The 288,358-nt window shown below is 49.1% G+C and overlaps 3 protein-coding genes and 4 non-coding genes across 17 annotated transcripts in view; all 7 read right to left on the bottom strand.

Moving 5' to 3' along the window:
• The window catches only part of efhd1 (EF-hand domain family, member D1), a 203,078-nt gene extending 178,831 nt beyond the window's left edge, over positions 1–24,247 (bottom strand). Inside the window, exon 1 of one of the 2 annotated variants that reach the window (XM_072474611.1) lies at positions 23,856–24,247. In XM_072474611.1, the coding sequence (XP_072330712.1) occupies positions 23,856–24,154 (299 nt within the window). In that variant the 5' untranslated portion in view covers positions 24,155–24,247. The remainder of the gene's footprint in view (positions 1–23,855) is intronic. The other variant, XM_072474610.1, reaches the window with a different exon arrangement.
• Positions 24,248–48,961: 24,714 nt separating this feature from the next.
• Positions 48,962–227,526, bottom strand: ngef (neuronal guanine nucleotide exchange factor). 7 transcript variants are annotated; one of them, XM_072474598.1, is made up of 16 exons: positions 227,380–227,526; positions 205,665–205,947; positions 136,362–136,518; positions 124,678–125,025; positions 122,326–122,420; positions 112,527–112,807; positions 107,207–107,367; positions 106,158–106,310; positions 101,544–101,673; positions 100,561–100,635; positions 94,345–94,434; positions 93,782–93,945; positions 91,577–91,735; positions 83,941–84,020; positions 76,703–76,807; positions 48,962–51,207 (listed from the first exon to the last, which is right to left on the bottom strand). In XM_072474598.1, the coding sequence occupies exons 2-16, from the start codon at positions 205,888–205,890 to the stop codon at positions 51,008–51,010; spliced, it is 2,424 nt and encodes an 807-aa protein (XP_072330699.1). In that variant the 5' UTR covers positions 205,891–205,947; positions 227,380–227,526; the 3' UTR covers positions 48,962–51,007. The 7 variants fall into 7 exon arrangements, with proteins under 7 accessions (XP_072330699.1, XP_072330701.1, XP_072330702.1 ...); XM_072474600.1 differs by having other exon boundaries at positions 106,206–106,310; XM_072474601.1 differs by having other exon boundaries at positions 122,392–122,420.
• Positions 227,527–241,404: 13,878 nt separating this feature from the next.
• Positions 241,405–251,920, bottom strand: LOC140389938 (uncharacterized). Of its 4 annotated transcripts, none has more exons than XM_072474605.1 (10): positions 251,799–251,920; positions 250,993–251,049; positions 250,430–250,454; positions 248,838–248,900; positions 248,539–248,632; positions 248,066–248,121; positions 247,762–247,803; positions 243,252–244,176; positions 242,836–242,995; positions 241,405–242,750 (listed from the first exon to the last, which is right to left on the bottom strand). In XM_072474605.1, the coding sequence occupies exons 8-10, from the start codon at positions 243,498–243,500 to the stop codon at positions 241,714–241,716; spliced, it is 1,446 nt and encodes a 481-aa protein (XP_072330706.1). In that variant the 5' UTR covers positions 243,501–244,176; positions 247,762–247,803; positions 248,066–248,121; positions 248,539–248,632; positions 248,838–248,900; positions 250,430–250,454; positions 250,993–251,049; positions 251,799–251,920; the 3' UTR covers positions 241,405–241,713. The 4 variants fall into 4 exon arrangements, with proteins under 4 accessions (XP_072330706.1, XP_072330707.1, XP_072330709.1 ...); XM_072474606.1 differs by having other exon boundaries at positions 248,539–248,629; XM_072474608.1 differs by lacking the exon at positions 250,430–250,454.
• On the bottom strand, positions 247,877–247,948 carry LOC140390942 (small nucleolar RNA SNORD49). Its single transcript, XR_011934970.1, has one exon. It is a non-coding gene; the product is annotated as a small nucleolar RNA SNORD49 (small nucleolar RNA).
• Positions 248,201–248,273, bottom strand: LOC140390949 (small nucleolar RNA SNORD65). Its single transcript, XR_011934976.1, has one exon. It is a non-coding gene; the product is annotated as a small nucleolar RNA SNORD65 (small nucleolar RNA).
• LOC140390948 (small nucleolar RNA SNORD65) lies at positions 248,707–248,780 on the bottom strand. Its single transcript, XR_011934975.1, has one exon. It is a non-coding gene; the product is annotated as a small nucleolar RNA SNORD65 (small nucleolar RNA).
• LOC140390943 (small nucleolar RNA SNORD49) lies at positions 250,526–250,594 on the bottom strand. Its single transcript, XR_011934971.1, has one exon. It is a non-coding gene; the product is annotated as a small nucleolar RNA SNORD49 (small nucleolar RNA).
• Positions 251,921–288,358: the final 36,438 nt, after the last annotated feature.

Below are 288,358 nucleotides of genomic sequence, written 5' to 3'. Positions count from 1 at the left end.
GATTCCATCAACTTAACCTGTGGCGGACTTCCGGTGACGGCAGGCAGGAGGCAGCCACGCGTTGGAGGGCTCCCGTTCGGGAATGGCATTGTCGGGGGTTAACGTCCGGTCCTAGGGCCAGCGAAGGCAGTAAAAGTCAGGAGACAGCACAGAGGAGGGGAATGTCGAAGACCAGCAAAAAAACTGCCATGAAAAAAGCTGAAAGTCCGTCGGGGAGTGGAAAGGTCACCGCGGGGTCAGTAAAGAAAATGGAGGCTGGAGCACCAGGGGAGGCCGCATTGCTTACGGCTGAAGAAATAACTACGGTGATGGCTGTGGAATTCGAAAGGCAGTTTGCAAAATGCATGGAGACGGTGAGGAAGGAGAAGAGGGAGGTTTTGAGTGCACTGGTGGAGGAGGCGATTTCCCCGGTGATGACGGCGGTGGCGAGCGCAGTGGCGGAGATGAGAGAGCAATGGGAGGCGCTGAAGGAAGTGGAGGAGACGTTATTGCAGCACGGTGATCAACTTGCCTCGATGGGGAAGGGGATGCGGAAGGTGATGGACATTAACAAGGATCTGCGAGGAAAAATGGAAGACCTGGAAAACAGATCCAGGCAACAGAATTTGAGGATTGTGGGGCTGCCCGAAGGAGTTGAAGGACCGAAGCTGACTGAGCATTTTGCCGCGATGCTGGCAATACTATTGGGGGGAGGGGAGGATCCCTCCCGATATGAACTGGATCGGGCTCATCGGTCATGGAGGACTGTACCAAAGGCGAGTGAGCCGCCAAGGGCAGTGACTCTGTGCTTCCGTAGGTACAGTGTGAAGGAGAAGGTCCTGAGCTGGGCCAAGCAGACGCGGGTGGTACAGTGGGCTGGAGCTGGTATACGTGTATACCAGGACTTTACGGTGGAGCTGGCGAGCTGCCTTCAACCGGGTGAAGAGGGCACTGTACATGAGCAAGGTGCAGTGCGGCATTGTATATCCAGCGAAGCGGAGGGTGATTTATACGTTAAGGGACTTTTATTTTGGAACGGCGGAAGCAGCGGAGGAGTTTGCAAAGGCAGAAGGACTGTGGCAGAACTGACAAATTGAGAAATGGCCATGTACCGATGTAACCTCATGACTGTATTTTCTACTTTGTTTCACTGCATGCAGGTGTAGGGGCTAAAGGAGCCAATGTTGTACATATTTGGACAAGGGAAGGGATGGGACTTTCACTCGAAACGAGGGCTCTTTGGGGTGTAGGTGGATATGCGGGGTGGGTGTGCTAAAAGATCTCTGGGCTTTCCTAGGGCCGGGCAAGGGGGAAAGGGACCCGGGCAGGGGCCTCCACGCTGACCGGTTTAAGCCGGCCAGTGAACGGGAGAGAGGTGGGGGGGGGGGGGAGAAGGGCTGCAACCATCAGAGCCTGGCAGAACAGGGTCAGAGTGGTCTAGCCGGGGTGGAAAGTTGGGGGGGGGGGGGGGGGGGGGGGGAAAGGAACCGAGGTTGGGAGGAGGAGTTTTACAAGAGGCAGTGGATGGGAGGAGCTGGAGACTTGGGTGGGGGGGTACAACTCTTGGGTATCATGTAGGGTACTCTTTCAGAGGCTGGATGGCGTTGTGTAGGGGGGGGGGGGGGGGGGAGGGGGGGAGGTGATGGACTCTATAGGTCAATGGTGACCATGGGGTGGTCCCAGACCCCTTTTTCTCCTTTGTTTTTTGTTTTCCACCGTGGGAGGGTTTGGTTTATTGGGTGCATATAATTGACAGGTGGGCCATTGTTTGGGGTGGTGGGAGGATGGGATCATTGTATTGTTAAGGGGATTGGTTTTGTATTTGTTACCATTTACTGTTTGTGGGTGGGGTGTAAATATTGAAGGAAAATGTGAAAATGGAGAATAAAATTTTTTAAAAATAACTTAACCTGTGGCATTGCAGTATTATGCAAGACATTTCATTCCAAGGGTCTGCAAACAGCATAAAGCATTGCAAGCCAAGAAAATATGAAAGTGCTGTTGAGTTCAATGAAAGCCCTTTTACGAGCTCAATAAACATGACTACTTCAAATAACAAAAGTTCTCTTATTAAAGACTGTATTTCATATGATATTTAGATCATCAACTAGAAGCTTAATTAAAATGTTGAATTACAGACATGGCCATGTGTGAATAAGATCAAGTCTTTCCCATATTACTTGACCTCTTCATCCAACTCAAAGATGCATTCCAATATCAGTCAGAAGTGACAGGACAATATTAAAATACTGGTATTTAATCTAACCTTTTTTCTGGGGAGAAAATGAATACAAGATAACAGACCCTCAGTTACATGTCAAGGACAGCTTGTTCTAGTTAGTGCTATATTATTACACAGCATTGGTTTTCAATCAGGTCACCTTATCTGAAATATTTTGACTGCAACACTTGAGTAATTCAGAAATCTAGGACACATCTCTATCCCTGCGAATAATTTATCAGATCAAAGTACCTGCTCGTGTTGTTATTTCAGAACCTCAGAAGAGGACTTGAATTGTGATGGCTATTGATAGCATGGAGTTAAAACCACCAATGTACCCTTCTCCTTCCCAAAGGAAGAATGACAATGTAGGGATTGTTTTCATAACTGAACTCAATCTGGTTCTGTCACATAGGGATTTGAGCACAGAAGACAATTAGCTGAACTTCCATGTTGTGGGCAGAGTTCAGGTTAGACGGAGATAATATTATGCTAACATGCAAGGAGCAATAGCTCATGGTAAAATGCACTATAGGAAACAACTCGCACATTAGTACACAATTAAAGTTGATCTAATGCAGGGGCAAGGCAAGGTTTAATAGCAGAAAATCCTCCGGCAATTCAGCTGGAGTTTTAATCAATGTTTTAATGGGTTAATCAAGAAGGGGGTCACTGTTTAAATTAAGGGGTCATAAGTGGCATTCAGCCCCTGGAGTCTGTCCTGTCGTGGCTGATCTGTGGCCTAACTCCATAAGCCTGCCTTTGGCACATGCCCCTGAACAAATCGCAAAACGATCTCAGATTTAAAGTTAGCAACTGATCTAGCTTTCACTGCTGTTTGTGGGAGAAAGTTCCTAACCTCTCCCATCCTATGAGTGAAGACGTTCTTCCGAATATCTCCTCAAATGGTCTAGCCCTACTTTGTAGACTGTTATCCACCCCCCCCCCCACCCCCCCCAAGTTTTAGAATCTCCAACCAGTGGAAAAAAGTTTATCTTTATCCACCCCATCTTTCCTGTTAATATAGTGAATACTTTGATCAGACCAACCCTTAACCTTCTAAATTCTAGTGAAAAACAGGTCTAATTTGAGGGAATCTCTCCTTGTAACTCAACCTCTGTAATCCACATATAATTTTTGTAAACAAACATTGCATTCCCTCCAAGGCCAAAATATCCTTCCAGGTGTGTGATGTGTTGGGTGCTCTGGATCCGTGGAACACATACAGGCCACCAACACTTAAAATAGTGCAACACTATTTTATTAGTTAGAAACTGTTGAACACACTTTCACTGTGGGTTTTATACGATGTTAGATTAAACTAAAGACCTATGCCTGTCCGAACCAGGCTATGCACTCAGCACATGGTGAGGACCTGGGCTGCAAGCTCTGTCCTTGTCGGAGGCTGCATCCCGAATGAGCGGGAACTCTGATGTCCCTGTCCTTTATAGTGAGAGTGTGCTCTAACTGGTGATTGGCTGCGGTGTTGTGTGTGTAGATTGGTCTTGCTGTGTGTCCATCAGTGTGTGTGTATCTGCACCATGATATACTGGTGTATATTATGACAGTGTGGTGTCTACAACTGCTCACAGTATTCCATGTAGGGTCGAATCAGGGTTTTGTATAGCTGCAGCATAACTGTGTTTTTATACTCCAATCCTCTAGATATACAGACTAGCATTCCATTAGCCTTTGATTATTTTTTGCACTTGTTCCTGGCATTTAAAGAACCCATGCACCCAAACTCCCAAATCTTTTATTTGGACATCCACTGTACCTAACCTCTTTCATTTAGAAGTACTCTGCTCTGTCCTTTTTTGATCCAAAATGGATAACTTCACACTTGCACTCATTTAAGATGTAGAATTTTTTCTTTGGAGGGAGTGTGCTTCTGGAACGCTACCTTGAAAAGGCAGCGGAAGCAAAATATTTGAATATTTTTAAGGCAGAGCTAGATAGATTCTGGATTCACAATGGGGATGGCGGGGGGGGGGGGGGGGGGGGGGCGGGCAGGAACATGGTGGTTAAGTCTACAACCAGATCAGGCATGAGCTACTTGAATGGCAGAACAGGCTTGAGGGGCCGAGTGGCCTACTCCTGCTTCCATTTCGTATGTACATATCTGATGTTCGTTCCCTCGCAAGAATGTCCAGTGGGTTACAATGCCTTAAAAAACACTTCTTGTAATTGATAAATATCTCATAAACCAAAGTACCAATATAATACTTTATCTATCGACTTGCATTTTTAAAAAAAACACATTCCTTTCCTGGTAAAGCATTAATCTGAAAACCATGCTTTGACAGCATAATGCCTACCCCAGTATCATTAATTTGATTCAGATATTTTCTTGCCCCAGAAAAGACAAAATCAGCCAGGAGAGTGATCAGCACCCTTTGGTGAAGGAGCTAGATTAACAGGACTTGGATTTTTTAAACAAAGGAGACTTCAGATCCGACTCATTATGAACTTTTAGATTTTGTGTATACGTATTTCTGTATGTCAGGACAGCATGGCGGCACAGTGGTTAGCACTTCTGCCTACGGCACTGAGCATCCAGGTTCAATCCCGGCCTTGGGTCACTGTGTGGAGTTTGCATATTTTCCCAGTGTCTGCATGGATTTCATTCCCACAACCCAAAGATGTGCAGTGTAGGTGGATTGGCCATACTAAATTGCCCCTTATTGGAAAAAAAATGAATTGGGTACTTTTTTTTTTAAGTGACTGCGCTTAACATCCAGCTGCATTTGGCTGAGTGTAACATCAATGAGCCCAAGCAAGTTGGATATTCTAAATTTTAAGAAATTATTTTTGTATGTAATATTTAATTATTTTCAGAGTACAAGAAAGAGATAGAGAATCGAGTGGCATGGTGCAATGACAACAATCTTTCCTTCAATGTCAGCAAATCGAAGGAGCTGGTCATCAACTTCAGGAAGCAAAGTGCATACGCACCCCCATCTGCATCAATAGTGCCGATGGTTGACTGCTTCAAATTCCTAGGCTTACAGATCACCACAGTCTGGCCTGGACCTCCACTATCCACCAAGCATGAACAACAGTGTCTATACTTCTTCAGAAAATTTGGCATGTCCACATTGATCTAACCTTTACAGATGCACCATTAGAAAAGAATCCTACCTGGCTGCATCACAGACTTGTGTATGGCAACTGCTCAGCCCAAGACAGAAGAAACTACAGAGAATCGTGAACACAGCCAAGTTCCTCACACGTACCCGCCACCCATCAGAGTCCGTCTACACTTCCTGCTGCCCTGGGAAAGCGGGCTGCATAATCAAATATCCCTCCCACCTGGTTTATTCTTTCTTCCATCGGACAGAAGATTAGAAAGTCTGCAGATTTTAAACAGCTTCTTCTCCATGGGTACCAGACTGAATCACCCACTTATGGACTGAACTGATCACTCTACCCATCTTCTCTACTGTTGTTAGCACTACACTCCATATGCTTCACACAATGTAAATACATAGACATACGGATTTATCAAATATCCTATTTTTTTCATGTATGGGACGATCTGCATGGACCTGTACGCAGAACAATACTTTTCACTGTACCTCGGTACACGTGACAAGAAGTCTAAATCTAAAAGTTAGTTACTTTAATCTTAAAAACCTGTCTGGATGCCACATCCACCATTCTGAAGATGGTAGTCATGTGGAATTCAATAAATATATTACAATTAGAAATACTTGCATAATTGACCTAAAGCAGGTTACCAACCAAAGTCATTTACCGATCTTAGGATTCACTTACAATGAGTTCTTTAAAAGCTGACAAAGTTATTCCATATAAATAGGAAAATGTCAAAAATAATTTTGCAGAAACACTGCAGTCAGCTAGTGGTGTGGAGGATAACATATTGGCATGGAGAGAGGATTGGTTAGCCAACAGGAAATATGAGACATAAATGGATTATTTTGTGGTTCGCAAATGCAAGGAGTGATGTGCCATTGGGGTCAGTGCTGGGGCCTCAACAGAGGCACCCGATGGGAACAAACGTACATGCTTCAGAAACCTCGCCATGGTGCCATTTAGCACTGCTCCATGCAACGTTCACCAGGCATACTAGCACCTGAATCAGAGAGAAGGAAAGTGGCTCATAATAGGCTTGCTAGCTTTATGCAAAGTTGGAGTCCCATCTTGTTCACTCCATGCCCAAATTCAGACTGGACACCTATAAACACTGAAAGAAATTATAAAGCCACAAAATTAAATAACTTCAATAGTAATGAAACAAATCAGTTTATGGGCGTTAACAGCAAAAAAATTATAATTTTACCCCCTTTCCAAAAAGGCATCATACTGTTGATTGTGAAGAGTAAAATAAGAGGAACTGCATATGCAATTTTAACTGAAGTAGTGCTTGAGTATAGAAATGAACTGGAAATACTGCCAAATAATTAAAACGAGGATGTACAGCTAGTCATGACCAGCACCCACCCAAAACGATGAAGTCATGCTGGGTGACTATGTGAAGAGTTCCATGCGGCCCATCTGATTCAGTTTTGCCTATATTCCATCCTGCCCAGAGGTGATTTTTGAAACAGGTCGGAGTTCAATTTGTGTATTCAGGATGAAACCCATGGCAGATCCCCAAGGCCGAACGACAAGCAAGGGACAAAAAAAAAAAAAAAAAGGTTCCAGCTCCATTAGTTCCACAACCAGTTAAAGCAGGAAACAAAAAGAGTTTGTGGGGAACAAAAAAAAGAGGCAAGTGTGATGACGAGATGCATTTCAACCAGAAGGAACAGAATAGACCTAAATTAAAGTCACTCGGCTCATTCCTTCAGAGGTTTTAAAAAGGAATCAGATGGCACACTGCCTTTCATACTTGAATGACCAGGTTTGCTGTGCATTTGTATCTTTAAAAATGTGTTCCATAAACCCAGAGTAGAGTGTGCTGGCACAGGAACAGAGCTGGGGGGGGGGGGGAAATATGCCAATTATTTGATTTGAAAGTCACTTAAAAATAGGAAACTTCTACCAAATGCTAGAAATTTACCTTAATATTAAATGACGTCCATTTACCGGAAATTCCTATCAATACCATTTTAAAATACAAGACAAACATGAATCACAAAAATGTTACATTTGCTAATTCCGACTTACAATTCAATTTGGTGAGTAAGCAGGAACTCAGTACAAGATGTCTTAACTATGCAACTATGCTCAGTGGGTGCGATGCAGGAAGGCAAAGAGTAGGTGGGCCAGGGAATGCCATTTATTCCAGACAGTATATAAACTGACAAGTAGATCAAAATTTCATGAATTGAGGCTACTTTAGCAAATTTCACAGTTAGTACATTTTCACTTTTGCTTTTAGGCTCAATGAAGGAGGGAGAAAAATAGTCAGTAGCTCAAGTTGCTGTAGGTTTTTCTGCCAGATTTATTTGGAAAACGGAGAGCAGGAATTTGCCTTTTGGGTCAGAACACCTGACATCAGGATCAAATGCGGGTCTCTGAACCCGTACCATTGGGGACAGTCACCAGACACCGATTTTGCCCATTAGTCGGAGGACATACTTGGCATCTCAGTTGAAGGGCCAATTGTAGTCCCATGGGCATGGAAGGACCTGTCGTGATTGCAGATAAGGACAGAGGGTGCTTCCATCTTAAGGTACTGCTGAAAGAAAAAATGACCCAGAAAGTTGGGCACCATTGTGGCGAGGAAACTGCTCAAAGGTAGGGTGGGCCCTCAGTAATCATGGAGCACTGCCTGTGCGCGCCTCCCCTCCCCACCCACCTAGAGGCTGCCATGCTCACGATGATATGGGGGGAACACTAGACTGCCTGGAAAATTCCAGTCAGCCTTCAAACCATGGTCTTAATTGGTCTTTTAATTACCTTTAACTAGCTACCTGCAAATTGTGGATCGGCAGCCATTCTGCCTAGGGCTTTGCCCAAAAATAGACAGCGGGATCCTCCACTTCGCCAGGAGTGCAACCCACACCCGCAGGTTTCCCGGTGGCACGGGGTGGCCAGAATGGAAAACTCCATTGGCCGGCTGCGGAAACGGGGAATCCCGCTGCTGGCAGGGGCTCACCGCTCCAGAAAACGGGACTGTTGGGACAGAGAATCTCGTCTAGGACCTGGCTTGCCCCAAAAATAGCTGAGCAGGTGGGATCTTATCAGGAAACTGTCACATCAGCTGCAGCGCAGAATTACTGGACCACGCACCTCCGTTCCATCCCCGCAGAGTAACATGGAGAAGGAGAAAGGTTTCACAAAAATGAAATAAATAGTTTGAAGAACCACGAATAAAATCAGGGGGAAAAAACAAAAAAAACAAAATGGGCAATTATGGGTGGGTTTCTCTGGCTCCAACGACAGTGCACCCATGCCTGCGGGTTTCCTAGTGGCGTAGGGTGGCTGCAATGGGAATTCCATTGACAAGCCACAATGTCAACAAACGGCATACAAAAACTCCCCATCCTTGCTAGCAGCAGTACACAAACACTAGAGCAGGGGATACATTGAAAAGGGTATTCAGGAGTGCAGGAAAATTACATTCCCTTAAAAAGGAAAGAACAAACTAAACACTAGTGAGATTCTATGGATGAATCAAAACAACCGAGGGTTAGAAAAGAAGCCTTTTAAGTACAGAATATGAGAGAAGTAAAAAGAAATTGAGGGCAAAAAGGAATTTATATATCAGAGGGACAGCAGGATAATATTACAGGTAAAGATGATGGAAATATTAAACAATTTTACTGGAGTAATTAGATAAGTGGATTTACAATGATAAAGAATGGAATACATTGAATAATTTAAACAAACTGAAGAGGATAAAGTCCTGGTTCAAATGGTTGCATCCATGTATTTAAAAAGAATCTAGGGAAGCAAGAGAAGAGGTATTGCCACTCACTTAATAATTCATTAGAAAAAAAAAGGTGCAGTGCCAGAGGGCTGGCAGATACCTATTGTAGTTCTTTTATTTAAGAGAGGGGATAGAACATGCCCAGGGAATTATAGATCAGCAAGCTTTACACAAGTAGTTGGCAAATAAAGGAGCAAATCAAAGTTTATCTAGAAATGAGAAATAAAATAATGAATAGTCAGCTTGGATTTCAAAACTTCTTTTTCTTTCGAAGTGGTACCACAAGAATAAAGTCGATGTCATTTATCTGGATGGCCAAAAGGCCTTTAATAAGATGTCAGTAGGTCCCCAGCCTCATAGATGTCAGCCTTCAGCCAATTGCATTCACTCCACGTTTTATCAAGAAACAACTGAAGGCACTGGACACTACAAAGGCTATGGGCCTAACAATATTCCGGCAATAGTACGGAAGGCTTGTGCTCCAGAATTTGCTGTGCTCCTAGCCAAGCTATGGCATCTATCCAGCAATGTGGAAAATTGCCCAGGTATATCCGGTACACCGGAAACAGGACAAATCCAACCCAGTCAATTACTGCTCCATCAGACAACCCGATCATCGGTAAACTGGTGGAAGGGGGTCATCAACCACACCGTCAAGCAGCACTTACTCAGCAACAATCTGCTTACAGATTCAGTTTGAGTTCCGCCAAGGTCACAGCTCCTGACCTCATCGCAGACTTGCTTCAAACATGAACAAAATATAAGAATGATACAAATGCCAAGGTGAGGAGAGTGACTGCCCTTGACATCAAGGCAGCATTTGATCGACTGTGGCATCACGAAGCACCAGCAAAGCTGGAGTCAATGGGAATCAGGGGGAAGACTTCTGCTCTTTGGAGTCATACCTGGCACAAAGGAAGATGGTTGTTGTCGTCAATCATCTCAGCTCTGTACATCAATGCAGGAATTCCTCAGGGTAGTGTCCTAGGCCCAACCACCTTCAGCTGCTTCAATTACCTTCCTTCCATCCCAAGGTCAGAAGTGGGGATGTTCGCAGATGATCACACAACATTCACAAACTGCTTCAGTATCGGAGGAGTCATGTCCATATTGCTGCAATACCTAGACAATATCCAGACTTGGGCTGACAATTAACATTCACGCCACTCAAGCACTGACAATGACCATCTCCAACAAGAGGATCTAACCATCTTCCCTTGACATTATCATCAATGAATCCCCCACTATCAACATCCTGGGGATTACCATTGGCCAGAAACTGAACTGGAATAGCCATATAAATACTGTGGCTACTGGCGCAGGTCAAAGTCTAAGGGTTGTATTCTCCAGTCCCCCAGCTACATATTTCTTGGCGACGCACTGTTCACTGGCTGCTTGACAATGGGAAACTTGCCGAGTAGGATGCACTGCCGGAAAAACAGGGAATCCCAACAGCCGGAGAATTCCAGCCCAGGAACCCTGTGGCAAGTAACTCACCTCGTGGATTCCCCCAAAGCCTGTCCACCATCTACAAGTCCACCACCTACAAGGCACAAGTCAGAAGTGCAATGGAGTACTCTCCACTTGTCCTGGATGAGTGCAGCTCCAACACTACTCAAGAAGCTTAAAAACCATCCAGGACAAAGCAGCCCGTTTGATTGCTCCCCCTTCCACAAGCATTCAATGCCACTTCCACTGACTATCAGTGTCAGCCATGTGCACTATCTACAAGGTGCAGTGATCACACCAAGGTTCCTTAGGCAGTACCTTGCAAAACTCATGACCACTACTACTTAGAACAAGAGCAGCATTACATGGAGGCTCCCCTCCAAGTCACTCACCTGTCTTGGAAATATTTGTTGTTCCTTCACTGTCACTGGGTAAAAATTCTGGGATTCCCTCCCTAACAGCAGTGGATGTACCTACATATCAGGGACTGCAGCAGTTCAAGGCAGCTCACCACTTTCTGAAGGGCAATAAAGGTTACACCCAATAAATTACTTTTTAGAAATTTAGGTCAGGGAATGTGGAGTCAGTGGCAGAAAGGTTTGCTAGCTGGCTTCGAGGCAGAAAGCAAAGAGAGTAGGAGTATAAGGAAGTTATTCAGAGTGGCAGAAGGGAAGTGGTATTCTATAAGGATCTGTGCTGAGACTACTGATTTTCACAATTTACATTTGGACTTTGGAATTAAACATAGGCCCAGATTGTCACCATGATGGAGAACCTCCCAGCCACTGCAAAAAAATGCATAACAGCCTGAAACATCAAGCAACTCTCCCGAGAACACAGCACTTCCCATTCCACCAATGTGTTTTGCGAAGACAGCTGGCTATTTAAATCACCAGTTGCCTCCACGGAAGTGGAATTTTGGTGGCTTGAGTGTGAAACCAAGTGTACAGATAAAACCTGGTAAAAACATGTCTGAACTCTGTGGATTTGTTTGAATAGTCGAGGTAACCCTTTGGATCTGGTCCTAGGATACCTTTGGTGGAGATTAAGGTGCACTATGGAATTGTAACACACTAATGTCAAGCTATTGGAACCAGACTTGTCAAAGGGGGGCGATTCTCCAGCTGTGTTGTGCCCAGTGCAAATCCTGCTATGTCTGGAGAATTCTGGGAAAGGCCCAAAACTGGATTTGTGCCAGGTGCCAAGTTACCGATGTTCCTGGACCGCTCCAGCTGACATGATGAGAGAGTTTAACCAGATTAATTCAACCAGGATATGTTTAAGCCAGATTCTCCCAGCTCCTGTAATTCTCCCACTTGCCAGTGCAACGTGAAACTGGCGCGAATCACTACTGGTCTCCACAAACAGAGGCCAGACGTGATGACCTTGCATGGGGGCACAGAGGCCAGGGTAGCTCCTCCATGGTCGGGGGCATGGCAAGGAAGTCACCCTGGCAGTGATAGGGGGCTGAGCATTTGGAGACCCACGGGGTGTCAGTCTCCTGGGGGAGGCCTGATACCGGTGATTGGAGGGTGGGGGTCCATGCTGGTGAGAAGGGGAAGGCTAGCGTGTTATTCCGAAATGGGGTGCCCTCAGTTGAGGACTCGCCCAGCAATGCAAAACATGCCCCCCTCCAAAATAATTTTTATGTTTGGGGGAGATTGCGATCTGGATTGTGCCAAACCCACCCAGCAGGAAACACACCAGGAGGAAGGTTTTTTGGAGAAATGCGCCCAAAGTTAAGAAGCCGTCAGAAATGTCAAGGAGGCATGTCAAAAAGTATTTAAATGTTCTGCCCTTTAATTTTTTTTTTTTTCCCCCCAATGTCTGGACTGAAATTGTTTATTATTTTCCTCTGTCTGTTAACAGAACATAGAGGGCTTCTATTACAGGATTAGTGCTGCATGATTGATTTCACAACCAAAGTGTTATCACAGTAGGATGTCCGCCATTTCACAGTTTGCTTGAAGTGGTTATAGACCCTTTGGTGTGGGACAGTGAAAGCTTGTTGTGACAAGGGATTGTGCAGTTCAATTAAGTGTTTACTAAAAGGCTTTAAATAGTTGAAGAAATGCAATTATAGGACCAGATTTCCATGACAGAGACCCTTTCCTTCATGGCAAAAATATCCAGAAAATCTAGGTCCCACTCCCGAAAGCGGCATTTCTTTTTTTGCAGGGGGCGCGGGATAGGATTCAGGCCAGGGTTCGCTGCATCCACTGAAGTGGGATTTTGGTAGGCAAAGAGTGTGAAACTGGAAGTGTGCACCAAGAGGTTTGAACAACCAGGGCACCCATTCAGAGTAGCAAGGTACCTTTGGATACAGTCCCACAACACCTTTGGGAAAGGGAAAGCACCATTTGGGATTGTTAAAAAAGTGAACACGTTTGTGCTCAAATGTACGTAAACTCATAGAAACTGTCAAAGCAGTCAAGGATCTGTCAAGGGATACGAGACGAGTTGGGAAGAAGGGACAAAGGTGGTGGGTTGGGGCGTGAGATGGTAAGGGCTGTTTTTCTTAAAGTGCCAGTGCATAGAGACATGCCTTCCACCCCCCCTCCCATATGCACACCCAGAGGGGCCTCACTTGTAATCCAGCCTGCCTTTACAATGAAGGTCTGATCTAAGAGTTGCCATCTTCAAAGGCTGGATTCAGAGGGCGAGGAATTCGCCCCTTTGTGCACAACCTGCGAGTGATGAGCTATGGCAAATGCGTTTTTAAACAAAGGAGCGTTCTCCCTCCCAAATACAAATTGACACTTGTGATCCAGTTCATCAACCACCCCCAAATAAAATCAGACTTCTGGGCAGGCATTTCTGAGCTGGGAATTCTCCTGTCTCATTGCACCTGACCTCACTGAAAACGTGGGTCACAGTTTCCAAATTTGCAGATCACATCAAATTGGAGGGACAGAAGGACCCATTGGGGAATTGTTACTGATATGCACTCTCGTTGGCGCAAGTCCAAAGCAATTAATTATCCCTCATTGCAAATTTATGCATGGCGATGAATACAAGGGAGTCCCGAAGAAATCCTGCTATCGGGCCACCGTTTTGAGTGGGCGGCCTGACAGGGATATCCCGTGGCCACGCCTCCCCTGCATTGCAAAGCAAACCCCCCCCCCACCACCAAGTACAGGGGTGTCACGACCCATCTCCCTAAATAGAGGGAGAAGCCCCCCACCAAATAGTGACCCACCTCCGCTAAATAGAGAGAAGCCCCCCAAATAGGAGACCCCCTCCTTCACTCTAAAGTGCTGTAACCACATTATTTGGAAATATCAACCACAAAGAGTCAAGTGCAGTCCAATCACACTTCACACTTTTTTCCCCGCCACTTTCTCGGGTTTGGAGCTCGGTGATCTGCTTTTGTGCTATCTCACTGGCTGAGGCACGATCAATTTGGCTGGAGATAAAGTTGAAATCAAACTGGGGCTTTATTAGTATCTGAAGTGTGGCCTCCTACAGCAGCTGACGAAATGGCTGCTAGCTGAAGGCCACGCATATTTATAACCCGGCTCCTGGGCGGAGCTAGCATGCAGGGGCCCAGGTGAACCTGTAGTGCAGATTCTACCGTACAACCCTTAATATAGGAACACAGTGGTTTACCACACTGGCCTTGCAGATTTTAGTGGCATCTGCTAATTTTAAATTGCTTGCTTAATTTATCACATTGTAAACCATATATGACTTGGCCTTTTATTAATGACTCCTGGAGATCTGCTTTTGAGATGAAGATCTGTGAAAAAACAGGCAAATGTTTTGCCTGATTTTTGCAGTCTCACCCTGAACATGTAGAGCGCTCAAATGTTTCATTTTTTTGAGGATAGCAATAGTTATCAAATTACTTTTCTTCCTCCGAAGCAAATTGAATGGTACTGTACAAATCAATTGCTTGGGGACCGAGTACTGTCATTAGGAACACTATTTTTCTCTCGTCTGAGGCTTCTTGGAGACCAAGAGCCTGCACGAAAAAATTAACTATTGTTTGAAAGCATGCCGGTTCGCTTCTACGTTAAGTCATGAGCAGTTGGTAGGGAGTCTTCAATGCTTCCATCTCGCATTGACAATCCAGTATTTTGTTTTACAGCCGATTTTCTCCGATTGTCCTCACGCCGAAATCGACTGGCCTGCCCCTGCAAAGACAAGTGCTTTTAAAGGTTGACTTACCTCCCAGCCTGTCAGTCGATTTCGGTGTGAGAACAGCTGGTGAGTCAGTTTCAGCGGGAGCATTGCGGAAGGAGGTTGCTGGGAGGCAAGTCAACCTTTAAAAGCACTTGTCTTTGCAGGGGCAGGCCAGTCGATTTCGGCGTGAGAACAGCTGGTGAGTCAGTTTCAGCGGGAGCATTGCGGAAGGAGGTTGCTGGGAGGTAAGTCAACCTTTAAAAGCACTTGTCTTTGCAGGGGCAGGCCAGTCGATTTCGGCGGGAGTGGAGCTGGCTGGTTAGTCAATTTCAGCAGGAGCTGAGAATTTTTCTTCTTTATTTTTTTAAATTAGTTTTTTAGGCGGGAACAGGAAGTCGACCCGCGGACGTCTGGGAAGACCCTCACCAATAAGTTCTGGTGGAGAGGAAACCCGAGACACTACACGTGTAGTGTCTCCCACCCGCCCTCCTCCTCTAACCTAATAATAAAACCCATTGGTCTGAGGTAAGTGCCATATTTTATTATATTATTATTATTTTTTATAAAAATTTAATTTAGTTGTTAGCCAGATCTTGGTAGAAAGTTAGAGGAATGGCAGGGAAGGGAGTGCAATGTTCCTCCTGCAGGATGTTTGAGGTGAGGGATACAGTTAGTGTCCCTGCTGATTTTACCTGCAGGAAGTGCTGCCATCTCCAGCTCCTCCAAGACCGAGTTAGGGAACTGGAGCTGGAGTTGGAAGAACTTCGGATCATTCGGGAGGCAGAGGGGGTCATAGATAGCAGCTTTAGGGAATTAGTTACACCAAAGATTTGAGATAGATGGGTAACTGTAAGAGGGACTGGGAAAAAGCAGTCAGTGCAGGGATCCCCTGCGGTCGTTCCCCTGAGAAACAAGTATACCGCTTTGGATACTTGTGGGGGGGGGGGGGGGGACTTACCAGGGGTAAGCCATGGGGTACGGGCCTCTGGCACGGAGTCTGTCCCTGTTGCTCAGAAGGGAAGGGGGGAGAGGAGCAGAGCATTAGTAATTGGGGACTCTATAGTCAGGGGCACAGATAGGAGATTTTGTGGGAGCGTGAGAGACTCGCGTTTGGTATGTTGCCTCCCAGGTGCAAGGGTACGTGATGTCTCGGATCGTGTTTTCCAGGTCCTTAGGGGGGAGGGGGAGCAGCCCCAAGTCGTGGTCCACATTGGCACTAACGACATAGGTAGGAAAGGGGACAAGGATGTCAGGCAGGCTTTCAGGGAGCTAGGATGGAAGCTCAGAACTAGAACAAACAGTTGTTATCTCTGGGTTGTTGCCCGTGCCACGTGATAGTGAGATGAGGAATAGGGAGAGAGAGCATTTAAACACGTGGCTACAGGGATGGTGCAGGCGGGAGGGATTCAGATTTTTGGATAACTGGGGCTCTTTCTGGGGAAGGTGGGACCTCTACAGACAGGATGGTCTACATCTGAACCTGAGGGGCACAAATATCCGGGGGGGGGGGGGGGGGGGGGGGGGGAGATTTGTTAGTGCTCTTTGGGGGGGTTTAAACTAATGCAGCAGGGGCATGGGAACCTGGATTGTAGTTTTAGGGTAAGGGAGAATGAGAGAATAGAGGTCAGGAGCTCAGATTTGACGTCGCAGGAGGGGGCCAGTGTTCAGGTAGGTGGTTTGAAGTGTGTCTACTTCAATGCCAGGAGTATACGAAATAAGGTAGGGGAACTGGCAGCATGGGTTGGTACCTGGGACTTCGATGTTGTGGCCATTTCAGAGACATGGATAGAGCAGGGACAGGAATGGATGTTGCAGGTTCCGGGGTTTAGGTGTTTTAGTAAGCTCAGAGAAGGAGGCAAAAGAGGGGGGAGGTGTGGCGCTGCTAGTCAAGAGCAGTATTACGGTGGCGGAGAGGATGCTAGATGGAGACTCTTCTTCAGAGGTAGTATGGGCTGAAGTTAGAAACAGGAAAGGAGAGGTCACCCTGTTGGGAGTTTTTTTATAGGCCTCCTAATAGTTCTAGGGATGTAGAGGAAAGGATGGCGAAGATGATTCTGGATATGAGTGAAAGTAACAGGGTAGTTATTATGGGAGACTTTAACTTTCCAAATATTGACTGGAAAAGATATAGTTTGAGTACAATAGATGGGTTGTTTTTTGTACAGTGTGTGCAGGAGGGTTTCCTGAAACAATATGTTGACAGGCCAACAAGAGGAGAGGCCACGTTGGATTTGGTTTTGGGTAATGAACCAGGCCATGTGTTGGATTTGGAGGTAGGAGAGCACTTTGGGGACAGTGACCACAATTCGGTGACGTTTACGTTAATGATGGAAAGGGATAAGTATACACCGCAGGGCAAGAGTTATAGCTGGGGGAAGGGCAATTATGATGCCATTAGACGTGACTTGGGGGGGATAAGGTGGAGAAGTAGGCTGCAAGTGTTGGGCACACTGGATAAGTGGGGCTTGTTCAAGGATCAGCTACTGCGTGTTCTTGATAAGTATGTACCGGTCAGACAGGGAGGAAGGCGTCGAGCAAGGGAACCGTGGTTTACCAAGGAAGTGGAATCTCTTGTTAAGAGGAAGAAGGAGGCCTATGTGAAGATGAAGTGTGAAGTTTTGGTTGGGGCGATGGATAGTTACAAGGTAGCAAGGTAGAGAGAGCTAAGACGAGCAAGGAGGGGACATGAGAAGTATTTGGCAGGAAGGATCAAGGAAAACCCAAAAGCTTTCTATAGGTATGTCAGGAATAAGCGAATGACTAGGGAAAGAGTAGGACCAGTCAAGGACAGGGATGGGAAATTGTGTGTGGAGTCTGAAGAGATAGGCGAGATACTAAATGAATATTTTTCGTCAGTATTCACTCAGGAAAAAGATAATGTTGTGGAGAATGCTGAGCCCCAGGCTAATAGAATAGATGGCATTGAGGTACGTAGGGAAGAGGTGTTGGCAATTCTGGACAGGCTGAAAATAGATAAGTCCCCGGGACCTGATGGGATTTATCCTAGGATTCTCTGGGAGGCCAGGGAAGAGATTGCTGGACCTTTGGCTTTGATTTTTATGTCATCATTGGCTACAGGAATAGTGCCAGAGGACTGGAGGACAGCAAATGTGGTCCCTTTGTTCAAAAAGGGGAGCAGAGACAACCCCGGCAACTATAGACCGGTGAGCCTCACGTCTGTAGTAGGTAAAGTCTTGGAGGGGATTATAAGAGACAAGATTTATAATCATCTAGATAGGAATAATATGATCAGGGATAGTCAGCATGGCTTTGTGAAGGGTAGGTCATGCCTCACAAACCTTATGGAGTTCTTTGAGAAGGTGACTGAACAGGTAGACGAGGGTAGAGCAGTTGATGTGGTGTATATGGATTTCAGCAAAGCGTTTGATAAGGTTCCCCAGGGTAGGCTATTGCAAAAAATACGGACGCTGGGGATTGAGGGTGATTTAGAGATGTGGATCAGAAATTGGCTAGCTGAAAGAAGACAGAGGGTGGTGGTTGATGGGATATGTTCAGAATGGAGTACAGTCACAAGTGGAGTACCACAAGGATCTGTTCTGGGGCCGTTGCTGTTTGTCATTTTTATCAATGACCTAGAGGAAGGCGCAGAAGGGTGGGTGAGTAAATTTGCAGACGATACTAAAGTCGGTGGTGTTGTCGATAGTGTGGAAGGATGTAGCAGGTTACAGAGGGATATAGATAAGCTGCAGAGCTGGGCTGAGAGGTGGCAAATGGAGTTTAATGTAGAGAAGTGTGAGGTGATTCACTTTGGAAGGAATAACAGGAATGCGGAATATTTGGCTAATGGTAAAGTTCTTGAAAGTGTGGATGAGCAGAGGGATCTAGGTGTTCATGTACATAGATCCCTGAAAGTTGCCACCCAGGTTGATAGGGTTGTGAAGAAGGCCTATGGAGTGTTGGCCTTTATTGGTAGAGGGATTGAGTTCCGGAGTCGGGAGGTCATGTTGCAGCTGTACAGAACTCTGGTACGGCCGCATTTGGAGTATTGCGTACAGTTCTGGTCACCGCATTATAGGAAGGACGTGGAGGCTTTGGAGCGGGTGCAGAGGAGATTTACCAGGATGTTGCCTGGTATGGAGGGAAAATCTTATGAGGAAAGGCTGATGGACTTGAGGTTGTTTTCGTTGGAGAGAAGAAGGTTAAGAGGAGACTTAATAGAGGCATACAAAATGATCAGGGGGTTGGATAGGGTGGACAGTGAGAGCCTTCTCCCGCGGATGGATATGGCTGGCACGAGGGGACATAACTTTAAACTGAGGGGTAATAGATATAGGACAGAGGTCAGAGGTAGGTTCTTTACGCAAAGAATAGTGAGGCCGTGGAATGCCCTACCTGCTACAGTAGTGAACTCGCCAACATTGAGGGCATTTAAAAGTTTATTGGATAAACATATGGATGATAATGGCATAGTGTAGGTTAGATGGCTTTTGTTTCGGTGCAACATCGTGGGCCGAAGGGCCTGTACTGCGCTGTATTGTTCTATGTCTATGTACCTAACTTTCCCCAACTGTTCTCTTTCGACATCCACTCCAGGTACCATGTAATGTTCTTTGATTGGGCTGATGTTGAATCTAGATATTGTAGTGTGGGCTGATGTTGAATCTTAATATTGTAGTGTGAACAAAGAACATGAGACTTTGTTTTATAAACAAAGTTATTTATTACTAACACTACACTAACGAATTACTAAAATGTCGAAGGTTAGTACAGTTAGAAATAATGGTTTAATACTAACTTACGTTCAGATATTAAAGAACTCTGCTAATATGCGACTGCCACAAACCTCTTAACAACACCTTCTCCTGGAACACATGGTGTCCAGATCACGTGTCTGCACACTCACCACCTGTTGGTCGGATGCTGGAACTACAATAGTTATACATATATTATTTACATACAGATGATCATATAGATGACAATCTACTCATCATCAAGTGGAACATAACCAGCATGGACTGGTCAGGCCAAATGACCCATTTTGTGCACATCTCCTTTGTAAATAGGGGGCAAATAATCCTGCCCAAAAGCTCAGGTTATTTTTATAGTGAGCTCAATTTTAGAATTATATTTTCATATGCCCAATAGTCGTTTACCAAAAACATCTCTAGAAATGTTACTTCAGGATCTTTATGTATTGGTGAATTTACTCATTAGATTTGATCAACATTGTTGTTCAGATACAGAAATCTATTTCAGGATATATTGGGCTGTGTTCCAGGTACTATTGATAAACTTGGAAATGAGAGCTAGAGCCTCCTTAGATTATAATCTTTCCCTGCAGTAAATTTGACTTTGACCTGGTTGAAATATTCTATGATCCCCAGATGCTCTGATAAAAGGGAAGGGAAATGGCCTTGGATTTTAAATGAACAATGCTAAACACCATTAAAACTTTTACATAAAGCAAGTTTGACTAATGAAATGAAGGATCTCAAGTTGCATTTTTTTTGCAAAATGTTTCCCTTTCTGCCCTCAAATTCCATACAGGGCAAGTTGCACCCTGCCACAAAAACCATTCTGAAGTCAACTATAATGGGGGAGCATAGGTTGGGTAACTCCAAAATATTGAGAAGCACATCCCCACTCATTGGTGTGACAGGGATCCAAAATTCCCCACTGAATGCACTTGGTATGTATTTGTATCCCACAGATTTTTAGATTAAGTCTGGGGAGCAAGGGTAAAAATTGAGGAAGAAAAAAAAGGAATGAACATATTGAACCGCTCACCTTAGATTCACAATTTTGGCAACTCTGATATAGACACTACCATCCTACAAGCCCGAAATATATTTTGAACTGCTTTTTTCCCATTCATTTCTGCAGACCTTGCTATACATTAGCTCTTTCCCCAGTGAATATGTACAACACCAGATTAATCAATGGGCTACCAATTTCAATATACAATCCTAACAGAAGTGATCAAGCATGCTGGGGGTGGGTTCAAAAGTTAGGCAGGCAGGAAAAGATTTGTTGAATCTCAAATTGGAAATTGCATTATAACCAATTTGGATACACCTTGTCGGTCTTCAATAAAGACAATTTAAAGCATAGTATAATTCCTTACTATTACTCATATGGCAACATGCCTTCAACTTCAATACACAAGGCCAGTACTTCTCAATTGAACAAATAAAATGTTTAGGTCAGTTCCAGAGAAATCTACCATATTCGAAGTGCTAAATGTATCTGATTAATACAGAACATTCCAGTCTTGGGTGCATTCAGCTTTCATGCAGTTTGCAAGTAACGATGTGAATTTGCTGTGGGCCAACATGGAACGGAATACTACATGCAGACAAAAATGGCATGGAACTTTGTACAACTCAATGTCAGCACATTACAATTCATTATGTCTTGATTAAGCCATTTTGGCATAGCACAAATAAAACAAAAGCAGGAGAGTAGTTTAAATAAAATGTTAATTTACAAATTATACATATCTTATTGACAATAAATTTGCTAATCTGGGGCCAAAATGCTCTGCTCTCACCAGCAGCACACCCCCACCCCACAAGTGGGTTTCACAGTGGCATGGGGTGGCTTCAATGGAATTCCCATTGACAAGCGGCAGAGAATCCTGCTGAGAAACACACTGCTAGGGAACTGGAGATCAGCAAAAGCCTGGTAAAATAAGCAAGATTGTGAAAATGTATTAATTGAAAGCAGGCTTTCAATTTTTTTCATAATATTGATTGTGAAATATTTGGTACAGCACATAATCTTTAATTATTAATTCACTTCATTTGCTCATCTACACAGTGAAGGTTTAAAATCTATAATTATTATCAGGAAGTGATCCTTGTCATTACATCCGTGGCCCAAAATTAAACACAGGCTGGGATTTTTGCAAGAGATCACAGAATGGAATGAATGCAAGAAAGTGAATGCAACTTGCTTCACAACGGAAGGGCTTTGTGCGATATTTATAGCTTACCCAATGCATTTCAAGCATAAGGACATTGTGATGCAGGGACAAAGGCTTCTTACACAAATAGAAACAATTCACCTTCAAACTGGGTTTTCTTGTGCAGAAGGAATGATTACAGAGGCTGTCGAGAACTAGATACAGGAGTGTGTTTCATCGTGTGCTAAATACAAGTTAAGAGCTGCGGTTTAAAATCTCAAGCAGCAAGTTATTCTCCCTCCAATAGGAAAGCGGTGAAAAAAATCTGAAGAATTTCAATTGCTTGAAAACAAATCCCTACTCGTTAGTGTTTGCAGCTTATGAGCCCATGCATACACATTGCTTCAGTAATAAGCAACATTAAATCATGTTACCAAAGTACGCATTTTCAATTCGCAATTACAATGTAGGTAACAAGCTTACAATTCAGCAGCTGTGACATGTTAAAGCCCAAAACAATAAGGTACATCGAGATAAGCCGCTGATTTCAACCTCAAACAGGCTCCGATAAGAAATTGTGATGCAAAAAGACACCTTGAACAGCAACCAAGTTACATAAAATAAATGTCACAACTGTCAATATTATGCTGTTGATGGATCAAGTAACAATAAAGCCACAGCAACTTTCAACATTGCAATCCTGTCAATGCTATTAATTTTACCAGTTCTTGAATGAAAAGAACTCTTAACTAAAGTAAATTGTGGTTTGTGCTCCTATTAGATATGCAGTCAGGGTAGTTAAGAGGTGGCAGAGGGGGACAGCCAAGTGTCATCAGCATTCACGTGGACGCCAACTCAATTTCAGCAGATGATGTTGTCAAGGGATAGCATGTAGACACTCTGGAAGAGCAATGTAGAAGAGAAACCATTGATGGAGATGCTCTGGATACAACTGAATTAGTAGAAGTGGGGAACCAAGCACCGCAGTTCCATGAGCTGGACAATGGAGGAAAGGTGTTGGTGGGGGGTGGCGCAGTTGACCATGTCAAAGAGGGTCAATGCAGAAACTCATTCATGCAAAATGTGAATTTGGCTAGGGCTGATCCTGATCAAGGAGATTAAAATAACAGTTGTAAAAATAAAAAAATAAAACTATGGATTTGAGAAGCTAAGACACATTTAAAAATAGAGGAAGAAAGGGTTGCAAATTACTACCGTACAGGATAGAAGCTGCACTTTTTTGATGATCACAGCTGTTTTGAAATAGAGAGAGGGAAAGAAAAAGGAACCAGTTACAATGGTCAGCAGCTCCACAAACAAGTAACAGTCAAGGGAGCAGAAAGATTCCAGTCAAAATGAGTGGCAGGAAGAAACAGAGTATAAGAATCTTAATTGTATCTCCCAGGGACGGGAGCACAGTGGTTAGCACAGTTGTTTCACAGCTCCAGGCGCGATTCCCAGCTTGGCACAATTCCCAGCTTGGGTCACTGTTTGTGCGGAGTCTGCACGTTCCCTCCGGTTTCCTCCCATAGCCCAAAGATGCGCAGGTTAGGTGGATTGGCCACACTAAATTGCCCCTTAGTGTCCAAAAGGGTTAGGTGGAGGTGTGGGTTTATTTCCGCTCCCCCCCCCCCCCCCAGGACCGGTACAGACTCGATGGGCCGAATGGCCTCCTTCTGCACTGTAAATGCTATGATCCCCTCCACATCTACCCTGTCAAGTCCCCCCAGGATTGTTCTTGAGAAATTCGGTGAACGCAGACTTTAATGATCTTGCCCTTTTATACTTGTCGCAAGTGCCTCGCTCAACCTCGAATTATGGTGTTGAGGCAAATTCGAAAGAACGCCCGGAAAAGCATCATTGTGAGCATCAGCACCGACACGATGTGCAATAGCAAACAGGAGGTCAGACGATGCTGATGTGTAAACTTCGATACATCATTACTAATTTGATCCATTTCACATTACCCACAGCAGATTAGAGAACGACAACCGTCCCATATTCCAGTCAGCACTTTCCCAGTTAGAAACATTTCCATGTCACACCATCTACAGCAGTTTGAACTCAGCGCTTCTGAAGGCATGCAGACTGGGGGCTGGATAGCCCAGTGCAGGCTCTCCAACTTTTACAGGCGGATCCTCAATATCCAGTTGGAGCTTCATTTAGCGGCGCTCTCATCACAGCAGCATTTTCGGAAACTGATTTTGCATTTAAACGGTGGGAATATTTCCGAGACTCAACACTAGGAATCTTGACTAATGGGGAAAAATTACCCAGGTATAACCCCCCCCCCCCCCGGGCCATATGACTAATACACGCGGAATCTTCAAGGACATGGAAGTTAAATGTAAATCCACAGGACCACCCATACTCACAGCTTGAACATCTTTTCCATGTCCTTGATCTGTTTCCTGGTGAACTCTTTAAACTCCGTGTAAGGGTTAAACACTTTCGCCTGCTTGGGCGCTGTGGTCCCATCATTGATACCCAGTCTCCTGGTGAGTTTGGCGGAGAGCTCGGTGTCTGCGTTACTTGTGGCTGGTTTCTCCTCTGGGTCTCCTGCACCCACCTCCAGATAGTTGTTATTTGCCGCTATTGGGTCGGCTGCATCCTCCGTCGACATCTCGAGCATCAGCCGGCGCTGCAGTTTCTTGGCCAGCTCCTCGGATGCCATGTCTCCACGTGAGAGTTTAAAAGGCGCCCCCTCGAAAAGTAACACAGCACCAAGCTGTGCAAACTTTAGTTGTTCAAAACTCCGAGCCACCCCCTCGGCTTTATAACTGCTGTGGGGTGGAGCCGATGTGACTGACAGCTCCCTAAACCAATGGAAAGGCTCCAGTGTGAAAACGCTGTCTGCCTCAGCAAACCCAATCAGCTCGACCTTGTTGGGCTAGGGACAGAAAATGTTAACTTGTGAGCTGGAGTTGGGATTGAAATACTTGCTGGTATCATTTCGATAACAGGGCACCGATGATTCCTTGAAAAGGCGCATGGGGCAGCATGGTGGCGCAGTGGTTAGCAATGCTCCCTCACAGCGCCGAGGACCCCAGGTTCGACCCCGGCCCCAGGTCAATGTGCGTATGGAGTTTGCACATTCTACCCGTGTCTACGTGGGTCTCACCCCCACAACCCAAAAGATGTGCAGGATAAGTGAATTGGTCATGCTAAATTGCTTCTTAATTGGGGGTAAAAAAATAATTGGGTACTCTAAATTTATTTTAAAACATTTTTTAAAAAAAATATATTTATTAAAGTTTTTTAACACAATTTTTCTCCCTTACAAACAATAACCCCCCCCCCCCCCGTAACAAAAAAAAACGTGAAATCGCGCAGAGCAAGATATATACATGGCAAAATGATATATTTACACTGGCCCTCACCCGTACGTGCCAGTTTCCCCAACCCTTCATGTTATCTCTTGCTCATCCACCCTCCCAGGCAGTCCCCCCTTTCCTCCCCCCCCATCCCAGGACGTCCCCTTCCCCCCCCCCCCCCCCTCAAGGTTGCTGCTGCTGCTGACCGACCTTCCTCTAACGCTCCGCGAGATAGTCTAGGAACGGTTGCCACCACCTGTAGAACCCCTGCGCAGACCCTCTCAAGGCGAACTTAATCCTCTCCAACTTTATGAACCCAGCCATATCATTTATCCAGGCCTCCAGGCTGAGGGACTTCGCCTCCTTCCACATTAGCAAGATCCTTCGCCGGGCTACTAGGGAGGCAAAGGCCAGAATGCCGGCCTCTTTCGCCTCCTGCCCTCCCGGTTCGTCCACTACTCCAAATATTGCTAGCCCCCAGCTTGGCTTGACCTGGACTGAGATATTGCTCCCGCCACTCCTCTCCAGAACCATCCAGTGCCGGGCATGACCAAAACATATGGACATGGTTCGCCGGGCTCCCTGAGCACCTTCCACATCTGTCCTCTACCCCAAAGAACCTACTCAACCTCGCCCCCGTCAAGTGCACTCTGTGGACCACCTTAAATTGTATCAGGCTGAGCCTGGCACACGAGGAGGAGGAATTAACCCTACCTAGGGCATCAGCCCACAGACCTTCCTCGATCTCCTCCCCCAGCTCCTCCTCCCATTTACCCTTCAACTCTTCTACCAGCGCTTCCCCCTCTTCTTTCAACTCCTGGTGTATTTCCGACACATTGCCCTCCCCGACCCATACACCCGAGATCACCCTATCTTGAACTTCTTGTGCCGGGAGCAACGGGAATTCCCTCACCTGTCGCCTCACAAAAGTCCTCACCTGCATATATCTAAAGGCATTTCCCGGGGGTTAAAACATTTTTTAAAAAGGTACAAGTAAGCATTGCACCTACATCATAAAACTCACTGAGGAACAGTTTATTGTTAATAGTTTATAAATTCCCAAACTAGAGGACAAAGTGTTTCTTTTATGACTTCTTGAATCTCGGACACATCCCTAAGAACTTGACATACTTTTCAAGTGTAATAATTGTTTCAATGTGTAGGCAAATACGCAATCAAAATGTTCACACGCCAAGATCCCAAGAACAACAATAACTAACTTGCATGTCTTAAATGCAACAGAATTGCCCACTTCATGGGAATGTTATCAAACAATACTTGACATCGAGCCAGTTGAAGAGATGATCAGAAGAGGTGACAAAAAAAACTTGGTCACAAAGAGCACCTTAAAGGAGAATAATAATAATAATCGTTATTATTGTCACAAGTAGGCTTACATTAACACTGAAATGAAGTTACTGTGAAAATCCCCTAGTTGCCACACTCTGGTACCTCCGGCACCTGTTCGGGTACACTGAGGGAGAATTCAGAATGTCCAAATTACCTAACAGCACATCTTTCTAGACTTGTGGGAGGAAACCAGAGCAGCCGGAGGAAACCCACGCAAACACGGGGAGAACGTGCAGAATCTGCACAGACAGTGACCCAAGCCAGGGATCGAACCTGGAATCCTGGCGCTGTGAAGCAACAGTGTTAACCACAGTGCTACCGTGCTGCCCTGACACTGAGAGGCGGAAATGAGACTGTTGTGTGTGCTCCTGCACAGGACAATCCAAACATGGACAACCGGGCAAGAGAGGCAGGCAGCCAGAGTGAACACTCCCAGAAACTACAACTAACATGGTAAAACTCTCCTTTATCAATATGTAAGTATTGCTAGAACCTTCCTTGGTGAAGAGTCATTCTGAATGATCACATTTTTGGGTAGATTCATCTATTGCTTAACTCCAAAGTTTCTGATTGCCCCACTGCAATCGACAAATTAAAAAACAATTAATTTAGAGTACCCAATTATTATTTTTTTAATTAAGGGGCAAGTTAGCGTGGCCAATTCACCTAACCTGCACATCTTTGGGTTGTGGGGGTGAAACCCATGCAGACACGGGGAGAATGTGCAAATTCCACACGGACGGTGACCAGGGCTGGGATTGAATCAGGGTCCTCAGCGCCGTAGGCAGCAGTACTAACCACTACACCACCATGCCACCCTTTCAATCAACAAATTAGGTACAATTTTAAATTTATATAGCATCTATCACCGCCGCAGCACACCCCAAAGCACTTTAGAGCCAATAGCGTCACTGTTGTAATGTTGGAAACACTGCAATCAATTTGGATACAGCAAATTCCCACAAACAGTAAAGAGACAATGGCCATATCATATGTATTTGTGATGTTGACAGAGGGATACATATTGGCCAAGACACCCGAGAGATGTCCCTGCTCTTTTAAATAATGTGAAGGAATCATTTATATCCATCTGACAGGGTAAACGGGGCCTCGTTTTAATGGCCCAATCTTTCAATATCCAGCAAAGTGCAGCCAGGACTTAAGTCAAATATGGGCAGCGGAACCCAACATAAGTCTTTGCACACATTCACATGCATTGGAATTACCTGTGAAGTTTAAAGTTCTAAATTGGATTTGATTGGTTTGAATTGATTTATTGTCACGTGTACCGAGGTACAGTGAGAAGTATTTTTCTGCGTGCAGCTCAAACAGATCATTTGGCACATGAAAAGAAAATACGTAATAGGGCAACACAAAGTACACAATGTAAATACAGAGACACCAGCATCAAGTGAAGCATACAGGAGTGCAATATTAATCAGATCAGTCTGTAAGAGAGCCGTTTAGGAGTCTGGTAACAGCGGGGAAGAAACTGTTTTTGAACCCTATCGAGGTCCACTCCCCTGCCCTATCCGTGCGACCTAACTTACCATCTTTGGACACTAAGGGCAATTTATCATGGCCAATCCACCTAACCTGCACATTTTTAGACTGTGGGAGGAAACCAGAGCACCCGTAGGAAATCACGCAGACATGGGGAGAATGTGCAAACTCCACACAATCACCCAAGATCGGATTCGAACCCAGGTCTATAGCACTGCGAGGTAGCAGTGCTAATCACTGTGTCGACTGGAACTCATAATGTTTTGGCTCAGCAGTGAAGATGCTGCTAACTGAATCTCAGCTAACATCAGCTGACTTGAACTCAGCAGATCATTTAAAAAAATTATCAAAGTTATTCAATTTTACCAAATATTATTTAAAAAATTAAACTTTTACAAATCCTCAAATACAAATATTTCAGGAAAAAATACTAAAAAGAATAAAACCCACATAACCCACACTCTCTCCCCGCCCCTTCCCAACCCCTCTCTCCCCCTAGCAACTGACTGATTAGTTATATAAAATAGGCGATGGAAGGCCGTCACCTGTAGTACAATCCCTTGACCGATCTCCTCATGGTGTATTTGACCATCTCCAGGTACAGAAACTCCATTAGGTCCCCTAACCATGCCGAGGTGCTGGGTGGGATTGGGGACCACACCATCAGAACTTGTCTCCGGGCGACCTACGAGGCGAAGGTAAGGCCAACCACCTCTATCCTTGTCTGCAGCCCCGGCGAGTCCAACGCCCCAAATATTGCAGCTAGAGGACAGAGCACCAAGTTAACATTCAGAATCGCCGATGTGGTGCTAAAGGAGAAGACACAAAGCTCACAAGTTTGGTACAGGATCACAACATATCCCCGTGGTTGGCCGGGCACCCGGAAAGCCACTCACACCAATCATCTACCTCCGGGGAAGGAAAACGCTCATCTTCGCCCTAGTCAGATGTGCTCGAAACACTACTTTGAGCTGGATCAATCCCAGCCCCGCACATGAGGGCATAGAGTTCACCCTGCGAAGGGCTTCACTCCGCACCTCATCATCTATTATGGGCCCCAGCTCCCCCTCCCACCTCGTTTTCACCCCACCCACTTCCTCTGACAGGATTCCCCCATAGATGCCAGATGTGCTACCCTCCTCCACCCCTGCCAGCAAAATTATCCTTTCCATAATAGATGATGGCAGCGGAATGTCAGGAAGGTCTTCAATACAAAATTCCGAACCTGGAGATATCTAAACGAATTCGACCCCTCGAGCCCGTATTTCAATTCAGTCAATTCCTCTGAGCTGGCAAATCACCCTCCAGAAACAAGTCCCCTAATCTCTCCAGTCCTGTCCTTTCCCCAAAAAGGTGACTATCCATGCTGGCTTGAACAGGTGGTTGGTACAAATAGAAACCAACTTTGACAGAGACCTGAGCTTAGAATGTTGCCTGAACTGTCCCATATCCTCAGTGTGGATACGATCACGAGAATCGTAGAATATCTTGTCAGCAAAAACGGGAGCAAATCTGTCACCAGTGCGCCCAACACAGACTCCTTACATGGTCCCGCCTCAACCTGCACCCAAGTGACCCCTGTGTCACGACACCAACCCAGCACCTTTTCCAAATTAGCTGCCCAACAATAAAAAAGCAAATTTGGCAATGATAGGCCCCCGTATGTCTGTCTCTCTGTAAAATTGTTCTACCAATTCTCGGAACCTTACCTGACCATATAAAGCTGCTGTCAACTTACTATCCCTCCCTAAAAAAGATTTAGGGAGGAAAACAGGAAGACATTGAAAAAGAAACAAAAACGTGGAAGAATATTTGTTTTGATAGACTGGACCCTGCCCGCTAAGGACAGGGGAAGGTTATCCCCTCTTTCCAGATCAGACTTGACCTTGCTCACCAGAGTAGCGTAGTTCAATTTATGGAGCTGGGCACAGATACCTGAAGCTTGATCTGGCAAGGCAAAAGGGAAGCACCGCCAGGTCGGCTCCCCTCCCATGGAGTCCATTGGAAAATACTCAATCTTTCTCAAATTCAACTTGGATCCCGAAAAAGAGCCTAAGCTCTTCAGTATCTCCATTATATCACCCATAGTGGAGACTGGGTCCGTTAGAGAAAGCAGCAAGTTGTCAGCATATATGGATACCTAATGCTCCAAGCCTCCTAACTATCCTCTTCCACTTTCTCAAAGCCCTCAAAGCCATTTAGCCAGAGACTTAATTGCCAATACAAATAGGAGGGGAGACATCGGACACCCCTGTCTCGTTTCCCTACCCAATTGAAAGTACCTTGAACTCAGTGTGTTGGTACACACTCTAGCCGAGCGGGACTTATACAGTAGATGTATCCATGAAACAAAACCTCTCAAAAACTGTAAACAGATACTTCCACTCCACCCTATCAAATGCCTTCTCGGAATCCAAAGACACAACCACGACTGGATCCAGACCCGCCGGTGGGGAGAGAACTACATTTAACAGTCGTAAAAGTGACAACTGTCGGCCCTTAACAAACCCTGTCTGATCTTCACCTATCACTCCAAGGAGACAAGGCTCTAACCTCATCACTAACACATTAGCCAATACCTTGGCGTCAACATTCAGCAACGAAATAAGATGGTACGACCCACATTCCACAGGGTCCTTATCTTCAGTAGGAGGGAAATTGATGCCTCCACTCATGTTGCCGGGAGGGAGCCCTGGATCATAGAGTCTTGAAACATGTAAACAAGCAACAGGACCAACTGACCGACGAACCTCTTCTAAAACCCCATGGGAAACCCATCTGGCCCCGAGGACATACCTGTTTGCATCCGCCCTATGGCTGCTAAGACTTCCCCAGGACCAAGCGGCGCCTCCAACACTTCACACTCTTCCTCCACCACCAGAAATTCCAGACCTTCTAAAAATGCCAACATATCTCACCAACCGTCCCCTGTGCCGGGTATGACCTATAAAGATTCTTATAAAAAGCCTCAAACACCCCGTTAACTTTATCCAGGGTGGGCGCCAGCTTGCCACTCGAGTCCCTGACTTGATCTCCCGGGAGTTTGCCTGCTGCCTCAACTGGTGAGCCAGGAGATGGCTGGCTTTCTCCGCATATTCATAAATAACTCTGCTCAAACGTCGCAGCTGGCACACCACCTTACCCCCAAATGAGTCTCCTGCAAAAGCACCACATCTTCCCTTAAATTCTTCAGGTGAGTGAACACTTTTGACCTCTTCACTGGACTCCCTAACCCCCGAACGTTCCACGTTGATCAACCTGATTAGGGGTCTCTCACCAACCCCTCAACCTGAAGTCAGCCATTTACACCATGAAGGATTGATTATCCTGCACCCACATCAAATACTAGGCCCAAGGTCCGTCCAAGATGGCAGCCAGCCTCACCAAAAGGTGAGACAAAGAAAAAACCTTCTTCACCATCAGAGAAATAATGTACCCCCATCTGCCTCCCCTCATCCACTCCTCTCCCCCCTTGAAACTGCTGATCAAGAGCTAGGCTCCATCCTCTCCAAACCCCCCCCCCCCCCCACCCCACCAAACAAACAAGCTAGGCTCATTGAACCATGTCTAAACAGGTCCAACAGGCCGCAGTCCCTCCCCCCACCACATTCCCATTCGTTAGTTACTACCTTGTTGCTAGCGAGGTAGCCCCCACTCAGGGTAAATATTGAGGAACAAAGAAAGAAACAGTCCTCTAGACTGTCCCTTGTTGCATATGTGAAAAAACCCTCGCAACGCTCCAATTCCCACCAGGGACCATGTATCACCATTACTATTAACTTAACCACTACCCCTTACCCACATTGTACCCCCATCCCCCCCACATAACGTATGCAAATCCGGAATAACAACAAATATATACAGTGTACGCAAAATCCCCAAAACAACCCATTCCAGTTTGTGGACGGGCCCGTTCGCGAGCCTGGGTGAACTGGAGAAGAAGTATGGGCTCCCCATGGGGAACACCTTCAGATATTTACAGATAAGGGCGTTTGCCAGGCGGCAAGTGGTGGAATTCCCGCGACTGCTGCCACGCACAGTACAGGACAGGGTGCTCTCGGGAGGGTGGGTCGGAGTGGGGAAGATCTTGGAAACTTACCAGGTGATGCAGGAGGAGGAGGAGGCCAAGGTGGTGGAGTTGAAAGGTAAGTGGGAGGAGGAGTTGGGAGGGGAGATCGAAGAGGGGACATGGGCAGATGCCCTAGGGAGGGTGAACTCTTCCTCTTCGTGCGCGAGGCTCAGCCTCATACAGTTTAAGGTGCTGCACAGGGCACACATGACCGGGACAAGGATGAGCCGGTTCTTTGGGGGTGAGGACAGGTGTGTTAGGTGCTCAGGGAGCCCAGCAAATCACGCCCACATGTTCTGGGCATGCCCAGCGCTGGAGGAATTTTGGAAGGGCGTAGCGAGGACGGTGTCGAGGGCGGTAGGATCCAGGGTCAAACCGGGCTGGGGGCTCGCAATATTTGGGGTTGCAGGGGAGCCGGGAGTGCAGGAGGCGAAAGAGGCTGGAATTCTGGCCTTTGCGTCCCTGGTAGCCCGGCGAAGGATTCTTCTTCAGTGGAGGGATGCGAGGCCCCCAAACGTGGAATCCTGGATCAACGATATGGCAGGGTTCATTAAATTGGAGAGGGTGAAATTCGCCTTAAGGGGATCGGTACAAGGGTTCTTCAGGTGGTGGCAGCCGTTCTTGGACTTCCTGGCAGAATGGTAGACAATGGTCAGCAGCAGCAGCAGCAACCCGGGGGGGCGGGGAGGGGGGGGGCGGGGGGGGTTCTATTTTATTTTTGTTTATTTACCCTGGGGGATCTGAGGGGGTGTATATATTTGCTATGTTTGCTTTGTGTTAACGCAGGGTGTTAATTTATTATTTATGTATAGGGGGGAGGGGGGCACGGGGGTTGTTTTACTTTGTTCTGTGTTTAATTCTATTGGGTTTCTTTTTCATTCTGTTGTTATTTTGTGAAAACCAATAAAAATTATTAAAAAAAAGAAAAACAACCCATTCCAGCAGCAACCACAACAGCCCCACAGAATCGCTTTAACTGAGTCCAAGATCATGTTCTTTAACAAAGGCTTCCACATCCTCCGCTGTATAGAAATAGTGGCCTTTGGGCCCAGAGGCAACCTGCAGCCTCGCTGGGTACACCACTCCCCACCTCACTCCACCCTGGTAAAATGCTGCCTTCACCTTATTGAAGGCCACCTGCCACATCGCCAGCTGCGCTTCGACGTCCTGATATATCCGGATAGCGCTCCATTCCCATCTCAAGTCTCCATTCTCTTTGGCCCACTTCAGGATCCTCTCCTTCTCTCGTAAGCTGTGGAATCTTATAACCACTGCCCGTGGTGGCTCATTCACCCATGGCTTCTGCCAGAGAGTTCGATGGGCCGTATACAAATCTGGAGGAGATATCTGTCCATCATCGCCTCTAACAAAGCGATTTGATCGCTGTGCCTCAACAAAGTTTCTTCCACTCGCTTCAACATCTCACCGTGCTCGTTCACAACCTCCTAGGTTTTCTCCACCTTCTCCTGAATCGGACCAAGGGCCTCCTCCTCAATCGACTTTTTGAGGGTTTCCATCACCACATACCCTTGTTTCTCGAAATGCTTCCCGAATGGCTTATCAAACTCTGAGGCCAGTACCCCCATCAGTATAACCACCCAAATAGGAGCTGCCACACCCGTTGAAGTTGTATCCATTCATCTTCCCCCCCCCCCCCGGTGAGCCACGCGGACTCCCCAAATTTCGTTGAAGGATTTCCACTTGCAACTTTCTTTCCACCAGCCTTTTTTGAGATTTCGACAATCTTTCCTCGATAGGCACACTAAACCATTAGATGGGCCGAATAAGATCACCAAAATTCCTCGGGATCCAGGCAAAGAGGACTGAAAAAAACAAGTACCCTGGCGAGAGCTGCCTAGTGTGCGACCTTCTCCTACAGACCGTCACCGAAACTCAACTCAGCTGATAAATGTTGGAAGGTATAACTTAAAATGAAGACAATTTGAAGAAGATAATTTCTGACACATTTAATTCTTGTTTCATGATCTTAGAAAAATGGCTTTCAGAATATTTATTGTCATTATGCATCAATCGACTTTTATCACAAGTCTTCATCATCCATTTCCTAGAAATTACATATAAGATAGGTACTATGTGTGCTCTTAATTTGATTGTCTATTTGGCTGCATTAATAGTACTCCTGCTCTTGCCTCTGAAATAGAAAATTCTGGGATTAAAATCCATTTAAGAACTTGAATACATAATGTAGACCATATTAAGGGAACACTGCATTGTCACAGGTATTGTGCTATAATTAAACATTAAACTGAGACTCACTTGCTGGATTCAGATGGACATGAAAAATTCTATGCCATTAGATAAGCAACATGTCTAAAGACAAGCACCAGTTTTAAAGACCAGCATTCTTTTCTGAACCTGTGCCATTAAAACAAATCTATTGGCCGTTTATCACCTCCCAGTGGCACATTTCTGTTTATAAAATGGCTGCCATGTTGATTACTGAACAACAGCTACTTTAAAAATGGTGTCTCAATCCCTCCCTACATTGAGGAATCCCGGCGAGTAGAGCTCCTCAGTGCAGGAAATGGCACTAAGTGTGGCCTCATCAGGGACTTCACTGCTGAGGCATCGAACCAAACCAGAGTCCCGGTAGATAGCGTGGTGTTTCTTGGCACGGTGAGCACCAGGAAACACGCGCCAAAACATGCCCGTCCAGGGCCTCTGTTCCGATTCAGTTGAATCACACCCTATGTCTACAATGCACAAACTCTGTAAGACTTTTCTTGTTCCCCAAACAACATGCAAATTGAATAACCAGATATAGTTGCCACACAGTGCAGGAATTATGCTCAAATCTGGGAACAGTCTTTTTCCTGATCCAAAGTGTTTCTGCACTGCCCGGGCTTCAAGACTTGGAAGCTTGTTTGCTGTAAACGTGGCCTTCAGACTTGGTGGCTGGAAACTGGCCTGTACACTTTCTGAGACTACTGGACGGTAACTGCCTCTCCTGACTTCTCAGGATCCGGGCAATTATACCTTTGTTGTTCTTTGATTATGCCTTCTGTGTATTCGGCTGTCTGCCCCGATCACCTTCCTGGACTATACATTAAAATATGTATATCTCAGGGACCTTCCTTAATGTCTATAATCTGTTTCTCCTCCATAAACCATATCACACTCGATTATTAGCTGCCGTTCTAAACCTGTCACCAGAAGACATGCATACTAATTGAAATCCTCTGAATACTGTCTGCTGCCGTCTCCAGGCGGTTTTCATGACACTGGTGAAGAGAAGCTTTCAAAGAAAATGACTAAAAATATATATATATTTTTAATGTCCCAATGATTTTTCAACATGGGTTGCACACAGTAGCGTTCCTGGAGATTGATGTTCAAATTCTCGAGACGCCAGGCCATTTCTGGAGGCTTGGCAACCCTACCCATGATCCCAGTGGAGACCAGAGGGTCCAGGTTGCATGGGCTGGGGTGATGGGTTAAAATACTCCAGTTCCAATTCTCCAATACATGCTGCCTCTGAGCACAATTCTCTGCTGGCAGGAATAGCCCTGCAATCTATTTCACGCATTCTTAGGCATGCGTGTGTCTGTACATTGAAAGCTTTGTGTTTAGCATTCCAGGAATTGGTAATCAGTCAGAATGGTCATAGTAAGAAACTTGTCCCAGTGTAACTGATAACAGGAAGAAAAATGTTAGAATGAATCTATTTTTCATTGAGCTTAATTGTGACACACTATTGTGTCCCAAATGTTTGACCCATAGATTATTTGATTTAGATCCTTTGGTTTTGACTTTAAACATAGGTCAGCGAGCATGGGAGTAATCAGCAGACAGAGCATAGCAAGAATTATGATATTTGCTGAGCTTTACGGAGTGTGGAAGAATGGAGACTGATTAGGAGTGCCTTAATCAAGCCCAGAGTTAACAAAGGCATGGATAGACAACATATTTAAATGGCTGTGGTCTTTTCAACACCAAAGGTAATTCTTTGAGCATTTAGTCCTTTTGACGTACTTAAATATTGCTTTCATTCCAAAGCTTAATAGTTGAAAGTTGGAACGGCCAAGAGATTTAGGTTGGAATTTCTAACACTTGAGGCCCAGGAGGGATTGTGAAGTAGAGGTGCTGGCGAACCAGGAATCAATATACGGACTAGGAGGGCAAGTGCAATAGGTTAACAGGAGTAGGGTAGGAAATGAGCAGCAGCATTTTGGAATGAAATGAAGGTTAGAGAAGGTGGACGATTGGAAATCAGCAGGGAGATCATTGGAATAATCGAATCTGGAGGTGGTGAAAGTCTGAATGAAGGTTTCAGATTAGGATGTCCTTTCTATGGAGGGAATAAATCTAAGGTTTACCAGACTAATTCCTGGGATAACGGGACTGATGTATGAGGAGAGATTGAGTCAGTTAGGATTGTATTTATTGGAGTTTAGAAGAGCAAGAGGGGCGGGGGGGGGAATCTCATAGAAACCTATCAAATTCTAACAGAACTAGACAGGGTACATAGGAACATAGGAATTAGGAGCAGAAGTAGGCAATTCAGCCCTTCGAGCCTGCTCCGTCATTCAATCAGGTCATGGCTGATCTCTTCCTAGTCTGAAATCCACCTCCCCACCTGTTCCCCGTATCCCTTTAACCAGTTTATTAAATCAGAAATATATCTATCTCCTTCTTGAAACCATTTAATGATTCAGACTCCACCCCACTCTGGGGCAGCGAGTTCCGCAAATTCACCACCCTCTGCGAGAAGTAGTTCCTCCTCATCTCAGTTTTGAATCTACTGCCTCTCAACCTATATCTGTGACCTCGTGTTCTAGATTACCACACAAGGGGGAACATTAGGTCTACATTTACCTTATCGATTCTTTTTATTATGTTATATACCTCGATCAGATCCCCTCTCATCCTTCTAAATTCCAGTGGGTATAAGCCCCAATCTCTCCTCATAGGTCAACCCTTTCATCCCCAAAATCAACCTGGTGAACCTCCCCTGAACTGCCTCCAATATCACCACTTCCTTCCTAATAAGGAAACCAAAACTGGACTCAATAATCCAGATGTGGGGTGCGATTTAACCCAAACGTTTCTAAGTGTGTTAGAGAGCAGAAGCTACCACGAGCTTCCCGAGGCTTGGCCCGACGAGGCCGTCACCGCTTTGAAACGTTAATTGGTCCATTCAGCGAGGCCCCATGGGCTTCACACTGCAAATGATGGTCCCGCCGGCTGATTCGCCGGGACCGCGCTTGCCAGCCCCCCGCTAACAAGGGAGAGCAGCGTTATAACCGCTCCCGCACAGCCACCCCACTCAGTTTGCAGCTGTGCCTCCGAGAAGACCAGCCACGATTCGGGGATGCCGACCTGGGCAGATTATTGGACATGGTCGAGGCCAGACGTAATGCCCTCTTCCCCCGAGTCACTCGGAGGGTAAGCCACAGGGCAGCCAGTGCCGCCTGGGATGAAGTGCAAGCAGCCGTCAGGTTGGGGAGTGTCACCAGGAGGACCGGTACCCAGTGCCATATGAAGATCAATGACCTTCAATGGGCCACATGGGTGGGTTGGCACAGGACCCTCGATACCCCCCCCCCCCCACGAGAATGTGCACCGCCCCTGCCCAGCACTGTTCCGTACGCCGGCACACCCATTTCCAGCAGTGCTGCACATGCTGCCACCTTCTCCCCATTACCCCACATAAGGCCCATCTCCCCAACCCCCCCGACACGCTTAAACCCTCCCGCCCCCAAAACCCCATGATAAACAAAGTGTGCGGCTAACGATGCCCCCTCTGTGGCCCGCAGGAGAAGTTGGCCCCCAAAAGATGGGAGAGGGCCCAGACGGGTGGCAGGTTGCTGGACATCCCTACGAGGAACGTGGCCTGGAGGTCGCAAGGGTGGTCGAGGACAGATCTGTCACCAATGTAGAAGTTGGCGTACGGCGCAGAGGTGAGGGTCCACCGGCCCCCACCCAAATGAACTGTCACACATGAGTTGTTAATGCCATACAGAATGACCCATCCCTCCCATTGACCACATGGGCAATGGTAGTGGACAAGCTTCTAGGGTACATTCTGGTGAGCACCACACAGTTTCTGATGCACATCAAATGGAGGCAGGAATGTCCAGATGAGACAGCAGTTGGTGATCTGCTGGATCCCAAGACTTGTGGGCTGTAGCTTGTGAGATGTGTAATAGTCCCTGCTCGAGCATTAAGTTCAGGGCTGCGGCGAGCTTGACGGCCACCGGGAGTGGATATGCTCCTCCTCCACGAGGTGCCAAGTCTACAAGGACATTGCACAGGTGCTGCGCTGTCCCCTAGTAGCGGAGTCTCCTGCGGCACACGCGGTCCATCATGTGTTCTAAAGACCAGCGACACCCTTCCGCCAGCTACACGTTTTTAAAAAGGTGTATTAATCGGCACCCATGTGACCACATGCTGGGGAGGCGCTTAGGGCGGGGGGGGGGCCTTACATAGCGCATCGCTCCAGTACATTTTTTGAAGAATGCGCTTAAGTGGTGATTATTGCTTCCTCGCCTCACTATGGCGGGATCCTGATTTCGCCAACGGGAGCGAGCCGGTTAGATCGCAAACAGATCGCTGCCCTGCGCAGTTAGCGATTTTGGCCTCTCCCGTGATTAACGGCCTTGTCGCGCTCTCGCTTAAGCACGACGTGGCCATTAAATGGCATCACTAGTCTCACCAATGCTCTATGCAATTGCAACAACACTTCTCTACTTTTATGCTCCAGTCATTTTGCAATAAACGCTAAAATTCCATTTGCCTATTTTATTAAATGCTGTAACTGCATACCAACTTTCTGCGATTCATGAGCACAGACACCCAGATTCCTCTACCCAGACACATTTTGAATCTGCCTTCCATTTAGATAATAATTTACCTTTCTATTTTTCAGCCAAAATGGATCATCTCACACTTATCCACATTAAACTCCATCTGCCAAATTTTGGCCCATTTTCCTAGCCCATCTAGATTTGTTTGTAAACTTTTTATCTTCTCTTCACTGCCTGCTTTCCCACCTATTTTAGTATCTTCAGCAAATTTTGCTATGTTACACTCTCTACCTGCTTGCAGATCATGTATATAGATTGCAAATAGTTCAGGTCTGAGGACTAACCCCGAGGGCACCCCACTACTTACAATTCGCTAGCCAGAGAAGGGCCCATTTATCCCGACCTCTGCTTTCTGCCAGTCAGCCAATGCTTAATCCAACCTAGTACTTTATCCCCAATCCATTGCGATCTCACCTTCTGGATCAGTCTTTTATGCGGCACCTTGCCAAACACCTTCTGGAAGTCCAGATATACCACATCCACAGGTTCCCCATTATCTACCTTGCTGGTTACATCTTCAAAGAACTCAAACAAGTTTGTCAAACATGAATTGCCCTTCATAAAACCATGCTGACATTACTGGATTGAGCTGTGTATTTTTAAATGTTCAGTCATCTTCTCCTTAATGATTGATTCCAGAAACATCCCCACCAGGGTAGTTGCAGGAAAGATGTCTGTGATGGCAGAGGAAATCCAGAAACAGGGTTCACAGTCTAAGGATGTGGGGTAAACCATTGAGGACTGAGATGAGGAGGGTAGCGGGAAGAGATTACGGAGTTGGATGATCAGCCAAGATCATAATGAATGGCGGAGCAGGCTCGATGAGCCGAATGACCTCCTCCTGTTCCTATTTTTTGTTTCTATGGAAAGGCTGAAGTAGGGATGGATGGAAGTGGAAAATTCTATGCAGGTCGAAGGTCTTTGCGCTAGAGAGGAGGAGGTATCTGAAACTCAGTTTGTGATTGAAACAGACATCAAGGTTTCTGCCAGTGTAGTTCAGCCTGAGACAGTGACCGGGATGGGATATTGAGTCAATCGCAAGGCTATAGATTTTGTGTTGCATCCAAAGATAATTGTTCTGGTCTTCCTCATATTTAGCTGGAGGAAGTAGCTGCCATTTGATACACAAATATTTGAAAACATGAACAATTTGGTGACACACGGGGATAAGTGGCACCTTGGTAGTGAGGCATTTTAGATCTTACGGGGAATATTAGTGTGGGGCCTAACTGCAGGTGATTATCCTCAAGAAGGGTAAGTTTTCTGTTACCTATGGCAAGCCAGCACTTGAGTGTGAATTATAAAGGGTTCAAAAGGCTGACTCCTGTAATATTGCTTTCTGCTGTCTATAATGTCTTCATTATAAGCTAAAAATAACAGTGGGACCAAATTATTATAAAATATCAGCCTTCTACACTCAGAAAATCCCTTTTAATTAACAGCTGCCTTTTAATGTTATATTCTGTTTATTTTTGCCTGCGAATATTATTATATTGGAAAATAGGAGTATTGGATTTTTATTTCAAGCTTAAACAAACAATAAATATTAGTTGAGGGGAAGGGTATAATCATGCAATGAAATTGAATGTCACTAAGCAGTCACACTGAGTAATCCATGGCAAATTAAATTTAAAGTATTTTTCTTATATATAATGAATGGTGCTGTGCACTTTCAAAAGAAAATATATGTATTTGAGTTATTACATTGAAAATACTATCACCTGGATTAGCTATTGCTGAAGTGTTCACAGTTCAATCTCTTTTGAATCCCTTGATAATATTACGTTCTTGAATCCACTCCCACAAATGCAATTTTTTCTCCGCTTTATATATTATCCATTTTTATCGGTGTTCATTTGTGGCAACCAGTTAATAAGCTTGCTGTGATCTCATCGCAATTTTAGTCCTTCAACGTGGATAGCATCACACATCAGCTTCACGGAATGTGCTCAGCAGGAGTCACGTTCATCATTCCTGACACTGTCAGGAAATAGAAGCAAAATTAAAACATCCACAAAATATTTCCTGGATAAAATAGAAGAGTGTTTTCAAGGCAGTGTCACTTCAGGGGTTAGATGACACTTTGAACTCAAAGGATTCTGAAACCCGAGAAATCTTGGCTGGGTTCTCCAATAATGGGGCTATGTCCCCATGCCTGCCAGAAAACGGGCGCGAATCACTCCGGGCTTTTTTTCTAAAAAGTCTGGAGTGATTCTCCATTTTTAAGGCGGCTTGCACTTCTGGCTGCGGTTCCACGCATGCGGCGCTGGCCACCTGTGGCGCCAGCTCCGCGAAATGTGGCAAAGTCACACAGCGGGACGGCGCGGAAGAAAGTAGGCCCCCCCCAGATGGCGCGCGCCCGCGGATCGGTGGCCCCCGATCGCGGTCCTGGCCGTCGTGGAGGCCTCCCCCCGTCTCCCACCAGGACGGCCACTGCAGCCGCAACGCCGAGCACCCGCTGGGTGGAACCATATGAGAACCACGCCAGCGGGAACTCGGCGGTCGACCGCGGAGAATCGCCGCGGGGGCCTCTTTCAACGGCCTCTGACCGGCGCCGTGTCGACCGCGCTCGCGCGGCTGCCAGCGATTCTCCGGTCGCCGGGGAATCGCGCAAAGGCATCGTGGATCCGACGCCTCATTCTCTGACTCCGCGCCTGGCGTGATTGTGGCGCGGGGACTCGGAGAATCCCGGCTCTTGAACCTGACACGGGCTGCATTCCCCGATTTTGAGGCTATGTCTGGAGCATGTGTCTAGTATTACGACCAAAAAAACGGCGCATCGATGCTCTGTCCGGTGGAGGCCTAGCAGCCGCGCCACGTAAAACCCCTGGCTTTCACTGCAGATATGGCTGGAGAATTGGCGGGTATGTGGCTGCGCATGCGCACGGCGGCGACCTGCACCGGTCGCGACGTACAACATTTCGCCGGCCGGGTGCGGTCCCGGCCTGCCAAATAGTGCCCCCCTGTAACCCTCCTCACCACCCCCAGACCACTCCCCCCACCCCCCACCAAAGCTGCCCTGGTCAGCGGAACGGCTCCGCACCCTGTGACAGCGCTGGACACAGTCCGCAGGTGCGGGACACAGTCCGCAGCCTCCACGCGAGGCTGACGAAACCTCAGGCCACAAGTGATCCATGCCTTCGGGAAGTCGGCCCATCTGGGGCAGAGCATGGGGAAGGGCCTTCAGGTGACGTCCTGAGGCCGCCCCAATGGCGTGTGGCGTACTCAATGATGATGCTGTTTTGGAGGGGGCGGAGCATCCAAAAACAGGCATCGCTCCTGATTTCGGCGTCGAAAGGAATTTTCCGCCCAAATGCCAATTGTGATTTCGGTGTCAGCAATCGGAAAATCCCACCCATCATATCCGTCAGCTATTGTACAGACGATGATTCTCTAAAGACATTGAGCACGTTATAATCTGGCTATACAGGATGCCAGTAGCTCGAGCACCCCCAAGATCTGCTCTTCACTGTGCAATATTAATGTGAAGCACTTGTAGGACCGCAGGATAAATCTGGATAATGGAAGCTGATTTCCCTTTGTTAATGCTCTGATGCAAGCTGCACGATACATTGAAGCCAGCTTGTATTCTAATTATGCATCTCCGAATTTCTCCATAACTTTTCCCCATGTCCTCCCGAAGACCTTGATTCCCTGCTGAGGCATTGTTCCATGGACAACCTCAACAGTAAGTGTTAGTGGATTAACACTGTCAGTGCCTTGGCTCAGTGGTGGCACTTGTGCATTAAAGTCTGGCGCTAATATGTTTAAAACTCAATCCAGAGATTTGAGCTCATAATCCAGGCTGCCTGTCTTTCAAATAAGTACATAAAAACTGATCTCCCATCTGCCCTCTCAGATAGATGTAAACAAAATCATGGCATTGATCAAAATAAAGCAGTGGACTCCTGGTGTTCTGGCTAATACTTATTCCTCAGTCAACTAATTAAAGTATTTAATTACAGTTTGCCGTGTGCTAGTTTCCTACCTCATCTCATACATTACAACAGTAATCCTGCTTCAAAAATACTCCATTGGCTGTGAAGCATTTGGGATATCCTGACATCACTAAAAGGCATAATATAAATGCAAGCTCTTTATCTCTTTACTGGAAGAACTGGGATACCTGGCCTGGTTGCATCCAATATTCACTGATTTGTCAACTAAGTTAGAGGGGAGCCTTCATTGATGTCCTCCTAATACTGAAGAGGAAAATATTCTGAAGACTTTGCTTTTTTTAATTTTGCTAAATTCAGTCTAGCAATGACCAGCTTCTGGAATTGGTGCTACCATTCCTTCACCAAACCTGACATGGGTGCTTCTTATTTGAGAGAAGGGTCTCTACCAAAAATTACTTTGTGATCTGGTAAATCTACTTTGAAGTTGTGCAAATTTAGTTGAATTAAGTTGTCACTGATCTATATTTGGCATGAAGAGTGATATATCCATTGTTTAAAAATGGAAGTTGTATAAAGGATTTACACCGTCCTGCAATCTGCACCGACAATACTTAGCCACATTTGTGACAATGTTCTGTTGCCCTCTAATGGTGGCTACAAGGATAGTTTCATTGTGATTTCCCATTAGGCAAGATGACTTTTAAAGCATTAGCTCAACTGTTTACTCTTTTGTGATCAATCCAAAGATGGAATGATTTTCTGGAAGGGCAAGATTCATCTAGTTTTTTACCCATCCCCTCACATCCAAATTATTTCCAAATTTCTCTACTTATTTCCCAAGGGCACCGATTCCGACTGGATCTAGTTCCACAAGCTGTTGCTCCCTGCAGTATTCCCTCCCCCCCCCTCATTTCCCCCACCTCCAATGGACCTTTCACAGGTGGGAGCTTAGACCTTTGAGCATGATAAGACTATCTGACAACAGAAGGAATCATAGCCAAGTGCAATGTCATAGGATGAAAGAGGCATGAACAGTTGAAGACTGGCACAGTAGTTAGCACTGCTGCCTCACAGTGCCAGGGAGCTGGGTTCAATTCTGGTCTCGGGTGACTGTGCGTAGTCTGCACGTTCTCCCTCTATCTGTGTGGGTTTCCTCCGGGCGCTCCTGGTTCCTCATACAAGTCACAAAAGACGTGCTTGTTAGGTGAATTGGACATTCTGAATTCTCCCTCCGTGTACCTGAACAGGTGCCGGAGTGTGGCATTGGGATTTTCACAGTAACTTCATTGCAGTGTTAATGTAAGTCTACTTGTGACAATAACGATTATAAAAAGACCCGACTCTGCTGAAATCAGCACAGCTTTTTCAATTGCTAAGCAAGTAATTATTGAACTTTCCAAAATAGACAATGCTCTTAATAGGTTAAAGTGGCATGTTTGTAATTACACAGTAATGATAAATGGTCAGCAGCATTTGGCTTCCCGTGAGATGCACGGACTGTGTAAATGGTGGGGACGGTATCGTCTTTACCTGGGGCGGGATTCTCCGACCCCCCGCCGGGTCGGAGAATCACCGGGGGCTGGCGTGAATCCCGCCCCCGCCGGTTGCCGAATTCTCCGGCATCGGATATTCGGCGGGGGTGGGAATCGCACCGCGCCGAATGGCGGGGCCCCCACCCCCAGACGATTCTCCGGCCCGCGATGGGCTGAAGTCCCGCTGCTGGAATGCCTGTCCCGCCGGCGAGAATCAAGCCACCTCTCTTACCGGTGGGACAAGGCGGCGCGGGCGGGCTCCGGGGTCCTGGGGGGGTTTGCGGGGCGATCTGGCCCCGGGGGGGTGCCCCCATGGTGGCCTGGCCCGCGATCGGGGCCCACCAATCCGCGGACGGGCCTGTGCCGTGGGGGCACTCTTTTCCTTCCGCCTTCGCCATGGTCTCCACTATTGCGGAGGCGGAAGAGACCCCCTCCACTGCGCATGCGCGGGAATGCCGTGAGCGGCCGCTGACGCTCCCGCGCATGCGCCGCATGGCAAAGTCAGTTTAGCGCCAGCTGGCGGGGCACCAATGGCCTTTCCCGTCAGCTGGCGAGGCGGAAATCAGTCCGGCACGGGCCTAGCCCCTCAAGGTTAGGGCTTGGCCCCTCAAGATGCAGGGGATTCCGCACCTTTGGGGCGACGCGATGCCGGACTGATTCGCACTGTTTTTGGCGCCGGTCGGCGGACATCGCGCCAATTGCGGAGAATCCCGCCCCAGATGTCTGCATGGGCGCTTAGGGTCCAGTTGTCGAGAGAACGCTGCATTTTCTATTCCCTGTCCCAGGGGTCCTGGGACCAACTGTAATTCTTCTTCTACCCAGTTGAACTCTCCCAACCCAGCACAGAATGAGAACTGGGTCAGCAACAACCTGCACTTACATAGCTTCTTTGACTTAGTAAAATGTCCCAAATCCATTCACAAGTGCAAAACCGGACGACATTTGGGTCACTGTTTAAAAATAATGGGTAACCTATTTAAGACAGAGATTATGAGAATTTATTTTTCTCTCTGAGGGTTGCGAGTCTTTGGAACTTTTCTTCAAAAGATGATGGAAGCAGAGTCTTTGAAAATTTGTAAGGCAGAGCTAGTGAGATTCTTGATAAGAAAGGGGTGAAAGGCTATCAGGGGAGTTGGGAATGTGGAGCTGAGGTTACAATCAGCTCTCAGATCTTATTCAATGGCAGAGGGAGCTCAAAGAGGCTAAGTAGCCTATTCTTCCTCCTAACACATATGTTTGTAAGTTTGCATATATTTGACAGTAAGCCACATAAAGAGATATTAGGAAGGTGACCAAAAGTTTGGACAAGGAGATAGAATTTCAGGAATGTCTCACGGGAGCAGAGAGGGGTGGAGAAACAGCGATGTTTTAGGGGGGGGGGGAGGGAGGGGGGGGAGGGAGGGGGAGTGGGGAGGAGGGGGAGGGGGAGGGGGAGGGCGGGGAGGAGGGGGAGGGCGGGGAGGAGGGGAGGGAGGGAGGGAGGTGGGAGGAGGGGGGAAGGGGGGAGGGGGGAAGGGGGATGGGGGAGGGAGGGAGGGGGGAGGGGGGAGGGGGGAGGGGGGGGGAGGGAGGGAGGGGGGAGGGGGAGGGGGGAGGGGAGGGGGAGGTGGGGGGAAGTGGGGGGAGGGGGAGGTGGGGGGAAGTGGGGGGAGGGGGAGGTGGGGGGGAGGGGGGAGGGGAGGAGAGGTGGGGGGAAGTGGGGGGAGGGGGGAGGGGAGGGGAGGGGGGGGGGAAGTGGGGGGAGGGGGAGGGGGGAGGGGGGGGAGGGGGAAGGGGGCGGGGGAGGGGGGGAACGGGGGAGGGGGAGGAAAAGGGGGAGGGGGGAGGAAAAGGGGGAGGGGGGAGGAAAAGGGGGAGGGGGAGGAAAAGGGGGAGGGGGGAGGAAAAGGGGGAGGGGGGAGGAAAAGGGGGAGGGGGGAGGAAAAGGGGGAGGGGGAGGAAAAGGGGGAGGGGGGAGGAAAAGGGGGAGGGGGGAGGAAAAGGGGGAGGGGGGAGGAAAAGGGGGAGGGGAGGAAAACCTGCCATCTGAAGAAAAGGGATTAGGGTCTCGGCACAATCACCAATGGTGGAGTGATGGATATTATACAAGTGGTCAGAATTACAGGAGCACAATGATCCCGGAGGATAGAAAGGCTGCAGGAGGTTACAGAGATCGCAAGGGCGAGACATGGAGCGAATTGAACACAAGGCTGAGAAATCTATATTCAAGGCATTAATGAACTGGGAGCTGATCTAGATCAGTGGCCACAGGGCGATGGGTGAATATTTAAGATACAGGGAGGTGAATATTGGATGAGCTGGAATTTATGATGTGTGGAAGTGGGAGGCCTGTCAGGAGAGCATTTGAATAGTCAAATTTGGATGTAACCAAAGTGAGGACGAAGGTTCCAGTGTCACATGGGTTGAGGGAGAGATGGAGATGGGTGATATGGAGGTGGCCTTTCTGATGGAGAGGATATATGCTGGAAGCTCAGCTCAGAGTTAAATAGGATAGTACGGCTGTGAACAGTCTGCTCCAGCCTCAGCCTATGGTCAGGGAGGGGAGGAAGCCAATGACTAGGGAGGAAGCAAATGGCTTTGGTCTAATATTAATTGGTGGAAATTTATCCGAGTCCACTGGATGTAAGGGAGGCAACCTTACAGTGGATTAGGATAAATCAATGGAGAGGTCAAGGGTTGTGGTGTTGAGGTTGAGCTGGATTTGATGGTGAGAATTTCAGAACTTTGTGTTCTGTATCTAGCAATTCATTACTAAGGGGGTTTTCAACTCTGCTATCAAGCAGTACAGCTGCTATTATAATACATTGCGGTGATTCACTAACGTGGCATGTCACCACACATCTCATATGTTTCCTTCTTCACATGGCTACAACATAAACCTTAAATCAAAATTAGTAAATACATAAAATTTAGGGAGGGAAAAAAATCACTCACCTATTATTGAAAGCTCACCTATTCAATTGAACAATGATTCAGATCCAAACAGCTGATTGATGTTCTCAGGTCTCAGTCTTACTTTACTCAACGTTCCAACACCTTGTATCCTTCAGCTGGGCCTTGGGTCCCAATGCCTGTTAGGCCTTGGTGAATGGTTGACCTCAATGCCCCTAGTCCAAGTACTCCTGCAGAGTTCAGGCCTCTGCAAATACACTCTACTTACATCTATGCAGGCTTTTCCTCCTCCCGGGATGGTCATGGCCACCGCCTGCTTCCAGCAGTTCAGTTCTGTTCTGCTCCTACCCCAGAGAGCCAGAAATTCCCATTTCTTCCTTAGCGTTTCCAAATCCCATGCTTACCTCCAGCTGAAATACTTAAATCCCTCCTCAGTCCTCTCCAGTATTCTCAGAATTCCTGATTACTCCCAGAACCCACCTCGCCAAAGGTGACAGATCACAGAGCTTTTGTTAGCCGGATAACAGCTCTACTGAGAAATCCCAAGTGTCAGCCACCTAAAGATCTTCCAGATCATGCAAATGCTCCAAAATCCCAGTTCCATTACTACCCCAAGCCCTTTAGATTCCTTGAGTGTCCCCCAATGGCAGTCTCACTGGAGTACTTCAAGCCCTGGCTTCCCCAAAACTCTGAGAGCCCAGACCCATAATCACGAATGCATCACAAGTGGTCACAAATCCCAGTGCTGACCCCCTTCCTAAATATTTCCACACCTCAGTCCCCTGCATATTCACAGATCCTGAAATTCCCCTCTTATCTTCCTGCAGTGTTCCAAAACCCAGGTCCATTTCAGGTGTTCAGAGTTACCCCTTCCAGTATGTGGCTCCAAGGCCTGTATTTTTCAGAAGGCAGGGTCTTGCTACTGACCTTCCAAAAGAGTTGGGGAGAACATATTCCCGCCATTTTCAAGTGCTCCATAACCCTTTCATGTTTGGACTGTGGGAGGAAACCGAAGTACCCAGAGGAAGCCCACGCAGACACAGAGAGAATGCGCAGACTCCACATAGACAGTCACCCAAGGCTGAAATTGAACCAGTGTCCTTGGCGGTGTGAGGCAGTAGTGCTAACCACTGTGCCACCATGCTGAACAGGAAATACGAGAGGCCAAGGCAAGTTCAAGTAATCCGAGGGCGAGGAACATAGGGAGGTCTGGGGCATGCGAAGGGGGTGATTGGAGTCTTGAGGGAGAGGCCGGGGTGCGGAGAGATGTCCATATGCCACCAGACCTTTGGGAGGTGCCCGGCCCCCTTCTATTGATTATCTGGCTTCTGGCTGGTGGGAAACGACCCTTCAGTGCTCAATAATTGGCCACTTATGGGTCTCAATTGGACCAAGGATGGGCTTCTCGCCCAAGGCTGTGCCTGCCCCGGCGTAAAATCACCGTGAGGCCGGGAACCCAAAGGGAATCCTCCTGTTCTTCAATTTCACCCTGCTTTCCGCCCTCCCATAAAAAAACTCCACCGGTGGGGAAGCATAAAATTCTGGCACAGGTTTCCCAATAATTTTAAGCAATTTATTAAGTTTTATATTGATGGGTTACTATACTATACGATGAGACTATAATGGCATTGTTCCAGATTCAAAATTAGAAGTGTACATTTTTACATAAAACTAGATTTGGGAAGCATACTCACTTTAGGCTGATGGAACGTCTCTCAGCCACTGAAGATGCTGAGATCCTGACAGCTTTCCAAATCTGTTTTAATTACCTCAAGCAATGATCGAAACAATACTTCTTAAATGAATCTCTAAGACAGGGGTGGTCTCTCTATAATATTCACACCCTCAAAATTCTCACACTCCACCCTAGCTTTCGAAAATTAATGAGATGGAGTAGAATGTGTTCTGGCCCAACTGTACTGAAAGATCCTGCCGACTGGCGGTGTGACTTCATTCAAATTAAGCTCATGATTCTGCACATCAGCGGCAGGTTACTGGTGAAGCATAATAAGGTCCCGCAGGAACCGTAGATCAAATAAACATCACATAATTGCTTATCTGATAGACATAAAACCACAAAAAAAACTATGCTGGATTCAATTATAATGTGATTTTAATTGTTCTCTTTATAAGATTACAGAAATTCCCCGTTGTGTAATATGAAGGAACACATGGTGGATGACACTCTTCACAAATTGCTGCAATTGTTTTACAATGCAAAACATTAACCTCTGTTCTTTTATTCAACATTCTTTGATATGCTACATGAATATTTAATAGCTGCTTGATGACTAACTCATAATCACAATATTTATATATGTAAATGTTTCTTAACTCAGAACCTCCCGGTCGGCTGCACATTTATACTCTCTCAAAGCTCAGCCAGCGATGGAACCACAAATAAAATCCACATTTGTAAGACATTTGAGCGTTGATGGGTGGATAATCCTGTATGTGCCAGGCCGTTATTAAAGCCCAGTGGAAAATCTTCCCTAAATATTTATAACACTACCATGCAGCTGATAACTTTGACACAATTAAGAGCTAAAGTACATCTCCAACCTAAGTTACTGTGAGTAAAATCCAGATGACACAGTTAATGCTGTGAAGATTTTAAATCCTGAATAAACGTTCAACTTACTGACACATTTTTCGAGCCATTCCTTTTCTTAATAGACTGTTCCACACTACCGTAGGTTAAATAAAACCAATGTTTGTCCTGCCAACCAGCTGGCACGAAGAGGAAAAGCAGACCACTGTCACCAAATTTGAGGACCAAATTCAGGAGTTGGCATTTCTCTACTAGAGGTAATGGGCAAGTGGGATTTGGAATGGGTTAAGAAAAGGCAACAGAATTTGGATGCAGATTGAAATTTCTCAAGATTTTTTGATTGGAATAGTTTGGAGATACAAGCATGGATGAGGGTTTCAACAACTGAAGGGTTGAGGCTGACTGAAGGCAAGGTATGTTTTGGAGGTGGAATTAGGCAGTCTTTGTGACAGAGCTTCCGTTTGGAAGGTTGTAAACGATCTGATTTAGGCTGGCACAGTTTTCAGGGAGGGGGAATGGAATCGGTGGTGAGGGGACAGAAATTGTAGTCTGTGGGCAGAAGATAATGCTTTTCCTCTTCCTCGAAGTGACCCATACAATAGTTTGATAGAAAAGTCCTGAAGCTCATCAACTGAGATAGGTCATTACTTCAAATTACAGGTTAATAAAGTAGATCGTTAATATCAGTTTCCTTCTTCGTTCATCTTGAAAAGCCTATTATCAAAGGTTTCTTATTAACTGGATTATTCTGAATCCAAATGAATAATCTTCATTATCTTCCGCCTACCTTCCTATATTTATTTTAGATATTTTTTCAGATTTCATTCTTTGCAGCAATTGGTATCTTTTCTGTTTTCTTGTAACCAAGAAATGGTACATTGGGCTCAGCAAAAAGTTTTTAGGAGATAACATACCAAATAGTAATCCTTGGTTTTAAAAGATTAGGAATTAAACTACACTGCTCGTTCAGTTCCATAGATTTAGATTTTTTTTTTTCTCATAAATTCCCTCGGGACCCAGTTACATGAGGCTGCGCATGCGGGCTTGTACAAAAAACCTGCAACACTGTTGCAGAAAAATTGCTCTGCATTTTCACAGGTAATCTATATCATTTATACGGAGACTTACAGCATTTAGCTCCAATATAGAGTGTAATTCTTCAGGGATTCTTCAAGGCAGAGATTCTATTTGTAGCTTTTTATGTTTTACAATTCATCCTCTGAACTCTTTCCATTCAAACATTAACCATGTGCAGCAGGATTTATACTGAATCAAGTATACCTTCCATGTCCATAGCTGCCAATATATTTCAGCTGGAATTAACTTTTGTTTAGTTAAAAAAAATTTGAATAATCTCCCTCCAATGTATTTAGCGACTGCATTCTGTTGATGGAAAACATTCACTTCAATCATGCTGTTACCGTACAGATGAAACAACTTTTTAAAAAACATAGCGTTCTGTGAATGAAATAAAAACTGTTGACAATCCCCAGTTTCCTGGTGAAATTTCACTGTTAACAATGCCATGCAGAATGATGAAAGTTTCGCAATCTATCAAAAGTATAAGCAGGACCAAATAATAAGATTCTATCACCGCTGATGGATCACATTTCTGTTGGTAAATTTTCTTCCTTCCTTGTTCTTACTTCCATGGCATTCCTCTGCCTTATAGATTCGGTAACATTCTCTTCTGTTCTGAGCTCGCGTCTGTGGATTTTTGATTTCCTCAACGATTAGGCAGGGAAACCAACCTTTCTCTCCATCGTGCAAGCGGTCTCCCAATATCCAGCCTGAAAGACAAACATCAAGTCACGCTCACTTACTAAACCCTACTCACCCAACTTATCAACTCCTAATATGTGACACACTTTTCAAAAAACATTTTTGGTTATTTTTTTAAAAGAAAGATATAGCTTTAATTTTACAAACATTTTGAAGTAAGCGATGTTACTCTTGGACAGTATGATCTTTTTCACCTCTGTTATCTGTTGGTCACCATCAATAACTTAGAGTCCATTTAAAACACTAGCAGATTAAAAACTAATCTCTTTATGTTGCACCATATTTGACCAAAATGTGGCCTGCTCCAAATCTAAAACAGAAGTAATCTGCTATTAAGATAGTGGAGCAAGGAATCTCAGACAAATGCATTTATTTACAGGCAGCCAACATCATGTGAATCATTGATCTATTATTCAGTCCCTCTAGTGTCCCGGTTGTTAATGATTTATTAATTGAGGTTAATTATAATACAGGAAAATATTTCAAATGTGAAAGATTTTGGGCATAACATATTGTGATATAGAAATGATTTCAACTTGGATTAGCACAGGGAAGATTTCCAATCCCCTCCATACTGATTGCACCATATCAACTGCTCATCCTCTCCTGGGGAAACGCACTTTTTTCCTAACCCAAATCTCTAGTTCATACAGGCATTCTTCTTCTTCCCCCTCCTCAGTTTCACTTGAAATTTATCTGTCTTTCCAAACAAATTCAACACTACACCCATTGCATCCCACATTTCAAACCAGCACCCATTCCTCCCTCACTTCAAACAACAATTCCTCTTCCCACCCTACCAGGTTTAACTGATATTCTTTGCCCCAAATTCATAGTGGTAGCCTTCCCCAACCCGCCCCCCATCGCACCCCCCACCCCTACCACCCCACCCCAAACCAGTTCACGCCAGCCTTTCCTTTGTGCTGTACCATACTCCCTGTCCTCCATCACAAAATGACACAGCCAACATCATTGATCTTCTCCCCAAGAATCACTCCAGCCCATTGATCTCTCCCCTTCATTGCTCAGTAGCTTCTCCACTGTGTTGATCTCTATTCCTCCCTTCATTGCCATCAATTCCTCCCTAACAGAGATTCCACACTATGGGGGGAATTTCAGCCCATGTTTGCAGTCAGAGAGAATGGTGACACAGGCAGAAAATCTGGAGAGAATCAGGAAACGCAAATGTCTCCAGAGATTGTGGGCTGAATTCTCCTCCGACGGGATGCTCCGTTTTGCCAGCAGCCCGGGGGTTTCCCGACGGCGTGGGGCTGCCCCACAATGGGAAACTCCATTGACCAGCTGGCGTAATGGAGCATCCTGCCGACCTGCTGAAACAAAAATGTGGCACGGCGGGGAGTAGAATCCAGCCCCGTGTTTTCCGATTTTCCACGGCCCTCGCTGGTAGTATTGCGAGGTTTACGCCCACGAAGGGCGAGAACCTCATTTTAATAGATTCAAATACACTTAAATATGATATCCCAGCCTAAGGCCATATGATCCTCCCTCACTGAATATGAGCCATCGGCAAGGTTTGCAAAAGCTTTTTAAAAATGAGCTTAATTCGAGGGATCCCTACAACATCGCAAGGTAAGTATATGTCCCTGGGGGGAAGAGACATGCCAAGCCAATGCCCTGGCACTATGTCCACACTGTCCCAGGTACAGGTTGGCATTGCCAAATTGGTAACCTGGCGGTGCCAACCTATGCCAAGGGCAATGCCAGGGCACATGGGAGAGTGGATAGGGAGGGGGAGAATGTCATATTTCCGCAGTGTGGGGGGGGGGGGGGGTGGAGTTGATGTCCAGTTCTGTCTGCGGCGCCCTTTAAAAATAGAACTCTGGGGCGGGATTCTCCGCAATCGGCGCGATGTCCGCCGACTGCCGCCAAAAACGGCGCGCCCCCGGCAATTCTCCGGTCCGCGATGGGCCAAAGTCCCGCCGCTGTCAACCCACGCCAGCCGGCGTGGATTGAACCACCTTTCGAATGGCGGGACAAGGCGGCGCGGGCGGGCTCCGGGGTCTTGGGGGGGGGGGCGCGGGGCGATCTGGCCCCGGGGGGTGCCCCCACGGTGGCCTGGCCCGCGATTCACTAGACTCTGGGGTGGTCCCGGCGGATTGGAAATTAGCAAACGTGACACCACGGTTTAAAAAAGGAGGTAGGCAGAAAGCGGGTAATTATAGGCCAGTGAGCTTAACTTCGGTAGTAGGGAAGATGCTGGAATCTATCATCAAGGAAGAAATAGCGAGGCATCTGGATGGAAATTGTCCCATTGGACAGACGCAGCATGGGTTCATAAAGGGCAGGTCGTGCCTAACTAATTTAGTGGAATTTTTTGAGGACATTAACAGTGCGGTAGATAACGGGGAGCCAATGGATGTGGTATATCTGGATTTCCAGAAAGCCTTTGACAAGGTGCCACACAAAAGGTTGTTGCATAAGATAAAGATGCATGGCATTAAGGGGAAAGTAGTAGCATGGATAGAGGATTGGTTAATTAATAGAAAGCAAAGAGTGAGGATTAATGGGTGTTTCTCTGGTTGGCAATCAGTAGCTAGTGGTGTCCCTCAGGGATCAGTGTTGGGCCCATAACTGTTCACAATTTACATAGATGATTTGGAGTTGGGGACCAAGGGCAATGTGTCCAAGTTTGCAGACGACACTAAGATAAGTGGTAAAGCAAAAAGTGCAGAGGATACTGGAAGTCTGCAGAGGGATTTGGATAGGCTAAGTGAATGGGCTAGGGTCTGGCAGATGGAATACAATGTTGACAAATGTGAGGTTATCCATTTTGGTAGGAATAACAGCAAAAGGGATTATTATTTAAATGATAAAATATTAAAACATGCTGCTGTGCAGAGAGACCTGGGTGTATTAGTGCATGAGTCGCAAAAAGTTGGTTTTCAGGTGCAACAGGTGATTAAGAAGGCAAATGGAATTTTGTCCTTCATTGCGAGAGGGATGGAGTTTAAGACTAGGGAGGTTCTGCTGCAATTGTATAAGGTGTTAGTGAGGCCACACCTGGAGCAGTGTGTTCAGTTTTGGTCTCCTTACTTGAGAAAGGACGTACTGGCACTGGAGGGTGTGCAGAGGAGATTCACTAGGTTAATCCCAGAGCTGAAGGGGTTGGATTACGAGGAGAGGTTGAGTAGACTGGGACTGTACTCGTTGGAATTTAGAAGGATGAGGGGGGATCTTATAGAAACATATAAGATTATGAAGGGAATAGATAGGATAGATGCGGGCAGGTTGTTTCCACTGGCGGGTGAAAGCAGAACTAGGGGGCATAGCCTCAAAATAAGGGGAAGTCGATTTAGGACTGAGTTTAGGAGGAACTTCTTCACCCAAAAGGTTGTGAATCTATGGAATTCCTTGCCCAGTGAAGCAGTAGAGGCTCATTCATTAAATGTTTTTAAGGTAAAGATAGATAGTTTTTTGAAGAATAAAGGGATTAAGGGTTATGGTGTTCGGGCCGGAAAGTGGAGCTGAGTCCACAAAAGATCAGCCATGATCTCATTGAATGGTGGAGCAGGATCGAGGGGCCAGATGGCCTACTCCTGCACTGTAAATTCTATGATTCTATGATTGGGGCCCACTGATCCGCGGGCGGGCCTGTGCCGTGGGGGCACTCTTTTCCTTCCGCCTTCGCCATGGTCTTCACTATGGCGGAGGCGGAAGAGACCCCCTCCACTGCGCATGCGCGGGGATGCCGTGAGCGGCCACTGACGCTCCCGTGCATGCGTCACACGGCAAAGGCCTTTCCCACCAGCCGGCGGGGCGGAAAACGCTCCGGCGCGGGCCTAGCCCCTCAAGGTGAGGGCTCGGCCCCCCACGATGTGGAGAATTCCGTACCTTTGGGGTGGCGCGATGCCGGACTGATTCGCGCCGTTTTTGGCACCGGTTGGCGGACATTGCGCCGATTGCGGAGAATCACGCCCCAGGTCTCTGTATCAGGCAGTGTGACTGAGTAAACCATTTTTTTCACTCAAAAAGGCTCAAGATCTGCAGAGAAAACCGATCTGTATAACAGCTGAGAGCTATGCACCGGTTTTCAGTTGTGTCTGATATATTGAAAAATATGGGTAATGCCATATTTTGTAACAATTCCCACTTTTATTATGCACCAGGATCACTTCAGTATCAGTAGAAGCAGCATTCAGCAAAGAGAAGGCTACTCTCCAATAATTTCCAGCAAACACGGCTAAACCTTCAAAATACTGATGGCGAATATGAAACAATTGATATGTATGGTTGTTTTTAACTGTCAAGATCTTGGGAGAAAAGGAAGATGTAAGATTAGTAAAATAAAGGTTAAAAATAAGATTTGAATAAAATAAAGAATGGGATTGATAAGAGTGCATCTGTTTGAAGGAAGTTTTGATGGTTGAATTAGCTTAAACGCAGGAAAACAAGTGTTTACCTCAGAGACTAGGGAGATGAACAATGGCCTATAGAAATAGGTGTTCAAACTGTAGAATAGGTGAGTTCAAAGTGGAGAGAGAAGAATACAATTTACACCTACATGCTAAAAGCTGGCTCAAGGGGTTATCTCGATAGGATACCATCAAAGGAGGAAAACAATATGTCCATAGCAGGGCAATTGGGTGCAGCAGGAGAGGAGGTGGAGAGGTACAGCTGGTAAGCAGCTGTGATCATAACCACGCCCAGCTGGAAAGGCAATTTTCTCCCGAAAAGAAGCTGGTGCCAAAAGTTGCTGTTTTAAAAATCTCAGCGAGTAGAAACGCTACGCCGGAAGTAAAGAAAGCTTATATCTAAGCTTGAAGATACCTTGTGGGTGGTAACTATTTGCTGGATTTAGCTCATAAGAGTTCTATAATATTGGATGTTGTTTGGAAAAGGGACATTTCTCAGAGTTCAAGAATGTAAATAGCTGGGTACGAGGGTTAACTTCATATGTTTCAATCTGTGTGTGTGTGTCTGTGCCGGTGTGCTTGTGTCTGTGTCTGTGCCTGTGTGTGTGCAGCTGTCAATTGTAGTTAAGTGTACCATTGGCTTGTATTGTCTTTTTGGTTGTGTGTTTCGTTTTAGTTAATAAACATTCTTTTAGGAGGAGTTCCGGGTGCGGCTATGCAGAGCTAGGTCGCATATTCGGCAGCTCCTGCTTGGAACGGACTTTTGGGCTCTTTTACAGGGCCCCCACGGCATTTGTTTGACATTTCCCGGTGTGGAAAGAAGGCTGCAATATTCCCCCGACAGTGTCCCCCAGGAAGGGTATGTCTCTTGGTTGCCAGACACACGCAGAAACAGTAAAAGATTTGGCTGCAACTGCAGGATAAACAGGGCCTCTTCCAGCATGCAGGCGGGGGAAGGGCAAGCTTAAAGCTGCAAGCTGACCTGAGGGCCTGTATCAAAAGTGAATTCTAGCAGCAGAGGGAACAACTGTGAAAAGACCTCATCAAGGCCACTGAAGGGACTTCCGGTTGCGGTGATGCCTAGCTAGCCGCACGCTTCGGCGGCTCCAGCTCCGACGGACCTTCGGGCTCTTTTAAGAGCCCCAATGGGGAATTTTTCGACGACGCAACCCGGTGTGGGGCGTGTGAGAAGGGAGTCCCCCCCAAACGAAGGAGGAAAAAACCGGCGGCGGCGGCTGCAGCGCGAGGAATCGTCGACCAAAGGGTCGGAAAGAGAGAAGTACAAGATGGCGGCGGAGAAAGCGCAGGCGACATGGGGGCCTGAGCATGAAATTGTGAGACGGTGCGTGGAGCTGCTGAAGAGGGAGGTGCTGACCCCGTTGCTACAGGCAATTGAGGGGCTCAAGGAGACATTAAAGACCCAGGAGACAGAGCTCCGCGTGGTGGAGCAGAAGGTGACAGATATTGAGGACGAGATCCTGGGCCTGGCGGTTAAGACACAGACGCACGAGGCACTTCATAAAAAGTGTACTGAAAGGATCGAAGCCCTAGAAAATGGAGCGCGAAGGAAGAACCTTCGGATACTGGGTCTCCCTGAGGGTGTGGAAGGAGTGGACTGTGGAGCGTACGCAATTACGATGCTGAGCTCACTGATGGGTGCTGAGGCCCCTACGGGCCCCTTGGAGGTGGAGTGGGCAAATCGGATTCCGGCGAGAAGACCAAAAGCGGGAGAACCACCCAGGGCGATAATCGTGCGATTTTACCGCCTTAAGGATAGAGAAGAGGTCCTGAGATGGGCTAAAAAGGTGCGGAGTAGCAGATGGGAGAATGCAGTGGTACGGGTATACCAGGATTGGAGTGCGGAGGTGGCGAGAAGGAGGGCGAGCTTCAACCGAGCCAAAGAGGTGTTGCATAAAAGGAAGGTGAAGTTCGGGATGCTGCAGCCGGCAAGACTATGGGTCACGTATCAGGAGAGACACCATTATTTCGAGACGGCGGAGGAAGCATGGACCTTCATCAAAGAAGAGAAATTGGATCGGAACTGAGGGACTGATGCTGCAGGAAATGTTATTGTTAATGTTACGGTGGAAGTTAATTGAGAAGTAAACAGGGAAGGGGGGAGACATTGGGGAAATGTGGGCGCCGGTGAGGGGGGAAAGACGGGACATAGTTGGAGAATGGGGAAGGGGAGGGGGAGGGGAAAGGGAGCTGCGCCATAAGAGGCGGGTCAGGTAAAGGGATGTTCCCGCACCAGAAAGAATAAGGCGGGAAGACAGGCGCAAGGCGGATGGGAGTTCCCCACATGGGGGGGGTCGAGGAGTGAGCAGGAGTAGCCGGGGTCAGTTGAAGTCAGCTGACTTACGGAAGTAATATGGGGGGAGCAATCATGCTAGAAAGAGATCTAGCGGGGAGGGGGGGGGAGGGAGGGGGGGGCGGGTGGGGGACAACTGGGTTGCTGCTGCGGAAATCCAAAAGGAAATGGCTAAAGAGTGGGTGGGCGGGGATGGTGTGCGACGCTGGGGGAGCGAGAGGGAGCGCGGAGGCAGGATATGGGACTGGCCTAGAGAAGGTAATGGCTAGTCGACACGGGAGGGGGGCAGGTAGCCCCCTAGTGAGGCTGATCACGTGGAACGTGAGAGGCCTGAACGGACCGATAAAAAGGGCCAGAGTGCTCGCGCATTTGAAAGGACTAAGGGCAGACGTGGTTATGCTCCAAGAGACGCACCTAAAGGTGGCGGACCAAGTTAGGCTAAGGAAAGGATGGGTGGGACAGGTGTTCCACTCAGGACTGGACGCAAAGAATAGAGGGGTGGCCATTTTGGTGGGGAAACAGGTCGCATTTGAAGCAAAGAACATCGTAGCAGATAGCGGAGGTAGATATGTAATGGTGAGTGGCAGGCTGGAGGGAATGGAGGTCGTGTTGGTTAACGTGTATGCCCCAAACTGGGACGATGCGGGATTTATGAGACGGATGCTGGGGCGTATACCGGACCTGGAGGTAGGAAACTTGATTTTAGGAGGGGACTTTAATACGGTGCTGGACCCGGGGCTAGATAGATCCAGCTCAAGGACCGGAAGAAGGCCGGCAGCGGCCAAGGTACTTAAGGGGTTTATGGACCAAATGGGGGGAGTGGATCCATGGCGATTTCTTAGACCTAGGGCTAGGGAGTTTTCCTTCTTCTCCCATGTCCATAAAGTGTACTCCCGGATAGATTTTTTTGTTTTGGGAAGGTCGTTGATCTCTAGGGTGGAAGAAGCTGAGTACTCAGCCATAGCGGTTTCGGATCATGCCCCACATTGGGTGGACCTGGAATTAGGAGAGGAAAGGGAGCAGAGAACACTCTGGCGATTAGATGTGGGACTGATGGCGGATGAGGGAGTGTGTGCAAGAGTGCAGGGGTGTATTGAGAGATATCTGGAGGTCAATGACGACGGCGAGGTCCCTGTGGGAGTGGTATGGGAAGCACTAAAAGCGGTGGTCAGAGGAGAGCTGATCTCCATTGGGGCCCACAAAAGGAAAACAGAGGCCAAGGAAAGGGAAAGATTACTGGGGGAGATTTTAAGGGTGGATAGGGAATTTGCAGAGACCCCGGAGGAGGAATTGTACAGGGAGAGGAGACGACTCCAGACGGAATTTGACCTTCTGACCACCAGAAAGGCGGAGGTACTGTGGAGGAAGGCACAGGGGAGGAGGTATGAATATGGGGAAAAGGCGAGTCGCCTGTTGGCTCATCAATTGCGAAAGAGGGCAGCAGCGAGGGAGATAGGAGGAATTAGAGACGAAAGGGGAGACACGGTGCGAAGGGCAGGAAAGATAAATGAGGTGTTCAAGACCTTCTATGAGGAACTGTATAGGTCTCAACCCCCAGAGGGAGAGGAGGGGATGCGGCAGTTCCTGGACCAATTGAGGTTCCCGAAAGTGGAGGAGCGGGGGGTGGTAGGCCTGGGGGCACCGATTGGGGTGGACGAGGTTATTAAGGGACTGGGAAGCATGCAAGCAGGGAAGGCCCCAGGACCAGACGGGTTCCCGGTGGAGTATTACAGAAAATATGTGGACTTGTTGGCCCCGTTGATGGTGAGGACGTTCAATGAGGCCAGGAAAGGGGGGACTCTACCCCCGACGATGTCGGAGGCGACGATATCGTTAATTTTGAAGAGGGATAAAGATCCGTTGCAGTGCGGGTCCTATAGACCCATTTCATTGTTGAACGTGGACGCCAAATTGTTGGCAAAGGTACTGGCATCGAGGATAGAGGACTGTGTCCCGGGGGTGGTGCACGAAGATCAGACAGGGTTCGTAAAAGGGAGACAACTGAATGTTAACGTGCGACGACTATTAGGGGTGATAATGATGCCCCCAGTGGAGGGGGAGGCAGAGATAGTGGCGGCAATGGACGCAGAGAAGGCATTTGATAGGGTGGAGTGGGAGTATTTATGGGAAGTGTTAAAGAGGTTTGGGTTTGGGAACGGGTTTATTAGCTGGGTTAGACTTCTTTATGGGGCTCCAACGGCAAGCGTAGTTACAGGTCGACATAGATCGGAGTATTTCCGACTATATAGGGGAACAAGACAGGGATGCCCGCTGTCTCCATTGTTGTTCGCGTTGGCAATTGAACCTCTGGCCATGGCGTTGAGAGACTCCAGGAAATGGAGAGGGGTGATTAGAGGGGGAGAAGAACACCGAGTCTCGTTATATGCGGATGACCTATTGTTATACGTGTCGGACCCAGCGGGGGGAATGATAGAGGTTATGCGAATTTTGAGGGGGTTCGGGGATTTCTCGGGGTATAGGCTAAACATGGGGAAGAGTGAATTATTTGTGATACATCCAGGGGACCAGAGTAGAGAGATAGAAGGCTTGCCTCTAAGGAAAGTGGAAAGAAACTTCCGATACCTGGGGATTCAGATCGCTAGGAGCTGGGGAACCTTGCACAGACTTAATCTGACACGGTTGGTAGAACAAATGGAGGAGGACTTCAAGAGGTGGGACATGCAGCCTCTATCGCTGGCGGGCAGGGTGCAAGCAATTAAGATGATGGTCCTCCCGAGGTTCTTATTTGTATTTCAATGTCTCCCTATACTAATCACTAAGACCTTTTTTAACAAAATAGACAGGAGCATCACGAGCTTCGTGTGGGCAGGGAAAGTTCCGAGAGTAAGGAGGGGGTTCCTTCAGCGTAGTAGGGACAGAGGAGGATTGGCACTACCGAACTTGGGCGATTACTATTGGGCCGCCAATGTGGCAATGATACGTAAATGGATGATGGAGGGTGAGGGAGCGGCGTGGGAAAGACTGGAGAGAAAGTCCTGTAAAGGGACGAGTTTAGAGGCGCTGGCGACGGCGCCGCTACCGATCTCACCTAAAAAGTTTACCACAAACCCGGTGGTGGCGGCAACATTGAATATCTGGGGACAGTGGAGGCGACAGAGAGGGGTGCGGGGAGCCCTGGTGGGGTCCCCAATCAGGAACAACCATAGGTTCGCCCCAGGAAGAATGGATGGAGGATTTCAGAGCTGGTTCCAGTTGGGAATTAGGAGGGTGGGAGATTTATTTATAGATGGGACTTTTGCGAGCTTGGGAGCATTGGAGGAAAAGTATAAGTTGCCCCGGGGAAATTTCTTGAGATATATGCAGGTGAGGGCATTTACTAGACAACAGGTGAGGGAATTTCCGTTGCTCCCGACACAGGGGATACAGGACAGGGTGCTTTCAGGGGTGTGGGTCGGAGAGGCAAGGTGTCAGAGATTTACCGAGAGATGAGGGAAGAGGGGGAGGAGTCGGTGGGCGAACTAAAAGGAAAGTGGGAAGAAGAACTAGGGGAGGAGATAGAGGAGGGTATGTGGGCTGATGCCCTAAGCAGGGTAAATTCCTCTTCCTCATGCGCCAGGCTTAGCCTGATTCAATTTAAGGTGCTACATAGAGCACACATAACGGGAGCAAGATTGAGCAGGTTCTTTGGAGTGGAGGACAAATGTGGGAGGTGTGGTGGGAGCCCGGCAAACCACGCACATATGTTTTGGGCATGCCCGGCACTGGAAGGGTATTGGAAGGGAGTGACGGGAGTGATTTCGCGGGTGGTGAAGGCCCGGGTCAAACCAGGCTGGGGGTTAGCTCTATTTGGAGTTGCGGAAGAGCCGGGAGTGCAGGAGGCGAAAGAGGCCGACGTTGTGGCCTTTGCGTCCCTAGCAGGATCCTACTCATGTGGAAGGAGGCGAAACCCCCCGGACTGGAGGCCTGGGTAAATGATATGGCGGGGTTCATTAAACTGGAGCAGATAAAGTTTGCCCTGAGGGGGTCGGCTCAAGGGTTCACCAGGCGGTGGCAGCCATTTCTCGACTACCTAGGGGAACGTTAGAGGGAAGACAGATGACCAGCAGCAGCAACCCAGGGGGGGGGGGGGGGGGGGAGGGGGGGGGGGGGTTAGTTTAGGTCAAAGATAAAGGGGTTTTGTTACTTGTGTATTGTTTAAAATTTCTGTATTGTTATTGTTGCGTTTGCTTTGTAAGAGGGGAAAAATTGTTGTTTGGGAAAAAAATTTCAATAAAACATTTATTAAAAAAAAAAAAACATTCTTTTAGGATTCAATACAACAAGACTGGACTGTTCCTCACTCATTTTCATATCTTTCCTCACATTATACCAAATTGAAAATATACACCACTCAGAACCAGTGTTCCAAGTTATCCTTCTTGGTTTTGAGATATCCTCGCAATTAACATCGGCGAGGTTCTTTACATAACTTTTCTTTTACGAAATGGGGAAGACATTGGGCGAGATTCTCCGACCACCCGCCAGGTCGGAGAATCGCCGGGGGCTGGCGTGAATCCCGCCGCCGCTGGTTGCCAAATTCTCCACCACCAGATATTCGGCGGGGGCGGGAATCGCGGCGCGCTGGTTGGCGGGCCACCCCCCGCGATTCTCCGGCCCGGATGGGCCAAAGTCCCGCCGCTAAAATGCCTGTTCCCGGCGTAGATTAAACCACTTACCTTACCGGCGGGACAAGGCGGCGCGGGCGGGCTCCGGGGTCCTGGGGGGGGCGCGGGGTGATCTGGCCCCGGGGGGTGCCCCCACAGTGGCCTGGCCCGCGATCGGGGCCCACCGATCCGCGGGCGGGCCAGTGCCATGGGGGCACTCTTTCCCTTCCGCCATGGCAGAGGCAGAAGAGACTCCCTCCACTGCACATGCACGGGAATGCCGTCAGCGGCCGCTGACGCTCCCGCGCATGCGCCGCCCGGGGATGTCATTTCCGCGCCAGCTGGCGGGGCAACAAATGCCGTTTCCGCCAGCTGGCGGGGCGGAAATCCCTCCGGCGCCGGCCTAGCCCCTCAATGTTGGGGCTCGGCCCCCCAAGATGCGGAGCATTCCACACCTTTGGGGTGGCGCGATGCCCGTCTGATTGGCGCCGTTTTGGGCGCCAGTCGGCGGACATCGTGCCGTTTTGGGAGAATTTCGCCCCTGGTTTTTATTCTTTTGGACTATAGGTATCCCTATGGGATTTTCTTTTCCATCCTTACTTACAGGAAGATAAGGGAGAAATAAAATGTTGCTAAGTAACACAATCTTGGAGCCTATTCCTTTCCATCTTTACCCTCATTACCTCCACAATATTGTCCCAAGTCTTGCCTTCTTGCAGCTTATCTGCTGCTGAGACCTTCACCTGTGCATTATTACCTCCAGACTAGACGGTTCTAATGCACACCCTGGTCGGCGTCCCGTGCTCTGTCAATTTGAGGTGATCCAAAAAGTCTGCTGCCCATATCCCAACTGGTACCAAATTCTGTTCACCCATCACCCCTGTGTTCACTGATTTCATAGAATTTACAGTGCAGAAGGAGGCCATTCGGCCCATCGAGTCTGCTCTTCGAAAGAGCACCCTACCCAAGGTCCACACCTCCACCCTATCCCCATAACCCAGCAACCCCACCCAACACTAAGGGCAATTTTGGACACTAAGGGCAATTTATCATGGCCAATCCACCTAACCTGCACATCTTTGGACTGTGGGAGGAAACCGGAGCACCCGGAGGGAACCCACGCACACACAGGGAGGATGTGCAGACTCCGCACAGACAGTGACCCAAGCCGGAATCGAACCTAGGACCCTGGAGCTGTGAAGCAATTGTGCAATCCACAATGCTACCGTGCTGTCCCAATGGTTCCCAGCCAAACAACACCTTGATTTTAAAATTCAGCCCCCCCCCCCCATATCACACCCACCTCCCCCCGCAAAGCCAGGGAAAATATCCTTTCTGCACCTACCTTGTTGAGCACTGTAAAAATGTTGTGTGTTTCAATGAGATTGCCTCTCATTCTTCAAAACCCTGGAGACTTTCAAATTCCCTCTCTGCCTCCCTATCTAGCTTTCCTCCTTTAAGGCACTTATTCAAGCCTACTTGTTTGACCATGCTATTGGCCATCTTCCTTAATATCCGTGTTATATTTTGTTTTATAATACCTCTGTGAATCAGCATGGGGCACTTTATTACATTAAAGGTGCTATGTAAATACACATTGGGTGCGGTCTACTCGAATCGGAACAGAGTCCCATGTGAGCGTGTTTAGTTGGGTGTTTCCTGGCGCTTGGAGTGCCGAAAAACCCCACGCTATGGAACAGGACTCTGTTGGGTAGATCGGGAATTCCCTGGCGAGGCCACACTTAGTCCCGTTTACTGCACTGAGGAGTTCTGCTCGCCATTTTTAAATGGTGTGCTGACCTTTCAACCCTCCCAATGCGGCCCTGAACTCCCCAAAGCCCTAACTTACCTACAAGGGAGTCCTCAGGCACCCCCGCACCCCTCCTGAACCCATGCAGGGCACCCCCGGCCTCATCCCCGTCAAGGGAAAAATGCCAGCGTGGCTGGCATCCAGATGGTACTGCTATGATGCCATGCTGGCCATGTCATGGTGCCATCCTGCCCAGAGGGCAAGCACCTGGGGGCCTCCAATCCCCTTTGAAAGCCCCACGAGTGCCATTCCATCTGGTCCCCATTTTTGGAGACCAGCACTGAACACTCGCCTGAGGTCTCCAAGGTGAAGGATTAGATCCCAACGCCTTGGTTGGGTCATGGGAGTGCACATCGGAATGAGACTCGCTGTCTCGCTCTAATATGCAGATTTGCCAAAAGTGACCCGCCAAAAATGGGCGGGATTCACATCCTGATATCGCGAAGTGAGCCAGTAGATCCTGGAAGAGTGGTCTCCCAGCATCTACTGGCCACATCGCGCTTCCTTAGGGCATAATGCGGCTGGTAGCTCACGCCCATTACTGCTATCCTACTGATTCATTATAATGAGAAGAGACACATTCTTGTGTGAGGGTAATGCATATGGAAATAGTGCTTTACCAAGGGGACAGTGACAGGTGTGTTATATGCTGCAAGAGCACCTACGGACAATTCCCAGTGTAAACAGAATATAATAATAATCTTTATTGTCATGAGTAAGCTTACATTAACACTGCAGTGAAGTTACTGTGAAAAGCCCCTGGTCGCCACATTCTGGCGCCTGTTCGGGTACACAATGGGAGAATTCAGAATGTCCAAATTACCTAACAGCATATCTTTTGGGACTTGTGGGAGGAAACTGGAGCACCCGGAGGAAACCTACGCAGACACAGGGAGAATGTGCAGTCTCCACACAGACTACTGTGTTATAGGAAGGACGTGGAAGCTTTGGAGCGGGTGCAGAGGAGATTTACCAGGATGTTGCCTGGTATGGAGGGAAAATCTTATGAGGAAAGGTTGATGGACTTGAGGTTGTTTTTGTTAGAGAGAAGAAGGTTAAGAGGAGACTTAATAGAGGCATACAAAATGATCAGGGGGTTAGATAGGGTGGACAGTGAGAGCCTTCTCCCGCGGATGGAAATGGCTAGCACGAGGGGACATAGCTTTAAACTGAGGGGTAATAGATATAGGACAGAGGTCAGAGGTAGGTTCTTTACGCAAAGAGTGGTGAGGCCGTGGAATGCCCTACCTGCAACAGTAGTGAATTCGCCAACATTGAGGGCATTTAAATGTTTATTGGACAAGCACATGGATGATAATGGCATAGTGTAGGTTAGATGGCTTTTGTTTCGGTGCAACATCGTGGGCCGAAGGGCCTGTACTGCGCTGTCATCTCCTGGTATATCGCCGACACCTTGCCCTCCCCGACCCATACACCCGAGATCACCCTGTGTTGAATCTCCTGTGCCGGGAGCAACGGGAATTCCCTCACCTGTCACCTCACAAACGCCCTCACCTGCATGTATCTGAAAGTATTTCCTGGGGGTAGCCCAAACTTCTCCTCCAGTGCTCCTAGGCTCGCAAACGTCCCATCAATGAACAGGTCCCCCATTTTTCTAATCCCTGCTCGATGCCAGCTCTGAAACCCCCCGTCCATCCTCCCCGGGACAAACCGATGGTTACCCCTGATCGGAGACCACACCGAGGCTCCCATTGCACCCCTGTGCCGTCTCCACTGGCCCCAGATCTTTAGCGTTGCCGCCACCACTGGACTCGTGGTGTACCTTGTCGGCGAGAGCGGCAGCGGTGCCGTCACCAGCACCCCCAGGCTCGTTTCTTTGCAGGGCGCCATCTCCAACCTCTTCCATGCCTTCTCCCTCCATCACCCACTTACGGATCATTGCCACATTGGCTGCCCCGTAGTAGACACCCAGATTCGGCAACGCCAACCCTCCTCTGTCCCTACTGCGCTCCAGAAACCACCTCCTTACCCTTGGGGTCTTATTCGCCCACACAAAACCCATAATACTCCTGCCTACCCTCTTAAAAAAGGCCTTGGTGATTACAATTGGAAGGCACTGGAACACAAAAAGAAACCTCGGGAGGACCACCATTTTGACCGACTGCACTCTACCCGCTAGTGAGAGCGGCAACATGTCCCATCATTTGAAGTCCTCTTCCATCTGCTCCACCAGCCTCGTCAGATTAAGTTTATGTAGGGCCCCCCAACTCCTAGCTATTTGGATCCCCAAGTACTGACAGCTCCTTTCCGCTCTCCTCAACGGTAGATCGTCTATCCCCCTTTCCTGGTCTCATGACTGTACTACAAAAAGCTCACTCTTCCTTACATTAAGCTTATAGCCCGAAAAATCCCCAAACTCCCATAGAGTCTGCATGACCTCCACCATCCCCTCCACTGGATCCGCCACATACAGCAACAGGTCGTCTGCATAAAGCGACACTCGATGCTCCTCTCCCCCTCGGACCACCCCCCTCCATTTCCTAGACTCCCTTAATGACATGGCCAAGGGTTCAATTGCTAATGCAAACAAGGGGGACAGAGGGCACCCCTGCCTCATCCCACGATACTGCCGAAAATACTCCGACCTCCGCCGATTCGTAACCACACTCGCCACCGGGGCTCTGTATAGGAGCTTAACCCAACTAATAAACCCTCCCCCGAACCAAAACCTCCGCAGCACTTCCCAGAGGTACTCCCACTCTACTCGGTCAAAGGCCTTCTCCGCGTCCATAGCCGCCACTATCTCCGCCTCTCCCTCCACCAATGGCATCATTATCACGTTTAGGAGCCGCCGCACATTGGTGTTTAGCTGCCTGCCCTTTACAAATCCCGTGTGGTCCTCGTGAATCACCCCCGGGACACAGTCCTCGATCCTCGTAGCCAGCACTTTTGCCAGCAACTTGGCATTCACGTTGAGGAGCGAGATCGGGCTGTACGACCCACATTGCAGTGGGCCCTTGTCCCGCTTCAGGATCAAAGAGATCGTCGCCTCAGACATTGTCGGGGGCAGGGTCCCTCCCTCCCTTGCCTCATTAAAAGTCCTCACTAGCAACGGGGCTAACAGGTCTAAGTACTTCCTATAGAACTCAACCGGGAACCCATCCGGTCCCGGGGCCTTCCCTGCCTGCATGCTCCCCAGTCCTTTAATCAGCTCCTCCAACCCAATTGGTGCCCCCAAACCAGCCACCTCCTGCTCCTCCACCCTCGGGAACCTCAGTTGGTCCAAGAATCGTCGCATCCCCTCTTCCCCCGCTGGGGGCTGGGATCTGTACAGCTCCTCATAGAAGGCCTTGAATGCCTCATTTACTTTCATCGTACTCCGCACCGTAACTCCCCTTCCATCCTTGACTCCACCTATCTCCCTTGCTGCCATCCTCTTATGGAGCTGGTGTGCCAGCATCCGGCTCGCCTTCTCCCCATACTCGTACGTCGCCCCCTGCGCTTTCCTCCACTGTGCCTCTGCCTTTCCTGTGGTCAACAGGTCGAACTCCGTCTGGAGATTTCGCCTTTCCCTAAGTAGTCCCTCTTCAGGGGCCTCTGCGTATCTCCTGTCCACTGTTAAAATCTCCCCCACTAACCTCTCCCTTTCCCTGCCCTCTATCTTCTCCCTATGAGCCCTGATGGAGATTAGCTCTCCCCTGACCACCGCCTTCAGTGCCTCCCATACCACCCCCACCTGCACCTCCCCGTTGTCGTTGGCCTCCAAGTACCTTTCAATGCACCCCCTCACCCTCCCACACACCGCCTCATCTGCCAGCAGCCCCACATCCAACCGCCACAACGGGCGTTGGTCCCTCTCCTCTCCCAACTCCAGTTCCACCCAGTGCGGGGCGTGATCTGAAATGGCTATGGCGAATACTCCGTTCCCTCCACTTTCGGGATCAGCGCCCTGCCCAAAACAAAAAAAAATCTATCCGGAGTAGGCTTTGTGCACGTGGGAGAAAATAGAAAATTCCCTGGCCTGCGGCCTGGCAAACCTCCACGGATCCACTCCTCCCATCTGGTCCATAAACCCCCTAAGCACCTTGGCCGCAGCCGGCCTCTTTCCCGTCCTAGATCTGGAGCGGTCCAGTGCTGGGTCCAACACCGTGTTAAAACCCTCACCCATTATCAAGCTTCCTACCTCCAGGTCCAGAATGCGCCCCAGCATACGCTTCATGAATCCAGCATCATCCCAGTTCGGGGCGTATACATTTACCAATACCACTCACGTCCCCTGCAACCTACCGCTCACCATCACGTCTCGACCTCTATTGTCCACTACAATATTCTTGGCCTCAAACGACACCCGCTTCCCCACCAATATTGCCACCCCTCTGTTCTTCGCATCCAGCCCCGAATGGAATACCTGTCCTACCCATCCCTTTCTTAACCTGACCTGGTCTGCCACCTTCAAATGTGTCTCCTGGAGCATGACCACGTCTGCCTTCAGTCCCTTTAAGTGCGCGAACACTCGGGCCCTCTTCACCGGCCCGTTCAGGCCCCTCGCATTCCACGTGATCAGCCGGATTGGCCGCCCGCCGCCCCCCCCCCCCCGGTACCTTTCCCCATCCCCATCCATCACCCAACCCGTGGAACATTTCCTGCGCGTGATTAACACCCAGTGTACAACAAACATCGAACATCCCCCCCACCCTCAGTTTGAGTCCAACTTTTCAGTTTGGATAAAGGTCCAAGCCTCCTCAGGCGTTTCAAAATAGTGATGTTGATCCTTGAATGTGACCCACAATCGCACTGGCTGCAGCATTCCGAACCTCACTCCCTTCCGATGCAGCACCGCCTTGGCCCGGTTGAAACCCGCTCTCTTCTTTGCTACCTCTGTGCTCCAGTCCGGGTAGATTCGGATCTCCGCATTCTCCCAGCTGCTGCTCCGCTCTTTCTTGGCCCATTTCAAGACCCTCTCTCTGTCCGTGAAACGGTGAAACCTCACCACAATCGCCCTTGGCGGCTCATTAGCCTTGGGCCTCCTCGCCAGCACCCGATGTGCCCCATCCAGCTCCAGAGGTCTCGGAGGGGCCTCCGCACCCATCAGCGACTCGAGCATCGTGCTTGCATATGCCCTGGCATCGGCCCCCTCCACTCCTTCAGGGAGACCCAGGATCCCAAGATTCTTTCTCCTCGACCTGTTCTCCAGGTCTTCAAATCTTTCCGCCCACTTTTTGTGCAGCGCCTCATGCGCCTCCAACTTCACCGCCAGGCCCAAGATCTCATCCTCGTTCTCATTGACTTTTTTCTGCACCTCCTGGATCTTTACCTCGTGGGCCTTCTGGGTCATCCCTAATCCTTCAATCGCCGACAGCATAGGCGCCAGCATCTCTTTCCGCAACTCCTCAAAACAGCGCTTAATAAACTCTTGCAGCTCCGGCCCGCCTTCCACTTTATCTCCGGCCGCCGCCATCTTGTTTTTCTTCCCTCGCTGCTCCAACGCTGCTTTTTTGGCCGTTTCACTTCTTGTCCGTTCCATATACAGTGAAGGGGGACCTTGCTCTCACCTTCCCACATGGGACGTCTTCGAAAAATTCCCGTCGGGGCTCCTCTGGAGAGCCAGAAAGTCCGTAATCGCGGGAACTGCCGAATCGTGCGGCTTAGCTCCGCATCGCCGCAACAGGAAGTCTTGTGAAGTCTTCACAGAGGCTTCCACTTGATTGTGGCTAGTCTGTGACCATTTACACAGGGCTGTGCCAATTTTTCTGGCTGCAATCGTAGTGCAATTCTTTAAAGAGGATCCACTATTTGCCTATTGTCTGAGTGGGATCTTGGTTGCTTGACCAGTAAGACTCACTTCAGTCCTCAATTATGACAAGTGGACAGCAGTCTGACAGCAACCAAGCCAGCCAAGGCAGCAGGAGTCGATGAGATTTATCCCAGAATTCCTGAAGAACATCAGATCACAGAGAAGGAAGAGACTAGCTGAGCTAACATTCAAAGCAAGGGCATTATGCCAAACACCTGGTGCTAATCCAAGGTAGTGCCCATTGCCAAGCAAGAAAATCCCTGCAGCTACCATCCGATAATCTTCTCTCATTATCTAAAGTCCTGGATTGCATCTTGCTGAATGGACAGGTCACATATTGAGGCCAGTGTCCAGAAAGCCCTGAAGACAGGAATTCATTCATTCTGCTATACCCAACAGAAATGTATGATTGCTCCATTTGGCTCGGGAGCTGCCACACAAAATATTGATATCCAGCTCCAGGAAGCCAGAAGAGGTATTTTTGGAATGTTGAGGCCATCACATCTCCAGTGGCATTATGTGCGAGGACATATTGAATGTCCTGATGTCCACAGGAAAGCCTCAAAGAACACCACCGACTGACAGTTAATGAAGCACTTCCATTAACACAGAACCTCAAAAAACCCAACTAACTGCTCTGAAATCATGGAGTCTTTACTCCACACCCTACAAACTGACAACGGCGCCACCTCTCAAAGACGCACCTCCTGGTTGGCGGCAAACATCGCCAACCATAAATTGACCCGAGTAGTGAAGTCCTAGGGTTCACCCACCCAAGGAAAATCATGGACAACGATCAACCACTTGAGGATGGCCCAGGGAAGATATGGCCACACATGGAATGTGAGGAACGGCTCAAATTGTGACTGTTATCCTGAAATTCTGCCCTGGTAAATCCATTCCTGGTAGCAACACAAGCATTCAGACTGTACTGCATCAGCTGAAGCCGTAAAATGGATTCTTAACCTGAACATCAAACAATAACTGCTTCTGCTGATTAAAAAAAAAGATGGCTTCAAACATTTGGGACTTCCTACATTAGAGGCCAATGAACATGGTTTACATTGTAGTCTGCACAAAAATGCTGTGCAATATTGAAGAAACATAGACCAACAGTGAAAGTGGCCTCTCAGAATCCACTGTGGAAAACATACAGAAGATAAATGCTGCTGATGACCCACAATTGCCAACCAGCACCATTTGACAGGAATTTGTCAAGTAATAACATCTTAGACCTTATTTATCTTCACCATTCCCTCAACAAAGTGTCCTCATTCACTGATTTGACAACTATTCCCTGACTGTCAAAAAGGAACACTTGTGCTTAAATAGCACCTGCCATGACCACCGGATGTCGCAAAGCCAATGAAGTACTTTGAAGTGCAGTCACTGTTGTAATGTGGGAAATGTCGTAGCCAATAAGCAACAGCTAACTCCCACAGGGGCGGGTTACTCCGGTCCGCCAGCCACGTGTTTCTTGGTGGCGCGCCGTTCGCTGGCAGCGGGATTCTATCTTCCTGCTGCTTGTCAATGGGATTTTCCATTGTAACCATCTGACGCCACTGGGAACCCCGTGCATATGGGTGCGCTGCAGGTGGGAAAAGTGAATCGCAACGACCGAATAATTACAGCCAAGAACCAAAGTGATAATGGCAGGATGCATCGGGTAATCGGTGATGTTGATTGAGGAATAAATATTGGCCAGGCCACCAAGGACAACACCCATGACATCATATCTGGGGGAGTTTTAATATCCATCTGAGGAAACAGATGGGGCCTCAGTTTAACATCTCATCTAATAGGCAGTACTTCCGACAATACAGCATTCCCTCAGTAGCACATTAGGGTGGCAGCCTTGATGTTTTCATTCAAGTTACAGGGAGGACTTGAATCCGCAACCCTCTGATTCAGAGAGCTACTAACTGAACCATGACTGGAAGCTGTTCAGTGTTTCAATGTGCGATACCATTCATTATAAGAATATTCTCTGAGTACAATGCAAATCAAGTGCTACCAAATGTTCTTTCCTCTCATGCAATCTGTGTGTTTTGTTGCTATTTGGCATCATGTTTCACTCAGCATCCAATTAAGGTGCGCTACTACCTAATTTAATGCTTCTTCATTGTGTTATCCAGTGACCTGCTGTATTAAGAACATAAGAACATAAGAAATAGGAGCAGGAGTAGGCCATCTGGCCCCTCGAGCCTGCTCCACCATTCAATGAGATCAAGGCTGATCTTTTGTGGACTCAGCTCCACTTTCCGGCCTGAACACCATAACCCTTAATTCCTTTATTCGTCAAAAAACTATCTATCTTTATCTTAAAAACATTTAATGAAGGAGCCTCAACTGCTTCACTGGGCAAGGAATTCCATAGATTCACAACCCTGGGTTAAGAAGTTCCTCCTAAACTCAGTCCTAAATCGACTTCCCCTTATTTTGAGGCTATGCCCCCTAGTTCTGCTTTCACCCACCAGTGGAAACAACATGCCCGCATCTATCCTATCTATTCCCTTCATAATTTTATATGTTTCTATAAGATCCCCCCCGCATCCTCCTAAATTCCAACAAGTACAGTCCCAGTCTACTCAACCTCTCCTCGTAATCCAACCCCTTCAGCTCTGGGATTAACCAAGTGAATCTCCTCTGCACACCCTCCAGTGCCAGTACGTCCTTTCTCAAGTAAGGAGACCAAAACTGAACACAATACTCCAGGTGTGGCCTCACTAACACCTTATACAATTGCAGCATAACCTCCCAAGGTTTAAACTCCATCCCTCTAGCAATGAAGGACAAAATTCCATTTTCCTTCTTAATCTGTTGCACCTGTAAACCAACTTTTTGCGACTCATGCACTAGCACACCCAGGTCTCTCTGCACAGCAGCATGTTTTAATATTTTATCATTTCAATAATAATCCCTTTTGCTGTTATTCCTACCAAAATGAATAACCTCCCATTTGTCAACATTGTATTCCATCTGCCAGACCCTAGCCCATTCACTTAGCCTATCCAAATCCCTCTGCAGACTTCCGGTATCCTCTGCACTTTTTGCTTTACCACTCATCTTAGTGTCATCTGCAAACTTGGACACTTTGCCCTTGGTCCCCAACTCCAAATCATCTATGTAAATTGTGAACAATTGTGGGCCCAACACTGATCCCTGAGGGACACCACTAGCTACTGATTGTCAACCAGAGAACCACCCATTAATCCCCACTCTTTGCTTTCTATTAATTAACCAATCCTCTATCCATGCTACTACTTTACCCTTAATGCCATGCATCTTTATCTTACGCAGCAACCTTTTGTGTGGCAGCTTGTCAAAGGCTTTCTGGAAATCCAGATATACCACATCCATTGGCTCCCCATTATCTACCGCACTGGTAATGTCCTCATAAAATTCCACTAAATTAGTTAGGCACGACCTGCCCTTTATGAACCCATGCTGCATCTGCCCAATGGGACAATTTCCATCCAGATGCCTCGCTATTTCTTCCTTGATGATAGATTCCAGCATCTTCCCTACTACCAAAGTTAAGCTCACTGGCCTATATTTACCCACTTTCTGCCTACCTCCTTTTTTAAACAGTGGTGTCACGTTTGCTAATTTCCAATCCGCCGGGACCACCCCAGAGTCGAGTGAATTTTGGTAAATTATCACTCGTGCATTTGCAATTTCCCTAGCCATCTCTTTTAGCACTCTGGGATGCATTCCATCAGGGCCAGGAGACTTGTCTACCTTTAGCCCCATTAGCTTGCCCATCACTACCTCCTTAGTGATAACAAATCTCTCAAGATCCTCACCTGTCATAGCCTCAATCATATCAGTCACTGGCATGTAATTTGTGTCTTCCACTGTGAAGACCGACCCAAAAAACCTGTTCAGTTCCTCAGCCATTTCCTCATCTTCCATTATTAAATCTCCCTTCTCATCCTCTAAAGGACCAATATTTACCTTAGCCACTCTTTTTTGTTTTATATATTTGTAGAAACTGTTACTATCTGTTTTTATATTCTGAGCAAGTTTACTCTCATAATCTATCTTACTCTTCTTTATAGATTTTGTAGTAGCTTTCTGTTGCCCCCTAAAGATTTCCCAGTCCTCTAGTCTCCCACTAATCTTTGGCACTTTGTGTGCTTTTTCCTTCAATTTGATAGTCTCCCTTATTTCCTTGGATATCCATGGTCGATTTTCCCTCTTTCTACTGTCCTTCCTTTTTGTTGGTCTAAACCTTTGCTGACCACTGTGAAAAATCACTTGGAAGGTTTTCCACTGTTCCTCAACTGTTTCACTATAAAGTCTTTGCTCCCAGTCTACCTTAGCTAGTTCTTCTCTCATCCCACTGTAGTCTCCTTTGTTTAAGTGTTTGATTTTACCTTCTCACCCTTCATCTGTATTTTAAATTCCACCATATTGTGATCGCTCCTTCTGAGAGGATCCCTAACTATGAGATCATGAATCAATCCTGTCTCATTACACAGGACCAAATCTAGGACCGCTTGTTCCCTCGTAGGTTCCATTACATACTATTCTAGGAAACTATCGTGGATACATTCTATAAACTCACCCTCAAGGCTGCCTTGACCAACCTGGTTAAACCAATCGACATGTAGATTAAATCCCCCATGATAACTGCTGTACCATTTCTACATGCATCCGTTATTTCTTTGTTTATTGCCTGTCCCACCATAATGTTACTATTTGGTGGCCTATAGACTACTCCTATCAGTGACTTTTTCGCCTTACTATTCCTGATTTACACCCAAATGGATTCAACCTTATCCTCCATAGCACCGATGTCATCCTTTACTATTGCCCGGAAGTCATCCTTAAATAATAGAGCTGCACCACCTCCCTTACCATCCACTCGGTCCTTCCGAATAGTTTGATACCCTCGGATATTTAACTCCCAGTCGTGACCATCCTTTAACCATGTATCAGTAATGGCCACTAAATCATAGTCATTCACGATGATTTGCGCCATCAATTCATTTACCTTATTCCGAATACTACGAGCATTCAGGTAAAGTACACTTATGTTGGCTTTTTTACCTCTGTTTTGAATCTTAACATCTCGATCAGTAAACTCTCCTAAGTTATATTTCCTCTTAACCTTTCTCCTAATTTTCCTTGTTGTTGAACCCATATCTTCATGTAACAACCTGCCGCGTCACTTACCATTAATGTTTTCACTTCCCGTTTTATTCCTTTCAGTATTACTGGGCCTATTCACTGAGCTCCCCTCAGTCACTCTACCTTGTACTGTGGCCCTTTTTGATTTTTGACTGTGGCTTCTCTGCCTTACACTTTCCCTCTTACTGCCTTTTGTTTCTGTCCCTGTTTTACTACCTTCCAACTTCCTGCATCAGTTCCAATCCCCCTGCCACATTAGTTTAAACCTTCCCCAACAGCTCTAGCAAACACCCCCCCTAGGACATCGGTTGCAGTTCTGCCCAGGTGCAGACCGTCCGGTTTGTCCCACCTCCCCCAGAATCGGTTCCAATGCCCCAGGAATTTGAATCCCTCCTTCTTGCACCATCTCTCGAGCCACGCATTCATCCTATCTATCCTGACATTCCTCCTCTGACTAGCTCGTGGCACTGGTAGCAATCCTGAGATTATTGCCTTTGAGGTCCTACTTTTTACTAACCCCCTGAATTTAGCTTGTAGGAACTCTTTACCTTTTTACCTATATCGTTGGTGTCTATGTGCACCACGACAGCTGGCTGTTCACCCTCCCCCCCTAGAATGTCCTGCAGCCGCTCAGAGACATCCTTGACCCTTGCACCAGGGAGGCAACATATCATTCTGGAGTCTCGATTGCGTCCGCAGAACCGCCTGTCTATTCCCCTTACGATTGAGTCCCCCATCACCATAGCCCTGCCATTCTTCTTCCTGCCCAGCTGCTCAGCAGAGCCAGCCACGGTGCCATGAACCTGGCTGCTGCTGCCTTCCCCTGGTGAGCCATCTCCCTCAACAGCATCCAAAGCGATATATCTGTTTTGCAGGGAGATGACCGCAGGGGACACCTGCACTGCCTTCCTACTCTTGCTCTGTCTTTTGGTCACCCATTTTCTATCTCCCTCAGTAACTTTCACCTGCGGTGTGACCAACTCGCTAAACATGCTATCCACGACGTCCTCCGCATCGCGGATGCTCCAAAGTGAGTCCACCCGCAGCTCCAGAGCCATCAAGCGGTCTAACAGGAGCTGCAACTGGACACACTTCTTGCACGTGAAGGAGCCAGGGACAGTGGACGTGTCCCTGAGCTCCCACATCACACACGAGGAGCATGACACGGGTCTGGGATCTCCTGCCATGTCTTAAACCTTAGGTAAACTTATACAACTACAATTCCAAAAAAAGGAAAGAAAAAATAAATAAATTAGACAATGAAAAGAAAAACTACTTACCAGTCACTTACCAGGGATAAAAAGCACCTCCTCCCCCCCAAGCTTCGAATTCCCACCTAGCTTCAAATTCCCAAACTCACTCTTGGTTGTGTCTCACAAAGAGAACCTCTCACTACAGGAGCTGGAGTAAAACCAGCAATGTTGGTGCGATGTTGGAGCAGTACAAATTCAAGATGGTTACTTATTTAAATTATACATTTGCAACTGTACTTTGCAATAGAAAATGACATTTACCATCTATTGTCCATTCCACAACATTGAGGATGTCAGCTGCTTCCAAAGAGAGTTCATCAGGTTCCTGTGCAGTGTACCTCTGGACACACTGTACCTGGGGACAATCTAGGGGAGAACACAGAACATTAGTGCGATTGTAAGAAACAAAATGACAATACCTTGATTATCTACAATTGGACATATAGGGAGCGATTTTTGAGCTCGTACTCGCCGCCCGCAGGATCGGCAGCACGGTTCTCACTGGAGACATCACAGGCGGGATTCTCTGTTTCTGAGACTAAGTGTTGACGCCAACAGAGAATCCGTAGACCTTTACGACAGAATAGCCGGCGCTGCACCTGGACCAATTCTGCTACCGTTGAGGGGCTAGCACCAGTGCCATGTGGAACTCACTCAAATCCACTGAAAAACAGTGTAGGATTCACCGGGTCCGTGATCTACACTCGGGAGGCTGACAAGCTGCAGCTGCACATCCACATTACAAACCCCACACATATATCCCGGCCAAAAGGATGGCACTGGTTGTGCTGGAGCACGCCCATACAACTGATGGGTTGTCTGGGGTCAGAGGCACCCAGGAGGGTGCCCGGGGGGACACACACCTATATGACCCATGGCTCCTGGTTCAAAGTGGGCTGGTAGCGGTGTGTGCAGCTGCCTTACCGGCTGCGGTAATGGTGTTCTGTGCCGTCCATCCCGACCTCACAGCCCACCTCCTGGCCAACCCCCGCTACTCCCCACAGCCCTGGCAGAAGCCCCCCCCCCGGCCAGCGGCACAACTGTCAGCACACGGTGGCCATGTTGGACACTTTCCGTAGCCCCTCTCTCAGCAGCCGTCATGCCGGTTTCACGATTTTTAAAAGCACAAGTGAACCATGCCGTCGGGAACTTGGCCCATCGAAGGCGGAGAAACGCGGAGGCCTTGGAAAATACCGCGTTGGGCACGCTAATGATAGGCGAACGATGCCTACTGTATGTGTGGAGTAAAACGCATTCACGCCGCTTTCGAGGTGTCGGAGAATCGCGATTTGATGTCAAATCGGCGCCTGCCGCGATTTTGTCATCGCAACCGATTCACCGCCGAACTGCCTTCCCCGTTTCAGCGTTGGCCAACGGAGAATCCCGCCCCACGTTTCCTGATTTTCCATGCCGCGCCAGCGACATCACCTTGCCAGCATTACCTCATTTTAATAGATTTAAATTAATTGTAATATTGTTAGCAGGCACCCTGCCACATGATCTGATCTCACTAAATATTCATACCTCGGTGACATGGCATCACATCTGTGAGGTTCACAATAGGTCTAGCCAGATGAGAAGAAGTCAACTGGATCCCTCCAGGGGCGCAGAGGTCAGTATAGCCTCCTGAGAGGGGGTGGGAGGGAGTGGGGAGGGGGAGAGGGAGGAAGACCCGGACCTGGCAGTGCTGACCTGTGCCAGGGGGCATTTCCAGGGGCAAACCCGATTGGGAGCCCTATCAGGTACGTTAATCTGTGGTGTGTAAATTGGGGGTGGGGGTGGGGGGAGGGGAGAGAGTGCAGACACTGAGGGTGGAGGACAGCCAGCTGTACTTCTGTGGTGTTTGTGGATGGAATGCCGGCGAGGATTGTTGGGATGGGGGTTGGAATGCCGGCGAGGATTGTTGGGGGGGGTGCGGCTCCATGATGAGGTCTGGAGGCTATTAGGCTGCAGTGATGATTGGGGCACCTTTTAAAGATGGCGGCCTGATCTCTGTGGAGCCTTTTGCTGGCTCCGTGGGTCTCCGCCCTGCCAGAGTGACAATGTAAACCACACCCACTCATTTCTTTCTCTCTATGAAGCTCAATATTTGGAGAGAAAACTGGTCTGTGCAGCTGCCTGGTTTCAGTCTGAGTCTGACATTTTGCCAAATTATGATAAAATTCCAGCGATAGCCTTTGAACAATTAAGATTCCTCAGAAACCTCTCTTCACTCCATTACAATACATTTGGCTGCAAAATTTGACTCCATTGTGACTGATTTTTCATCGCTGTGGGTTTTGCCTCTAAAATGGCACCTGTGGCATTTGCTCATCTTTGATGCGTTGCGGCAGATGTTGTTTGGCTGATGGCATTACCACGTGCATAGGAGCATCCAGAAGTAAGCAGAGTAGGCAGATTGCCAGTCATTGTGTAATGCCGATTTGATGCCAATACTGTCATTTTAGAAATCATTGCTTTAACTAAGGCCGTTTTCTTAAACATGCACAGCTGAATACACACGTACAACAGCATGGAGAAAACCCCAATAGCACAATTTCAAGAGATCATCAATACTTTTGTGTTAGTTGCTGACTGAAATTCCCATGGCTCGTGCTGCAATTTTATAAGTGTTTAATATTCCCAGAGTTGTTTAAAGCTGCTATGAAGTCTGAAGGTGGCGGTGGTGCTGACATTTTCGGGCAGACATTGTCCTGACTGCAAGGATTCTGCACAAAACACTTACACCCAAACTCGGGTGCTAAGGGCTGCATGGTGCATGTAGGTCAAACTATTGGAAGAGGGAGAAGGACTCTTAGGAGACTTTCCACCTGGTATGTTAACAAAGCAATGCCCCTAACTGAACCTCACTGAGGAACAGTGGGCTGGATTCTCCGTTTCAGCGGCTAAGTGCCAGAGCATGTGTGGTCTTTTAAGACCAAAAAATCGGTGTGAAACCCTCACCGATTGGGGGCCCGATGAGGGACTAGCACCAGCGCTGGGTGAAACCACCGCCTCCTGCGCTGAAAACGGCTGGGTCCCGGGCCGTGCGTACTGATGGCTGATGACCTGCAGCGGATGCGGCGTACAACATGGCGACGGCCATGCGCGGACCCAACCCGCCATTCCCGACCCCATAGCCCACCCACTGGTTACCCCCACCAGTCCCCTCAGCCCTCACAGAAGACCCCCCGGCTGACTGTGGTGGTGCTGGACACAGTCTGCAGTTGCCATACCGGCTTCTCGCACGGCTGAGATCACAGTCCTGCGCCGTCGGGAACTCGGCGTATTGGAGGCGGAGCATCGCAGATGGGCCAGCCGGTGACGTGCCAACGCCGTTGGAACAGCATGTGGTGTGCGGCGCGATTACACCATTTCCGAGGGGGCGGATCATGGTTGACAGGCGTCAAACCGGCGCCGGCTCCGATTTTAGCGTCGGGCAGTGGAGAGTCCCGCCCAGTGTTTCTGACCCTTACGCTTCACTGAGGTTTCTCACTGAAATCTTGCTGCAGCTACAACTGCAGTCTCAGAACAGAGAAACAGAACAGAACAGAACAGTATTGCCAGTGACTGTGAAGGTGATTAAGACCTTGAATGTTTACGCATGGGCTCCTTCCAGGCTAGAAAAGGTGATATTTGCGACAGCTCACAATTCACCATCCAATGTTCCACAACCTGGCCATCATGAGGGCACAGCTGTGAGTAGGACAAAGAAGAGGAAGAAGGGGAGGCAACTAGCAAGCCAGTTTTCAGACAGGTTGACCATTCTTTCAACTCATTGGAGTGTGATTTCAGTAACTGCAACCTCAACCCCCCATTCGCCAGGTCCTATATCTTAGCTTCCCTCTATCATGACCACCACAATGTTGTCTTGGCCGCAGCGGCAAGATAAAAGCTACCACCAAACCACATTCCAAGCCAAATCTATAAATGTCAATGAATCGCCCTTGTGTATTCCCTCGGGTCCCATCTTCCTTGTGCCTTTGTCTGTCCTAGTGCTCCAATGTTGTTCTATCCCACTGACTGCAGCATGCCTGATGGAATGATTTTCAGAGGTTGAGGCTGCAGACAGTCATTCAGGATAATTCCAAGCAGTCTTGGGCCTTGAAGGCCCAGTTTCAGACTGTAGAACCTTGGCATGGGCGGAAGCAGTCTGGGCTGGCAGACAGACACAGGAAGGGCACTGCCACAGTGTCAGAGTGAGAAGATGAATGGTGTGATCCTGGAAGAGGGCAGCTAGTTTTGTTCCACAGCATCACTGTCGCTCTCCTGGGACAGCACCTCAGCAATCCTAAAAATAAGTGGGGTTTTCTACTCCCTCCGCGCTGTGTTTTGTAGTGGCAGAGGCGGCCTTTCATTGTCCTGCGGTGGGATCACCCAGTCCTGCCATTGTCAACGGAGTTTCCCGTTGTTCACATCCTCCACCGTCAGGAAGCCCGTGATGGGGGTCGCTGTCGGTGGGACCAGAAGATCCTGCTGGCAGGAACTCCTGGAAATTCCCACCCACCCAATGTGTTGGAGGATGAATTGCTAGGCTGCTGCGAAATCCTGGAAGTCCTTTTGAAAACTGATACCCATAGCTATGCTGGCAGCAGTCTGAGCCTGCAAGGCAACAAGCTCATCTGGTATCACTTCTGTTTGAGCTTCCATTACAGAAGCCAAACAATGGTAACATATACTCGTGTTGCAATGGAACTTGCGACATTAGGCTTACATCCTGGATAGCTGTGCAAGTGCTCGCATGCGCCACTTCCATGCTGGGAAAGATGAGCTTCAAACTCTGCAGAAAGCCCTGTGCCAAGTTTGTGTTAGATTTCCCCTTGCTCCTCATTTCCGTATACATACCCATCAGTCTTCTTCTGTGGGGTTTCCCATTGGAGTCCTTATCTGAAGCCTCTGCAACAGAACTCTTATTCAATTTCTTCTTATGATGTGCTGTTAACTGCCCTACCATTGCCTCTTATCCTGACTACAGTCCACCTATACCCAGTGTCTCACTATGTGCATGTCCCATTCTAAACTACCCTCGACGATAGGCACAGTGTCAGTATGTGAGGTGATACTGTGAGTGAGACTGCATCTCTTCTTCAGTGCGTGCATAGGGAGCATCCACTGGAATAAATGGGAATATATTAAGAGGGGTAGGTGAAGTGGGAGATCTTGGTGTACAAGAACACCGGTCCCTAAAGGCAGCAGTTGAAGTAAACAAGGTTGTTAAGAAAGCATATGGAATGCTCTCCTTCATTGGCAATGATATAGAATATAAATGAAAGGATATAATATTGGAATTGTATAAAACACAAGTATTGTGTGCAATTCTGGTCACCACATTACAGGGAGGATGTAATTGCTCTGGAGAGAGTGCAGAGGAGGTTTACAAGAATGTTGCCAGGGCTAGAAAAGTATAGCTACGAGGAGAGATTGGATTGGATGGGGTTATTTTCCTTGGAACAAAGAAGGCTGATGGGTGACTTAACTGAGGTGTACAAAATTATGAGAGGAAGCGATAGAGTGGACAGGATAAAATTGTTTCCCTTGAGAATTCTAGAACTAGGAGACATAGATTCAAGATAAGTGGCTGAAGGTGCAGAGGGCACATGAAGAACTTTTTTATGCAGAGGGTATTGGGAGCCTGGAATTCGCTGCCAGGGTTGGTGGTGGAGGCAGAAACCCTAAATTCTTTTAAAAAGTACCTGGATCTGCACCTGAAGTGCTGTAAACTACTGGGCAATGGAGTGGGTGCAGGAAGGTGGGATTAGAAAGGGCAGCTGGGTGTCCTCAGGCTGGCATGGACCAAAAGGGCTGAATGGCCTTCTCTGTGCCAGAAAATGGCCTTTCTATGGTTTCTAATTAAGAGAGTAGGCAGATTGTCAGTCTGTGTGTAACACAGATTTGATGCCAGCACTGTCATTACTTTCTTCATGCTCTTACACCTCTTTCTCTCCCACCACTACCTAACCAGACTGCACTTCTGGGTTTCTGAAAGGAGAAAGGCACAAAGGTGGTGAGGGGAGGAGGGTGTAGGGGAATAAGAGTTGCATGTTTATAGCATCTGCAGCTTGTAAATCAGAAGAGATTAATGGATAAGGGGAATGTGGAATGTGAAGAGGAAGATTAGGTATGAGGATACTATCACGTTTAATGGTTTCAGACCCACTGCTGGTCAAAGCCTCAGTAATGCCCACCCTAGCAATGGCTGGCAGCATCTCCTCCATGTGGATCAGGACATGGACATGTGTCACCTTGTCCTGCAGGGAGAGGGAAGTGAGTCAGCCAGTGTTTGGATGATGTGACTATCATGTATGCAAGCTGTGAGATGCTAAGTGTGATGCTTGCAGCAGTGCTTTGTGTGTGAGGGTGAACTGAAGCTCTGAATATAAACTATGAGTCATGATTGATAAAAGATTGTTGATCAGTGAGTGATGGGATACAGTCCAGTATGTGGGGACAGTGTGTTTGTGGGATACTGCATTTTAAGATGCGTTCACTGACCCCACACATGTGAGGTCATTTAAATTATTGTGGCACTGAACAATTCATTGGGGCTAGACCATTGGAATTGATCACCACTGCCTTCATCTAGTTTGTCTGCAGATATACTGTGGATAGATTGCATCTCACCCGCTCTCCCTCTCTTGCACAAGGCCTTCATTGCCTTTTGAAAAACCCTGGAATCTGCTCATTGTCATATTGAGCCATTCTCGTGTCTTTTCCAGATCAAACACACTTTCACAATGAAACCCAGCACTGGCTACAGAATGCACCTTCGCTTTCAGAGGTACGATCAGAGTTTAAATAATAAGGGCTAAGTTAAATTTATTCTGGCCTCCATGATTTTGCTCCCCTGATCAGACTTGCAGCCTCTCAAAGCATGCTGAATGCTGGCAGCATGCTACAATAACTTTTTATCTCCAATTAAGGGGCAATTTAGCATGGCCAAACCACCTACCCTGCACATCTTTGGGTTGTGGGGGTGAGACCCACGCAGACACGGGGAGAATGTGCAAACTTCACATGGACAGCGACCCCGGGCCGGGATTGAAGCAGGGTCCTCGGCACAATGCGGCAGCAGTGTGCCACCGTCTGCTACAATAATTTAAATAAATCAACTACACGCAATGGGTGCAGCTGAATCATAGCACTGAAATTCCCACATCCATTTTCAGTGGTACCTAATTTCAGGCAAGGGGTGCAGTGAAAAATTAAACATTTACGCTGAACAATAGTGATTAATCTAACAGTCACTTCTTTGACTTTTGTGCTTATGCATGAATGGAAATGAGCAGTTTCCATTTTGAGCAGCCAGCTCTGTGTCGGATATAGTACAATTCCGGTGCAGGGTAAAGCTCCTTCTAATTTTGGTTGCTTACAGATGGATCTCAGACACAGGCTGTCACTCTTTGCCTGCTCATCGAAGGTTAGCATAAGCAATGAGAGGAAACAAAAACACACCTGATCAAGCACAGTATCCAAGGTTGGTTAGATACCGTGTAGGAATAAATGACAACATACAGCCTTACCCCAATGCAGTGAGCTGGGGGAAACATACTTTGTTCTTCGGTTTGGAGCAAGTGCGTGGACCCAGCGTTTCTTATCACTCCTGCAAAGTACATTTGAGGACCATTAGAATCAGTAAAATAAATCACAAAGTAAACAGGAAGACACAGAGGAGATTCCAGAGGGAATATAAGCTGCTATACTTAACTCTATACCTCAGAACTGCAGGGAAACTTTATACTTTTATCCATAAAATCCCTTCAGCAATGGACTGAGAATCATTCTTTGCTTGGTCAATTACATTTCCAAGTGATATTTTGTGGATCAACATCATTTTATTATAAAGTGGCACTTAGCGATGGTAACAGTTCAGCCGATAACCAAATTGGCAAATAGAAGGCATGACGACCCCGTGAATTTTATTCTTTGAACCAAATTTCTGCCATTTCATAGAATCCCTAAAGTGCAGAAGGAGGCCATTCAGCCCATTGAGTCTGGGCCGACCCTGTGAAAGAGCACCCTACCTAGGTCCAATCCCCCACCCTTTCCCCATAACTAAGGAGCAATTTAGAATGGCCAATCCACCTAACCTGCGCATTGTTGAACTTTGAGAGTGATGCACTATCAATTACGACGAGAGTAGAGTGTAATCGAGGCTTTATTACGCAGAGATGTGTAGCCTCCCGCAGCTGCTGCCGAAATGGCTGCAGCTCGGAGAGCCCACACATTTATACTCTGCCAGCAGGCAGGGTTCTACCCCCGTACCTGTAGTACAAGGGCCTTACCGTAATACCCTCGTATGCAGTATTCACAATACAACAGTGGTGACTACCACATTCACTCCCTGTTAAAAAGAGTCCAGCGGGGGTGGTGGAAAACTATTTACTTGCAGGTTGTTTAAAATTTTAGAAAAAGGTCACAAATTTGACGATCGGGTTGCTAGTGCCGCAGTTCTGGTGGTGATTCAGGCTTCGGTCCGGTCGTCGGTGACTCCGGGAGCCTGTCGACCTCAGAGGACTGATCATCCTGGAGCGGGGGCTGTGGTGGGGTGCACTGGGGGGAGGGAGGGTGGTGCGGGGGCAGGGGGGGGGGGGGGGGACCCAGCTGGCGCCAGGTCCCTGAGGGAGACTGTGTTTTGGCGGCCGTCGGGGTACGCCATGTAGGCGTACTGCGGGTTCGCGTGGAGTAGCTGTACCCTCTCAACCAACGGGTCCGCATTGTGGAGCCGCACGTGTTTGTGGAGGAGAATGGGTCCTGGAGCTGCCAGCCATGTTGGGAGCGAAACCCCGGAGGTGGACTTCCTGGGGAAGGCAAAGGGACGTTCATGGGGAGTTTCGTTAGTCGCAGTGCACAGGAGCAACCGAATGGAGTGGAGGGCGTTGGGGAGGACCTCCTGCCAGCGGGAGGCCAGGAGATTTCTGGACCGTAGGGCCAGCTGGACGGCCTTACAGACCGACCCATTCTCTCGCTCCACCTGCCCGTTCCCCCGGGGGGGATGTAGCTGGTCGTCCAGCTCGATGCAATGCCCCTGTTGAGCAGGTACTGGTGCAGCTCATCGCTCATAAATGAGGATCCCCGGTTGCTGTGGACTTGGGTGGGGAAACCGAACAGAGCGAAGATGGTGTTGAGGGCTTGGATGATGGTGGCAGACGTCATATTGGGACATGGGATGGCGAAGGGGAATCTGGAATATTCGTCGACCACATTAAGAAAGTACGTGTTGCGGTCGGTGGAGCGGAGGGGCCCTTTGAGGTCCACGCTGAGGCGTTCAAAGGGGCGGGAGGCCTTCACCAGGCGCGCACGGTCTGGCCGGTACAAGTGCGGATTACACTCTGCGCCGACCTGGGAGTCCCTGGTGATAGCCCTGACTTCCTCGATGGAGTAGGGCAGATTGCAGGCCTTTATGAAATGATAAAAGCGGGTGACCCCGGGTGACAGAGATCGTCGTGCAGGGTTCGGAGTCGGTCCACTTGTGCGCTGGCATATGTACCTCCCTCGGGATAGGGCAACGGGGGGGCTCGTTGAGCTTACTGGGGCGATAAAAATCTCGTAATGGTAGGTGGAGAGCTTGATCCTCCACCTCAAGATCTTATCATTTTTGATCTTACCCCACTGTCTGTTGTTAAACATGAAAGCTACAGACCGTTGTTAAGTGAGGAGAGTGAATTTCCTGCTGGCCAGGCAATGCCTCCAATGCCGCACAGCTTCAACGATAGCTTGGGCCTCCTTTTCGACCGAGGAGCGCTGAATTTCGGAGGCGTGGAGGGTGTGGGAAAAGGATGCCACGGGTCTGCCTGCCTGGTTGAGTGTGGCGGCAAGAGCGACGTCTGATGCATCGCTCACGACTTGGAAGGGGAGCATCTCATCGACCGCGTTCATCGCGGCCTTGGCGATGTCGGCCTTGATACGGTTGAAGGTGTGGTGAGCCTCGGCCGTCAGTGGGAAAACGATGGATTGGATGAGTGGGCGGGCCTTGTCCGCATAGTTAGGGACCCACTGGGCATAGTACGAAAAGAACCCCAGGCATTGTTTGAGGGCCTTGGGGCAGTGGGGAAGGGGGAGTTCCATGAGCGAGCGATCGGGATCGGGCCCTAGAACTCCGTTCTGAACCACATAGCCGAAGATGGCTAAACGGTTCGTGCTGAACACACACTTCTCTTTGTTGTAGGTTAGGTTGAGGCGTTTGGTGGTGTGGAGGAATTTGGAAAGGTTAGCATCGTGGTCCTGCTGGTCGTGGCCACAGATGGTGACGTTATCCAGGTACGGGAAGGTGGCCCGCAGTCCGTACCGATCAACCATTTGGTGCATCTCCCGTTGGAAGACCGAGACCCCGTTAGTGACGCCAAAGGGAACCCTAAGGAAATGGTAAAGGCGGCCGTCCGCTTCAAACACGGTGTACAGGCGGTCCGCCTTGCGAATGGGGAGCTGGTGGTAGGCAGATTTCAGGTCCACTGTCGAGAAGACCCGGTACTGTGCAATCTGATTGACCATATCTGATATGCGTGGGAGGGGGTACGCGTCGAACTGCGTGTACCGATTGATGGTCTGACTGTGGTCAACGACCATCCTGTTTTTCGCCCCAGTTTTCACCACTACCACTTGGGCACTCCAGGGGCTTTTGCTGGCCTTCGATAATACTTTCCTGCAGCAGCCGCTGGACCTCTGACCTAATAAAGATCCGGTCCTGGTCACTGTACCGTCTGCTCCTGGTGGCGACAGGTTTGCAATCCGTGGTGAAGTTCGCAAACAGGGAAGGTGGGTCGACCTTAGGGGTCGTGCGACCGCAGACAGCAAGGGATGTTGGGGCCCGCCAAATTTCAGGGTTAGGCTCTGGGGGTTGCACTGGAAGTCCAGGCTGAGTAGCAAGGCAGCGCAGAGGTTGGGGAGGACATAGAGCCGGAAGCCGCTGAACTCTATGCCCTGGATGGTGAGGGTGGCGGTGCAATACCCCTGGATCACCACAGAGTGGGATCCGGAGGCCAGGGAGATTCTCCAGTTGATGGTGTGTACTGTGAGGGAGCAGCGCCTTACATTATCGGGGTGGATGAAGCTCTGTGCTCCTGGAGTCCAGAAGGCACGATATCTTGTGCCCATCGACCTTCAATGTCGTCGACGCGGTCACGAGGTTGTGCGGTCGGGACTGGTTGATTGTGATGAAGGCCAGGCGTGGCTGGTCGGCGGCGGTCGCAGGCGATGAGCGGCCCGATGAGGTGCCCGACGAGCAGGGGTCCTGAGGCGGGGAAGATGGCAGTGCCCACAGGCTGCACGTGTCCTGAGGCAGGCAAGATGGCGGCGCCCACGGGCGGCGCGTGTTGTGAGGCGAGCAAGATGGCGAACAAGATAGCGGCGCCCACGGGCGTGTTGTGAGGGGAGCAAGGTGGCGGTGCCCACGGGCCGCACGTGTTGTTCGAGGAGCAAGATGGCGGCGACCGTGGATCACATATGGGGGGTGCCGGAACAATAGCGGCGACTGAGCGGGCCTGGCACACCGCAGCGAAATGTCCTTTCTTGCCGCAGGCCTTGCAGAGTGCGCCAGGCAGCGCTGCCGGTGGTGTTTTGTTTGTCTGCAGAAGTAGCACCTGGGTCCGCCTGGGTTGGTTGGCTGCCGCGCGGCGCATGCCTGGGGAAGGTCGCTGGTGTGGTCCACGGTGGGGTGTTCGCTGGCAGGTTCCATGATACACAGGAGGGGTGGGCCGTGCGATCGGGGACATACGCCTGTATATTGCGTGAGGCGACTGTGAGCGAGATCGCTAGTTTCTTGGTTGCCGCGAGGTCGAGGGTAGCTCCTTCTAAGAGTCGCTGGCGGATGTAGGACGACCCTCTGTCGGTAACGAATGCGTCTCTAAGTAGCAGGTCAGAATGTTCAGCGACCGAAACGGCCTGGAAATCACAGTCTCTCACCAGGACGTGCAGGGCACGCCAGAAATCTTCCACAGACTCACTGGGGAGTTGATGCCATGTGGACAGGAGGTGCCTGGCATAGATTTTGTTGGTCTGCTGAGTGTAGTTCTCGTTCAGTAGTGCAATGGCCTCAGCGTAGGTCGGTGCGTCCCGGATGAGAGGAAAGACATCGGAGCTCAGCCGCGTGTAGAGAATCTGCAGCTTCTGTGCCTCCGGGGTTGGGTCTGGCGCAGATCCGATGTATGCTTCAAAGCAAGCTAGTCAATGTGCGAAGGCCGACTTGGCGTTGTCTGCTTGAGGGTGCAGCTGCAGGCGATCAGGCTTGATGAGGAGGTCCATCGTTGTAAAATCTCTGCATAATAAATTGATGCACTATCAATTATGAAGAGACGAGAGTAGAGAGTAATCGAGGCTTTATTACGCAGAGATTTGGAGCCTCCCGCTGCTGCTGTTGTAATGGCTGCAGCTCTGGAAAACCCACACATTTATACTCCGCCTACTGGGCGGAGCCATCAGGCAGGGATCTACCCCCGTACCTGTAGTACAGGGGCCTTACCGTAATACCCTCGTATGCAGTATACACAATACAACAGTGGTGACTACCACAGAGATGGAACTTGAGCACCCGGAGGAAACCCATACAGACATGGGGGGCGGGATTCCCCCCTACCTGGCGGGGCGGGGGATCCCGGCGGGATGGAGTGGCGTGAACCACTCCAGCGTCGGGCCGCCCCAAAGGTGGGGCTTTCTCCGCACCTTTAGGGGCCAAGCCCTCACCTTTAGGGGCTAGGCCCGCGCCGGAGTGGTTGCCAATCGTCCGGCTGGCGTGGAAGGCCTTTGGCGCCACGCCAGCTGGGGCAGAAGGGACTCGGCTGGCCGGCGGAAGTCCGCGCATGCGGGGAGCATCAGCGGCTGCTGACATCATCCCCACGCATGCGCGGGAGGGGGTCACCTCCGCGTTGGCCATCGCGGAGGCTTGGCCGACGCGGAGGGGAAAGAATGCCCCCACGGCACAGGCCCGCCGGCAGGCCAGGCCATTGTGGGGACACCCCCCGGGCCCAGTATGCCCCGCGCCCCCCCCCCAGAACCCCGGAGCCCGCTCGCGCCGCCTGGTCCCGTCGGTAAGTGAGGTGGTTTAATTCTCGCCGGCGGGACTAGCATTACAGCAGCGGGACTTCAGCCCATCGTGGGCCGGAGAATCGCTGGGGGGGGGGGGGGGTCCCGCCGACTGGCGCGGCGCGATTCCCGCCCCCGCCAAATCTCCGGTGCCGGAGAATTAGGCGGCTGGCGGGGGCGGGGTTCACGCCGCCCCCTGGTGATTCTCCGACCCGGCGGGGGGTTGGAGAATCCCGCCGGGGAGATCTGACAAACTCCACGAGGTTGGATCTGAAGCCGGGTCCCTGGTGCTGTGAGGTAGCAGTACTAAACACGGTGCCACCGTACCTCCACTATTTCTAATAAGTGTTGGAAAAATGTGAAGAAGTAATACTGTTCACTCATAATCATTTCCATTTGCATCTTGGTAAATTGTAGTCAAGGTAATCTGAGCATTAGGAACAAAGGTGTTGGACGCGATCCTCTGGCGACGCTGCACACGAAAAGCAGCGCATCGTGCGCAACATGGCTGGTAAATGATTGGAGAGCCCGCTCCTGGGATTCATCCGGCTCGCCATACCTCATGAGGTCTATTGCGATCTCGCGAGACGCTGCGATGTGAGGCCCGCCCGTAGTGGGCAGAATCACTTTTTGTATCATTCTAATCTGCAGTTCGCTAAGGTAACCAAAGCATTGGATCCATCAGGGGATCGGAGGCCGCTAGGTGCATGCCCTCTGGGCAGGGTGGCACCCAGGCACTGCTGATACCACCTGGAGGCTAGCCTTGCACTGCCAAGATGCCCAGGTGGCAGGGGCACTGCCAGGCTGGCAGCGCGAAGCTGACAGGGCGGTGTCCTGTGCATGTGAGGTGCGGTGCGGGGGCTGAGGACTCCCTTATAGGTGAGTTGGGGCTTTGCGGGGGGGTCCCCTTATAGGCGAGTTGGGGCTTGGGGAGGATGGGGGGATTCGGGGTCGGGAAATAGCATCCCAATCCCTTCACTGAGGTGTTTCGGCAAACGGGTCTCCGCAGCGCAGGAAACGGGACTAAGTGCGGCCTCGGCTCTGCATTGTCCCGGGGGCCCCATGTGTAACCAGAGTCGTGTTAAATGTGAGCACCAGGAAACGCGCAGCTAAATGCGCTCACTATGGGACATAGTTCCCATTTGGTTCGATCCCACCCATTAGCTGTGATAGGAGAATCATCATAGATGCAAGATAACTAAAATAATGATTCTATTTTTTAAGCTAATTGGCTGCAATTCCAAATAATATGTTCTTTAATTTAACTACAGACAGCGGTTCATTTAACTGTTATAGTTACAGGAGGCACATACTTTCTCCATTCACCGTCATTAGTAACACAGACTTAAAAAATATTGGGTGAACTGTGGCACATTCATTATTGCGCTGCTCAACATGGTGAGACTTTGATTCGGATAGCAGAATCAGTGTTGGGTCCACTGGGATTTCAAATCAAACAGATTTGAGTCGGATTTTAACAGCAAAAGCTTTTAAAGATCTTCCATCTTGTGTATTATTAGAATATCATTTGCATAACCTTCTACTGAATAACTGTCATATGATTTATTTATGCCATGATTCCTTTCCAGATTAAGTGAGATGCAAGCCAGCCCTGCTGTTCTCAGAGGTATTTGTCACATTCACAAATAAGTAACTGAGGAGGAAAAATTATACGGAGAGATTAATTTTGCCAGATGGATGTCACATCCTACAGGCAGAAGTGCTAAAGAATCACAGCTGCACATTCTGATATGGTGAAGCGATGAGCAACCTTGAGGTAGCATGATCCACAGCCCAGCAATGTTAATACACAGCTTTATAGGCCCAATTAGTTGTTCGATATTTAGAGTACCTCATAGTAGAGGTTTAAAAAAATAAAAATTATATATGCTAGCAACTTGAAATACGATCAAGAATGTTGGAAATACAGAAGGAGATTCTTTGTCAGGACAGCTTTGACTAAAGTCCCTGTCCAAAATATTACCTTACCTATTCTCTCTGGTTCTCTGGTGGTGGGGTTGGTGCTGGATGAAACTAACTTTCTGCCCAAGTTATTAGGGAAAATTGGAAGGATTCCCTGGATATTTGGCAATCTTGATGTACATTTCCAGCAAATGTAATCTTTTATTTCTTGCTACTTACAATGACTTTGCTTTCAGCATATATTGGACCTCACGGTCATTGTTGTTCTCCAAGAGTCGCAGCATGAATATATTTGCAAGTGCCTGTCCCTGGTCCTCTAGCTCTTGGACCCGAAGGAGGCCTCGAAGTGCGTAATCAAACACTTCATATCTGTCACCACTAGAAGGAAAAAAACATCATATTTAAGATCCAGATTCTACGTTTGAAATTAGCCAACAAAAAAAAAAAAAAAAAAAAAAAAAAACCCATGGACGCAATTTAACAGAAAACTTTCTACGTGTCATTTTGGGCATGATTGGCAATGTGTTTCCCAACGGCCACATTAGCGAACACATGGCCCATGTTTAATGGCACTTAGTGCCGAAAATGAGCCCCCACGAGTGTCTCGCCATTATTGGCTGTCTAGCCATCTGATTCGCCAGACCTGTGCCTCAGAGGCTTGCCGTTAACAAGGGGGAGATGCTTTTAAACGCTCCCTCACCACTTACACCAACCAACATACAAGCATGGCAGCATGCAAACCTGCTCCTTGCTTTGGGGATGCCATCCTGGACAGACTTCTCGATGCTGTGGATGCGAGATGGGACATCAGAGATCTGAGTCCTCACCCCTATGAGGAACGGGTCCTGGAGATCGTGGGGTTGACTGAGGAGGGAGCAGTCACCGACAGTGAGGTTGGCCTGCACTGAGGATCCACTGTCCCTTCATCCAGGTGACCTGTTCAAGTGAATTGTTCATGTCAGACAAAATTATTCCTTCCTCTCACTGACCGCATGTCCATTGTCTTGCAGGAGCTCCATCTGATGGGGCCAGGACATCCAGAATCATCCCCAACCCTCCCATCCAAGTGACCACCTAGCAGGAGAGCTCTGAGGAGACCACCATCAAGGTGCCACAACAATACCCCCACCTTCCACCAGTGGAGAGACACACAACTTATTAGTGGACAGGCTTCTGGGGCACAATCTGGTGAGCACCACACTTGCTGATGCACATCAGCTGGAGGCAGGAACATCCAAGAGAGTCAGCAGTCGGAGATCTGTTGGATTCCAGGACTATGCTGAGTCCCAGTCAGATGCTGAGCCTTTGGACAATGTTATCCCAGAGCTGATGCGGATGCTAGGTCACGGCCAAGAGATTCAGGAGGGTTGTCCAAGACATTCCAACGAATGGAAAGCCGACTGGATGCGTCCCAAAGGTTTAGGGCACAGGAAATGATGCCGACAACACTGTTAGGGTGGCGACCGCAGTAGAAAGCCTGCAACACGAGGTCAGTGTCTTGAGTGGTGGTGTCCAAGGCATGGCTCAGTCTGTGACGCCCATGGCTAAGGGCCTCAACATCATGTCCCAGTTGCAGGTGGGCATTGCCAGGGCACTGCGGAGCTTGGCATTATCATTTAGGAGCCTCACTGAGGGTAGGAAACCAGGTGCAGTCAATGGGAAAGCACCACGACTGGCAGAGCCAAATCATGCAGAGGCTCACTCCAGCTGCCCTCCTGTCCTACGGAAACCGTTAGGCAGGAGGAAGCGCTGGAGGCCAACCAGGGGCTTGCCACCAAGGAGACGATGGCGATCTCCAGTTCCTCTGAATCCCCCCCTCCTGACACTGCCACATCGCAAGGGCAGCGGGCAGAACAGAGTGGCACAGCGATGCCTGTGACACTAAACAACGCCAGCGTGATTTCTTGCTGGGGAGTTGGTTAGTTCCCAGGAGGCCGTTACATTCGACTTCAATCTCGCGAATGAGATGGAAATTCATGCAAATTGGGGTTAATGATAGGCTCGCGATATTTGGATGAGATCCAGAACTCGCCATCGGGAGATGGCAAACTGATTCGCGTCTGGTACGATTCTCGATTTTCACCTTTCCCTCCATTTAACCGACACGTGCAGATCCGTGCTGGGCACAAGGCAGTGGTTAAATCGCACCCCTTGTAAACAAACCATTGTATACTCGCACACATACTTTTGTGGGAATACCTTTCCAATACCTCTTCCTTCAGAAACTAGAAATTCTTGATAATGCAGCAGCCAGAAAATCAGATTTCAAAATTTACAGTTTTGACAAAAGCTTCAGTTCTTCAAGAAATAAACCCCATATGGCAGGTATGCAAGCCTTAAAGCCACATTACATAAAATCACACAATACTTGAATTTAATTTTCTCCACATTACCAATAGCTTTGATATTTTTGCAATGACTCACTAGGAATGTTTCTTGGTTATTAAGAAAAGATCATTGAACAGAATCAGGTAGACTGGCTTGAACAGTTTCTTCTTCCTAAAGGTTCGTGTTGCTTTCTGTCCTGACATTTGCTCCAGTTCACCTTCTTTCAGCAGCCACCGAGACTGGGAGATAATTGGCACAGCCTGGGAAGAATACAGGCAATAGTTGGATGTAATTTTTAGTAATAATAAAATAAAGATCGTCTATTCATCTCTCTATGGTTACAGGTCAAAATGCTTAATGATATTGATTAAGTGGAATCTATTGTTCCTCATGAGCCTATGCTGTTACAATTAAGGAATTCCGTTAACATTTTGCAGTAACATACATTTTATATTGCTTTCTACAGTATAAAGAGCTCTACAGAATAAAGAGCAATTTTATCATCTGTTTTTATATATCATTCTAATTTTTAAATCTTGTTCCTCCAGTTCACACATTGCATTATGTTTTGAATTGTTCTCTCAAGGTTATGTATACTGGTTTATAGATACAGAGTTATTTATTCTTATAAAGACAAGAGTCTATTTTTATATTCATACCTTTATTTTAAACTCCAGTTTCTTCTCAAAGTTGATCAGCTGCTCAGTTCTACCCATTTTTTTCACACGTTCACTACACTCTTTGATAACCTTCAATGAGAAGAAATTACTCGATAGATTCTTGCAGTCAGTACATCTTGACATGATTATGTTTGGAAAATGCCAAGCTACAAATGTCCTGTGTCATTTAATTCTTTGTCTTTTTCTATCTCCTTGAAAGATCGATTTAATCTGTAACTGTGTGTAAAACGATGTTTCTATAAAGTTGCTTTATAGAAGAACCATTAATATTAAATTGAGAAGTTTGAATTAACAGATACCACAACCAGAACTAGAGGTTGGCATGCTAGTATCTTAGTTTCTGCAGTTGGAATATCCCTGGAATTACAGGCAGCATGATGGCACAGTAGTTAGCGCTGCTGCCTCACAGCTTCAGGGTCCCAGATTTAATTCCGACCTCGGGTCACTGTCTGTGTGGAGTCTGCATGTTCTCCCCATGTTTGCGTGGATTTTCTCCGGGTGCTCCGGTTTCCTCCCACAGTCCAAAGATGTGCGGGTTAGGTGGATTGGCCATGATAAATTGCCCTTTAGTGTCCAAAAGCTTAAGTCGGGTTACTGGGTTACAGGTATAGGGTGGAAGCTTGGGCTTAAGTAGAACATAGAACATAGAACAGTACAGCACAGAACAGGCCCTTCGGCCCGCGATGTTGTGCCGAGCATTGCCCGAAACCAAGATCAAGCTATCCCACTCCGTGTCATTCTGGTGTGCTCCATGTGCCTATCCAATAACCGCTTGAAAGGCAGCGTTCTTTCCGAGGGCCAGTGCCGACCTGATGGGCCGAATAGCCACCAGCTGCACTGTAAATTCTATTCTAAGTAATTAAAATGAATCCATAATTGCATCCTGGACTGTGGGCAAGATCATTCGACTGTTCACGCCGTTGAGATCTTCTGGTCCCGCTGATAACGGACCCCCGCTGTGGGTTCCCAGCGTGGGGCGACTTCAATGGGAAATCCCGTTGACAGTGGCGGCACCGGAAGACCCAGCTGCTGACCAACGGTGGGCGACCTCCTGCCGCTGAGAAATGCGCCGCGGAGAGGCCAGAGAATCCCAGCCTCTATGTAGATTGAAAACGCAGAGAATAGTTCCCATTTTAAGTGGCTTAATCTCTTGGGCTGGATTCTCCGTTTGCCGACGCCAAAATCGTGAAACGCGATTGGCGGAGAATAGATTTCGACACTGAAATCGTGGTAGGCGCCAGTGTGGCCGGCAACCCCAAAATAGACTAAATGCAGCGCTCGCCGCGTGGGCTGAAAATACAGTAGGCACCTCGTTGGCGGGCCGACACCCAATGCTCCGGGGCCTCCGCCGTTTTCCCAACAGCGTCGTTCACTTGTGGTTATAAAAATCGTGAACCTGCCGTCCTGGCTGCTGAGAGAGAGGAGGTAGGGAGTGGAGTGGAGTGACTGCGGGCCGCTGGCCCGGACACCGGCTGTACTGGCAGCGGCGTGGGGGAGCTCCTGCCAGGGCCGAGGGAGGTGAGACGGTGGGGTGTGGGGTTGGGGGGGGGGGGGGGATGGGGGTGAGAGGCCGAGCAGCCATTACAGCGGTCATCTTGCTGACCACCCTCCTTGGCCCATGGTTCTACACAGTGACACCGGTCATATGGGTGCACCCACCCCCTGCTACAACATGCCCGACCACCCCCCAACACCCCACCAACCGGCCGCCACCCACTGGGGGACCACCCAGGGCAACACTCACGGCAGCACCCAGTGAGGGCTGTGCCAGCCAATGGTACCCCTGGCAGTAGGGACAGGCGCCAGGACAGGGGGCACCGAAGCGGCCGAGGTGCCGGTGGTGAGGGGGGGATGCATGGGTGGGGCCTGCAGTGCCAACTGGGGCCACCATGTAGCCCATGGAACCTGGATGGGCATGGGAGTATGCGCCATGCTAACATGTTGGCCTTTCATCCCCTGCAGATATTGGCATTCGGACATCACCCCACGATACTGGCCGCCATGGCGATGGCCGCAGCTGTGCAAGATGCCCTGTGGCAGCGTGAGCGGAGGCCACTCAGAGAGGAGGCACAGGCTGCAGCAGAGGAGCGGGCTGCAGAGGGGCAGGTAGGAGCCGCTCAGGCTGGGAGACCGGCCGCCCAACAGACCGATGAGGAGGAGATGCCAAGGGGGCACCGGATGAGGCCCCGTGTGTACCGCAACCGCATATCATTCGAGGACCTTCCGGACCGGGTATGCAGACGGAGACTGCGAATGAACAAAGGGACTGAGAGACACATATGCCAGATAATGGCACACCTGGCACTGCGGGGATATGGCGGAGGACACCCGCTCCCGGTGATTGTCAAGGTGATGGTCACCCTGAACATTCATACGACGGGGTCGTTCCAGTCGCCAAGTGGGGACCTGTCCAGGATCTCACAGACATCTGCGCACAGATGCACCTGTGCCATTACGGAGGCCCTACATGCACACGCGGACCAGTACATTCTGTTCCATGTGGACCGAGCCCACCAGGATGCCCGGACCAAGGGGTCCATTGCCATCACTGGGATGCCCCGGATTCAGGGGGTGATCGATGACATGCATGTTGCCCGAGGGCCATCTACGGATAACAGGCCGCTGTACACCAACAGAAAGGGTTTCCACTCCATGAACATCCAGCTGGCCTGTGACCAACAGATGCACATCATGCACGTCTGCGCCCGGTACCCGGGCAGCGTGCACAACGCATTCATCTTGGCACACATTGGTGATACCCGACATGTTCGACGGGCACCCCCCGGCTGCGGGGCTCTTTGCTGGGCGATAAGGGTTACCCGCTGTGGTAGTGGCTGATGATGGCTATCCGGAGGCCACAGACCGACGCGGAGACCCGATACAATAATGCCCATACAGCGATCAGGGGTGTGGTCAAGCGGTGGTTCGGGGTCCTGAAGATGCACTTCAGGACCGCTCTGGAGGGGCCCTCCAGTACGAGGCTAGGAGGGTTGGCCGCATCATGGTGGCCTGCTGCGTCCTCCACAATATAGCCCAGCAGAGGGGCGATGTGCTGGAGGAGGACGAGGAGAAAGGGCAGTCTCGTCTGTCGAGGAGGATGCGGGGGAGGAGGATGCGGGGGAGGGGGACAATGAGCAGGACATGGGGCCCAGGCACGCCCGGGAGGCCGCATGATGCTAATCGCCAGGGTCAGCGCGCACGGGACACCCTCATCGTGGCACGGTTCACTGACTAGTGGGGGGAGAGGGATTGCTGACCAGGTGCACGGACACCACTATGCCAGACCCACACCCCCTCACCTACAACACCAACAAATCACCCGCAGGCACACCCCCTCAATTACACATACCTGCAGCGCGATGAGCTGGGGGTCCTGGGTTGGCAGTGACAGTGGGTCTGGTCCATGGGATGGAGGATGACGACAACCCGCTCTGCGATAAGCTCCAGTACTCCACATCGTATGACAATGTCTGATTCATGCCCACAGTACCACTGGCCACCTGGGTGATCCGGACATGGAGCTGGCCAGTCCATCACATGGTCCTGTCGAATCTCTGGGGTGGGGGTGCTGGGGACGGTTGGGGCAGGGGTGAGGGAGGGAGAGTGGGGAGCACAGTCCACCCGCGCACTGGTCCCCCACTCCCCCTGGCCAGCACTGACCGGCCCACCCCACATCCATCAGACAGAGCACCGAGGCAGGATTTAATGGTGTTAACAGGTGTTTATTGTGGAGGAATATATACACAGTCTGTGCCTGAGCCCCTATAGCTCCAATGTGCCCTGCACCCGTGCCAACTTAACTGGTGGCTAACTTTCTGGCCTTACGGGCCCTAACACTACGCCTAGGTGGTTCCCCCGACGGGACAGCAGGAGTGGAGGTGGCCTGCTGTGTCTCCTGCCCTGCGACAAGGGTCCCTGTTGGCACACATCTCCTGTGGCGACCCGGCCGGATGTGCCTGGCCACTGCTCGGGCGTCCCGGGTGGCGTGGTGCCGCCCTGTTCTGCCCACTGCCCACCAGAGACAGGAGGGGGCATTCCAATGTGCTGCGCTGTTCCAGCACTTCCGCTGCAGGAGACACAGGCACGGGCCCCAGCACCTCCACCTCCCTTGGGGTGCCCAATGGACCCCGGGCTTCTCCACAGGACGGGGTGCCCCGAGTCTTGGGCAGAGAGCTGGTGTTCAGGCTGCTCTCCCTGTCAGTGCTCAGCGGTCTGGGGAGCACCGGCTCTGGCACTGGCTGGGGGCGGGGGGCTCTGGATGCACCGGGCCCATCTCCGGTAGATCCTGTAATACACAAGATGACATGTATGATTAGACAGCGGGCCGGGGGGCTTTGGGGGGAGTAAGAGTGAAGGGGATGAGGGGGTTGTGGGGGGTGTGAGGGAGGTGGGAGGGGGTGAGTGGGGTGAGAGGTGAGGAGGTGGGGGTGAGGGATGTGGGCCACAGGGGGTGAGGGGGGGGGGGGGATGACACGTGTCATGGGGATCCGCAACGGAGCAAGGTCTCATTTCCTCGCCTGCCGCCGACCTCTGTGTCGGCGACCTCCCTTTCCTCCGGGCCACCGAGCACGGGGGGGGGACAGATATCGACACTGTTAGAAGTTCCGGCACATGCAGCCAGGGGCTGGGTAGGTGATGACATCAGTGGACAGGGCACCCCGCCATTTCGGCTAGCATGGGTTCTGGCATGTGGGCAGGGTGAGGGTTCGGTGGGAGGTGGGGGGGCGGGTTACGTGTGGGGTGGGGTGGGGAGAAGCGGGGATGGGAATGGTGCCAGGGGCATAGCGCTGCCTACTCACCCTTGCCACCCTGAGGAGGTTGTGCAATTTCTTTCTGCAGTGGATGTCAGTCCGGACGACGTTGCCCACTGCTTTGACCGCATCTGCCACCTGCGCCCAGGCACGGCGAACGGCGGCACCTGGTAGCCTTCCTCCCGGGCCGGGGTACAGGGTCATCCTTCTCTCCTCCAGGAGGGTGTCCAGCTCAGCGTCCCTGAACCGTGGCGCTGCTCTCCTTGCAGTCATCGTGTTGACTGGGACGGTGTGTGTGGGGGGGGATGGATGGTTTAAATGTGGCTGCAGCGTATGAACCTCATGTTCGCCAAACACGGCGCCGTTTCACTTGGAACCGGTTGTGTTCCACGTTGTGATGGTGCTAACCCATTTAGAGTTGCTGAATCCGTGCAGCTGTTGTGCCTTTTTGCTGTCGTAAAACACCACTGTTTCCACGCCGGCATCAGCACTTAGTCTCAGAAACGGAGAATCCAGACCCAATAATTGTGTGGGATAAGTGCACCTAATAAGATATTCCAACAGGGATCTGTGAGGGTATGTTTTCAGTTCAGCTGGACCATTTGTGCAGAAGGTCAGAAAATGATGACAAAGGGATTTAGAGATGCTTTCATTTGATTCCTTTGTTCTACCATTTACCACCTGTCTGTAATTTATATGTCATCTCATTGTGCACCAACACGTTACTAACCATTAAACAAGGGATTGGTGTTTGTTGCTTAGCGCACTTAATGTAGCAGCCACTATTTGTCAGGCATTTCTGTCACCTAGACAACCACTGTACATGCTAAAATACAAATTAAAGATATTAGGAGCCTTTTAGAGGTTACTAACATTTTTATCTTCCTATGTAGCCATTTCTGTTCAAAGACTGTACCTCTTTAAATTTATGATTGCCTAGAAAAGGTTATTTGCGTGCAATTTTGAGTGCTCCCTCCTCATTTCCTCCCAACCTTCCCCAGTCATCACCCTCCCAAGAGCTGTCAACATCAAATCCAAACATGGGCAGGAAGTTGATCTCCTCAACTCAAATGTCATTAAAGCTGACTATACAAAATCAGTCAGGATCAAAAAAATAATGTTCAGAATTCTAATAATGGACAGGTGGAAGCCTGATTGAAAATCTACCCATGTATATTGTCCCAATACTTTGTGATGTTTTTGTGGTGTGCATCACAATACCATATGTGCATACAGAAATCAAGAATTACAAATACTTGCATGGAAAGCATAACAAAAATGTAAAAAGCAATAACTGAGAAAGTGAAGGGTTGACTTTTTTGGAAATAAAAATCAGGAGCACCATTTACACAGCCACTGGTTGTTGGTACTATTCACCAAAGTCAAAGCTACCAATAGGGCGCAAAAAGGCAGCTAAATGAAAACAGGATTATTGCTGTTGTACCTTTTCCAGTTCTCTATGTGCCTTCACAGCGCTGCTTTCCCTCTTTGACTCTTCTTCTGCTGTTTTCAAGATATTCTGTCAAACAAAATTGAATTCAGAGGCATAAACTACTTAGCTGTAATTATTTTATGGGCAGAAATAACATCCATTTGCTTGATTTGCACCTTTCCTGATCCTATGCTACATCAGATATCAGCTCTCAGTGGGGAAGAAACTAAATAAAGGGTCCACATATCTGAGTTCCCTTCCAGTGGAATCCATTGCCCACCACAGGCTGGTTTAGCACAGTGGGCTAAACAGTTGGGGTGTAATGCAGAACAAGGCCAGAAGCACTGGTTTAATTCCCGTACTGGCCTCCCCGAACAGGCGCCTGAATGTGGCGACTAGGGGCTTTTCACAGTAACTTCATTGAAGCCTACTTGTGACAATAAGCGATTATTATTATTCTACCTGCTACGAAAGGACGAGGTGATTCCACCAAGGTTTGTGATTGTAAAGTGATCAGCAAGCTTGAGGATTGAATTGGGAATCAAGTTCTTGACTCATTTATGCACAATAAAAAACACTTTTGTATAGTTTTAAAGCTTCCATTTTCTTGTGCACAGTGGATATTCTTTTTGGAATGTGGCCGATTGCGGCCTGCGTGTGACTCACTCAAAAAAAACTCCGAGCTACAAAATGTGCATATATTTGAGTACTTGTGAAAAAAGACACAGTTAGCCAACTTCAAAATGAACATTCCACCAACTGTAGAGCAATATTTATACTTTCGTAGCACTTAATAGTTTTTTTCTTTAAAACAAGGAACTGTTTTTTACTGGCTAGTATGGAAATGTGGAGGGACTTAATCAGCCCAGCAAATTGGTGACATGTGCAATTGATGACCCACAATCGCCTTCATTGTGTAAAATAATGATCCAAATGTTAATTGGTTTGCCTGAAAAATGTAGTCAGTCTGGTATCCAGACAGTGATCTCAGGTACCTGTACCAGCAGTTTTAATCGTGTTATCCTTTGAAACGGCAGGATAAGAAATGATGGGAAGGGCAGTCCTCTACATTTGGGATCTTTTTCAAGCTCGGCCATCACATTACGGAACTGAAGGTTATGTTCCCTTTGAAGAAGAAGAAATGCAGAATGAAGGCAACAGATCTTCAAAATGTTTATAAAACTCATATTTGAAATTCTATAACATTCTTTCCTATGTTATGCCTTAAAATCTCGGGATTTCAAGCAAAGGCTCTAGACCCACCCAACATCCCTGCTGTAGTGCTGAAGGCTTGTGCTCCAGAACTAACCATGCCTCTAGTCAAGATGTTCCAGTACCGATACAACACTGGTATCTAATAAAGTGAGAAATTACACGGGTATGTCCTGTCTACAAAAACCATGATAAATCCAATCTGGCCAATTATTGATCCATCAATCTATTGTCAATCATCAGCAATACAATGGAAGGTATTATCAACTGTGCTATTCAATGACACCTACCCAAGACCAAGTTATAAGAATAGACTAAATGCATGCTGTGCAGGGACGACGCCAAGGCCAGTACTGGCCCACACCATGCAGATATACCCACTACAGAAACAGGGACAATGCAACTAAACTGCAGCATTATGACCAATAATGGTGGAACTGCTGATAAATGGTCATCCATTGAAAATAGAGGTGGACACAATAGCTGTGGTGTTCCTTATCAGGGAGCAGATATATGATCACCTCCAAACTGGTATTCAATTCTTGAGCTTAGAAGACATGTAACTAACGAGGATGTAACTAGTAGAATTGATGAAGGGGAACCAGTGGATGAGGTGTATTTGGACTTTCAGAAGGCTTTTGACAAAGTCCAGCATAAAGGATTAGCGTGTAAAATTGAAGCGCATGGGATTGGGGGTAGTGTATTGAGATGGATAGAAAATTGGTTGGCAGACAGGAAACAGAGAGTAGGAATTAACTGGTCTTTTTCAAATTAGCAGGCAGTGACTAGTGCGGTACCGTAGGGATCAGTGCTAGGACCCCAGCTATTCACAATATATATCAATGATTTAGATGAAGGAACAAAATGTCATATCTTCAAATTTGCAGATGACACCAAGTTGGGTGGGAGGGTGAACTGTGAGGAGGATGCAGAGATCCTTCAGTGTGATTTGGACAAGTTGAGTGAGTGGACAAATGAATGGTAGATGCAGTATAATTTGGATAAATGTGAGATTATCTATTTTGGTAGCAGAAGTAAAAGGGCAGAATTCATCTGAATGGCCATAAATTAGGAGAGGGGAACATACAAAGTGAGCTGAGTGTCCTCATACACTAGTCACTGAAGGTAAGGATGCATGTGCAGCAGACGATAAAGAAGGAAAATGGTAAGCTGGCCTTCATCACGAGAGGATTCGAGTTTAGGAGCAGGGATGGCTTGAGGCAATTATTCAGGTCGTTGGTGAGGCTTCACCTGGAATATTGTGCACAGTTTTGGTCTCCTTAGCTGATGAAGGATGTTCTAGCTATAGAGTGCAGAGAAGGTTTACCAGACTGATTCCTGGGATGGCAGGACTGACGTACGAGGAGAGTTTGAATTAGTTAGGATTGTATTCGCTGGAGTTCAGAAGAATGAGGGGGGATCTTATAGAAACCTATAAAATTCTAACAGGACTGGACAGGGTAAATGCAGGAAGGATGTTCCCGATGATGGGTGTGTCCCAAACCAGGGGTCACAATCTGAGGATACGGGGTAGACCATTTAGGACAGAGACGAGGAGAAATTTCTTCACCCAGCGAGAGGTTGGCCTGTGGAATTCGTTACCACAGGAAATAGTTGAGTCCAAAACATTGTATGATTTCAAGAAGCAGTTAGATATAGTATTTAGGGTGCAGGGTATCAAAGGATATAGGGGAAAGCAGGATTAGGTATTGAGTTGGATGATCAGCCATGATCATAATGAATGGCGGAGCGAGCCTGAAGGACCGAATGGCCTCCTCCTGCTCCTATCTTTTCTATGTTTCTATGAAGGCCAGGCTAGCCACCTACACTGGGGAACCATTTCGAATAAAGAGCACAATGATCCCAGTGACTTAGACGCAGCAATCAGCCCGACTCCCACTCATCATTGTGCGGGGCAAGGTCCAAGAGAGATTGCCTCCAGTGGATCAGGCTGAACTGGTTGGAGATCTTCAGGCTGGGTGTGGGAGGACTGTATGAAATCATCAGCAAATACCCTGAAGTTTTCCAGGAAGGACTTGGGGAAAATAAGAGGGGATGAAGCCAAGACTTATGTCGACCCTGATGCTACACCAAAATATTTTAGAGTGAGATCGGTTCAGCCACTTAAATACTATGACTCAAAAACAGATCAGACTTGGGAATTCAGTGGCCTTTCCAAAGCCTTTCCACTGTCTACAAGGCACAAGTCAGGAGTTGGTTTACTCTCTAATGCCTGGATAAGTGTAGTGCCAATAACTTTCATAAAGCACAACACCACCCATGACAAAGCTGCCCACTTGATTAACTCCACATTCACTACCTCAAACATTCACTCCCTTCACCAGAGGCGTACTGTGGATTCAGTGTGTACAACCTACAGGATGCACTGCAGCAACTTGCCAAGACTTCTTCGACAGCACTTCCCAAACCCAGGGCTTCTAGAAGGACATGGGCAGCCGGCGCATGGGAACACAACAGCCTGCAATTTCCCCTCCAAATCACACACCATCCTGACTTGACAATAAATTGCCATTCCACCATCTGCACTGGATCAAGATCCTGAATCACCTTATCCAGAAACCATAAGGTTTGCCACATGGAGTGAAAGAGTTCAAAAAGGCTGCTCATGAACACTTTCTCAAGGGCAATTAAGGTTTGATGATGAATGCTGGGGTTATCAATGACATTAACATGGGTGAATGAATAAAAAGATATTTGAAACTTTTGATGGGAAATGTCAAAGTGCAGGTTCCAGGCAACTCTCCACTATTAACAATATTCTAACAATGTTAAGCATTGTTCCTGACTTGTAAGATGTTCCATCATTTGCAACGGGAATGTGAAATGTCAGTTCAAACAATTCGAGAAAATAGGAAGCAAAACACCGTGGACGTTGGAAATTTGAAATAAAAACATAAAATGCAAGAAACACTCAGCAGGTCAGACTGTAAAAGAACAGAAAGGTTTGTATCCAAATAGCACTTTTCATAATCATCGGCCATGTTGTTGCGCTTCACTGTAAATCAGGTACTTTTGCAGTATAATCACTCTTGTAATGTAGGAAATACAGTTGTCAATTTGCAAATAGCAAATTCCCACAAACAGCAATGCAACAATGACCTGACCAGCTAATTTTTGTTCTTGTGATTGAGGGATAAATATTGGCCAGGACACCAGGGATACCATCCCTGCTCTTCCTTGAAACAGTGCATTAGGATCTTCTATGTCCACTTGAGAGAGCAGGTGGGGCCTCAGTTTAACGTCTCATCCATAAGACAGCACCTCCAACAATCTCTCAGTACTACGGTGAAGCGTCAGCCTTGGTTTTTACGATCTAGTCCTGGAGTGGGACTTGAACCCAGAACGTTGTTATTTAGAGGCAAGAGTGCTACCATCTGAGCCACAGCTGCCATTTTTATAGAAAGGTCGAGTTTATCTTTCAGGTCTTATTCCCTTTCTTCAGATTCAGTTCTGATGAAGAGTCTTGAAACCTGGGGCAAGATTCTCCGATCCCCCGCCGGATCGGAGAATCGCCGGGGGCTGGCGTGAATCCCGCCCCCGCCGGTTGCCAAATTCTCCGGCACCCGAGATTCGGTGGGGGCGGTAATCGTGCCGCGCCAGTTGGCGGCCCCACCCCCCCCCCCCGCGATTCTCCGGCCCGGATGGGCCGAATTTCCCGCTGCTAGAATGCCTGTCCCGCCGGCATGGATTAAACCACCTACCTTACTGGCGGGACAAGGCGGCGCGCGGGTGGGCTCCAGGGTCCTTGGGGCGCGGGGCGATCTGGCCCCGGGGGGTGCCCCCACGGTGGCTTGGCCTGCGATCGGGGCCCACCGATCCACGGGCGGGCCTGTGCCGTGATGGCACTCTTTTCCTTCCGTCTTCGCCACGGTCTCCACCATGGCGGAGGATGAAGAGACTCCCTCCACAGCGCATGCGCGGGGATGCTGTGAGCGGCCGCTGACGCTCCCGCGCATGAGCCGCCCGGAGATGTCATTTCCACGCCAGCTGGCGGGGCGGAAATCAGTCCACCGCGGGCCTAGCCCCTCAAGGTTAGGGCTCGGCCGGTCAAGGGGCGGAGGATTCCGCACCTTTGGGGCGGCGCGATGCCCGACTGATTTGCGCCGTTTTTCGTCCCTGAAATATTCACCCCATCTTTCTCTCTCCACAGATGCTGCCTGACCTGCTGGGTGTTCAGAGTAAAACAGCTTCCTTTGAAGTCCAAATGTGTCTGTTAGCACAAAGCAAACACCAGCAAATTTTATGCCTGTAAGTGAGATACTGCATCTATATTAAGCTCAGTGGCACATTAACTCAAACACGTGCTCAGCCGTGCATGCACACACTGTGACAAAGATTATTCTACCCTCCTGCTCAGAAACATCAATGAAGCATACATTGCTCGTCGATAGGCAGCCTCCTGATAGCTCTGGTTTGTAACATACGGAATGTAGACATTGAAGTGGTTGACAGTATGTTCATACACAATATCGCAGACATCTGAGATAACAATGTCTTCTTCTATTCGGTGCTCCAGGTCCCGAAAGAATCTGAAAGTAAAAGGTAATGTACTCAGTAAAGTTTGCTGACTGATAATGAAACAGTCTATCAGTGTACACTGCTAATGGTTATAAAAGGAGAGAACTGCACCTTTACAGGTGTGTTCGTGTCTGATATTTTTGAAGAGCAGGTTGGGAAGCCTGTGAACAGATTCACGTTGAACACTTCCTAAAGTGACATCTACTGAAAATTTGCTACTTGAAAAGCAGAAACTCAAAAAAAATTGAGACACATCAGTAAGATTATGGGTGGGATTTTCCAGTCCTTCCCTCCGCCGTGATCTTCCGTCCCGCTTAAGGAGACCCCCCCCCCCCCCCCGCCCAACCGGGATGGTGTCCCTAGCGGCAGAACGGGTGAGCCACGCAAAACGCTGTAGACATCGGTGGGACTGGAAGATTCCGCTGGCAGCCAATGGTGAGCCGCCTTCGCTGCTTGAAAACACTTCCTTGGGTGGCCAGAAAATGCCTGCCTTTGTAGAGTGACACAAAGATTTGCATTGATTTAGTACCTTTCACAATCTCAGAGCATCCCAAAGTGCTCTATGGGAAAATTAAGTGTTTTTGAAGTGCATTCACTGCTGAAGTGTTGCAAGCACAGCTGCTAATATATGCACAGCAAGATCCCACAGCAATTTGATCATCTGTTTTAGTGACGATGGTTGATGAATTAATACTAGCCACAACAGAGAGAGCTTCCTTGCTCTTCCTCAAAATTGTGTCAGGGGATCATTCTCAGGATTTCAAATGAAACAGAATCAACGGTTTAAAAAGCCAAACCAAGCAAGATGAAAGTTTTCCAGAATGTGAAGTCAGTGGCACTTCTTCAAGATGTCACAATTAACTGTAGCTTGTTGTACATTTAGCAGGTTTGATGTTCTTTGGCTTACCTTTCACTGGCTGCTTTGATGTCAAGGATGTTCGAGAAAATATGATGTTTCTCAGTGGGACTGAGTGCTTCGCTAAGCTGCTCAGATTTCATGAAATGGAAAATTAGGATCTCCAGACTCTTGTTGTAAGAAGCTTCAGACGTGACGAGTTCAAACATTGCCTGATGAAAAATTGTTCAGTGACAACATTCACATCTTTATATCCTTAGAACATTTGGGATTAATAAATATAACATCAATTTTTAATGTTCCTTATTCTTTCTTTTTGACTCTTAGATCTTGCACACATTAATGTATTTTAAAAATAGAACAAACACTATACATCTCATATTCAATATGCATCTTGATCCTGTAGAGTCTCAGTAGTGTAATGGATAAGGACATTCATCTTATGGAACAATTTATATAGTGGATAAAATTTAGAGTACCCAATTCTTTTTTCCAATTAAGGGGTAATTTAGCGTGGCCAATCCACCTAACCTGCACATCTTTTGGGTTGTGGGGGTGAGACCCACACAGACACGGGCAGAATATGCAAGCTCCACATGGACAATGACCCGGGGCCGGAATCGAACTCGGGTCCTCGGTGCTGTGAGGCAGCAGTGCAAACTACTGCATCACCGTGCTGCCCTAGTGGAACATTGTTAACAGTAAGATTGCACAGCAGTAGTTTTCTTCTGCCTCCAGTTCACAGAGGCACTTTTTCTTCTTCCTTGCTGCTTCTAACTCAAAATGATTCCACTTCTTACCCCTATCTTCAGTGAGTCAAAGTACTCTCATCTTCTCCTAATTTGTCCGCACTGCAACTTTTAACTCCTTCCCTTATATATAATAAAAACATGGGCAGCACGGTAGCACAGTGGTTACCAATGTTGCTTCACAGCTCCAGGGTCCCAGGTTCGATTCCCGGCTTGGGTCACTGTCTGTGCGGAGTCTGCATGTTCTCCCTGTGTCTGCGTGGGTGTCCTCCGAGTGCTCCGGTTTCCTCCCACAAGTCCCGAAAGACGTGCTGTTAGGTAATTTTTACATTCTAAATTCTCCCTCTGTGTACCCGAACAGGCGCCGGAGTGTGATGACTCGGGGCTTTTCACTGTAACTTCATTGCAGTGTTAATGTAAGCCTACTTGTGACAGTGAAGATTATCATTATTATATTGCTGCTTTGTTTGGGGATTCTAATATGCTGCACTTTATGGTTGGGAATTTCCAATCTCACAATATTAACAACAAGAACTCAATCTGCTGAGGAAAGATCTTGGTGTCAAGGCTGGGAAGCGGAATGGGACAATTGCACCCGAGTTTATGTTGGCTTATCTGGTGACTTCCTCACAGGATGGGAAGTTTAAATTCCTCTTGCATTTCACCTGCAAAGGTGAACACACCCATACCAACTGTGAACATTGACAATTTGCATAAAACGTGAACAGTTGACACGCATGTGGTAACCATTTTCACTGATTGTCATACATTTTCCATGATCATTTCTTTTTAACTGCATCAAAAGTATCAAATCTTCACAAATCCCTATAAATGGACAGTGTAATCAAATCTCTATAGAACTATGCTTGCTTGGTATCTTCACACAAACCTTCCCCCCTTTGGTGAACAGTGGGAAAGTGTTGGAAGGATTAGCAGGCTGATTATCAATCTGTTTGAACCATGTCATGAACACTCCTCCCATGGCTTAGAATGGGACTTAAATCCAGAGCTGGTTGGGAGACAGGGGTGCTACCTACTGCGTCACAAGAGCTCCACAGAATGATATTTTTTGATTGTTCTTATCTGCCAACACTATGAAGGATAATTTCCACTGGTGCCTATTTATATCAAGATTGCAAACTCATGCATAAATAATGTGTTTGTAATTTCATTACTAACAGAAAACTGCAGAAATTTCTCTCCTCTGTTAGCTGACAAACTGAAGTGAGAATGCACTATACTTAAATAAAATTTTAAATTATTTTAATAACAGTAATTATAGTTTACTTACACTTTTAAAGTAAGACCAGTGTTACATGTTAGGTAATTTGGACATTCTGAATTCTCCCTCTGTGTACCCGAACAGGCACCGGAGTGTGGCGACTAGAGGCTTTTCACAGTAACGTAATTGCAGTGTTAATGTAAGCCTACTTGTGATAATAAAGATTATTATTATCATTACAGTGGTGAATGGCTGGTGGGGTTAGGGTTTCAAAATGACTTTAATGAATAAAGACTTAAAATTTCCCACAGCAAATTCCAGGAATATATCAACATGGTATGGAGCTGAAATTGAACTGACCCCAGCCCATTTCCACTGATCCCAGACGAACTTGGAATCGAAGGATATGGAATCATATTGGATTAAAATTCACCAACTCAGGTATACCAAAAACCTAACCTTCCAGTTGTCATATTCCAATATAGTCTCTCTGATTTATGTGACTTAGAGTGAGCTCACTGAAGCTTGGTGTTGTCATTGTCACAAAATTAAATATTTTAAATGGCTAATTTCATTCGCTGACATTTGCAATTTTTTGTGAGTAAAAGTGGTCACAACTAACTGATGGAAACAGTTTGTAGGCTGAGTAATGGCCATTTTGATCAATCGAAGGTTTTTGGAATGAATAGACCTTCTTGCCTTTATTCCTGCTGTTGTGTAGTCAAGCTATTTCCACTGTTTCCTCACTAGCAGCCTGCAGTGCAAACATATTCCAATAAAACTGTATGTTTGTTTGAGCCTCTGAGGCCTGCAGACTTCATTTTAAAACCACCGCATAAAAACTGGTGATGAGGTTGGCGAACAGCGTTTGTAGGCACTTTAAAAGAAAAATAATTACAATTGAAATCTGGCAACAGGGGAGCCAAACAACAGTAGCAGCCACCGGAGGAACTGAAAAATCATTGAGGAATGATTTGTTCTTTAGGGTTTTGGCCAAGGGTGGTATCATGACCAGTATAGGCTTTGTTCCTGTACTGTATTTTTCTTTGTTCTTTGAATCTGAAGCAAACAACTTTGGAAAGAAGCTCTGCCGGAAACAATCTGTAACGGCGAGCACCGCGAGTAGCAAGTAATAATAATCTTAATTAGTGTCACAAGTAGGCTTACATTACATTGCAATGAAGTTACTGTGAAAATCTGCAACACCAAATTTAGAGCTGGGGGTGAGCTCGCCCTAGGAAAACAGGGTGAGCCCAGGTTTGTCTTTCTTTAGGGAGAAAGGAAATAAGGTGGTGTTAAAATTCATCGCACATTGTGCACACGCAGATCCTTCCATAGTGAAAAATGGTAGGAGTTTTTGGTGCCATGGGACCATTTGATGAGAAATCAGAGTGAAGGAGCTCATATACACAGAGATTCGACTATTCTGTCCAAGTGAACAAGGTAGCAGCAGGTATAAATGTCACGAAAACCTATGATGAAATAGTAGAAATATTGCAGGGCCACTATTCACCAAAACCTTCAGTCATCGCAGGAAGATTTAGGTTTCCTAAGCACAAGAAGGTGAATCGATTGCACAGTTTTTAGCTATGCTGAAAAGGTGGTGCGAATTCGGGGATGTGTTAAACGATACCACCATCAGAGATAGATCAGTTTGTGGATTTAAGGAGCGACGCTATTTAAAAGCAGTTGTTAACCAGAAGCATCCTGACCACTGGAAGTTGCTGTATCCATGGAATTAGCAGCCAAAGAAGCTCAACAGTTGAGTTGGAGCACCAGAATTCACAAGATGTTGGCCAAAACCTGAACACAGACTCACAATTGCTATAGGTATGCAAAAACAAGGCATTCAGCAGGTGATTGTTGGTGTAAAGACATCATGTGCAGAAAAGGGCCACATTGAGTATGCTTGTTGGAAAAAGAAACAAGGTTCAGGCCTGAATATTGGTGCACGTTGATTATGTTGGACAGTTTGAAGGGCATATGTTTCTCATTTTAGACAATGCTCACTCGAAATGGCCTGATGGTGCCATCATGAAGGAAATGTCAGCGGAGAAAACTATTGAGAGATGAAGTGAAATCTTCAGCAGATTCAGCTACCCTGAACAACTCGTGTGCGATAATGGGTTGCAGTTCATTTTGCAAGAGTTTGTACACTACTTGAGGGAATGGAATTCAACACTTCGACTCCTGACCATTCTGCCACAACGGGCTGACAAGACCTGTTGTACAGATGATGAAATATTCATTGAAGGTAACTGGAGAACAAGGTTCATTGTCTAAGCGCTTTAGCCAATTCCTGCTCACCTACAGAATTACTACACACTCAACAACCCAAGTTCCTTTGGTGTTTCTCTACTGTAGACATCAACTACTTACCAACATTCAATTTGCTAAAACCACCCAGAACAAAAAAATTGTGGAGGAAAAGCAGCAAGATCAGGTCATAGGACAGGAGAACAAGGCAAAATGTTTTTTGCCAGGGTCAAGAGATTCTGCCAAAGAACTATACCACAAGTGAAAAGTGGATACCTTCCACCATTTTAGTATAGCCAGGACCGTATCCTACACCATACAAACCCGAGGTGATGTAATATGGAGGAGACATGCGTATCAACCTTTGACGACAAGAATCAATCTGCCAGAGACAGAACTGAGAGAGTCCAAATCAAACTGTGCCAAGAGGCGACTTAGACCTTCCCGAGAACCTGACACTAATCAAACCAATTGGGGAAAGCAGTGCCTCAGTTGAGAACCAGACACCGAGTTAACCTCAGAACACTACATCGACTCTGGTTAAGACGACCACGGATGACGTCCAAATCAAGCCAAAGACACCAGAAGTTGCAGCAAGCACCAAAAGACAGATGCTCGAGGTTCACCGGCAGCACATAAAGAACGACGGCCTCCGCAGTGACTGACGTATTGACTGTTTTTAGTGATTGATTGTTAATGTTATACTGTTGATTATGTCAGGAACCTTCGATGTAAAGGGGGAGGAAAATGTTGTGTATTCATGGTGTTTCTCATGTTCCATCACCAGCAGCTTTTCAGTGGAACAGGGGCATTTTAAGAGACCGATCACGTGACATCATCAGCCATTTCCACAGGCAAACGGGCAGCGTTACATAGCTAAGATGAGCGTGAGGTCAGGTGTAATGCCTAGATCTGGTATGTCGCTCTTGTGGAGACCATGAATTGGATTCAATGTAAATTGGTTTTTGGAGCAGGCAAGGGGCTGGATTAGGGGTTTGCCCCTGTCCACACTCTAAACTCTGGCTTTGTAACTCTGATAAAGTAATTTATAAAAATCTGAAGTAGTAACATCTTCTAATAAAGCTCTTCATTTGTTTGAACCTCTGAGGCAGACTTAATTTTAAAACCACCACATCTGCCTTACCTCCTGAAGTTTAATTTCCTTGCGACTGAGAGTGCTCAATACTGTGCTGTTTCGTACTTTTTCTAAGTTCTGCCACAATTTCATGCCCAGGTTATTTGTCCTCGGACTGAGTTTGACCGGCTGTGATATCACTTGAGCAGAGGTGTTGGAGTCAGTCTTCACTTCCTGAGACTTGGCTTCATTTGTGAACTCGGCCGTGTTCTTTTCAGTGCAATCCTGCATCCGCCTTGTCTCAATTTCTTGAAATGTGCTCTTCTCCCGATATTCCTGGTACAGAAGTTCTGGGATAATACAAGTTAGTACATTTCAGCTGATGAATCAGATTAGCTAAGCCATGCAAGCACGATATGTGATGTGGCCTGGGGTTCACGGCCATTTATCAGATCAAGAGAAACAGCAGGAGTATTCTTAGACCTACATTATTAGCCTGTGATTCCTTTTGCTTTATCTACTAATGATTATAATGAACATTTCAGGATGAATAAATCTAGCTTGTGGTATAATCAGCATCATGTTCCATCGTCCATGTAAAACACATAGAAGCATTCATTAGTAGCATTCATTTTTCATACATATCTGATGATTTTCTAAGATTGTGTATTTTCTTACAGCAAAATAATTCAACAACGGCACAATGAAGACTACATTGAAACATAAAAACCTATTTAGAATGATGTAGCGGGCAGAATGTGGTTTCAAGCTTCTGATCTTCATACGATCGAGCAATTATCCATTAACCTTTGCCTTCATAAAAATAGAATCAATGGCGAGTCAGATAGTTCCCACAGGGAAGCGAAATCAAACAGTCACAGAGGTCACTTATGTGTGATTCCCAGCACCAAACTTCATTGACTCATTAACAATCACTGGGAAGTAGGTCATCCAGTATGGTACATATCGACTGGAATATTGAACAAAGGGTAAAGGAGAGGTATAACAAGTAGCTTCCAAAACAAAAGAGCACCCAAAATCCTCAGCCCTTCAAACAGCATTTTTCTTGGTAAATGGGATTAGATAGACAGGTTTTTGATTGACTGATTGATTGATTTGTTGTCACATGTACCGAAGTACAGTGAAAATTATTTTTCTGCGGCCAAGGGAATCTACACACATACATAGTAGACAAAAAGAACAATTGACAGAGTACCGTTGCTCTATTAATAATGTTGTTGAACCACAAGCCTTCCCTTATATCGATCAAATGACCACACAACCAGTTAGTTAGTTCAAAAGATGGTTTATTTACATACACAAGAATTACCTCGACATGCAAACACAATATCTACTACGAGTTAAATTACACATATCAGCTACAATAACCTGTACTTAACTTCAGGGCGACCGGCACTGTGCAAATGGATAAGGCCTTTATCTGGATTTCACTTGGCTGGTTCGGAGAAAGTGGTTCTGTCTCTGCTGGGCTCATCCGTCAGGTAGCAATCGTTGGTCTTGAACTTGGCTGTCTGTTCCTGCTGCAATTGGGTTGGCACAGGCTGGATCCAAAAGAGATAGAACACATGGCTGTGCTCTCTTTTATCCCTCTGGCATTTCGCGCTCTTTGGGGCGGTCCTTAACCTTGGACCCAATAGTTCGACAGGGCTCTGATCACGGTCTTCGATTTCGGCCAATAAAGGGGTGGGTGCCTTGGTAGCTGGGCGGGTCCTTAGCGGTCATTGACCTTGGCAGTTGGGCTGAGTAAAGGGAGTGACACCGATCAGTCTGTGGCTGTACCGGTTCCTTGATTGGGGTTCTATTGTCCTGGGAAAATGGGCCATTGAAATGCAAACGAGCGAGTTTTCGATCAGGCCTGGTTACCTGTGTTTCAGATACACATAGGCTGTGTATCTGTCGGAGTCCTGGGTTGGCATTAATTCCCATGGTCCTTTGCAGGTGGCCATCTTAGATGGCTACATCCCGTCCTCTTGAACCTGAACGCGAAGCGTGGTGGATCACACTATCGATCCCGGTTCATCCTTGGTGGCCCGGTCACCCTTGGTCAAGACAAGTGTCTACGCTATCTTATGGTTTGGTACATTTACCTAATATTTCATTAATACATCCATAAATTAATTCATCCCCAACGGTCACTATAATCTCGGTCACTATAAAACATTTAATTTATCCGCACAGTTGATCTCTAGCTAACGCTATCTAAGCTACTCTCATGCTGCTGGTGAATATCAAAGAACTTATATACAGTACAAAATTTAAAACAGCAGCATCACATTTCTACTTAATCCTAATAAAGTTAAAGAGGTACATGGTTGATTCTTAGCAGCGATTGGTACATGCGTTTAATTTTGATGAATTCCAAAGAAGGGGGATCAGACTGTATATATCGGGGAGAGGGAGGCTTTTGCTCACCATTTACGGAGTCGGAGTGTCTGAATGACACTGCAGATTATTGCAATTACTAGAAGGGCCTCTACTATGTATGAAAGGGGGTCCCATTTGGCAATGTTTTCGCACCAAGTGGAGGTTTTGATGTCTGTCTTTATGTCCGGGCTGGTGATGGCCTGTTGTGTGGTAGTGTTCGGGGCTGGTGTGGGGTTTGTAACAAAAGTCCGTTGCGCGTGCAGTTGCAGAAGTCCAGCGATGATCCAAACGCATGTCAGCAATCCTTGCTTCATCCTGTGTTTTCTGTTTTCCGGGTGATCCTGGGGGTGCAAGCATAGTATCTGTTATTATCTTTGGTTAATATCTCGTTTTATTAGTCTTTCTCTCCTTACTCCAATTACCCGTTATGATTGTCACCATGTGTGACTCCCTCATTTTTTTTTAAAAATATGATTTTGGAGAGACAAGAAATGCAAATGTTTAAAGTACAGAGACTCTCGCAGCTTGTGGTCAATGCTTGGAGTGGGTGGACAATTTCTTCGACCAGTCTTTTCTTTACTTGCAACCAGTGGTGGTTGAGCCTCATCTTAACCAGCCGAATTTCAGGGTGGCCAGTTTATATATTTGTTAGCCGCAATCACATTTGGCCTGGGATGTAACTAGCATATGGAGTCAGTGTAGTGTGACTGAAGAAGAGAGGAAGGAGGAGAGAAACAAAAATGAAGTGGCATTGCTGAGGTGTCTCTGTCATGAGAAGTGGTGGGTAAGTGCTCACAGTTTGCATGGGGCAGCTGGGACCTTGCAGCTGCTGTGGGTAGTGTTCTCTTTCATATCTGGGGGCGAGTCTAGCTGGTGGTGTGAATCTCCTGCAATCTCAGGCGAAGTGTCCTGACTGCCCACAGTTGTAACATGACCCCCGGGCACATAAGGTGGAGCAGGCTCTCTGGTGTATTGCTCCCTTGGGTATGGTTCCCTGGGATATTGGACTTCTCCTCTACCCTCGTTTATCCATGCGGGTCGCTGACTAGTCCTAACTGGAATATGGTGGCTTCCTGGCCATTCTGTTGTATCTGTTCCTGCAGTGACTGTTCCTATGCTCTAGATAAACGTCTCAGTACCCATGCTTCATTGTGTGCCTGTTCTGTGGGATCGAAGTTTACGCAAGCCTTTTTACCTGCTTTTGTGGTGTGGGAGACTAAAGTGCGGGTCCATTTGGCAGTGTCTTCAGCATCTACGTTAGTGCGGTTTAAATCCCCAAATACTGCCTTAAAATGTATCCAGAGGCGACCAGCAAAGGCAGTCAGATGTTCTCCCTTCTTTTGCCTGCAGTGATTTGAACCCTCGACTGGGTCTCCTTTGTTATACAAGATGGCATCTAATATGGCTGTTTTCATTTCCTGCAGAGTTCCTCCTGCTACATTTTGGGGTTCTGGCCTTATGGACTGGCTAAGGCTCATAACAACTTGCTTTACTTCCTCCCTCTCAGCTAGGCCGTACATAACTTTTTGTTGGCACATCTCCTCAAAGAAGCTGTCTGCGGATCTGCAGTGGGCTGGAATGGACTAATTTTCATGCAAGCTTCTCTTAATTGGGTTATGGATAGTGGGGTGGTGTAAACAATATCAGGCTCCTCCTGATCCGATGACCTGCGTTGTGTGGTGACCGGATTCATGGGGGTCGAATTGCGAGTGGGGGTGTGTGCTACCTGTGCAGTAGGTGCTGCGGGTGCTTTTCTTTTTGGGGCGTGGGGGTTTCGATTTTGATTTCCAGTGTCCTCTACATACCTTTGGGCACTTTCGTTTCACTCTTGCCCATCGGGAGCATCTTCCTCATCGAAGTCCTGCCTGAAAGTGTACCTGAAGCCATTCTGTACTGAGAGTAGCGACTGTAACTTTTCTATCTTCTGTTGGCATTTAGCATGGTCAACGGTACTCTGCCTCTGTTCCTTAGTGGAGCTGTGGAGCGCTCTCAAAGCTGCTTTTAAATCTGCGCATTTGCTAGTTAGCTGGGCGACCTGTTGTTCTGTTTTCTCTCTTACCAGGACTGCGCGCTGTGCATCTTGGTAGGCTTTATCGTACTGGGTCTGGAAACTACTAAGGTGAACTAGACAAGAATGATGTGCGCGTTTTACATCGGCCATTTCCTTATCCTTAGCTGCTAACTGTTCCCGGAGTTGCTCAATTATCTTCTTGCTTTCGTTACTGTTTCCCTCGTTCTTTTCTTCCTTCTCAATTAACTGCCTACGGAGCGTCTTCACGACCTCCTCTGTGCCTCGCAACTGTGCCAAACAGGACACTATTGCCATCGGCTTTCTGATTTTCCCTACATTTTTCTTGTGGACCTCGCCTAGGTTCTCCCACCAAGTTTGTCCTATCAATCAAGGATCTGACTCATCATTAGCGCAAAAATTCGACCAAAGGGGCCATCCTTTCCCCTTTAAGTATTTCCTTAATTCTTCCTCCCATATGGGGCATTGCTCTGCTCTGTTGGTCGCTGCGACCGAGTGTTCCTGTGGATTCATCAATCTTTCCATTGCTTTAGTGGCCATTACTTCTCTTATCTCTTGCTCTACTCTTAATTTGGGACAAGGGAATAAGGCGGCGATTTGAACAGCGGGTATGGCTTAAGCTATTTTCCGGCTCACAATCCCTCGATAGTTATACACAATTCTAACGAGTTTACCTTACTCTTCCTGTTAGGTACGCATGCGGGTTACTACACATTTCCGAAATTTGGCTATTTGGTCGATATGCGACTTGCACTTGTGGTTCGTTCTCTTTCTCACAATTGGATTCAATGTTTGGGGGTTCTCTCGGAGTGACAAAGTCACTTCTAATCGAGTCCTAGCGGAGTCGCCAATAATGTTGCTCTATTAATAATGTTGTTGAACCACAAGCCTTCCCTTATATCGATCAAATGACCACACAACCAGTTAGTTAGTTCAAAAGATGGTTTATTTACATACACAAGAATTACCTCGACATGCAAACACAATATCTACTACGAGTTAAATTACACATATCAGCTACAATAACCTATACTTAACTTCAGGGCGACCGGTACTGTGCAAATGGATAAGGCCTTTATCTGGATTTCACTTGGCTGGTTTGAAGAAAGTGGCTCTGTCTCTGCTGGGCTAACCGTCAGGTAGCGATCGTTGGTCTTGAACTTGGCTGACTGTTCCTGCTGCAATTGGGTTGGCACAGGCCAGATCCAAAAGAGACAGAATACATGACTGTGCTCTCTTTTATCCCTCTGGGATTTTGAGCTCTTTGGGGCGGTCCTTAACCTTGGACCCAATAGTTCGACAGGGCTCTGATCACTCTCTTCGATTTCGGCCAATAAAGGGACGGGTGCCTTGGTGGCTGGCCAGGTCCTTAGCGGTCACTGACCTTGGAAGTTGGCTTTCTGAGTAAAGGGAGTGATGCCGATCAGTCTGTGGCTGTACCGGTTGCTTGATTGGAGTTCTATTATCCTGGGAAAATGGGCCATTGAAATGCAAACGAGCGGAGATTTCGATCAGGCCTGGTTACCTGTGTTTCAGATGCACATAGGCTCTGTATCTGGCTGAGTCCTGGGTTGGCCATAATTCCCATGGTCCTTTGCAGGTGGCCATCTTAGATGGCTACAGTACATTGACAAATGGTACATCGACAAATAGTGATTGGTTACAGTGAGAACAAGGGCCAAACAAAGCAAAACATGAGCAAGAGCAGCAGAAGGTGTGCTGAATGGTGTTCTTACAGGGAACAGATCAGTCCAAGGGAGAGTCGCTGAGGAGTCTAGTAGCTGTGGGGAAAAGCTGTTCCTATGTCTGGATGTGCAGGTCGTTAGACTTCTGTATCTTCTGCCTGATGGAAGGGTCTGGAAGAGGGCAAAGCCTGGGTGGGAGGAGCCTCTGACAATGTTGTCTGCCTTCAAAGTGCCAAAGGGCCTCTTCTGCACTATTATTTGGTGATTCTGTGATAATTTGCTCTAACTCCAGTGGAAGCAATGCAAACTAGACCGTGACCCAGGTAGGTTTGGTGCTGATATTGCTACAAAGTTATCTTTGCCGTGGGAGGACAGTTAGAGTGGAACCTCTACTTGAAGTGGATAGGTGGGGTGAACTGCGAGTGGTGTGGAAGGTGGGGCGAGGACATGGACCTCCAGAAACAGTGCATGGCTCTAGCTTGGGAAACATTGCCCTGGAGATGGGTGATTAGCTGCAGGAGAGGTAGAGGCCTGGGTAATGGCATGTAAACCCATCTAAAAGATTCAACAACTTTTAAAAACATTTTTCGAGCAGCCCCCTAGGAACACAGTCAAAAGATTTCTGGATGAAGGAGGTGCTACCACCCATTTCCTAACAGGGCCACCAACACCACACTGTATGGTCCCACGGGACAAGGCGGCACCCAAGATCCTGCCCTAGTCGTGTGGGTGTCTGATATGTAAATTGTGCAATGTTTTGCTGACTCCATATATACTGTTTGGGTATGAAATGGAGGTCTCCAGCAGTTACAGCACTGTTGGGAACAATTCTCTATGGGTTTTCAGGCCTCGAGTCTCACTCTTGATCAGGCTGAAGGGGTTTCCAGCATTCTGGATTATCTCAGAGTCCCCAATAATTACATTTTAATATCCTCAACATTGGGGAGAGTTCTTAAAAAATAAATTAAGACGTGCTCTAAAATTTCCATACATCCTTTAAAACTTTGAAGTGCAAGCGATGACGAAATGCAAAGACCACACACCTCATATCGGAGCACTGGCAGTGTGGATAATAACAGCAGCATTAAGTCTCTCACTTTACAAATATATTCAAATTATACTAGCAACTAAAGTTGGTAGCCCTATAAAGTCTTGCAGTGTCATTCTAGATATGAAAGCACTAAGTTACGGAAATGATGAATAGTTTTGTGGGTGTGATTTTCAATGTCAAAGCAGTGAGATACTGCAACAGACAAAACTCCAAGAATGGAGTTCTTGAATGAACTGTGTAGCATAATAACTAGAAGTTGAAAGTGTGTTAATCTGTTGAGTTGTAAAACTACAGAGGAGCATATAAATGTTTCTTTCGGATCACTGGTCTGTATTTTTGCAATGATGAAGAGCCTCTCCATTGTTATGAAATTGGTGGAAGCAGCTAAAATGCAGAATCCTACCTCCAAACGCAGCACCTAGTGCTGAGTAATGATTGGTGTGTGCATTCATGCATCATTGAGGCAGCTGCCCACACAAAATAGCAGCTGCTGCCAGGTATGTCTGATTTTTGTTAGCCCAGAGTGGGAAATACAACGAGGGCGATTCTCCGGCCTTGTTGTGCTCTTGCTCAAGTGTAATGAGGCCGGTGAATAGTGAAAGAGGCCATAAACGAGATCCGCGTCTTGCGCCAAACAGTTTGCGATGCACTGGCCCACTTCCATAGGCGAAATCGGCATCTTGCCGTAGCATGGCGAGAAACCAATTATCACCACTTAAGTCCGATTTCTATACAATCAATGAGAGCGTATCCAATGGTCTCCCGTTATTCCCAGCAACTGGTCACGTTGGCGCCGATTGGTACTCATTTTGAAAAACGTGAAACTGGCGGAAGGGCTTCTGTGGGGAGCCGAGGAGTTGAGTAGTCATCTTTGCTCACTGGCAAAGAGCCCTGGGGCACTGGGCTTGCCACCCCAGTGCTCGGCGGTGATGGGGGGGGGGGGGGGGAAGGGTGAAGCTCCGTTGGGAAACCCTCTGTTGCGGTGCGCCGCCATGGGAGGGATGGGGGGGGGGGGGGGGGGAAGGGCGCTGAGAGGGCAACAGCTTGTGGCACCAACATGCTAACCCCTGGATCATGTGTAATCATTCCAGGGGCAAACCTTGTGCCTGACTGTCTGCCCTACCCATACCCCCCACTGACTGCTGAGGTATGTGGCTGAAGGCTATTACTGATAGGGAATTGGTAATCATGGTTAAGTGAGCATTTCACACATGCCAAGTGTATTCCCGTGGGTGGGCGGGCTATGTAGCATGAGGGAGTTATTGCCTAGCATCCCAATCGCACCTTGATGCCTGGACACTGTGCTTGAACATCTGAACACCCAGGGGACGGGACACAGCTCCGGGACATGTCTATGGCTGGCGGGTGGGTGAATGTCACGGGGAGGGGGTAATGCCTGTAGAGATAGACAAAGGGTCCAGAGGTCCGTCCGCATTCCGGAAGAAAGTGACAGAGGCGTCATAATGATTGTGCAAAAAGGAGTTTAATGTGCTGTACAATACCTCACTCCCGGTGGTGCCGCCCTCTGTCAGTTTCACAGAGTAATGCTAGCGAATGCTGACAGTTTCGCCATGGTTACAACTGGAAAATCTGGCCCACTATATTTATAAAAAAGTACCACCTCTTTTTCTTATCCAGAGTAGCACAAAGCCACATGTAAATCAGATTGTGTATTCTGCACCAAAGCCACAGCACTTAAACTGCAAGTTTAACATTTGAGCTGGAAGATATAGCCTACAAGATTTGGCATTTAGATAGCATCTTCACAATCTCAGGTCAACCCAAAGTACTCAACACCCATAGAACATAGAACAATACAGCGCAGTACAGGCCCTTCGGCCCACGATGTTGCACCGAAACAAAAGCCATCTAACCTACACTATACCATTATCATCCATATGTTTATCCAATAAACTTTTAAATGCCCTCAATGTTGGCAAGTTCACTACTGTAGCAGGTAGGGCATTCCACGGCCTCACTACTCTACTCTTTGCGTAAAGAAAAAACCCATTGAAGTATTTTTGCCATGTAGTCCCTGTTGTTGGAGATATAGCTACCAATCTGTGTGCAGCAAGACCCCGTAAACATGTATTAGGTAATGATCAGATAATCTGCTTTCTCGTGACCACATTTCACATAGATTATAAATCTCTGTAGTAGGACTTGAAACAAATGACCTCCCAACACACAGATCAGAATGCGACCACTGAGACAAGGCTATTAAAACCATCTCAAAGAGGTTAATGTTCTAAAACTAAAACAGTTTTTTTTTTAATTGCCAATGATTTTAGTATTTTTTCTGGCTTTTCATTCGGGGTGTGTCTGGATGTATTTATGGAAATAACATGTTGTTTATGATGTTGGGCTTGATGCAGCTAGTAAACCAAATACTGTTGAAAAGGATGAAGTGGCATGCAAAAACAGAAATTTCTGAAGCACCTTGGATGAATAACTATGTACTAATGTTAATTCACCTCCCACATGTTGTCAGGCTCAGTAACTCCCCCAAGCCAGCACCCACTGTTTTCGCAAACATGCACATTATAAAATCAACAGCAATGAGACAAAAAAAAAGACAAATTGAATTTTCAGGTTCATCATAACTTTGAACCTCTTCATTTTAGAGAGGATACTAATGACAAAATTCTCACTTTAAATCATAATAGAAGCACAATAGTTTGAAACATTCAAAGACATTGATCATTCATGGTATAGTACCTATATTTTCAATGAAATGCCATACATTCTTAAATCTGGTTATGGAAGCATTTGCTGGAGAATTACCATTTTGCTGTGAGCTTGCGAGAAGAAATCTAAAATGGTACAAAAAGAGATGATCAATGAGTTACATAGGATAGTTTACATTTAAATAGTAATACATTTATGAAGTCTTTCACTTCCCTACATTGAACAAATATTATTTACCCGCCAACAGCTTGTATGTATAGATTTCTATGTTATAGTTTTCTATTTTCCCCCCCTCTAGCACTTGGTGTCCTTCATTCTCTTCCACTTACTTTGTGACACCCCGGATACCATCCTCATGCTTTTTATCAAAAGATTCCTTAATTCTTCATAGACCTCCCCCAACTGGTTGATGGCCACACAGACAAGAAGGAAACACCATGCTGAGGAATTAATTCGATTTGTGTGGCATGTCTCATTGGTTCCGAGCGTGTACATTAACAAAATGAATTTGGACCTGTATATGTGTGCATAATTTACTCTCATCCATCTGATATTTTCTATATATCTGGAGCTTACACGTATAGCTTGGATCGATTGTTTCCTGTTAGCAACCTAGTGAGTATTGTAGCATTGAAACAGAAATGAAATGTCCAAGATACAGACTCATGTTAAGAGTCAATTTTACTATTTGACCCAGAATTTGCAGTAGCAGAGCCTCCAGTAGTGTCTGCCATTAGTTAGACAAGCCCCCTGCGGCCTTCAGCTCAAATATGTTTTGCCCACCCCGTTGCTAAAAGTGTGAGCTGATGGCACAACGAGGGACTCCGGGAAGTCATCTAAGACTCGGGTGAGCAACTGCTGAATCTCTCTGTAAGCAATCAGATTGAAAATTATAAAATTAATAGCATATGGAGAGAGAAGGAAGTGTAAATTGGAGCAGGTGAATTCAACATCAAACAGAAAGATAAATCAAGAGATGGAAATAAAACACCTGAATAAACAAGACTCAATGCCAGATAGGCTGTAATTAACAATTACCATGCTGTTAAAGAGATATTTATCTGTGCAGTGAAAGTACTTATGTTTTTGTAGCGAGTTTAGTTTGTATCAGACCACACAAGAAATAGGAGTAGACCATATGCTCCATCAAGCCTTCCCTTGATTCAGGATGATTATGACTGATTTGGGGCTTTAACTCTACTGTTTCTTAAATACAGCAATACATGCATGTCAGTGGTGAGGTAGAAAAATGTGATTCTTATAAAGCAAATAGCTGAGCTATGCAAAACTTGTGCATAAACATTGGATATTCAAAGTTAAGCACATCTGCTCCTTGTCTGAATTTGCTGTACCATTTGCTCAGAAATAATGGCCAGGTCATTCACCTCACCATTGTTTAAACAACAGATTCTGGCCCATTAAATTGAGAAATGAGAGTTCAGGTAAATTGAACACTTTTTATATAATATCAACATGAAGCTCCCTTTAAATCAGATTCTGTCTGGGCAAAACGCAAATGAATCCCCTCCCCTCAATCTTCCTTTTGAAATTCTTTAACCTTGATCTTGTAAGGGAACCTCTAGATAACCAACGTGCATTTTTCATTTCCTAAATTAACTCATCTTGCATTCTATCTTGGTGAGATTTCCAATTTGATATCATTATTTTGTTGAATTTATCCCATGTTATGTTACGACCTCTACTTACATGGGAATTGTATGGGGACCATTTGTACCTGTTTCACTTTATGTGTGTCATCAGACAGAGAAGGCTCATCTCTGATTGGGCACTAGCAGCAAAGAGTGGGATTCTCTGGGTTTTCCATGTTCTGGCCAGGACATTCCGAGCCTGCCATCCTTGTTTTTTATCCATTACAATTATTGAATTCTTGACCGGCACTTCCTCCCAGTGCCAATGCTCGACAGGTGGGCCCAACCAGGGAATCCACCTGTAGCTTTAAAGTCAACTCTCAGCTCGCAGAGATGAAAGGATAACATTCCAGCGCATCATTTCATCCATTTCTATTTAAAACTTCACAAGTTAAATGTGACCAGATGGAAAGTTTAATTCTGCATCTCAATGTGGAATTTCTGTTGACCTTACCAGTCACCCTTATGGCTTTTTCCAAGTGAGATTGCTATTTTCAAGTCAAAATGATTGGAATGGGAAAGCTTCCAGGATTATTTACTGCTTTATGCAAGGTTTTCAAGTTCAATAGAAATTGAGTCGAACCTGCCTCTATAAATTTCACAGGACTCATAAAACGTACTGTGTTTAACTGGATTTGAATCCAGCCCCTGACAATATTTTGTTATGCTAGTCTCATTCTAGTGTAATTCCAAAACATTGCAAAATTTACTTGGTTTCTCAGATATACCTCACCTGTTTGAGCTGTTCTTCTCGGGAGCATCCATTAATGAAATTAGCTTCAATCCTGTGTTTTCAAGGGGTGGAGCTTCTTCTCTGAGAGTACAGGATCCAAAGTCATTGGCTAGAATCTCTGTACCAGTGACGTTACCCTGAGTTGGAATGGAACAGGTTGAATTCTTCAGAAGATTTTCGGATTTTGATGCCGATGGACAACCTTGGTTGTCATAAGGCCTTTGCGTGTGATTTTCCTTTTGCACCTCATGCAGTTCCAAAACGGGCAAAGACCCATGGTAACTGGGCAACATTGTCGCATCAATAGCACTCCAGTGATTAGGTCCAAGGTTCTTTGGCACTGATGACCTGGGTCAAAAAGATTAGTGTTCTTTACAGCCATCAACAATCAAAACACAATGGCACTTCTTTTTGCAATAGTAACAATAATCAAATATCTAAAATACAGAGCTACAAGTATGCCAAAAATAATTGGTTACTGAATTCAACTTTAAAACAAAGCCAAGAGGGGCTCATTTGACTATCTCTGGAGTGCTTGCCAGTATAATCATCAACAGGCAACTGAATATGTCTCACCCAATTCAGGTTATTGCCCAAAATAGCATGTCACTAGCCTAAATCGCATGATTTGACAGGGCTTTTATTCTTCCACGATATGAAGATGAGAACATAGCTCATATATCTGTTGAATGAACGAATTGCAAATTCTGTTCAATACCTGCACAATGCAGCATCATCAGACATAATAGACTGATTTTAATGCCTGTCACCTTAATGCCTGTCACCCAATGAGAATAGTCCATTGAGGGAAATAAAATCAGGCTGAGCCACAACCACATAGCCCCCATCCAACAATATATTGGGCTGGGTTCTCTGCTGCCAGTAGTGGAGTTCCCAATGTGGCGGAGAATCCAGCGTTGGCCAAAACTTCCGATGCTCTGGTTCCCTACTGGCGAAGGCATCAAAGTTTCCACCCTGCACCAGTGGGATGAAGACCCATTTGCATCCCATTAATGGGCTGGGCACCAGATTCTCTAAGCCTGAGTGAATCTCCAGTCCTCCAGGCTGGATTCACGTGGGCGAGAATTGGTGCAGGTTTTTCCCAGCGTTGACCTGGCATGGTGGACCTCTCAATGGACCAAGCGGCTAACTCTTTTAGGGAGATGCCCCAAAGTCGATTGGAGGGCTACCCTCCCCCCACAATGCAAATCCTGCCCACCCGTCCCACCAGACCACCACACTGGCTCCCCCTTCAGAGAGATCCTCATTAGAGACACCCTCATAAGAGAGACCCCCGTTAGAGAGACCCCTGTTACAGAACCCCCCACCAATATATAGACCCCCACCACAAACCCCTATTACAGAAACCGCCACACAAACTCCCCCTTACTGTGACCCCCACCACAAATCCCCACATTACAGAGACCCCCCACCACAAACCCTCATTACAGAGACCACCACTAGAATCCCCCCATTACATTGACCCCTGCCTGGAAGCCCCTCATAACAGGAACCCCAGCTTGGAAGCCCCCCCATTACAGAAACCTCAACATGGAAGCCCCCCATTACAGAAACCTCTACCTGGAAGCCCCCCCATTACAGAAACCTCTACCTGAAAGCCCCCAATACAGAAACCTCTACCTGGAAGCCCCCCCATTACAGAAACCTCTACCTGAAAGCCCCCATTACAGGAACCCCAGCCTGGAAGCCCCCCATTACAGGGACATTGTCTGGAAGGTAGAGAAAAGTTCAGACTGAGACAGTGAGAAATATCACTCCATTAATACTCACCTGTGTAATACACTTCTGGCTCAGGCAGAGAAAGCAGAACCTGTAAATTCCTAGAAAGGGAAACCCATATCAACTGGCCTTAAACCTCCTCAGATCTTTGATCTGCAAGGCTTTTATTCACATTAATGTGAAATTGATTTTACTAGGCTGTGATTGACAACTTACAAACACCCAACTACCGGGATTGTTTAATCTCATTTCCCTTCACGCTTGAATAGATTTCAAGTAGCCTGCTGTGAAACTAACCACATTGTTTATAAACATCGAACGCGCAATTCAACTAATTGGGAACAATGTCTCGCAGCACTGAGAAACACATGTCTATACAATGTGACTCTTGTTATAAAAGGAATCTCAGAGGGGAATGCGTGGCCAAAGCTGCACAGAGCCCAGTTTTGAACACTGGGAATGGGGCAGCACAGTGGTGCAATGGTTAGCACTGCTGTCTCACAGCGCCAAGGACCCAGGTTCGATCCCAGACCCGGGTCACTGTCCGTGTGGAGTTTGCACATTCTCCCCATGTCTGCCTGGGTCTCAACCCCACAACCCAAAGATGTGCAGGGTAGATGGATTGTCCACGCTAAATTTCCCCTTAATAACCCACGTAGGGTACCCCTGGCTCCATCGCGCACGAACAAAAAATGCCATCCTTGCATCTTGGCAGTGCCAACCTATCACCCTGGCAGTGCCCATGCCATCTGGCAATGCCACTTTGGCACCCAGGTGGCACTGACAGGGTGCCCAAGTGACACCAATAGCACCAGGGCACCACTCTGCCTAAAGGGAATGCAGCTGGGGGCCTCAGATACCCTGGGAGACCCCCCACGAGACCCCCCACATGTGCCGTTCCATCTGGCCATTCCCAGACTGAGTGCATGGGCTCTGAGCAAGGTGATACACTGGCACTCCCAATACCACCTGGGCACCCTGGCACTACCAGCCTGACAGTGCCACATGGCACTGTTAGGGTGCCCGGATGACACTGTAAGGCTGGCGGGGCACTGCCATGGTGCCAGGCTGGCGATGCCCAGGTGGCATTTTGCCCATGCCGGGGATCAGGCCCAGAGGTGACCTGCTCTTATGAGGTGGGGCGTAGGGGCCTCCATTACCCCCTTATAAATAAGTTGGGGCATTGACGGATCCAGAACCTTCAATTTCAACCTCGGATGACGGTCTGTGTCACGTTTGCACTGTCTCCCAGTGTCTGCGTGGGATTCCTCCGGTGCTCGGGTTTCCTCCCGCAGTCCAAAGATGTGCAGGTTAGATGGATTGGCCATGCTAAATAGTCTCTCAGTGTCCAATGGTTAGGTGTGGTTATGGAGTTACAGGGATGGGGCGGGGGAGTGGCCTGGCTAGGGTGGTTTTTCAGAGGGTCAATGAAGCCTCAATGGGCTGAATGGCCTCCTTCTGCACTGTAGGGATTCTGTAATAGTCATTATGGATGTCAAAAGGGCAAGCCTTGCTTGAAGAAACTTAGAGGTAAAAGAGACAGTGGCTAAACTGTAATGGAGTAGATGTGATTTATCAGGATTTCCAAAAGGCCTTTGATCAAGTGTTATTTAATAGACCAACAAATAAGATCAGAGCATTTGGAGTTGGGTACAAGCAGTACAGTGGACAGATAACTGGGCTGCAAGACAGAAAGCAGAGTGTAGGAGTAAAGGAGTGTGGCAAAAGATGGGAATCGTACCCAAAGATGATTGGTACTAGGACCACTGTTGTTCCTGATGTACATTAATAATGCAGACTTTGGAATAAAAAAACACAATATCTAAATTTACAGATAGCACCAAATAGGATGACAGTCAATATTGAGGAGGACTACGAAGGATTACAAGAAGAGATTAATAAACTTGCAGAATGGACATATTATTGACAAATGAATTTCAACACAGCCAAGTGTGAGATTATACATTTGAACAAGAAAAATAAAGCGGTCACGCTATAATTGGAAAGTAATGATCGAAATAGAGTAGAGGAGGAAAGGGATATATAAAAGTATAATCACACAAATCCCTAAAAGTAGCAAAGTTTAAGAACTCATATAAAAAAAAAACACCGTGGTTCATTTCACCATGGGGTAGGATTGATGAGTATAGAGGTTATACTAAACTTGAATTGAACTTGTTAGGCTACACTTGGGAGTACTGTGTTAAATTCTGGTGACCACATTATAAAAATAATTTTGAGGCACTACAGAAAACACAAGTAAGGTTTACTACAACGATGCCAAAACTGTGAGGCTATCGCTATCAGGAAAGGAAGAACAGGCTGGATCTCTTCTTGAAAAGAGAAGGCTGAGGGGTGATGTGTCTTTAAATTTATGCAAAGATTTTATAAAGTAGACAGAGAATGTTCAACTTCTGTGGAAGAGTAAAATTAAAGGACATCAAGAAAGATCACCAAGAAATCAAATAATTAATTCAGAAGTAACTTTTTTACCAAGAGAGTGGTCAAATATGAAGCTCATCACCACAGAAAGTAGTTAAGGCCAGTACTGATGCACTTAAGAGGAAGATAGACAAGCATGAAGAAGATAAGAACATAAGAACTAGGAGCAGGAGTAGGCCATCTGGCCCTTCAAGCCTGCTCCGCCACTCCGCGAATGAGATCATGGCTGATCTTTTGTGGACTCAGCTCCACTTTCCCGCCCGAGCACATAACCCTTTATTCTTCAAAAAAATATATATCTTTATTTTGAAAACATTTAATAAAGGAGCCTCAACCGCTTCACTGGGCAGGGAATTCCATAGATTCACAACACTTTGGGTGAAGAAGTTCCTCCTGAACTCAGTTCTAAATCTACTTCCCCTTATTTTGCCCCCTAGTTCTGCTTTCACCCACCAGTGGAAACACTGCCACATCTATCCTATGTATTCCCTTCATAAGTTTATATGTTTCTATAAGATCCCCCCCCCCGCATCCTTCTAAATTCCAATGAATACAATCCCAGTCTACTCAACCTCTTCTTGTAATTCAACCCCCTCAACTCTGGGATTAACCTAATGAAACTCCTCTGCACACCCTCCAGCGCCAGTAAGTCCTTTCTCAGGTAAGGAGATCAAAACTGAACACAATACTCCAGGTGTGGCCTCACTAACATCTTATACAGTTGCAGCATAACCTCCCTCGTCTTAAACTCCATCCCTCTAGCAATGAAGGACAAAACTCCATTTGCCTTCTTAATCACCTGTTGCACCTGTAAACCAACTTTTTGTGACTCATGCACTAGGACACCCAGGTCCCTCTACACAGCAGCATATTTTAATATTTTATCATTTCAATAATAATCCCTTTTGCTGTTATTCCTACCAAAATGGATAACCTCCCATGTGTCAACATTGTATTCCATCTGCCAGACCCTAGTCCATTCACTTAAATTATCCAAATCCCTCTGCAGGCTTCCAGTATCCTCTGCACTTTTTGCTTTACCACTTATCTTAGTGTCGTCTGCAAACTTGGACACATTGCCCTTGGTCCCCAACTCCAAATCATCTATGTAAATTGTGAACAATTGTAGGCCCAATACTGATCCCCGAGGGACACCACTAGCTACTGATTGTCAACCAGAGAAACACCCTGTGGTATTATAGGTACCCGAGAGACTAAAGTACCATTGGTGGAACCTGTATGCTTGCTATTGGCTAGAGTGTATAATAGCTCCGCCCTGATAGGTGGGGTATAAGAACCCGTGCCGCCCCAGCAGCCCTCATTCTGTACCTGAGCTGCTGGGTGAAACATCTAGCTTATTAAAGCCTTCAGTTGGACAACAACCTCGCTTTAGTGGTCATTGATCGTGCATCACTTTAATAAGCTAGAATTTTAAGACGAAAGGATGGCGCTCCGAATCAAGCCGGAGTGTCTGCAACTTAGCCCCCACGCGGCGAACTCAGCAGCAATCTTTAAGCACTGGCTGGCATGTTTTAAAGGGTATCTCAAGACGGCCGAAAACGCACCCGCGGGAGAGCAGAAACTGCACGTCCTCCACTCAAGGGTGAGCCTGGAGATTTACACCCTCATCGAGGAAGCGGAAGACTTCGATGCAGCAATCAAGCTGCTAAAAGGACACTATATTCGCCCGGTAAACCAGGTCTACGCCCGGCACCTGCTTGCAACAATACGGCAAACCCCTGGAGAATCGTTGGAGGAATTCTACCGTGCACTCCTGGTGCTGGGAAGAAGCTGTGGCTGCCCGCAAGTTGCGGCGAGCGAACACACGGAACTTTTAGTCCGGGACGCTTTCATAGCAGGTATGCTTTCATTACAAATCCGCCAGCGCCTGTTAGAGAAGGACACCCTGGGTGGGTCTCAGGGAGGCACTGGCCCTTGCAGGTTCCCTGGACGCGGCCTCCAGGAACGCCCGCGCCTACGTTTCCGACCGCACGGCAGCCCCCTGGGCAGCATGGAACACCGCAGCGGCCGACCCCGAGACTTCCCCCCGTTCCCCCGCAGGCCTGCGCTGCAAGGCGGCCTGGCAACTCCGAGTGGCCCCGCTGCTACTTTTGCGGGCAGGCCAAGCACCCCCGCCAGCGCTGCCCAGCCCGCGCATCCACCTGCAAAGAATGCGGCAAAAAGGGCCATTTCGTGGGGGTATGTCATGCCCGAGCGGTGGCCGCGGTCTCCAGCGGCGAATCCGGACCGCCACCACAAACTTCTCCAAGGGCCCCGTGTGGCCAGCGGTCGCCGCCACTCCCATATCCCAGGGCCACGTGCGGACCCGGGCGCTGCCAACTTGTTCCACGGACGCGACGCTGGAGGGATGGGCGCCGTCATTTTGTGCACCCCCGGCCATGTGCAACCTATGGGAGACGCCATCTTGGATGAACCCCCAGAACCCCAGCTCGGCCGACCACACACTGCCTGAACAGAATTCCCAACTACTGAGATTGGCCTCGGTGACTCTGGATCAGTCTCGACCTCGAACACTCTCAACCGCTACGACCACTGTTTTCATCAACGGGCACGAGATGTCCTGCCTAATTGACTCTGGGAGCATGGAGAGCTTCATACACCCAGACACGGTAAGGCGCTGTTCCCTCCTCATCCACCCTCTAAAATCAAAAAATCTCACTGGCCCCCGGTTCCCACTCAGTGGAGATAAAGGGGTTTTGTGTAGCAAACCTCAGTCCAGGGAAGGGAGTTCAAAAATTTCCGTCTCTACGTCCTTCCCCACCTCTGCGCGGCTACACTCCTGGGTTTAGACTTCCAGTATGACCTTCAAAGCCTGACCTTCCAATTCGGCGGCCGTATACCCCCCTTACTGTCTGCGGCCTCGCGACCTTTAAGGCCAACCCGCCTTCCCTGTTTGCGAACCCCACCCCGGATTGCAAACCCTTCGCCACCAGGAGCAGACACTACAGTGCCCAGGACCAGGGGCGAAATTCCCGGAAACAGCGCGATGTCCGCCGACTGGCGCCCAAAACGGCGCAAATCAGACGGGCATCGCGCCACCCCAAAGGTGCTGAATGCTCCGCATCTTTGGGGGCCGAGCCCCAACCTTAAGGGGCTAGGTTGGCGCCGGATGAATTTCCGCCCCGCCAGCTGGCGGAAAAGGCCTTTGGTGCCCCGCCAGCTGGCGCGGAAATGACATCTCCGGGCGGCGCATACGCGGGAGCGTCAGCGGCCGCTGACAGCTTCCCACGCATGCGCTGTGGAGGGAGTCTCTTCTGCCTCCGCCATGGTGGAGACCGTGGCGGAGGCGGAAGGGAAAGAGTGCCCCCACGGCACAGGCCCGCCCGCGGATCGGTGGGCCAGGCCACCGTGGGGGCATCCCCCGGGGCCAGATCGCCCCGCGCCCCCCCCCCCCCAGGACCCCGCCCGCGCCATCTTGTCCCGCCGGTAAGGTAGGTGGTTTAATTTACGCCGGCGGGACAGGCATTTTAGCGGCGGGACTTCGGCCCATCCGGGCCGGAGAATCGCGCGGGGGGGGGGGGCTCGCCAACCGGCGCGGCGCGATTCCCACCCCCCGGTGCCGGAGGTTCGGCAACCGGCGGGGGCGGGATTCACGCCAGCCCCCGGCGATTCTCCGACCCAACCGGGGGGGGGGGGGCGGAGAATCTCGCCCCTGATCTTTATTAGGTCAGAGGTCCAAAGGCTACTGAGGGAAGAAGTAATTGAAGCCAGTAACAGCCCCTGGAGAGCTCAAGTAGTGGTGGTAAAGACCGTGGAGAAACATAGGAAGGTCATCGACTACAGTCAGACCATCAACAGGTTTACGCAGCTGGACGCATACCCCCTCCCCCGCATATCCGACCTGGTATATAGGATTGTGCATTATAAGGTCTTCTCCACGGTGGATCTCAAGTCCGCCTACCACCAGCTCCCCATCCGCACTAGTGACCGCAAATACACTGCCTTCAAGGCAGACGGGCGGCTCTATCACTTCTTAAGGGTTCCCTTTTGTGTCACTAATGGGGTCTCGGTCTTCCAGCGCGAGATGGACCGAATGGTTGACCGGTACGGTTTACGGGCAACATTCCCGTATCTCGATAATGTCACCATCTGCAGCCACGACAAGCAGGACCACGACACCAACCTCCGAAAATGTCTCCAGACCGCTAAAATCCTTAACCTAACTTACAAGGATAAATGCGTGTTTAGTACCGACCGTCTTGCTACGTAGTGCGAAATGGAGTTATAGGCCCCAACCCTGAACGCATGCGCCCCCTTATGGAGTTCCCCCTCCCTCACTGCTCTAAGGCCCTAAAACGCTGCCTAGGGTTTTTTAAGCTACTACGCCCAGTGGGTCCCCAACTATGCAGACAAGGCCCGTCCCCTGATCCAATCCACAGTTTTTCCCTCGTCGATAGAGGCCCGCCAGGCCTTCAGCCGCTACAAAGCAGACATTGCAAAGGCCACAATGCACGCCATCGACACGTCTCTCCCCTTCCAGGTCGAGAGCGATGCGTCTGACGTAGCTCTGGCGGCCACCCTCAACCAAGCGGGCAGACCCGTGGCCTTCTTCTCCCGTATCCTCCATGCTTCCGAAATCCGCCACTCCTCAGTCGAAAAGGAGGAGGCCCAGGCCATAGTAGAAGCTGTGCGACATTGGAGGCATTACCTGGCCGGCAGGAGATTCACTCTCCTCATGGACCAACGGTCGGTTGCTTTCATGTTCGATAATGCACAGCGGGGCAAGATAGAAAATGACAAGATCTTGCGGTGGAGGATCGAACTCTCCATCTACAACGATGAGATCTTGTATCGTCCCGGGAAGCTAAATGAGCCTCCTGACGCCCTGTCCCGCGGCACATGTGCCACCGCACAAGTGGACCGCCTCCGAGCCCTCCACGAGGACCTCTGCCACCCGGGGGGGTCACTCGATTTTTCCATTTCGTCAAGACCCGCAACCTGCCCTACTCCATCGAGGAGGTCAGGACTGCCACCAGGGACTGCCAAATCTGCGCGGAGTGCAAACTGCACTTCTACCGGCCAGAGAGAGCGCACCTGATAAAGGCTTCCCGTCCCTTTGAACGCCTCAGCATGGACTTCAAAGGCCCCCTCCCCTCCACCGACCTCAACACGTACTTCCTGAACGTGATTGACGAGTACTCCCGGTTCCCATTCGCCATCCCCTGCCCCGGCATGACCGCAACCACCGTCATCAAGGCCCTCCATAGCATCTTTGCACTGTTCGGGTTCCCCGCTTACATACACAGCGATAGGGGTCCTCCTTTATGAGCGACGAACTGCGTCAATTCCTGCTCAGCAATGGCATCGCCTCGAGCAGACGACCAGTTACAACTCCCAGGGAAACGGACAGGTAGAGATGGAGAACGGAACGGTCTGGAAGATCGTCCTACTGGCCCTATGGTCCAGGAACCTCCCAGTCTCCCGCTGGCAAGAAGTCCTCCTGCATGCCCTCCATTCCATCCGGTCACTATTTTGTACAACCACCAATTAGACTCCTCACAAACGTCTCCTCGTCTTCCCTTGGAAGTCCTCCTCTGGGACCTCGCTCCCGACCTGGCTGGCAGCACCTGGACCCAACCTCCTCCGAAATCACGTGCGGGCCCGTTGGTCGAGAGAGTCCATCTGCTCCATGCTAACCCCCAGTACGCCTACGTGGTGTACCCCGACGGCCGACAAGATACGGTCTCCCTACGGGACCTGGCAGCCACCGGTACTCCACGCACATTCTAGCCACCAGTCCCACCCTCCCCTCCACCGCAGCACCTTACAGGAGGATCGGTCCTTCCGCCGCCCCTGTCTAGGCCCCCCCACCCACCGACGCCCCCCGCAGGCGCTCTCTTCCCAGGTCAGCCGTTCTCCCCACCAGCGGCGTCTAGGGGTGACGAAGCTGCCATGGAGATCGAAGCCACGCTCCAGGAGTCACAGACGCCCGAGCCTCCAATGATCACAGAGGACGACCAGGGCCCCTGATCGACTGATTGCTTCATTTTAACTGTAATCTGTAAATATGAAACACCAAATGTACATAGTAACTATTTACAAGTCTGGTAGCTTAATAACTATTTACAAGTCTGGTAGCTAAGCTACCAGACTTGTAAATGGTTACTAAACACCGTACGGAGGTATTACGGTACCCTCATAACTAATTATACCATGTTATGTTTTGTAGTTTCTGGCCACCACCCTCGCCGGACTTTTTTTTTTTTTTTTTTTTAAAACAGGGGGTGAATGTGGTATTTTACGTATTACTGTACCCGAGAGGCTGAAGTACCATTGGTGGAACCTGTATGTTTGTTATTGGCTAGAGTGTATAATAGCTCCGCCCTGATAGGCGGGGTATAAGAACCCGTGCTGCCCCAGCAGCCTTCATTCTGTACCTGAGCTGCTGGGGGAAACATCTGGCTTATTAAAGCCTTCAGTTGGACTACAACCTCGCTTTAGTGGTCATTGATCGTGCATCACACCCATTAATCCCCACTCTTTGCTTTCTATTAATTAATCAATCCTCTATCCATGCCACTACTTTATCCTTAATGCCATGCATCTTTATCTTATGCAGCAACCTTTTGTGGCACCTTGTCAAAAGGTGCCACACAAGGAGGAAATAGCTGGCTGATGTCGTTGGGTGAGAAGACCGAGTGAGGAGTAAACATCAGCAAGGACCATTTGCGAGGAATGGCCTATTTCTGAGCTGTGTATTTTGTGCAATTCCACGTAAAATTAATTTGGGCAGTCCAAATTCTAATGGTTGTGGGCCTATGGTATTAAATCTGGCCCAAATTTGTTACTAATTGTCAGTCTCACGCAAAGAGTCACAGAATATTAGAAATGGAAAATAAATACTGTCCCACTAATCCATTAGTGTGTGTTCCACTTGAACTGCACCTAACCTGGCATTGCTTAACGCTTTCGCTGGCACCCAAAACAGGCCAAGTTGCATTCACCTTAGTGAACTTGTTATTATTCCTCAATTCTACTGGTTAGATTCATCTTTGCTTCTTGCATCCATCCACCCCTCAGACAATATCCATCTCATGATTATGTGACCAGATCTCACAACAATTGGCCCAATATAATGTCAGCATGCACATTGATACAAACACTGGCGACGTTATCACATTTCTCCTGTAAAATCTTGGAGAACAATTTAACACCACCTTCAGTTTCAGTTCCCTGCCAATGGTCTTCATATATTTCTCTCTTGCCAACTAGCCAAATGCTGCTTCTGGCCAGAATTGGTGGGAAGCTGACCAGAGGGGTGTGAATGAGGCCCTTGTTTAATACTGCCACGGTGAGGTCAGTTTGGTGCTGCCTGCCTGATACCCACCTTGTGTTAAAAACAAGACCTTATGTTGTAGGGCCTTTTGGAAAAACAGAATCATTTGCAACATTTTGATGAACCAAGTCAAAAGTACAGCACAAATTGCCTGCACTTACACCATGCACAATTCTAACAAAGGCTGTTTATTCAATGTTCTTACCCAAGGTTGTTGCTGAATAGCGGAGATCTCTGCATGTACTGTGGATTGACAGTGGGAATTCTCCAGCTAGGTAATGAATTGGAAGCACGAGGAGCACGTCCTAGATCATTTGTTCGTCCCTGGAGGCCATCACTTTTCATACTCTTGTTGCCAACTTCTCAAAATAAACATTAAAAAAGTTCAATATAGATAATTTCTTACTCAGCTCCAACATCACAGATATTAAATGTATAACTAATCTTCTATAATGTTATTAATGCAGTTTAAATCAGGACTTCCACACGAGGGGTTTATATACTTCCTTATGTGACAAAATAAACTGAGTGAAAAGCTTTTTTTTTTTTTAAAAATGGGTTCAAAGAACAAAACAGCACCGGAACAAGCCCTTCAGCCCTCCAAGGTTCATTTGGACAACTTTTAAAACTTGGTAATGCATTTATATTTGAGGCTCCACCAAAAAATGGATATTAAAAAAAATTAAGATTTTGTTAAATTATGGGGCAATATTTGGTGTCGGGACAAGGCCATTGAATCTCACGAGAGGCAACTCATGAGATTCACGACGCTCGATCTCCCCCATACTCCCCACAAGACCCCCATACTCCCCAACCCACCATTTGCCACCCCATCATACTCCCCATTGCCCCCATACGGTCCATCCCTGCCCCCCCACAACTGATGAACGACGCGTGTGGCTCTGTGCCACCGCAGGAGAGGTTGGTCCACAACAGATGGGTGAGGGCCCAGGCGGGTGGCGGGGTGCCAGACATCAGAGCCCTCACCCACTACGAGGAATGGGCCCTGGAGGTGGCCGAGGACAGATCAGCCACCAATGTAGAGGTTGTCATACGGTACAGAGGGGAGGTTCCACCGGCCCCTCCCAGCTGACCTATCATATGTGAGTAGTTAATGCCATACTAAATGACGCATCCCTCCCACTGACCACATTCCATTGTTCCAAAGGATCTCCATCCAACAGTGCTGGCCCATCCGGGGGGCCCCTCCCCAGCCTCATGTGGGAACACCTTGGAGGGGAGCTCCAAGAAGACCACCGTATTAGAGGCACAACTGTCATCCACCTGCACAGTGAAACACACCTCGGTGGACAACCGTAGTGGACAGGCTTCTGGGGCACAGTTGCCGATGTATATCAGGTGGAGACAGGAACACCCGGACGAGACAGCAGTCTGAGGTCCCAGTCAGATGCTGAGCCTCTGGACCAGGTTTACCTGGAGCTGATGCAGATGCTGGAGTGAGGCCGGGATATTCAGAGGGGGATGTCAGCAACACTCCAGCAGGTCCATAGTCGATTGGAGGAGTCCCAGAGGCTACGGGCACAGGATATAGTGCCGACAATGCATGGCACCGAAGTTAACATTGCAAGGGTGGTGACCACAGTGGACAGCCTAGTGCACAACATTAGCAGCATTAGTGGAGATGTCCAAGTCATGGCTCAGTCAGTTACGGCCTGACTGAGTGTCTTGACATCATGTCTGGCTCGCTGTCTGTCCCAGGTGGACCTTGATGAGGCGCTGCGGAGCATGTCTCACAGTAGCATGGTAACACAGCTGCTTCACAGCTCCAGGGTCCCAAATTAGATCCCTGAATTGGGTCACTGTCTGTGTGGAGTCTGCACGTTCTTCCTGTGTTTGCGTGGGTTTCCTCCGGGTGCTCCGGTTTCCTCCCACAGTCCAAAGATGCGCAGGTTAGGTGGATTGGTCATGATAAATTGCCCCAAGTGTCCAGAAAGGTTAGATGGGGTTACGGGGATAGGGTGGAGGCATGGGTTTAGGTAGGGTGCCCTTTCCAAGGGCTGGTGCAGACTCAATGGGCCGAATGGCCTCCTTCTGCACTGTAAATTCTATTCTATGACCCAGTCTCAGATGGGCATTGCCAAAGCCCTCCAGAGCATGTCCCGGTCGCTGGGGAGGTATCCCAGTCACAGGTGGGCGTTGCCGGGGTGCTCTAGAGCATGTCCCAGTCACTGAGGAGCATTGCGATGGTATCAACACCATGGTGCAGACATTGGGGAGCGCCAGGGCTGGCAGAGCCAGATGACGGAGGGCCATCCGGGTCTCGATCCAGCTGTCGCTCTGGCCGAGGTGACCCCCAGGGCCCTAAGGGCACTGACCAGGAGGAAGGGGCACTGCATGCCAACTCTATTGAGTGGCATCGGCGGCCACCAGGAACCTCCAGACCCCCCCCCCCCCCCAGAGTCTCGGAGCCAGCACCCAGAACATGGCATGGGGGGCATGCTGCTGGCAAGTGGGCCGGAGCCTGCCAACCCTAGGGTCCCCAGAGGACACCTGCCAAGGGGATGCACTAGGCAGCAGGCTGCCTCCGCCTCTGATGTGCATCCTGGAACACACCTCGCCACAGCGATGGAGCATGGAATGCTAATCAGGTAGAGGGCAGGAGGATGTGGGGGGGGGGGTGGGGGGGGGGGGGGTAGGAGGTATGGGTCGGAGGGTACGATATTACATATTACGTAGAATTAACAGTGCAGAAGGAGGCCATTCGGCCCATCGAGTCTGCATCGGCTCTTGGAAAGAGCACCCTACCCAAGTCCACACCTCCACGCTATCCCCATAACCCAGTAACCCCACCCAGAACTAAGGGCAATTTTGGACACGAAGGGCAATTTAGCATGGCCAATCCACCTAACCTGCACATCTTTGGACTGTGGGAGGAAACCGGAGCACCAGGAGGAAACCCACGCAGACACAGGGAGAACGTGCAGACTCCGCACAGTCAGTGACCCAGCAGGGAATCAAACCTGGGACCCTGGAGCTGTGAAGCAATTGTGCTATCCACAATGCTACCGTGCTGCCCTAAATGATGGGGGAGAAGGGGGGTGGTTGGGAGGGATAGGGAGGCACCATCAGGGGCTAGGAGCAGTTGGGGGATAATGTGTACAGCATTAGAAAATGTTGCACTCGAGAAAGATTTTTTTTTTTTTTTTTAAACATTTTTTAATATGTTTATTCAAATTTTCCAACAATTTTTAACAAACCCCCCCCCCTCAATAACAAAAAGAAAGAAAGTCAAAAATTATACAAAACTTATACATTGGGTTTCCCCATATACAGTAACCCCCCCCCCCCATATGACATTCAAAAGGTACCCGTAGGGAAGCCCACCCGCATTCCCCCCCACCCGAAAGAGACACCCCCCCCCCCCATCCTTGGGTTGCTGCTGCTGCTGACCTCCTCCTAACGCTCCGCGAGATAGTCTACGAACGGTTGCCACCGCCTGAAGAACCCCTCCACAGACCCTCATAAGGCAAACTTAATCCTCTCCAGCTTAATGAACCCTGCCATGTCATTTATCCAGGCTTCCACACTGGGGGGCTTCGCGTCCTTCCATAATAGCAAGATCCTCCGCCGGGCTACGAGGGATGCAAAGGCCAGGATACCGGCCTCTTTCGCCTCCTGCACTCCCGGCTCGTCCGTTACCCCAAATAGTGCCAACCCCCAACTCGGCTTGGCCTGGACTTTCACCACCTTGGACATAGTCCTCACGAAACCCCTCCAAAGCCCATCCAGTGCCGGGCACAACCAGAACATGTGGACGTGATTCGCCGGGCTTCCCGAGCACCTCCCACATCTATCCTCCACCCCAAAGAACCTACTCAACCTCGCCCCTGTCATATGCGCTCTGAGTAACCTTGAATTGTATTAGGCTGAGCCTGGCGCAAGAGGAGGAAGAATTAACCCGACTCAGGGCATCAGCCCACAGACACTCATCTATCTCCTCCCCAAGCTCCTCCTCCCACTTGCCTTTTAACTCCTCTACCGAGGCCTCCTCCTCTTTTCAGCTCCTGGTAGATCGCCGAAACCCTGCCTTCTCCAACCCATACACCCAAAATCACCCTGTCCGGAGTCCCCTGTGTCGGGAGCAGCATGAATTCCCTCACCTGCCGCCTCACAAGCATATATCTGAAAGCATTTCCGGGGGGTAACCCAAACTTCTCCTCCAGCGCCCCCAGCTCGCAAATGTCCCATCTATAAACAGGTCCCCCATTCTTCTAATCCCTGCCCGATGCCAGCTCCGAAACCCCCCCATCCAGCCTTCCCGGGACGAACCGATGTTTCTCCCGAATCGGGGACCAAACCGAGGCTCCCACCTCGCCCCTATGTTGTCTCCACTGCCCCCAGATCTTCAACGTCGCCGCCACCACCGGACTCGTGGTGTACCTTGTCGGCGAGAGTGGCAGCGGTGCCGTCACCAGCGCCCTCAGGCTCGTGCCCACACAGGACGCCATCTCCAACCTCTTCCACGCCGCCCCCTCTCCCTCCATTACCCACTTACGGATCATCGCCACATTGGCAGCCCAATAATAGTCGCACAAATTCAGCAGAGCCAGCTGTCCCTACTGCTCTCCAGAAACACCCTCTTTACCCTCTGGGTCTTATTTGCCCACACGAAACCTATGATACTCCTACCTATCCGTTTGAAAAAGGCCTTGGGAATCATAATGGGAAGGCACTGGAACACAGAGAAACCTCGGGAGGACCATCATTTTAACCGACTGCACCCTGCCCGCTAACGAGTGGCAGCACATCCCATCTTTTGAAATCCTCCTCTAACTGCTCCACCAACCGCATCAAATAGAGCTTGTGCAAGGCCCCCCAACTCCCAGCCACCTGGATCCCCAAGTACCGAAAGCTCCTTTCCGCCCTTTTCAACGGCAGGTCGTCTATCCCCTTTCCCTGGATGCACCACAGAGCTAACTTTTCTCTACATTGGGGACTTCTCGGGGTATAAGCTCAAACTCCCTTGGGATCGGCATGACCTCCGCCATCCCCTCCACTGGATCTGCCACATACAGCAACAGGTCGTCCGCATACAGCGACACAGGATGTTCCTCTCCCCCTCGGCCCAGTCCCCTCCATTTCCTGGACTCCCTTAGTGCCATAGCCAGAGGCTCAATTGCCAATGCAAACAACAAGGGGGACAGGGGGCACCCCTGCCTCGTCCCTCAGTACAGCCGAAAGTACTGCAACCTCCGTGCACTTGAGAAAGATGATGCCTCTGGCACTTTCCTTCGCAATACGGGCGAAGCACCAATCCCTAGAAGGCTGTGGAGGCCAAAACACGGAGTGTCTTTAAGACAGAGATAGATAGGTCTTGATTAATAAGGGGATCAGTGGTGATCAGGAGAAGGGGGATGAGAACATATCAGCCATGATTGAATGGCGGAGCGGATTCGATGGGCCGAGTGGCCTAATTCTGCTCCTATGTCTTATGGAAGTCACCCAAAAAGCTGTCAGGAAACACTCCAACAATCACACCCAAAATGACATTTAGAAATGTTTTGCTTGAATCGCACCTATTGGGGTAGTTTAAAATGTAGCATTTTTTTGGGAAACATTTTTAATATAATTTGTTACAATTTTTAAACAATACATACAATAATACAGAATACCAACTAAGCAGTAAGCCCACCCCCCCTTACAACAATATAACCGCACCACAAAACCCTCCCTCACCCCCCTATTCACCATCACCATCCCCCAACAACAGCTAACAACGACCAACGCTTTAAAGTACATTATAAACGACTGTCATCTACAGCAAAATCTTCCACCAACTCTCTCACGGTAAACTTGACCTTCACGAGGTCAAAAACTCCAAGTCACCCAGGCTAGCCGAGGCGCTTGATGGTGCAGTCGACCTCCAGCCCAAGAGGACCTGCCTCCTTGACACAAGCTAGGTAAAGAGCACGATCTCTGCCGTCACCCCCGTCTGGAACTCTGGCACATCCGAAACCCCAGAAACCGCCACCAGGGGGCAAGGCTCCAACGCAATGCTCAAGATTACCAACATAGTATCAAAAAGGACCTGCAGAAGCACACCAGCTTTGAACCTGCCCAGAACATGTGCACGTGGTACGCCAGCCCCCACGAACACATATCATGTCTATCCTCCACCCCATCGAAAACCGACTCATTGTAGCCTTCATGAGGTGTGCTCGAAACACTACTTTCAGCTGAATAAAACTCAGCCTCGTTTGTACATTCTCCTCATGTATGCTTGGGTTTCATCCCCACAACCCAAAGATGTGCAGGCTAGGTGGATTGGCCACACTAAATTGCCCCTTAATTGGAAAAAATATAATTGAGTACTTGTAATAATCCACAGGAGGAAGGGGTTCCGTCACCACACCAGTATTTATTTGCATTAACTTCTACAAGAGCAGCTCCAAACAGTGCTGCTAGCATTCCAGTCAACCCAAGACTGCCTCACAAAGCCTACACAGGTGCTTATATGGGCCCCCTCAATGAGCTATCATTGAGGGAGCTCATACTCCAATTGGAGGCCATTACATCCCCCCCCCCCCCCAAGGTCCGAGGAATTCCTGCCAGCTGGCATTCCTCTGAGCTCCTCCTGTCCGAGTCTGTCACCTGTGTCGTCCGCTGGGTCGTTCTCCGACGTGGGTGGGATGTACCTTATTAGGTGCCCAACTTTTCCTGGACGACCTCCTTGGAAGTTGTACTTCGTCCCCCTCGGGGAGAGGTGTCGCAGCGGCCTCGCCGAACGTGTCCAAATCCGACTGACGACTGGATGACGGGGTCTGGAGAAATTGCTCGGGGCTGGGCATCTTTCCCGTCTGAGCTATCCCAGCTGGAGGCGGTCCTGCATCGCCTGCCTCCAGGTGTGGTTCCGCTGCCCTTATTTGGTCTAGGTGTTTCTTCAGCACCTTACCTCCTATCGAAACTTCAGAGGATATGGGCCCCATTTGGGACTCTACCGTGCCTTTGACCCACGTTGGTCCATTCCCATAATTCTTGACCCAAACCGGTGCCCCCACCTGGAAATGTCTCTGCTGCCGACTATTATCATGCCCCCTGCGTTGGACCTCCTGTTGTTTCTCCACTTTCCCCGTTTAATTTGGGAAAAGGAGACTCAGCCTTGTTCGCAGCCGCCTTCCCATTAAGAGTTCAGCTGGCGGTATGCCAGTTGTGGAATGCGGTGTGGTCCTGTAATCAAACAGCCAGCGGGAGAGCTGTGTGTCCATTGACGCTGCCGGCTGCTTCTAGAGTCCCGCTTTTAGTGTCTGGACCGCTTGCTCTGCCAGGCCGTTGGACGCTGGATGGTAAGGGGCCGTTTTGATGCGGCGGACTCAGTTTCCCTTTAGGAATTTTCCAAATTCCCCACTTGTGAATGCCATTCCGTTGTCCGACACCAATACCGCTGGAAGTCCATGTGTTGCAAACGAGGCCCTGAGCTTTTCAATTGTCGATGCTGTGCTTGCCGCGTTTACCCGGTGGACGTCCAACCATTTGGAGTGGGCGTCCACTATCATCAAAAACATTGAGCCCATGAAAGGGCCGGCGTGGTCAATATGCAGGCGGGTCCACGGTCTGCCTGGCCATTCCCACGGGTGTAATGGCGCAGCTGGTGGCACTCTGCCCCTGTTGGCACCGACGTACCAAGGCTGTTATGTCTGTGTCCAATCCTGGCCACCAAACGTAGCTCCAAGCTAGCATCTTTATTTTAGACACCCCTGGGTGTCCGTGAAGTAACTAGGTTAAGATTGCCCAACGGCCCTGAGCTGGGACTATTACCTGGGCTCCCCATAATAGGATACCGTCTTCTACGGTTATTTGGTCCCTTCTGCTCCAGTATGGGTGCATCTGGGGCTCCACTGGTCCCTCCATTAGCAGTAAATGCTTCATCTTGGCTAAAACTGGCCGAATATGTTGTGCGTCCAAAAAATTTAGAGTCATTACTGGCTCTACTTTTGGTATTAGCAGCGGGGGTCTGCTCAAAGCATCTGTATTTGCTACTCGCGTTCCCGGTCTGTGCTCCAGAACGTATCTATACGCCGCCATGCAATCGGGGGTATTGACTAGTCTTTTAATAACCCTAATAATGGCTTATGGTCCGTCACTATGGTGAATTTCCGCCCGTACAGATACTAGTGACTTTTTTTGCTGCAAATATCACCGCCAGTCCTTCCTTCTCGATTTGGGCGTACTTTCTCTCAGCCATCGCCAACGTCCTCGAAGCATAGGCTATTGGCCGTTCTTACTCATTCCTTCCTCTATGGGCTAAGACGGCTCCTACCCCATAAGGTGATGCATCACACGTGACCACCAACTCCTTCCTTGGGTCATAATGCTCTAGGACATTTTAGGATGACAGCTGTTCCTTAATGTCCCTAAATGCTCAGTTTTGGCGGGCGGATCATTTCCAATCTTGTCCCTTTTTTAGTAGCTGGTGGAGGGGTTCTCGGATGGACGCCCCATTTTCAATAAATTTGCCATAATATATGTTACCAATCCTAGAAATGATCGTAGCTCGAGCTGGGGCTTCTTTTATTGCCCTTACTCGGTCTTCCAATGGGTGTAAGCCCGACTCGTCTACTTTATATCCCAGGTACGTCACTTGTGGGGCCAGAAAAACACATTTTTCTCTTTTCAGCCGTACGCCTGCCTTTGCGAAACGCCTGAGCACTTCCTCCATGTTCCTTAAGTGTTTACGGTTTGTCCTACCTGTGATTAAGACATCGTCCAAATAAATCGCCACCTGCGGTATTCCCTGCAGAATATTTTCCATCGTACACTGGAATATAGCGTAGGCTGATGACACTCCGAAGGGTAGCCTAGTATAATGAAAAAGTCCCTTCAGGGTGTTGATCGTAGCGAACTTCTGGGGGTCCTTGTCCAGTTTTAACTGCAGGTAGGCGTGGCTCATGTCCAGTTTCGTGAACAAAAGCCCACCTGCCAATTTGGCATATAGGTTGTCTATTTTCGGGACCGGGTATTTGGCCAGCAGTGCGTATTTGTTTACCGTCTGCTTGAAATCTCCACAGAGACGTATCGAGCCGTCTGGCTTCAAAATTGGTACCACCGGCGCTGCCCATTCCGAGAACTGTACTGGTCTGAATGCCGTCAACTTTCTATTTCGACATCTACTTTCTTCCTTCATGCAAAAGGCACCGGCCTGGCCTTACAAAATTTTGGAAGGGCTTCTGGGTCCACGTGCAAAGTTGCTTGGGCGCCTATAATTTCCCCCAAACCTTCTTGGAAGACCTCCGGGTTTTTTTGGAGTATTCCACTCAACTGCCCGCTTCCGCTCTGGAAAATTTTCATCCAATCTAAGTTTAGGTCTTTCAGCCAGTTCCGTCCTATTAAATTCGGTCCAGAGCCCTCTACTTTCGTCAATGGTAATCTGAGCAATTGTTTGTCATATTCCACAGGTACATGAGTCGTGCCTAGAACTTCCTGGGGTTCCCCTGTGTAGGTTTTAAGTTTCGTCGATGTTTTTGTTAGGGTTACTGGCTGGAGTCCATCTTTGATTTTTTTTAAATGCTGCCACTCCCATTACTGATATGGCCGCCCTGTGTCTATTTCCATTATTGTCGGCCGACCATTCACCCATGGGGTAATCTTAAAAGGTTGTGCTTTCTTCGTCGCAATATTATATAATTGTTTCCCTTCAGAGGATGGGGCATCTAGGTTGTGTACTTCCCTGCGTCCCCACCTGCTATTCCTCTTTTGCCACCTCCTTCTAGGGTTTCTGTCACTGTTACCCCACTCCATCTGGTGCCAGAAACGGTCTTTCTCTGTTGGGGGAGCCTCAGCTGGTAGTTCCCTCTGTCTCCAGTTAGTCCTAGCAGACTTGGGGGCAGTTCTGGGGTTTACCTTTGGCCCTCTGTTCCTCAGGCTTTTCCTGAGAGCGGCTATCTGGTAGCTGGACCCATTGTGATAGTCCCTCTCCCAGGTATCTAACTCCATTGGCGTGCCGTGTAGTTCCTGCGCCCCACTTGCTGCCTTTTCTAGGGACAGTGAGAGCTGTAACGCCCACCTGCAGTCTAGATGCGTTTCCGCCAACAGGCGCTTCTGTATTGGGAGGGCATTTATGCCACACACTAACCAGTCCCAAAGCATTTCATTTAGCATCGGGCAAACTCACATTTTTCTGCCAACCTTCTCAAGAGATTCGTGACAGACTCTCTGTCTTCCTGATTCATTGTGTAGAATCTGTACTTACGCAAAATGAGGGGTGGTTTTGGGTCATAGTGCTCTCCCACCAATTTCGTTAATTCTTGGAAAGGTATCATGTCCGGTGTATCGGGATAAGTTAGACTACGTATAATGGCAAAAGCTGAGGGTCCGCACGCCGACAGCAGTATAACCCGTTTCCTTCCATCCTCCGTTATCTCATTGGCCTGGAAAAAGTAACACATTCTCTCCACATACTGGGACCAGTCCTCAATAGTCAGGTCAAATGCATCCAACTTCCCAAAAAGAGGCATTTTTGAAAGAACAAGGCTTACCCTCCGAGTGTGGCAGCTGGTCTCCACAAGGTTCTTTGTTTATCTCATCGCCACTGTAATAATCCACAGGAGGCAGGGGTTCTGTCACCACACCAGTATTTATTTGCAATAACTTCTATATAAGAGCAGCTCCCAACAGTGCTGCTAGCACTCCAGTCAACCTAAGACTACCTCACAAAGCCTACACAGGTGCTTATATGGGGCCCCTCAATGAGCTATCATTGAGGGAGCTCATACTCCAATTGGCCAACCAATAATGCCAATTGGAGGTCATTACAGTGCTCTAAATTTATATTAAAGAAAAGAAACTGAGCCTCGCAAAGGATGTGGCCACATTCACCCTCCTCAGTGCCTCACTCCAAATCTCCTCCTCAAGATGTGTCCTAGCTCCTCTGTCCAATTTGCCTTCACACCCTCAACCGAGCACATCTGCTCCCCCACTATGCGCTGGTATATGCCCGATGCACTGGCCTTCTCCAACCCTGAACAGGATACATTTCGCTCAAGCAAGGTAGAAGGATGCTTCACCGGGAACGCTGCAAATGACCTTTTGACCCATCCACACACTGGAGATACCTGAACCCATCAACATCTGTAAGCCCATATTTCTCCTTCAGTTCCCCAGGCTAGAGAACCAACCCTCTCAAAGTAAATCTCCCACCCTCTTCAATCCCATTTCCTTCCACTCCCTAGACTTCACATCTGATCTAACAGACTCGAATAACTGGTTTGCACAGATGGAAGCCTTCAAATTTTTTACGTGGCTACTACCACCGGGTCTGTCGAGTGTTTGTTCGGCACCACCGGGAGTGGATCCATTACCAAAGCCCCACCCAGGCTTGCCCCCTTCACAGACGCTGCTTCCACCCCGACCCACAGATCCTCTGAACCCCCTCACTACTCTAGCACTTTTTCAGCATCGGCTGCCCAAGAGTAATATTGAAAGTTTGGCAAGGCCAAGCCCCCTGCTTGTATCTCCCTTTGGAACACCGTCCTCCTGCTCCTCGGGCCCTTTCCTGCTTAAATAAACCCAGTCACAAACCAACCGATCGTCCTGAAAAATGCCTTGGACAGGCACTGAAATAAAAATAAAAATCTTGGCAAGACATTCAACTTAACCGATTGCACTCAGCCAGCCAGGGATAGTGGGAGACTATTGCATCTTTTGAGGTCTGTCTTAATCTTCCCAGATTCGTACAGTTCAAACTCTGGTGTTTCCCCCAGTACCTTAATATCTGGACCCCTAAATACCGAAAATGGATTCCTGCTAGCCGGAACGGCAACCCACCAAGGTGGCAACCCCGGTGCCCCAACCACCAGGTATTCCCTCTTTCTTATATTTAGCTTATAGATGAAAAGACTCCAAAACACTGCAAGGTCCCCATAATGTTTCCCATTGATGCCTCCATATCTCTGACGTATAATAGAAAATCATCGGCATTCAGCAAGACCCTCCTCTAACTATTCCTTCCCAAGCTTTCGATGTCCTCTGCGCCATGACTAGTTGCTCTATTGCTAATACAAACAACAAAGGGGACATTTGGCATCCCTGCCTAGTACACAGGGGTACACGAAAGGGCTCAGAAGTCACTTTGTTAGTGCAAACACTGGCAAATGGGGCCACAACCCGCAACCACGCTACGAAGCCCGGTCCAAACCCAAATATCTCTAGTCTCACGAACAGATAGCCCCACTCTACCCGGTCAAATGCCTTCTCCGCATCAAATGAAGATATGATCTCTGGAACCCAACCCTCTCCCGGGGTGAGCACCACGTTCACCAGCTGCCTTACGTTTGCCGTCAACCAATCCCGTTTTGTCTTTCCTCATCGCCTCCGGGAGACAATGCTCCAGTCTTAATGCCAACACCTTAGCTAGAATCTTCGCAGTCACATTTAACAGGGAGATTGGACAATCTGCGAGGTCTTTGTCCTTTGCACCTCTCTCCAAGGAGTCCCTGAACATTCCAAGGAGTCCCTGAACATTCCAAGGAGTCCCTGAACATTCCCAATAATAAAGGGGTCAACTGGTTTCTGAATCTTTTGATAAAATTCAATCGTGAACCCATTGGGCCCCAGTGCCTTCCCCAGCGCTTCCTTGGTCTCTTCCAACTCCAACAGAGCTCTAGTTCCTCCCGTAACTCCTCCCCACCTTGGGAAACTCCAATTTTCCAGGAACTCCACTATATCCCTCTCATCCCGAGGCAGTTCGGACCTGTATAACATTTTGTAGAAGGCCCAAAATAGCTCATTCACCTTCTCCTGAGCCAAGATCACCCCCCCCCCCCTCCACCCCCATCACATGCCCTAATCTGGACAATCTCCCATTATATCTTGAAATATATAATTTCACCCCTAATTCCTACCTTCAGCACCTCCCATAGTATCGAGGATGAGACCCCACTATCATTTTTCAAAATATAATCCTGAGATCCTTGCACAGAACTCCAGGTCCGCCAGCAAACCTACACCTAACCATCACCCCTTCTGACGCCCCCATCCTGTCTCCAACTCCAGGTACAATCAATGTGGGGCATGGTCAGACATGACCGCTGCTGAGTACTCTGACTTCTTCACCTCTGCCAACTGCGCCCGGCTCATGGCAAACTAATCAACCCTGGAAAACACATTATGTCCTGAGGAAAAGAACAAAAGCTCTGGGCGGGGTTCTCCGTTCCGGAGAATAAGTGTTGACGCCGGGGCAGGATTTGTGGAGTTCCACGACAGCAGAGCTGGCGCCACACCTGGACCGATTCAGTGACTGTTGAGGGGCTAGCACCGGCACCATGTGGAACACAATCGATTCCAATGAGAAAAGGTCCCGGATTCGCCAGATCCGCGATTCACCCTCAGGAAGCTGACAAGCTACAGTCACATACACACACACTGCACTCCCCACACACACCATCCCAGCCAACAAGATGGCAGCGAGAACAGCGGCACCCTGTTTCACAAACGCCGAGCTGGAGACCCTCCTGGAAGCGGTGGAGGAGAGGCGGGCCACCCTGTACCCCAACCCGGGAAGGAGGCTGCCAGCTGCCGGCGTTCGCCATGCCTGGGAGCAGGTGGCAGAAGCTGTCAGGGCCACGAGCAATACCATTTGAACCAGCTTGCAGTGCCGTATAACACTGCAAGACCTCCTCAGGGCGGCCAGGGTGAGTAGGCAACACTGAGCTCCCAGCATTAACCCCATCCCACACACCCATAACCCTCCCCCTCCCCATCCCCTCCCCCCACCCCCCCCCCACCGGAGGGCGTTCGATCCCCAACCTGCACCACATGCCCGTACCCATACCAGCCGCCATGGCCGGGTGACCTGGCCGTTGAGGCCACCAGCTACCTACCCCCTGGGCTGCATGCATCAGACTGTCTAACACTGTCGCCCCAGGAGAAGGCTGTCTATAACCGCTGGGAACAGGAGAAAACTGGAGTGGGACCGCAGGATGTTGCCTCACACCGTGGTAGAGCAACGGGCTCTGGATGTGGTCGGCGGCCCAGAGGAAAGAGAGGTTGCCGGGTGGAGATCGGCCGCGGGCGAGCAAGCGAGATCCCGCTGCGTTGCGGTTCCCCATGCCATGTGTGCCAACCCCCCCCCAACCAACACCACTCCCCCCACACCACCCTTATCCTCACCCCCACCTCACCCCCTCACCACCCTCACCCCCAACCTCACCCTCACCCCCACCCTCACCTCCACCACCCCCACTCCCCCCTGGCCCACGGTCTAATCATGAGTCTTGTCTTGCATGACCTGCTGGTGATGTGGCAGGTCCATCTGGTGTCCCCCGGCCCCAGCCAGTACCTCATCCAGAGCCCCCCTCCTCCTCCCCGTGTGCCAAGCAGCGATGAGGAGAGCAGCACAGACGGCAGTCCTGGACAAGAGGCCCAAGACACCATGGAGCTGGAGTCTGGAGATGACACTGATTTCCTGTCACAGCTATTTCCAACACCCTCCACCATCCGAGAGACACTCAGCTTAGTTGGCCACTTTAGTGAAGAGGCTCCTGAAACACTATCTGGTGCGCACCACACAGCTGATCCGGTTGAGGTACAAAGAATAATACAGCACAGGAACAGGCCCTTCGGCCCTCCAGGCCTCTGCCAACCATGGTACCAGCCTAAACTAAAACCGTCTGCACTTATGGAGTCCGTATCCTTCCATTCCCACCCTACTCATATATTTGTCTAGATGTCTCTTAAATGCCGCTATCGTACCTGCTCCCACCACCTCCCCAGGCAGCGCGTTCAATATAAAAAATTTGCCTCGCACATCTGTTCTAAACTTTTCCCCACGCACTTTAAACCTATGTCCCCTAGTACTTGACTCCCCTACCCTTGGAAAGAGCATCTGACTATCCACTCTGTCCGTGCCATTCCTAATGTTGTAGATAAGGTGGGAACACCCGAGGGGGGAAACGGACAGAGGGCGGGCTGACACCTGGAACTAGCTGCCGTCCTGACGGATTTCGGGCTTCTGGAACGAACAGTCCCAATGATCGTGGAGATGCAGTTACAGAGCCAGGGACTATACGAGGGGTTGTTGGCGAGCATCCAGTACCTGCAGGTGCAGTTAGAGGAGTACAACCGCATGCAGGAGCAGGAGGTGGTGCCGACCACGCGTGCCACTGAGGTGCCCTCAATAATGATGCTTAGAGATTAAACTGTAAAGAAGGCTTTATTAGACTAATAACTATACTACAGCTAGAGACGAGAGCTGACTGTTACACAGACCATGAGGCAGGCCTTTATGTATGGCTCCCAGATGGGCGGAGTCCCCAGGGTTCCAAGCCCGGTCTTAAAGGGGACATTACCTTAGATGATAAGGCAGTAACCGTTCATCACATTCACCCCCTGTTTAAAAAGGAGTCCGGCGGGGGTGAAGTGCCATCATAGGTCTATCCGTCTCGGTGGCTGGATCGTCCTCCTCGACCTCCTCAATTCGGGCGGTGGTGCGGCGGGCACAGACGTCCCGGTTGAGGGCACATCCGGGAGCACAGCGGTCGGAGCTTCGGTCCGGGTCGGGGCAGAGGAACTAGGCAGGGCCGGGGGTAGCGGAGCCGGCGTCGGCGGGGTGTGTAAAGGGGGGGGGCGCAAGGGGGGCGCGGTAGGAGCTCACCAATGGGTGGTAGGGCCGGAAGGGGATGTGTTGTAGGGGGCGACGGGTCCTGCAGGGGCGCGGCGCGGGAAGGGGTATCTGTGGTGGAGGATCCAGCGGGTGCCAGATCCCGGAGGGAAACCGTATCTTGCCTGCCGTCAGAGTACTCCATGTAGGCGTAACAAAAGACGGCGTGGAGCAGTCGGACCTTTTCAACGAGGGGGTCCATTTTATGGCTCCTCGCGTGCCTCCGGAGAAGAACAGGTCCCGGAGCCATCAGCCAAGGTGGAAGCGAGACCCCGGAGGTAGACTTCCTGGGGAAGAGAAACAATCGGTCGTGAGGGGTCTCATTCGTGGCCGTGCAGAGGAGTGACCTAATGGAGTGTAGGGCATCGGGTAGGACCTCCTGCCAGCGGGTAGTTGGAAGACTTCTCGACCGCAGGGCCAGAAGGACAGCCTTCCACACGGTCGCGTTCTCCTTCTCCATCTGCCGGTTTCCCCGTGGGTGATAACTGGTCGTTCTGCTCGAGGCGATGCCTTTGCTGAGCAGATACTGACGCAGTTCATTGCTCATGAACGATGTACCCTGGTCGCTGCGGATATAAGCAGGGAAACCGAACAGGGTGAAGATGCTCTGCAGTGCCTTAATCACCGTGGCTGAGGTCATGTCGGTGCAGGGAATGGCGAATGGGAAACGGGAGAACTCATCGATCACGGTGAGGAAATAGGCATAACGGTTGGTGGATGGGAGGGGCCCCTTGAAGTCCACGCTCAGTCGCTCAAAGGGGCCCGAGGCCTTCACGAGCCGAACCTTGTCTGGCCGATAGAAGTGCGGTTTGCACTCCGCACAGACCTGGCAGGCCCTGACCATGGTCTTGACCTCCTTGGTTGAGTAAGGTGGGTTGCGGGACTTGATGAAATGGACGAGCCGGGTAACCCCCGGGTGGCAGAGGTCCTTGTGGATGGCTTGCAGGCGGTCCTCCTGCGCGTTGGCGCATGTGCCGCGGGACAGGGCATCTGGGGGCTCGTTGAGCTCCCCTGGACGATACTTGATATCGTACGAGTAGGTGGAGAGTTCGATCCTCCACCTCAAAATTTTATCGTTTTTTATTTTGCCCCGTTGCGTGTTATCGAACATATAGGCGACTGACCGTTGGTCGGTGATGAGGGTAAACCTCCTACCGGCGAGGTAGTGTCTCCAGCACCGCACAGCCTCCACAATGGCTTGTGCCTCCTTTTCGACTGCAGAGTGTCGAACCTCGGAGGCGGTGAGGGTTTGGGAGAAGAACGCTACTGGTCTGCCTCCTTGATTGAGGGTAGCAGCCAGGGCGATGTCTGATGCATCGCTCTCTACCTGGAAAGGGATAGTTTCGTCCACCGCGTGCATGGCGGCCTTGATGATGTCAGCCTTGATGCGGTTGAAGGCCAATTGAGCCTCAGCCGAGAGAGGAAAAGTGGTGGTCTTTAGGAGTGGGCGGACTTTGTCCGCATTCTTGGGGACCCACTGGGCGTAATAGGAGAAAAGCCCCAAGCACCGTTTGAGGGCCTTGAGGCTGCGGGGGAGAGGGAGTTCCTTAAGGGGGCGCATGCAGTCGGGTTCGGGACCTAGGACCCCGTCTTCCACGACATAGCCGAGGATGGCCAGCCGGGTGGTGTGGAAAACGCATTTGCCCTCGTTATAGGTCAGGTTAAGGGCTCAGGCGGTCTGGAGGAACTTTTTGAGGTTAGCGTCATGGTCCTGCTGATCATGGCCACAGATGGTGACATTGTCCAAGTACGGGTATGTAGCCCGCAAACCGTACTGGTCCACCATTTGGTCCATCGCCCTTTGAAAGACGGAGACCCCATTTGTGACACCAAAGGGGACCCTGAGGAAGTGGAAGAGCCGGCCGGCTGCTTCGAAGGCAGTATAGGGGCGGTCTTTTGGTCGGATGGGGAGTTGGTGGTAGGCAGATTTGAGGTCGACCGTGGAAAAGACTCGGTATTGGGCGATCCGATTTACCATTTCCGCGATGCGAGGAAGGGGGTACACATCAAGCTGCGTGAATCGGTTTATGGTCTGGCTATAATCCACGGCCATCCGTTTCTTCTCCCCGGACCGGACTACCACTACTTGCGCTCTCCAAGGGCTGTTGCTAGCCTCGATGACCCCCTCTCCCAGTAAATGCTGGACCTCTGACTTGATAAAAGCCATATCTTGGGCACTGTAGCGCCGGCTCCTGGTGGCGACGGGCTTACAGTCAGGAGTGAGGTTAGCGAATAGCGAGGGGGGTGCGACTTTCAGTGTCGCAAGGCAGCACACCGTGAGGGGGGGCAAGGGTCCGCCGAACTTCAGTGTCAGGCTTCGGTGGCTGCACTGGAAATCCAGTCCGAGCAGCAGGGGGGCACAGAGGTGAGGGAGGATATAACATTTGAAACGGGTGTATTTGGCACCCTGGATTGAGAGATCCGCAATACAGTACCCCATGATTTGTACCGAGTGGGACCCAGATGCGAGGGCTATGGTTTGGGATGCGGGATGGGTGCGTAGGGAACAGCGCCTTACCGTTTCAGGGTGGATAAAGCTCTCCGTGCTCCCGGAGTTGAAGAGGCATGCAGTGTCATGCCCGTTGACATGGACCTGCATCATGGAGTTCTGCAGGTGTTTTGGCCGAGTTTGATCGAGGGTGATCGCACCCAGTCGCGGGTAGTCGTAGTCGTCAGCCGAGTCGGACTCGTAAAATGGCCGCTGCCGTCGGTCGCACGTGTCGGGTCGAGAAGATGGCCGCTGACCAGATGGCCGCTCCCATGATTCGCACGAGGCTGATGACGCGTCAGAAGAGGGCGTGTCGGGTCGGTGCGCAGCAGCATTGCGAAGCCTGCGGGCCTGAGAGCCTGATTTTCGGGCCGGCTGTTCTTTGTTTTTCTGGCCCCTGGGTCTGGCCAGGCAGACCCTCGCAAAGTGCCCTTTCTTCCCGCAGTCGCTGCAGATCGCGGAGCGGGCTGGGCAGCGTGGGCGTGGGTGCTGGCCCTGCCCGCAGAAGTAGCATGGTGTGCCCCCATGGTGAGCGGGTCGCTGCGTGGCGCAGGCCTGTAATACGGTTGAGTCTGAGGAAGTCCGGGGGGGGCTGGCAGAGTCCGCGGGGTACGTACCCAAGTTATGTCGGGCCACCTCCAGCGAGGAGGCGAGCGTTAGCATCTCCTGGAGGTCTTTTGCCCCGTTTTCGAGCAGCCGCTGCCGGATGTAGGTCGAGCGGATGCCGGACACGAAAGCATCTCTGATATGCAGGTTCATATGGACTTCCCCTGTCACATCCTGATGGTCACAGTCCCTGGCAAGCGCGGTGAGTTTTTCAACAAACTCGTCGAGCGATTCCCCCGAGCGCTGCCGGCAGGTAGAGAGCAGATGCCGGGCGTGCACCTCATTGACGGGTTTGACAAACTGCTTGCGGAGCAACTCAATCGCTTCCTCATAAGTCGTCGCCTTTTCGAGCGTGGCGGAGATTCTGTGACTCACCCGGGCGTGGAGTAGACACAGCTTGCGTGGCCCTAGGATGGGAATCTCTGCGGAGTCCAGGTAGGCCTCGAAGCACCGCAGCCAGTATTAAAAAATTTCCTTTGCCTCCGGCGTTCGTGCTTCCAGATTGAGCTTCTCTGGTTTTAGGCCTGCGTCCATCCTGAATCTAGTTTAGTCGAATAAATTGAGGTACCCTCAATAATGACGCTTAGAGATTAAACTGTAAAGAAGGCTTTATTAGACTAATAACTATACTACAGCTAGAGACGAGAGCTGACTGTTACACAGACCATGAGGCAGGCCTTTATGAATGGCTCCCAGATGGGCGGAGCCAGAGGCGGAGACCCCAGGGTTCCAAGCCCGGTCTTAAAGGGGACATCACCTTAGATGATAAGGCAGTAACCGTTCATCACAGCCACCCAGGTCAACACCACAGAGATGGTGTCTGCACCCCCCCCCCACCCCCCACCCCGCACCCGTCCCCGCCCCTGTCCCTGACCATCCCCAACACAGTCACCCAGGGATCTGATGGGACCACGTTGGCCCTGGCACACACGTCGTGCGGCCTCCCGTGCCTGCCCATTCTCCCCGACCCCCACATCCTCCTCCTTGGATGAAGACTGGTGTTCATCCTCCTCCTCCAGCACTTCGCCTCTCTGCTGCGCGATGTTGTGGAGGACGCAGCAGGCCTCCACAATGCATGCGACTCTCTCAGTGTCATACTGGAGGGCCCCTCCAGAGCAGTCCAGGTCCCTGAACCGTATCTTCAGGAGGCCGAAGCAACGCTCGATCACACTCCTGGTCGCTGTATGGGCGTCGTTGTAGTGGGTCTCCGTGTTGGCCTGTGTCCTGCAAATCGGTGTCACCAGTCACGACCGCAGTGGATAACCCCTGTCTCTGAGAGCCAATCTCCCAGCTGATGGGGGGGCATATCAAACATGTCAGGAATCGCGAGTGTGCCAGGATGAAGGCTTTGTGCACACTGTCCGGGGATCAGGCACAGACTTGCATGATGCGCATCTGATGGTCACATATCTGCTGTATGTTCATCGAGTGGTTTCTATAGAGCGGCCTGTCATCTGCAGGTGCTCGTAGGGGGATATGCAACCCATCAATCACCCCTGGACCTGGGGCATCCCGTCGATGGCGGCGAACCGCGCTACCTGGGCTTCCTGGTGGGCTCAGTCCAAATTGAAATGAATATATTGTGCCAACCGGGCATATAGGGCCTCTGTGACGGCCTTGTGCACTGAGCTCTGTGAGACACTGTAGCATATAGTGACATGAACCAGTGCTAACTTCAGACACTGTCCATTTTATATAATGTACCAGTTATAACCTTAGACACTGTACATTATATAAAGACTTTTTTTTAACCAATGCTTACTTCAAACAGTGTACACTATAAAAATACACATACCAGTGCTGACATTGAGAGTGTATACTATATAAAGACATGTACAGTGCTAACATCAGGCACTGTACACTATATAAATACATGTACCAGTACTGACATCAGACACTGCACACTATAGAAAGATATTTATCAGTGCTAACCTCAGACATTGTATACTTTATAAATACCTGCACCAGTGCTAATGTCAGACACTGTACACTATACAAAGATATGTATCAATGCTAACGTCAGATACTATAGACTATATAAATACATGTACCAGTGCTAACCTCAGACACTGTACTCTATATAAATACAATTTCCAGTGCTAATGTCAGGGCCTGTATACTATATAAATACATGTACCAGTGCTGACGCAGACACTGTCCATTATATAAAGACAATTACCAGTGCTAACCTCAGACATAGTACATTATATAAAGACATGCATGCATCAGTGCTAACTTCAAACACTCTGCATTATATAAATAATCCTGTAATATATTATCAAGCGCATTCATCTTATAATAATGCAGGAATTCTTAAATTATTTATGAAGGTCACCTTAAAGGTAGATTGCACTGTAAATATATCCAAAATCCTCAAAAACATGATAAACATTTCATTTTCATTTCATTTTCAAACTCCAATTTGGTAAACAAGGAATGAAACCTTAATTGGTATCACCTAGCATTCTTTAGCATTTACATTCCAAATTAGTGTCCCTCAGGCTTTTTTGCGCCACAGTATCATCCCATTTCAGAAGCTCAGCAAATTCTGCTGTAGCTTTCTATTTAGCTACATCCAAACAGTTCTGTTCTTATACCATTTTGTCATTTCCTCAGTTTTGATTCTACTTCGTATTCTGGCCCTCTTTACTTCACGCTGCTGTTCAATATCGTGTGTGCATCTCCATTCTATTGAAGCTTTTACATTTGCCTCCATACTCACAATTCTGTAGTAGTGCAGCCTCATGATTTCATTGAATTCAACTTCCTAGTGTGGCTTCTAGTGACCTTCCTTTCGTATTCCTTCCTGTTTAGTTTCTATGCACTTCCAAAGCTCTGCTTTCAGGTCTGTATCAAATAAGGAAAACGCTGGAAGTCCTTGATTGGTTGATCTTGCTTTTTGTTCTCCATGAGCTAGATAAGTGTCGGTACAAAAAATGCTTCATTTTCCGTTCCTGGCCTTTTACGGTGGACTTTCCCAGACTTTTTGTCTCTTGTCCATCTTTTTAGAAAATTTCTCGTGTTCTACAAGGCACTCGAATAGATTAGATTTCCCAATTTTTCCATGTTTTGGAGACAGCTGCAGCTCTGAGTCTTTCAATTTGAATACATTTATTAAGTCTTTTGTTTAATTGCCAAAAATTGATCTTAATTAGATTGAAGATAATATTGATTTTTGCTTTTGCTTTTGCTTTAGGCAGACTGCTAACCTCAGTCTTCCCAGAAATAACTTTTGCATTTGAATTTTCTGTCTCAATCCAATTTATATCTAGAACATAGGATTTAGGAGCTTTCAGCCCTTCAAATCATTCAATGAGATCATGGCTGATCTGGCTGTGTCATGTCTGCTTTCCTGACAGCTGCAGTAAAACATCACAAATTTTATCTTCCATTCCCCTTTCAATAAATGCCATCATTCCATTTGCCTTCCTCGGTAAGGTAAAGTCGCCATAGTCCCAGATGATCATAGGCTGCTTTCTCCTTTGAGGGGGACAGTTTATTGGTGGTGGTTTAATCTGGGGATCATCATACCTCAGGTCAGGGGACAAGTCTCTTTAATATTTGAGAAGGCGGGGCCTTCATGAATAACCTTGGCCTGCAATCAATCGGATGGAAGGTAAACCCCAAAAAGGCCCAGATTTTAAAGGAAAAGGTTCGTTATTTCGGCATCACCATCACCCATGGGAAGAGAGAAATTGAGCAAAAATGGATCGAGTCCATTGTTAAATTGCCCCTGCCCCAAAATGTCACTGCACTTTGGTCATTCCTAGGTTTGGTAGGATATTGCAGAAATTATATAGATGGTTTTTGCCACCAAAGCAGCCCCACTCTCAGAGCTCCTTAAAAAGAACGCCCCATGGGAATGGTTTCCACAGCACACAGACGCCATTGATGATTTAAAACGCGCCCTAGGCACAGCCCCTGCTTTACAAGTTCCAGACCCAGACTTGCTCTATGCCATTAAAGTAGCAACCACCGACCGAACCCTATTAGCAGTACTCCTGCAAGAATGACACGATCACTTAGGACCAGTAGCCTATGCCTCAAGAGTATTAGACCCAGTAGAGCAAGGATTCTCAGCCTGCGAACAGCATTTGCTTGCAGTCTGTTGGGCAGGACAGTACTTTGCATACATCACAGGCCTCAACCCAGTCACGTTCTTGACCAAGCACACCCCACGCAACTAATACTAGATGGTAGATTAAAGGACGGTTCAGTCAGCCAAATCAGAGCAGCTCGCTGGACACTACCATTACAAGGCAGTGACATTACGGTACAACGCACCAAATCCCACACATTTCTGGCTGATAATCTCCAATACACAGGGACCCCACATGAGTGCCAGATCATAGCAGCCCAACACCACACAGGACCCTTTATCCCAAAGTCACTACACCCACGAGCAGGCAGTAAGACACAGGATTCCCAAACCACAGGGGATATTAAAAAAATTTATGTAGACGGTTTTTCCACAATTGAAAATGGAGTTAGAATTACTGGTTGAGGAATTTACGTGGAAGACGTGCAGGGACACCCGCTAGAAGAAATCTCTTTAAAATTGCCCGGCCAACTAGGTTCACAAGCAGCAGAACTTGCAGCCATAGCCTATGTAATTCAGCACCCCGACTCTTTTCCAACTCTCGCAGACATACACTCAGACAGCCTGTATGTGTGCAACAGCTTAACAGAATTCCTGCCCCTGTGGGAATCTCGAGGTTTTGTTTCAGCCGATGGAAAACCCCTATCCTCTGCCCCGTTGTTAAAGCACATTCTCAAGACGCCTCAGATCGCTCATACGGTATCATTAAAATAGGAAGCCATCATCGCTCCTCCCCACCCGGTAATGTAAAGGCAGACGCCTTAGCCAAAGCAGGATCCCGCCATGGTCACTTCTGGCAGCCACCCAAAAGCGAACCGGTACACTCCAGATTTCCCAGACCAATATTGAGGATCTATTTCAAGCCCAAAAAGCAGACAACACTCTCAAACAGGTTTTTGACGGCAACTTCCCAGCCCCCTATGATAAATGGAAGGACGCACTGACTGTATAGGATGGCATAGTTTTAAAAAACTGAATTTATGTGGTCCCCACCCAGGACAGAAACCAGCTCATTTACCAATTTCATGATGGACACGGATATCAGGGGATAGACAATACCATTGCCTATTTAAGACCTTTGTGTTGGTGGCCTGATTTAATAAGCTATGTGACCCATTATGTCGAGAATTACCCTAACTGTGCTCAGAACAATCCCGAACGTTACTCAAAGAAAGGACAATTACATCACACCCGACCTGTGAATGGCCCTTGGACAAATTTGCAAATTGATTACATTGGCCCCCTTCCCCCTTGCAGAAACGGTTTCAAGTACGTGCTGGTTGTAATCGACACCTTTACTAAATGGGTAGAAGCATTTCCCTCACGGACAAACACAGCAAAGGCCACCGCTAAGGTTTTGACCCAACAGATATTCACACGCTGGGGTCTCCCCGCAGTATTGAGTCAGATCAAGGTTCCCACTTCACTGGCAGAGTCATGCAAAATGTTTTAACAACTTTTGGGATCAGTCAGAAATTCCATGTAGCATATCACCCCCAATCCAGTGGCATTGTCAAGAGAATCAATCAAACTTTAAAAGCGACCATTAGGAAGATGGTGCAACAGAACAATATCACGTGGGACACGGTCCTCCCATTTGCCCTCATGTTTATTTGGAACACCGTTTCCAGTTCCACGGGTTTCACCCCCCCACACTCTTATGACCGGACAGCCCATGAAGGGTGTTGAATATTTATTAGGCCTTGATCTGGCAAGCCCTCACCCACGAAAAAGCAGTCGAACAGGTTACAGATAACATTAAAGCAGCACAACTCGCTGTAGCTGTCCAAGTAGGCGCTAGAAGGAAGCAGAGTAAAGCCTGCTTTGACAAAACTGTCCACCCTGTAGAGTACACAGTGGGTCAGTAAGTAATGGTTTCACTTTACAACCCCAGTTCTTTCCTCTCCCCCAGATTTGCAGGACCCTACTCCATTTCCGACAAAGTGAGCCCCTCCATGTACAAGATAATGTACCCCAACGGTAAAACTGGTTGGTTCCACATCAACCAACTCAAAGTCTACAGATTACAATGTGCCACTCCCACCACATCTCTCTGGCAATAGGAGACAATCATGCCTCGCCCATCGACAACCTAGTCCAACCCCTACGCCAACACTCCCCCAGCCATGCCGGCATTTTATCCCTTGTCTATACCCATAGACCCGAACTTGTCTCCGCCCACAGGTACAGACTTACACCTTGAACCTGACTCCGACGACAGCAAGAGCCTCCCGGATTTGATTACTATCCCTGAACAGTGGCGGGATCTCTCTGCCACCCGTCACCCCAGCTCCCGGAACCACCACTTAGATATCTTTGACCCCCTATATGCCCTCCACCAGCCACCGCCACAGCTACCGCCCAACCACAGTAACTTGTCCTCCACTCTCACCGCCCCTACGCCTCATGACAAACAAGCCCCTCTGTGGCACCGCGACAACTCTTGCAGATTACATGATGATTCGGACTATCCAACGGCCCACGTGGCCAAGGCACAGAAACGGCAGACACGAGTCTGCAACCGGGAGATGGTGATGATTCAGATACTTACATTCATATCGGTAATGCTTTTACAACCCTGTTTGGTACAGAACCCTGAGGTGTCCAGATGATGAGAAAGAGACACCGCCTAAGTATTAAGGTGTCCAAAGTTCTGATGGAGCCTGCCCACCTTTTTCCTTCTTCTTCTTCTACCACATGGTTTTAATTCATGTTGCCCGACACAAAATTACTCTTCTGATTCGAGGGTAAATGCCCAATGACAGTTAAAGGCACACATTTGTTGGGAAACAGATCACTGTTCTCCCAGTCTTTATGACTGGTTTCCACACGACTACAAACTCTTTCCGTCCACCCAGGTCACCCAGGTAGGGAGTAACGGCACTGATCCCCGCACTACCTGAGGACCCCAAATTCATCCAGTCAGTTAAGCTCGGGTAGTGGAGTAACGGCACTAACCCCCACCCTACTCGGGGATTCTACCCATTCTTCTCCCGAAGCGGCCCACATGCACCTCATGTTCCCTTCACCTCATACGCTCTGGAATGGTTCTCTATACTGTGCATTGCCTTTGGCAGGCCTTAGTTTCACCTTCTCTACTCTCCCTTTGGGTGTGGTATAAAGAATGCATTTTGCCACGTTCCGTACGCTCACCCCTTCTTTCCTTTACCTCCCGCGACCCCCTGGTCGCTCCCCACATGCTATTTACACGTACGACACAATTGGTTGCTAACCACTGCTACTATACACGCTGCTACACGCAAACTACCGCTGAGCCCTGGGACGAAAATCTATAAAACTGGCCGCTCTGAAATTCGGCTGGTTAAGATAAGCCTCAACCACCACTGGTTGCAAGTAAAGAAAAGACTGGTCGAAGAAATTGTCCGCCCACTCCAAGCATTGACCACAAGCTGCAAGAGTCTCTGTACTTTAAACATTAGCATTTCTTGTCTCTCCAAAATAGTATTTCAACAAAACAAATGAGGGAGTCACACATGGTGACAATCATAACGGGTAATTGGAGTAAGGAGAGAAAGACTAATAAAACGAGATATTAACCAAAGATAATAACAGATACTATGCTTGCACCCCCAGGATTACATGGAAAACAGAAAACACAGGATGAAGCAAGGATTGCTGACATATGTTTGGATCATCGCTGGCCTTCTGCAACTGCACATGCAACAAACATTTGTAACACTACACCAGCCCCGAACACTACCACACAACAGGTCACCACCAACCCGGACACTACACCACACATAAAGACAGACATCGAAACCCCCACCTGGTGCGAAAACATTGCCAAATGGAACCCCTTTTATGCATAGTAGAGGCCTTTCTAGTAATTGCAATAATCTGCAGTGTCATTCAGACACTGCGACTCCGTAAATGGCGAGCAAAAGCCTCCCGCTCCCCGATATATAGTCCGATCCCCCTTCTTTGGAATTCAACAAAATTAAACGCATGTACCAATTGCTGCTAAGAATAAACCATGTACCTCTTTAACTTTATTAGGATTAAGTAGAAATGTGATGCTGCTGTTTTAAATTTTGTACTGTATATAAGTTCTTTGATATTCACCAGCAGTGTGAGAGTAGCTTAGATAGCGTTAGCTAGAGATCAACTGTGCGGATAAATTAAATGTTTTATTGTGACCTGAATTATAGTGACCGTTAGAGATTAATTAATTTATGAATGTATTAATGGAATATTAGGTAAATATCCCAAACCATAAGAAAGAGTAGAGTAGAACCTTGCCTTGACCAAGGGTGACCGGGCCACCAAGGATGAACAGGGATCAGTAGTGTTATCCACCACGCTGCACGTTCAGGATCAAAAGGACGGAATGTAGCCCATTTTCCCAGGACAATAGAACTCCAATCAAGCAACCGGTACAGCCACAGACTGATCGGCGCCACTCCCCTTACTCAGAAAGCACAACTGCCAAGGTCAATGACCGCTAAGGACCCACCCAGCCACCAAGGACCCGCCCTTTATTGGCCGAAATCAAAGACAGTGATCAGAGCCCTGTCAAACTATTGGGTCCAAGGTTAAGGATCGCCCCAAAGAGCACAAAATCCCAGAGGGATAAAAGAGAGCACAGCCATGTGTTCTGTCTCTTTTGGATCCGGCCTGTGCCAATCCAATTGCAGCAGGAACAGCCAGCCAAGTTCAAGACCAACGATCGCTACCTGATGTATGAGCCTAGCAGGGACAGAGCCACTTTCTTTGAACCAGCCAAGTGAAATCCAGATAAAGATCTTATCCATTTGCACAGTGCCTGTCACCCTGAAGTTAGGTATAGGTTATTGTAGCTGCTAGGTGAAGCTTAACTCGTAGTAGATATTGTGTTTGCATGTTGAGATAACTCTTGTGTATGTAAATAAACCATCTTTTGAACTAACTAACTGATTGTGTGGTCATTTGATCGACATAAGGGAAAGGCTTGTGGTTCACTAAGATAAATAAAAGTACCCACAGTATTGGCGACGCTGTTGGGACCAAAACAGAGCAACAGGCATCCACATGCAGCACATGGGCCGGAACCGCCTTCAGCCAAATCCAGGATGATGCACGTCTCAACGGCTGGCTTTTCGCTCAGAAGCCGGAGTCGCAGCTGCGTTCAGTCCAGCCGTGGGGATACCACGTGAGGGGTGACACGCCAAAACATTCACCTCCATCCCTTGTAACTCTTGGACGCCTGTGCTTTCGTGGGATAGGGAGATCTGCAGCACCTGCTGAAATATTAGGGAGACTTCACCCAAACACTTTTTCTAAGTTTCCATATTATTGATACTGCAGACCAATCAATCGCAGAGCATTTCGGGCAAAACAGTTCCATACTCACAAAACTCACAAAGCTGTCTTCCATAGCCAAGACACAATCTCGGTGACGGACTCACCAGTGGACCACTCCGTCGTATTAAACCAATAACTATGGAATGATTATCGATGGGATTGGGTGAAAGCATTGTGCCATAAGGGTCATGAGCAGGCCAATTGTTTGCGTGTCTGGCATTGCCGGGTACGTGAGAGTCCGGATCACCCCAAACATATGCGGTTCACAGGCTGCCAACAATATGACGATCTGACTTCCGGGTGCGGCTATGCAGAGCTAGGTCGCATATTCGGTAGCTCCTGCTTGGAACGGACTTTGGGGCTCTTCTGCAGGGCCCCCACGGCATTTGTTTGACATTTCCCGGTGTGGCAAGAGGACTGCAACACTCCCCTGACGGTGTCCCCCAGGAGTGTTGTGTCTTTTGGCTGCCAGGCCCGACAGAAGCAGTGGAAGATTTGGCTGCAACAGGACAAACAGCATTTGCAGCAGTTTGCAGCATGCAAGCGGGGGAAGGGCAAGTTTAAAGCTGCAAACAGTCCTGAGGACCTTTATCAAAAGTGAATTCTAACAGCAGAGGGAACAACTGTGAAAAGATCTCACCAGGGCCACTAAAGAAGCGGGGACGAGGCTTCCGGTGGCGGCCATGGAGGAGTAGGTCACGCATTCGGCAGCTCCCGTCTGGAACGGACACTTAGACCTTTTTCAGGAGTTTCCACGGACATTTTGGGGCCGATTGGTGAAGCGAACACTGCCAAAAGGATTCCCTCTCGAGACTTTTGGGCTCTTTTCAGGGCCCCCAAGGGCACTTTTTCGACGTTTCCCGGGGTGGGAAGGAGTTAATAATAGTTCCCCGTCAGTATATGACTTTAACTAGGAGCGGGGTGACAAAAAAGGTGGTGGTGGACCAGAAGAAGGGAGGGAAGAAGGACAAAATGGCGGCGGGCGGAGACCAGGCAGCGTGGAGGCAGTGGGCGGAGGAGCAACAAGAGGGTATCCAGCGCTGCCTCAGAGAGATTAAAAAGGACCTGCTAGAGCCGATGAAGGCTTCTATTGATAAGCTGCTGGAGACACAGACGGCCCAGGGGGTGGCGATCCGAGAGGCTCAACAAAAGATCTCTGTCAATGAGGACGAGATCTTAGTCCTGGCGGTAAAGGTGGAGGCGCACGAGGCGCTCCACAAGTAATGGTAGGAGCGGTTCGAGGAGATGGAGAATCGGTCGAGGCGGAAGAATCTGCGGATTCTGGGCCTCCCGGAGGGGCTGGAGGGGCAGGAAGTGGGGGCCTATGTGGTCACCATGTTAAACTCGCTGATGGGAGCGGGGTCCTTCCAGGGGCCCCTGGAGCTGGAAGGGGCCCATAGAGTGTTGGCGAGGAGGCCCAAGGCTAACGAGCCTCTGCGGGCGGTGCTGGTGCGGTTCCATCGGTTCGTCGATCGGGAGTGTGTGCTCAGGTGGGCCAAGAAGGAGAGGAGCAGCAGGTGGGAGGAGGCGGAGGTTCGGATATATCAGGACTGGAGTGCGGAGGTGGCGAAGAGGATGGCCGGGTACAATCGAGCGAAGGCGGTGCTGCACAGGAAGGGGGTGAAGTTTGGCATGTTGCAGCCGGCGCGATTGTGGGTTACCTACAAGGACCGGCACCATTATTTTGAGTCTCCGGAGGAGGCGTGGGCCTTTTTTCAGGCCGAGAAGCTGGACACAGACTGAGGGTCGGGATGGGCGACTGGGGACTGCGGTGGATATGTTATGCCTATTTTTGGTTCGGGGGGAGGGCCTTTGCATTGTTTTGGGTTTCTTTTTCTCTGTGTTTTTCTCTTCCGGGTTGGGGAGGGTGGATGGGGCGGGTTGGGCACTGTTTTGGTTGGTGGCGGGGCCTGGTAGGTGGAGAGCGCGGGATTTGTTTCCCGCGCCGAAGACTGGGGGGGACGGGACCGGGGCGGGGAAGCAAGGATTGTTTCCCGCGCTTAGAACGGAGGGGGAGAGCCTGTGAACGGGGAGCGGGAGAGGAGGGTGTGCCACACAATGGGAGGAGTCGAAGGGGAGGCGGGAGTGGCCGGGGTCAGCAGGAGTCAGTTGACTTGCGGATGTGCAATGGGGGGAGTAAACCAGCTAGGATGGGTCCTAGCCGGGGGTGGGGTGGGGGGGGAATCGAGTTGCTGCTGCTAAGATCAAGGAGGAGCTGGAGCGAATGGGGTGGGTCAAGACGGGAGTATGCCGCTGTGGGGAACCGGCCGGGTGTGGGGTGCGGGTGCGTGGCTGGCCGAGGAGGGGTCATGGCTAGTCGGCAGGGGAGGGGGGCGGGTAGCCCCCTAATCCGGCTGATAACCTGGAATGTAAGGGGACTGAATGGGCCGGTTAAGCGGGCCCGGGTGTTCGCGCACCTGAAGGGGCTCAAGGCGGATGTGGTTATGCTCCAGGAGACACACCTGAAGGTGGCAGACCAGGTAAGACTGAGGAAAGGGTGGGTAGGTCAGGTGTTTCACTCGGGGCTAGATACCAAAAATCGAGGGTGGCGATCTTGGTGGGAAAGAAGGTGTTATTCGAGGCGTCTAGCATTGTGGCAGATAATGGCGGTAGGTACATAATGGTAAGTGGTAAGTTGCAGGGAGAGAGGGTGGTACTGGTCAATGTGTACGCTCCGAACTGGGACGATGCGGGTTTTATGCGGCGTATGTTGGGTCGGATCCCAGACTTGGAAGTGGGGGCCTGATAATGGGGGGAGACTTTAACACGGTGTTGGATCCTGCACTGGATCGCTCCAGGTCTAGGACGGGTAGGAAGCCGGCGGCGGCTAGAGTGTTGAGGGGATTTATGGACCAAATGGGAGGGGTGGACCCTTGGAGATTTGCAAGGCCGGGGGCTGGGGAATTTTCATTCTTCTCACATGTCCATAAGGCTTATTCGCGAATCGACTTTTTCAATTTGAGTAGGGCGCTGATAGCGCGAGTAGAGGGTACTGAGTATTCAGCAATAGCCATTTCGGACCACGCCCCGCATTGGGTGGACTTGGAGATGGGGGAGGAGAGGGACCAGCGCCCGCTGTGGCGCTTGGAGGTGGGGCTGTTGGCGGACGAGGAGGTGAGCGAGCGGGTCCGAGGAAGTATAGAGAGGTACTTGGAGACCAACGACAACGGGGAGGTCCGAGTGGGGATGGTATGGGAGGCACTGAAGGCGGTGGTGAGGGGAGAGCTGATCTCCATCAGGGCCCACAAGGAGCGGAGGGAGCGGGGGGAGAGGGAGAGGCTAGTGGGGGAGATGGTGAGGGTAGACAGGAGGTATGCGGAAGAGCCTGACGAAGGATTGTTGAGGAAGAGGCGCAGCCTCCAGGCCGAATTCGACCTGGTGACCATCAGGAAGGCGGAGGTGCAGTGGAGGAAGGCCCAGGGGGCGGTCTACGAGTATGGGGAAAAGGCAAGCCGGATGCTGGCGCATCAGCTTCGGAAGCGGGACACAGCTAGGGAGATCGGGGGAGTTAAGGACAGGGGAGGGAGCGCGGTGCGAAGTGGGGTTGGCATCAATGGGGTCTTCAGGGACTTTTACGAGGAATTGTACCGATCCGAGCCCCCACGGGAGGAGAGAGGGATGGGCCGTTTCCTGGACCAATTGAGGTTTCCAAAGGTGGAAGAGGGACTGGTGGCGGGACTGGGGGCCCCGATTGGGCTGGAGGAGCTGATCAAAGGGATAGGAAGCATGCAGGCGGGAAAGGCACCGGGGCCGGACAGTTTCCCGGTCGAGTTCTATAAAAAATATATGGACCTGTTCGGCCCGCTGTTAGTTAGGACCTTTAATGAGGCAAAGGAGGGGCGGGCTTTACCCCCGACGATGTCCCGGGCACTGATCTCCTTGATCCTGAAGCGGGACAAGGATCCCCTGCAATGTGGGTCTTACAGACCGATTTCCTTGCTAAATGTAGATGCCAAGGTGTTGGCGAAGGTCTTAGTCACGAGGATTGAGGATTGTGTGCCGCAGATCATCCATGAAGACCAGACGGGGTTTGTGAAGGGGAGTCAGTTGAACGCGAATGTGCGGAGGCTTTTGAACGTTATCATGATGCCGGCGAGGGAGGGGGAGGCGGAGATAGTGGTGGCAATGGATGCTGAGAAAGCCTTCGATAGGGTAGAGTGGGGGTACCTGTGGGAGGTGCTGAAGAGGTTTGGGTTTGGGGAGGGGTTTGTCAGGTGGGTTAGGCTATTGTACGAGGTCCCGATGGCGAGTGTGGCCACAAATAGGAGGAGGTCTGAGTACGTTCGGTTGCACCGAGGGACGAGACAGGGGTGTCCCCTGTCCCCCCTGCTCTTCGCACTGGCGATTGAACCCCTGGCTATGGCACTGAGAGAGTCGAGGAACTGGAGGGGGTTGGTGCGGGGTGGGGAGGAGCACAGGGTGTCGCTAAATGCGGACGACCTGCTGCTGTATGTGGCGGACCCGGTGGGAGGAATGCCAGAGGTAATGAGAATTCTTAGGGAATTCGGGGACTTTTCGGGGTACAAGCTCAATATGGGGAAGAGCGAGCTGTTTGTAGTTCAGCTAGGGGACCAGGAGAGGCGAGCTCCCACTAAAAAGGGTGGAGAGGAGTTTCAGATATTTGGGGGTCCAGGTGGCCAGAAGCTGGGGGGCCCTGCATAGGCTTAACTTTACAAGGCTGGTGGAGCAAATGGAGGAGGAGTTCAAGAGGTGGGACGCGTTGCCGCTGTCCCTGGCGGGTAGGGTGCAGTCAATCAAAATGACGGTGCTCCCAAGGTTTTTGTTCCTGTTCCAGTGCCTCCCCGTGTTTATCCTGAAGGCTTTTTTCAGGCGGGTTAACAGGAGTATAATGGGGTTTGTGTGGGCGCGAGGGACTCCGAGGGTGAGAAGGGTGTTCCTGGAGCGGAGTAGAGATAGGGGGGGGCTGGCGCTGCCCAACCTCTGTGGGTACTACTGGGCCGCCAATGCGACAATGGTGCGCAAGTGGGTGATGGAGCGGGAGGGGGCTGCTTGGAAGAGGCTGGAGACGGCGTCCTGTGTGGGTACGAGTCTGGGGGCACTGGCAACGGCGCCGCTGCCGCTCCCTCCAAGGAGGTATACCACGAGCCCGGTGGTGGTGGCGGCCCCCAAAATTTGGGGGCAGTGGAGGCGGCATAGGGGGGAAGTTAGGGCCTCGGCGTGGACCCCATTATGGGGGAACCACCGGTTCACCCCAGGAAGAACAGGTGGAGGGTTTTCGGGGTGGCACAGGGCAGACATACGAAAGTTAGGGGACCTGTTTGTGGACGGGAAGTTTGCGAGCTTGGGTGAGCTGGAGGAGAAGTACGGGCTCCCCCTGGGGAACACCTTCAGGTACTTACAGGTAAGGGCGTTTGCCAGACGGCAGGTGGTGGAATTCCCACGGCTACTGCCACACACAGTACAGGACAGGGTGCTCTCGGGGGGGTGGGTGGGATTTGGGAAGATCTCGGAAACTTACCAGGTGATGCAGGAGGAGGAGGAGGCCTCAGTGGTGGAGTTGAAAAGTAAGTGGGAGGAGGAGTTGGGAGAGGAGATCGAAGAGGGGACTTGGGCAGATGCCCTAGGAAGGGTGAACTCTTCCTCTTCATGCGCGAGGCTCAGCCTCATACAGTTTAAGGTGCTGCACAGGGCACACATGACCGGGACAAGGATGAGCAGGTTCTTTGGGGGTGAGGACAGGTGTGTTAGGTGCTTAGGGAGCCCAGCAAATCACACCCATATGTTCTGGGCATGCCCAGCGCTGGAGGAATTTTGGAAGGGCGTAGCGAGGACGGTGTCGAGGGTGGTAGGATCCAGGGTCAAACCGGGCTGGGGGCTCGCAATATTTGGGGTGGTAGAGGAGCCGGGAGTGCAGGAGGCGAAAGAGGCTGGAATTCTGGCCTTTGCGTCCCTGGTAGCCCGGCGGAGGATTCTCCTTCAGTGGAAAGATGCGAGGTCCCCAAGCATGGAATCCTGGATTAGCGATATGGCAGGGTTCATTAAATTAGAGAGGGTGAAATTCGCCTTGAGAGGGTCGGTACAAGGGTTCTTTAGGCGGTGGCAACCTTTCTTAGACTTTCTGGCAGAACGATAGACATTGGTCAATGGCAGCAGCAGCTCGGGGGGTGGGGGGGGGGGGGGGTTTACTTTATTTTTGTTTATGTTATTTACACTGGACGGTCTGAGGGGGTATATACACCTGTTGTCTTAAGTCGGGGTGTTAATGTAAATTTATTATTTAGGTACGGGGAGAAGGGGTTTGGGGGGGTTGCTTTTTTAGATTGTGTTTTGTACTTACCCCTGTTGGGTTCTTTTTTCTTTCTCATTTTGTTATTGATATTTTATGAAAACCTTTAATAAAAATTATTTTTTAAAAACAATATGACGATCTGGTGCCCGTTCTCCCTGATATTGTTCGTCCGGAAGAAATAATGCATTCGTTCAGTGCATTGGTTCCTGTCTTCAACTGCATCAAATGCATCTAACCACTCGAACAGAGGCATGGCGAATCAAATAAATCATGGTGGGAATGGTGGCATGGTGGGGCCCAGGCGAGGCAGCCGGCATGGTGGAACCCAGGCGAGGCAGCCGGCACGGTGGGGTCCAGGCGAGGCAGCCGGCATGGTGGGACCTAGACGAGGCAGCCGGCACGGTGGAACCCAGGCGAGGCAGCCAGGATGGTGGGGCCCAGGCGAGGCAGCCGGCTTGGTGGAACCCAGGCGAGGCAGCCGGCATGGTGGAACCCAGGCGAGGCAGCCGGCATGGTGGGGCCCAGGCGAGGCAGCCGGCATGGTGGAACCCAGGCGAGGCAGCCGGCATGGTGGAACCCAGGCGAGGCAGCCGGCTTGGTGGAACCCAGGCGAGGCAGCCGGCATGGTGGAACCCAGGCGAGGCAGCCGGCATGGTGGGGCCCAGGCGAGGCAGCCGGCATGGTGGAACCCAGGCGAGGCAGCCGGCATGGTGGAACCCAGGCGAGGCAGCCGGCATGGTGGGGCCCAGGCGAGGCAGCCGGCATGGTGGAACCCAGGCGAGGCAGCCGGCATGGTGGAACCTAGACGAGGCAGCCGGCACGGTGGAACCCAGGCGAGGCAGCCAGGATGGTGGGGCCCAGGCGAGGCAGCCGGCATGGTGGGGCCCAGGCGAGGCAGCCGGCATGGTGGGGCCCAGGCGAGGCAGCCGGCATGGTGGAACCCAGGCGAGGCAGCCAGGATGGTGGGGCCCAGGCGAGGCAGCCGGCATGGTGGGGCCCAGGCGAGGCAGCCGGCATGGTGGGGCCCAGGCGAGGCAGCCGGCATGGTGGGGCCCAGGCGAGGCAGCCGTCATGGTGGGGCCCAGGCGAGGCAGTCGGCATGGTGGGGCCCAGGCGAGGCAGCCGGCATGGTGGAACCCAGGCGAGGCAACTGGAAAGGCTGAAAGGGTTTTTCCTCATATCGTCTCAGGTTCTTTTGTTAATCACCTTCGAGATTTTGCTTTTCTGCCGATTGTGACAGTTTCTCCATATTTACTCTATCCAAAGCCCTCATGATCTTATACACTTATAACAAATCTCCTCTCGACTTTCTCCAAGTAGAACAGCTCCGGCTTCACCAGTCTTTCCACATAACTGAAGTCTCTCAGCCTCGGGACCAATCCTTTGTGCACCCGTTCTAAAACCTTCACATCCTTCCCATTGAAGCTGAACCATTGTTTTATGAAGGTTCATAACTGATTTGCTTTTGTACTTTGTACTCCTGCATATAAAATGTAGGATTCAATATCATTTATTAACTACTTTCTCAATCTTTCCTGCCACCTTCAATGATTTATGCGCATATACACCCAGCTACATCTATTCCTGCATTTTCTTTTGAATTCTACCCTCATCTCGTTTTCCTGACCAAAATGTATAATTTCCAATTTCTCTATGTTAAAACTTGTTCTGCAATAATGGAGGGTGACTCACCAGTGGTAGGGGTTGGCACAATGATTAGCCAGGGACCCGGGTTCATTCTGGTCTTAGGTGACTGTCTGTGTGGAGTTTGCACTGTCTCCATGTGTCTGCGTGGGTTTCCTCCGGGTGCTCGAGTTTCCTTCCCACTCCAAGTTAGGTGGATTGGCCATGCTAAATTGCCCCTTAGCCTCCAGGGATGTGGGTTACAGTGTTACAGAGATAGGGCGGAGGAGTCGGGTAGGGAGCTCTTTCAGACTCTTTCAGGCTGAATGGCCTCCTCCTGCACGGTACGGATTCTATGTTCTTAGCACGGTGGCGCAGCAGTTAGCATTGCTGCCTCACGGCAGGTCCCAGGTTCAATCCCGGCCCTGGGTCATTGTCCGTGTGGCGTTTGCACATTCTCCCCATGTTTGCGTGGGTTTTACCTCTGTGGTGAACCACTGTATTAGGGGATGTAAGGTAGGACCTGCACTACAGGTTCGCCGGTAGCTCCTGCCGGCTGGCTCCGCCCAGGGAGAACTGTATAAATATGCATGACCTCCACCTCCAGTGCCCTCCATTTCGCCAGCTGCAGCAGGAGGCCACGCATCTGACTGTAATAAAGCCACAGTCGTACCCAACTTTAGTCTTTGTGCAATTGATCGTGCATCAATTTATTACAGTCAGATTTTCCACAGAATGGATATCAGAATAACGCCCGATCGCCTGCAGCTGGATCCGCACTCGCCCGACGCCAGAAAAGACTTTACTCACTGGCTAGCATGTTTTGAGGCCTACATCAACGTGGCGGACCCCGCGCCAACGGAGGCTCAGAAGATAAACGTCCTGTACTCCAGACTGAGCTACAGCGTGTTCCCGTTGATCCAAGATGCCACGCATTACACAAAAGCAATGGAACTCCTTAAGGAACACTACGCGCAGAAAGCGAACACACTCTTCGCCAGGCATGTACTCGCCACCCGCTCGCAACCACCTGGTGAGTCCATCGAAGACTTCTGGCAGGCCCTAATTCCACTCGCCAGGACTGTGACTGTCAGGACGTTACGGCCGCCGAACACGGGAATCTCCTCATGCGCGATGCCTTCGTGACGGGGATTGCGTCGGACCGCATCCGAGAACGATTACTGGAAGGGGCCACGCTCGAACTGGCGGAGACGAAAACCTTGCCGTTCTCCATGACGGTCACATCCCGTAACGTACAATTGTGCCCCTCCCGCCGCGCTGCCCACCATTCTACTCCTTCCTACCCCTCCTGGACCCCGCCGACGACCTCCTCAGCCGGGGCCCTGCCTTCCCAATACGCCTGCGCCGCACGCCGATCCGCGCACCCCGGGGGTCCCCACTGCTAATTCTGTGGTCAGCAGAAGCACCCCCGCCAACACTGCCCGGCCCGCACTGCCGTTTGTAAAGCCTGCAGTAAAAAGGACCACTTTGCGGCTGTGTGCCAGGCCGGCGCAGTCGCTGCGATCGTGCCCGCTAGCTCCCCCTCCCCCACGCCAGACGCACAATGGGAGCTGCCATCTTCTCCTCCCGGGTCCATGTGCGTCCAACCGCCATCTTGTCCCGACCCCGCAATGTGCGCAACATGGGCGCCGCCATCTTGTCTCCCACAGGGTCTCCGGGCATCCCGACATCGGAACCGCACACGCTCGCCACCTGAAGCATCCGATGGCTACCCGCAGCTCGCTTCGATGACGCTGGACCAATCTCGCCCGCACAACCTGGCCACCACGTTGACGACGGTTAAAATCAACGGCCACGCGACCTCGTGCCTGCTGGACTCCGGGAGCACCGAAAGCTTCGTTCACCCAGATACGGTAAGGCGCTGCTCCCTTGCGGTCCGCCCTGCTAAATCAAAGGATCTCCCTAGCCACCGGATCCCACTCCATCCCGATCCGAGGCTTTTGTACAGTCACCCTCACGGTCCATGGCGTAGAATTTAGTAACTTCCGTCTCTATGTCCTTCCTAATCTCTGCGCTGCACTCGTGTGGGCCTGGACTTCCAGTGCAACCTACAGAGCTTCACCCTCAAATTCGGCTGGCCCTTACCCCCCCCTTACCGTTTGCGGCCTCGCGACCCTCAAGGTCGATCCCCCCTCCCTTTTTGCCAATCTAACTGCGGATTGCAAGCCTGTTGCCACTAGGAGCAGACGGTACAGCACCCAGGACAAGACCTTCATCAGGTCCGAAGTCCAGCGGCTGCTTAAGGAGGGTATTATTGAGGCCAGCAACAGCCCCTGGAGAGCGCAAGTGGTAGTGGTTCAAACTGGGGAGAAACGCAGGATGGTCGTGGACTACAGCCAGACCATCAATCGGTACACAGCTCGACGCATACCCCCTCCCACGCATATCTGATATGGTCAATCAGATTGCACAGTACCGGGTCTTCTCAACAATTGACCTGAAATCCGCCTACCACCAGCTCCCCATCCGGAAATTGGACCGCCCATACACTGCCTTTGAGGCGGACGGTCGCCTTAGGGTCCTTAGGGTCCCTTTCGGTGTCACAAATGGGGTCTCGGTCTTCCAAAGAGAGATGGACCGAATGGTCGACCAGTATGGTTTGCGGGCCACCTCTCCGTGCTTAAATAATGTCACCATCTGCGGCCATGATCAGCAGGACCACGATGCCAACCTCGATAAATTCCTCCGCACTGCCACTCTTCTCAACCTGACCTGCAACAAAGAGAAGTGTGTGTTCAGCACGACCCGGTTAGCCATTCTCAGCTATATAGTCCAAAACGGACTTCTCAGGCCCGACCTGACCGCATACGGTCATGGAACATCCCCTTCCCCACTGCCCCAAGGCCCTCAAACGCTGCCTGGGGTTCTTTTCCTACTACACTCAGTGGGTCCCAAACTATGCAGACAAGGCCTGCCCACTCATTCAGTCCACCCAATTCCCGCTTGCGGTCAAGGCACGACATGCTTTCGCCCGCATCAGAGCAGGCATCGCCAAGGCCAGGATGTGCGCAGTGGACGAGTCACTGCCTTTCCAAGTAGAAAGCGACGCTTCAGACGTCGCCCTTGCCGCCACTCTAAACCAGACAGGCAGACACATGGCATTCTTTTCCCGCACCCTTCATGCCTCTGAAATTCGACACTCATCCTTCGAGAAGCAGGCCCAAGCTATCGTTGAAGCTGTGCGGCATTGGAGGCATTACCTGCCCGGTAAGAGATTCACTCTCCTTACGGACCAACGGTCGGTAGCTTTCATATTCAATAACACACAGCGGGGCAAGATCAAAAATGATAAAATCTTGCAGTGGAGAATCGAGCTCTCCACCTATAATTAAGAGATCTTGTATCGCCCCGGTAAACTCAACGAGCCCCCAGACGCCCTCTCCCGAGGTACATGTTCCAGCGCACAAGTGGACCAACTCCGGGCCCTACACGACAGCCTTTGTCACCCGGGGGTCACTCGATTGTACCATCTGGTCAAAGCTCACAATCTGCCCTACTCCGTCGAGGAAGTAAGGACAGACACCAGGGACTGCCAGGTCTGTGCGGAGTGCAAGCCGCACTTCTACCGGCCGGACCGTGCGCCTGGTGAAGGCTTCCCACCCCTTTGAATGCCTCAGCGTGGATTTCAAAGGCCCCCTCCCCTTCACCGACCATAACACGTACATTCTCAGTGTGGTCGATGAGTACTCCAGATTCCCCTTCGCCATCCCATGCCCCGATATGACGTCTGCCACCGTCACCAAGGCCCTCAGCACCATCTTCGCTCTGTTCGGTTTCCCCGCCTACATCCACAGTGACAGGGGATCCTCATTCATGAGCGATGAGCTGTGTCGGTTCCTGCTCAGCAGGGGTATAGCCTCCAGCAGGACGACCAGCTACAACCCCCGGGGAAATGGGCAAGTCGAACGGGAGAATGGGACGGTTTGGAGCGCCGTCCAGCTGGCCCTATGGTCCAGGAATCTCCCAGCCTCTCGCTGGCAGGAGGTCCTCCCTGACGCTCTGCACTCTATCCGGTCACTATTGTGCACCGCCACTAATAACACACCCCATGAACGTGTTTTTACCTTCCCCAGGAAATCCACATCCGGGGTGTCGCTCCCGACTTGGCTCGCTGCTCCAGGACCGGCCCTTCTCCGTGGGCACGTCCGACTCCACAAGGCGGACCCCTTGGTGGACAGGGTTCACCTGCTCCACGCCAACCCTCAATATGCCTACGTTGAGTTCCCCGATGGCCGCCAAGATACTGTCTCACTCAGGGACCTGGCACCGTCAGGTTCCACCCCAACACACATCACCACCAATGCGCCCCCCCCTTTTTCCGTACAAGAGGACAAAGAGGACTTCTGCACGCTCCCGGTGTTCCCCGATGACTGGCCAGCATCAGCACCACCACCACCGCCATCGGTGCCACCTCCACCACCGCCAGCACCGACTTCGCCGCCACCGTTACGCCGCTCCCAACGAAGCACCAAAGCACCGGACCGGCTGAACCTTTGACGGACTCTGGACCGTCAACGTGGACTTTTCTTTCCCTACCACTGTACATAATTGCACTAATTGTATATAGTTTCACGTCACCCCCGCCGGACTCATTTTTAACAGGGGGTGAATGTGGTGAACCACTGTAATAGGAGATGTAAGGTAGGACCTGCACTACAGGTTCGCCGGTAGCTCCTACCGGCTGGCTCCGCCCAGGGAGAACTGTATAAATATGCATGACCTCCAGTGCCCTGCCATTTCGCCAGCTGCAGCAGGAGGCCACGCATCTGACTGTAATATAGCCACAGTTGTACCCAACTTTAGTCTTTGTGCAATTGATCGTGCATCAACCTCCAAACCCAAAAATGTGCAGGTTAGGTGGATTGGCCATGCTAAATTGGAAAAATGAATTGGGTACTCTAATTTTAACAAACTGTAGGGATTCTATATTTTAAGTTCTACATTAAATTTCATGTGCCCCGTACATCCAGGTCTAGGTTATACATATAAATCAACAAAAGCGTTGTTCCCACTACATACCATTACCCTCAGTCAGAAGTAAGTAAAGTTTTCTATAATTCATGTTTTTAATAAGATTGAATTCAATAATTAGCTGTCGTATCACAAAATTCTAGCTATGCTAAAGACTAATCATAGATTATCATAGAATTTACAGCGCAGAAGGAGGCCATTCGGCCCATCGAGTCTGCACCGGCTCTTGGAAAGAGCACCTTACCCGAGGTCAACATCTCCACCCTATCCACATAACCGAGTAACCCCACCCAACACTAAGGGCAATTTTGGACACTATGGGCAATTTAGCATGGCCAATCCACCTAACCTGCACATCTTTGGACTGTGGGAGGAAAGCGGAGCACCCGGAGGAAACCCACGCACACACGGGGAGGATGTGCAGACTCCGCACAGACAGTGACCTGGAGCTGTGAAGTAATTGTGCTAACCACAATGCTAACGTGCTGCCCTAAATGCATCACTTTAACCAAGTGCTGTTACACTGCCTGCCTCTCTAGTCCCCAGCAAAGAATTGCAAAGACAGGGTGGGATTCTCCGTCCCGCCAACTCTGTTTTCCGGCACGGTGCACCTCTGCCGGCAGCAGGGTTCTCCGTTCCTGCAGCTGACTAATGGGGTTTCCCATTGTGGGCCACCCCATGCAGTCGGGAAATGCGCGGGCTGCCGGCATGTTTCAAATTATCACAAGCTTCTAAATAAAATGCCTCCTGGCACTACTACTTTTCACTTTAAAAGGTAGTTTTACTGATGTTCGGAGACTAAAACGTTGGATGGGATTTTCCTCCCTGTCTGCAGCTTGTTCTTCAGTGGTGGAGGGTGGCTCGCCAGTGGCCGGCAGCGCGACCTTCAAGTAGAACGTACACCTCGCCGTTGCGAAGGACCCTGCAGGCGGCTAATGGTGTGCCACCTCCACAGGGAGAAAACCCGCCACAGAGGGGGCTGGAAAAAAATGGCCTCATTCTCTTTTCCTATTTACTACTTGTAGAAACTCTTACTATCTGTTTTTATATTAGTAGTTAACTTTCTCTCAACCTTATCCTTCCTTTTATCTTTAGTGATTGCTGATTCTTAAAATCTGACCGATCTTCTGATCTATCACAGCTATGTGCACCTACATAGGTGTCTGATAAAGACTGCCTTTTGTAGGAATAATATAGTAATATAGAGTCCCTATAATTTATAGAAAGCTACAAACATCCCAATGCGCAGTGCTTTTGCCATGTCTGGAGGTCAGGTAATGCAAGGCTGAGACCAGAATAGATTATATCTCCTTCTGACACTCACTGTTAAGGTTTATATGTTAATAGTAGGCACTTAAGCAAAATAGGAATTGTGGCTGTGTGGAACTGCATCTCAGCAAGGAACAAATGTATTAAGTTGAGGCGCAAATTAGTGATGAGAGAAGATGGAGGAAGGAGGAAACAAAATCTTCAGATTTAATCCCACCGAACATGTCTTTTATTTGTGGAGCCAATGTCTGTTTTTGAAATATATATGTCTCTTTTGTCAAATGTTTGCTGTAGAAATACATTTCCTCTTTGCATATTTCTATATTAATGATCTGAAGATTATTAATTTGCAGACATTCAGACTGCATTCCTATTATTAGCGCATTCCACACAACTTAAGTCCACCTCCAGCTTTCTGCATTAATAACCAATCAACATTAAGGTTAATTTTATTTCTGGTGAGTCATGAAACTATGCAATTTATTTGCTTCCAGTACAAATATAAAAGACTGAAACATCTCTTTCAATTTATCATCACTCAAAGAACACATTTAAGACTAAAATTTATTGCTCTAAGGTTCAGTGCTGCACTATGATGGAGAGTGTTCTGTATCAATCCTTTCATCCAAAATATAAGTGTATAAAAGTCACTGGCACAGCAGGAGTTCACGTGGGACTGAGATACAGGGCGGGATTCTCCGATTGCCGATGCCGAAATCGCGTTCGTCCAACGGCCGGAGAATTCCGGTTTTGCGCCGAAATCGGGGGCGGCACCGTTTTCCTGATGCTCCGCTCCTCAGAAACAGCGTACTCAAGGGGTATGCCGCACGCCATTGGGACGGCCTCAAGACATCACCTGAGACCCTCCCCTGATGCTCCGTCCCCAATGGGCCGACTTCCTGACGGTGTGGGGCGTGGCTGCTCACAGTTTTCGTGGACATCGCATGGCGGCTGCAGACTCACCACCCCAAAGGTGGCCAATGACTTCATCAGAGACCATAAATTTGGGGGAGAACTGAATGTTTATGGGAGATGGCAGAGCTGGAACACAGAGATTGGAATATCCAGGTATTGTGGAGGCTTGAGGGTCGGGGGCTTTTTTTCGGGTGGGGTGACATTGTCATTGTGATTGAGTGTTAAGGGGCAATAAGTTTGTAAGGGGGAAATTGCCCCCCCCCGCCCCACACACACACACGCCGTTTGTGGAGTTTTTTCTTTTGGAGGGGGTGACCTGTGGTTTTAGATGTGTGGGTGAGGATGGGGTCCACGGGGAACCGTTTGCACAGACCAGGGAGGGTAGGGCGGAGGAAGGGATGGAAGGGTAGGTAGTTGGGCTTTTGACAGGAGCTGCCACGCTGGCAAGTAATGCTAGAGAACGGAAGTGAGGTGTGGGAGTTCCCATAACAGCCTCCCCGAACAGGCGCCGGAATGTGGCGACTAGGGGCTTTTCACAGTAACTTCATTGAAGCCTACTTGTGACAATAAGCGATTTTCATTTCATTTTTCATTTCGTGGGGGTTGAACAAGTGGGGGCCGGGGCAGGGAAAGGGGGAGGAGTTGGTGGGGAGGGGAGGGAGGGGTGGGGGAGGCGGGATGCGACGTGGCAGCACTGGAGAATGAACATGGCCATGGGCGGATAAGGGGGCCATCTTAGATTAGCCCGGTTCAGGGAGAATTGAAAGGGAATGATGGCGGTCGGTAGAGGGAAGTGGAAGCACAAGCCTCTGGTAAGGTTTGTAATATGGAATGTACGGGGACTGAATGGGTCGGTGAAGTGATCTCAGGTCTTCATGCACTTGAGGAGCTTGAAGGCGGGGATAGTCTTTCTGCAGGAGACCCATCTCCAGATGAAGGATCAGGTTAGGTTGAGAAAGGGATGCGTGGGTCAAGTATTTCACTCTGAGTTTGATTCAAGGTCATGGGTGCGGCCATCTTGCTGAGCAAGAGGACGGGGTTTGTGCAGGCCAAGGAAGTGTGGGACCTGGGGGGGGGGGCGGGGGGGGGGAGGTATGTGATAGTGAGCGGCGTGTTGGAGGGGACGCCGATGGTGCTAGTGAACGTTTACACGCCGTATTGGGACGACGTGGGGTTTGTGAAGGGGTTGCTGGGAACGATTCCAGACCTAGACATGCATCAGTGCGGTCGGTAATTAGTGGTTATGTGGAGTTGAATCAAAATGGGGAGGTATAGGCGGCCACACTTTGGGAGGGCTTGAAGACGGTGGTTCGGGTGAGGTTATGTGCAGGATGAATATGGAGATAGGTGAGCCATATGCTGGCCCATCAGCTACGGAGGTCCAGGGAAATTCAGGGGGTACGGACAGGGAAGGAGGAGTAGTGTATGGGAAGATTAACGAGGCGATCAGGGAGTACTATGAGAAATTATATAAGGGCGAGCCGGGTGGTGAGGAAGGGCATATTGGGCGGTTTTTGGATGGGCTGGAATTCCCAAGGCTGGATGAGGAGAGGAGGCAGGTGCTGGAGAAACGGCTAAGGCTGAGGGAGGTGACGGATAGTATAAAATGGATGAAGCCGGGGAAGAACCCGGGGCCAGACGGCTACCCGGTGGAGTTCTATAAAGAGTTTACGACAGAGTTGGCATCCCACTTGCTGGGGATGTTTAGCGAGGTGCTACAGAAGGGAGAGCTACCGGAGACGCTAACCCAGGCTTCAATCACGCTAATCCCGAAGAAGGGGAAGGGCCTGTTGGTGTGTGGGTCGTATAGGCCCGTTTCACTGCTAAACGCGGATGTGAAAATGTTGGCCGAGTTAGTGGTGGGGAGGATGGAAGGATGCGTTCCAGGGGTGGTTGCAGAGTACCACACGGGTTTCGTAAAAGGCAGGCAGCTTTCCAGTAACATCAGGAGGCTATTAAACATGATTATGACCCCGTCAAAGGGGCGGCTGCCAGATGTGGTGGCCTCTATGGAGGCGAAGAAGGCTTTTGACTGGGTGGAGTGGCGGTTCCTGTTTAAGATTCTGGGAAGGTTCGGGTTTGGCCTGACGTTTGTGGCGTGGGTGCATTGTATTGTAAGTGGCCCCGATAGCGAGTGTACAGACAAACGAGATGAGTTCACTGAGTTTCAGGTTGCACAGGGCAACGGGGCAGGGATGGCCACTTCCGCCACTACTGTTCACACTGGCGATAGAGCACTTTGCATGGCCCTTAGGGGATCAGTAGAGTGGCAGGGGATTGTGACGGGGAGTAGGAGCCCCGGGTGTCGCTGTACGCAGACGACCTGCTGCTGTTCGTGTTAGGGGCGGGTTTAACACAGGGCTATATTGCTGGCTTTTAAAGCAGACCAAGGCAGGCCAGCAGTATTGTTCAATTCCCGTGCCAGCCTCCCCGAACAGGTGCCGGAATGTGGCGACTAGGGGCTTTTCACAGTAATTTCACTTGAAGCCTACTTGTGACAATAAGTGATTTTCATTTCGTTTCAAATTTTTCATTTTCATTTTGGGAGTATGGGGAGAATTATGGACATATTAAAGAAGTTTTGGGGCCTTCTTAGGTTATAAGCTGAATGTCAGAAAGAGTGAGGTGTTTCCATTGAATGTAGCAGGTCGGGGAGCCAATCTGGGGGCTTTGTCATTTAGAGTAGCCAGGGACAGGTTCAGGTACTTGAGCGTTCCGGTGACGAGGGAGTGGTCATTGATGCACAAATGGAACATGAAAGTGTTGGTGGAGGTTAGTGGGCACTTTAGGAGATGGGCTACACCTGACATTGGCGGGGAGGGTCCAAGTGGTTAAAATGAATGTCCTGCCAAAGTTCCTGTTTGTATTTCAGATCCTTCTGATCTTCATCCGGAAGACCTTTTTCTGGAACCTGGATGCAGCGATTTCAGAGTTTACATGGGCAGGAAAGTACCTAGGGTGAAGAGAGCCCTGCTACAGAGGTAGAAGGCAGAAGTTGGCTCGGCCAAACCTGCTGCATTACAATTGGGTTGCAAATGCAGAAAAGGTGAGGTGGTGGTGGTGGAAAGGCGAGGGGCTAGAGTGCATTAGGATGGAGGAGCAGTCTTGTAGAGGGTCCAGCCTGAGAGCCATGGTGATGGCATTACTTCTGCTGGCACCAAGGAGCCATACGGTGAGCCCAGTGGCGCAGTCCACGATTAGGGTGTGGAACCAGTTGAGGAGACGCTTTAGGATGGAGGGGATGTTGGTGCTGACAATGGTGTGTGGGAACTATGGGTTTACCGGGGGAGACGGATGACATGTATAGGAAGTGGAGAGAGGTGGGGCTGGTGAGGGCAAGGGATCTATATCTGATGGGGAAGTTTGCAGGTCTGGAAGAACTGCAGGAGAGGATGGAGCTGTCGAAGCGAAGCGAGTTCAGGTATATGCAAGTGAGAGACTTTGAGTGGAAAGAATGGAGAGGGTTTCCCAAGCTGCCGGAGTATACCCTGCTGGAACGGTTGCTGTTCCCGGATGTGGAAGGGGAGGGTAGGATTGGGAATACATACGGGTGGCTGGGGGAGCAGGGGGAGCGCAAGTGGTGAGGATTAAGGAGAAATGGGAGGAGGAGCTGGAGGGGGGGGGATAGGATGGGGAATGTGAAGTGAGGAGATGCGGAGGGTAAATTCGACCTCCTCGTGTGCGAGGATGAGTTTGATTCAATTTAAGGTGGTGCATAGGGTGTATATGACTTGGGCAAGGATGAGTGGGTTCGTCCAGGGGATGCAGATGAGTGTAAGAAGTGTGGGCGAGGGCCGGCAAATCATGCGCACATGTTCTGGGGCTGTGAGAAGCTGGAGAGATACTGGGAGGTGGTATTCAGGAGATTGTGGGGTTAGAGGCCGGTCCGAACCCAATGATGGCGATTTTTAGGGTATCGTAAATGCTGGAGCTGATGGAGGGGAGGGAGCTGACATTGTGGCCTTTGCCTCTCTTGTTGCCCGGCGAAGGATTCTGTTGGAATGGCGGTCGATAGCGCCACTGTGGGGTGGTGGCCTGGCTGGGGGACCTGTACGATTTTCTCCGGCTGGAAAAGAATCACGTTTGAATTGAGGGAATCAGTGGCGTGCTTTGAGACACGGTGGGGATTGTTCATGACAATGTTTGAGGAATTGTCACGGGGGTGGGGAGGAGGGAGGGGAGGGGGTTGGGGGTGAAAAGGGGGAAAAAATGGCACAAACTGTGAACTGTGGGGTGTTGACAATGTTTTTTGATTCATGTCTTTGTACTTTTGAATATATTTTTTAAAAAGTGAATGACCACAAAGTGCAGAGTCAAAGGACCTAGCAGGGTGAACAAAAATAATACAGTTCCAAGTCAGGACTAGGTTAAGAAGCTTCAGTGCTGTTAAAGGAGCAGACCAGCCTGTTCCCAAAAACACTACAACTAGCCTAGGTTCAGAATCAACGCAATACTATGTGGCGACCGAGAGTGTTGTTAGAGAAAGTGGAAGTTTTAAAAAGTTCAGCCAAAGCCATTGTAAAACACCTGAAAATCCTCCGACATCGCAGGTAAGCGATTGTTGATTGAGCAAATCATTGCAAAAAGCTAAACCCCAAGGAGGCCAGGACCACCATTGCTGTGGGAACTCGTCAAAATGTGACAACGCTGATGAACACGGATAAAACGGTTACTGTGATGCCAGCTTTAAAACCTGCACAGCATTTAAAGGTGTACTCACCTGAATGTTAAAGTAACCAACAAATCAACATTACCAGACTAATTGAACTGATCCAAGGGCCAGTCCAAACACAAAATTGAGAACTTTGGTTATGACACATGATAGCTTCAGGAGTAGATAAAAAGACAGAATCCGAACAAGTGAATGCACTACTTTCTTCGATAGATCCATTGGCTGATGATATTATTGTGAGGTGAGGAATAAACAAACCCTCAGATAAAGCTGATGAAGTTATAAAATAATTTGATACATCCTTTCATCTAAGAAGCAACAAAATTTTAGAGATAACAAAATTCAACAAACATGTCCAGCACGATGGCACAGTGGTTAGCACTGTTGCCTCACAGCGCCAGGGCCACGGGTTATATTCCAACACCGAGTATCCGCACGTTTTCCCCTTGTCTGTGTGAGTTTCCTCCAGGTGCTCTGGTTTCCTCCCACAGTTCAAAGATGTGCAGGTTAGGTGAATTGGTCATACTCATATTGCCCAAAGGTTAGGTAGGGTTACGAGGAGAGGGGCAGGAGATTGGGCCTAGGTAGGTAGGGCGTTCTATCGGAACCAGGGCTCGAAGGGCTGAATGGCCTCCTCTGCACTGTAGAGATTATATGATTCTGTGATAACAGCTGTAGAACTGTTAACTCTTGACTGAAGGCTGTGACTATGGCGCTCTCAATTCAGAACTCATAAGAGTCAAAATTGTTGTTGGAGTAGCTGACAATGCCCTTTCAGTCATACTACAGGCCATGGAAGATCTGACTCGAGAATAGGTCACCCAGAAAGTCAGAAAGTTGCTATGGAGAGAGAGCGGGTAAATGGAGTTGAAATCAGCCATGATTGAATGGTGGAGTGGACTCGATGGGCCGAATGGCCTTACTTCCGCTCCTATGTCTTATGGTCTTATAGGCTGAAATCCACTACAGCACTGAGTTATTTATGTGGGGAAAGCAAGCCCTGGTACAGAACAGCCCCAACTGTCCAGCTAGTAAGCAACGAAGGGGCAGAGAGACTCCAGGCTAAGGATGGCAATATCCAAATTGACCACAAGAGATTGGGTGACCACGCCAGCAGTGTGGAACCAAACAACTTCACAAGCAACAGCAATATCCAGCAATTTCAGTGCAATGTTCCAACTGCAATTACCTGGGGCACTTCAGAAAGTTATGTAAAGTTAAGACACCGAGATGGGTGGAGGATCCCAAGGCAATCCATAAGACAGAGGTTCCACGCCAGGAAGAGACCCGGCTATGCTTCTTGGGTGAGTTCAAAGAACCTGGATTCTTTTTTTCGAATGCGGCCATCTCAATAAATGGTCACCTCACCAACTTCAAATTGGACACGGGAGCCAGTGTTACATTCCTCTCAGATGAGAAACTGAGACTGAGGGACCTCTGGCTACAAACAATAGACTCACAACTCTACAGGCTCTACAGGAAGAACTTGGCTTTTGGTCATAAGCATGACCCTAGAACGACAAGCAGATATTCCAAGTCAATTGAAACCAACTTTCTTCTCGCTTGAGCAAAGGTGCTTGTGTTGCCCTTAACCTTCTTAAAATGGCAGAAGACATCAAGACAACCTCTGTTGTTAACTACTTGGAACTGCAAGTTCCCAAGTGGCTCAACAGCAAAGAGACTCTCAACTTGGACTTCAACTCTAAATTGTCTTCACTCCTTCACAGAGCCAGTTTGTCCAATTTCCTTGCAGGCGGCAGAAGCGCCTCTGGGTCAGCCAAAACATTCAGGTAATTATCACTGTATCTTGAGTAGAAGACACACAGGAAAATGACAGGAATGAACCCCAACCCCAAGCTACTGCAGTTGCTGTCACACTGCCTGTAAACAGCACAGCAACAGACACTGCAATCTCCAGCCAATGCATAAAGCTGCAAGACAATGCTGGAATAAGAAACTCACGACCATCAACTTGTCAGAGCATACGTCAATGAGACACAGAGAAAGCCAGGAGAACATGGTGTCATGATAATGTCAAAATGCAATGTGAGCCCACTGATGAGGAATATATAAATGACAGGGGGAGGGGGGGGGGGGGGGGGGGTGCACCTTCAACACACACAAAAATTATGGAGTTATGGCAGACTGCACGGAAAAAGAAAAACTGGTGTCGGGATTCTGAATTAATCGGCGGGGCGGGCAACTCCGGCGGGACGGAGTGGCGTGAACCACTCCGGCGTCAGGCCGCCCCGAAGGTGCGGAATCCTCCACACCTTCAGGGGCTAGCCCCACCCCGGAGTGGTTTGCGCCCCGCGGGAACGGGGCTTGGTGCCACACTAATCGGCGCCGAAGGGCCTCGGCAGGCGCGAGTTTGCGCATGCGCGGGAGCACCAGCATGTGCTGGCGTCATCCCCACGCATGCGCAGAGGGCTTCGTTTCCGCACCGGCAATGGCGGACTGCTACAGCCGCCGGTGCTGAAGAATAGAGTGTGCCCACGGCACAGGCCCGCCCACGGATCGGTGGGCCCAGATCGCGGGCCAGGCCACCGTGGGAGCACCCCCCAAGAACCCCGGAGGCCGCCCGCGCCACAAGGTCCCGCCGGTAAGGACCTACTCCAATTTAAACCGGCGGAACTGGCGAAAAACAGGCGGGACTTCGGCCCATCGCGGGCTGGAGAATTCGGGCAGCCCCGGGGCCCATTGAGTCGCGCCGGTCCCCGCCATTCTCCGAGGCAGGCGGCGCGATTCACGCCGGGCCGATTTTTTGGGGGCCGGAGAATTTGGAGGACGGCGGGGGCGGGATTCTCGCCGACCCCCGGCGATTCTCCGACCCGGCGGGTGGGTCAGAGAATCCGCTCTGGGCTTTTACCACGAACGAATTGAATGACTATTCTCTCCGGAAATAATGGGACAAGTCAGTGGTCCCCGAGCAGAGCAGATGGGAGGTTGTCAAAGAGAAGTTCAGCTCCAAATAGCGGAAAAGAGTGAATCAGAAGAAGACAACCAAGTGCCAGGCTACAACTAAAACATCAAATGAACAAAGGTCACTCAAATTAACAGAGCCGACCACTCCTCTGAAAGTAACTAGAGTCAGATCTGGAACAATTGTTAAACCTCCAATCCATCTGAATTTATAAAGTCTGAAACTTGAGGTGAAGGAGCTGATGCAGAGAAGGGGTAGCATGATCGTAATGTAAATATGTTGAGTAAAGACTTTGGGAAATGTATGATGTAAGGGTACCTGGCATAGCAAGAATTAATGAGGGAGTGGGAAACAGTATCGCTCACAATGCGATGTTTAGAAACCCAACCTATGGACTGGACAGAGACCTGTGAAGTAGCAAGCATGGAGTTAGCTCATAGTTTATGCTATACCTTGTAATAAATGTACATACATATCTTTTATCAACAAATAGTTAATTTTCAACCAACTGGGCAGGCGGTGGTCGAGTAGTATTGTCAGTGGGCCGGTAATCCAGATACCCAGGGTAATGCTCTGGGGACGGGTGTTCGAATCCTAGCCATTGGTGAAATTTGAATTCATTAAAGATCTGGAATTAAAAAGTTTAGTGATGGCCATGAAACCATTGTTGATTGGTGTAAAACCCCAACTGGTTTACTAATGTCCTTTCGGGAAGGAAATCTGTCATCCTTACCCGGTTTGACCTCCATGTGACTCCAGATGCACAGTAATGTGGTTGACTCTGAAATGCCCTCTGAAATAGTCATGCAAGCCATTCAGGTGAAGTGCAATTAGGAATGGGCAATGAATGCTGGCACGGCTAACGACGCCCACATCCAATGAAAGAATTTTAAAAAACAAGATGCTTCGTGAGACTGGCTGAACATACAACGATGAGATTACGAGGTGTTGATAAAGGCTTTGGTAAAGTTCTTTTTTGAATTTATTGCAACGAAACCTTCAAATTAAATTTTTAGGTGTATTGCGGTGCAGTAACCTAACAAAGGTGTTTCAGTCCGCCCATAGTGTATGTGGGAGTGAGGTTGGGAGTTCAAACTGAAACTTTAATAATTTTTTTTATAAGGCCACTCCTTCTTTCAAAGCAGCATGCTTATCAGCGATAGAGTACAGAAACAATAAGAGCTCCTCTTGAGCTTGTTATGCAATTCACCCAATGAAAACTAATTAATTGGGTTTGCGCTTTTGAATGTGTACCAGGATATTGCAAAGAATATTAGAGGAGTTATTGGTAGATGAGTAACACATCACCAGTACTTGGATTTCATACTTTCAAACTGTTGTCTGTCAAAGGTCTTTGGGCGGGATTCTCTGTTGGCTGATGCCGAAACCGCGAAACGCGACTGGGCGAAGAATAAGTTCCGGTGCTAAAATCATGGCGGGCGCCGATTTGACGCCAAATCGCTATTCTCCATCACCTCGACAGCGCCGTCAATACGGTCCAGAACACATGTACAGTAAACTCCGTTTGCATGTCATTAGCGGGTCCAACATGGTATTCTCTGGGGCCTTTGTGATGCTCCGCCTCTGATGGGCCAAGTTCCCGACGCCGCAGTTCACTTGTGCTTTTAAAAATCGTGAAACCGATATCATGGCTGCTGCGAGAGAGAGAGGGGGTACGGAAAGTGTCCAATATTGCCATAGTGTGGTGAACCACTGTAATAGGAGATGTAAGGTAGGACCTGCACTACAGGTTCGCCGGTAGCTCCTGTCAGCTGGCTCCGCCCACGGAGAACTGTATGCATGACCTCCAGTGCCCTGCCATTTCGCCAGCTGCAGCAGGAGGCCACGCATCTGACTGTAATAAAGCCACAGTTCTACCCAATTATAGTCTTTGTGTAATTGATCGTGCATCAATTTATTACAGTCAGATTTTCCACAGAATGGATATCCGAATTAAGCCCAATCGCCTGCAGCTGGGTCCTCACTCGCCCGACGCAAGGAAAGACTTTACTCACTGGCTAGCATGTTTCGAGGCTTACATCAACGCGGCGGACCCTGCGCCAACGGAGGCTCAGAAGATAAACGTCCTGTACTCCAGAGTGAGCTCCAGCATGTCCCCGTTGATCCAAGACGCCACGAATTACACAAAAGCAATGGAACTCCTCAAAGAATACTACGCGCAGAAGGCGAACACAGTCTTCGCCAGGCATGCACTTGCCACCCGCTCACAACTACCTGGTGAGTCCATCGAAGACTTCTGGCGGTCCCTAATTCCACTCGTCCGAGACTGTGACTGTCAGGCCGTCACGGCCGGCGAACATGCGAATCTCCTCATGCGCGATGCCTTCGCGACGGGGATTGCGTCGGACCGCATCCGAGAACGATTACTGGAAGGGGCCATGCTCGAATTGGCGGAGACAAAAACCTTGGCGCTCTCCATGACGGTCGCATCCCGTAATGTGCAATCATACCTCTCCCGCGGCACTGCCCACCCGTCTACCCCTTCCTACCCCTCCTGGACCCTGCCGCCGACCTCCTCAGCCAGGGCCCTGCCTTCGCAATACGCCTGTGCCGCACGCCGATCCGCGCACCCCGGGGGACCCCGCTGCTAATTCTGCGGTCAGCAGAAGCACCCCCGCCAACACTGCCCGGCCCGCACTGCCGTTTGTAAAGCCTGCAGTAAAAAGGGCCACTTCGCGGCTCTGTGCCAGGCCCGTGCAGTCACTGCGATCGCGCCCGTTATCGCCCCCTCCCCCACGCCAGACGCACAATGGGAGCTGCCATCTTCTCCTCCTGGGTCCATGTGCGACCAATGGGCGCCGCCATCTTGTTCCCCTTTGGCCACGTGCGCCCCATGGGCGCCGTCATCTTGTCCCGACCCCGCAATGTGCGCACCATGGGCGCCGCCATCTTGTCCCCCACAGGGTCTCCGGACATTGCGACATCGGAACTGCACACGCTCGCCACCCGAAGCATCCGATGGCTACCCGCAGCTCGCTTCGATGACGCTGGACCAATCTCGCCCGCACAACCTGGCCACTGCGTCGACGACGGTTAAAATCAACGGCCACGCGACCTCGTGCCTTCTGGACTCCGGGAGCACCGAAAGCTTCGTTCACCCTGATACGGTAAGGCGCTGCTCCCTCGCGGTCCACCCTGCCAATCAAAGGATCTCCCTAACCTCCGATCCAACTTGGTCCCGATCCGAGCCTTTTGTACAGTCACCCTCACGGTCCAGGGCGTAGAATTTAGTAACTTCCGCCTCTATGTCCTTCCTAATCTCTGCGCTTAACTCCTGTTGGGCCTGGACTTCCAGTTCAACCTCCAGAGCCTCACCCTCAAATTCGGCAGGCCATTACCCCCCCTTACCGTTTGCGGCCTCGCGACCCTCAAGGTCGAACCCCCCTCCCTTTTTGCCAATCTAACTGCGGATTGCAAGCCCGTTGCCATTGGGAGCAGACGGTACAGCACCCAGGACAAGACCTTCATCAGGTCCGAAGTCCAGCGGCTGCTTAAGGAGGGTATTATCGAGGCCAGCAACAGCCCCTGGAGAGCCCAAGTGGTCGTGGTTAAAACTGGGGAGAAACACAGGATGGTCGTGGACTACAGCCAGAACATCAATCGGTACACGCAGCTCGACACGTACCCCCTCCCACGCATATCTGATATGGGCAATCAGTTTGCGCAGTACCGGGTCTTCTCAACAATTGACCTGAAATCCGCCTACCACTAGCTCCCCATCCGGAAGTCGGACCGGCCACGCACTGCCTTTGAGGCGGCCGCCCACCTCTACCACTTCCTTAAGGTCCCTTTCGGTGTAACAAATGCGGTCTCGGTCTTCCAAAGAGAGATGGACTGAATGGTCGACCAGTACGGTTTGCGGGCCACCTTTCCGTACTTAGATAATGTCACCATCTGCAGCCATGACCAGCAGGACCACGATGCCAAACTCGATAAATTCCTCCGTACTGCCACTCTTCTCAACCCGACCTACAACAAAGGGAAGTGTGTGTTCAGCACGACCCGGTTAGCCATTTTCGGCTATGTAGTCCAAAACGGGCTCGACCCCGAACGCATGCGCCTCCTCATGGAACTTCCCCTCCCCACTGCCCCAAGGCCCTCAAACGCTGCCTGGGGTTCTTTTCCTACTACGCTCAGTGGGTCCCAAACTATGTGGACAAGGCCCGCCCACTCATTCAGTCCACCCAATTCCCACTTGCGACCAAGGCACAACATGCTTTCGCCCGCATCAGAGCAGACATCGCCAAGGCCGGGATGCGCGCAGTGGACGAGTCACTGCCTTTCCAAGTAGAAAGCGACGCTTCAGACGTCGCCCTTGCCACCACCCTAAGCCAGGCAGGCAGACCCGTGGCATTCTTTTCCCGCACCCTTCATGCCTCTGAAATTCGACATTAATCCGTCGAGAAGGGGGCCCAAGCTATCTTTGAAGCTGTGCGGCTTTGGAGGCATTACCTGGCCGGTAAGAGATTCACTCTCCTTACGGACCAACCGTCGGTAGCCTTCATGTTCAATAACACACAGCGGGGCAAGATCAAAAATGATAAAATCTTGCAGTGGAGAATCGAGCTCTCCACCTATAATTACGAGATTTTGTATCGCCCCGGTAAACTCAGCGAGCCCCCAGACGCCCTCTCCCGAGGTAAATGTGCCGGCGCACAAGTGGACCACCTCCAGGCCCTACACGACAGCCTTTGTCACCCGGGGGTCACTTGATTGTACCATCTGGTCAAAGCTCGCAATCTGCCCTACTCCGTCGAGGAAGTAAGGACAGTCACCAGGGACTGCCAGGTCTGTGCGGAGTGCAAGCCGCACTTCTACCGGCCGAATCGTGCGCGCCTGGTGAAGGCTTCTCGTCCCTTTGAACGCCTCAGCGTGGATTTCAAAGGCCCCCTCCCCTTCACCGATCATAACACGTACATTCTCAGTGTGGCCGATGAGTACTCCAGATTCCCCTTTGCCACCCCATGCCCCTATATGACGTCTGCCACCGTCATCAAGGCCCTTAGCACCATCTTCGCCCTGTTCGGTTTCCCCGCCTACATCCACAGTGACAGGGGATCCTCATTCATGAGCGATGAGCTGCGTCAATTCCTGCTGAGCAGGGGTATTGCCTCCAGCAGGCCGACCAGCTACAACCCCCGGGGAAACGGGCAAGTACAACGGGAGATTGGGACGGTTTGGAGGGCCGTCCAGCTGGCCCTATGGTCCAGGAACCTCCCAGCCTCTCGCTGGCAGGAGGTCCTCCCTGACGCTCTACACTCCATCCGGTCACTATTGTGCACCGCCACTAATAACACACCCCATGAACGTGTTTTTACCTTCCTCAGGAAGTCCACATCCGCGGTGTCGCTCCCGACTTGGCTCGCTGCTCCAGGACTGGTCCTTCTCCGTAGGCACGTCCGACTCCACAAGGCGGACCCCTTGGTGGACAGGGTTCATCTGCTCTATGCCAATCTTCAATATGCCTACGTTGAGTTCCCCGACGGCCGCCAAGATACTGTCTCACTCAGAGACCTGGCACCGTCAGGTTCCACCCCATCACCCCCCCTCCACCAATGCACCCCGCCCCCACCTCCCACCGCGCCGCCAATATTGACTGCACTACAGGTTCGCCAGTAGCTCCTGCCATCTGGCTCCGCCCACGGAGAACTGTATAAATATGCATGACCTCCAGTGCCCTGCCATTTCGCCAGCTGCAGCAGGAGGCCACGCATCTGACTGTAATAAAGCCACAGTTTAGTCTTTGTGCAATTGATCGTGCATCACATAGTTTGATGACAGTTGCGCCACTGGCCGGGGGACTTCAGCCAGGGCCAGGGGGAGTAGCGGGGAGAGGGAGGGTGGCCAGGAGGTGGCCTGAGAGGTCGGGGTGGACGGGCACAGAACACCATTGCTGCAGCCGGCAAGGCAGCCATGCAGCTGCACACGCCGCTAACAGCCCACTGTGAACACGGGTCATATAGGTGTTCCCCTGGGTTCCCTCTGGCCCCAGCCGACCCATCAGCTGACTGGGCTGTATCAGCTGCCGAATCCCACATCGTTTTTCATTGGAATCGATTGTATTCCATGTGCAAGCCCCTCCACAGTTGCTGCATCGATCCAGGTTTGGCGCCAGTTTTGCTGTCGTTAAAGTCGACGAATTCTGTGTCAGCTTAGTCTCAGATACAGAGAATCCCGCCCTTTTTGTTTCCTTTTCTCTTAAATTGTTGCTACTTCCCTTGGTCTTTGCCATTATTTAGCCTTTTTATTCATATTTACACTTTTGTATCTCACTATTTCAAATTAACCCACCTGCAATATTGTGGGATCCTCTCAGTTGTATAATATAATATATGTATTATACTTAACTTATTTATTTACTTTTATCATCTTAATAAATGAATTGTTCCTATTTAACTCATTGTGTGTAATTACTTTAGTAACGGCAAAAGGAGTCAGCCAAGTAACAAACAAAATCTTATTCATTAACACAGTAGTATGTACACAAGGGACTAGTCCTTTCTCTCTCTGTTGGCTGTTACATTCTGACCGACCTTATATACAACGTAACCCTGCCCATTGTTAGTGGGGGTGGAATTCATACACCTCGATCCACACGGGGAATATTAGCAAGATTGCCCCGTGTGCCCCATGCTGGTTACTGCACCCCTCCCTCCCCAAGTCCGAAGACCCCCTCAGGGACGGATGAGGATAACGAGGAATATGAGAAGATAAAGAAGAAATTCAAAGAACTGATGACGAAGACGGAACACAAGAATTCAGCCCAATCTCGATGGGTAGTGGTTGACGCTGGCACTTCAGTTGGGGCACATCGCATCCCGGTGGAGGAAGCGGGTTAGCCAGCATATACCGAGCTGGAGAATGGCATTTACGGTTGGACCGATGTGGTGGAGAACCATCAGGTGGTGGCTGGGCGATGGCGTCAGAGTCGGAGATCTGAGAGGTCTAGGTCTCAATATCGGAATCCAACAGCCATACACCAGGCATCTTGGTATCCACGGGTGTGTGGACTGTAACAGCGGTGGAACCAGCCGAGCCAGAGTGGAAGTCTCCTGAGGCGACACCTTAATGGCCGGCCAAAGTGAAGATGAGGGTTGACGAGGATCTGATGGAGCAGCAGACTCCCAGCACGAAGATAATCAAGATGACGCTTCACCAGTTGGCCTCACACACAGACTTGATATGAAGTGGGACCGGTCTGACTAACAACACCCTGGAAGCCATTGGATGACCCTCACCGAAGTTGCGAGCGCTGATCTCTTGGTCACGTACAAAGCAATGTAGGGAACGATGCCCATGCTCTAGTTTATCTTGTGAACGGCGAACTTTGGCACCGATGTGGGGGAGCAATAAACTCAACCGAATACAAAGACGGTGACCCATCAACAGCTCAGCTGCAGCAACACCTGTAAAGCACGAGGAGTGAGAAAAAGAGAAAACAAGCCAGCCTGGTATCTATTGAACCATCAGATGCTTTTTCCAACTCCGCTTCACCGTTTGCACGGCGGGTTCAGCCAGGCTATCCAAAGCACGGTGGTAAGGTGCCGTGTGGATATGTTGGACGCCATTCATCTGTCCAAAAGCGGCAAACCTCTCCTTGGTAAATGAGGCCCCGTTATCAGTCACCAGGACCTCTGGCAACCCATATGTGGTGGAAGATGAATATAAGCGGTCGATGGTGGTGTGGGACGTGATGTGGATGCCATCTAGTGAACCTCCAACCACTTTGAATGTTCATCCATTAAAACGAGGAACATCAATCCCCAAAACAGTCCCGCAAAACCTGCATGAATACGGGCCCAGGGACACCCCGGCCACTCCCATGGGTGGAGAGGCGCTGCTACTGGAAGCTTTTGATGGGCCTGGTGCACATGGAGGCGCTGGGCGAGCAACTCGATGTCTGCATCTATGCCTGGCCACCAGATGTAGCTCCAGGCCAGCATGCGCAGCATGGAGATTCTTCAAATCGAGTGATTGGCCCTTTTCGGGAACGACAACCCTAGTTTCCCACAGGAGGAACGCACCCTCAACAATTAGCTCTGGCAGCTTTGTCGAGAACATGTTGAGTTCAACCGGAAGCTGTTGGCGTGGCCCACCGTTCAAAATAAAATGGCGTACCTTTACAAGGATCGGATTGTACTACATCCAGTCTCAGGTGTAGCTAGCTGTCACAGACAGGGTGTCCATGAATTTGAGCACCATCACAGCTTCATCGGCCACGGTCAGGTCTACAGATACCGCGGGCAAAGGAAGCCGACTTAATGCATTTGCATGTGCTATAAACGAGCCGGGTCTGCGTTTGAGCGAGTACTGATATTCGCCAGAAGGAGAGACCATTGCTGAATGTGGACCGAGGCACTCAGCGGAACCGCTTTATCTTCCCTGAATAGACCAAGCAACGGTTTGTGTTTCGTAAGAACGTAAAAATGACGGCCATACCTGTACTGATGAAACCTCTTGATTCCAAAAACGTCCCTCTTGTTCTATCTGTGCATAATTGAGCTCTCCAGCTGTCAGCATGATGGAGGCGGAGGCAATGGCGCAAACCAGGCCGTTGCCCATGCAGTGCAATTGTACAGCACCAATGCCATATGGCAATGCATTGCGTGTCAAGAATAGCGGCTTTGTGGCCTCAAAATGCATGAGGACCTTGGAAGAAGCCAACGTTCACTTCACGAGCCGAAAAGCAGCATCCTGCTCTTTGCCCATGCCCAAGGCCTGTCTTTCTGCAGCAACCAATGAAGAGGGGCCAGAATTGTAGCCAGGCCATAGTAATTAATGAGGCCCAAAAACAAGCAAAGCGCTGTAGCATTCACCAGCACTGGGGCCAGTTTGATAGGCTGCACCTTGTCAGCCATGGTGAAGGCCTCATGTAGCCGAAGTAAACAATCTCCTTTGCATTAAAGACCCGGAGCAGCATGGTGGCACAGTGGTTAGTACTGCTGCCTCACAATGCTGAGGTCCCAGGTTCGATCACGGCCCCTGGTCACTGTCCATGTGGAGTTTGCACATTCTCCCCGTGTCTGAATGGGTCTCACTCCCACAACCCAAAGATGTGCAGGGTAAGTGGATTGGCCACGCTAAATTGCCGTTTAATTGGAAGAAAAAGAATTTGGTTCTTTAAATTTATTTTTATGAAATGCATTAAAGACACATTTGACTTTGCAGAGATGGAAGGTGCATTAGGAGAAATGCCGCAGAACGACCTTTAGGTTTTGTAAGTGTTTGGCCTTCGTCGCTCACGTGATGAGCACGTCGTCAAGGTAAACTGTCACATTGGAAAGACCATGCAGAATACCCTCCTTGACGTGCTGAAAAATGGTGCAGGCGGATGAAACGCAAACCTTTTTGTGTATTAATGCTGACATATTTTCTTGATGCCTTGTGCAACTTGAGCTGCAGATAAGCATTGCTCATGTCAAGCTTCGTAAAAGTTGAGCCTCCCGTGGCGCAGAGGTCATCGATGCGGGGAAGCAGCTAGCGGTCCAGGCATGATGCCATATTTATGGTTAATTTGTAATCGCCGCAAACGCGGACAGTCCAATCCGGCTTCAATACGGGGACCGCCAGGGCCACCCAGTTACCAAAACGAACCAACCGGATGATCCCAAGATCCCCTAATGAGGCACGATCAATTTGACTGGAGACGAAGTTGAATCCAAACTGAGGCTTTATTAGTATCAGATGTGTGGCCTCCCACAGCAGCTGACGAAATGGCTGCGAGCTGGAGGCCACGCATATTTATAACCCGACTCCTGGGCGGAGCTAGCATGCAGGGGCCCAGCTGATCCTGTAGTGCAGTTTCTACCGTACAACCCTTAATATAAGAACACAGTGGTTTACCACATTCACCCCCTGTTAAAATTGAGTCCGGCGGGGGTGGTGGATAACTATATACAATTAGCAATCTTTAATATTTACAGAGCAGTAAAAAAAATGTCTCTGGTCATCCGGCATCCGGTCAGAGGTTCAGCCGGTCTGGCGCCTTGATAGTCCTTTGAGATCAACGAAGTGGAGCTGGCGATGTTGGTGCTGTCGTGGTCGAAGTTGACTCCGGGAGCATGCCAAAATCCTCTTCACCAACGGGGGTGGGCAGGGGGAGGACGGATGGTCCTAGGGGGGGTGATGGGGATGGCGGGGGAGGGGAGGGTGGCGCCGGGGGTGACGGGGGTGGTGTGGGGGTGGAACCTGCTGGTGCCAGGTCCCTGAGGGAGACGGTATCCTGGCGGCCGTCGGGGAACGCCACGTAGGCGTACTGTGGGTTTACGTGGAGCAGGTGCACCCTTTCCACCAACGGATCCGCCTTGTGGAGCCGCACATGTTGACGGAGAAGCACGGTTCCCGGAGCTGTGAGCCAAGTTGGGAGCGATACCCCGGATGTGGACTTCCTGGGGAAGGCAAAAAGACGTTCATGCGATGTACTGTTCGTAGCAGTGCAGAGTAATAAGCGAATGGAATGTAGTGCATCAGGGAGGACCTCTTGCCAGCAGGAGGCCGGTAGATTTCTGGACCATAGGGCCAGCTGGACGGCCCTCCATACCGTCCCATTCTCCCTTTCTACCTGTCCGTTTCCCCGGGGGTTGTAGCTCGTCGTTCTGCTGGAGGCAATACCCCTGCTGAGCAGGAACTGACGTAGCTCATCACTCATGAATGAGGATCCCCTGTCACTGTGGATGTAGGCAGGGAAGCCGAACAGAGTGAAGATAGAATTAGGGGTTTTAATGACGGTGTCAGACGTCATGTCGGAGCATGGGATGGCGAAAGGAAACCGGGAGTATTCATTGATCACACTGAGGAAATATGTGTGTCAGGTCGGAGGAGGGGAGGGGGCCTTTGAAATCCACGCTGAGGCGTTCAAAGGGGTGGGAGGCCTTCACCAGGTGGGCGCAGTCCGGCCGGTAAAAGTGCGGCTTGCACTCTGCACAGACCTGACAGTCCTTGGTGATCGTCCTTTCCTCATCGACGGAGTAGGGCAAATTTTGTGCCTTAATGAAGTGGTACAACCGAGTGACCCCTGGGTGACAAAGGCTGTCGTGCAGGGCCCGGAGTCGGTCTACCTGTGCGCTGGCACATGTACCTCGGGATAGGGCATCTGGGGGCTCGTTGAGTTTGCCAAGGTGATACTTAATCTCGTAATTATAGGTGGAGAGCTCGATTCTCCACCGCAAGATTTTATCATTTTTGATCTTGCCCCGCTGTGTGTTGTTGAACATGGAGGCTACCGACCGTTGGTCAGTGAGGAGAGTGAATCTCTTGCCAGCCAGGTAATGTCTCCAATGTCGCACAGCCTCAACGATAGTCTGGGCCTCCATTTCGACAGATGAGTGCTGAATTTCGGAGGCATGGAGGGTGCGGGAAAAGAATGCCACGGGCCTGCCTGCCTGGTTGAGGGTGGCGGCCAGGGCGACGTCCAATGCGTCGCTTTCTACGTAGAAAGGAAGTGTTTCGTCTACAGCGTGCATTCCAGCTTTGGCAATATCAGCTCTGATCCGGGCGAAAGCCTGTTGGGCCTCGGCCGTCAGGGGGAAATGAGTGGACTGTATGAGTGGGCGGGCCTTGTCCGCATAGTTTGGAACCCACTGTGCGTAATACGAGAAGAACCCCAGGCAGCGTTTGAGGGCCTTGCGGCAGTGGGGGAGGGGGAGCTCCATGAGGGGGCTCATGCGGTCGGGATCGGGCCCAGAACTATGTTCTGGACTACGTAGCCGAGGATGGCTAGGCGGTTTGTACGCAACACACACTTCTCCTTGTTAGACGTGAGGTTGATGAGAGTGGCGGTGCAGAGAAATTTAGCGAGGTTGGCGTCGTGGTCCTGCTGATCATGGCCGCAGATGGTCACATTGTCTAGGTACGGAAACGTGGCCCGCAAGCCGTACCGGTCGACCATTCTGTCCGTCTCCCTTTGGAAGACCGAAACCCCATTGGTGACGCTGAAGGGGACCCTAAGGAAGTGATATAGCCGGCCGTCTGCCTCGAAGGCGGTGTATGGCCGGTCCGATTTATGGATGGGGAGCTGGCGGTAAGCGGATTTCAGGTCCACCATTGAGAAGACCCGGTACTGTGCAATCTGGTTAACCATGTCAGATATGCATGGGAGGGGGTACACGTCAAGCTGCGTGTACCTGTTGATGGTCTGGCTGCAGTCTACGACCATTCGGTTTTTCTCCCCAGACTTAACCACTACCACTTGAGCTCTCCAGGGGCTGTTGCTGGCCTCGATGACTCCCTCCCGAAGCAACCGCTGGACCTCGGACTTGATGAAGGCCTTATCCTGGGTGTTGTACCATCTGCTCCTGGTGGCGACGGGTTTGCAATCTGGAGTTAGATTGGCAAAGAGGGAAGGGGGATCAACCTTTAGGGTCGCGAGGCCGCACACAGTGAGGGGTGGTAAGGGTCCTCCGAATTTAAGGGTCAGTCTCTGGAGGTTGCACTGAAAATCTAGGCCGAGATTAGGGAGCACGTAGAGGCGAAAGCCGTGGAAATCTCCGCCTTGGACTGTGAGCGTGACCGTGCAGTACCCCCGGATCGCTACGCGATGGGATCCGGAGGCCAGGGAGATACTTTGATTGGTAGGGTGTACCTTAAGGGAGCAGCGCCTTACCGTATTCGGGTGTACAAAGCTCTCGGTGCTCCCGGAGTCCAGTAGGCAGGAGGTTACATGGCCGTTGACTTTCACGCTGGTGGATGCGTTGGTCAGAGTGTGTGGTCTGGACTGGTCGATTACCATGGATGCGAGTCGTGGTTGATAGTCGGGTAGTGAGGCAGCCGTTGAGTTGGGGTCCTGAAACGCCGTTGGTATCCATGTGCTGCGGGGTGGACAAGATGGCGGCACCCGGAGGTTCTGGGGATCACAAAATGGCGGCGTCCATGGAACGCACGTTGCGGGGGTGGAGCAAGATGGCGGCGCCCATGAAACGCACGTGTTGTGCGGGGGAGAAGATGGCGGCGCCCATTGCTCGCACAAGGCCTGGGAGGAGGGGAGGATCGTGGCACCCATTGTCCGTGACCGGGGAGGGGGCTGCCGCTGAGCGGGCCTGGCACACCGCTGCGTAGTGGCCCTTCTTCCTGCAGGCCTTACAAAGGGCAGCGCGGGCCAGGCAGCGTTGGCGGGGGTGTCTTTGCTGGCCGCAAAAATTGCATCGGGGCCCCCCGAAGATCACTGGCTGGCACATAGCGCAGGCGTGTTGGGTGGGTAGCGCCCCTGCTGGGGCGGCTGCCTGTGGGGCCCATGAAGTGCAGGAGGAGTGGGCTGTGCGGTTGGGGGCATAGGACTGGACATTGCGCAGGGCGACCGTCATGGAAAGCGCTAATGTTTTAGTCTCTGCGAGGTCGCGTGTGGCCCCTTCTAGGAGCCGCTGCCTGATAACATCAGACCCAATCCCAGTTACAAAAGGATAAGGAGATCTGAGTGCTCCTTAGCTGTAACGTCCTGGCAGTCACAGTCCCGCACTAGTGGGATCAGGGCCCTCCAGAAGTCCTCGATTGACTCACCAGGTTGATTGAGTACGCGTTGCGAGCGCGTGTCTGGCGAACAGCGTGTTCGTCTTCTGCTCATAATTTTCATTGAGTCGAGTCATGGCATCAGCGTAATTGGGCGCATCCTGGATCAGCGGGAAGACTTTGGAGCTGAGTCTGGAGTACAATATTTGAATCTTCTGAGCCTCTGGAACAGGGGTCGACGCCGCGTTGATATACGCTTCAAAACAAGCTAGCCAGTGCTGGTAGTCCTTTCTGGCGTCGCTTGCCATCTGCTGCAGGCGATCTGGTTTAATCCGGAGGTCCAACTACTGAATCTGATACTAATAAATTGAGGCACGATCAATTTGACTGGAGACGAAGTTGAATCCAAACTGAGGCTTTATTAGTATCAGATGTGTGGCCTCCCACAGCAGCTGACGAAATGGCTGCGAGCTGGAGGCCACGCATATTTATAACCCGACTCCTGGGCGGAGCTAGTATGCAGGGGCCCAGGTGAACCTGTAGTGCAGTGTGGTGGTATGTATTAGGGGTCATGTGGGACCTGTAAAGCCGAGATGCTATTGGCTGACAGATCCCGGGTCCTGGTTGGATCTGCCGACTTCTGGCTCCGCCCTGAAGGCGGAGTATAAGAACCCGAGCTTCTCCCCGCAGCTTCATTCTGTTGCTGAGCTGCTGGGGACAAGCATCGCTTAATAAAGCCTGGATCGACTTCATCACTTCTCGTCTCTCATAAGTCATTGTGCGCTACAGTGCAGCTTCTACCGTACAGCCCTTAATATAAGAACACAGTGGTTTACCACACCTAGCGACTGCAATTCAGCCTCTACCTTCCCTAAAGGTGCAAAGGGGACCAGACTGGCACGGAAAAACTGAGCTTCGGCCTGTGGGTTGTGCTGTATTTTCGCCACACCCCCAGCTATCTTTCCCAAGCCTGGTCCAAAAACATCGGGGAATTTATTCAATACCGTATGCAACCATCCTGTGTCCGCTCAAAGAACACAAGGTGCAACCTGTCATAGCCTAACAGACTGGGGCCTTTCCATTTCATGACAATAAGGGGAAGGTGGAGCAACCGACACTTGTAGGTCACAGAGGTGGGATTGAGACCACTATTAGTAAAGAAGAAAGAAAATCGCTTATTGTCACAGGTAGGCTTCAAATGAAGTTACTGTGAAAAGCCCCTAGTCGCCACATTCCGGCGCCTGTTCGGGGAGGCTGGTACGGGAATCGAACCGTGCTGCTGGCCTGCCTTGGTCTGCTTTAAAAGCCAGCGATTTAGCCCAGTGTGCTAAACCAGCCCCTATTAGTAGGCATTCTTAAGTATATGTTGCAAGGTGGGCCGCCGAATCAGTTAAGGTCAATTCACTCACCCGAGGCAGCTGCGCTGTGTGGGACCACAGAGACAGCCGCACCGGTATTCAGCTCCATGCAGAGAAGGTGTCCATTGACATGTGGAATCAGAATGGGAGCGACATGGGCCTCGGCCAGGCAGTTGAGCTGCATTTCCGACATCAGCAGCCTCCTCATGGTCATCGATACGGTGGGCCCAGGCACAGGGCCGATGAGCAGCACGGCCCGAGCGGACAGGACGCTGACTATTGGATGACTATAGGATGCGGATGACATGGCCAGTGACTTCTGTGGCCACACCTCTCACATGGTGCACCATCAGTCTCGCCTGAATCCGATGAGGGCATCCGCTGAGGTTTCAAGTCACAAGGTTTGGGGCCGAGCGCCTTGTCCTCGGCAGTGTAAGCCGGGGAGGGGGGCATTAACTTTCATCCCCTGTAGTTCTTGTACACCCCAGGCCGTACTTTCCTGGGAGAAAGACATTTGCAATGCTTGTTGGAAAGTTAGTGACCCTGCACCCAAAAGCTGCTTCTGGATTTCATGATTATTGATCCAACAAACTAAATGGTCCCGAAGCATATCTGCAAGAACAGGTCTATAATCGCAATATTTGGTGATAGTTTTCAACCGGGATACATACTCAGCGACTGACTCCTCCTCAGACCGTTCCACAGTATTAAACCGATACCGTTGCAGAATGGCTGAAGGCGTACGGGTAAAATGGGGCGGGATTCTCCGACCCCTCGCTGGGTCGGAGAATCGCCGGGGGGAGGGACGACGTGAATCCCGCCCCCGTCAGCTGCCGAATTCTCCGGCGCCGGAGATTTGACGGGTGCAGGAATTGCGCCGCGCCAGTCGGCGGGCTCCCCCCGGCGATTCTCCGGCCCGCGATGGCCTAAAGTCCCGCCCGTTCTATGCAGGTTCCGCCGGCGTAAATTGAAGTTGGTCCCTTACCGGCGGGACCTGGTGGCGCGGGTGGGCTCCGTCGTCCTCAGCGGGGCGCCGGGCAATCTGGCTCCGGAGGTGCCCCCACGGTGGCCTGTCCTGCGATCGGCCTGTGTCGTGGGGGCACTCTATTCCTACGCGCCGGCCGTGTAAGCCTCCGCGATGGCCGGCGCGAAGGTGAACCCCCCCCGCATGCGCGGGGATGACATCAGAAGCCGCTGACGCTCCCGCGCATACGCGGACCCGCGCCAGCCGGCGGAGTCCCTTCGGTCCCGGCTGGCGTGGCACCAAAGGCCTTCCACGCTGGCCGGCGGGGCGCAAACCACTCTGGCGCCGGCCTAGCTCCTGAAGGTGCAGAGGATTCCGCACCTTTGGGGGGGCCCAACACCGGAGTGGTTCCCGCCACTCCACTGCGCCATTTCTGCCCGCCCCACTAATTCCCGGAGAATCCCGCCCACGGTCTCCCACAAGTGTGACCAGCTGGCCGAACGCTACCGCATCCAGTGCTGCTGAAAATGGGAGACACCGAATGGCACCAAATGTGTGAGCGCTGCAGACTGTAGATTACGGTCTGGCCATCAATTTTGGTTATGTTGTTGGCCCTGAAGAAATATCAGAGTCATTCCGTATATTGCTTCCATGACTCAATAATGTGGTCAAATGCATCTAATCAACAGAACAGAGACATAGCATAGACAAGTGTACCTTAGGTCGAGGCAAACAAAGTTTTCAGAAATGGTGTACGTGGCAGAGTAGCTTGTCAATGGCTCCTGGTTTTTCTCTCATCCTCGTCGCCAGTTTAGTAACAGCAAAAAAAGTCAGTCAAGTAACCAGCAGAAACTTATTTATTAACACAATAGTATGACCACAAGGAACCCAGTTAAAAGTCACCGGTCCTTTCTCTCCGTCAGCAGTTACATTCTGGCCAACCTTATATACAATGTAACTCTGCCCTGCTGTTCGCGGGGGCATTCATACTCCTCGAGCCACGCGGGGAATATTAGCAAGCTTGCCCCGTGTAACCCATGTGGGTTACTACAATTACAACACTAAAACAATTCTATGTATGATGTACATCTTTTCATCAATCACTTTACCGCCAACATTAACCCTATTGTTCCCTTGGTTAACCATGTACTATGCCACAGGAGATATGTTAGTTAAAAAGGAGAACCTTCATAGATTTAAAAGCTATAACCCAACCTTGGGTTCCAATTATTTTATCGATGTTTAAATGTTCAAATAAAATAGATTAAATTGTTTCTCGAGTGACCTCCATTACATAAGCCTTGTGGAAAATGTAAATACAATTCTATATAGCACACTGGGTGACACATTTACAAATATTATCTAAATGGGACAAATCATATTTTCTAATTGCTGAATTATCGAGTTAGCTCCCCTGATTTTTCACTAAGTAACTGGACCACGCGTTGCTCTGGATGTCCCAGAGTTGACCTTGGTCTCTGTTGAGTTAGCTGATCTCTGCTTTGTGAGCTGACTTCACCTGTAGTTACCCCAAACTAGAGAAGGAACAAAACCAGCTTTGATTTACACTTATGATGCTATCCAGTGTCCATTTTTGAAAATGCTTGTTTGTCGATTGGGGTTACATGACCGTGATGCATCATGTAGATAAACTGCCTTTCAGTAAGGGCGCGTTAGGCAGCCAATACTGCCAGTGAAATTTGATTGCCATTCCCGGGGCCACATTTGTATAAATGCCTCCTGTCTGTTACTATTCTGTATATTACCTTAAATTACAAAGGATATATGGCACAGAAATAAGCCATTTGGCTCAACCAGGCCAACCTTTATCAACGAGTGTTCACCTGCACCTTAAGATTTTTTTTTTGTACTGTATTGGAACAAATTTTCATATCAGAGATCAGACTCTTAATATGAGAATGATTTTAAACATAAAAAAATCCTAAGACCTGAGTTGTTTTTAAATATTCCAAACAGAAACATTTTTTATATGTAATGCAAACAGAAACCATCCTCCTACCTGAGTAGCACAGTGGGTCTGAACTCTGTATTCTGAGTGAAAAGCTTTGGAAATGTTGCCTGGACAAGCTGACTGCTAGCTCTATGCGCTTACAGTATTTCACCGTGAGCAAGAGCACTTTAGATCATTAATTATTCTTAAGGGGGCACAGTGATTATGAAAAAAAGCGTATGTCAAACGTTTTTCTGCTGCAATGCAATGGTGCAAATCTTTTCACAATGCACACTTCCGTCATGTCATTTGCATAGGACTTTTTCACAATAAAAATTATGGTGGTTGTTCTATTATTATGCCTCGCAAATCGCCAAGAGACTGCCCTTTAACAATATAAACAGCAAGACACAGACTGATGGATAAAAGTGCTGTACAATTTATTTCATATAACGTGGCCTGACTGCATAATGTTCATTGGTGTCTCAAGTATTTTTGACTCCACCAATTGTTCCACTGGCAAAGGTACAATTCTGTGTAGCATAAACCTGGAAGATCCCAGATTTGATCCTTGGTCAGTGTAGGGTTGGATAATCTCAGCTGGGGCAACAGTTGATTGGTCATACCTTCCTTAAGTTTGCCAAGATTTCCACTCTCCATTGCCATTCAAAGAAATCTGTATGCATGTGGGTGCCCAGTGAGAACAGGTTCAAATGCCACATGGCTTGGTGGTGTCCTCCATAATTGAGTAACCTGCTAACACTCGCTGGCACACTCACGTCTGACTAATGAGCAATTGAACAAGGTAGCAGAAGGCAATCTGGTCCCCACGAATTTTCATCTCAACATAAGTCAGGAGAGAAGGGGGGAAAACCGAGGGGAGTTTTTAAAAACAAATCAGTTTGGTTATCAGCTGTAAAAACATGGAAATCATTAAATATTGCTATTCTACAGTGAGGTGACATGACCATTCTGTGACCCTCCACATTCTATTGATTTTAATTGTAGATCTCAGTAACTTACCATCTGTTAGTTTTGGTGCTGGTTCAGACTGACCCTTGGTATGTCGCTTCCTCCTCATGGATCGATAAAATAAAGAATTCCTGCGAATGGGTACGTGCTTCTTTCCTTCTCGCTCGGAGTCGTCAGCATCATGTTGAGTGAGATCAAGATCCCTATTATCACCGGGAGCATCATCCATTTTCACTGCACCAATCTGCTTCACACTGCTTTTACTGCGTGTTATCATCCCTTCACGCTGATCCCCCTTTGCTCTGTTGTTCCTGTTGAATCCATACTGGGCAGTCTTGGTAAATGGAAAGAAATGTAAGATTATGTTTGTAATCCAGTGAATATTTTACTCCAAGCTGTACCATAGTTATTTCATCTCAGATAAATGGAGAGATTTCAGAAAGAGCTATCGAAATATTGTCAGTAACCAGCATGAATTCATCTTCGTTACCATGACAACTAATAGCACTGTTACTAAAGGAGGGTACAGTAGGTGGGAATGAGTTCCAAACCAAATAAGAAATCTGGTTCTATCTGTTTTGGTCCAATTCAGTTAAAATTCTGAAATAACAGAACTTTGGCATAGGTGATTTATATCAGTTAGCCTGCCCCTTTAAGAAAACTTCCCTTTCTGCATGCCATTTTTACTTGCCAATCTGTATATATGCAATGCCAGAGTCGCTATTTATAACAATACAGTGTTTAACCGACATACCACAAATTAATATACCTTCACCATACTTCATTATGGATCTTCTGATAAATGACCAGAAAGATGATACTGCTAAGGGAATTAAAGATACATATTTTTACAGTATGATCATCTTTTTATTCAATATTTCCATGGAGATCTGTATGATGGGATGGAGAGAAGCTGTACAACTGATTTATCCAATTACAGCATTATGGGGTATCCATTTCCTGACAGGCTATGAAGCACTATTACTGCTTTTTACACACCAACTCCATTTTCCTTCGACCTTACTGCTCCAGCATTTTCAATGCTTTCTTTTCATTCTGAAAACTCAAAGCTGCAAGAAGGAAGCAATATGAAACATTGAAAGCCCGCACAAACTCCACAATCTGGATAGGTGCAACATCAGGATTTGCATTTAAGATTTAGATAATCACCCAAGATAAAATGGAGGGCCAGATTTTCCCATTTCCATAAGGGCAGACAGAAATCACAGCAGACACGTGCATTGGCATGGGCTTAGGTGGGTGAAAGAAGAGGGATCTGTGGTGAAAGAGAAAATGCTGGAAAATCTCAGCAAGTCTGGCAGCATCTGTAGAGAGAGAAAAGAGCTAACGTTTCGAGTCTGATGACTGTCAAAGCTAACAGACAGAGAAAGTGGGAAATATTTATACTGTGGAGTGAGAATGAAAGATGAGTCATAGCCACAGAAACCCAGGGAAACCGGGTGCTAATGGCCACAGAAACCAAGGGGAAAGAGGGCTAATGGCAGTCCCCACAGAGAACAAAAGGTGTGAAAGGCCAAACTGCAGAGAAACTAACATCAGAGGATGAACTGTAGATGTGGGGGGAGGGGAAGCGGGAAGCAAAGAGGAGAAAGATAAAGGAAAGGTGGATAAGATTGGGGGGGGGGGGGGGGGATTAAATATATATTAGAAAGAAATGGTTAAAGACAGTTAAAAATAAATGAAAATAAATGGGTCGAGGTGGGGTAGAGCTGATCATCTGAAGGTGTTGAATTCGATGTTCAGTCCGGAAGGCTGTAGCGTGCCTAACCGGAAGATGAGATGTTGTTCCTCCAGTTTGCGATGCGATTCACTGGAACATTGCAGCAGGCCAAGAACAGGCATGTGGGCATGGGAGCAGGGTCTTTTGTTAAAATAGCAAGCAACAGGAAGATCAGGGTCCTGAATGCGCACAGACCGAAGACGCTCTGCCTGATGTGGAAGCCATCATTGCTCCCTCAATTAGGCCTCCAACTATAGTTGTAAATCAGGAGAGACCCTGCTTTCTTTTTTTTAATTTTAATTATTTTTTTTCCAATTACGGGGAAATTTAGCATGACCAATCCACCTACCCTGCATATATTTGGGTTGGGGGGGGGGGGGGGTGAGACCCACACAGACACGGGGAAAAGGTGCAGACTCCACACGGACAGTGACCCGGGGCTGGGATCGAACCCAGGTCGTCGGCGCCATGAGGCAGCACTGTTAGCCACTGCGCCACGGTGCTGCTCTGGGACCCTGCTTCCTGCCTGTAGATGTCCTGTTCACCTTCTCAATACAACAGGTTAACACCTGGAGGCAATGAGAAGAAAAGAGGTATAGAGGGAGTAAATTACAGGTTTCATTTTAGCAACCTGGTTTTCATTGAGCAGGGGGAGGTAAAATGGGGGCAATTGAGTCTGGAGTTGAGAAGAACATTGATGAGGGTTTTGTCATAATGTGCACCCATGCACATCATGAGGCAAAAGCAGGCAGTGACAGACACCCAGGTGAGCCAATCAACATACAGAACACAACACAACCAATCACCAGACAGAACACCAGAGGGGGGCTTCCAACTATAACACGAGGCATCAGCACTCAGCCTCTTTCCACTGGTGACAACTGTAGTGACAGTCAGGGTGTACAAATCATTCAACACCTTCTACACGTGGATCAGAGCTAGCCTGGTCTAGATAGTTAGAGTTAGTTTACTTAGAATAGTAGAGAGTCAACCCACAGGCAGCTGTGTGCTTCGTTACTGAAGTTCAATAAATCTTATTGAACCAACGCCTACGTTTGGTGTATGCTTTATCGTTTATCTGCATCGTGTTGCAGTCCGTGATACCCCAGGGTGATTAACACGACATGATACCAGGAGTTGCTACCTCTTCTAAGTAATTTACCTTTGGAAATTCACTGACGGCCAGAAACTGCCTTCCAGCGGCATGGAACAGATCCAGGCACTTCCACAGCTCCGGATCTCCGGAAAACTTGGCGCCAACTGGCGGGTCTTCAAGCAGAAATTCAGTCTATACATTGAGGCCTCGGGTCTCGAAAGTGCGTCCGATGCCCGAAAAATCGCGCTGCTACTATCGACTGCGGGGGACCAGGCCATCCAAATCTTCAATTCGCTCACTTTTGCTGACGGTGAGGACAAGACCAAGTTCCAGACCGTCTTAGCCAAATTCGACAGTCACCACTGTGAAGTCGAAACGAACGAAAGCTGTGAGCGTTATATCTTCCAGCAGCGCCTTCAGGGTAAGGATGAGCCTTTCCAGTCTTTTCTCACTCATCTTCGCATTCTAGCGCAATCCTGCAACTACGGTGACCCCGCTGACTCCCTCATCAGAGATCAGATCGTGTTTGGCGTCCACCTCGACGCCCTGCAGGAGCAGCTCCTAAAAAAATAAAAATGACCCTGCCAGTAGCCATCGAGACATGCAAAGTCCATGAGCAGGCGAAAAGTCACTATTCCTGCCTTAAGTCAGCAGAGCAGGACCAACTTGCCTCCCACGAGGCTGAGAGTGTACAGGCCATCGCCCAAATGCGTCGCCTGAGCATCGAAGATGGCAGCCATTTCGCGTGCTCTTCCATGGATCCCACGCATGCACACCACGGTCGGGAGAACGAAGCGGCCGAAGACCACACTCCGCAAGTGCGCGCGGCGGCTGACCGCACTGCGCATGTGCGACGATGCACGGAGCGTCACGATGTTGACGCGATGACGTGCCAGAACTGCGGCGCCACCCATTTAAAGCGCCAATGCCCTGCAAGAGGCAGGCGATGTCTCAACTGCAAGAAGCCTGGCCATTATGCGGCCTTGTGCAGGTCTGCACCTCCGATAGGGGGCCAGCGATCCCAGTTCCAACGCAGACGCGTTCGAAGTGTGCAGCAAGGACTGCTGGATTTGGAACCTGATCCCGCCACGGATCCAGAGGATGACTGCCCGGAGTCCCCATATCGAGTGGGCATCATCACCATGCATGACAAGTCCTCCTCACATTCAGCAACACACACACCCATCCTCAATGTGGATTCTGGGGATGTGTGGCGTGCAATTGTGCAAGTCAACGATTGCAGCATCCGGTTCAAGCTGCACCCCGGTGCTTCGGTCAATCTAATATCCCAAGCAGATCTTGCTCGTGTCCAAAGGCAGCCAACAATTCCTCCGCCGGCCTGCCAGTTGCTCGACTACAATGGAAATGCCATCACTGCATTAGGGTCCTGTCACCTGAATGTATCCAACAAGGCCATCAAGGCCACTTTGCGGTTTGAGACCATCAAGCCCGACATAGCTTCTCTGCTTGGTGTCCATGCATGCAAGCTACTCCATCTCGTCCAGCGCGTACATGCCATGTCCTCTGCCAACGTCATTCTTCAGGCCGACATTGATGGGCTACAATTGCAATACCCGGATGTGTTCAGTGGGATGGGCACGCTGCCCTACCGCTATAAAATTCTGCTCAGGCCTGATGCCACGCCTGTAATCCATGCGCCACGCCGGGTGCCGGCGCCTCTAAAGGACCGTCTAAAGGCACAGCTGCAGGAGCTCCAAGATCAGGGTATAACATCCAAGGTGACGGAACCAACTGACTGGGTCAGCTCGATGGTCTGTGTCAAGAAGCCCTCTGGTGAACTGCGCATTTATATCGATCCCAAGGATCTGAACCGTAACATTATGCGGGAACACTGCCCAATCCCGAAGCGGGAGGAGCTGACAAGTGAGATGGCACATGCCAAATTCTTTACAAAGCTGGATGCATCGCGTGGCTTCTGGCAGATACAACTGGACGAGTCCAGCAGGAAGCTCTGCATGTTCAATACACCTTTCGGAAGGTATTGCTATAACTGCATGCCGTTTGGTATTGTTTCGGCCTCTGAAATCTTTCATCGAATAATGGAACAAATGCTAGAAGGCAGTGAGGGTGTGCGGGTTTATGGTGATGATGTCATCATATGGTCCACGACTCCGGAGGAACATATTTCTCGTCTGCAACAAGTCTTCAGCCGCATACATGCCAACGGCCTGAAGATAAACAAAACCAAATGCTCCTTTGGCATGTCGTCAATTAGGTTTCTGGCTGATCAGATATCCCAGCAGGGCGTGCAACCGAACTCGGACAAAGTCAAGGCCATCAATACAATGAAGACCCCGGAAGATAAAAAGGTGGTCCTCCGCTTCCTGGGTATGGTACATTTTGGGGGGGGGAGTTCATTCCCAACCTCGCCTCACACACCACGGCTCTCAGGCACCTGGTGAAGAAGTCCACCACTTTCCAGTGGCTACCCGCATGCATCGAGCAGAGTGGCTTGAGTTGAAAGCAAAGCTAACCACTGCTCCTGTTCTAGCTTTTTTTGATCCAGCGACGGAACCTAAAATCTCCACAGACGCCAGCCAGGACGGCATTGGGTCGGTGCCCCTCCAGAAGGGCGACACCTCGTCCTGGGCTCCAGTGGCCTAGGCATCCATGGCCATGACCCCCACTGAGCAATGACATGCTCAGATAGAGAAGGAATGCCTGGGCCTTCTCACTGGTATTGTGAAATTCCACAATTATGTCTATGGTCTCCCAACCTTCACAGTAGAGACGGACCACAGACCCCTAGTGCACATTATACACAAGGACTTGAATGACATGATGCCCAGGCTCCAGCGCATTCTCCTTCGATTCCGCTGGTATGATTTTGAACTAGTTTACACACCTGGAAAGGAGCTAATCATCGCGGATGCCCTGTCGCGAGCCATCACCTCGCCATGTGAGCAGGTAGGCTTCATACATGACACTGAGGTACAGGTACAACTGTGTGCCAGCACCCTCCCGACATCTGACGAACGACTCGTCATCGTTCGAGAAGAGACCGCCAAGGACCCTCTTTTGCAGCGGTCATACATCACCTCACAAATGGCTGGCAGAAAGGGCAATGCCCCCAGTACTAAAATGTAAAGGATGACCTAATAGTTGTCGAGGGGATCCTCCTTAAATTGGATTGCATCGTCCTTCCTCGCAGCCTCCAGAGCTTGGTGCTCATGCAGATCCACGAGGGACACCTCGGTATTGAGCAGTGCAGGCGCAGGGCCTGTCTATTGGCCCGGCATCAATGAGGATATATCAAACGTCGTCCTCAATTGCACGACCTGCCAGCTCTTCCAGCCTGCTCAGTCCAAAGAAACGCTCCAGCAGCACGAGATCATGACCTCTCCGTGGTCAAAGGTAGGAGTTGACCTTTTCCACGCCAATGGGCGTGACTACGTCCTTATAATTGATTACTTCTACAGTTACCCCGAGGTAGTGAAACTGTCCGACCTAACATCCAGGACTGTCATAAAGGCCTGCAAGGAGGCATTTGCCAGGCATGGTATCCCGCTCAAGGTTATGAGCGACAACGGTCCCTGTTTTAATAGTCAAGAATGGTCCAACTTCGCAAGGCAATACCAGTTCCAGCACATCACCTCGAGCCCGCATTACCCGCAATCTAATGGGAAGGTCAAAAAAGTGGTCCACATCGTGAAGCAAATACTCTGCAAGCCTGCGGACTCAGCTTCGCACTTTAATCTTGCTCTTCTGGCTTACAGGGCAACTCCTCTGTCCAACGGTATGTCTCCAGCACAGCTCCTTTTGAATCGTAACCTGCGGACGACTGTTCCAGCCATTCATTTACCTGACCTGGATCACCTTCCAGTGCTGCAAAAGATGCAGCAGATCAGAACCCGGCAAAAGCTAACATATGATGCTCATGCTATTGATCTGCCCGTGCTCTCTCCGAAGGACGCTGTTCGCATCAAGTTGCCTGGTGGAGGCTGGTCAGCTCCAGCTGTTGTTGTTCGACAGGCTGCTCCCAGGTCGTTTGTGGTTCACATGGCTGATGGATCCATTGTCAGGCGCAACAGAAGGTCACTACGCCAACTTGCCTGCACACCACCGGATCTCACGTTCCCAGATGTCGTTATGCCTTATCCGGACACCTCGCTCCACGAGGCCACCAATCTGGCTGCATGCCAGCCTGTCAAGACGCCATCATCCCCGCCTCCACCTCTGAGGCGGTCCACAAGAATCTGACGATAGCTCCAACGACTGGACTTATAAATAGTTCCTTTGTATATATACTGTCATATTTCTGCACACTAGAAACCTTACATGTACATATGCATTCACTCACCAATTGCTGTAAATAGTTACTTCTGTAAATATTTATATGCTCTAATATGCTCGAAGCAACCGACAATTTTTTTTTAAAAAGGGGGGATGTCATAATATGCACCCATGCACATCATGAGGTAAAGGCAGGCAGTGACAGAGACCCAGGTGAGCCAATCATCATACAGAACACAACACAACCAATCACCAGACAGAACACCAGGGGGGGGGCTTCCAACTATAAAACACACGAGGCATCAGCACTCGGCCTCTTTCCACTGGTGACAACTGTAGTGACAGTCAGGGTGTACAAATCATTCAACACCTGCTACACGTGGATCAGAGCTAGCCTGGTCTAGATAGTTAGAGTTAGTTTACTTAGAGTAGTAGAGAGTCAACCCACAGGCAGCTGTGTGCTTCGTTACGGAAGTTCAATAAATCTTATTGAACCAACGCCTACGTTTGGTGTATGCTTTATCGTTTATCTGCATCGTGTTGCAATCCGTGTTACCCCAGGGTGAATAACACGACAGGTTTCAGTGACTGAAGTAGTGGTTGTTACAGAGGTGGAAGCAAAAAGATTTTGGGATGGAGAGGACTTGGTGCCAACAGCTGAACTCAGTATCCTACAAGGTAAAATAAGCAAAGTACTGAGGAGGCTGGAAACTGAAACAAGAACAGAGGATGCTGAAAAAAAACTAGCAGGACTCGCAGCATCTGTAAGGAAAGAAAGCAGAGTTAGCATTTCGAGTCCTTTGACTCTGTCAGAACTGAAGGGAGGGAGAATGTGTTAGATGCTGTGAAAGATTGCAACAGAAAGTAGCAACTTTAAGAACAAAAGAGTTGGGGCGTTGGCGGGGGGAGGGTGTATGTGGTAGCATTGAGGCAATACATGCATGGGATTTTTTTTTAAGGGATTTTACGTGGAGGAGAGAGGCCACAATCTGAAGCTGAGTCCCAGGGGCTGCAACATGTCCGACCGGAAGTTGAGATGCTGCTCCTCTAGCTTGCATGAACAGGGCTTCACTGGAGCATTGCAGCAGGCCAAGGATAGTTATGTTGGCATGAGGACGAGATACTGAATTAAAATGGCAAGCAACAGGAAGGTTGCGATCATGCTTGCAGACTGAGCGAATGTGTTCCGTAAAGCGGTCACCCAGACTGTTTTTAGTAGCCCCAATGTAGAGCAGACCACATTGGGAGCAGCAAATATAATCAACCAAATTGGAGGAAGTGCAAGTGAAATGCTGCTCAACCTGAAATGAATGTTTGAGGTCTTGAATGGTGGGAAGGGAGAAGGTAAAGGGGCAGATGTTGCACCTCTGTGATTGCAAGGGAAGGTGCTGTGGGAAGGGGATGGGGAGTTGAATGCGATGGAGGTGGACCAGGGTGTCATGGGGGGAGTGGTCCCTGTGGAATTCTGACATGTTACCAATGATACCAAGTTTGCAAACAATCTGATTCATTAGATTGTGGATCGGTGAAGGGGAATAAAACCGGTGATGAGGATGTGAACGTTAAGATAGTTGTGAAACTTGACGGGTATTCCTAATGTTTAGCTGCAGGAACTACACTCACCCAGAACTAAATACAGAACAAGTAGTCTGGATAGCACAGAGATTGTATTGTGAGGGATAGTTGGGTGGGCATCAATGAAAGCAGTCCTAATGTGAGTGGATGGTGCCACCAAGAGACAACATCTAGGTAAGGAAGAGGAGTGGGACCAACGATCGATCACTGGGGTACCCAAGAGCTAATGGTGCAGGAGTGTAAAGAGGAAAATTATTCTGAGTGTAATTAATAAGAAAATAATTGGTTACTGCCGACTTTTAAGGGGGAGGGGGACAGAGGGGGCGGGAGGGGGTTCCTATTGAGTCGGGGTTTTATATATTGGCTGTGGTTTTTTTTGTAAAATTAAAATGTTGAAAATTGGAATAAAAATACTTTTCAGGGAAAAAAATTAAAATCAGGTGGGTTCTACAATGGTTGGACAATCATTCGATTTATTTTTCTGCGACTCGACCTTCCACTCACCTGTGCCTAATCCCAAACCACTGTTCATTTTCTCAGCCTTTTAACATCTCTTTTTCAAGCAAATTGACGTTATTTTATTTAACCAACATGTTATATTTACATAGAACCTTTAATGTAATAAAGCATCTCGAGGTCCTTCACAGGAACATTATAAAATAAAATATCACACCGCGCCAAATAAGGAGAGTTTAGGTCAGATGTCCGAAGGTTCGGTCAAAGTATTTTAAGAATTGTTTTAAAGGGTGAATTAGAGAGGCAGAGAGGTGTAGTCAGGGTATCTAGAGTGACATAAATCCTTTAGCTGCATGGCAGTGCAGATTATTGGACATAGTCTAGGTTCATTAGTGTGCGAAAGTGAATTTAGTCAATAAAATTCTATTTTTCTGAATTGACTTGTTGGATGGCGCCTCAGCCTACTTGCTAGTACAGTTACAGCACCTCTGTTGTGACAGACAACTGAAATTAATAATAGAACTGACAGTTCAGAGCGATGCAGTCTTTCAGACAAGATGTCAAACTGAGGTCCCATCTGCCCTGTCAAGTGGACTTAAAAGACCCATTTGAGAGTAGGGGGGGGGTAATCATCTGTGTCTTGGCCAATATTTATCCCTCAATTGACATTGTTATCACATCACTTTATGTGGGCCGCAGTGTTTCTTACATTACAATGAGTGTACGTCAAAGGTGTAAAACACATTTGGATATCCTGTGGTTATGAAAGGTGTTTACTGAGTAAGAGCGAAATATTCCATGTGAACCCGCAGAGAGGAGGAGTAGGAGGCCGTTCAAACTGGCCCAGACCAAATTCCACTACCTGGGGATCCAAATAGCCCATGACTGGACATGGATCCGCAAGTGGAACCTGATGAGTCTGATGGTGGAAGCTAAAAAGGACCTGCAGAGGTGGGACTCACTCCTACTCTCCCTTTCAGGTAGAGCGCAAACTGTCAAGATGAATGTGCTGCCCAGGTTCTTATTTCTGCTCAGATGCCTCCCAATCTACATTCCCAAGGCCTTTATCAAGTTGATAAGTTAATCTTGGCATTTGTGTGGGGTGGGGGAAGAGCCCAAGAATTAGGAAAAAGGTCCTGCAAAGGAGGAAGAATGTGGGAGGCCTGGCCCTACCAAACCTCCAGTTCTACCACTGGGCGGCCACCACAGAAAATGTACGGGATGGGTCAAGGAACCGGGAGCGGAGTGGGTGAGGATGGAGGAACGTTCCTGTGCAAGGACATCCCTCTGAGTACTAGCCACAACCCCACTCCCATCCCCCCTGACCAGATACTCGAAAAGCCCAGTGGTAGTAGCCATGTTCCAAATGTGGAATCAAATGAGGCAGCACATTGGACAAACCAAAATGTCCACCATGGTCCTCATTTGCAATAATCACAGGTTCATTCCCGCAATAATGAACACCTCCTTCAAGAGGTGGGGTCAGCTCGAGAGGGCATTGACTGTAAGGGACATGTACACGGACAGTAAAGTAGCTACCCTGGGGGAATTCACAGAGAGGTTTCCGCTCCCAAGAGGGGACGACCTGAAGTACATGTGGTCAAAATATCCTCCGCAAGGAATCAACAACGTACCTCAGATACCAGGACATTCACTATCAGAAAGACAACTGAACCCGGGCGACCGAGGGAAGAGGAACTGTGCAGGCGTACATGGACAACTGTTAGAAGTACACTCAGCCCTGGACCTCTGGAGGAACAGCTAAGCAGTGAGATAGGGGGAGGACTCTGGATCAGAGCACGGTACAGGGCAAGCTTCACCTCCACATGTGCAAGGCTGAGCCTAACGCAATTAAAGTTGGTGCACAGGACGTAACTAACGAGAACACAAATGAGTGGATACTCTCCAGAGGTGGAGGACAAATGCGAACGGTGCCAGGGAGGCCTGGCCAACCACATCCACAAATGCCCCAGACTTGTCGGGTACTGGACCTCCTTCTTTGAGGCCATGTCCAGAGTTGTGGGAGTGAGGGTGGAGCTGTGTCCACTAGTGGTGGTCTTTGGGGTATCAGAGCAGCCAGAGCTCTTCATGGGAGGGGGGGGCTGACGCCTTAGCCTTTGTCTCCTTGATATCCCGCTGGACACACCTGCTCCCCTCTCAATCGACAGCGCTACATAAGGCTGCAAACTGGCTGTCCGACCTGATGGAATTTCTCAGGCTGAAGAAGATAAAGTTCATCACCTGTGGGTCAGAAGAAGGCTTTCACGTGATGCGGAAGCCGTTCACCAACTTGTTTCAAGACCTGTTTGTGGCCATGATGCACGATCAATTGCACAGAGACGAGAGTTGAATACAACTGAGGCTTTATTACTCTAAGATGTGTGGCCTCCTACAGCAGCTGGCGAAATGGCTGCTGTATAGGGAGCACACATATTTATACTCTGCCTACTGGGCGGAGCCAGCAGGCAGGGACCCCCCGTACCTGTAATACAGGGCCTTATCACACATCTCCTAATATATATGCAACAGTGGCGATTACCACATTCACCCCCTGTTAAAATTGAGTCCGGCGGGCGTGGTGGAGAACTATACACAGAGCAAGTTTAATATACAGAAGCGAAAAAAAATATTTCTTTCTGAAGTCCAGTACAAGGTGATTTGATAATCCCGAACCAATTATAGATTTAGCCGGTCCGGGGCCTTGATGTGGAGTTGGAAACAATGCTGTAGTGGCGGCGATTCCTGTGTTGGTCTGGTCCTCGGTGGCTCCAGGAGCGGGCCGAAATCCTCTTCATCTTCGGGCGTGGGCAGGGGGAGGATGGATGGTCCTGGGGGGGGGGGTTGCTGCTGGGAGCGCCGGGGGAGGGGGGTGGAGCCAGGCCGGGGGAGGGGGGTGGAGCCGGGCCGGAGAGGTGTGTGTGTGTGTGTGGAACCTGGTGCCAGGTCCCTGAGGGAGACAGTATCCTGGTGACCGTCGGGGTACGCTACGTAGGCATACTGAGGGTTACGTGGAGTAACTGCAGCCTTTCAACCAGACTCTGCCTTGTGGAGTCGGACGTGCCTACGGAGGAGTATGGGTGCTGGAGCTGCGAGCCAAGTCGGGAGCGACACCCCGGATGTGGACTTCCGTATCTGGATGGATGAAGCTTTCGGTGCTCCCGGAGTCCAGCAGGCAAGAGCTCTTGTGCCCATCGATCTTCACGCTTGTCGAGGCGGTGGCTAGATTGTGCGGGCGAGACTGGTCGATCGTGACCGAGGCGAGTCATAGCTGGTCGTCGCTGGTGTCGAACAATGGTGTGCCCGGGGGGCACGGGTCCTGAAACAATGGTGATGCCCATGTGCCGTAGGGAAGACAGGATGGCGGCGCCTGATGATCTTGGGGTGGACAAGATGGCAGCGCCCAGGAGCTGCACATGGCGGGGGTTGAAAAAGATGGCGGCGTCTATGGGCCGCACTTGGTCCAAGAAGGGGAAGATGGCGCCGCCCACTGGCCGCGCATGGTCTGAGCGGGAGAAGATGGCGGCGCGCACTGGCCGCGCATGGTCCAGGGAGGTGAAGTTGGTGGCGCCCATTGTCCATACGCGAGGGGGCGAGGGGCAATAGCGGCAACTGAGTGGGCCTGGCACACCGCAGCGAAGTGCCCCTTCTTGCCGCAGTCCTTGCAAAGGGCGGTGCGGGCCGGGCAGCATTAGCGGGGGAGTTTCTGTTGCCCGCAGAAGTAACATCAGGGGCCCCCGGGGCTGGCTGGCTGGCACGTGGCACAGGCGTATTGACTGGGTGAGGCGCCCAGTGGGGCGGCCGTCTGCGGAGTCCACAATGTGTAGGAGGGGTGGGCCGCGCGGCTGGGGGTGTAGGCCTGAATATTGTGCGAGGCGCCAGATTTTTTGTTGCTGCAAGGTCGAGCATGGCCCCCTCTAAAAGTCGCTGGCGTATGAGATCTGACCCTATCCCCGTAACAAAGGTGTCCCGCTGGAGGAGGTTTGAATGTTCCATGGCCGTGACGGCCTGACAGTCACAGTCTCTGACCAGAGGAATTAAAGCACGCCAGAAATCTTCTATGGACTCACCAGGGAGTTGACTGCGAGTAGCGAGTACGTGTCTGGCGAAGAGCGTGTTCGTCTGCTGGGCATAATTCTCTTTCAGTAGCGCCATGGCTTCGGCGTAGTTCGGCGTGTCCTGGATAAGAGGAAAGACGTTGGAGCTCAGCCGCGAGTAGAGTATCTGGATCTTCTGAGCTTCAGGGATTGGGTCTGGTGCAGACCTGATGTGAGCTTCGAAACAAGCTAGCCAGTGTTGAAAGTCCTTTTTGGCATCGCTTGATTGCGGATCCAGCTGCAGGCGATCCGGCTTGTTGTGGAGATCCATCTTCTGAAAATCTTAGGGTAATAAATTGATGCACGATCAATTGCACAGAGACGAGAGTTGAATACAACTGATGCTTTATTACTCTAAGGTGTGTGGCCTCTTCGCAGCTGGTGAAATGGCTGTTGTTTAAGGAGCACACATATTTATACTCCGCCTACTGGGCGGAGCCAGCAGGTAGAGACTACCCCCGTACCTGTAATACAGGTGGGCCTTACCACACATCTCCTAATATATACAACAGTGGTGATTACCACAGGCCAGCAACCAATAAAGTAGGGAGGGCAATGGGGGATGGTAGGGGGAACACAGAGCAAGTCATGGGACAAAGAAGAGAAAGAAAGTAGGGGGGGGGGGGTGGGAGGAGAGCACGGTGGGGGTGGTTACAAATGTACCCAAGAGAAATACGGGAGACAGGCAGAAGGGAGGGAAACTATAAGAAACCGGTTTGCTGGCAAATTAATGATTGAACCACAATGACCATAAACCACTGTAAGTATGTGTTTTGGACAAGTCTGGCGATGTAAAGTCTGCAAGAGAAATATTTTTGTTCGGGGGGCTATTACAGCTGTCGGTTGGAACTTCTTCTTTTGCTGATATATGTGTCGGGTTTGTTTATTCCTGTGAATTTGTGAAATAACATGTTAAAAACTCAATAAAAATATTATTTTAAAAATGAAAGGTGTTATATAAATGCAAGCCTTTCTTTCCTTCAATGAGCTCGCCACTAGATAATGTAAAAACATTTTTTTTACACTGTACTAACTCTCTACCCATTCTGAGTTATGTATTACATTTATCTTTCTGCTCTCCTCCCAGTTTCCTGCTCTCTGGCTGCCACCCCAGACTTGACTCTCTGTTAGATGAGCCTTTATCTTTCCTTTTGTATCCTCCAATGGCCTCAATGAGTCATCCAGTGCTGACTCATTATAAGCAGTGAACCCATTTGTCCAATCCTATTCTCCCATCGGCCTTTCCTTCCAGCACACCTGTTGGGACTAACCTTATCAGTCTTGTTCTTGTCTTCACCGTTCTCACTGCTAACCCTGTGGATCCATGTCAGAAGATCACCACCCCTCACACCATCTCCCCGCAGAACGTCTATTCACTTGTAAACAAGGCTCTTGCCATCCAAGAACTTAATGTGGATGATTGCATCGACATCATGGCCTTAACTGAAAAGTTGGCTGTTGGGGTGATGACATCTTGTCGCTTAAGGAAGCCCCCACTCCTGTTATATCACCCAATACTCACTGCATCATGTCTGACATGTTAGTGGTGTAATGCTTATCACAAGGTTACACGTGGCTTTACCGCCTACTCTTGTGGTACTTTCTCCTCCTTTGACCTTTTAATCTTGTTCCATTCATCTCACCTCCTTTATCAAAATCATTGTTCTCTACAGCCCACTAGTACAATAAAAATGTTTGGACTACTTTTCTCCCTCAGCCTCTTTCTTGGTGATTCCAGCCTTCATCTCAATTCACCATGATCGCTCTCCGAAGTGGCCACCCCTTTGACATTACCATCTCATGTGGCCTTGCTGGTCCCATCATGTCAAATGAGGTCATCTCTAATCACTTCGTTGTATCATTCATCTTGTATCCACATCTACTTTTACACCCTAACCCTGCCTCATTTTCTACCAGTTTCTGTAAGAAACTATCCACCAGTTCACTTACAACCGCACTTTCAACTTTCTAGCCTCTGGCCCTTGGTGTGGCTTATGAGTGGCAAGGGCAGATGGGCAGAGGCTAGGGCTGCCCCTGGAATGGGTACACATGATCCAGGGGTTGGCATGGCGGTGCCGTGCGCAGTTGTCCCCATCGCCTCCACCCCTTCTCCCCCCTTCCCATGGCGGCCCACCCTTGTGGAGGGTGCCTCCCCCCCCCAGCCGAGGGTTCCCCACCCCTCACTGAGCACTGGGGCGGCAAGCCCAGCCCCCCGGGCTCTTTGCCTGCGAGCAAAGATGGCTACTCACCTCCTCAACTCCCCACAGAAGTCCATCCGTCAGGTTCACGTTTTTCAAACGTGACCCCTTGTGGGGAGGCCGATGAATCACGAGAGGCCATTGGATATGGGGTAGCTCCCATTAATTGTATGGAAATTGGGCTAAAGTGGTGATAAATTGGTTTCTCGCCACGCTACGGTGAGATGCCGATTTTGCCTGCGGGAGCAGCTGGTTGCATCACAAACTGTTTGGTGCCTGGCACGGTTTTTGGCGTCTCCCGCTGTTCTCCGGCCTCATTTCGCTCAAGCAAGAATGCAACGAGGCCTGAGAAACATGCCCTTAGAGTTCATGGATGCACCACGCTGCCTCCACACTACATACATCAACACTATGCCACCACAGAAACTCTGACTTTACCTCTGGATTCCTTCCCATTATCTCCTATTTCTTATCAGTTTGTTATGTACCCCTCATTTTTATGTAACCAGAGCCATTTAACTTGTGTTCTCTGAGTTAATTCACATGGGCATTTTAGCTGCCACTCTGGACCTGAATTAACAAAGAACAAAGAATAATACAGCACAGGAACAGGCCCTTCGGCCCTCCAAGCATGTACCGGTCATGATACCACCCTTGGCCTAAACCCTCAGCACTTCCTAATGACATATCCTTCTATACCCACCCTGTCCATATATTTGTTGAGATGCCTTTTGAACACTCTTAATGTATCTGCTTCCACAACATGTCCTGGCAGCGCGTTCCAGACACTCACCACCCTCTGTGTAAAAAACCTGCCTCGCACTTCCCCTCAAAAGTTTGTCCCACAGACCTTAAACCTATGCCCCCTGGTGACTGATCCCTCCACCCTGGGAAAAAGTGCCTGCCCATCCATGCTATCTATGCCTCTCATAATCTTGTAGACCTCTATCAGGTCACCCCTCAACCTCCGTCGTTCCAATGAAAACAGTCCTAGTCTATTCAGCCTTGCCGCATAGTTAACACCCTCCAGACCAGGCAACATCCTGGTAAACGGTAGCACGGTAGCCTTGTGGATAGCACAATTGCTTCACAGCTCCAGGGTCCCAGGTTCGATTCTGGCTTGGGTCACTGTCTGTGTGGAGTCTGCACATCCTCCCCGTGTGTGCGTGGGTTTCCTCCGGGTGCTCCGGTTTCCTCCCACAGTCCAAAGATGTGTGGGTTAGGTGGATTGGCCATGATAAATTGCCCTTAGTGTCCAAAATTGCCCTTAGTGTTGGGTGGGGTTACTGGGTTATGGGGATAGGGTGGCGGTGTTGACCTTGGGTAGGGTGCTCTTTCCAAGAGCCGGTGCAGACTCGATGGGCCGAATGGCCTCCTTCTGCACTGTAAATTCTATGATTCCATGATAATCTAAATCTCCTCTATACCCTCTCCAAAGCCTCCGCATCATTCTGGTAGTGTGGCAAACACAATTGTGTGCAATATTGCAAATGCGGCCTTACCGAGGTTCTATACAGTGTAGCATGACTTGCCAATTTTTATACTCGATGCCCGTCCAATGAAGGCAAGCATTCTGTATGCTTTCTTGACTGCCTTGTCTTCTTGTGTTGGCACTTTCAAAGATCTGTAGACCTGTATGCCCAGATCTCTCTGACTTTCTATATTCCTAAGTGTTTTACCATTTATGGTATATTTCCCCTCTATGTTAGACCTACCTAAATGCACATTTGTCTGGATGAAGCTCCATTTGCAATTTCTCTGCCCAAGTCTTCAACCTATCAATGTCCTGCTGTATCCTCTGACAATTCTCAACACTATCTGCCATTTCACCAACTTTTGTGTCATCCGCGAATTTACTAATCAGACCAGCTACATTTTCCTCCAAATTGTTTATGTATACTATAAACAACAGAGGCCCCAACACCGATCCCTGTGAAACACCAATAGTCACAACCTTCCATTCAGAGAAACACCCTTCTACTGCTACCCTCTGCCCTCAGTGACCAAACCAGTTCTGTATCCATCTTGCCACCTCACCTCTGATCCTGTGCGACTTCACCTTTTGTACCAGTCTGCCATGAGGCACCTTGTCAAAGATTTTACTGAAGTCCATGTAAACAACATCCACCGCCCTCCTCTCATCAATCATCTTTGTCACCTCCTCAATAAACTCAATCAAGTTAGTGAGAGGGCAGCACGGTGGCGCAGTGGGTTAGCACTGTGGCCTCGTGGCGCCAAGGTCTCAGGTACGATCCCGGCTCTGGGTCACTGTCCATGTGGAGTTTGCACATTTTCCCCGTATTTGCTTGGGTTTCGCCCCCACAACCCAAAAATGTGCAAGCTAGATGGATTTGCCACGCTAAATTGCCCCTTAATTGGGAAAAATGAATTGGGTACTCTAAATTTTTAAAAAAACGTTAGTGAGGCATGACCTCCCCTTCACAAACCATGCTGTTTATCGCTAATGAGTCCATTTGTTTCCAAATGAGTATAAATCCTGTCCCTGAGAATTCTCTCCAATAATTTACCTACTACCGATGTGAGACTCACCGGCCTATAGTTTCCTAGATTATCCCTGCTATCTTTCTTAAACAGCGGTACCACAGTAGCTATTCTCTGGGTTCTGAGGATACAAAGATGTCAGTCAAGGCCCCAGCAATTTCCTCCCTTGCGTCCCTCAGTATTCTGGGGTAAATCCCATTCAGAAAAACACCCTTCTACTGCTACCCTCTGCCCTCTGCGACCAAGCCAGTTCTGTATCCATCTTGCCACCTCACCTCTGATCCTGTGCGACTTCACCTTTTGTACCAGTCTGCCAGGAGACTTATCTACCTTAATGTCTTTTAAAACACCCAATACCTCCTCCTTTTTGATGTCAACATGACCCAGACTATCCACACACCCTACCCAAGAATCATCTTCCACAAAGTCCTTTTCTTTGGTGAACATTAATGCAAAGTATTAATTTAGTACCTTGCCCATTTCTGCTGGCTCAATATATTGTTATGGGCCAGGGTTTAGAGAACCCCAAAGTGTATCCTGGAGTTCACCTGACCCACAACTTTTAATAGATTGTGGTATGGGGAGCACACAGCTCACTCTACAGGTGTGGTACAGCAGAAATGGACGAGTGTTTTTTAAAACAAAACAATGTTTATTCTATGAACTCAAGTTAACCTTTCTAAAACAGTGAACATCTTAGCAACCAGTAAATCAAATTACCCCCCCCCCCCCCCCCGCAAAGAGTACAACACTAAGTAATCTGTATGCTGTTCTTTTAACATCCAAAAGACTTAACAAACCTCCAAACAGGAGCACATCAGGGTTTACATTCAAGACGGAAAACATTTATACTTCTTCTGAATTCACCAAATGATTAAGAGATAGTCGTTCATGGCAGAGATCAACAGCAGTGCAGCTCACAGATACACCCAAGCTCTTTCTCAAACTGAAACTAAAAAGCAGAAGTGGAGCTCAGCTCCACCCATACTCTGACATCACTCCAGTAACATGAGCAGCTCCATTTCTTAAAGGTACATTTCTTAAAGGGTACTCTCACATGACAATATAGATTCCCTCCACTGTCCTTAAGTGGTCCAAACCTTTCCCTGGCCACCCTCTTCCTTTTACATATAAATAAAAAGCTTTGGGGTTCACCTTAATCCGACTTGCCAAGGACATTTCATGGCCCCTCCTAGCCCTCCTAATTTCCCGCTTAAGTACCTTCCTACTTTCTTTATACCCCCCAAGGGTTTTGACTGTCCCCACCTTTCTTGACCGTACAAAAGCCTCCTTTTTCATTTTGACAAAGTTCACAATATCCCCCGTTTTCCAAGGCTCCCTAAACTTCCCATACTTATCCTGCGTTCTCTCAGGAACATGACTTTCCTGAATCCTAATCAACTGTCACTTGAAAGATTCACACATGATCAAGGTTGATTTACCCTCCAACAGGCGCACCCAATCCAAACTCTTCAATTCCTGTCTCATGATATCATAATTTGGCTTTCCCCAGTTTAGCACCTTATCACAAAGATTACCTTCATCCCAATCCAAAAGTACTCTAAAACTTATGGTATTGCGATCACTACTCCCCAAATGTTCCCCTACTGAAACCTCATCCACCTGCCCAGGATCATTCCCCAATACGAGGTCCACTACTGCCCCTTCCCTCGTTGGATTATCTACATATTGCATCAAGATGCCTTCCTGGATACACCTTACAAACTCTGCCCCATCAAGCCCCGTGCACTAAGTGGGTCCCAGTCAATATAGGGAAAATTTAAATCCCCTACCACAACAACCCTGTTACTTTTGCACCTATCCAAAATCTCTCTACCTATCTGCTCCTCTGTATCTCATTGGCAGATGGGGGCCTGTAATAAACCTCCAACATTGTGATTGCCTCTTTCCTCTTCCTAGGCTCTACCCAGATTGCCTCATTGTATGAGCCCTCCAAGGTGTCCTCCCGCAGTACAGCTATAATATTTTCCTTAACCAGTAATGTTACTCCCCCACCCCTTTTACATCCCCCATCATCTCTCCTGAAGCATCTATATCCTCCAATGTTCAGCTGCCAATCCTGCCCTTCCTTTAACCACATTCCCGTGGTTCACTGTTTTCCATTTTGGCACTTTATTTTCTTTGCCCCCCCCTCCTCGACCCATCTTCTATTGTCATGCCACCTTCACTTCACCACTTTCAAGCACTTTGCCCTCAATTCCCTAACCCAACTCTTCAGTATGCCTTACCCTTCCTGCTCTCTTGCCCGAGCCGTTTTCACTCCCTCTTAATTATGGCTGCAACTTCCCCCTCTGCCTCACTTGGCATCCGCCAATGGGCTCAGAGGCTTAAGCCACTTATGAGCAGCAACCCTGTTTTGTTGACCCCCAAGATGAGCTTCTGATCTCATGTTTGTGCCATCACTAAGGTCGCATCGCGGGTCTCAGCTCATTTGCTGCTGAAAGCCGCATCCATGCTTTTTTACCTCTAAACTTGACTAATTTGGGGTGGCATGTGGCGCAGTGGTTAGCACTGAGATTACGGCGCTGAGGACCCGGGTTCGAATCCCGGCATTCGATCGCTGTCCGTGTGGAGTTTGCACATTCTCCTCATGTCTGCGTGGGTTTCACCCCCACAACCCAAAGATGTGCAGAGTAGGTGGATTGGCCACGCTAAATTGCCCCTTAATTGAAAACAAAAATAATTGGGTACTCTAAATGTATTTAAAAATAAAACTTGACTAATTCATTGCTGGTTGGCCTCCCACATTCTACCATCTATCAGCCTGAGTTTGTCCAAACTCTGCTACCCATGCCTTAACTTACACCACGTCCTGCTCAGCTACCACCGCTGTGCTGACTGACCTACACCAGCACTCAGTTAAGCATCATCTTGATTTTAAAATTGTCATCCGTGTTTTGTTCATCACCGCGCCTTCAGTTGCCAAGACCCTAAGCTCTGGAATACTCTCCCAAACCTACCTTGCTTTCCTCCTTTAGACACATCTTAAAAACATACTTCTTTGACCAAGCCTTTGGGACCTAATTCCTCCCAATGTGATTTTTGATTTAAAATGCTCCTGTTGAAGCACTTTGGGATGTTTAATTACATTAAAACTTGTATATACACATAATTTGCTCCAGGAAATTCTTCCTCCATCAACACTGAGGAGCAGACATGTTCCACCACATTCAAAGTGAAAAAGATTGCACCCTGAATGTGTGACACAATTAAGACAACACAGGAAAGAATTCCTCGCGCCAAATGCAATTGAAAACAGAATGAGGAATATTTTAACCAAAGTAAAAAAAAACTCTCATGAAAGGAGAGTGGAAATCCGAAACTTTCTCCCCAAATAGCTCTATCAATTAAAAATGAGATTGATAGGTGTGGATATTAAGAGTTGCCAAACCAAGATGTGGTTAAATTACAGATCAACCATGATCAAACTGAATGATTCAACAAGTTCAAAGCTTTGAATGGTTTACACCCATTCATATGTTTCTCTGCAGTAAATGAGAGCGAGCAACAGCAGTGATTTATATTCTCTACCTATCATGCATTCAAGTGCTGCTTAGTCGCGATTTCACTGACATACTTTTAGTTTTGAGCTCTTCTGAAGCAAATAGAATATTTGAAATGTGGCTATAGTCCCATCCCTTAGTCAGTTGCCATGCAGGCCCTGCTGCATGACAGTTCAAATTTAAATTCGGAAAAAAAGTTTTTAAAAAATACTTCATCAGTCTTAACATTGCGTAAAGCAGATTATTCTTCAAAATTGATTCCATACAACATTTTAAGTATGCACTTTGACCTTTTAAAATATTAAATCACTTAGAAAGTTACTTACATTTCTTTAAATATTGTTTGCTCTCAACAAGTCACTCTTTCCAATCGGAAGATATTCACACAAACAGCCATTTCAGTTCACCTTGAGTAGTGACTGGATTAGAGGTATTTCCAGGTAAACCTTTGCTGTTTTGGCATTTCCGGGGTTCAGCAATTGCTCTGCACACCTATGTCCCTCCTCTAAATACTAAAGTCCAGAATGCTTTGTTTGCTTTGTACTGTTACCGCATTAACCGGTTGATTACTTAAATTCAATAACAACTCAAAGGCAATAATGATCTAACTTACACCCGATACAGCAGGTGGAAGAAAAGAATTACTGCAAAGCACAAAGCAGCATAAATTTGAGCATTACAGGAATAATTTGTTAGTTTTCAAGGATTTAAATCTGTGGCATCTTCCTATGTAATCTGCATGTTAAGCCCTGTTCCATTTTAGGTGGTGATACTGCCAATATCTACAAAAATAGCTGTCTCCATGACTACAGAATGTGTACATGCCAGCTGGGATATTTGACCTTTAAAGAAATTTAGATACACACAATGCAGCATGCTATTGTTCTATTTGCTGGTCCACATGTCAAAATTGTGATGTGAAAATAACAAGTTTCATTATTCACTCTTTCTTATCAAAAACTGTTATGGAGGGCTTAATGCCAAAAGTTGCATACTAGTAACTACACCAGTTTTCTGTAAGTATACGTCCAGAGTTTTAAGCACCATTTCAATCATGGAAAGGTGGGTCACCTGCTTAACTCAATCTTCCACACATACCTGCTTCAAAATAGCCCTGAACAAACAATTGGCAAACACGAACATTTGATTTCAGGGGCTTATTTTTAGACAAAACCCCTTACTTTCAGTTTTATTTTTTTCCTGCCTTCCATGTTTTCCCGCCTTGTTAACAGATAGCTGAGATGTCATAATATCCCAAGACTTTGCACCGATTGTAAAGTTCTTGTTCTGCTATTAGTTATATGGCTTGTGTGATTATGTTTGACTTCAAATCACACTAACAAATAAAACACTTCCATTTTGTCACTGATCAATATACCAAGGTCCATCCTTGCAATTATCTGTAAAATCACGTTAAAGATTTATTGCGAAAATATTTCAATGGGTCACAACCAAAATGGCTGCTAAAGTGTGACTTCACCCAACATTCGGCTGTTTTCCTCATAGAATTTACTAAAACTCATGTGGTGAAGTGCAACTTCACTTGAACTTATGCGTACACAAGGAATATCTTAAGGTTTGGAGGCTGGAGGACCACAATCCTCCTCCTCCAAACTAAGAGCAATAAACGCCTTTGTTCCCACCTAAGTAGTCTAGCTATGTCTCCTGATGGAAAGTCACTGACAGGTAAGTTAGTGGTAATGGCAGAGTTAAAAAATAAAATCACCTTCAAGCTTCATAAATTCAAAGCTATGCATAACAGCACCACAGATTGTAAACTGCGAAGAAAAAGATGGTTTAAAAACACATAAATCTGAGGAACAAAAACATGGAAAACATTCAGTCTGCTTTCAACATTAAGGATAGAAAATGTAAAAGATTATTCTAATGGACTATTTTTGAACAAAGCAATGATGAGTTGGAGAAATGGAAATACAAAATGAAGCTCGAAACAGAAGGGAACAATGCGGCAGGTGCAACCGCATTCATCTGAACATGTCGATCTATTGCTGTAAATCTAGAACAGCTAGCACCACGAATAATGGAAGCAACATAGATTAAACTGAGAGCGGTAAGCTCAAGGCATTTTAATAAGATTCCAAGCATATCAAATCAAAGAGAAAATACTGTATGAGATCAAAATGGCAAATGGAAGAAATAATAAAAATATAATTTGGTCAGGAAATGCCTCACAATTCCATTATCACTCCCCCACATTATCGTTTGCCTTCAGATACAAGTGCTTAGGTTTTGCTTTTTTCAATTCAAAAGACATTCCATGAGGCAGTAGAAACTGACAAGAGGTAGGAAACGATCTAGTTTGTGTTAGGTGTAAATTATGCATACCCTCCATTGAGAATGTCATAGACAGTGAAGTGGGTGGATATATGAAAATTTTGCTTCTCTTCCTATTCTTGTATCCATTGTCAGTGAACAATATCATGAAACCTCCGCATATCTCCCGAGGATAACATTTATGTTCAATGAGTGTGACTTTAATCTAATTTCCTCCTCTAAATGTGCACAGGCTCCTCAGCATCCATTAATGCCAGCATTCTTCAAAGCACATCCTCACTATTCCTCTGATACAGTTGGTAACTCGTACATTTGAAGCAAAATGGTGGGGATACAAGCTGAAATACAGACTTGAACACATAATCCACTCTCGACATGAGCACAGGGAGCATTGCGTTCCTGAAGTGATCAAGACACCAACTATTTGGGCGACTAGAGGTTGTGGGCCTTGATATGTGTGCAATTTGGTAGTTATGATTGCCTACAAAACAATGACAACACTTGAAAATATATCGGACCACAAGTTTTCTGCAGCAGTACCTATTGTTAGTTAGAAATGTTCCTTTGCATGTTTAGTAGTCGAGGAGTCGGGAAAGGAGTCAAAAATGTTTTTATTTCCAAAAAGAAAGTATTTACTCGTAACAGTCCCAGTTCCAGTTGGGACTACTCTGCATCTCAGCTCATACCTGGGCCAGCTTTTAAGGTACTGAGTAACTAGCCCGTTGATGGGGGCAGTTTGTACTCACGAGGCTCATGGGAAGATTAATCACATCGCCTCCATGGGTCTCTTGGGGCTATAACATCTCTCCTCTCGGAAATGCGTGAGCCCTTCCGAAGAAGGTAAAGCAGGAGGACGTTTGCTCCCCTTTGCCCGCAGTTGGACTTCCAGTGATTGTGGGGTTGGGTCGGGGGGCGTATATCGTGTTGGGGCCCATCTGGGGGGTACCACTGGCGACTGCTCCCTGGCCCAGGTATGAGCTGAGATGCAGAGTAGTCCCAACTGGAACTGGGACTGTTGCGAGTAAATACTTTCCTTTTGGAAATAAAAACATTTTTGACTCCTTTCCCGACTCCTCCTTGACCACTAAATGTGCAAAGGAACATTTCCAACTAACAATAGGTACTGCTGCAGAAAGCTTGTGGTCCGATAGGCCAGGGTCTCCATTTCAGAGGCGGAATTTACCATCTCTTGCATATTGGTGTCGGGACCACCAGGGGGCGACCCCCTCAGGTCCCCATGCGGTCGGGATGACATGGTTGGAAGAGGGTTCCTCTGGTGGGACGGAGCCCAGCACTGACGGTGCTACCCCTGCCGGTGCTACCCCTGGCGCGGCATGTGACGTAGTCCGATTGCTAAACAATGGTCTTGCTAGTCATGTCTCCACGGACCCCGTGGTCTGCTTCCTTATCCCTCATTTGAAGATCTGCACCACTCGCTCGGCCAACCTGTCTGAGGAAGAGTGATACGGAGCCGCGGGGTTGTGACGCACCCTGTTCGCCTTCACAAAGTTTTCGAACACATTGCTGGTGAAGGCAATGCCGCTGTCTGTCACCTGCACCTCCGGGATGCCTTGGATGTTGAGGGGAGAACTGTAGCCTTCGACGTGGCGAACAAAATTTGATGGACTTCCAGCCAATTGGAACAGCTGACTACCACTAGTAAAAACATTGACTCTGGGTAAGGTCCAGTGAAATCGGCATGTAGGCGCACCCAAGATCAGCCTGGCGATTCCTATGGATGCAGCGGTGCGGCTGGCGGGAGTTTCTGCTGTTCCTGGCATGTGGTGCATTGTTGGGCCAGCTGTTTGATCGCACCATGCAGGCCTGGTCCACCACACATAGCTGCAGGCCAGCATCTCCATGTTTGACAGCCTTGGGTGCCCGTTGTGCAAATCCTGAAGGATGGTGTGTCTGCGCTGGTTCTTGGCACGAGCTCGCCACGGTAGTACACCGCCGTCCATGCTGAGCTTCAGCATTTTGGCTTCAAAGGCCCATAGTTCCTCGAACTGCTTCCATTGCTGGCCCTGTGTAAAACAATCTGGCGTACCTTCGCCAATACAGTCCCTTTGCGCCCAGTCACATATCTAGACAGCGGTGGCTAGCAAGGTGTGCATAAAGTTAAGTGTCGGCTCCCGGTGGGGACGGGGGAAGGGGCTGGAGGGGTGTCGGCATCAAGAGCCTGCTCACGTGTCCACGTTCGCACTTTGTGTCCCTGGGCGATGCTCAAAGGTGTACTCGTACGCTGCTAGCGACAGTGCCCTCCGCTGTGTAAGGGCAGATGTTATTGGTGAGATTGCCTTATCCACTTTAAAAAGTCCTAGCAATTTCTTGTGGTCTGTCACAATGGTGAATCGACACCCATACATGTACTGATGAATCTGATGGCCAGCCCTTCTTTTTCTATAGGCATAATTGCGCTTCCAGTGGCTAAAGTCCTTGACACAAATGCTATCGCCCTTTCCCTTCCATCAGCCAGGTGGTGGGACAATATAGCCCCGGTTCCATAAGGCAAGGCATTGCATCACCAAAAGAGGCTTGGAGGGGCCATAATGTGTCAATACTTTGGATAGCGTTAGCTGCTTCTTTACCCTGGAAAATATTTCCTCCTGAGACACTACACGCCCATTCTTAGTGCTTCATCAGCAGTGGGGTGAGTATGGCCGTTAGGCCAGGAATAAATTTCCCCTAATAGTTTGCAAGACCTAAGAACTACCATAATTCTGTCGCGTTTTCCGGAGACTTGTCTAATTGCCCGCTCCTCCGTCCCGATCCACATGATACCCCAAGTATGTAACTTTCTTGGCATGGAAAACGCACTTCCCCTCTTGAGGTGGACTCCCGTCTCAAAAAATCGGCGTAGGACTTCCTCTAGGTTGCTCAGGTGCTCCCTTTCCGAGGCTCTGGCGACCTGGGCATCATCCAAGTAGACCGCCACATACGGTTGCCCTCTCAGGATATTCTCTATAACGCCCTGACAAATTACTCCAAACGCTTCATTGTGCATTCGTAGTAGCCCCTGTGGGTATTAATGGTTACGTAATGCCTGGAATCAACATCCAGCACCAGCTGGGGATGGGCGTGGCTCATGTCAAGCATGGAAAGGGAATGGCCGTCAGTCAACTTCGCTTATAGATAATCTGGGTACCAGTCCAGACGGGAGACCTTGTTGACGGTCAACTTATAACTCCCGCACAGGTGTACGGTTTTGTCAGGTTGTTGTACTGGGACTATCTTCACTGCCAATCAGCAATCCATGCCGGCAAGATGATACTGAGGCCATCCAGACAGCGGAGTTCATTTACCTTCGCCAGCAGTGCATAAGGGACTGGGGAGGTGCACAGAAGTCCTTAGGCTGGGTCTCAGGTTCACATATATCTTGGTCACGACCCCCTTAATTTTGCCCAGACCTTCCTGGAGGACTTCTGGGTACTTCCTCAAGACTTTGTAAAGTCCTTCAGCCGGAGGCATTGTAATCATTCATGGCCCAGCAGACTTGGTCTGGGACCTCTCATTATTATTAACGGCAGCCTGGCGGACTGTTGCCCAGAGGTAAGGTCATCGTCATTTCCTCTATGGCTCAGGGTTCCTCCATATAAGTCGCTAGCCTTGACTCGGTGTCCTGCAAACCCGACTGTTAAACTCCAGTCCTGATTTTCTCGAAGGTCACCTCACCTCAGGCATTCAGCTCTTTTGACCCTGTTTGAACCAAAGTTGTAATGAGCCAGGAACTGAGTTATCACTGGCAGAACCCAAACTGAGTGTTCAGGAGCATGTTATTGCTGAGGCAGGATTTTTGTATACAAGGATTGGGCAGTGCTGACTCCTATTGTCATTGTCATGAACAAATGCATCTGTGGTAGGCAGATGAGGATGAGATCAACTAGGGATGCGGTCAACTCTGTTTTTCCCTCTTGTTGGTTCCCTCACCACCTGCCGCAGTCTCAGTCTAGCAGCTATGTCCTTCGCCCAGCCAGCTTGGCCTATAATGATACAACCGAGCCACTCTTAGTGATGGACATTGAACTCCCCCACCCGGAGTATTCTGCACCTTTGCCATTCTCAGTACTTCATCCAAGTGGTGTTCAACATGGAGGAGTAGTGAGGGGGACGGTACATGGTAATCAATTGGAGGTTTCCATGTCCATGTTTGAGGACACCCAGGTCAACTCCCTCTGTATACCACTGCACTGTCACCTCTGCTGGGTCTGTCTGATGGTGTCTGGGCTGTTATCTGTAAGGTATGATTCTGAGAGTATGATTACATCAGGTGATTGCTGGACTAGACTGTAAGATGGCTCTCCTGATTTTGGCACAAGCTCCCAGATGGTAGTGAGGAGGACTATGCCCTTGTTTCCAGTGCCTAGGGTGATGCCAGGTGGCCCTTCCAGTTTCATTCCTTTTTGTTGCACTTGTTGTAGAATACAACTGAGTGGCTTGCTAGGCCATTCTAGAGGGCATTTAAGAGCATGATCAACAGGTTTCCTAAAGGACATTGGTGAACCAGATGGGTTTTTACAGCAATCGTTAATAATCATCATTAAGACTTTTACTTCCAGGTATTTTATCGGGTTTTTACTTCCACCATCTGCCATGATGGTATTTGAACCAGGGGTCCCCAGAGCATTACACTGGTCTCTGGACTACCAGTCAAGCGGCAATTCGACTGTGCCACCACCTCCCTGCCACGCTTAATGCGTTATGAGCCTTTGTAATTAACTTCAGCAGAAATGGCAATGGTTATCATGCTATTTAATGACTCAGATTCCGCCGCATTATGGGGCAACGAGTTCCACAAATTCACCACCCTCTGCGAGTAGTTCCTCCTCATCTCATTTCTAAATCTACTGCCTCCCAGCCTATATCCATGACCACTCGTTCTAGATAGCCCCAGAAAGGGGAACATTTGGTCTATATTTACTTTATCAATCCCTTTTAACATTCCATTGGTCTTTTTAATTACATGCTGTAACTGCATACCGACGTTCGGCGCTTCATGAACAAAGACACCCAGATCCCCCCTGCCCAAACGCATTTTGAATCTACCTTCCATTTAGATAATAATTTGCCTTTCCATTTTTTCAGCCAAACTGGATAACCTCACACTTATCTACATTAAACTCCATCTGCCAAATTTTGGCCCAGTCTCCTAGCCTATCTATATCAGTCCGTAAAAACTTTATCTCCTCTTCCCTGCTTGCTTTCCCACCTATTGTAGTATCATCCCCAAATGTCGCTATGTTACATTCTGTACCTGCTTGCAGATCATTTATATGGATTGTAAACAGTTGAGGTCCGCGGACTGACCCCTGTGGCACCCCGCTCGTTACAGTTCATCAGCCAGAGAAGGACCCATTTATCCCGACCCTTTGCTTTCTTCAGTCAGCCAATCCTCAATCCAATCTAGTCCTCTACCCCTAATCCCCTGCGATCTCACCTTTTGGATCAGTCTTTTATGCGGTAACTTGTCAAACGCCTTCTGTAAGTTCTGTAAATCTAGATATATCACATCCACAGGTTCCCCAATATCCACCTTGTTGGTTACATCCTCAAAGAACTCAAACAAGTTTGTCAAGTATGACTTCCCTTCATAAAACCAAGCGGACAATGGTGAATTGAGCTTTGTCTTTCCAAATGTTGTCATCTCCTTGTTAATGATTGATTCCGGTAACTGCCCCACCACAGAGATCAAGCTAATAGGTCTATTGTTTCCTACTTTTTGCCTCTCTCCCTTTTTTGAATAGGGTCGACACGTTAGCTTGTTTGCAATCCACTGGGACCCTTCCTGAATCCAGGGAATTCTGAAATATTATAACCAATGCATCCACTATCTCTGCTCCCGCCTCCCTTAATATCCTATGGTGCAGGCCATCAGGTCCCGGAGACGTATCTACCTTTAATCCCATCAGTTTATTCAATACCATCTCCCTAATGATGGTTATTGTATCAAAGTCCTCTGGATTAACTGTAGTTTTCGGAAATGTTTTATCTTCTACCATAAAGACAGAGGCAAAATATTGGTTCAGTGCCTCCACCATCTGTGTTCCCCATTATTGCCTCACCAGTATTGTCCTCTAAAGGGCCAACATTTACTTTAGCTATTCTTTTCCTCTTTATATGTTTATAGAAGCTTTTGGTATCAGTGTTTATTTTTCTGCTCCTTTCCTTTTGTGGTTCATGCTAGCTCTTTTGATTTTATTTTTAGCAGCCTTTTGCTGAACCTTAAAGTTCTCCCAATCTTTGAGTTTACCGCTAGCTTTTGCAGTATGGTATGCCCTAGCTTTGACTTTATGGCTTCCTTGTTTAGCCATGGGTCATTTTTCTCGCTTTTACAATTCCTCTCCTCAGGAATGCACTTTGAGAGGTGTTTATTATCTCCCTGAACATCCACCAATGTTCTCCAACTATCCTACCCTCAATTATCTGTGCCCAGTCTACTTGGGCCAACTCTTTCCTCAGGCCTGTATAATTACGTCTACTCAACACTAAAACTCTAGTACGGCACTCTTGCTCAATCTGACTTTGAAATTCTAACATGCTGTGATCACTCCTTCCAAGAGGATCTTTAACGACAAGATTATTTATCAACCTTCTTCGCTACATAATACTAAATCTAACATAGCCTGCTCCCTTGCTGAATCCGTAACATATTGCTCAAAGAACAATCCCTCATATACTCTATGAAATCTCCCTCGAGGCTGCCCCTGCCAATTTGTTTAATCCAGTCAATATGCAGATTAAAATCACCCATGGTTACTGTTGTGCTCTTCTCACAAGCCCACATTATTTCTAGGTTTCTACTATGCCCCACTTTGTAAATATTGCTCGGGGGCCTGTAAATTATTCCTCCCAAGAGGTTTTTTTTCCCCTTGTTTTTTTATTTCCACCCAGACCAATTCAACATTTTGACAAATTGCCAATGCAATTTCTTAATACAGCCTTGATGCCATCTTTAACCAATAAAGCAACTCCACCTCCTGTTCCATCCTGTCTATCCTTTCGGAATACTGAGTACCCTTGGACATTCAACTCCTCGTCCCGGTCCTCCTGCAACCATGATTCAGTAATCCCCATCAAATCATACCCATTTGTCTCTATTTGTGCTTTCAGCTCATTGACCTTATTCCGGATACTGCATGCATTTAGGTACAGGGTTTTTTAATGAGTCCGACTGATTTGTCTTTCCCTTGCAGGATTTTCTTGTGCTTTTCACACATTCTTTTAAAAAAAAATTTAGAGTATCCAATTAATTTTTTCCAATTAAGGGGCAATTTAGCGTGGCCAATCCACCTATCCTGCACATCTTTTTTTTTTTATAAATGTTTTATTGAAAATTTTTTCCCAAACAACAATTTTTCCCCTCTTACAAAGCAAACGCAACAATAACAATACAGAAATTTTAAACAATACACAAGTAACAAAACCCCTTTATCTTTGACCTAAACTAAACCCCCCCTCCCCCCCCCCCCCCTCCCCCTGGGTTGCTGCTGCTGGTCATCTGTCTTCCCTCTAACGTTCCCCTAGGTAGTCGAGAAATGGCTGCCACCGCCTGGTGAACCCTTGAGCCGATCCTCTCAGGGCAAACTTTATCTGCTCCAGTTTAATGAACCCCGCCATATCATTTACCCAGGCCTCCAGTCCGGGGGGTTTCGCCTCCTTCCACATGAGTAGGATCCTGCGCCGGGCTACTAGGGACGCAAAGGCCACAACGTCGGCCTCTTTCGCCTCCTGCACTCCCGGCTCTTCCGCAACTCCAAATAGAGCTAACCCCCAGCCTGGTTTGACCCGGGCCTTCACCACCTGCGAAATCACTCCCGTCACTCCCTTCCAATACCCTTCCAGTGCCGGGCATGCCCAAAACATATGTGCGTGGTTTGCCGGGCTCCCGCCACACCTCCCACATTTGTCCTCCACTCCAAAGAACCTGCTCAATCTTGCTCCCGTTATGTGTGCTCTATGTAGCACCTTAAATTGAATCAGGCTAAGCCTGGCGCATGAGGAAGAGGAATTTACCCTGCTTAGGGCATCAGCCCACATACCCTCCTCTATCTCCTCCCCTAGTTCTTCTTCCCACTTTCCTTTTAGTTCGCCCACCGACTCCTCCCCCTCTTCCCTCATCTCTCGGTAAATCTCTGACACCTTGCCCTCTCCGACCCACACCCCTGAAAGCACCCTGTCCTGTATCCCCTGTGTCGGGAGCAATGGAAATTCCCTCACCTGTTGTCTAGTAAATGCCCTCACCTGCATATATCTCAAGAAATTTCCCCGGGGCAACTTATACTTTTCCTCCAATGCTCCCAAGCTCGCAAAAGTCCCATCTATAAATAAATCTCCCACCCTCCTAATTCCCAACTGGAACCAGCTCTGAAATCCTCCATCCATTCTTCCTGGGGCGAACCTATGGTTGTTCCTGATTGGGGACCCCACCAGGGCTCCCCGCACCCCTCTCTGTCGCCTCCACTGTCCCCAGATATTCAATGTTGCCGCCACCACCGGGTTCGTGGTAAACTTTTTAGGTGAGATCGGTAGCGGCGCCGTCACCAGCGCCTCTAAACTCGTCCCTTTACAGGACTTTCTCTCCAGTCTTTCCCACGCCGCTCCCTCACCCTCCATCATCCATTTACGTATCATTGCCACATTGGCGGCCCAATAGTAATCGCCCACTATCCTGCACATCTTATGGGTTGGGGTGAAACCCACGCAAACATGGGAGAATGTGCAAACTCCACATGGACAGTGACCCAGAGCCAGGATCGAACCTGGCACTCGGCGCCGTGAGGCAACCGTGCTAACCACTTGTGCCACCATGCTGCCCCGCTTTTCACACATTCTGAATGGTGGAAGGAGCGGAATTCTTAAAATACATCCAGGAGAACTTTTTAAACCATTACGTAGAAGGACCTACAAGAGAGGGTGGTCCTGGACTTAATTTTCAGTAACAGAGCTGGGCATGTGGTTGGAGTATCAGTCGGGGAGCATTTTGCAGACTGTGATAACTCCATTAGATTCAAGATTGCGGTTTGCGTGGGTTTCGCCCCCACAACCCAAAGATGTGCAAGATAGGTGGATTGAACACGCTAAATTGCCCCTTAATTGGAAAAAATAAATTGGGTACTCTAAATTTATTTTTAAAAAGATTCAAGATTGTTATGGAAAAGGACAAAGATTCCCTGGGATCAAAGCTCTAAACTGGGAGGAAGGCCAATTTTAATAAAATCCGATATGATTTGGCCAGAGTAGACTGGGAGCGGACACTTTTAGGTAAATCTGTGACAGAACAGTGAGACGTATTAAAGAAAGAAACGGAGAGCACAGGACCATGTTCAAATCAAGAAAAACCATGGGACCAACAAATCCAGTGAACCCTGGATATCGTGGGATACACAGCACTGGATCAGGAGAAAAGGGAGGCTTTATGGCCGATATTGAGGACTCAAAATAGCAGAAGCCATAGAGGCGTATAGAATGTGTAAGAGGGAACTTAAAAAGTAAATTAGGAGAGCAAAAAGGAGACATAAAAGGATACTGGCAGGTAAAAAAAAGGACGATCCTGTTATTTTACAAGTACACTAAGGGTAAAGGGATAACTAGGGAAAGACTATGGCCCATTATGGAACACAGTGGTAGTTTGTGTATGGAGCCAGAGGATGTTGGTAGGTTCTAAGTGAATACTTTGTGCCAGTGTTCACTCAGAGGGATAGTGTCGGTATAGAAATCAGGGAGGACGAAACAATTTGGAGGTCCTGCGTGGTCTCGCAGGCTTAAAAGTAGACAAACCTCCAGGTGCCAGATGAAATGTATCCCAGGTTGTTGAGTGAGGCAAGGGAGGAAATAGCAAAGGCACTAGCAATAATTTTCAATTCCTCTCTGGCCAAGTGAGAGGTGCCGGAGGACTGGTGGATAGCCAATGTGGTACCATTATTCAAGGGATAAGCCAAGAAACTTCCAAGTCAATCAGTCCAACCTCAGATGTGGAAGCAATTCTGAGGGTCAGAATTAATCTGCACTTGGAGAGGCAGGGATGAATCAAGAACAGTCATGCAGGGTTTTGTTAAGAGGTCATTTGGGCAGCACAATAGTTAGCACGGTTGCTTCACAGCGCCAGGGTCCCAGGTTTGATTCTCGGCTTGGGTCACTGTCTGCACGTTCTCCCCACGTCTGCGTGGGTTTCCTCTGGGTGCTCCAGTTTCCTCCCACAAAAGATGTAGTTAGGTAACTTAGACATTCTGAATTCTCCCCGTGTACCAGAACAGGCACCAGAGTATGGCAAATGGGGGCTTTTCACAGTAACTTCAATGCAATGCAAGCCTACTTATTATGTCTCACCAACTTGATTCAATTTTTCAAAGGTGACCAGGTGTGTAGATGATGGAAATGCATTTGACGTAGTCTACTTGGACTTCAGCAATGCTTTTGATAAGGTCCCACATGGGAGACTGATAGCAAAGGTAAGAGCCCATACGATCCAAGGAAATGTGGCAAATTTGATCCAAAATTGGCTGCTGGCAGGAATCAGAGGGTGATGGTTGTGTTGCTTTTCTGACTGGAAACCTGTGTCCAGTGGGGTCCGCAGGGATCACTGTTGGGGCCCTTGCTGTTTGTGGTCTATATAAATGCAAGGTTGATCAGTAAGTTTGCGGATGATACAATAATTGGTGGCACGGTAGTGAGGATAGCCTTTGATTACAAGAGGATATAGACGGACTGGTCAGTGGCAAATGGAGCTCAATCGGGATAAGTGAGGTGATGCACTTGGGCAGGACAAACAAGGCAAGGGAATACATGATAAACGGCAGGACCCTGGGAAGCAGAGGGATCTTGGTATGATGTGTAAAATCACCATAGTGCCAGATGATCATAGGCTGTTCATATTGAATACACGCTGAGTTTGCTCTGCATCACGAACCAGCTGTCTAGCCAACTAAACATGTACATCAGTCCCTTAAGATTGCAGAGCAGGGGAGGTTATGCTGGAACTGTGTAAAACGTTGGTGAGGCCACAGCTATTGTGTGCCGTACTGGATTTAATTTTTTTTTAAATCCACATTATAGGAGGGATGTTATAGTACTGGCATGGGTGGAGATTTACCAGGATATTGCCTGGGCTGGAGCGTATTAGTTATGAAGAGGGATTGGATAGACTTGGATTGTTTTCCTTGGAGCAGGAGGGGGAGATATGATTTGAGATGTATAAAATTATGAGGGGCATAGATAATAGGAGACAGGAATAATCCTTTCCCCTTGGTGGAGGGATCAATGACCAGCAGACATAGGAGCAAGAGGTTTAGAGGGGATGTGAAGGAAATCTTTTTTACCCAGAGGGTGGAAGCTTGGAACTCACTGGCTAAAAGGGTGGTGTAGGCAAAATACCTCAAACATTTATGAAGCATTGAGATGTGCACTTGCGATCCAGAGCATACAAAGCTTTGGGTCAAGTGCTGGGAAATAGGATTAGAATAGTTAGGTTGTTGTTTTTGACCAGCTGGAGTGCAAACTTGATGGGCCAAAGGGCCTTTTCTGTGCTGTGTGACTTTGATCTTTCCCTTGGTGGAAGAGCCTCCACCCAGCAGACGTGATTGTGCAGAAATTGATGACAGCATCTGAACGGAGATACTGAAGCTATCTATGCCTTGTGATTTATCCACTCACCTGATGAAGGAGCTGCGCTCCGAAAGCTAGTGATTCAAAGCAAACCTGTTGTTCTTTAACCTGGTTTTGTAAGACTTCTTACTATGCCCACCCCAGTCCAACGGCAGCATCTCCACAACATGGCTACCATCGACATCGCAAACTGCCGGATCAAAGTATCGCACATATAGACACCACTCACCTGATGAGTGAGCTGCGCTAAGAAAGCTAGTGATTCAAAACAAACCTGTTGGGACTTTAACCTGGTGTTGTAAGACTTCTTGTGATTTATCAGAGGAAGCCCTGACTGCACCCCCCGCCCCCTCCCACGGGCAGCTTGAAAGCACTGGTGGTTGCTGGGCACCAGCATGCAATGCATCTGGGTAGCAAGTGGCAAAATTTCCACACGGAAATCAGGTAAAAGGACCGTGTAGATGTAAAACAAGTGATATTTTAATTTAGCAGCAAAGATTCAATGCTGGACATTTGAGGTAGTTATGGCTGAACAATGTCAACTTCAACTGCTTAGTGCAAGACTTGCGTTGATAATTATTAAAATTCATTAAAAGTTTAGACCTAGATTAATGCATAAAAATAGACTCAAATAGAACACATACAGTAAATTATAAATACAATTAAATAAATAAACATTTTCTCAAAACAAAATTTGCACCGTCATCTGTGGCTGATGATCACTATTGCAAAGTGGGATTAGAAAAAGTCCACCGAGAACTTCAACTCTAACGCCTTCTGCGTCTACCCCGTGCCCGTGACCGGACCCCTCGTGTTCCAATAATATGTCCAGCAACAGGTAACTCATTGTTGGGATGCTGCTGCCCAGACGTTGCATCCATTAGAGGTGTAGCTGCTCGTTCATGTGTCGGCACAGTTTCTGTACTTGGACCCATCAGGAATGTTTCTACTGGAGCCACTTGTGTTACTGCCGTACCAGCCGCATGCATCTCAGGTATTTGGATTGGCATCTGATTAAGGTCACTTACAGCACCCTGATAATGCTGGATTTGCTTTGTAGCAGTCAATGCATCAGTAAGTTTTTGAATAGAAAGGGCCAGCTGCTGACAAAGACTTGTCTTCAACTCCCTCACCTCTTGACAAAGACTTGTCTTCAAATCTCTCACCTCCTGACAAAGACCTGTCTTCAACTCCCTTACCTCCTGACAAAGACCAGTCATTTCCTGTCTGATCAAATCCAGAGAGTCTAGCTGTCTGTCATGTTGTGCCACCAATATGTCCCTGAGCCCTGCAACAAACACCTCTTCCACTGAAGTCTCAACATTGGGATGTGCTCCATGCGTCACTGAAGACGATGCTTCAAGTGCTTGAACTGTTGGGGGTCCCTCACCACTCGACATTTCGGATTGGTCTATCACACATCCGCCCACTAACCCTGCAGCATCAGTTTCATGGGTGCCTGAATGACATCTATCTGTACCTCGCTCAGAGCAAGCGGGGCCAGGGGATGGAGAGGTGATCTGAATATTGTCCCAGGATTGCATCCCTTCAACATCAGCATCCTGTAGGTTCAATGTGGAGATGGGAGTAACAGTACCACTTCGCTTGCCCTCCCAGCCAGGATGCATGGCTCCCTGCTCATCTGGATGCCACTCCACTTCCTCCTTCAGCTCAATTACAGTCACACTTTCCTCCTCTTTGACCCGTGGCTCAGCATCATCCACAGATCTCCTTTCAACAATATTGGCTGCTGCTACCGACTTGCTGCCATCTACAGATGGTGTATCCAAATGTGGCCGTGACCCTGTCAGAAGAAAACATTCACGCAGGTTCATACAAGATCAGAAGCCCAAATGCTCGCACGTGGCTCAAACTCTGGCAACACTCACCTTGCCCCATTCCAATGTCTGCTTGACTACCAGACACTGAACTATTATTGACTCCCACCAGCTGCCTGGCCCTCTCTTCGTATTCATTAAGAGCCTTCAGAAATGGCACACGACCAACCCTGGTCAATAAACGCTCCCGGGCATTATGAGCCATTTTAATCTGTTTAAACAGACATGCAAAATAATTATTACTGTGTGCTATTGTGTTGGCTTGGATTTGACTTTTGCACTGTTGGCAGTTAATATTCAGAGTAATATCGCCTCACCACTCTGCGGTTGCAGATATGGGATCGTTTACAAGCCCCGTCCTAAAAGCAACTATTTTACAACCACTTGACTTTCTATCACCCACAAAATCTTCCATTTCATAACTTTTTAAATCCCAAATGAAAAAAAAAACCATTATCTTTACAAACCCTGGCAGATCGTGTTAAATCATTCAATTTCTTGCGACATTGCTCTGCAGTCCGTGGAATGATGCTGTTAGCAGTCACAGTCTCTGCAACCTCCTTCCATGCCAAGATACTAACTTTTCCAGGCACTCTGCGCTTATCATAGCCAAGAAGGCGGTAACGCTTTGCCTCCACCTCATTGAGAAGTGTGCCAAGGTCTTCATCACTAAAGTTATGACATTTCTTCCGCTCATCTGCTTTTTGAACTGCCATCTTCTTTTCTGTAAGCAAGTAAATAAGTATTTTTTTTCAGACTATTTATTTGTTAGAGCTGGTGTTTTAAAATGTCCATGAACTTATGGATTGATGGGAGGCAAGCGTAAATGATGCAGTGTAGGGAATGGCAACTTAACAGCATGGAATTGGATAGATATGTTGAGATGGAAAGGATGGAGTTTTTAAAAGAACAGTTGTAATAAATGCCAATTTCATTTGCAGCTCAGGTCTGCGTATCAAAATAATTCACAAAATGCTTGTTTATTGGTTTGGTCACAAGTCTTCAGTAAACTGTTACTCCATGTTACAGAATTACAATGCAGAAATATTACAATAGTTAACAGCATAACATTAATACATGGTAAATAGGCACCAACATTACAATTCTAGCAAACTGCTAGCGAACATAACAATGGTGCAGATAAACAAGGCAGACAAATAGTCAACACTACAGTAGAAACCTCATTGGACGAGAACAGTGGATTGAGGTGTTCGTCAGAAAATTCCACAAGAAACCCAAGAAAAAGGCCAGTAGAAACCTCATGGATGAGAACAGTGGATTGAGGTGGATGAGAACAGTGGATTGAGGTGTTCGTCAGAAAACTCCACAAGAAAAAGGCCAGTAGTTGTTTATATCAGTCAGCAATTATTTATCATCATCTTTTCGTTTGCACTGTAAGAGATAGAAATAGATGTTAACAGCTGAAAAAAACCACACTACCGAATGCATTCCATTCATAGCCTCCAAGGAAACCAGACTACACATTTAAACCATATCGCAATGAAAACCTATTTGGACAGGTTAACCATCTCATTTAAAAACGAGTCATTGGCATGGCCACCTCCTTGAACTTCTGCAACCCAGAAACCCCCATAGTTGACCCAGCGACAGCATATAGTTCTAACTCAGGATAGTGTTGCTTGAAGGAAAAGTTGCATGCACTAGTGTCCCCTTCAACTGCTGCCCAGTATTGGTAACGGGTTTGGAAGGTGCTATGGCAAGTTGGTGCATCCTGCAGACAGTACACTGCTGCCTGCCCCTGTGCATTGGTAGTGGTAGTGAAAAGTGACTGATGTGGTGCAAATCAAACAGGCGGTTTTGGCCTGAATGCAATTACACTTCCTTGTTGTTGGGAGCATTAGAATACCATTTCATTTCCCTCTCCTCCCAGAGGGGGGTGGAGGGTGCAATTTTTTGGGTTTGGAGACCCAGGGAGAACGTGCAAACTCCAGATCAGGTCCTTGGCAAGTGCTAGCCACTGCACCACCATGCCACCCCCTTTAAAAGATTACCTGAATACCACTCTCCGCACATACCCCATTACAAACAGGGTATCATCTTGAACAACTAAGCTTCCAGACTGCTGGTGGTGAGAATTCTACCCATGAACAAAATTCATCTCAGTTCCAAATGGCTTGCCCTTGCAGATTGGCTTGGGCTTAAAAATGCAGCTCTTGAGGAACAATTGGACAGGCTAGGGTTCATTTCCTTTGAAGAGGTCAGGAACAATTTGTATCCCTAGGAGGTTGATTACCAGAGGGCACAAGTTAAGCAGACATGGGGAAAATCATCTTCACCCAGAAAGTGGTGGGTGCCTGGAATTCACTGCCTTGTTTGGTGGTGTAAGCAGAAATAACTGCAGCGGAAGGCAGGGCAACTTGCATGGTGACAGACCAGGTGCCGAAAGGTACTTCAGACAGCAGGCTAGTTCCACCCCCCCTCCTTTCAATCGGTGCAGGCAGGCTGAATGGAAAATATGCCTGTATTTTCCAGAGTTCAGGAACCAGAGGGAAGTTGAAGCAGTCACATGCAGCTTTTGGAATTAGTCTCTGCCTTTGCACTCCCTCCCCCTTTACCCCACCACCCATTCCCTCCCCCTTTACCCCACCACCCATAAGTGCATAATTCCTTAGGCAAGGAGACCAAAACTACACAAAATACCCATATACTTTAATACCGTTTACTAACCTGTTGTGCAAGACTTTAAAGCCTTTTGTAAACCAAAGTACACGACAACCACTAGCTCTGCCTCATCTATTCTGCTACCAACAACCACAAACAAGTTTTTCAGACATTTGACCTGTAAATCCATGTTGACTTGGCCAAATCCTACATTATTTTTGGTGCCCAGTTATCACAAGCTAGATTCTAGCAATATATGTACCATTGATGTCATTAAATGTATCTCCCAATCCACCACAGCTAGCTTGCCCCACATGATTAGGATATGGTCAACAAGTTTTGGAACTATTGTTACTCTTCCCTAAAGGGGTCTTCTAAAACAGGATTACTAATTAGTATTTTTTCCAGGCATAAAACTAGATCCAATAGCCTGCTTCCCAATTGGGTTCTTCATTTTTGCTCTCTGAAACGCATACCAAGAAATTGTCCTCCACAGCATTTACGACATTTAATTTAGTCCATACACATTGGAAGTCCGCCATGATTGTATCACTTGTTACATGTATCTTGAACTTTTATATACCCTGCCATACATCACTCCTGTTTGGTGGCCTATAAACAAGTCTTACTTGTCCATTGCTATTTTTAAGCTACCCAAATTCTACATCTTGCAATCCAAGACCACCTTAATGCACAGATTCATCCCCCATCAGCACTACTCCAACTCTTTGTCCTTTCCTGAATATTGAAATTTCCATTTCCAATCTTAGTCACCCTGAACTTTATCATATCCATTTACCTTTACATTACACACTGCCAATCTACCTTGTTGCAAATGGTGTGTACAATCAGATATAGCACCATTCTGCCTAAACTCAAAATTGTTGAATATTGTGCAGTGTTGGGTCTAGGACACTACCCAGAGGAACTCCCGTAGCAATGTTGCTGACCAGAGATGATTTGGCCACGAACCAGCAACCAGCTTGCTGTGTGCTTTATTAGTGCAGAGTTTTCCTTCAGATTTCTATCGACCAGTTTTGCAAGGGCACCATGATCCCACACTTGGCTCAATTTCTGGCTTGGTGTCAAAGGCAGCCATCAGGGGGGGGGGGGTAATTGACAGTTGCATAGGTCATGTTTTGGTAAACAGAATGTACCTTGGCAATGTTCCACATTTCCTGATAGCACATGGAGAATGGAATTGGCTGAAGACTGGCATCGGATTCCAGGGTTTCATCAGGTTATGGGGAAGTATTTCAGGGAAGCCTCATTTCTTCACTGATGTGTTAGGCTTCCCCCATCATAGAGGGTGCAGATATTTGTGGTGCCTCCTCCAGTTTGTTTTAATTGTCCACCACCATTCAGAACTGGATGCAGTTGGACAGCAGAGATTGCATCTGATCTGCTAGTTTGTAGGATTACTTGGCTCTGTTTATCTCTTACAGTTTTCGCTTTTCAGCATGTAGGTAGTAGTGTGTGGTAGCTTTGACACCCCATGTTTAGATATACCTGCTGATGCCAATGAAATACTCTCCTGCACTCACTGAATCAAGGTTGATCCCATGGCCCGGGAACTGTAGAATGGGGGCAATGCCAGACCAAGTTACAGATTGGTGTCACACTATGATGGGGCATCCTCCATTGAAAGCAGGAGTGTCTCCACAAACTTCACATGCCCTTTTTGACATGCTATCTTACCAGTGGTACAGGGCATATCTGGGGATGGTGGTGTCAGAGACCTGTGTAAAGTAGGATCCTGAGTGTATGCCAGGCTGTTGTGTGACTAGTCAGTGATATAGTTTGTGCAGATGTTACAAATCAACAGGGCTGGCATTGCTCCTTTCATCTCTGGTGCTCCGATTGATGCCAGGTGGTATGCATCAACTGTATCCATGACAATTGGTGAAGACACAGCTACTTTTTGAAATTTTATTGACTTAGTTCAAATTCAATTACTCCCATCCTGGCTCTCTTCATTTAGTGTACAACCCAGTGTCACCTATTTTAACAATGTGAATACCAACAAACTTTTAATGTGATTATCAAAGTCTGCTAGTCACATTCTTTTAAGATTTTGTAACAGCTACGAGGCCATTTCAGACACTGAGCAGTCAACCACACTGCTGCATCTGGAGTCACATGCAAGTTGAACCAGGCAAGGACAGATCTCCTTCCCTCAAGGACATTTTTCTAGAGAACCCTGAAACAGGTCTGAATCAAGAGCATGCATTTACACATCATAGTGCAGTAAAATCTGAAGATGCTTAAAGAATATAGGGGAACAGTTCACTATTCAGCCTATCATTAACACGGATAGCTGTTGTCACACCCAACCAATATATTCACTATACTCACCCTTTCAATGAGCAATATTCCAAGATTTCATCAATGCAATTGCTGAAAGAGAGTAAAGTAGCATTCAGAAGGCATAATCACAATTTTGAAAAAAGGCAGCATTAACTTCCATCTGAGTCAGTTAAAATACAGTATCTTCAGTTCTCGCATCCGATGGCACTTCCTATTTGTATTTATCATCATTCAGAAATGGATCCAGTGAAACTGAGCAATGGGACTAAGAAAAATTGCAAAGAGCTTAGACAATTTTCTCAAATAAATTTAGAGCAAGTTAGTCTCTTCTGGAATTTGACTTAAAGCTCACCTGTCAATGACACATCAAGGGTACAGCCAAGCACCCAGTGCAGCAAACATCTCCATCTATAGACAGAGAAATAGGTTTTTTTTTTTAAAAAATCATACAGAATCTCATTTTTAAAAAATAAAGTCTATCACTTGTGATCAGAAAACCATCACTCAGCACTGTTCAATCTGACGGTAATTCCAGCTATTTGAGTAAAGTTTCATCATCCACAGGTGAAAATCCTCTACGGTTGCTATCAGATTTACTGGAGCTTGAAATTATATAGCACACTTAACATAGTAAAATGCTTCAAAGCTGCTGGCAGGAATGATCAAACAATGTGGCACCAAACCTCAAGCAGCTATGAAGGCAGGTAACCAAACAAGAAAAATGGTTAGTGGTGCCGTTCCTGGATGGCCAAAGCCAGTTACCAACTGACTCAAATAGCGACTGCAATTAATTGTGAATAAGTAATTTGGTACAAAAAGGCTCACCTTCAGCAGTGACACCATTTTTGAAAGTTGGATGCTGGAACTTCTTAGCCATCATCAATTACAATGGTGCATGCTTCCAAAGGATTAAGCTCTGCTGATTTCAAAGAGAAAGCAAAAGTTAGTATAAAGACACCAGAGCATTATGCATTTACAAAAAAATAATGACATAATCAGAAAACCATTGCTCAACACTTTCCAATCTGACGGTAATTCCAGCTATTTTAAGTTTGGTTTCATCATGTATGTCATTCAAATAACTCTCATGGACCATATCCTCTATTTTGAGGGCTCAAACTGACCTGTTAAGAGCAATGCTGCACAGAATCTATCCAGTTTCCATTCCTCAATGTGAAAACGGACACCTACATAGAAAGAAAACAATTAGAGAACACCATGCAATTTCAATATTACCAAAAGACCAAACTGAACTACTTGGTGGCAGTGGTTAGCACTGCTGCCTCGGTGCCAGGGACTGGGTTAGATTCCAGCTTTGAGCAAGTGTGAAGTTTGCACATTCTTCACATAGCCACATGGATTTCCCTCAGTCTGAAGATGTATAAATTAGGTGGATTGACTACTAAACTGCCCATGTTCAAGGATGTGTAGATTGGTGGGGTTACAGGAATAGGGCCTAGGTACAGTGGTCCTTTGGAGGGTCAGTGCAGACTCTTTGGCCTGCTGCTACATTACTGCTCAATACTTTCCAATCTGACCAATTCCAGCTATTGAGTTTGGTTTCTTCATCCATGACAATTTACAATCTTTTTGCAAATTACTTGCCAGATAAAACATGCAGCTTTGGATATAAAGGACCATATATAATTTCTAAAATCAAAAAACAAATTTTGTTGCATTTACACTGCAAAATTATTCCAAGCCCCATCGGTACATGCCGTGTGATTCACAGAATACTAGTGCAGAAGAGGACCTTAAGCCCATCGAGTGGACACTGACACATGAAAGGCCCTGGCCTGCTCACTTAAACCCACTTGCCAGCACATGGCCAATAGCCTTGAATGTTATGGTGTCCGAAGTAATCATCCAGGTGCTTTTTTTTTTTTTAAATTAAAAAAGTAGTGAGGCATCCCACCTACACCACCCTCCCAAGCAGTGCTTTCCAGACAGTCAGTCTTTTGGGGTAAAATTTTCCCTCAAATCCCCCTCTAAACCTTCCACCCCTCACTTTGAACTAGTGTCCCCTCGGAACTGACTCTTCAACTAAGGGAAACAATTGTTCCCTATCCATGCCCCTCAATCTTGTACACCTCAATCAGGTCACCTCAGTCCCCTTTGCACCAGAGAAAACAACCCAAGCCTGTCCAACCTCTTTACAACTAAAATGTTCCATCCCAGACCACATTCTGGTGAATCTTCTCCACATCCCCTCCAGTGCAATTACATCCTTCCTACAATGTGACAACCAGAATGACACTTCTCCAGCTGTGGCCTCCCCTCACCAGTTTTACACAGCTCCATCATGACCTCCCTGTTTTTGTAATCTATGCCCCGATTGATACATCTTCCTGTAACCCAAGACACTCAACCTCATTGTTAACCACCCAGCCAATCGCTGTCATCTGAATCATCAGAGTGGTGCAGGAAAAATCAGCGAGCTGATTTACCAGGTGACAGAAAAAGAACCCAAATTTGGTTGTAACACATAAGCGCTATGTACAATTTCAATTCAACATTTATTTTTGTACTAAAATAGGTAAACCGCTCCTCACAAGGTGAAGACCACTGACAATATGCTCGTCCATGTTGACTGAAATTATGTTATAGACTGCAGCTTAAACCACAACACCCATGCTATGTGTTGCAAATTGAGTGGAAAAGATAAAAACAGTGAACTTGCTATTAGATTAGGTTGGTAGTATTTGAATAAACTCACCAATTAACACATTCCATATCAATTGCTGAAAAAAAAAATATTCAATAAGTTCCCAACCCAACTTATACATTAAAAAAAAATATTCAGTTACAGTTAAATCAGAATTTGAACAGGATCGTCAGTTCTCGAATCAGATGGCACTTCCTATTCAGTTTCATCATTAGAGTAAATACAATTATTCAAAGTGGGTGACAAGGAACAAATCTGTATTTATCAACAAGGGACCATAAATAAATTACTAGATTATGATTTGGCACATTGGTTGAATGTTCCGTGTTTGCCACCAGATAAGGGAGACTTCACTGCAAAAATTAACATCCTGAAATAACCACCTAGATTATATGCCCAGCAATCCGTGCCAGGCTTGATGCTTATTTTTTTTTTAAAGGTAGAAGGGAAATATTTATTCTCATTACAAGAGGCAAATGCCCATTACCCTATTTTTGAAAACAAGCTTGTTAGGAAGGACCACGCATTAAGTACATTCAACCTACATGATTAATTTTATTCAACAGTAAGCACAGCATGCTGTTGTACTTCAGTATAAAAGGTTTTAAACTGACCTAAAGCAAGTAGCGCAGAAGCAATCTCAATCCCACTTCAGATGTGAAAATCCATACCTATATGAGAAAAGGTGTTGTGACAAACGTTAGTTTTTAAACAAAGGCAACCTAAATCAGAGAATTATTACTGCCAACATTTACCAAGCTTAGTTCAGTTTCGCTATTCACATCAATCTCTGTGAATCACTGAACAAAGAAATTACCATTTACATTCTCTAAAATTGAGCAAGTGCCTCAGGAGTTACATCCAAATTCAGACATCAATCGTCAGTTCCAAAAATAATTGCAGGGTGAGGCACATTATCGTCTGGGCCGTTGACTTTGAATGTACTGAACCAGCACATTAAGAACTGCAGATATATCATCCTATTCCGTACTGCGCCCAGACGGACACGCGACGGGCCGAATGGCCTCTTGCTGCACTACAGGGATTCTATGGCCGTCCTGCAGCTCGCCCAGAGGACGAGAAGTGGTGTGGGCTGTGAGAACGGAAAGCAGGGCCTCATTCAGATACTGACCACCACTCCCCGCAACAACCAGCCACCATTTTATCGGTGTTAACACGTGCAACCAAGCGCAGCCGCCGGATTCTGCATGATCAGGAATTCGACGTGAAGCCCAGCAGGCGCTGCACACCGAGGGGTGGGGAAAGAAAGGAGGGGGCGCGTGGGAAAGGAACGGGCGCCCCCTCCCCCACTCATAGCACGTCGCCACTCGGAACCGGTCTTGTAAAAGTATAAAAATAGTCGCGCCTGCTCTACACGTTGAAAAGTATTCCTAAAACCGGCCAACTGACGGCAAATTACCATGATGAAGACGGGAGGGGAAGGAGTGTTGAAATCGATAAGAGCGGCGAACACCTGACTTCCACTCACAGCCAACGCCGCCGTCAAAGAGAGCGCAAGTTCCGCCCGCTGCGCCTTTTATAGCCTGGGCGAGGCCGGCTCTCTGACGTCACCAAAAACCCTTAAATAAACAGCGATAATCAGCAACTGTCAACAGCCCGGCAACGTTTATATAATTTAAAATACAGTGAAAGTTAAGCGGACTGCCGTACACTTAATTTTTGAGTGTGGATTTATGATTCGGACTGTCAAGACGCGTCACTTCCGCCTTGTTTAAATCGGGCGCGCGCGGTTCGGGATTGTCGTGGCGGAAACAAAAGAATGGGAATGGCCTGGGTTCCGGCCGGCGCAGAGGGAGGCCGGTTGGCCCACCGGGTCGGCGCTGGCTCCAAGCCAGCATCGTGATTCAGTGCCATACCCTTGCACGTTTCTATTCAAATAATCATTGAATGCCTCAACTAAACCTGCTTGCACCATCGGTTCATCAAAACATTCCAGACCCAAACCACTATTCACCCTGTTAACCCCCCCCCCCCCCCCCCCCCTCGGCATATCGCATTTGCTTCTTTTGCAAATCACTTTAAATTTGTGCCCTCTCTTTGTTTCTTTTACGAGCGAGAACAGTTTCTCTCTATCCTGCCCAGCCCCCTCGTGATCTTTATCCTCGGAGCTGCTGAGTGGTCAGCATTTTCTGTATTTTGTAGAGAAAATATGTACTGATTTCCAGTCCGCACATCAGTTTTGTTGTATCCTGTGTCTATGGTGCTTGGCTAATGTCCTAGGCCATATACTTGGGTGTGCCTAATTGTTTTTCTGCAGTTCCTGCAATTTGATAATGCTAGGAGACATTTTGCTGCATACAGATTTGTTAGTTTGAGAAATTAATAATTTTTATACTTGCAAGCTTTCCAAAACCATTGGGAATCTTAACATGCTTTACAGTCAATGATGTACTTTGAAATGGTGTCACTATTGTGATTTGGGAAATTTGACAGCCAGTATGCAAACAGCAAACTAAACAGCAATGTGATAATGACCAGATAATTCATTTTGTGTGATGTTGAAAGATTTCCTGTGCAGCCCCCGCCCCCCTTCCTCCCCCCAAGACACTTGAGACAACTGCTCTTCAAAATACTATCAGTTTCTTTAACAATCACCTGAACAGGCAACTGGGGAGGGGGGTTGGTGACCTTGGTTCAATGCCTCCTCCAAAACACAGCAGTGCAGCACTTCGTCCGTACTGCTTTGGAGTGTTAGCTTTGCTTTTTAAGTGTTACTCTCCGGCTGCGTTGCGCTCAAGCGAGAGTACAGTGTGGCTGGAGAACACTCCAGCGAGCGTCCCAACAAGCTCCGTGCCTCGTGCGATTCACCAAGGTCCCGCGAGTCGGAGTTGGAATTCAGCCCAAAATGTGCATGACCAAACGCCGTCCTGGAAGTTGGTCGTAAACATACTTACGACCTACCTGCCCGGGATTCAACGGTCTCCGTCGATTCTCCGGCCTCCCTCGGGAGCTGCAGTCTGGCGCCGATCAGTGCTAGTCCACACAAATGAAACTTTTTTTTAGCACTGGGGAGCTGAATGGCACCTGGGGGTGGACAGAGTAAGTGCAGGGTGGCCCCTGGCCCTCTCCCTGGAATGTGAGCACCTTGGCACTGCCCCCTGGCACTGCCTTGGTCCTGGGGTAGCAGTGCAAAGATGCCAGGGTGGCACTGCCAAGTGCGAGGAGTGAGGCCCATGAAATGAGGGTGGATGGGGGAGTGCAGGGCAGGTAAGTAGGGACCTCTGGGAGGTTGGAGCAGGTGACGGGTGCGAGACCTGGAAGAGAGGGGTTGCTGTAAGAGGGCTTGGGAGAGCCTGAAGAGGGGGGCCCCCAGGGGCTCCATAGCGGGATGTCCTCACTTGGGAGATGTGGGGTAGTGTCCATGTGTGTGGTTAGTGACTTTGCCCATGGATGGGGGGCTGTGGGGGACCCACATGCTCATTTAGAGATTGGAATACCCTTTCAAAATGGCGGCCTGATCTCTGCGTTCAGCTCCCCAGTGCTAAAAAAAATTCTTGTGAGCTTAACCGGTGAAAAACTCCCCAGGGCCCAAAAAAGTGATTAAGTGCCATTGAATATCAGTGGGGAACTCACCGGCGGGAAAGTCCCCGAAAAATCCACCGCAAATTAACTTAGAAATTTTTTGGGAGAATCGTACCCTTGATCCTGCGACTCAAGGAGAGATGAAAGTGCGACCAATTGAGCCTGAGGTCACACTAATGTCAAAACAATCTATTGTCATCGACAGCTTTTACAATTATCTTAAATTGTTATCCTTTCTCTTAGGCCCACTCATGCCCCACCCCCTCCGCCATTGATTTACATTATGCCAGGCACCATTTCACATCAATTACTGCAGCAAGTGGTATGTGGTACTGGAATTTAAATCGGAATATGGAATAGTAAATTAATGGCTTGAATTTTGCAATTTTAATGGCAGTGAAATTGTCGCTGTTCACCATCATTACTCTGGCACTGACAGTAAGTTTGGTTTCTTCATGCACAGTTGGAAATCCAGAAGTTGCTGTCAGTGATTCCCTGCTCCTCCATGGGGTGTGCTATTGAAGTCCTTACAAACGGAATTAGAGATCACTGAATTGACACTTCTTCAATTTTTGTCTTGTAAAAATCTTGAAAAAGTTTTGCCCTGTTGAATGAAGTCGTAATGATTTCTGATCTATCTCTGGCCCTGAAAAGCTAATTTGTTTCAGAGGGGGCCTAACAGGGTAGACGTTAAAAGGCTGAACCCCTCGCTGGAGAGTCTAGGAATAGAGGACATAATCTAGGAATAAAGGGTCGGCCATTTCAGACAAAGGTGAGGAGAAATTACTTCAATCAAACAATTGTGAAATTTTGGATTTCTCTATGCAGGGAGCTGCGCATGCTCAGACACTTAGTATCTTCAAATTTGAGATCCAAATATTTTTGGGAAGAAAGTACAGATCCAAATATAAGGGAAGAAAGGGACATGGGGAGAAACAGAAAAGTGAGTTGAGTTTAGGATCATCCATGGTCCATTAAATGGTGGAACAGGCTCGAAATCAACTCTTGCTGGCATATCTTGTTTTAATTATGGAGTGCCAAATGTATTCATTCCATATAAAATGTCCCATTGATTTAGCTTTTACATTAGTCCCTTGCATATGTTCTAATCTTTATTTTGCTTTCTGTAACACATTTTTAAAAATGAGTGATAAAACCGGCTTGTTACTTCCTGGTTTGCTATGTGAGAATTCTTCAATGTGGTTGATTGCTTAGCTGACTCACTGACATCATTGATACTGGATTCCAGAAATCTCCTAATAGCTGCCACAGAATTAATGTTGGAAAGGTGAAATCCATATCACAGAGATCACATTAGCAAGGTGCAGTGCGGCATTGTATATCCAGCGAAGCTGAGGGTGACTTACAAGCTCAGGGACTTTTATTTTGGAGCAGCGGAGGAGTTTGCGAAGGCAGAAGGACTGTGGCAGAATTGAGAAATGGCCATGTGCTGATGTAACCTCGTGACTGTATTTTCTTCTTTTTTGTTTCACTGCGTGCGGGTGTAAGGGCTAAAGGAGCCAATGTTGTGTATATTTGGACAAGGGAAGTGATGGGACTTTCACTCAAAATGAGGGCTCTTTGGGGTGTAGGTGGATATGTGGGGTTTGTGTGCTAACAGGGGATTTCTGGGCTTTTCTGGGGCCGGGCAAGGGGGAAAGGGACCCGGGCGGGGGCCTCCACGCTGGCCGGTTTAAGCTGGCCAGTGAACGGGAGTGAGGTGGGGGGGAGGGGCTGCGGCCATCGGAGCCTGGCAGAACTCCGGGGTGGAAAGTTGGAGGGAAGGAACCGAGGTTGGGGAGAGGAGTTTTACAAGAGGCAGTGGACGGGAGGTGTTGGAGACTGGGGGGGGGGTACAACTCTTGGGTATCATGTACGGTACTCTTTCAGAGGTTGGAGGGCGTTGAGTGTAGGGGGGGGGAGGGGGAGTGGACTCTATAGGTCCATGGTGACCATGGGCGGTCCCGGACTCCTTTTTCTTTTTCTCCTTTGTTTTTTTTGTTGCCACCGTGGGAGGGTTTGTTTTCTTGGATGCATATATTGACAGGTGGGCCGTTGTTTGGGATGGTGGGAGGATGGGATCATTGGTATTGTTAAGGGGATTGATTTTGTATTTGTTACCGTTTACTGTTTGTGGGTGGGGTGTAAATCTTGAAGGAAAATGTGAAAATGGAGAATAAAAACATTTTTTTAAAAAATAATAATAACAGTTATCACCCTAAAGACCAGTTTCAAGTATTAAACTAAACAGTGATTATTTACTGGTGTGAGGTGGGGCATGTGAATCAAGTTCCACATCACTACCCACTCACCAGCTTAATTTGGAAATATATCACCGTTCCTTCATTGTCGCTGGGTCACAATCTTTGAACTCCCCTCCTAACTGCAGCAATTCAAGAAGCTTAATACCACCTTCTCAAGGGCAATTAGGATGGGCAATAAATACTGGCCGAGCCAGTGACGCCCACATCCCATGAATGAATAATAAAAGTTACTATTACATAAGTGTATAAAACTGATAAATCTGTGAGTCTCTAAAATATAGAGATAATCTCCTGGTATGCCCAGATCTTGTAATGATAACCTTGTCTGAAGTTTTCTTTAATTGTTCACAGTGATCTTTGAGGTCATTTTGGGATGTTGTTCCTAGTTGCATTTGTGATCTTGATGCAATAGATGCCATTGATGCAATCGAAATGTACAGTGGTTGAAGATCTGGAATGGATCAGATTTGGCCTCGGTGACACCTTCCTGCGTAATAACTTTAGAGGACCTTGATTCTGAACAAATCACTATTACCTCAGCTGGTTGTGATGTACCTTGGCTGCAACCTGTTGTCCCAACTGCAAATTCAGCATTTCTGTAACTGCATTTTTATCATGCACGTCGGTCATCTTCACTTGCAGTTTTAAAAGTTGTTCTTCAATTTCTGAAAACGTAAAATGGGTAAGAGTAGGTCAATCAATATGCACTGATCTGCCAAACTTGAGTGATGCTAGTAATAGAATAGGTAATTGCACTTAAATTTGTCACTCTCAGACATAACATTGCAATCTGTAAATTTGGCTTTATCTATCTACATTTGAGAAATAGGGATTTAATCATGTGAATCATTTGTTCATCGAGGACATCAGGTCTATGGTGATGAGAAGTAGTAGAGTGATCGATATTCCACTACTCACATATCCTGAAATGGCTTACCAATAAATTGCATTGTATTATCTGTAATGATCTCTCTAGGCACACCAAATAAACTGAAAATGGTACTTAAGAGTGTGCAGAACAGTATTGTGCAACTGTCAAATAATGGTAAAGTAGTCAACAATGACAATTAAGTCTGTGCCGTGAAGGAAGTTAAATGTGAATTTGGACCAAGGATGGGTCGGAACCCCATGTGGAATCAATGGTTCTTTGTACTGACTTGGCATACGCTCTTGACATGACTCATACTTCTTAACAATTACTTCAGTATCATTGTTCATACCCGACTAATAGACTTCTCATATGATTTATGCCCATGTGTGAGCTATGAAGTTGTTGCAAAGATCCAAGTATGATGATCTGACTTTAAAAATGACTCCCAGGGAGATGCCTACCTCAACCCAAAAGGAACAAAATGGTCCCACATGCTGCTGGACATGCCAATGTCATCCTTCCAAAATGGTTTGCCACAATTTTGGTGGTGCGGAGCCTTTTGTCATTTCTTCTTGTAACTGCTGGCATTTGCATTGCATAAATGTACCAGATAAATTTGGAGAACGTCTTCCAGCATGATGTCAATGAAGTCAATTTGTAGATCCGAGGATATATATTCTGTTTTTGTTGGATTAGCAATCTGCTAAGTGTATCTAATGTGATCATAAAATTATCACAGTCATAAACTTGAATCTTTATTTTTTTTAAAAAAATAATTTTTATTAAAGGTTTTCATAAAATATCAATAACAAAATGCGAAAGAAAAAAGAACCCAACAGGGTTAAGTACAAAACACAATCTAAAAAAGCAACCCCCCAAGCCCGCCCCCCCCCCCCCCCCGTGCCTAAATAATAAATTAACATTAACACCCCGACTTAAGACAACGGGTGTATACACCCCCTCAGACCCTTCCAGTGTAAATAACATAAACAAAAATAAAGTAAACCCCCCCCCCCCCGAGCTGCTGCTGCCATTGACCAATGTCTATCGTTCTGCCAGAAAGTCTAAGAACGGTTGCCACCGCCTAAAGAACCCTTGTACCGACCCTCTCAAGGCGAATTTCACCCTCTCCAATTTAATGAACCCTGCCATATCGCTGATCCAGGATTCCACGCTTGGGGGCCTCGTATCTTTCCACTGAAGGAGAATCCTTCGCCGGGCTACCAGGGACGCAAAGGCCAGAATTCCAGCCTCTTTCGCCTCCTGCACTCCCGGCTCCTCTGCCACCCCAAATATTGCGAGCCCCCAGCCCGGTTTGACCCTGGATCCTAACACCCTCGACACCGTCCTCGCTACGCCCTTCCAAAATTCCTCCAGCGCTGGGCATGCCCAGAACATATGGGTGTGATTTGCTGGGCTCCCTGAGCACCTAACACACCTGTCCTCACCCCCACCAAAGAACCTGCTCACCCTTGTCCCAGTCATGTGTGGCCTGTGCAGCACCTTAAACTGTATGAGGCTGAGCCTCGCGCACGAAGAGGAAGAGTTCATCCTCCCCAGGGCATTTGCCCAGGTCCCCTCTTCGATCTCCTCTCCCAACTCCTCCTCCCACTTACCTTTCAACTCCACCACCGAGGCCTCCTCCTCCTCCTGCATCACCTGGTAAGTTTCAGAGATCTTCCCCACTCCCATCCACCCCCCCGAGAGCACCCTGTCCTGTACTGTGTGTGGCAGTAGCCGCGGGAATTCCACCACCTGCCGTCTGGCAAACGCCCTTACCTGTAAGTACCTGAAGGTGTTCCCCGGGGGGAGCCCATACTTCTTCTCCAGCTCACCCAAGCTCGCGAACTTCCCGTCCACAAACAGGTCCCCCAACTTTCGTATCCCTGCCCTGTGCCCACCCCGAAAACCCTCCGCCTGTTCTTCCTGGGGCGAACCGGTGGTTCCCCCGTAATGGGGTCCACGCCGAGGCCCTAACTTCCCCCTTATGCCGCCTCCACTGCCCCCAAATTTTGTGGGCCGCCACCACCACCGGGCTCGTGGTATACCTCCTTGGAGGCAGCGGCGCCGTTGCCAGCGCCCCCAGACTCGTACCCACACAGGACGCCGTCTCCAGGCTCTTCCACGCAGCCCCCTCCCCCTCCATCACCCACTTGCGCACCATTGTCGCATTGGCGGCCCAGTAGTACCCACAGGTTGGGCAGCGCCAGCCCCCCCTATCTCTACTCCGCTCCAGGAACACCCTTCTCACCCTCGCGCCCACACAAACCCCATTATACTCCTGTTAACCCGCCTGAAAAAGGCCTTCGGGATAAACACGGGGAGGCACTGGAGCAGGAACAAAAACCTTGGGAGCACTGTCATTTTGATTGACTGCACCGTACCCGCCAGGGACAGCGGCAATGCGTCCCACCTCTTGAACTCCTCCTCCATTTGCTCCACCAGCCTTGTAAAGTTAAGCCTAAGCAGGGCCCCCCAGCTCCTGGCCACCTGGACCCCCAAATATCTGAAGCTCCTCTCCGCCCTTTTTAGTGGGAGCTCGCCAATCCCTCTCTCCTGGTCCCCTAGCTGAACGACGAACAGCTCGCTCTTCCCCAGATTGAGCTTGTACCCCGAAAAATCCCCGAATTCCCTAAGGATCCTCGTTACCTCTGGCATTCCTCCCACTGGGTCCGCCACATACAGCAGCAGGTCGTCCGCATAAAGCGACACCCTATGCTCCTCCCCACCCCGCACCAACCCCCTCCAGTTCCTCGACTCTCTCAGTGCCATAGCCAGGGGTTCAATCACCAGTGCGAAGAGCAGGGGGGACAGGGGACACCCCTGTCTCGTCCCTCGGTGCAACTGAAAGTACTCGGACCACCTCCTATTTGTGGCCACACTCGCCATCGGGACCTCATACAACAGCCTAACCCACCTGACAAACCCCTTCCCAAACCTGAACCTCTTCAGCACCTCCCACAGGTACCCCCACTCTACCCTATCTAAGGCTTTCTCAGCGTCCATCGCCACCACTATCTCCGCCTCCCCCTCCCTCGCCGGCATCATGATAACGTTCAAAAGCCTCCGCACATTCGCGTTCAACTGTCTCCCCTTCACAAACCCCGTCTGGTCTTCATGAATGATCTGCGGCACACAATCCTCAATCCTCGTGGCGAAGACCTTCACCAGCACCTTGGCATCTAAATTTAGCAAGGAAATCGGTCTGTAAGACCCACATTGCAGGGGATCCTTGTCCCGCTTCAGGATCAAGGAGATCAGTGCCCGGGACATCGTTGGGGGTAAAGCCCCCCCCTCCCTTGCCTCATTGAAGGCCCTAACTAACAGCAGGCCCAACAGGTCCATATATGTTTTAGAGAACTCGACCGGGAAACCGTCTGGCCCCGGTGCCTTCCCCGCCTGCATGCTTCCTATCCCTTTGATCAGCTCCTCCAGCCCAATCGGGGCCCCCAGTCCCGCCACCAGTCCCTCTTCCACCTTTGAAAACCTCAATTGGTCCAGGAAACGGCCCATCCCTCCCTCCTCCCGTGGGGGCTCAGATTGGTACAATTCCTCGTAGAAGTCCCTGAAGACCCCATTGATGCCAATCCCCACTCCGCATCACACTCCCTCCCCTGTCCTTAACTCCCCCGATCTCCCTAGCTGCGTCCCGCTTCTGAAGCTGATGCGCCAGCATCCGGCTTGCCTTGACCCATACTCCCTGGGCCTTCCTCCACTGCAGCTCCGCCTTCCTGGTGGTCACCAGGTCGAATTCGGCCTGGAGGCTGCGCCTCTTCCTCAACAATCCTTCCTCAGGTTCTTCCGCATACCTCCTGTCTACCCTCACCATCTCCCCCACCAGCCTCTCCCTCTCGCCCCGCTCCCTCCGCTCCTTGTGGGCCCTGATGGAGATCAGCTCTCCCCTCACCACCACCTTCAGTGCCTCCCATACCATCCCCACTCGGACCACCCCGTTGTCGTTGGTCTCCAAGTACCTCTCTATACTTCCTCGGATCCGCTCGCTCACCTCCTCGTCCGCCAACAGCCCCACCTCCAAGCGCCACAGCGGGCACTGGTCCCTCTCCTCCCCCATCTCCAAGTCCACCCAATGCGGGGCGTGGTCCGAAATGGCTATTGCCGAATACTCGGTATCCTCTACTCTCGCTATCAGCGCCCTACTCAAAATGAAAAAGTCGATTCGAGAATAAGCCTTATGGACATGTGAGAAGAATGAAAATTCCCGAGCCCCCGGCCTTGCAAATCTCCAAGGGTCCACCCCCCCCATTTGGTCCATAAATCCCCTCAACACTCGAGCCGCCGCCGGCTTCCTACCCGTCCTAGACCTGGAGCGATCCAGTGCAGGATCCAACACCGTGTTAAAGTCTCCCCCCATTATCAGGCCCCCCACATCAAAGTCTGGGATCCGACCCAACATACGCCGCATAAAACCCGCATCGTCCCAATTCGGAGCATACACATTGACCAGTACCACCCTCTCTCCCTGCAACTTACCACTTACCATTATGTACCTACCGCCATTATCTGCCACAACGCTCGACGCCTCGAATAACACCTTCTTTCCCACCAAGATCGCCACCCTCGATTTTTGGCATCTAGCCCAGAGTGAAACACCTGACCGACCCACCCTTTCCTCAGTCTTACCTGGTCTGCCACCTTCAGGTGTGTCTCCTGGAGCATAACCACATCCGCCTTGAGCCCCTTCAGGTGCGCGAACACACGGGCCCGCTTAACCGGCCCGTCCAGTCCCCTTACATTCCAGGTTATCAGCCGGATCAGGGGGCAACCTGCCCTCCTCCCCCGCCGACTAGCCATGATCCCTCCTCAGCCAGCCACGCGCCTGCACACCACACCCGCCCGTTCCCCCACAGCGGCATACCCCCGTCTCGACCCACCCCACTCGCTCCAGCTCCTCCTTGATCTTAGCAGCAGCAACTCGACCCCCCCCCCTCCCCCAGGACCCATCCTAGCTGGTTTACTCCCTCCATTGCACTTCCGCAAGTCAGCTGACTCCTGCTGACCCCGGCCACTCCCGCCTCCCCTTCGACTCCTCCCATTGTGTGGCACACCCTCCTCTCCCGCTCCCCACTCACAGGCTCTCCCCCTCCTTTCTAAGCGCGGGAAACAATCCTCGCTTCCCTGCCCCGGTCCCACCCCACGCCCCCCCCCCGCCCCCCCAGTCTTCGGCGCGGGAAAAAAATCCCACGCTCTCCACCTACCAGGCCCGCCACCAACCAAAACAGTGCCCAACCCGCCCCATCCACCCTCTCCAAACCGAAAGAGAAAAACACAGAGAAAAAGAAACCCAAAACAATGCAGAGGCCCCCACCCGAACCAAAAATAGGCATAACATATCCACCGCATTCTCCAATCGCCCACCCCGACCCTCAGTCTGTGTCCAGCTTCTCGGCCTGAACAAAGGCCCACGCCTCCTCCGGAGACTCAAAATAATGGTGCCGGTCCTTGTACGTAACCCACAGTCGCGCCGGCTGCAACATGCCAAACTTCACCCCCTTCCTGTGCAGCACCGCCTTCGCTCGATTGTACCCGGCCCTCCTCTTCGCCACCTCCGCACTCCAGTCCTGATATATCCGAACCTCCGCCTCCTCCCACCTGCTGCTCCTCTCCTTCTTGGCCCACCTGAGCACACACTCCCGATCGACGAACCGATGGAACCGCACCAGCACCGCCCGCGGAGGCTCGTTAGCCTTGGGCCTCCTCGCCATCACTCTATGGGCCCCTTCCAGCTCCAGGGGCCCCTGGAAGGACCCCGCTCCCATCAGCGAGTTTAACATGGTGACCACATAGGCCCCCACGTCCGGCCCCTCCAGCCCCTCCGGGAGTCTCAGAATCCGCAGATTCTTCTGCCTCGACCGATTCTCCATCTCCTCGAACCGCTCCTGCCATTTCTTGTGGAGCGCCTCGTGCGTGCCTCTCGGATCGCCACCCCCTGGGCCGTCTGTGTCTCCAGCAGCTTATCAATAGAAGCCTTCATCGGCTCTAGCAGGTCCGTTTTAATCTCTCTGAGGCAGCGCTGGATACCCTCCTGTTGCACATCCGCCCACTGCCTCCACGCTGCCTGGTCTCCGCCCGCCGCCATTTTGTCCTTCTTCCCTCCCTTCTTCTGGTCCACCACCACCTTTTTTGTCACCCCGCTCCTAGTTAAAGCCATATACTGACGGGGAGCTATTATTAACTCCTTCCCACACCGGGAAACGTCGAAAAAGTGCCCTTGGGGGCCAGAAAAGAGCCCAAAAGTCCGTTTTTGCGGGAGCCGCCGAATGTGCGACTTAGCTCCGCATAGCCGCAACCGGAAGTCTCGAGAGGGAATCCTTTTGGCGGTGTTCGCTTCACCAATCTGCCCCAAAATGTCTGTGGAAACTCCTGAAAAAGGTCTAAGTGTCCGTTCCAGATGGGAGCTGCCGAATGCGCGACCTACTCCTCCATGGCCGCCACCGGAAGCCTCGTCCCCGCTTCTTCAGTGGCCTTGGTGAGATCTTTTCACAGTTGTTCCCTCTGCTGTTAGAATTCAACTTTGATAAAGGTCCTCAGGTCAGTTTGCAGGTTTAAGCTTGCCCTTCCCCCGCCTGCATGCTGGAAGGGGCCCTGTTTATCCTGCAGTTACAGCCAAATCTTTTACTGTTTCTGCCGGGTCTGGTAGCCAAAAGACCTAACATTCCTGGGGGACACTGTCAGGGGAATGTTGCAGTCTTCCTGCCACACCGGGAAATGTCAAACAAATGCCGTGGGGGCCCTGTAAAAGAGCCCAAAAGTCCGTTCCAAGCGGGAGCTACCGAACATGTGACCTAGCTCTGCATAGCCGCACCCGGAAGTCTCAACTTGAATCTTTATCAAGAGACATTGCAATCTTGGCAGTGTGCTGTGATGGTAAATGGGACACTTGCCAACATTGAACCAAAAGGCACGGTGGGAAGGATGGCCAATATTGAGCCGTAAGGCATCATGGGAGAAGAAGTCAATAACTAACTTAAAAGAAGCTAATAAGAAACCTGCTGCCCTGAGGTCAGCATGGTGGTGCAGTGGTTAGAACTGCTGCCTCACGGCGCCGATGTCTCAGGTTCATTCCCGGCACTGTCCGTGTGGAGTTTGCACATTCACCCCATTTTTGCGTGGATTTCGCCCCCACAATCCAAAGATGTGCAGGGTAGGTGGATTGGCCACGCTAAATTGCCCCTTAATTGGGAAAAAATGAATTGGGTACTCTAAATTTATTTAAAAAAAAGAAAACTGCTGCCCTGTGCAAAAAGTATTTCATGAGAACCAGGGACCATAACATCACTGATAAAACCTTTCTTTTCGGAACACGGAGGACAGGCTCGGATGACAACTAGTATCACGTCATTGTTTAAGGAACATAAAGCAAAGCTCGAATGATGTCTGAAGCTTGAGGGATTGTGTAATTGAATCCGTATAAAATACAGGACCACCGAGATTTAACCAACGATAACCTGGGATCAACCATTGTATGTGCATGCCTTCAAGGCACACCAGCTAGTGCCCCTCTGAGAACCTATCCAAGTTCTATCTAATGGGAAGTATTATTTGATTCAAGCCATGAGTCTTGAGTTATGTAACTGTTTAAATAGACAAATTGAAACCTTAGAGATATAATAAAGTTATGTTTAAAGGTAAATCAACCTGACTGTGGGTATTCAATTCTGTCTGCATTCGTCAGTTGTGGCCAGCAGAGACACGACAGGTGGTCATTGGTTTTCACCAAATCATCTCCTGTGGCTTGTGGTGCTCTTTGCCACATATCTTGGTAACTGCTCGGCCCAAGACCGCAAGAAACTTCAGAGAATCGTGAACACCGCCCAGTCCATCACACAAACCTGCCTCCCATCCATTGACTTTATCTACACCTCCACTGCCTTGGGAAAGTGGGCAGCATAATCAAAGACCCCTTCCACCCACCCTCTTCCAACTTCTTCCATCGGACAGGAGATACAAAAGTCTGAGAACACGCACAAATAGATTCAAAATCAGCTTCTTCCCCACTGTCACCAGACTCCTAAATGACCCTCTTATGGACTGACCTGATTAATACTACACTCCTGTATGCTACACCCGATGCAGGTGCCTAGGTATTTACATTGTGTACCTTGTGTTGCCCTATTATGCATTTTCTTTTAGTTTCATGTACTGAAAGATCTGTTTGAGCTGCATGTGGAAAAATACTTTTCACTGTACGTCAGTACACGTGACAATAAACAAATCCAATCCAATCCAAATAATAAGTATGAAAATGCATGATTCCAAACAGTTGGATTGTGTCATGGACAGAGATTTTGAAGCATATGCAATCAGTTTTGTAGTATGCATGTTCCCAGACAAGTTTGTGAGGCATTGATCTCCAGGCTGAGGATCATAAAATTGCAGTGTCAATGCTTCTGATTCAAGGGATGTTTTGTGGTCTTTGTACAACAGAAAAGACTCATCCTTTCTCAACAATTCCCTTAGCGCTGAAGATTTTTAAAAAAACTCCGAGATAGCTTCGGGTTAGATCATCGTTATATTTTTTTTTAAAATCTTTTTATTGGCATTTTCAAAATTATATACATTGCTGTTCGTTTTCATTTATGTACAGTCACAAAGGTTCCTTCTTAGGTTTCTCTACTTACAGTCTATTGCCATCTGGCTGGCTCATCGTACAATCCTCTCTATTCCCCCCACCCCCCAACCACCCCTTCCCCACCCCTCCAGCTCCACTCTCCTTGATCCCCCCCCCCCACCCCCACTCCCTTCCCCTCTTTTTCACTGCTGGGTTTTGCTACCTCGCCTTGCTCCCCCACCCCCGTCACTCCCCAGTCCTCCCTCGCTTTGCTCTTTCTATCTTGTCCCGGCTATTTCCCCCTGGCTACAGGCTATTTATTTATTTATGTGTTGGCCATAAACAGCCCTCTTCCGACCCACGGATGGTGAATTTGATTTTCTCCATTTGGAGAGATTCCAAGAGGTCGGACAGCCAGTCTGCAGCATTGGGTGGTGCTGCTGACCGCCAGCCGAACAGGATTCTACGGCAGGCGATCAGGGAGGAAAAGGCAAGGGCGTCCGCCCTCCTCCCCAGGAATAGATCTGGCTGGTCTGATACCCCGAAGACCGCCACTTTCGGGCATGGCTGCACCCTCATCCCCACCACTTTGGACATTGCCTCAAAGAAGGCTGTCCAATACCCAGCAGGTCTGGGACAAGACCAGAACATGTGGGCATGGTTGGCTGGGTCTCCTTGGCACCGTTCGGGTCTATCCTCCATCTCCGGGAAGAACCTACTCATTCGGGTTCTGGTAAAATGGGCTCTATGTCCCACATTTAGCTGCATTAGGTTGAGCCTCGCGCATGTGGAGGTAGCATTGACCCTGTGCAGTGTTTCGCCCCAGAGTGCCCACCCTATTTTGAACCCCAAGTCTTTCTCCCATTTCTTCCTTGTCGTGTCTAGTTCGGTGTCGGCCCTGTCTACCAGTCGTACATACATATCACTACAATTCCCTCTGCCTAGGATGTCTGCGTCCAGTAGCTCTTCTAATGGTGTCTGTCGTGGTGGTCACGGGTATGTCCTTGTCTCCTTCCGTTGGAAGTTTTTAAGCTGCAGGTAGCTAAGTTTGTTGCCTTTAGCTAGTTGAAATCTCTGCGTCAGTTCTTCCAGTGTTGTGACCCTACCGTCGGAGTATAGGTACCTGACTGTCAATGTCCCCCCGTCCTGTCTCCACCTTTTGAAGGTGGCGTCGGTGAATGCTGGTGTGAATCTGTGGTTATTGCAGATGGGGGCTTTGTCGGACATTTCGGTCAGTCCTAATTGCTGCCGCAGTTGGTTCCAAGTCTGGAGGGTGGGTATCACCACTGGGCTGTTGGATTGTTTCTTGAGCGGGGATGGGAGTGCTGCTGTGGCGAGGGACCGGAGGGAGGTCCCCTTGCAGGAGGCCTCCTCCGCACGCACCCACTTGGCCTCTGGTTCCTTTGTCCATCCCATCACTCTTTCCGCCGTCGCTGCCCAGTGGTAGAATTGTAGGTTTGAGAGGTGTGATGAATGGTTACTGCACCTTTAATGTAATGATCCCTTTAAGACCGGGTTTGGAACCCTGGGGGACTCCGCCTCCGGCTCTACCCCCCAGGGAGCCATATATAAGGTAATGCCCAGTGGGCAGTGTGCAGCGAGCACATTTCTTGGTAGCTGACTGGTTCTCTGCTAATTAAAGCCTTTGTATTACCAACCATCTCTCTTGAGTTGTAATTGAGGGTATCTCAATTTAATTAGCAGACTACTTCAAGATGGACAGCGGTCTAAAGCCGGAGAAGCTCAATTTGGACGCTCGGTCGCCGGAGGCCGCAGAAATTTTAAAATACTGGCTTCGCTGTTTTTAGGCCGACCTGAACTCCTCGGACACTACAGTCGACGGACCTCGCTGGGCCTACTACACGCCCGGGTGGGCCACAGACTCTCCTCCGCGATCGAGAAGGCCACCACGTACGAGGCGGCGGTCGAAATCCTGCGGAAGCGCTTTGTTAAGCCAATAAACAAGGTACACGCCTGGCATTTGCTCTCGACCTGCTGGCAGCGTTCCGGGGAAACACTAGACGATTCCGTGGAAAGACTCACCGCGCTCGCTAGGAACTGCGACCACAAGGAGGTGACGGCAGAAGTCCATATGAACTTGCACATCCAAGATGCTTTCGTGTCCGTTATACGATCCACATACATCAGGCAGCGACTCCTCGAAGACGGAGCAAAAGACCTTCAAGGCACGGTGGCCCACCATAATTTCCGCACGTACTCCAGACTTGGCCACGCTACAGGCCTGAGCCGCATGGTGACCCGCTCAAACTGGGGGCACACCGTGCTATTTCTGTAGGCAAGGCCAGCACCCATGTCAGCGTTGCCCAGCCCGCTCCGCTATCTGCAACGACTGTGGAAAGAAGGGGCATTTCGCAAAGGTCTGCCTGGCTGGGCCCAAGGCCCAGAAACAAAAGTCTCATCGGGCCCAAAGATCGAGCTCCCAGGCCATCTTCAAAATCCGAAACCTGCGACTGACGGCGGCGGCCATTTTGTGACTCCGGGTGGCCATTTTGTGAGTCCGACTCAGCTGAGGACTATGACTACCCGCAACTGGGAGCGATCACCCTCGACCAATCACGGCCGAAGCACCAGCGGAACTCCATGATGCAGGTCCAAATCAACGGGCGCGACACTCCCTGACTCTTCGACTCCGGGAGCATGGAGAGCTTTATCCATCCAGAAACGGTAAGGCGCTGCTCCTTGCGCACCTATCCCAACTCCCAAACTATCACCCTCGCCTCCGGGTCCCACTCAGTCCAAATCACGGGGTATTGTGTCGCGAACCTCGCGATCCAGGGCGCCGAATATGCCCGTTTCAAACTTTATATCCTCCCTCACCTTTGCGCCCACCTGCTGCTCGGTCTGGACTTTCAGTTGTTGCTAACTTTCTCCTTGGTTCTATTGCTCTGTTTTATTACCTTTGTTCTCGAGTCGCCAGGTATCTTTATGATACCGCCACGAGGTTCAAGTCCGAGTAATGATCAATAATCCAATACACCGATTAGTAAGATTTAAATCAAAGTACATTTATTTTACACAGTAATCGCTACTCATGCACAAATTCTACATCTAAGCTACTTCTACAACTAACAGGCCTATACTTAACTTCGGACTGGCCCACCAGGTCAGGGGAACAAATGGCCTTTCGTTCGGGTTCTGAGTCTGCGGGATTCGAAGTTGGTACGGATTGGTAGCTAGGAGCACCTATCTCGTAGCGAGCGTTGAATTAAGACTTACTTCATTCGGTGGTCACTGCACCGGTCACGGTCAATGTTGGTTCGTGTTGCTGGGTGACCCGGGCAGGACGAAGAGGTGAAGAGAGCGATTTGAACTTGGGGCTTAACTCTTATAGTCCCCAGGGGCTTCCCGCCTTTCGGGGCGGACCCTGTACCTGGTCTCAAGTGATTGGACTTTGTCCCAATCGCTTGGTTCGATTTCTCCAATACTGGAGCGGTTCCCTGATCGATGGCGGTCTTGAGGTGCTCGTTCACCTCCTTTGTGTTGGCTCCGGCTGGCGCCGAGGAGTCTGGCTTTGCTTTGTGTGTCCAAAATGTTACTTATTGTTCCCGGGGATTGCTCATCAGTATGCAGATGGCTGCTTCATTGTTATACTGATGGGCGCTGGTATCGATGGTGTCTGGCCTTTGCAGAGGTAAATACACAGCAAACCTGCAGCTGCTGGTTTTTGTCTATGTTGGCTGACTTTCCCATCAGCCTTTGCCGTTCGCCATTTTAAATCGGGAGCTGGCCAATTTAGGTGGCTACACAGTGTAGCCACCGAAGCCTGACACTGAAATTCGGCGGACCCCTGCCCCCACTCACGGCGTGTAACCTGGCAACACTTAAAGTTGCACCACCCCCCATCTTCGCGAACCTCACTCCCGTCTGTAAGCCCGTCGCCACCAGGAGTCGGCGGTACAGTGCCCAAGATATGACTTTTATCAAGTCAGAGTTTCAGCAGTTGCTGAAAGAAGGGGTCATAAAGGCTAGCAACAGCCCCTGGAGAGCACAAGTATTGGTAGTCCGGCCTGGGGAAAAGGAACGGATGGTGGTGGACTATAGTCAGACCATAAACCGTTTTATGCAGCTCGATGAATACCCCCTTCCCCGCATAGCAGAAATGGTTAACCAGATCGCCCAGTACCGGGTGTTCTCCACGGTTGACCTAAAATCCGCCTACCATCAGCTCCCTATCCGAACGGAGGACCGCCTCTACACGGCCTTTGAAGCAGCCGGTCGGCTTTTTCACTTCCTCAGGGTCCCTTTTGGCGTCACAAATGGGGTCTCCGTTTTTCAAAGGGCAATGGACCAAATGGTGGACCAGTGCGGCTTACGGGCTACTTACCCGTACTTGGACAATGTCACCATCTGCGGCCATGACCAGCAGGACCACAACGCAAACCTAAAAAAGTTCCTCCAGACGGCCCGGGCCCTCAATCTGACCTACAACAAAGAGAAATGCGTTTTCCACACAACCCGACTAGCCATCCTCAGCTGCGTCGTGGTAAACGGGGTCCTAGGCCCAGACCCCGACTGCATCCACCCTCTTAAGAAACTTCCCCTTCCCCGTAGCCTCAAGGCACTCAAACGGTGCCTGGGGCTCTTTCCCTGTTATGCACAGTGGGTCCCCAGATATGCGGACAAAACTCGACCACTCATTAAGCCCACTGATTTTCCCCTCACACCTGATGCCCAGTCGGCCTTAAGTCGTATCAAGGCCGATATCATCAAGGCCGCCATGCACGCGGTGGACGAAACCATCCCCTTTCAGGTAGAAAGCGATGCATCAGACATCGCCCTGGCTGCTACCCTCAACCAGACACGCAGGCCAGTAGCATTTTTCTCCCGAACCCTCACCGCCTCGGAAATTCGGCACTCTGCAGTCGAGAAGGAGGCTCAAGCCATTGTGGAGGCTGTGCGGCACTGAAGGCACTACCTAGCCGGCAGGAGGTTCGCCCTCGTCACCGACCAACGGTCGGTAGCCTTCATGTTTGATAATGCACAACGGGGCAAAATAAAAAATGATCAAATTTTGAGGTGGAGGATCGAACTCTCCACCTACGCGTACGATATTACATATTGTCCGCGGAAGCTCAACGAATCCCCACATGCTCTGTCCCACGGCACATGCGCCAACGCGCAGAAAGACCGTCTGCGGCCCATCCACGATGACCTCTGTCACCCGGGGGTCACCCGGCTTGCTCATTTCATCACGTCCCGCAATTTACCTTACTCCACCGAGGAGGTTAAGGCCATGACCAAGCTTTGCCAGATCTGTGCGGAGGGCAAACCGCACTTCTATCGACCAGACAAGGCTCGCCTGGTAAAAGCCTCTGGGCCCTTTGAGCGACTAAGCGTGGACTTCAAAGGGCTCCCGTCCACCAACCGCAACACCTACTTCCTCACTGTCACCGACGAATTCTCCTGCTTCCCATTCACTATCACCTGCCCCGACATGACCTCGGCCACCGTAATCAAGGCACTGCACAGCATCTTCACCCTGTTCGGTTTCCCTGCTTATATCCACAGCGACCGGGGTACATCGTTCATGAGCAATGAGCTGCGTCAGTATCTGCTCAACAAGGGCATTGCCTCGAGCACAACGACCAGCTATAACCCGCGGGGAAACGGGCAGGTGGAGACGGAGAACATGACAGTTTGGAAGGCTGTCCTTCTAGCCCTACGGTCAAGAAGTCTCCCAACCACCCGCTGGCAGGAGGTCCTACCCGATGCCGTACACTCCATTAGGTCGCTCCTCTGTACGGCCACGAATGAGACCCCTCACAATCGCTTGTTTGTCTTCCCCAGGAAGTCCACCTCTGGGGTCTCACTTCCACGCCGGCTGACGACTCCGGGACCAGTTCTACTCCGGAGGCATGCAAGGAGCCATAAGACGGACCATCTAGTCGAGAGGGTCCAGCTGCTGCATGCGAACCCCCAATACGCCTACGTCGAGCATCTCGACGGAAGGCAAGACACAGTTTCCCTGCGAGACCTGGCACCCGCTGGCTCTCCCACCGATGCCCCCCCCCCCCTCTACCGATGCTCCCCTCCTCGCACCGGCTGCCGACACCGACAGCAACCCCCCTCTAGCTTCCCCTCCCCCCCTCCCCCCCCACGGCACCGGCACCAATCACCCTAGTTACCCCGGATACCCCCCTGCTCCATCACGGGCAAAGGCTCAGACCACCGTGCTCCTTGATATACCCCCACTGAAGACGCCCGTGTCCGCCGCACCACCGCCGGAGCTGAGAAGGTCAACAAGGACAATCCGACCACCCAAAAGACTGGACATGAAATTCCACTTCACCCCCGACGGACTCTGTGTTTTCTTTTAAAACAGGGGGTGAATGTGATGAATGGTTACTGCACCTTTAATGTAATGATCCTTTTAAGACCGGGTTTGGAACCCTGGGGTACTCCGCCTCCAGCTCCACCCCCCCAGGGAGCCATATATAAGGTAATGCCCAGTGGGCAGTGTGCAGCGAGCACACTTCTCGGTAGCTGCCTGGTTCTCTGCTAATTAAAGCCTTTGTATTACCAACCATCTCTCTCGAGTTGTAATTGAGGGTATCTCAAGAGGGCTAGCCCTCCCCTGAATTTTGTTTTCTGTAGGACCTTCTTTGTGATCCTAGAATTATTTCTCCCCGTACAAATGCCGTGAGCAATTTGTCCAGTGCGTTGAAAAAAGCCTTGGGGATATAGATCAGGATGGATCTTAGAAGGACGAGGTATCTGGGCAGTACATTCATTTTGATCGTCCGTACTCTCCCTGCCAGGGAGAGTGGGAGTGTGTTCCACCTCTGCAGGTCCTTTTTGACTTCCTTATTCAGACTGGTCAGGTTCCATTTGTTATACGTTTTAGTTAACATTGTATGAAGAATCAACAGTCCTGTTCCTTTTCACCAAACACCATTTATTTCACTTCCACAGCCTCTGCACAAAACTCTAACTATACATCACCTGACAGAGGCCACCTGAAGCCCCTTTACATATCAGTGTCAATTAATGGATACTTAACATACTTAGCAGACAACTAATTGCAATGTCTCTTAACCCTTTACTTAACAGTCTCCCCTTGGAGAAAAAAAAATAATAAGGTGAAAAGAATATTTCAAGAAACTCAAAAACACACACATGGGGCGCAATTCTCCCATCGGGAGACTAAGTCTCGGCGCCGGAGTGAAAACCGGAGTGTTTTACTCCAGTGTTGGAGGCCGCTCCCAGCCCCCTATTCTCCCGTCCGTGTAAAAGCGGCACCGCGTAAATGACGCGGCACGTCATCCGCACATGTGCAGGTTGACCGCGCCAACCCGCGCATGCGCGGTTGCCGTCCTCCCCGCGGCCGCCCCGCAAGAAGATGTCGGATTGATCTTGCGGGGCGGCGGAGGAAAGGAGGTCCTCCTTCAGAGAGGTCGGCCCGCCGATCGGTGGGCACCGATCGCGGGCCAGACCCCTTTTGAATCCCCCCCCGGTGCATGAACCCCCCTCACCCCCCTACAGGCCGCCCCCCCAGTGTTCCCGCGCTGTTCCCGTCGACAGTGACCAGGTGTGGACGGCGGCGGTGGGAACCTGTCGTGTTGGGCAGGCCGCTCGGCCCATCCGGGCCGGAGAATCGCCGCTCGCCCATTACAAATGGCGAGCGGCGATTCTCCGAGCGGCCAGCCGTGATTCTCGCCGCGCCGGTTTGGTGGGGGTGGGAGAATTGCGTGCGGGTGCCGGGGCGGCGTGGCAGGACTCGCGCGGCGCCCCGGCGTTTCTCCCACCCGGCGTGGGGGGGGAGAATTCCACCCATGATTTCCCCCCCCCTTTTTTTTGTTTGGCGAGAGGGAAGAAAAAAACAGTCACAGAAACAAGCGCTCTTCATTAACAATAGCCAAAAGTTTCTGTGAACTCGCCCCTCTTTTCGTAAAACAGTCTGACAGTTGATAGCTCCTGTCGACCCATTTAATTTTTGTTATTTCCCCTCTGCCCAACATCTGCTTCAAACTTGCGATGTCTATCCGTAACCTCTTTTCATTGACACTTTTTGTAGAGTGCACATTTTCCCACAGGGATCTATTGTCAATGTGACAGTCAATAGGTATATTACCCAAATCCCCTAATCCCAAAATTTCTGTCACTATCATACTTATATAAAAGGCCATATCCACCGCCTCTACAAAGCTTAACGTCTCAGCAGCCAAAGTGCTTTTTACACTCTCCTTATTTTCTTTGTTTCCCACACAAGCGGGCAACATTTACCATTGTTCCCCAAAAGGAAAATTATAAGACCTCCTGTGCTTGATTTGCATAGGACGCATCACAATAAACTATGAATTTCAAGTGCCTAAGGTCACCTAAAACCGGGAACCTCAAAACACACTCCTGCATTTTTAGTTTGGCCAAACGCTTTATTTGCTCTTATTATGTCTTCCACTTTGGCATCATTCATTTTTTTTTTTGTACTCAACTCTAAGACATCAAAACTCACGTCCGGTCTAGTCTGTCTACCTAACCAATTCAGTTGCCCAATTAAACTTTGCAGTTGCTCTTTTCCATCTTTGAAACCTTGCATCTTTTGTGAAAACCCGGTCACGACTAATTGCTGAGGCTTTCCAAATAAGATTGCTGATGTAAAGTTGCCCCTAACGTAGTCTGTCCGATTTCCAGTCCAATATATTTAAATGCACCGGAAGCCTGACTTCCAACCCTGAATTCTTTCCTCAAACCAGATGTCATGATATCCACATCAGCATATCATGGTGCAATCACACACACACTGATGGACAGGCAGTTGGACCAACCAGCACACACATAACATCTCAGCCAATCACCAGTGAGAGCACACGCACTATAAAACAGGGAACACCACAGTTCCCGCTCATTCTACCAGGAGATAGCTCAGAGCACAGAGCTCACTGTGCGCCACTCAGACATAGATCATGTGCTGAGTGCCTCACTAGGATAGTGATAGGGCTGGGTCCACAGGTTAGCTGGTGAAGCATGTACCCAAGCCAGCAGTTAGTTGTAACCGTTGTTAAGATAATAAAACAGAGTTGTACCATCTACAACCGTGTTGGATCATTTGTGCAGCAGAACACCCAACACGACACCAGAGATTACAAAAGCTTCAAAATCACTATTCCCACCCCACAAAAATTATTTGACATACATCATAAAGATACCAGAAAGGTTCTCTTTATAGTGCCAGTAAAACATTACCGGATCTACTTTCAACTGGTAACAGCCTAACTTTAACAAAACTGACCTTACCGAAAAATACCAGACTCTCGATGCAACATTTAACCACATACACATTTGTTCAACTTCCAGAATACCCCTTCTGTGTTAGCTGCTTCTTTAGGAGGACGGAGAAAAATGTCTCTTTGCAGCTGATGCCCCTGCAAGGAGGCAGCTTTCATATCTATAGATTTGCATTCCCATGCCTTTGTGGCTAAAAGAAGATCTTTAAAAGTAACCTTTCCTGCTATAGGTCAATCTACCCTTAAATCCTGATCTTCTAAGCTTTCTTCAAATCCCCTTGCCACAAGCCTGGCCTTTGCCTTATAAGTTCCATTCAGAAGAACCTTTTCCGTGCAAATCCATCTGTGGGACAGAGCTCTTTGTCCCCTATCCGGTGCTTCCGTGTATACCCCAAATTTACTCCAACTATGCCGTTCTTGCTGTTTAGCATCTTTGACAACTTTTCATATAACTTATTGGAAGCCACCAAAATCTCATGTGCATGTGGGCTTCTACTCCTATTAATATTCATAGTCTTACTCATGTTCCGAGACCTTGATAAACTACGTCCCCTCTCCCGCCTGGTAACTTGTTCCATACTGCTACTGCTTAATCTTTCCTATCTGCTGTGGGATGTCCTTTCAAAATTCTCAACCTTTTTCCTGCGGACCTGTTCACTAACCGATGTACTATCTGAACTGGCACTGCGTTTCTGTGTCCTCCATTTTTGAACTTTGTGTTCCCAATCCATTGTCTTAACTCCCTCCCCTGAATGCTGTACATTCAACCAATGTTTATACTTTCCAGTGGCCTTCCCTGCTCTAATAACAGTTGCATCCTTCCATTGACTAGACCCTTCAGGCAAGTATGTCACCTTAGTACCAACTTTTGGTAGTTGTCCTTTCGGAAAAATGGCCTTATCCCAGTGTGGTAGTATGTATTGGGGGTCATGTGGGACTGGAAGCCCTAATGTCATTGGCTGACAGATCCCGGGTCCTGGTTGGCCGTTGACCTCTAGCTCCGCCCTGAAGGCGGAGTATAAGAAGCCGGAGTCCTCCCCCGCAGGCCATTCTATTATCGAGCTGCGGGGGAACAGACACGCTTAATAAAGCCTCATCGACTTCACTCTATTCGTCTCACGGAGTCTTTGTGCGCTACAATTTATTAAGCGTGCCTAAAAAGGACTATGGAGCTCAGGATCATTCCGGAATGCCTGAGGATCAGCCCCCACGCAGTGAACGCGGCAGCAGCCTTCAAGCACTGGCAGACTTGTTTCGAGGCCTACCTCAGAACGGCCACCGGCCAGGTCACAGAAGACCAAAAACTACAGGCCCTGCACTCGAGGGTGAGCATGGAGATTTTCTCCCTCATCGAAGACGCGGAGGATTTCCAGACGGCGTTCGCAGCACTGAAAAGTCTCTATGTCCGCCCAGTTAACCAAATCTACGCTCGCTACCAGCTCGCGACGAGACAGCAAGGTCCCGGAGAATCGATGGACGAATTCGACGCCGCGCTGCTGATTTTGGGACGAGCCTGCAGCTGCCCTTCGGTGAACGCAAATGAATACACGGACATGTTAATGCGCGATGCTTTTGTGGCAGGTATGAATTCCTCCCAAATCCGCCAAAGACTTCTAGAAAGAGAGTCGCTAGGACTCTCAGAGGCCCGGGCCCTAGCAGCCTCCCTAGACGTGGCCGCGCGTAATACCCGCGCCTACGGCCCCGACCGCGCGGCAGCCCATTGGGCTCCGTACGTACCCGTCGCGACAAACCCACCCCCCCCCCGGACACCCCACAGGCTTGCGCGGTCCAAACGCCAAGTCGCACCGGGGGCGCCCGCTGCTATTTCTGCGGCCAGGCGAAACACCCCCGGCAGCGCTGCCCGGCCCGCACAGCAATCTGCAAGAGCTGCGGGAAAAAGGGCCATTTCGCGGTTGTGTGCCGGTCCCGCGAGGTCGCCGCTGTCCCGGGAGAACAGGGAGCCCTGCAAGCCGTTTACGCTCCCCAACCCCCCCCCAGCGCCCCGTGTACGACCCGCAGGCGCAGCCGCTCTGGGTCCTGACCACCGCGGTCCCGGGAGAACAGGGAGCCCTGCACGCCGCTTACGCTCCCCAAACCCCCCCCCCCCCCCCCGTCCCCACGTATGACCCGCCTGCGCTTCCACTTTGGGTCCCGACCACCACTCTCCCCGGAGAAGAGGGAGTTCTGCGCGTCTCTAATGCCCCCCAAACCCCCCCCCCGCGACCCACGTCTGACCCGCCGGCGCTACCAACTTGGGTCCCGACCACGGCTGTCCCCAGAGATGAGGGAGCCCCGCGCGGTCCTAACGCTCCCCAACCCCCCCAGCGCCCCATGTGCGACCCGCAGATGCCGCCATTTTGGGTCCCGGCCACCACGAGGGGAGGAAGGGCGCCGCCATCTTGGACCACCCCAGACCTGTACGACGCGTGGGGGTGGCCATTTTGTCCACCCCCGCCGCCATCTTGTGACCCCCAGCCATGTGCGATGTATGGGGGCAGCCATTTTGTTCATCCCCGACGCCATCTTGGACGGCAACAACGGACCCCACTCCACTACTACAACCACGTCTCGCTTCAATTACGCTCGATCAAGCTCGGCCCCGGACACTCCAGACGACGACGACAATGGTGCTAATAAATGGCCACGAGACACCATGCCTAGTCGACTCCGGGAGCACGGAGAGCTTTATCCACCCCGACACGGTAAGACGCTGTTCCTTGACCACCTATCCCAGCGCACAAAAGATTTCCCTAGCTGCAGGATCCCACTCCGTATAGATCCAAGGATTCTGCATAGTTACCCTAACGGTGCAGGGGAGGGAGTTCAAAAACTACAAACTAAACGTCCTTCCCCAACTCTGCGCCCCCACCTTACTGGGATTAGATTTCCAATGCAATCTACAGAGCCTTACATTCAAATTCGGCGGCCCAATACCCCCACTCACTATCTGCGGCCTCGCAACCCTCAAGGTGCAACCCCCGTCCTTGTTTGCGAACCTCACCCCGGATTGCAAACCCGTCGCCACTAGGAGCAGACGGTACAGCGCCCAGGACCGGACCTTCATTCGGTCCGAAGTCCAGCGGCTACTAAAGGAAGGCATAATCCAGGCCAGCAATAGTCCCTGGAGAGCGCAGGTGGTAGTAGTGAAGACAGGGGAGAAACAAAGGATGGTCATAGACTATAGCCAGACCATCAACAGGTACACACAACTAGATGCGTACCCTCTCCCCCGCATATCCGACATGGTAAATCGGATTGCCCAGTATAAAGTCTTCTCCACCGTGGACCTCAAGTCCGCCTACCATCAGCTCCCCATCCGCCCAAGTGACCGCAAGTACACAGCCTTCGAGGCAGACGGGCGATTATACCATTTCCTAAGGATCCCATTTGGCGTCACAAACGGGGTCTCGGTCTTCCAACGGGAGATGGACCGAATGGTTGATCAACATGGGTTGCGGGCCACGTTCCCGTATCTCTACAATGTAACCATCTGCGGCCACGACCAGCAGGACCACGACGCCAACCTCCAAAAATTCCCCCAGACCGCCAAAGCCTTGAACCTCACGTACAACGAGGACAAGTGCGTTTTTAGCACCAATTGGCTAGCCATTCTGAGCTACGTAGTGCGCAATGGGATAATAGGCCCCGACCCCGAACGTATGCGCGCCCTCATGGAATTCCCCCTCCCGCACTGCCCAAAAGCCCTGAAACGCTGCCTGGGTTTTTTTTCATACTACGCCCAGTGGGTCCCCCAGTACGCAGACAAGGCCCGCCCCCTAATACAGACCACGACCTTCCCTCTGTCGACAGAGGCTTGCCAGGCCTTCAGCCGCATCAAAGCGGATATCGCAAAGGCCACGATGCGCGCCATCGACGAGTCCCTCCCCTTCCAGGTCGAGAGCGACGCCTCCGACGTAGCTCTAGCGGCCACCCTTAACCAAGCGGGCAGACCCGTGGCCTTTTTCTCCCGGACCCTCCACGCCTCAGAAATCCGCCATTCCTCAGTGGAAAAGGAAGCCCAAGCCATAGTGGAAGCTGTGCGACATTGGAGGCATTACCTGGCCGGCAGGAGATTCACTCTCCTCACTGACCAACGGTCGGTAGCCTTCATGTTCGATAATGCACTGCGGGGCAAAATCAAAAACGACAAGATCTTAAGGTGGAGGATCGAGCTCTCCACCTTCAACTACGAGATTTTGTATCGTCCCGGAAAGCTGAACGAGCCGTCCGATGCCCTATCCCGCGGCACATGTGCCAACGCACAAATTAACTGCCTCCAAACCCTCCACGAGGACCTCTGCCACCCGGGGGCCACTCGGTTTTTCCACTTTATCAAGTCCCGCAATCTCCCATACTCTTTAGAGGAGGTCCGTACAGTCACAAGGGACTGCCACATCTGCGCAGAATGCAAACCGCATTTTTTCAGGCCGGATGGTGCGCACCTGATTAAGGCTTCCCGCCCCTTTGAACGCCTTAGTCTCGATTTCAAAGGGCCCCTCCCCTCCACCGACCGCAACACATACTTTCTTAATGTGGTGGACGAGTACTCCCGCTTCCCATTCGCCATTCCCTGCTCTGACATGACCGCGGCCACAGTCATTAAAGCCCTGAACACCATCTTCACACTGTTCGGTTGCCCCGCATACGGCCACAGCGACAGCGGGTCCTCTTTCATGAGTGACGAGCTGCGCCAGTTCCTGCTCGGCAAGGGCATAGCCTCAAGTAGGACGACCAGCTACAACCCCCGGGGGAACGGGCAAATAGAGAGGGAGAACGGCACGGTCTGGAAGACCGTCCTACTGACCCTACGGTCCAGGGACCTCCCAGTTTCACGGTGGCAGGAGGTCCTCCCGGACGCTCTCCACTCCATCCGGTTGCTATTATGTACGAGCACTAATCAAACGCCTCATGAGCGTCTCCTTGTCTTCCCTAGGAGGTCCTCCTCTGGAACGTCGCTGCCGACCTGGCTGGCGGCCCCAGGACCCATCTTGCTCCGAAAGCATGTGCGGGCACATAAGGCGGACCCGTTGGTCGAAAGGGTTCACCTCCTCCACGCGAACCCGCAGTACGCTTACGTGGAGTACCCCGATGGCCAACAGGACACGGTCTCCCTGTGGGATCTGGCGCCCGCCGGCAACACACACACACCCCCGACACCATTCACCCAACCCCCCCCCTTCCTGCCACCGCCGCACCCCGCGACCGCCCCCTTCCCAGGAGGATCGGTTCCCCTCCCCTCAGGCCCGACCAAGAATAAAGCCCAAGCTGAAACCGTAAGGCTCCCGGAGACGACAACACCGGTACAAGCACCACCACCACCACCGGGGCCGAGGCGATCGACACGGACGACCAGACCGCCCGACCGACTCGTGGCGTCGATCTAAATCAATATATGGACTTTTCACAAGAACATTTTGCTTTTCTCCCGATACCTTCTGTAAATAGTTGAAACAGGACAAAATTGTACAATACTGTATTGCCATGTGAATGTTTTCCTCCCAGGACCAGCCCTGTAAACCCTTACCACCATACGAAGCATCACCCCGCCGGGTTCAGTTTTGACAAGGGGTGAATGTGGTAGTATGTATTGGGGGTCATGTGGGACTGGAAGCCCTAATGTCATTGGCTGACAGATCCCGGGTCCTGGTTGGCCGTTGACCTCTAGCTCCGCCCTGAAGGCGGAGTATAAGAAGCCGGAGTCCTCCCCCGCAGGCCATTCTACTATCGAGCTGCGGGGGAACAGACACGCTTAATAAAGCCTCATCGACTTCACTCTATTCGTCTCACGGAGACTTTGTGCGCTACACCCAGATCTTAAGGTCCACAGCCACTATGTCGTTAAAATCCCTGGCCAAAGGTAGGGTTACTATCGGTTGTGCTGTTGTCCTTCTGTACTTCCTACAAATTTCACAGCAATCACTAACCTGTTCTACCAGTTTAGTATAGTCTTCGCCCCTTACCCCTGCATCCTTTAATAAAATTTTCAGCCTCCTAGGAGACCGATGTGCAAATTGCCTATGCAGTTTTAATACAACAAGCTTTTTATCAGCGAAAGTCCCAGTTTCAACTGCCATTAACACATCCTTAACCACTCTACTTGAAATATTATTTTTCAGCAGTGGAATACAATAGTGTCCCGACTGTGTAAATTGTAAGTCCACCGTCTTTCCAAAAATTGTTGCCTTACCCTGTTCCATATCCAGTTTCATGTGTGCTTTCTTCATCGACGGTCTGCTCAGAAGCAAAGGTATCTCACTTGATACAACATCCGTGCTAATGAAATGATTCACTCCGGCAATATTGCAAGGGATCACCACTTTTTTCAGCGACTTCAGAGTATTATTATCCCCAAACCTGAAACTTGTGGAACTTTCAAATTCCTTAACCTTGTTACGACTTTTAGCATTCAAGGAGTCCAGGTACCATTTTAACCAGTCAATTCCACACACAGTAGATGTGCAGCCACTGTCCAATACAGCACAATTGAAGGATTCTGCAACCAACGCCCTCATTATCGGCGTAAAACTGCTTGTTAATAGGACAATGTCTTCTCTCTGAACACTATCTTTTTCCTCTTCTGACTCTTCCGTGTCATGTGTTGCTTCAAACACTCTATCATAATGTTTTGGACAGTTGAAGACATAATGGTATTGAGAGTCACATCGAAAACATCGATTTATCATGCCCCGTGCATTTCTGGGGTTCATCTTCCTATTGTAAGTTCTAACTGGGTTTCTGTCTTCATAATTTCCTTGTCTCGATCTCCTTCTATAGTCTTGGGCCCTGTTCGTAGACGGACAATTTCGCCATCCTGTTAGTAGTGTATATTCCATATTCTGCTTTATAACAGACTGACCTATTTGAGTCATCAAAGCCATCGGAATCGAATGTTTCCCCAGAAACTTCTTTAAACCTTTTGTCATCTGATCGAATAAGGTATCCTCATCCGTAAACTGAACTCCTGTCAAAACCAGGAGCCTATCCATGTTGCTCACTCTAGCACAGTCAAGTAATTTAAAGGCCAACATAGTCTGTGGAAATTCCAGGTTGTGTTTCTGCAGCCTTTTATACAGTCTTCCAAATTCCATAATATAGTCTTCCGTGGAGAATTCCTCTATTTTCCGGTACTTATCAAATTCTGACCATGCTTCATACGCACTTAACAAGTCATCTTTCTTGTAAATCTTATCCATATATTGTAATAGTCTCCAGACCTTCTTCTGAGTCTAACTCTTCCAATTCCAGCTCAGAAAGCACTTTGTTTCAGATTTTACTGTCATAAGGTAGAGAAAGAGCCAATGCCATACCTTGTAGTCCACATAACTACTGCACTTTTCCATTGGTCGTACGATTCCCTTTCAGAAAATAAGGGGGATAGTCATATCCAGCCACCTTTATCCCGGGTTCAGCCATGTATCTTTTTTTTTATTTCCTTCTCACTCACTCCTTGGTTTGATCAGGAAAAGTTGTATCTTTCAAACCTTCACATTTGCACAGCAACCATCCTCTGCTACCATTGTTATACGTTTTAGTTACTGTTGTATGAAGAGTCTAAAGTTCTTCTTCCTTTTCACCATACACCATTTATTTCACTTCCACAGCCTCTGCACAAAATTCTAACTATACATCACCTGACAGAGGTCACCTGAAGCCCCTTTACATATCAGTGTTTGTGGATCCCTGTCCAGTCATGAGCAATTTGCATCCCCAGGTAGCGGAATTTGTGCTGGGCTTGTTTAAACGACAGTCCCGCCTGTGCTGCCCCTCCTCCTTGCGGGTTCACCGGGAAGATCTCCACTTTTGCTCATGTTGAGTTTGTAGGTTGAGAAGGCACCAAACTCTTTCAGAAGTGTGATGATTCCTTCGATGCTACTTTTTTGGGTCCGAGATGTCGAGGAGCAGGTCATCCACGTAGAGCGAGACTCTATGCTCTCTGCCTCCCCTTTGGATCCCCCTCCAGTTCTTTGCTGTTCTGAGAGCGATCGCTAATGGTTCGATCGCTAGAGCGAACAGCAGCGGCGACAGCAAGCATCCCTGCCTGGTGCCCTTGTGCAGCTGGACGTACTGGGAGCTGGTGTTGTTCATCCGTACGCTTGCCATGTGAGCGTTGTACAGGAGCTTCACCCTTGAGGTGCATGCTTTTCCGAGCCCAAACCACTCCAGCACCTCTATAAGGTACTTCCACTCGACTCTGTCGATGGCCTTTTCTGCGTCCAGGAAGACGATCAACCCAGGTGCTCTGTCCCTGGATGGGCTCATGGTCACGTTCAGCAGACGCCTGATGTTCGATGTTAGCTGTCTACCTTTGACTAAGCCCGTTTGATCCTCTACGACTACCTCAGGTACGCAGTCTTCTCGCCTTTTGGCTAGGATCTTGGCCAGTATTTTGGCATCTACGTTCAGTAGCGAGAAGGGTATGTGTGAACCACATTCAGTCGGGTCTTTGTCTTTCTTAGGTTTTAGCGAGATTGATGCTTGTGCAAGCATAGGCAGCAGTGTGCCGCTCGCCAGCGAGTCTGTGAACATCTCCCTCAGGTGCGGGGCCAGTGCTTTTGCGAATGTTTTGTAGAAGTCCGCTGGGAACCCAGTCTGGTCCCAGCACCTTCCCCGCCTGCATGGAGTTTATACTCTCCATGACCTCTCCCAGTTCTAGTGGTGCTCCCAGGCCCCGTTTTCTGTCCTCCCCCACGACTGGCATGTCCAGGCCATCGAGGAACTGTTTCATCCCCGAGTTCTCTGGTAGGGGCTCTGAGGTGAGATCATCCTTATCTTAAGAGATTGGAATGATTTCAATATCCTCTATTTTACTTGGATTGAGACATATGCAAGCAATAGAATAAATAGAATTGAAGAAATCGATCTGCTGTTCTTTGCTGTCACATTTCAGACTGTTGAACACCAATGCTTCATTGCTTTCCACTTGCATCATTCAGTGCAAAATATGGTCATGTTTTTCCTTTCTTCTCTCCACGACAGCAATGTAATCATCAATACAGATACATCCTGGTACAGTGCATGTAAGCGGTCCATGTGAACTTGAAAGAGATAGCCCAAAGGAAGGAATTGAAAATTGCATAATTCGAATGGCGTACAAAATATAATAAGTTCTTGGGACTTCTCTGTGAGATGCACTGCCCAGTAGCCATGCTTGATATCAAGCTTCGAGAAAAATTTTGCACCTGCAAATCTCAAAATTAATGCGGGCCTTTGTAAGGGCAACATTTCAAAGCTGCGTTTTGACATCATGGCTCAAGGTATGTTCTCAAACTTTCTTTATGACACGTCGTTGAACTGCACCAGTGTGTTCTTGTACAATTCTAATGATACCACCTTTCTCCATTTTGTCTAGTTTGACCTTTAATTTGTCTTGTATGTGGATGTTGCACTTATGTGGCGGATCCATTGACGGATTTGCATTCTCTTGAACCTCCCTTGATACTGCCATTAATGTCAAAATGCATGGATATTTCAATGTTGGTCATGAACTGAGGTGATGTGAGTAGGTTCTACAGTTGCTATATGAGGCTGACTGATTCCATGGACTGTTACTAGTGTGAGATCACAGCATGCTGTAGATATCCAATCACTGGGCCTTTCATTTCCATGGTGTAGAACATGTGTGATGTTAGGAGGATTGAGTTTACTTGCACTCCAGGACAATGGATCTGCACATGGAATTAGTGCACTATTTATGCTGGAAAATGTGCAATAGTAGGTTGCATCAGGGTCTGTCATGTCCGTAGATACATGTTTTTTTAGCCAAAAGAGAAAATGCTGGAAAATCTCAGCAGGTCTGGCAGCATCGGTAGGGAGAGAAAAGAGCTAGCGTTTCGAGTCCAGATGACTCTTTGTCAAAGCTAAAAGACACAGAAAGTGGGAGATATTATACTGTGCGGTATGAAGGAATGAAATATGAGCCATAGCCACAGAAACCAAGGGAAAGGGTGCTAATAGCCACAGAAACCAAGGGAAAAGAGTGCTAATGGCAGTCCCTAGAGAAAATAAAAGGTGTGAAATGCCAAACAGCAGAAAAACTAACATCAGAGGATAAGCTGTGACAGATGTAGGGTGAAGGGGGAAGCAAAGGGGAGAAAAGGTAAGGAGAGGGGGGATAAGATAGCTGGGGGGGATATTGGAAATAAAATGTAAAAGACAGTTAAAATGAAATGGAATGAAAACAAAGGGGTTGAGGTGGGGTAGAGCTAATCATCTGAAGTTATTGAATTCGATGTTGAGACCGGAAGGCTGAAGCGTGCCTAACTGGAAGATGAGATGCTGTTCCTTCAGCTTGCGTTGAGATTCACTGGAACACTGCAGCAGGCCAAGGACAGACATGTGGGAGCAGGGTCTTGTGTTAAAATGCCAAGCAATGGGAAGGTCAAGGTATTGAATACGCACAGACCGAAGGTGCTCAGCAAAGCAATCACCCAGTCTGCATTTGGTTTCTCCGATTTAGAGGAGACCACATTGGGAGCAGCGAATGCAATAGACCAAATTGAAAGAGGTGCAAGTGAAACGCTGCTTAACCTGGAATGAGTGTTTTAGGCCTGGGATGTTAAGCATGGAAGAGGTAAAGGGGCATGTGTTACACCTTCTGTGATTGCATGGGACGGTGCCAAGGGTGATGGGAGCGGTGTTGGGTATGGTGGAGGAGTGGACTAGATTATCTTGGAGGGAACGGTCTCTGTGGAATGCTGACAGAGGGAGTGAAGGGAAGATGTGTTTGGTCGTGGCTTCACGGTGGAGTTGGCGAAAATGGCGGAGGATTATCCTTTGCATACGGAGGCTGGTAGGGTGAAATGTGAGAATGAGGGGGATTCTATCCTTTTGGGAGGGAGAGGAGGGGACGAGGGTAGTGGCGCAGGGGATGGACCGCACGCTGTTGATCGCCTTGTCAACAACTGTAGGTGGAAAATCACGGTTGAGGAAGAAGGAACACATTTTCAAAGCACCACTTTGGAATGTGGCATCATTGGAACAAATGTGACGGAGGCAAAGGAGCTGAGAGAAAGGGATGGAATCCTTACAGGTTGTAGGGTCCAGAAAGCTGTGGGAGTCAGTGGGCTTGTAATAGATATTAGTAGATAGTCTATTGCCGGAAATGGAGACAGCAAGGTCAAGTAAGGGAAGGGATGTGTCTGAGATGAAAGGTGAAAGTGATGAAGGGGTGTAAACTGGGGCGGGATTCTCTGATCCTGGGGCTAAGTGTTGACGCCGTTGTAAACGCCGGAGCGTTTTACGCCAGCATCATCTGGCCCCTAGGCTCAGCGATCCTGCACCGCACAAGGGGCCAGCACGGCACTGGAGAGCCTCACGCTGCTCCAGCTGCCGATCCGGGCGTCAGAACGGGCTCCGCGGGTCCAGCATGTGCGCTACGGCCGGCATGAGTTCATGCATGCGCGTGGGTTGCCTTCTCCGCGCCGGCCCCGACGCAACATGGCGGAGAGCTACAGGGGCCCGACGTGGAGGAACATAGGCCCCCACCAGGATAAGCCCGCCCGCCGATCGGTAGGCCCCAATCGTGGGCCAGGCCACTGTGGAGGCCCCCCTGGGGTCGGATCCCCCCCACCAGGCTGCCCCCGCAACATGAACGCCAAGGTCCCGCCGGGTAGGACCATACGAGAACTACCGGCGGGACCTGGCCTAACTCGGCGGGCACTTGGCCCATCGCGCACAGAGAATTGCCGGGGGGGCCGCTCTACACGGGACCGCGCCGGCTCCAATGGTGCCAATTCTCTGGTCACCGGAGAATCGGCGGACCGGCGTCGTCGTGTGAATCGCGTCCCCCCACCCCCCGGCAATTCTCTGACCCAGCGCGGGGTCAGAGAATCCCGCCCCAAGAAGCAAAGTTGATTAATTTTTCCAGGACCGGTTGAGAGCATGAAGTGGCACCAAAATAGTCATCAATGTCTCGGCAAAGGAGTTGTGGGAGGGGACCCGTGTAGTCCTGGGACAAGGAATGTTCCACAAACCCCATAAAAAGGCAAGTGTCGCTCGGACCCATGCGGGTATCCATTGCTACACCTTTGATTTTGGAGAAAGTGGGTTGAGTTAAAGGAGTTGTTCAGAGATAGAATGGGTTCAGCCATGTTTTTTAGGATGCACAGCAGTAGAATGTTGGCACTTGTCCCTGAATCAAACTTGGCCAATAACAAATTGTTGTAACTTTCTTGGGGCATAGCATTTGAATCTTGGCAAACACATTGAAATAAACAAAGGATGAAACCCTTTAAGAGAGGATCCTCCGTAATCTGGCCGCTACTGCCGCCCCTTTCCATCAACCCCCGGGGGGACAGCTTCCTTTGTCACCTCACAGTGGGTTTGGCCAAAAAAAGTTCCCGTTGGGGCTCCCGATAAGAGCCCAAAGGTCCGTTGAAACGGGAGGTGCCGAAACATGCGGCTTAGCGATGCATCGCCGCAACCGGAAGTCCTTTCTCCTCCATTCTAACCCACTGGGAGTTACCCCTCTAACCCAGCTCCTCACCTTCTCTGCATTCGTCACCCAGTAATAATATAGTAAATTCAGAAGACCCAACCCCCCTGACTGCCATCCTCTCTGCAACACCTTCCTAATCCTAGCCACCTCACCCCTCCCCCCCCCCCCGCCCCCCATTTTTAGCGAGATAATCATCTTTTCAACCACCTTGAAAATGCCTTTGGCAGGAAGATCGGCAGGCACTGAAAAATAAACATTGTGGCAACACATTCATTTTAATTGCCTGTACCCGACCTCCAGCGACAGCAGGAGACCATCCCAACTTGTCAGATCCACTTTCACTCTCCCCACCAAACTAATAATATTATACCTACGGAGCCCCTCCACTTCCATGCCACATGCACCCCCAGAAATCTAAAGTGAGTCCCTGTCCTACGGAATGGTAGCCCCCCCATCCCTACCCCCACCTCTGGCCTAGGCACCTAAAAATATTCACTTTTATCTAAATTTAGTTTATATCCCGAAAAAGACCCAAACTATCAAAGCAGCCATCGACACATTCGGTTCCGATACATACAACAGCAAGTCGTCCTGCCCCAACGTCTGTGACAACACCCCCTTCCCTATCGCTTCCTCAAACATCCCCACCATCAGCGGTGCCAACCTATCTTTAAATTTCTTGTAATACTCCACCAGAAATCCACCTGGTCCTGCTGCCTTCCCCAACTGCATCCTCCTGCTCCGCTATTGCCCCCTCCAATATGGCTCTGACCCCCTCTCCCAACCTCGGGTATTCCAAGCCATCCAGGAATTCCTGCATCTCCCGACCCCCCCCACCCCAATATCAACCCAGTGTGGCGCATGGTACGATATCGCAATTGCCGAATATTCCAACCCCTTGACCCTGGCCAACAGCGACTTCCCCACCATAAAAAGATCTATCCGCGAATAGTCCTTATGAACTGATGAGAAGAAAGAATACTCCCGCTCCCCCAGATGCAAGAACCTCCAAGGGTCGACTCCTCCCATTTCCACCCTTCATGGAGGGAGGG

Source organism: Scyliorhinus torazame, chromosome 14 (assembly GCF_047496885.1).
Source record: "Scyliorhinus torazame isolate Kashiwa2021f chromosome 14, sScyTor2.1, whole genome shotgun sequence".
NCBI lineage: Eukaryota > Metazoa > Chordata > Chondrichthyes > Carcharhiniformes > Scyliorhinidae > Scyliorhinus > Scyliorhinus torazame.
This window is presented reverse-complemented; position numbering and strand designations above follow the sequence as displayed.

What these genes read in the sequence shown, in the direction of transcription:
- LOC140389938 (XM_072474605.1), bottom strand. Translation starts at nt 243,500, where the DNA reads ATGGCAGTTCAAAAAGCAGATGAGCGGAAGAAATGTCATAACTTTAGT. An exon ending in ATTTAACACGATCTGCCAGG is followed by an intron (nt 242,996 to 243,251) that starts GTTTGTAAAGAT and finishes CTGTTTAAACAG; the next exon opens with ATTAAAATGGCTCATAATGC. An exon ending in AGACATTGGAATGGGGCAAG is followed by an intron (nt 242,751 to 242,835) that starts GTGAGTGTTGCC and finishes TTCTTCTGACAG; the next exon opens with GGTCACGGCCACATTTGGAT.
- ngef (XM_072474598.1), bottom strand. Translation starts at nt 205,890, where the DNA reads ATGATAACACGCAGTAAAAGCAGTGTGAAGCAGATTGGTGCAGTGAAA. An exon ending in GAGAAGAACAGCTCAAACAG is followed by an intron (nt 122,421 to 124,677) that starts GTGAGGTATATC and finishes GTACCATTTTAG; the next exon opens with ATTTCTTCTCGCAAGCTCAC. An exon ending in AACTGGAGTTTAAAATAAAG is followed by an intron (nt 93,946 to 94,344) that starts GTATGAATATAA and finishes TATTCTTCCCAG; the next exon opens with GCTGTGCCAATTATCTCCCA.